The sequence below is a fragment of the Chaetodon auriga genome, chromosome 17 (genome assembly GCF_051107435.1).
Source record: "Chaetodon auriga isolate fChaAug3 chromosome 17, fChaAug3.hap1, whole genome shotgun sequence".
Lineage (NCBI taxonomy): Eukaryota > Metazoa > Chordata > Actinopteri > Chaetodontiformes > Chaetodontidae > Chaetodon > Chaetodon auriga.
Window position 1 is genome coordinate 15,346,613 of NC_135090.1, and position 288,358 is coordinate 15,634,970.

Genomic DNA, 288,358 nt, shown 5'->3' on the forward strand with positions numbered 1-288,358 from the left:
GGAAGGAAAGAAAGGAGGAAGGACGGAAAGAAGAAAGAGGGAGGAAGCAAAGAGCAAAGTATGGGAGGAATGAAGGACGAAGGAGAGGAAAGTGGGTCAGAATGATGGAAGGACAGAAAGAGCGCTGCAAGGAAAGAAAGAAGGAAAACCAGAAGCATGGAAGGTGTGACTGAAGTAGGGAAGGAAGACATGATGAGAGGGAGGAAGAAACAAAGGAGACAGGATATGTAATGATTTTATAAATGGAAATATATGGGGGGGGGGGGGGGGTAATGACAAGAATGGCAGGCAGGTGGGAAGAAAGGAAGGCGGAACAGATGAGAGGAAGGAAAGAAAGAATAAAGGAAGCAGAGAACAAACGATGGAAGAGGAGAAGGAACTAGAACAGAACAACAAGGGAATAATGAAAAGGTAGAGACAACGCAGGAAGGAGGGAAAGAGAGGAGGAAGGAAGACAGACAGGAGTGTATTTATGGATGAGGTGACCAATCACATCGACTAGACGAGGATCTGACTGGGATCGAAGAGCTGCCCATTTAAATTGTGGTTTAGAGGTGTTTCTCTCTTCATCTGCTGTTTTCCAGCAGTCTAACATGCGATGTGAATATAATTATGCTCCTGATAACGACTGCAGAGGAGCCATTGCTCTCTGGCATCAGGGTTAAAAGGAAACATGTGCAGTGCCAGAATGCAGCCACCTACAGAAGCCAAGGATTACTGTCACCACTGACAGAGGAGGTGTGATTGAAAAAGGAAGCGTCAGTAATGATTTTCAGTCATGGCAGCAGTGCGGACCACTGCTTCCTGTGTATTTATGCAGCACTGCTGGGCCACAAAAGATGCATGAAGAAATAAAAGATTTTTATGGGGAAATGTGGTTGGGAATCTGTCTTTGTGTCTGATCTATGAGCTCTCACACAATATATTCCATATTCTGCCAACCTGTTGCCATTGTACTGAATCTTCAGCTGAAGACAAATTAGCATTTAAATGAGGCAAGTTATTTTCCTTTTACGCCCGCTTTAAATTACTAACGCAATAGCTTTGATTGAGATGAGAGGAGGGAGACCGGTGGCTTTTTTAGTGTTATTGACCCAGAAAAGGTTGGGTGAGCACGCTTGCTTTTTTTTTTTTTTTTCTTTCAGCTACAGCCCTGCATCAAACTCACAAAGTTGCACTCGCTCAACAGCTGAGAGCTGCTGCTCAGTGGCCTACAACCAGAGCCTCCAAAGTTTGGCACGGAACAGCTTGACTGATGCAAGCTGTCTTGCCTTAAGGATGACTCCAATGATTTTGAGCCTTATCTCTAAGGCGTGCGTGTCACAGAGAGATTCTTTAATGCACCTGTACGCTTGGCAGGACTTCCACCTCCCCAAATACTGCAAAGGATGATGCAGTCCTGGGCTAATAAGCAGCAAGAAGGCACAGAGCATTAAGAAAAATGTAGTCCACATTTGAGAGCATTCATAGTCAAGGTTGGATTTTATCTGGGGTATTCACTGTGAGAAATGGGCTGAGCATCATTTGAGGCTTCATCATCAAAAATCACTTTTAGTATGTATCCATGATGCAGCCGGTGAGAGATCAGAAAACACTGTTTTTCCTTGATATCACGACGTGATGGCTCTCCAGCTGTGACTCCACTGCCTCCACCTGCTTACTTGCTGAGTGCTACCTGTTTACCTCGCAGTACATGTACTACTGTTTTTTAAGCTATTTATGCATCACAGCATTTGTTTAAATGCATAGCCGACCCATCTACAACCTGTTCTCATTACGCAGGCATTTTCTATATTATTTTACGTCCTAGATTTGAATTAGATTCTGTTCGAATTAAGTAATTTTTCTTTGTGCATACTTCTTTTTTTATACATTTCTGTAAGAGCACTGCTGAAAGGAGCCCGAGATCTAAGAATTCAATGGCCAGCAACTGCTTTGATGTAACTGCTGTGTATATGACAATAAAGGACCTGAACTTGAATGTCAAAAAAGCCATAAAGCCATAACAAACATTTACATAACAGACACCCACGTCTGAAAAAAAAAAACATTAACATACATGTGAAGCCAGAAATGTTCTTCCCCTTTTAAGATTTATATAAAACACTGTACTCTGATATGTGTCTGATGTGCTTTTTCTACAGAAAAAGTTCTATTATCTTGTTAAAATCCTTAAAATTACATCTACTGTGTCATTCCAAAACTTTAACTACTTCACAAGAGATGTGTCCTACTTTACCCATAAGTCTTTTTTTTTCTTTTTTTTTTTTGAGTGTTTGTGCATCAGAGGCTTCAAGTCTCTCCATCACACACATGTAAACTGAATATTGGACCAGGATTTGCTTCCAAACTGTTTGTGATGTCATAAATCATGCTCACAGATCCGCCTCTTTAAAACTGGATTTTCCACTCGCAGCAGATGAATGTGAAAACAGCCTTCTGGTGTCAAACTCTGCACATGCATCATTCTGCACAGTGAAGCTGTGGGAACAAGAAGAAAAACATGTTTTGGAGTGGAGCAGGACTTTAAATGTCACATCTCAGCAATGTCAGGATTACAGAAACGTAAGAATAGCCCTTTTTTTTTGCGTCATTGTAAAATGACTTTTAAGACTGTTGGGATCAATTTTTGACACACAGAGTTGGTTGTCAGTCTAATGCAGCACAGCAAACAGTAAGCTTTTCACGTAGTGTTACTGCACCCATACAGGTCAACTTACCAGCCATCATACTGGAGAAAACTGCAGGGTCAGTGCTCCCCTGCCAGTGTGACCAACCTTTGCTCCACCACCTAAGCTTTAATCAAAGTGCTGCAGCAGGCAGGCACATATGGGATCTTTGGAGTTGAGTGGCACTATACGTGAACCGATTTACAGCTGCTGTAGCTCGCAGCTGCTGTGTGGAGCCTTAAAACTGCACTGCTGATTCTCACTTGTGTCTCATGTCTGTGGCACCTTTAACTTTACTGTTATTTCATTTCTTGTTTTTTTTCTGCGGCTGCTTCCTGCATAATGTACTGTCGTTATTTTATATGGTGCATATTGCAGCTTTAATTCTAATCATGCTGAGGGAATTCTTTAATTCTAAGTGCAATGCCTCCTCACATGTTTGTGGACACATTGAAGTCCTTGTACTTGGATGAAATAATGGAATATTATTCAGTATGTGACTGCAGTGGTTTGGCAGAGAAGGAAAGTGATATGTCTCTGGAACTTTGAGAAAAGGCAATTTATTCAAATAAAGGGAGCAGGTCAGCAGGGCGCCTCCGACCGCGAGCAAAAGGTGTGTGGTTAATACCCCACGACTGGCAATTGAAAATGTGTGGACAGGGACACATTCTTTCTAACTGGGAGGTCATTTGGAAATAGAGTGCTGAGTAGCCTTCTCTCTGCCCCTGACTGGAAGGCTGTCTTTTTCTCTCTCTCGATTCCTCTCCCCTGCGCCCCTGACTGCGAAAGTCCATAAAGAGTGATGGATGTTGATGGAGACACACGGAGTGGTGATTATGGATCATCGCAGAGTATTGAGGAAGGACGGGGACAGACAGACGGAAACCGAGAAAGAGAGGGACGATTGCAGGCTAAGAATGGTTAATGATGGAGTGCATCAGTTTCTTGTAGATGGAGCTGTTGCGCCACTGAGTGGTGAAATGTTTAACTACCACCACCAAGGTTCTTATAAAAATGTATGAAATTGTTCAGAGTGTATACAGTAAAAAGAAATAGAAAACATAAGTTATTGATTTGATATAAAAGACATTGCTACTCTCTGTTACTACTAATTCACATTCGATTTTTCCACCATTCAGCAGATTCAGCTGGAGATCAGCACTCAGCATTGCTGCGTTCAAGGACGCCTCAGCACAGCAGGTAAAAGCACGAAAAAGCAGTGTCTTTAATTATTATGGCAACCTGAAAGCAAATAATAGTTACTTAACCATGGCATTCAGGCCATTGCCATCATGTGAATGATGCCACACACGCAAAAAAAAAAACAAGATACCACTTAAAACTCGCCTTTAAATAAAAGACACAGCTCAGAAAAACTAAAATAAAGCATCGCAAAAACATTCCAAAATAAAATATTGAAAGCACTGCGGGAAGAAGTACTGAGATCATTTACTTGAGTAAAAGTAGCACAACAGTGTAGAAATACTCACTTAAGTAAAAACACAAAAGTATTATCAGCTAAATATACTGAAAGTATCAAAAGTAACAATACTCACATCCAGCAGAAGTATCCCTGCCAGAGTTATATGATAATATATTGGATAATTATTGTTAATGCTAATGCTAATGCTAATGCTAATGCGTAATTTGTGTGCTATTGGTTGCTCAATCTACAACACATGCATTACATTGTGTACACTGGGCACATGTTTTATATATAAAATCTTAATGTGAAAAGTAGGTGCAGCTGTCAAACGATTGAAAATTACAATATTTCTCTTCGAAATGTGGTGGAGGGGAAGCTTAAAGTAGCAAAAAATGGAAACACTCCATCACTTTTGCAAAGAAATACATTAAACAGCAGCATTAAAAGCCAGAGGTGGCCATAACGGATGACTTTCCATGAACAAAAGCAGGAAGAGAAGTGATTTAAAAGACAGTGAATCTGCTGCTGTAACATTCCCAGACTGGGTGTTTCAGAGTCTGGAGGCCCTGAGAGCAAAAAGTCCGGTCACCTTTAGTCTCAAACTGGGACTGAGGAGCTGTTAGAAGAATCTGCCCGAGGATCCACGCCTGCTCTCTGCCTCACACAGGGCCAAAATTTCAGCAATTTAGCTAATGTATGTGACTCATGTTTCCTGAGGGAAGGGAACAAGTACATCACTGGTATGGGATAGGCTGAAGCCTTTTAATCACGTCTGACAAGTAAATGGGCGTGGAATGCATCAGGGGAAAGTTCTGCCCTTCTCTTGGTCATATATTTAAAACGGTGCCATTTTTCCTTTGCATTTTTCTTCTCTGTGCCGCTCTTGACGTCCTGTTCCGCCCAAAGGTTCAGAAACACAGAGTGAGTATTTCATGACTTTGGGAAGCTTGATTGTCATGTAGATCCCCTTTTCCTCATGGACTCATTTTGGTTCATTACAGTAAGGGATGAGGTCCTCAAAATGAAACTCAAAACTTGTGAAAAACCAAATGTTAGACTGTGATCTCATTCATAAATTCACAGTGGTGGAAGATATACTCACATCCTTTACAGAAGTAATAGTACCAGTATGACAATAATGTAAAAATACTCCATTATAAGTAAAAGGCTTGCATTCAAAATCCAACTAAAGCAAACTTTTTATAGTGTTTTCAGCTGCTGATGGCAGATCATGGCCCAATCTGACGGTCCTTATCATCAGTGTTCATGAGGCCCAAAAGGGTCGTCGTCCATCTGACAGACAGGAGGCGTGAGATGCAGTCATTGGTGTACAGGGAGCAGGGTGGGATAGAGCAACACATCTCTCTCAGTGATACAGCAGAGACAGGTGGGGGTCACAGTAAAGTTAGTCTAATAATATCCACCAGAAGATTTATGAAGTGATGTTCAGCTGGGAAATTTGCCCACAGAGCACTTTCAGGATGACGGCATTCAATTCACAGCTACTGTATACTGCACATACAGTGTCCTGAGGGCAGCGTTGGGGTTTTACAGGAGTTCTTGGAAAACTTAAAGGTGTCCAACAGAGGGTCGAGGAGTGATACACGTGAGATCAGAAAACAGTCAGAGATGCAAGGACTTCAGTGAGACTGAGGTCAGTGCAGCCGGTCTGAACTCACAGAGGCACATGAGCTTGACCCTCCTCAGCACAGGAACGATTAAAGTGGGTTCAGATCTCATTTGGGGACAAACAGCATCTGGTTAAATGTCACTGTGACTGTTGTAGATTTGGGAAAATGCTCGCTGAAGAATATTTCACAGGTAGAGCAGAGGCACGAAAAATCAGTAATGCACTTTTATATTTTTTCTGCCCTGAGGGATAAATTTGTGTTGGCCGTTAAATCATTTTACCCCCAGGTCCACGCGTCTGTATCGACAAGATCATTATCGTTCTGTCGGTGTAACACAGCCTCTGTATGGTAGCATAATAGCATTTTTTAATTCATATAAATTCAGGAAAGGAGTCCCTACACTGCTAAATGCAAATCATCATTCTGCATGATAATACGCCTGCAGTCCCATAATAAACATGGCTCAGTTATATCTGGGTGATTGGGTTCATGTGGGTTGAAGAGGGTTTTGGTGTTAGCTGAGGAACACCCAGGTGGACAGCAGTGTGGGAAGCTGGGAAATATTCAGCGCATTTCCTGCTTTGGTGTAGGAGGAACAGTCATGACAGGACGGTCTTATGCAACCAAAGCTGGATGAGCTCGGATTAACAGTGTAATCATGTCTTAAATAGTGTGAATGAGTCATTAAATAGCCTCACATATAGATGCTTTAATTTTCACAATAAGCATTTAGAACAATGCTCAGTTTTTCATGTCTCAAAACATTAAACGCAGAGACAAAAATGACTCGCTCTTGTCAGAAGGGAGACTTGTAAGACATTGTGTAACATGTTCCCTTACATTTGGATTAAATGTCACATTTATATGATGATTTTATGAATTACTAAAATTATTTTCTGAGTTCTTTTAGCCAGTAAACACAAAAGTTGAGCAAACTGTCAAGTTATTTGCCAACCAAATACAAGTGAAAACATTGGTAAGCATTGTTCAGACTTGAGGTCATCAGTAGCTCTTGATCTCATTGATTAAGGTAATTCATGAAAAACAGTGATTTTTTTTTTAAATCAATTTGCTGGACTTAATTTGTATATAACCATAAGTTGCTTGTCTATGACTCATTGTTATTGCTGCCTGTCTTGGCTAGGCCTCTGTTGAAAAAGACATTTTTAATTTTAGTGAGGCTTTCTTTGTTAAGTTTTTTTTTTTTTTCTTCTTTTTATGTTTAATCACTTGTTTTTTTTTTACTGAAAACTGTACCCAGTATCTGTTTTCAGAGTGACAGAGTAAAACTAATTATAGAACAATGTTAACAAAAGAAGTCACTTTTTATTATATGTTTGATAAATTCTGTCTGGTTGGTTTACCTTCAAGCTGTTGGACGTCAGTCTTCATGGCCAGCCGTGATCGTATAGAGGTTAGTACTCTGCGTTGTGGCCGCAGCAACCCCGGTTCGAATCCGGGTCACGGCAGCTTGTTTTGACACGGAAAGACGACAAGATGTATAAAGGTTGTTCTTTCCTCACCACCGGCTTCGTCTTTCTGTCAGAGAAGGACGACATGAGAAGAGTGACAGTTTCAAGATTACTGCAGCCTTCAGTGGTCCTGGTTTCATAAAAAAAAAAAGGTATGCAGCCCCTTATCCTATGAAGAAAGAACAGAAATGTTTTCTATTATTTCAATACGGGAACAGAGCAAAGGCAAAAAAAAAAAAAAATCTAAATAAATAAATACAGGTGACAAGAGTTTCAGTATCGCGAGAGATATTTACATGTGCAAATAATACGAATAATACGTCAAACGTGAAAATATTAAGATAATAATATAAACATAAAAAACTGCAAACAATAAGAAGTAGGATAAACTCGATAATAATCATAACAAAAGACAAGGGTACAAAAAAAAAAATAAGCGCCATAAAATAAGATATAAGTCAGACGACCATAAGTCAGACGACCATGGGGGGAAAGTCCAGTGGTCTGGTAGATTTGTATGTGTCACTTATTCATGACCAATGCAACAGAGTGAATTAATAACAAATTAAGGATACTTGGTAAAAACCGTTGAGCGTGTGTAGAAAGAATTTTGACGTTAGAATAAAAAATTAGCTGTGGTAACTGTGGAGGTGGAGGTGTTCTCTCACCGGGTGAATGGCCAGCCGTGATCGTATAGTGGTTAGTACTCTGCGTTGTGGCCGCAGCAACCCCGGTTCGAATCCGGGTCACGGCAGTCTCTTTTAACGGGGACAGTAACTGTATGAAACCGATATTTCCATCCAACATAGTGTCATTACTTACTCTAACGTGCTGCGTCTTAATCTAATAATTGGATCCTGATATCAAAAACGCAACCGCCAACGGTGTTGATTACAGTTATTGCCCCAGCAATTAAACAGTATATATCACTGTACCAAACCTATTATTATAACTTCAAACATGAAATTTACCTTTGCTGAAAAGTCTTAACCTCCCAAGGAAATATTTACTAAATGTTTATACATAATAATAGCTTTAATTTGGGCAAAATAACTGCTGTGTTCAAATAAAGTGTGATCACGTCTTCAGCGTCTCGCTGACGTGAGATCTCGCGTTACCATCCCCCAAATCCCGTCAAAGAAACCAAGCAGGAAGTGAATGGCGGAAACGTAAATCCACCTCACGCTTTCATTTTGAACATTTTGTGGGCAGACCTGTTTTTTCCTGAATGGAGAGTAGACAGCTGATGCCTTCAGCAAACATCGGTGGACGGTTTTGAAGAAACGATGTTGTCGCGTCTCTCTACCTGACGGGTTCGCTGAAGTGAAAGGACGGATAGGCGGCCAATGATCCATCTGAGAGAGTCCTGTCACTGACAGCCTGCCAGATTAAACACCGGTAGGTTTAACGTTAACGTCTGGATTGTAGTTTGAATACACGCCACGACGCATGACAGAAGATTACGTTAAAACCTTCAAATCTGGCAACACTGACGCGTCGTTGAGTTAAATGAGTCGAAAATTTCAAGAAACATAAGAAAACAAATCCTTGATTGATCGTCATTAGATAAACCATAGAGAATCAACCATATGGACAACTTGACAGCAGCTGTGTCTGAGTTTAAGGAAGTTAGAGGGCTTCAGACTGCCTCCATCCTACCCACAATCAGTAAAAAGGTGGTAAATCAAAACCTCCAGCAAATAACCGACGGATATTTCCTGCAACCTCAGGCAAATAAATACTACCTGTGGTTTGACAAGTCTGACAACTCCACCAGTAACTGGTCACAGCAAGTCAGCTGCAGAAATCTATGTGCATGTAGTTTTTCTGTCAATGTCAAACATACTCTTATCACCGACCATTTAATGTTATATGTAGATGTGAGGTCCAGATTCCATTCATCTCTCACTGCAGCTGTGTCCTGTAGTATAACAGTCACAAACTGGATCAGCGAGCTCTTGCAAAAGTCTCGAAGCAGCTTTGTCCTACACTGACTGAAAGGCTTGACAAAGAGAAACACTGCATGGCTGAAGGTATGTGGTCGCCCCTTTCCACTCGAATCAACAGTTTGGGGAAGAGCCTTTCCTGTCTCAACTTGACAGTTCAAGTTTTTTGCTCGGGGTGGAAGAACAAATCCTCACAGCCAGGCTCCAAAATCTTCTGAAGAGCCTTCCCAGAGGAGTGAGCTCTGTCGTGGTAGCATTTTGATGTCCATGATTTTGGAATGAGATCTTCAGCAGTCCCATATAGGTGTATTGTCCAGGTACCTGCATACTTTTGACCATTTAGCTGTAAGAAGTGAGTGAAGAAGACATGCTCCTGCCAGCTGACCACCGCTCTGCAGCATTCTTTCATATCACACAGTCCCCGTACCTCCTCCAGCGCACTACCCCTCTCTCTGTGACTCCTCATTCGCAGACGTATGGCCCTGCTCCTCAGCTAGCCAAGGGAGACGACGTGACGCCGCAACGCTAGCATCATGTTCCTGAAAACATCGTTCACCACCCTGGTCGTGGGGGTGTTTGTGGTGTACGTGCTCCACACCTGCTGGGTGATGTATGGGATAGTGTACACTAAACCCTGCGATCACCCCAAAGGTGTCAACTGTATCACACCTTTCCTGGCAGGGAACCCAAAGCTACAGGTCAGTCATGTGCAGGCTGGTGATCCTGTTAAGTTTTGATTCAAGAATGTTTTCTGTTCAACTGTCTGTATGTGTGGTTTCATTTAGTTTGGAGGGTAGTGCAGTAGTATTATGTATAAATGTAATATTATCTGTAATATCTGTGTGTGTGTATCCAGTTGAGTATCTACACTGCACTGCGGCCCAATGCAGAGGGAGGATACACCCTCATCCACAAAGAGGACAAATTTGATGTCAACAACAAGTTTGAGAGGTTGGTTTGAATAGAAAGAGTCAATATAAACCTGGGGAATATATTTTTCCTTTTTTTTTGTTTTAAACCTTTGCAGGTTGATTTTTTTTAAAGTTTTTATGACCCTGATCATGCATGCCTAAGCAGACATAACTCTGATTTACAATATATCCTTCTTTTCATCATCATCCCTCTTTCTTTTTCCTCCAGGACAGTAAATGTCTCGCTCCCTAAGAAGACCCGCAACAATGGAACATTATATGCACTAATATTTGTCCATCAGGCTGGCGTCACCCCGTGGCAGGACCCACGACAGGTCCACCTGGTGGTTCAGCTCACCACCTACATGGTCCCTAAACTGCCTGAAATCTCTTTGATATCCGGAGAGGATCAAACACAGGTAGGGGATGTTTTCTGAATAAACGTGAATAAATAGTTTATATTATAAGTTATTTTTAGGTGTAGCAGGTGTTTTATTTGTAACTTCTGTCAGTCATTCAGCTGAACCCAGATTTCTGTCATTCCCAATAAGCTTCACTGCAGATCAACATAGATCCAGAAGAGTTTAGTTACCAGTGAGGTGATGGATTGGAGAGTGAAATTTCCTTCTGTGTCATCACACAGGCTCAGAAAGAAAAAGCCCAGCAGAAGAAACGGCGTGATGGTAACGCTGGAGCTGGAGCTGGAGCTGGAGGTGGAGCTGGAGCTGGAGCTGGAGCTGGCCCCACGTCCACGTCAGATCACCCAGCTTCCCACTGGCGCTCCCGCCTGACCCTGAACGTCGTCAGCGACCACTTCCTGTTCGACAAGGAATACCTGCCCAGTGATGTCCACAGATACCTCAGAGTGTAAGATAGTGGAGACAGAAACACACATACAGCAAAACACAGTGCATACTGGAATATGTAGGCAAGATTTTCTGAACATACTGAGCAGCACAGACTGAATGTCCACGAAATGATCGGTGTGGCTTTTAAACAGGATCCAGAGGCATCACGGGGTGTTTTGTTTTTCTGTGTTTCAGATTCCAAAATGGTAACAAAATGGTTTATCTACCTCTGCTGTTTGTTGATGAGCTCAGCAACCGGGTCAAGGACCTTGTGGTAAGCTTCTACATAGAAATAAATATTACACAACACACTGTAACTCACCGTCTGGCAGATTTTCAGATGCCTTTTTCTGTTATTACTGAACTTGTTCAGGGGAAAACAGGCACTTATCTGACAACAAGGTCCTTGTTGAAAATGTTTTCACTGAGCCCTGCCTTAGATAAATATGAAAATATCAGCATCAGAGATGCAGTGAAATGCAAACAAAAAGCAAAAAGTATCTATGACAAAAGTTTACAGATGTTTGGAGGCCGTTACACAACTGTGGGAGATAAGATTACGTTGATCTAGAATATGAGAACAGAGCAGCAGTACATTAGAAGGTGAGCATGTAAATAATGTGTGTGTGTGTATTTGTAGGAGATCAACAGTACCTCCTTGGAGCTCCCTCTGACCATCTCCTACGACTCTATCTCTTTGGGGAGGCTACGATTCTGGATCCACATGCAAGACGCTGTTTATTCTCTGCAGCAGTTTGGTATGTTTATCTCTCTCTCACACACAAACACACACAGATTTCCATCACTTCAGAGGACATTACATACTACTTGTGTAACCTTACCCCAAGTCTTCACCCTAAAATGTAATGATTTACATTATGGATTTACATTTTGTCCCCAAAAGGAGTCCAAGTCCTCACAATATGTGTGTGTAAACAGATTTATGCCCCTACAGCATGAATAATACATGTCCACACACACACACACAGAGTGTCTCCAAGCCTCGCACTCTAATCATTTATATTTCTCCGTCTGTCTCCCTGTATGTGCTGCAGGATTCACAGAGAAGGATGCTGATGAGATTAAAGGAATCTTTGTGGACACCAACCTGTACTTCCTGGCTCTGACCTTCTTTGTGGCTGCCTTCCATGTGAGTCTTAATACAGAGGACGACGGCACATTAGTCTAGAATAGAATTAAACAGAACAGTACATTTGTATTCTCATTTTGATGACTTGACATAATAGCATGTGAAAACATATCTGGTCAGATATATTGGATCAGCATGGCATGCCAAATGAGAAAGAAACACTAAAGTTGTATCCGCATGAAAAGAAGCGTTGGAAATGTAAGTCTGTTTCACTTGCTTTTTCAGCTCCTCTTTGACTTCCTGGCGTTCAAGAACGACATCAGCTTCTGGAAGCAGAAGAAAAGCATGGTGGGAATGTCCAGTAAAGCAGGTAAAAACACAACGTTGGGCAGGAAACAGATGCGAACCAGATGACAAATTTGGAAAGGCCTGGATGTTCAGCTGCACACCACGCATTGGCTGTGACTGATTCTGTAGAGCGTGCACAGTACAGCATGCAACTGTCACTTCTGTAGAAAAATGTGTAATACAAGTGATTGTACAAGAAAGCAGGCATCAGTGGCATGTCGTAGCATAATCTAACTCATTGAGCCTGGACTGCTGGGTGGCCAGATGTTGTGTTGTGCTTCCTTCTGCTCAGCACTAGAGTAAGCGATGCTCTTGCACGCTTGCTCTCCGGTAATGGCAAGAATTAGCCATCTGCAAAATGCTGTTGAGCAATATTTCGCCCTCAGCACTGTGAGCAAGAGGCTTATGCTTCATGATTCTGAGTAGTTTTCCGATTTTTTGGCTCAACCTTTTTTCCTGCACTGTGAGAGAACTTGGCTTAGAGTAGAAAATACAGTAACAGCGGTATGGACAGAGTATGATGGAGGATAACCTCGCAAATGCTTCGAAATAGTTGTAAATCAATCATCGGCTGGATTAAAGGATTAAATCTTGACCAGCAGTAACCGAGGCGAAGCCATCCCAGCGTAACTTGTCATGTTTGTGTGTTTTGTTTTCCAGTGCTGTGGCGATGTTTCAGCACCATAGTGATTTTCCTCTATTTGTTTGATGAGCAGACCAGCCTGCTTGTGCTCATACCTGCTGGCATCGGCTCTATCATTGAAGTAAGTACACACAGACTGGAAGCACACACTTAAAACACACACAACTGCATACATTCAGAACTAATTGGAAACGTGTGCGTGGATTCAGCAGCTTCATCCACAATAGAAGTATATGTGATATCGCTCATTTCCATTCAGAATTAACTGATTAATGCATGATATTCAGTGTTTTGGGAATATTTTTTTTTTGTAACTGCAGGTATGGAAAGTGAAGAAGGCCTTTAAGATTCAGGTTTTCTGGAAAGGAGGCAAACCAACATTCCTGGTATGTGTGTGTGAGTTGATGTTTTTTCTGTTATGTCATTTATTTTTACAGCTCAGTATAAATCAAACCCTGCCTATCAACCGCAGGCTGCTCTACACTGCGTTAGTGCATTGATATGAGGACCATCAGTACCATTTCCTCTGAACTACATTCATTCTGCCTGCCTGCTGCTGTAACAGAGCTTCTATTAGATTTGTGTGAAAGCACAGAGCAGGTACTGGAGTCACAGCCACATGATAAACGATTACATGGAAATGTTTTTATGCAGAAGTCGAGGTTGGATAATGCACCTACAACACGATTGGTCATAAATGTAAATGCTACAAAGAACAGTTCTAATGAAAACACAGTGTTTGTAATTGTCTCTTTGGCCACAGCTTTTTCCAGCGTTTCATATCCACTCACGTCGCTCACCTGTGTTTTCTCTTTTCTGTGCAACAGTTCGGGAAATTAGACGAATCAGAGAGGAGAACAGAAGAGTACGACACACTGGTAAGACCCCATAGACGAGACAATACAGTACAATAAACCATACATCCCACACACTGCATGAGTGACACATCAATTCGTGGACATGGTTAATCGCCATTAAAGCATTTCATTGGAGATTACACTAAATGTTATGTGTGCTGTGTTTCTCTGTAGGCCATGAAGTATCTCTCATACCTCCTTTACCCACTGTGTATCGGAGGGGCTGTGTACGCTCTAATATTCCTACGATATAAGAGGTAAGGGTAACATGATTACTAGTCATCTGGTGCTGATGTCATCGATCTCGCCAGATGTTCCATGTTCATCTGTGATTGTCTCTCTGGCCCTCTTTTAGTTGGTACTCGTGGTTGATCAACAGTTTGGTTAACGGTAAGCTTTTTTTTTTTTTTTTAACAGCTTTTACCAAATGAATTCATCAGTTCATTAATAATAATATCAGAATTACATAGTTGAGTATCTCCTTGTACCACTGATTATTTGAAAAGAAAAGGCTTCACAACATGCTCTTGACCATTCCAGGTGTGTATGCCTTTGGCTTCCTCTTCATGCTTCCTCAGCTGTTTGTCAACTATAAGGTCAGTTCACGTGTGTGTGAGTGAGGTTTTACTTTTCCAGTGACGATGGATAAAATACATTTATTATATCAACACTTGTGCCACAAAACACACAACCAAAGTTAACATGAACAGCTGGTAAAACAATCTACACTGATTACTGTGTGTATAAAAGAATTCTGTAAGCTTTATTTTTCATAATTGCATTTATAGTAACAATTTCAATGTGATGATAAAGGCTGTGAGGGTCTGGAAATTTCTTGTTTAGATACCTTGAAAGTGCTTGAATTTTACTCTGTGTCACCTGTAGGCACCTGAAATTGTTCAGATATTGCTTCAGACCATTAGGATATAGAATTTGCACCACAGAAATGCTTTTTTTGGTTTTGTCTTTTGAACATCCCACTGACTGATTACTCTTAATTCAACAGCTGAAATCTGTGGCCCATCTGCCCTGGAAAGCCTTTATGTACAAGGTGAGAAACAATACTTCCAAATATTAAATGAAGTGAAATAAAGTTAAATTCACTGCCATTGAATGTCTGTATTGTTATTAACTGATTTACACTGATGGATTGTCACTAGGCATTCAATACCTTCATCGACGACGTGTTTGCCTTCATCATCACCATGCCAACATCCCACAGACTGGCCTGTTTCCGAGACGATGTGGTGTTTCTCATTTACCTCTACCAGAGATGGTACGCACACAAACACCAACACGGCAAAGATTTCTGAGTCCAGCAAAACATCCCAGACAGCTAACTAACCTAAAACTCTGTCTTTCCCCAGGCTCTACCCAGTGGACAAAACGAGAGTAAATGAATATGGAGTTTCTTATGATGAAAAACCCAAAGGAAAGACTCACAAGGACTAGAGAGGAACGACGGGTTATTGGCTTCCATGATCTGATATCTGCAGGGTTTGTCTTTGGTCCACTGGTATCCACTGATTTCATTTGGTATCAGCTGGTTTAAGGGTCCAGAAACCTGGGAAACCATTTTTCAATTTCTAGTCAGTAAATGGACCAGGTGCACCGACATCCTCATAGTTTTGGACTTTTTCACCCCATCCAGTCGTGCAAAGTGTTGAAAGCTGAGCATCTGCTTAACTATCTTTTGCCGTCTGGAGGGACATTTTTTGTTTTACAGTGTGCGACAGGACAGGGAGTTCACTGACAAAAAATCTCTGACCCATTTTGAACTGACACAAGAGCCCTGAAAAAAATGTGTTGGTGTGAAGAGCAGGCGCCTGGCTTACAGCACGCCTGCCACAGATCAGACACTGCTCAGCTTCGGTATGAAAGAGTCCACTTTTGACTATAGTTATTCTTTCACAGTAGATAATAGTGGCCAGTCCGAGCCCTCCCAGCCATAAATTCTGCTCTTCCTTTTTTTCAAACATCATGTCTCTCTCTCTCACACACACACACACACATACACACACACACACACACACACACACACATACCTGTTGCCTCTTGAGAACCACTGTAAATATGTTATTTTCAGAATTTTAATTACAGTGTCAAAAAGGGATTGTTATCATTTTGATGTTTACGAATTCTAATTCACTGAAAGAGTGTGTTTTTGTTTTTTTTTCCATATAATGATTCCATAAGCGCCAAGCCTGACTGGAGCTTTCTGAAAAAAGGGACTGTCCCAGTGATTGTCATAGCTCGGATGTTGAAGTGAATGGTATTTACAAGCTGGAAACTGGTAATTACGGTAACTCTGATATACAGTAACATGAAAGCCACATTAGGCAAATGTGGGCAGTACAGAGACATGTGGGCCAGTGAACTGTTACCTCAGATGAATGCAGAATGTGAGTGCTTTTCTAGAAATTATGCTAATGATGCTAAAATATTGCTCACTGAAAATACTGTTAACAATCCGCTTAATAGAAAGCATTAATGTGTAGACCTCTCAGATTTTTTATCCTAAATTCTCATGTGGACAGAGATAACATATGTTAACCCCAGGACAACTTCCAGAATGACAAACCCTGTTTTACAGTGCGAACATATACAGTATATGCTAACCAAACGTGTCAGAAGTTTCAACATCTTTAAGATTTTCACTAATGTATCTTCCACCTATGCACAGATAATGGCTGTCATAGAAGCAGAATAGAAGACTTGGATTTGTTGCCACAGAGATCAGGATCAATTGCCAGGACATTTTAGAATCTTCAGTTTGAAAGTTCTAGAATCTGTTGAGTGAAATCTGTCCGAGTCTTCTTCTCTGTCCACTTGTTAAATGATACTTTTATTACACTGTAACAGAGGAGGGTGCCACTGAAAGCCATATTGTCTTTTCCAGCCGGTCTAGTTTAGTAGTTTTACCTGCTCGAGTATTTTTTTACATATCAGGGCCAAGAAAATATGGTAGTGCCAAATATAAGAATATATGTTTAAACTGGTTGTGAGCTTTGTATGTTCACCATAAATGGTCCATCTGATGTTTTTAAGTAGACACTGACATTGTGGGGGAAACAGTAAATGGTAAGACTTGAGGAAAGTATTACTACATCTGGACTTCAGTCACTTTTTTCCCATAGTTCTTTATTTTTTGTTTTATTTTTTGAAATAGAAAGACTACTTGGAATCAACCTACTTCAGCTTCAGTTGCCAGGTTATATTATGTCTGTGTACAAAGATCGAGCGCAGGTTTGCTGTTCCTGTGTAAATGCAGCCAGGAGAGATGGCCAGAAATTTGCCTTGAAATGGTTTTACTTATTGTAATGTTTATGTGTTTCTGATTGAGATTAAATAAAATCGACTGACTGAACAAACTATTTGCATTGAATTTAAAACTGTACATATTCTTCTGAGGTTTGGTTCAAAGTAATACTAGCTGCAGGAACTACACAAAACATGCATATAGAGCAGTGTAAAATTTCAAAAACATCTGGTACCTCCATCCAGAGGTTTTGATAAAGAGCACCATATGTACATATTCACATCTTTGGTACATAATACTGACTAGCATCCAACTTAAGATGCATCTATTCAGATTAATTGAAACTTAGATAGAGAGAAAAGATACAATTAATATATAAAGATGAAATAATGTAATAACTTTATACATGAATGTACACAGTAACAACTATATCAAAATAAAAAAATCGGCTCAATAAAAAGAGGATTTTGTTTTCTGTAACTGTATTCAATTAAGCAGAAAGATTTATGCATGTACAAAGGGAATATGAGCTTTTCAGCGCAAAGCGCATATTTTAATGTGGAGTACGTCTGTCGTCACTTTGTGTGCGTCTTGACGTCACAGTAACGCATCCCACGCACAGTATAAATATCAAGATCCCGCCCTCTGTCTTTCCTTTTCCGGTGTAGGAAGTTAACGTGCCTAAGGTGTTTGGTTCTTCATCCGAAGCTAAGGCCCTCAATCCGGCGACTAGCACCCTCAAATTTAGGCATCCAACGCAATAAATATAAAATACAACATCTACAATGGCCTCCGTGTCCGAGCTCGCCTGCATTTACTCCGCTCTGATCCTCCACGACGATGAAGTCACCGTCACCGTAAGTGTGCCGGGTTACAACCGGCAACTGAGCTGATACTTAGACTTGCGGTTATATTGTGCTAGCAGTGAAAACAAAAAATGATAAACCTGAGAGAATAACGACTCTACTGACAAACAGCGATAGTAATGTGCCTGCCAAAATAGGTTACGGTGTTAAAGTGTCCAATCAGTCTCATCTTTCGGCCAAAAATGGCGGCATGCGTTTTGCTAGTTATCGTAAGGCCGCGTTTATGGACCAGCACAGCTCTTGTCTGCGTTGTGACTGTGATGGGTTATATGTTTATCATGTGGTTGAAGTTGTTGTCACTCGCCACATGTCTTAAACACAGAGAGCTGAAAGTGCAGACAAGTCACTCTTTGACAGGTGCTAGCCAATGCTATGCTAATTTATCTCCTCAGCAATACACCATGTTTTTCTTGTCAGAAGGTTAACAGCGGAAAGTGGAGTAGTTATCTACTATTTATAACCACACTAGTGAATATCTGCCTTCTTTAATTCATCATGAAGCTCTCATTAGTTGTTTAACGTTATCCTTGATACACGTGGATGCTGGATTCTCATAAATAGGATGTGCAAACCGCAGCATAACATAATCATATGAGATGATACAATGAGCATAGTTGGGTAGCAATGAACACTTTTTCTGCTCCTAACTTGTGATAGTTTTATTTTGTGTGCTGATAAGTTGCATCAAGCCTGTACTAGTTACTTACGGATGCTGTAGTAATCACTGTTTTGTGTGTCTGTAGGAGGACAAGCTGAATGCTCTGATCAAGGCTGCTGGAGTCGTCGTGGAGCCCTTCTGGCCAAGTCTGTTTGCCAAGGTGAGAGAACACACACATGCACAACACTTTGTCAACACATCGTACATGAGCTGCTGTTGTGCCATGATGATGTGGAGAGATTTTTGTCAACATTTGATGAAGGGTTGGTGTATGTTCAGGGTTTAAACCAGTAGCATGGCATACTTTTTATTGCTTCTCCTAAAATCTGGAGTATACGCTCTTATCCTGGACTGTTTGGTCATCTTGGGCTCTGTGGCTTTCTTTTGCAATCACATGCAACCAGATATCTGTTAGTTATGTCTGAGAGAATTAATCCGTTTTAGCCTCAGTTGTAGAAATACAGGAGTTAAAGTATAAATGAAAGTATTCCTAATCCAATATTGATCGTATATATTGCGCAGTAAAGTGAAGTTGAAAGTTTAGAGAGGCTGTTTCTGGCATAGCATGTTGTGAAGTGAGCACTCACGAATCGCTGTTTGTGTTGCTGAAGGTTTATGACGATGAAAATGACAAACACTAGTAGGTAAAACATTAATGGGTTTGTGTAAAGGATTTGACAGTGATAGGATTTCAAATTTGTACTGCTCAGCTTCAATTATCAACACAAATTCAAATTCCATTCAAACTTGCACTGCATAACAACATTAGTGTTACACCCAATTGTGTCGGTTTGTGCATCACTCCACAGTGTAAGCCCTGGACATGTGAATGAAGTGGCTCTTGACCTGTGAATGTTGTCATTTTGTAGGCTCTTACCAGCGTTGACATCGGCAGCCTGATCTGCAACGTTGGAGCCGGAGGTGGAGCTCCAGCTGGAGCCCCCGCTGCTGGAGCCGCCGCTGGTGCTGGTGACGCCCCAGGTAACTACACAAATAGGCTTAATCATTAAATGCTACAGATACTTCAGTGTTCGTGTCACAGCACTAAAAGGATATATGTAATGTAATGATGTGAATAATATTAGTCTCATTATCTAATAATGCCTCTAAAAGACTGGACTCAATTGAGCTTGATTCTTGTTATAGTCCCAGAGTTCAACTGTAGAGGCTAGTTTGTGCAGCCTGCATCTTAGACTTTGTTAACCATAACCTTTCTCGTTTACCCCTACAGCCAAGGAGGAGGAGAAGAAAGAGGAGAAGAAGGAAGAGTCTGAGGAGTCCGATGATGACATGGGCTTCGGTCTCTTTGATTAAAACAGTTGTTTTTGTAAGAAAACACAATAAAACTACAAAAATGAACGCTGCTTTCTCTGACTCTTTGTTCTCCCACATGATGTAGACTCTGGCACCGACACAAATATCCCCTGTCACTACTAAGACATTTAGCCGTTTCCAGTAACAGACTGGACTTTACAGCATTCTGTGACAATGTCCCTAAACTTTAGTGGACATCAGCTGAGTGCAATATTTTGTGTGTAGCAGCAAATAACAGTCAAGCGTAAGTGGTGGACAGTAATAGTTTTTGTGTTTTGTCATGATTTCTTTTGTGAGTCTGTTTGAAGAATGATTCATGCCAGTAACTGATATATTCCACCTCTATAAGGCACAGTGTGTATAGCAAAGTGGACAAGTTGTAAAATTAGTAGAGTTTTTGACAAAATGTATCCAGTAGAGTAAATGCTGTCAGCAACATAAAACAAGAATATGGTCTTTGGATAATCAAGACAATGAAGGATTTTGTTCTACATAATTGAGTGGGCTTTCTCAGGACAATTTCAGGTAAGGATTTTTTATATTTTATGCAACGAATGATAAAACTCGCCCTTTAAAGTCTTGCAAAGTGCAAACACTGTCGGTCTACAATAAAACATGCTGCTTAATATAAAATTGTTAAAAATTCCTCCCACAGTCCAAAAACATGCTCATTAGGTTAACTGGTGAATAGGTGTGACTGTGAGCGTGAATGGTTGTCTGTCTCTATATGTTGCCCTGCAATCGACTGGCGACCCGTTCAGGGTGTACCCCGCCTCTCGCCCGTTGACAGCTGGGATAGGCTCCAGCCTCCCCGCAACCCTGAAAGGGATAGTCGGTATAGAAGATGAAGGAATGAATGTTTCCGAGTGGGAAGAACATTGTATTGTACAATAATATCTCAGTCCACTAATTGGTCATCAGTTTCCGTAGTGTAGTGGTTATCACGTTCGCCTCACACGCGAAAGGTCCCCGGTTCGAAACCGGGCGGAAACACACTTATGCACTTTTGACCGCTTCTAACGCGTTTACGCTTAACCGTAAGTGTGTACGTACGTGTAACAAAAGGTTAGAATCCATATGAGTTTTATCAGACTACAATTCTGAAGTTGAACTTTGAAGCTCATCTGTCCAGTTAAGGCCTACCATGAAGTGTTCAGTCTTGTTTTCGTCTGTATTAATAAATATTATTAGGATCCGCGGCACTTTGGGTAAAACATCGGAGGGGCTGAAGTTTCCTCCCATTTAAAAAAACTCCAGGGGTGGAGCACATAGCACACACAAGATTTCATGTTTTCCAACATACGGAATTACCAAATACCCGACAAGTTTTCATATCAACCAAGTCCTGACCCATTCAAACCACCCTCCCGTTAGCTAACTTACCTCACTTTAGCCAAACGCTAAGCTACCAAATAGCTAACAGTTCAACAGCTAACAAAAAAATATTTAGTTATTGGACTTTTGAGTGTTTAGGCCACTACAGTAATATACCTGCTTTTGGACAGACGTTTTCCTTCTTGTACTTGTTGACCCTGCCCGCCAACAATTTTAAATTGTTGTTTCACCTCTTTCTTGCCTGCTCTCCCTGCTCACTACATCTAACGGTACCACAGGTGGGAGAACAGCAAGCGGCGAGTCTGGGTTGGGCGCAACCAAGTTTTCTGCAGGGGAGGGTTGATCAGATTAAAACGTTTTTTTTATGTGTTGTTGTTTTTCAGATGTAATTTATTATTTATTTATTAATTTTGTATTAAAATAAAGAGATTATTGGGGCGGTTGTTTGGCTGGTTTTCAACGCCCCCTCCCCCGCGAAAATTATGCCTATGATCCCCGGTGAGTAAATCTAAACAGTGTGTCCTGCATTTAAACCACTTGAAATTGGGATATGACACCTAATACACACATCCCATACAATATTAGACAGAGAGCGTGAGATTAGGGACAGACACACTTCAAAGAATCAGACTCACGTATTATTTCTTTAATGATAACAGTGTTTTATTTGCTTGTTTTAGCAACTGTACATGTGACTCCTTCCTGAGAATACTGCTCACCTCAGGGGAGAGGGACCAGTGGAATGGAGAGAGAATCAGAGAGGGAGGAGAGGAAGACGGAGCTGAAGGGGGGGGTGGTAAGATGGGGAGAAAAAGTAGAAATGTGGGGGGTGATGGAGGAGGAGAAGCGAGGGAATAAAAGGTATAAATAACTCCAGTGGAGGCAGGTAGAAAGACAGGGAAGGAAAACAGGAGGACTGATGGAGGAGAGATTAAGCGCACATCCTGCTGAACAAGTTAAACCATAAACTGCATGAAAATGCCTGTGCTTCCTGCTGTCCACCAACCCATACTGTAGTTTTTTAAGGTGTGAATCTGTGCCTGGTTTTGTCAGTATATAGGCATGCAGCCATAAAACAAGTGATGATTAAAGGGCCAATTAACTTTCAGTCCAGTTAGTTGTAAATGAAAGTGCAGCTGTAATTCACCTGCTAAAAAAAAAGACTAACAGATTATTATCAATAATACTGAATTCTCCTCTGATCATGAACCAGAGTTTCTGGGGAAAAAAAAGTCCCAAAATATTTAATTCCTGGATCGACTAAACTGAAGGAAATTTGTTAAAGAGGATGTAGCTGAAAACCTGCACTGCATGTTAATGAGTGAGCATTTATGAGAAGATAAATAGGACAGGAGGAACTCACAACATGACAGATGCAACAACACAATTTGGCTTCAAACACAAAAGAAAGCAATCAAGTAACCAATGTGATTTTTACATTTTTGAAGACACTGATGACAGGTGAGTTGCAGCTAGAATTGTTCTTGAATTATTGGGTGAACCAATTTCGGCGCATTCAGAGTGTAATGTTCCTTTTTAGTCAATTGCAGGTCATTTGGCACAGGTTTAGCTCCTCCATTGTAGCTCAAATCCACCCTTCCTCCACCTCTCTCCCTTCACTTCCCCCCTCGTTCATCCCTCTCCCTTATTCACTAACAATTCATGCCTCAGAAACGTGTTAAAAATATAGCTTCTTTGTATATTTACTATGCAAGTTAACTTAAAAAAGTGGCCTGTGACATTTAATTTGTTCTTCAAAATTCAGCTTTTCATATTTCATTTTTCATGCCATCTCTTGATGCCTGAGATAAAGAGATCTAGAGAGAAGAAGATGAGAAACACAGATGAAAATATGACATTTATGAGGAGCTGTAAATCTATAACTTTTGCCCATACAATTCTTGAGGAAGACTGAAAAACTGACATATAGAGACATACTGTAAGAGTCAAGGCTGAAAATAGCAATAATAATAATTAATAATGATATAAAAGAATGTTTAAACAACATTATCATATCATCTTCATCATCCTCCTCATCCTGGCTCTTCAGTTCCAGTTGTTACATCCTGCATACGTTGAGTGTGTGTTAGTCGTGTTCGTGTGGCAGATTCCGGTGCGTCCATTCACCAAAATATCTCTGCGGCGGTCCTTCAAGCGAGCCTCTTAAACCTTTGTTTGATTCACGGAAAGATTTAAAAAGTAGTAACGGCTGATTCTTTAAAAACTCACCTTTGAGGATATACGTGATGGGGGAGGAGAAGAGCGTTTCTCTGGATACAAAAGCAAATAATGCAACAAGAGTACAAAACAACACGATATTGACCAAAACTTGACCGTCGCCAGAGAGAAAAAGGAAAGCGATGAATGTTTGAGGGAGCTGATTGTTTCAGTCACGTCTGCTGTCCATCAGTTCATTTTGTCCTCCGTCCGTTAACTGATATCCATCCAAACGTTCTCTTCTCTGTGACTGGCTAAGAGCTGCTGCACCCCCCGTCTCCACAGCAGCGCAAACTGGCGGCCCCTTCGACTTAATTAAATCCTGATCATCTTGAGTCGTGATTGGTCGATGACATCCAGCAGGTTCTTGGCGTCGACTGCGAGGGCGTGAGCTGCCATTAGCATGTGTTTCTTGTAGTCCTTCTGTAAACTGTCCGGAACACAGAAAACAATCGGCGTGTCACCATTGCTATGAAATAAGTCGTAAACCATCGCTATCAGTGATGAAGGGTATGTGCACCCACCTCGTCATGACGTACTGCTGGGCCAGTTTCATCTTTGATATTAACTCGGCCAGATCTGAATTCAACAACTTCTGAGCCATCTCAATCTGCGGTGACATAAACAAAATGTCAATGCAGCAATTTCCAGGAGATGAATGCCATAATGTCTTTGATGCATTAAAAATATGAAATCTTATGCAGCATATGTGTGAATATATGTCTCCATATATAAAAACAAGCATATTTCTAATGAAATGCCAATGCTAGAACATAGAAATTTGTATACTAGAGTCATCACCATCAGGGTTTTCCCAGTGATTTCCCTCTGAGACACCTTTAGTGACAGTGTAAAAATGTGACTGTGTGTGTGTGTGCGTGTGCATATTTACCTCTCTGTGTGTGCTGGCTGGCAGCACAGGAAGTGTCTCATCCACCGTCGCTAGCAGAGTCCTCAGTGCCAGACCCACCTCCTGACAAACACACACACTTTGTGGCATCAGTCTTCAGTACAAATATGCACTCTTAACTCTGCTGCTGATGATGGATCTTTAGCGTGTCTCCAGACATTAAAATAACTGTTGCATTAGAACACTTCAAGCTAACATGATGTTTAAGTACCGATCCTACCTTGACCATCGGGACGTACTCCTCTGGGGCTGCAGGCTGAATCCTATTGGACATCTCAATCACAGCTTTCACCAGTCCTGTCACGTTCTCATACACTTTGTCATTAGAACGATCCAAGTTGGCGGTGGGGGGCGGGCTGATCTCCTGAGGCTGCAACTGGACCGGTGAAAAGTACGACGAGTTACAGTGAGCGAGAGAAAACAACATTTCTGTAATGTAATTAAGTAAATCTTGAAAGTAAAAACTGTGTTACAATTTATATTACGAGTTATATTTAAAAGCTTTCAGGGTCAATGTAGGAGACTGTAGTTAGCCAGACACAACACTAGGAGGCAGTATCTGACTAGATTTACACACCCTCTCCCTCTATCTCACACACGCGCGCGCACACACACACACACAAGCCTCGGGTTGTTATTTCTGCCTACGTGCATCTCTACCTACTGCGCACACTACATACTTGACTTTTCTACAATGACCGAGCAGTGTGTAGGTTGTTAGTACAGGGTGATGACAGGACACACAGGGTCAGTTGTCTATGACAGACTCAAAGTTCAACCTGCATTAAGCACAAGTTTTTACACAGCTGTTAAATGATTTAGTGTAATGTGATGACAGGGTGAAGCTCTGTGTACCCGCTGACTGTTTACAGTTTGTTTTTGTCTTTCTGGCTCCCAGTGGTCAGAAATCCCTTAATGCAGGGTTAATCAATGTTCACAAAACTTGTTTTAAATGGTGTGCTGCAGACACTAATGTGGCTGCTTAATTAAAGCACGGCTGAAGTGATTTGTAGGCCACCTCTTTAATGGGAAAGAGCTCAGCAGAGAGCTTGATTCAAATGAAGAGTCTTTTTAAGCCACCGATCAGTTAATGACTGACCAACATCACATCAGCGTCACTTCTTCAGAGGAACAACATCAAATTCATATACATTTTGGATGGATGCTTCTTCTAAGATCAAACTATTAACTACATTACTTGAACTATAAGATCTAAAGACGCAATGGAAGACATGACAGTTCAGAGAGCTTCAGAAAGCTCCCCGTGCTAATAATGGTAACTATAAGCTAACTACCTCTACAATGATGACAGACACACACACAAAGATCATCTTACCCTCCACGGCTATTGGGAGGTTTAGGCGATGGGAGAAGGGTGTGGTTGGGTGGAGGGGGGTTTGACAGAGAAGAGGTTGAAGGGGATTGGGGTGTGCAGGTCGTGAAGGGATGGGAAGGGGTTTGACAGATTGATCGGTGGATAGATGGAGGCAGAATAACAGGTCAGAAATGCAGGAGAAGGAGCAACAAGGGAAACAAAAAGAATGAATGCATGGATGTTAATGACAGAGGGGGGAGGAGGAGCAAAGGGGGAGAGAACAGGGACAGCACATTAGGCCAAAGCCAACCACAGCATGCATCCCATCAATGCCAAATAGCGCTGACGATCAACACAATAAAACACAGAACTGCCAGACTTCCATGAATGAAAGAGGCAAAGTAAGAGCAGAGGTTTAATCAGCTGCTTCTGATCGTTTTTACGCTGGGGAATAAATCCTGTATTTTTGGGAGACTAACTGTTCACAGCTCTGATGTATTATGTCCTTTTTTTAAGTTTGAGCATATGTATGTGTGTATACATACCTTGACCCCCTCGTTGTAGCTGTCCACCGGGCTGAGACTGGCCAGGTTGCCTGGGTGACCAGGAGCTCCAGGGCGGGGCGGTTTCTTAGGAGGAGCCACATGTTCTGAAAAGAAAAGGAGTATAATAGTATCATATGTAGTATGCCAACTAATCCTAGTGTCATCAGTGTGGAGTGTGTTAGCATTGCTAGGATTATGGGAATAGAGTATGGAGAAAGCATGAAACAGATACTTTATGTTGGCATGCAGCAGTGGAGAGGATGTGAGTACGTACATTTACTCATACCTAAACACAATTTTAAGGCTTTTGTACTTTTTGTACTGATCCTAATTTAACTTTAATACTCCAATATTACAGTATAGGAACTACAATGAGTCATATTATTACTCTTGCTGCTAGTTCTCTCACCTGGTTTCCCTACAGGCTGGTAGATATGTTGGCTTCCACCCTGAGCACAGAAAAACACAGACACAGCATGTTAATGGTATGCAAAACTTTCATGTCTTCATGATCACTGAAGGCGACAAACGTCTTGAGTAAGAGCCAAAAAGTTAACGTAATACTGATTTCACGTCCCACAAGCAAAGTCTCGACTCAGCTACAGTTACAGCTGATCCAGTGTGGAGATGATAAGGTTAATGTCTTCGCTTTACGACACTGTAACTCACATTTACAGTCAAATGGGACTGTGCAGTACTTCTGGGTTTACGGTTCCCATGAGCCCTCTGTGGTCATGTGGTTGGTGTGTAGGCAGTACCCTCTCTGGCACACACACAGAAATACTTTCTTTCTTTCTCCCAGACTCTGTATTTCCTCTCTCTGTCTGTCTGTCTGACTGACTGAATACTCTTCCTCGCTCTTGTACTTCTCATTTCTTAATTTTTCTCTAACTAACTCACTAACAGCCCTTTGTCAATGTGTCAACAAACACACACACATGCACACACACACACGGTGACTCACCGGTGCTTGTAGTGTGCCGTCCTCTCTGTCAATGCTTCCTCTGCTGTTTCTGGACTCTGTCTTCTGCAGGGAAGAGACAGAAAGACATATTTAATGAAGATATTTGAAATAAATATAAACCACAAATAAGCATCCCTTTAGCAGAAGTTTCCATGACTGTAAAATTAATTTCAAAATAAGTAACACAATGAACCCAAAGTCACCGCTGACTTCTGCAGGCTACAGAAATAACAGCAGCCATAGCTATGTTTTCCTGACCAAACACCACATTTCAACAGAAAAATGCATTATCAACCAACTCAAGCATTTGGCACAATTTAAATTCCACCGGTATGACCTGCAGTGGTTTGTGATTTTTCCATCACCATCATCTTCATGACAGCCTGCTTGTCTACAGGAAGCAGCAACATTACAAAACAATGTCCACATTTGCGCCACTAAAACCAAGCATGACTCCAGACTCCCTCTCTCTTTCCGTTTCAGTACCGTTTTGGTGAAGCACGCCTTGAAGAGATGCATCCTGGGAGAATAGAGGCCAAAGAAGACGGGAGGAGGAAAGCAGAGGGTGGAGGCCATCGAAAGAAGGGCGGAGATAGGGACAGAAAGTATGAGAGATGGAAGCGGAGACGAACTTTAAGACATAGAGAGAGAAGGACTGATAAAGGGAAGGACGGAGAGAGCAGAGAAACTGGGAGACAGAGAGGAAACTAAGGACGTAGAAGATGGTGCAGAGACTGAGAGAAATGCACCGAGGAGGACAGAAAAAGTGAGTCAGAGAAGAATGGAGGGGGAGGAAGGGACAGACAGAGGAAGAGAGAAAGTTTTTCCAGAGGAGGAAAAGCTCCACTGAGCCACAGAGACAAAATCCTGGAGAGAAAAGATCCAAACGCCTCACTCTCCTCTCTGTTCCTCTCCCTCAGTCTGTTTCTCCCTCCCACTTTTTCCATCTCTCTGCATCTCCCTCTGTTTCCCCTCTCTCTGTCTCTCTCTCTCTCTCTGTCTCTCTCTCTCTCCCTGATGGGTGACTCCTTGTTCGTTCCACCCTCTCCATGGCTCTTGCCAATCCCACTTCCTTTCTCCCTCCTCCTGTTCCTCCTCACAAACTTCCATCTCCTTCTTTTCAGGCCTAACGTTCCTGCTCTCTTATGGTTTTTGCTTTAATTCTCCTTGATTCTCCCGTTGATCCTCATTTCAAGTTCGCTTGCATATTTCACATATACAGCTTACTTCTGCACTTCAGACTACTCTGTGGTAGCAGAAGTTCTGAGATCTTCTACTTGAGTAAAAGTATTAATACGTCAATGTAAAAAACTACACTACAAATGAAAGTCCGGAAATTTTACTTCAGTACAAATGCTCAGTGTCGTACTCATTGAGCAGCAGATTGTATTATATCAGCATAATACTGCACTATCATGACTGATGCATTTTAAAGCTTATATACTGTTGGGTAGTTTATAGTAATGTACCTAAATTAATACAATTAGTAGTTTATAGCTTATCATGTGCTTTGAAATACAAAGTACAATGATTCCCTCTGAGATGTAGAAAAGTATAAAGTAACATGTACTGAAAATACTCATGGATTCTCAGCTCATCAGTCAGTTGCTGGCATGTTATGGTACTCCATAGTAGCATACTTTCTGTGGTGTTGTCAGTGCACTAAACAGTGATGGAGGGCTCAGTCAACACACAGTAGGCTACAGCTGCAAAGAGCTACATAAACCACACTGCCTCAAACAATAAATGTCTGTGGTTAACTCAATGTCACAACTGATTGTCAGTGCGTACATAGTTCCCTCTATTTTCAAATGCTAGAACCGTGACATTATGAGATTAAAACAAGATTAACTCTGAATTCACCGCGGTGACTTGTTTGTACGAACTGACTTGTGGTTTTACAATGGCGGTGCATCAGGGGGAATGGAAAACAGTCCCCAGGCAGCAGTTGCACATTGGTTCCTCTGCGACGTATCAAGTGTCAGGAATGTGGCTGTCTGTCTACTGATGGAAGAAGCCATCAAATATCGGGATTTTATTCATCCCTGTCAAGGAATCTTCCTCTGCAAATTTCCATGAGGGTCCAAAGTCAGGGCCATAAAACTGCTATGTGCTGTAATATGCTATTTAGTGACCTTAGTGAGGAAAAAAAAAAACTACGTCCAGTGGTTACCAAATAACAAATAAGGAATTCAGTCTGCGAGGTCTGTCCTGAGAGACTTCCTGTTCTGTGAAGCCATAAATGTGCCTTGCGAGCATGGCAAGCTGACCAGATTCATCAGCAAGATCAATGACGGATAAAGAGAGGCGACATCACTCCCCATCCCTCATCACTCATCTCTGTGGATTTCTCTCTTTCTGCCATTCAGCTCTCCCACACCTGGCTCAAAAACAAACAGCCCATCAAGGCAAGAGGAGAAGCAATCTGACCCACAGAGAGAGGAAAAACAGACTTGTTTTGAAAAGCGGTGATTTGGCTCCTTACGGGGGATGTTTCACTGGCTGATGAGATAAATCAAACGCAACTGAGCCAGTTCAGAGATCTGACAAAGATATTCTGCAGCTCATCTGGCAACAACAAAACACATGAAGATGCTGTGCTAAGTGGAAAAAGAGCAGACCAGCTACAATATTTGATCTTTACACCTAAGTATTTGCTTTGTTTATGTTGATTCGTCCTGTCAGCCATGACGACTATGGGTTATGACACTTTTTCAACATCCAGGGGTTTGGATTACTCGTATTTTTGATTTCCTTCTTTCTTATTTTTGTGCATGCTTTTAGGTTTAATGTTTGTTTTCAAATGCAATGCTGTAAGTTTGGTTTTGCAGTTTAATATTTCAGCATCGATTGCGTTAGTAGCACCACAATCTTATCTATAATGACAGAAAACTGCCTTGCATGAGCATAGTATTCAGGTTATTAGATAACAAGCCATTGCACTTAGATTTCTTGAATCTCCTTGCAAGACGATAACAAAACAGCCACTGCTTCTCCAGCGTACACCAACACTAAATAAACAGCATCCCACAGCCTCACACACATGAACAAACCAGCATGTGCTGGTTGCGAAGCAGCTAACACTAGTTTGGTTAGCTGTCAAGCTGCCCGAGAAGCAGATCCCTACTTTAATGGCTAATTGAGGGGGCTACTTTCTGTATTTACTTTAAGTTGGACATGGAGAAAAGTGAGTGTAATTATTTCAGTAAAGTTGAAAGTTCATTTGGAAAACTTTGTGGGATACATGCTGGTTAGCCTGAAAAAAAAATTGTTATTTGTGGGGTAGTGTTTCCCGAAATCAGAGGTGGTGAGTGCAAAGTGTAAGACTGACCCACAGACACTGAAGGACCTGGTTGAAAAATACTGGAATTTCCCCTTCAGTGTCCGATTGTTACTGGAAGTGATGTCTTGCTAATAACATGGCAGTAGTCCACAGACAAAAGCTGAAAACAGGAGCTTAGACTGTGTATAAATATCTCTGTTTGTCAAATACCATGAAGCTCTCCTCCTGCTCCAGCCACCGCTGGTCGTCCTCCATCTGTTGCTGCTGCATCATCAGCCTCTCCTCCATCAGAGCATGGCCTACACACCCACCGTCCTGTTGAGGACATGTGTGCTTCAATGTCAGCTGGTTTTTTCACATTTAGTCACATTAAAAAATTAATTCAGAACTTGTTTATTTGGCTTTTTGTCTCTTTCAGGGCAGCAACATGATCACCTCAGTCATCTTTATATGCTGGCCACTGAAGGACTGACAGTTACATTACTTAGACATCATCCTCTGACTGTATTCAGGTACATTTTTATGTGAATGTGCGCGCACCTCCATGTTCGGGCTCCACAGTGCAGTGTGTTCAGGTCTGTGTTGATTCCAGGAATCAGTTGGTGGGTAGCTGCCTCCCACTCCTCCTACACCACCGTGGGCTGACGGCTGGAGGTGCACAGAAAGCGAGGCACAGAGATGGTAGGAAATGGTTAATAATGATGAAATTCTAACTTCTAAACAAGCCTTATGTGTATATGAACAATAAGCAAACACGTCACCTGATCAAGCCAAGGCTGCCCCTGTTTCCCTTCATATGGTATAAAACTTAACCATAAATTTCTAGCAGTTTGTTACTGACATTAAAAATAAAGGTTGGCTTTGAAGAAAACAAAACTGGAAAAACTGAATGCAATGAAACAAAAGAAATAAAATGATTTTTGAAATGCATAAAAAAACAGTAAAGGTGAGGGTTACAGAGTGTGAAATGACTGATATTTCTTCTCTGAATCAGAGTGAATAATCAAGGAATCAAAATCAATCAATAATAACAAGACCTGATTTGTCACAAAGCCTCAAAGAATCATGGGAGTTCTGGCAGAGCACTTGAGCTACTCTCAGTTCGATGTATAACACATGCTACCAAAATATATAGATGCTCTTCTCACTTGAAAGCACTTAAAATGATACATTCCTTATAAGGACGAGAGAAAGAGCAGCTCATTGCCATAAGAGCTGGAGAGTGGCTTTGATTTGTGAGTGTGTGTCAGTGTGTGTGTGTGTGTGTGTGTGTGGCTTTTAGCACGACAGGAAATGCCTGCTGTCTGCTCGGTTTATGAGGAGAGGAATAACTGCACTGAAAGTCTCCCTCGTTTTCTCTGCCTTCGCATTTCTCTGTCTGACATTGACACATGCAGCACACGCCTGCTGTCCACCAACACACTGAGTTCACCAGTTTGACCTTCACTGTGACCACAGCGCTCAACCTGGACGTCTCAGAGTCTGAGATCATTTTGATAGGCAAAAGCAAGATTTATAGAACCTGACAAAAGACATTACGCTGTCTTTATTAGCCGCTGTCAGTTCACATCAAGCAATATGATTTGCTTAAAAAGAGAAAAACTGAACGCTTTGCACATACAGTGGCTTGTACTGCACAGCTAGAGGGGAACTGCAGGATGAACATGAAATCTATTTTCACCAAGGAGCACAGAGGACTGATAGAGAGCTTCGTCACATGGTGCAACAATAATCACCTCAAGCTCAATGTAAGCAGAACCAATGAGGTTGCTTCACATGCATCTCCAACTCGGCAGCACAGACGAGCTATGCAATGACCAGTTTCACAGTGATTAGTGTCACCAATTCAGTATCTGACCAAATGTAAAATATATTCACAATCCGACCTTCTGTTCCTGAGTTATGGCCAAAATCGTGACCTTTGACCGCGAAAATCTAATCAGTTCATCCTTGAGTCCATGTGAAACTTTGCACCAAATTTGAAGAAATTCCCTCGAGGTGTTCCTGAAATACTGAGTTCATGAGAATGGGAACACATGATCGTATGAAGTGTATTACTACACAGGCAGTTCCAGTTCATTTGCACATGATTGCATTTTGTTTTCATTTATGTTTTACACAGAGTCCCCACTTTTTGAGAATCAAGGCTGTAAAATGTCTGGGAGGCAGAGGAAAACACCGGTGCAGCCACGGTGGATGAGAAGGAACAGAGGAGCACAGTTTCCTCACAACGGGAGCTGTGTGCGTTTGTGTGTATTCTGTATGTGTGTGTGTGTGTGTGTGTTTGCTGTACCGGGAAGTGGTTGAGTTGGGGGCTGGAGAAGAAGCCTTCACTGGAACGAGGACTGGGGTAACCTGGTCGACTGGGCTACAGACAGAAAGATAACAGTTTGCTTGTTTGTCAGCCAGGACAAACACTTTTACTGAAACACAGTGTAATGAGAGAGAGTTCACTCAGTCTTACTTTAGGAGGCGCTTCATCGGACCCTCCAGAGTCCCAGGACACGGTGACTTGTCTCCTCATCTCCATTCGTAGTCTCTCCTCTTGTTGAAGTTTCTCTTCCTCGAGTATGGTGCTGCAAAAGTTATAGGCAAAGGAGGAGATCCTTTAGAAGTACTAAGACCACACTTTAAAAACTACAAGTAAAAGTCCTGCATTGAAAATGTTACAAAGATAAAAGAAGTCTAATCAAAATGTTCTTAAAGCATTAAAAGTGCTCAATACACATAAACAGCTGCTGTGAGTGTCATACTATGTATTATATATTATATCATTAGATCATTATTACTCATACATTAATGTAATAATGACAGTGATGTTAAAAGTATAATATTTCCCTCTGAATTGTAGTGGAGTAGAAGTATAAAGTGGCTTGAGAAGAAAAGACTGAAGAGCCAAAAGGAGAAAAATTCCTCCAACATGTTTATATTTCTCAGTGCAGGAAAAATAAACCAAACAGGTCATTTTTTGAGGAAAAGTGGGGAAAACTAGCTGCATCATCTCTGCGTGGTGGAAATTCAATCCAGAGGAAAATTCTTCTTCTTCATTTGGAGAAAAAACTAGCTCTAAAAATACAAAATGATAGAGGCTACTGTGATTTTCTTGATGGTAAATCCACCAAGGTGTCAGGATTCAGGCTGAACAGTGATCAGAAGAATCGAAGTGACGTAGATTCATCAAAGTAAAACAAAGTGCTCCTTTACATTGAGCAATTTGAATTCATTTTTTTGATTTTACCAACAGGATTTGCATTATTTTTATCATTTATCAAATTAACTTTAATACAACAGTGATATAAAATAGAACAAATATATTACGCACGCAGACACAAACTGACAAAACAAAGCATTTCATCACCTGAGTTGTGTTTTGAGTTCAGTGAATCGTGGCCGCTTGCTGGGGTCATATGACCAACATTTGGTCATCAAACTGTAGAGGGTGGGCGGGCACTGAGGAGGCATAGCCAATCGCTCGCCGTTCTCTATCCTGCCAATCACGTCGTTGTTTTTCACCCCCTGGAAAGGCTTGATGCCGTACATCAAGATCTCCCACATGCACACGCCTACAGAGGGAGGAGGAGGAGCAAATGTTGGACACAGTGTTGGAGTGAAGGACCGTTTCTCTGATGATGTACTGTAATTATAAATGTCCTGTAACAGCAACTAACACCATGCACACACACACACACACACACACACACACACACACACACACACACACACACGATCATAACCCACCAAACATCCAGACATCAGAGGCAGAGGTGAATCTTCTGAAGTTGATGGATTCAGGAGCCATCCATTTGATGGGGAGTTTACCTTTGGAAGCTGAGACAAAGACAAACACGGATACTTCAGAAGTACAGAACGATTTTTTTTATATAACTACATTAAACTTTCAGAGGGTTAGAGGCTTAAAGCATACCGTTTTCATAACATGCCAACATGTGCAATGGGTTACTTAAAATAAGCTGCAGTACCCTGATGTAACCTTTTGATGGTGGTAAAGTACTTGCAACCAGAAAAGTTGGTCACAGACACTCAACTAGAAGTGTTACAGGGGCAACAAACTGGTCTCAGGTCACTGAAAACTGTCTCGGAAGCATTTAAAATATTAGTGACTCAATGTTCTGGGTCAGAATATCACACAAAGCTGTGCTCGGTTTGCATGTGTGTTGGTTTTACTGTCCTTGTGTGTCATTACCTTTGTAGTAGGAGCTGTCCTCCATGTATCGAGACAGACCAAAGTCTCCCAGCATCACACAGTCGACTGAAGAGACCAACACATTGCGAGCTGCGATGTCCCTGTAAGTCAGCGTGGGCTGTCATTAGGCCTGAATCATACTTGTTATTTGTCTTTTCTTAGATGCAAAATATCTATCAAAAAACATGAGGGAGGCACTGCAAAACACTACAACATGACATCAATCTTCAATCTGCCCTGGTTAATTAGTTTGAACTTCTATATATCTGGCATGGTAATAATAATGTGAATCCATTACATGCAATCATATACCCACAGTTATTCCTCAGTCAGTCTATGTAATCTTATGTGTGTGTGCGTGTGTGTGTGTGTGTGTGTGTGTGTGTGTGTGTGTGTGTGTGTGTGTGTGTGTGTGTGTGTGTGTGTATACCTGTGCACAAAGCGTTTGCTCTCCAGATATGCCAGTGCTGTGCTGAGCTGGTAGGCAAACAGAATGAGGGTGGCCAAGTCCAAGCTGTACTTCCTCACCTGAAGGAACGAACGTAACTGTAGACAGAGGGGATGGAGGTAATGGTAGAGATGAGAGTGATGATCTCACTTATTCAAGAAAGTAAAAAATGGTTTGATACACAGAGAAAATAAGAAAATAAGGCTTTTAAGGCGGGCTTCCTCTGGATGACTACCTTCATGAGTTACACTCAATATTTACATGTGTACACTGACGAGAAGTGACACACACTCTGCTCGGCCTGCTGCCCTCACAGCCTCATTCATACCTCTCCCAGAGTGCAGAGCTCCATGATGATCCACACGGGGTTTTCTGTGATCACTCCGATCAGCTTAACGATGTGCGGGTGGTCAAACTGACGCATCGTCACTACAAGGGAAACAAACACACACATCGACGCATTAACATAAGAAGTGAGTCATGGTTTACGAATGCTTCATGCTGACACACACACACACACACACACACACACACACAGAGCGGAATTACATGCTTCTTGTAGGAACTTTTCTCTGACGCTGTCTGATGTACAGTTCTTGCAGGTCTTAATGGCGACAGGTAGAGCTGGTTTGTCCTGCAGAGCACACAGCAGGTCACAAGTCAGCAGATCACGGATAATACAGTTAATTCATTTTGGTATCTATGGCACAGATTCTATTATTCTATGTATTCCATGTTGTATTCCATTACTTTAAACCTTAAACTATGCCCTCTTTGTGGGTGTGTGTGTGTGTATTTCCATTACCGGGCTGTTATAGACTCCTTGGTGCACATCTCCAAACTGACCCTCTCCTATGCAGCGGCCCAACTCTATCCTGTCCCTCTGGATCTCATAATCCCGTGCTGAGAGAGAGGAGGAGAAAAGAAAAGGAAGGAACAAGTGTGAAGAGGTAAGTAAGTACTTTTATCTGCTGTTTCTCATACACTGGAAGCACTGGAAAGGCCCATCACATTGACATGCTTCTCTCAGACCGCATGGATGAGGTTCACCAGGACAAGATCATCTGGATGTCGGGTAATTGTTTTAATTGCAGAAAAGTAAGGAAAAGATACTCTTAAGACAATTTAAAATGATTTCTGATTTTTGAAGTCCTTTTTGATAAACCCCACCCACTGCAGATTAGACTAAATGAAACCATTAACAATATACAAAAACAGCTTTTGAGCCAGGTTTGTATATTCAGATTACATACTCTTCCTCTAACACCTCTAACTAGACAAACCTGGACTTTGACATGCACACTGCCACACAAATTTACAAACCACCAACATACGGCAAGCAAACTGTAAGGTTCATAAAAATCTGTGTTTATCATTCCTGTTTATTCCTGTATGCTGACACCGTGACGAAGGGAAACATACAAACAAGCAGTTCTGAACAGGATCATTGACTCAGATAAAAAACCCAGAAAGCTCGGTGCATGTCACCAACGGCTGGGCCCAGAGCTTTTGAGTGAAATATTCAAAATCTTAAATGAGGCACTGGATCTGAAGTGTATTTGCAGTGTCTACAGTAACCTTTTAACATGATGAAAGCTGATGGTTTTGCAATTCACATGCATGTGCTTCGACATTTTAACTTAGAACATTTATGATATTTCCGCCTTGTTGAAAAAGCCACTTAACATTTCTACCGATGTCCATTGTGTCAGCTGTCGACCAGCTGCAGTAAAAACGCACTAAACACTGAGGTCCATCAGGTTATGCAGCACAGTGACCATCAGGAACTTGTCAGACCGTAGTTTACTCATCTGTTGGGCTAAACAAAGTTCGGTTGTTTGACTCAACCGATCGATAAACAGTAAAATCACAAATGCCAACAGCGCAAACGAAACACATTCCACTGCAAGGAAATGTACTGCAATTTATCCATACTGCCGTTTGCTGGCAGGAAACTCATAACTGCTTCAAAGAGAAACAGCCCACAGATGACTGAGGGAAAAAACATATACGACCATGATAATAAATCATCAAATGAAAATCTCATAACCGACACGATGGTTAAATGAGAACCAAGCCAATAAACAACGCAAATACTGTGGGGTTGTTTAGCTCCAGAGGATTCTGATTCAACGATTAATGAAGCAACATCTTGCATTGTTTATGGATTGGCCCTCCCTTTCATTTCCAACACCAGACCCGAATGAACTGCATTCTACGAAACACCAACGACCACAAGTCAACAACAATCTGGATATTAGGAAACTTGAGTCTTTGCATTTTTCTTTGCCAGATACTGATGGAGAGAGAAAACTGGTTTCTAACTACTGAAAAACGCTCTATAGCTGTTACTGATGTTAATCAAGTGGCATTATTAGGCTTAAATGAACAAACTAGGTTGCAGGAAGATGCACTAATAAGTGTTAATGAGGAAGAAAAATCTTTCCATGCAACGCAATCAAGTTCCTGGCAAAGAAAAATATAACAAAAATACCAAATCTTAAGCAATTTTGGTGAAACAGAACGAGAGAGAGAGAGACAGGGAGTTTTACCTTCAACTACTCCATAGCTGACTGTGTTGGCGATGGGAGAAAGAGGAAGAAAGAGAGGTGAAGAGGGGGAGAGAGCCAGACAGCTGCTTTAAGATTGAAAATAGCTCAGATAACACACACATACACACACACGCATTTACAGATCCACTGCACTCTTAATCAGATGTTTAGTTAATAAATAAGTTAATGAATGAAAAACTGAGCTGATTCTTCCACAGTTAAAAGAGCAGGTTTGCCATATAGCCATCAGACACAGGGAAGGAAAATATGTCTGCAGAAAAGTCTGTTTAGAGGAAGTCGAAGAAAGAAGGAGACCAAAAAAGCAAAAGAGACAAACAAATAAAACCAGACAGAGAAAGACAGAAAAAGACTGTGGGAGGAAAGGAGAACGCAGTCCATTTTCAAAGCTGACCACGCAATCAAATACATGAAACATCCACATGGCCGAATCATCCACATCAAATGTATTGGAACGGAGGGCTAAAGCCACCATTACTTACAGGGCTGTAGCCAAGCTTACCAGCACATTCAGGGTTTTTATTTTAACTAACACAGGAATGAATCTGACAGATGTAATGTGAGTCCAACCAAGCGGAGCCACACAGTATGAGTTGTAGCCTCTCTGACCTCCAGCTGTTTACATAAGACGGCGAAACTGGCTTGAATTTGATTAGCCGCTACCTAACCAACTGCGGTTTTAATGCAACTTCTCTCATGTTCACTGTATGAGTGTGTTTCTTGGAAAAGACCCACACCATGCTCGGCCATCACACGGCAGAACCAAATGAATGTTTGCTTGAGCATTTGACAGAAGAATAACAGAAGAAATAACAGAGAAACAGTTATTATATTTTTCATTGGTAGATGTTAAGTGGAAGAAAAGACTGAATAAGTCACTTACTGGAGGGCATAGTGTATGTGTCCTCTTCATCAACTATCTCGGCATAGTCATCAGTCTCTGTAAGATTAGATAGACACAAACAGTGAAGAGAGAGAGAGTGAAATAAAAACACACGCAGGCAAAAATGCACACAATGGGAAAATCATGCACGTGTTGAGTTTACCGTGCGTCCACTAAGGCACGAAGAAGGGTCACTGATGCAAACACAACACGTGTGCAGCAGAGACAAAACTGCACCAAAAAACTAAGAAATAAAGCGTGGAGCTGACTCAGAGTTTCGACAACTCCTGCACAAAGCAACACCCACGTAGCTCCTCTTTCCCTCTCTCTCTGCACACACACACACACACACACACACACATTTGGCGGAGAGTGTCAGCTGAGCATGTGTTGTGCATATCTGTCTGTGTGAGAGCAGCTGGCTGCAGGGAGTAACTGTGGTGGTGGAGGAGAGGAGGGGAAGCAAAGGAGAAGAGGCAGAGGAGAAAGAAAGGAGAGAATTCAACAGAAAGAAAAATAGAAGAGGAAAGAGAAACAAAAGGATCCGAGATAAGAGGGAGACGGTAAGAGGAAGAGAGCCACAGAGAGGAAGAGAGAGAAATAATGGGTCTGGCTGTCATGTAAGCAGATGGGAGCGTTTAGGATCAAATCTGTGCAGAATCAGACAGATAGGCAGAGAGAGGGAGAGAGAGAGGGCAGAGCCAGCAGGAAAAAGAAAAGGAAAGATGGACCGAGTCTATCCTAACCAGATGGTGGTGTTTAAAATAAAATCAGTGTGCAGACTCAGCTGTTGGAAACAAGAGTCGAACATCTGCTGTCCTGAACGCCACCCTCACAGCTCTGCTCACGATTTATCGGGCTCTGTGGGAACGTGTCCCTAAATTTATCAGAAATCCCTTTCTAAAGCCTGCGGCTGATTTTCTCAAGAAAAGCTCTGCCATCAAGAAAGTCAGCCATGTAGAATAAGCTGGAGAAAGCACTACTGGCTAGCAATTTAGCTGTTACTGTGAGGTTGAATAGTAATAACAGCACTAGTTTTGGGAAACACGTGTACTTGCTTTCTTTCCAAGAGTTAGATGAGAAGATTGATAGCATTCTCATGTCTTTATGGTACATATGAAGCTACAGCCAGGAGTTAGCTTAGCTTAGCATAAGGACTGGAACCAGGGGGAACGGCAACACTTACTCTGTCCAAAATGCCTACCAGCACCTCTAAAGTTCACTAACTATCATGTTATATTTTCATTTAATCAGCCAGGACCAGGCTTGCCATTTCCCTGTTTCCACTCTTTATGCTAAGCTAGGCTAACCAGCTTCCGGCTCCAGCTACATATTCAACACACAGACTTGAGACTGGTGTCAATCTTTTCATCTCACTCTCTTTATAAACACAGCGAGTGGATTTCTCAAACTATTCCTTTAAGGATATGATGAATGAAACAATGCAGACTTTAAGATTATAACTTGCTCATATTACAACTATTACTTTCCCAGCACAACAGCCCACAGGAGAGGAGGCTGGAAAATGTTTCAACTTCTAATCAAACAGGCATGACTTTTGCTAAACCATTTCTGTGCATGATTTATGTTTCGCATGAGAGGAAAGGAAAGACTTTAATGCGCCTCTAAAAATATCTCCATATGAGCTGGAATAAAAGCAGCAGCTCTGCTTACTCCGCTGCTGCTACTAAAACGTGTTTTATTAGATAAACTCGTCATAAACAGCACAGCATCCCAGTGAAAGGTTTGTGTTGCTGCATATGTGTTTTGACCCAAAGAATCTACAGTTTCTAAGTTGGACTGGTCCAACTCACTCAGTCTCTTTCTGCTTTTAGTGGAGGGATACTGGGTGTGTGTGTGTGTGTGTGTGTGTGTTTGCATTTGTGTGTTTGCGTGTGTGTGTGTGTGTGTGTGTGTGTGTGTGAGATCTAGTTAGCCCATTATAGCCAGGAATGCACCCGCTCTTGAATCCAGCAAACCTCTCCCTACTCCACTGTGTGTACATGACTGCGTGCATGAACGTATGTGAGTACACGTGTGCGTGATTCTGCGTGTGTGTGAAGCCTGTGTGTGTGTGGAGAGAGAGAAAAGGTTTGGAGAAGTTCCCTTAAAGAGGAATACCACTTAATTTCCAAATTCTGCCTTTTTTGAGCCGTTCTTGTGGTTAAAAGTCCACATATTTCAAATTTAGTGGTAATCCACTTTAAAAAATAATCACAATTAGACACAAATATACAACATCTTACAACCAAAAACAATACTAAAACAGTAAATCACGCTAGCGACTAACAGATCAAGCTACTGCTGGATTATTCATGTTTCCAATCACTGAAACATGAGAAACATTCAGCTAAAGAATCATTTCATTCTAAACTATTTCAGTCACTTTATATGTGCATAGTACCACAGCACATACACACACAGCGCCATTGTTAAAGATGTAGGAATGCATGCGTAAACATCGCCCCACACACCAACACACACACACGTGCTACCCTCTCAGGAGGCTGCGGTGTGTTGGCAGAGTGAGGACTACAAAGACGGAACAACAGAGAGATTGATAAACAACAACAAAACTTTACCATCCCCGCTAAGATCTTCTGCAGGGTCCAGGAGAGCATGCAGGAAACGGGACAGCAGAGGAGGAGGAGGAGGAGGAGGAGGAGAGCGGAGAGAGAGAAAGCAGCCAGGAGAGAGAGAGAAAAGCAGGAGGCAGAGTGGAGAAAAGAGGGAGAGAGAAGAGAGCGGTTAGAGCATGAAAAGCCTTGAAACAACATGGTAGACATTGCAGGATCTGCAAAGCCAAACGCTCAGCGAGCAGTTAGTGAAGATCCAAAACATCTCCAGTGAGAAAGCAGAGTTAACAACGTTCATTAAAGCTGCGCAGACACGTGTAGGTGGAATGAACTAATGCATGAAAGTCCAGCATGGTTTCGGTGAAGTATGAAGTCTGTGTCAGGCTGTAAATATCTGTGAGTTGAAGAGTTAATGCACGGTGAGCAGACAGACGGGTTTAACGTGTGGTGTCACGTAAACAGTGAGCAGAGTTACTGTAGGTCCACAGTGGTCACTGCTTGATCAAGCTGTTCCACATACCCACATAAAAGGTTCATTTCACATATATTTTTAAGGTTTTATGCACTTTATTTTCTGCAGTTTAGACTAGATTGGAGGGTAATGGTCCCTTAAGAATCTTAACCCAAACACGGAGGAAAAACCACATCGCTCCACTTCTTAAAAGAAGAGTTTAGGATATACAAACGCTTATTCACTGTCCTGCTAATAGTTAGAGGAGAGGATTGATATCACTTTCATGTACGGGAAATATACAGCCTGCAGCCGGTTAGCTTGTCTAAGCAATAAGACTGGGAATGGAGGCAAACAGCTAGCTGGGCTTTGTTTGAAGGTAACAAAATCTGCCTATCAGCACCTCTGTCAATATAAGATAACCGTCTCCTGGCGGTAGCATCATATTTAAGCTTACACAACATACAAAGGTGTCATTCTTCTCCTCTTTCAGCAGAAATACTATCAAACTATTTTGCTGCATTGGCTACTTATGTCTTTAGCCTCGCTTAGCTTCCCACTTTCTTCCAGTGAAGACACTTCACTGCTTGCTCTCCGCTCTAACTTGCATTCTTTTACTTGCAAATAATCTGAAGGCTGTTGATACACGTTTTGGATCCTTCCATCCACATTTTCAATAATGTTTTATTGTTATAGTTACTGCATCTCATTTGAATCCTGTGAAGCACTTTGTTAACTTTGGGTCTTAAAAAATGCTTTATAAACTAAGCTATTATTATAAAAGGGCCGGCTCGACTGTTTTACAGTAGCTCACAGTAAAACTTAAAATTCTAAAAGTAGGATGTCAACCCTGCCTGCGTGTCATGTTTGGAGCCTCCGGCAGAGAAGGTTTGGATCATTTCTTAAAGTTTCAAACCAGCTGCTGTACAGATCCAGGACTTTCTCTGAGCAGTCCTGCTCGCTGCAGAGGGAAGCTGCCAAAGCCATAGATGGAGACACAAGGACATGCACTAGCCCATTCAGTGCGTCCATGTCAGTGCAGGACACGTATACAGCAGCTGGAAAGAGCTGCGGTAGAATTTGTTTACATTTTAATTAACATAAGTCATCTCAATAGCTGAGGGGCTACATCTCTGAGTTGGCACTGATCAGCTGCTTGAGGACACTTTAACCGGGCAGATACTTGGTGGTTAAACGCAGATCTTTTAAATGGAAGAATGATCTTTCTAACCACTTGGCCACCCTGCCACGAAATAAGTTCTAACCCTTTGGATGACATAAAACGCTGAGAATACTGATTAAAAATAACCAAACTGTGACCTCAATAGTAAGGCATGTGCAGAACTGAGGCTCCAGAGAACCATTTCACTCTGTATACCAGTCAAAATCTGCTGAATCAAAGTAAACACTTTAAGAGCCCTTAAGTCACTTCTTTGTTCTCAAATGTGAGAGGTAAAATGTACAAATTAGTCAGTGAGAGTAAGAAAAGTACACATAAGATACCTCTTAGTTAGAAAGTACTGCGCAATTTATACTTCTATTTGTTTCCCAGTCTGTTTTAACAACATTAGCTTGGTTATAAGCAGCAACACACAAGCAGTTATTGTGGTTGAAGCCTGTGTGTGTGTGTGTGTGTGTGTGTGTGTGTGTGTGTGTGTGTGTGTGTGCGTGTGTGTGTGCAAAACTGAATTAGTCAAACCAACCAAGCACTGAGGACACAGACAGTTTAGTAGAAGAGGGCATCTTTAAAAATGAGATGCAAATGTTTGTGATGCAGCAGATTAAAGCAGCTAATCCAAAAAAGCTGCCAAAACAATGTCAATATCTTCAATACAGTATATTTTTGAACCTTTTTCTGGACCAAATTAGAGCTATAAATCAATCAAGAAAGACAAAATGATACTTTTAACAATGCCTACATTTTAAAATGGACATATTTATTGGGCATATTTTGTTTTCTATGTATTCATTTCATAACATTACCAATAAGCATGACCATCAAAACAGGCATTTCATTCCGCCACATCACAATTTCGTGGATACGCTCCTCCACTAACTATCCAATGAGAGCCGAGGATACCATTGGGTGGCGAATCTGAACAGAAGACAAAGGGGAGGAGGAAACGCCGCGCCTTGGTTGGCTTAGGAGGTGTCGATGTCACTAGGTCTGCAGCCAATCAGGCAGGAAAGAAGACCACAGTGTGAGGGGGGAAAAACAACAAAAACCAGAGTGAATGGATGTGAGTACAGAGGGGAGGTGAGGAAGGCCGACAGGGAGAGGAGGAAGTAAACAAAAGAGAGGATGGGGTGACAGAGAGGGAGAGGCAGTCCCAACAGAGAGGAAAACAATGAGAGGGGGAAGAAAGTGGTGGAGGAGGAAATGGAAAGACGGAAAGAAAGAAAGACAGTAGATGGAGCAAAGGAAGCTGTCAGACTCCTAAACCAGCTGATTTGTGAGTCAGTGAGTGAGCATGATTTCTACCTTACCTGAGACTGAGATAGCTCTTACTCCACTCCTGACTGCTTCCAACTTTTTCTCATTATTGGACACTCTAGAGGGGAAAATTAACAAACAATAAATCATACAGCAACTGCACAACAGTCAAAGGGTTGAACAGTCAGATAAAACAAGACAAACATACCAAATCAGAGCCTCTTTAACAGACATATGAATGACTTCAAGTCAGATCTCATTAAAAGAGTAAGCTGTTGAAGCTGCTTCTGTAAACTAACCCTCGCTGTTTCAATTATCTCTCTGCCTTTGCAACGGTCTCTCCGTCTCTGTCATCCGAGCTCTGCTACGGTCTTTACAGCACAGACCGCAACAGGCAGAGAGAGAAAGAGCGAGGCAGCGAGGAAGGAGAAACTCAGAGTGAGAGACTGAGAGAAAGAGGAGGAGACAACCCAAGTGTTTAAAAACCCTAAGTGGAAAATATTTGGCTCCTAAACTTATCTCCTTATTTGACCAGAGACAGAGGGAGAGCGGAGAAAAGAGGGAGAGAGATTTGACTTGAAATGACCAAAAGTAAGCAAAAAGCCGGCGTTTTGATCAACTGACGGTGAAATGTGAACACACGATGTTCTGCGCTCACAGATAAACAAACACAGTGAAGTCCAGGTTAGGAAAAAAAAAAAAAAAAAAAACAGTAGCAATGTTTCTCCTAAAATCTTTTTTAAGGCCCTGCAGCTCAGAGCCAAAAAACACTATAAAAGGCTCATTTAGGAGGAAAACACAGAATATAATCGGCTGTCCCAGTTAAGTTTCTCCCTTTTCTAAGAGAAAAAGATGCATGAAATGAATTAAACATGGGTAAACAGCTTAGGCATAAAACCTGCTTAATGCTGATTAGTCTTTTTAGTTGTGATGTAATCTATTTGCAGTCACACTAAACTACCGTGTTAATGTGAGGAAACTGGGCTGCATCTGATGACTGCTTTCATGACAGTTAAGGCAAATTAAGTGTTCAGTCTATAAAATGTAAGAAAACAGTAAAAAAAAAAAAAAAAAATGCCCAGAAGCCAATCAGCAAATCTGAGATGCAGGAACCAGTGAATATCTCTGAAAACTAACAAAAATCTATTATCTGAATCGTTAACCAAACAATCAATTGACTGCTCGTTTAAGCACTACATTTATTTCCAACACATTACCAAGATTTAAAGCTGAGACACAAAACATAAACTTTAACAAAAAAAATGGAACAAAAAGAACCACAGAATATAAATCCTTGGAAATTTCATCAATAACCTGTCACCTTGTGCCCTAACCTGAGCCCTTAAAGTCTCTTTTGTTTGACAGCTTGATGTAAAAACTCTTTGTCACTCTCTCTATTATTGTAGCCACAGATTCTCAGGACGGTGATTATGTCCAATCATCGTTAAACCTGCTGCTGCTCTGAAACACCCTGCCACTGATTCACTGCTCTTCTTAAAATCCAGCCCTTCTCTTTTTAGAGGAACTGTGGCGTAAAGGATTTCTAAGGCCACGACGAGGAGGAGGAGGAGGAGGCTGACCCGCTTTCATTGCAGAGCAGAGCTGCACCGAGGCTCTGAAGCACACATGATCATGAAATGAACTGCTGTTTGTCGTTAATGTTGTCAGAAGAAATAACTGACATGCAACCATGTAGCAAACATGCAGCAGTATGACAGTGTGTTTTCTTGACCCCATAAAGATCCTTTTTTTGTTTAAAAAATGTCAGATGAGTGTGACAGGGCTTCACCTCACACAGCCAAAATACCACCTTAGTGACAGATCTGATGACTAACAGCTGTGACACAAGCAAGTTTACAGACGTCTGTTATGTTAATTTTACTAGAACAAATACGAAGAAAGAAACAGGTACTTACTTTGGGATGGAGGGCAGTGCTCTCTCTCCCTCTAGAGGACAAAAACACACATCATCAGGATCAGACTGAGCAATGGGAGGCACAGTAAACGTATAAAAGTCCACATAGAGGGATTTTACTATGTTTTATGACTCATTATAACTGAAACAACAGTACAGGATATTACTCGATACAACAACTTCGAAATATTGATTGTTGCAATGTGTGTGTGTATATGTATGTATGTGTGTGTGTGTGTGTGTGTGTATACATACACAAACACACTAAAAATGTAAACATGCTATAGTATGTTTTAATAATTCAATAAAGAGGAGACGAAGGGATCTACGGTTTCATACCTTTCTGAACTCTGACGATGAAGGAATGAGTTTCCATGGAGACAAGCCGACAGTAGCCATCAATCAAGTCAGCCAAGTTCTCTGCCATGGTCAGTGATGCTGTTGTAACTGTGAGAGGCTGCACACACACACACACACACACACACACACACACACACACACACACACACACACAACCACACATGAGGACATGTGCACACATAGTGGCAGGCCTGCTACAAAGAGCCATTATCTCCAGAGACACACACACACACACACACACACACACACACACACACACACGCACTAAGGCACGCACACACTCTGACAGCACAGTGGGGGTTTCCAGCTGCTCCTCACACAGTATTTATGTGTTTGCGCTTATAATACAACCCAGATTGCCAAAAAAAAAAGTCGGGATGCTGCATAAAACATAAATAAAACAGAATGTGATAATTTGATAATCCTTGTTGACATGAACTCAATTGAAAACAGTACAAAGACAACATGTTGAATGTTTTACCTCATCAACTTCACTGATTTTTGTAAATATCTGCTTATTCTGAATCTGATGGCAGCAATATGTTTCAAACAAGTTGGGAAAGGAGCAACTAAAGACTGTGAAAGTTGTTTAATGCTCCAAAAACACCTGAACGTTCCACAGTAAACAGGTTCACTGCATTCTGTTTTTATTTATTTATTTTATATATTTTTTTTTTTATTTATGTTTTACACAGCATCCAAACTTCTTGGGAGTCAGGGTTGTATAAATGTGTTCAGGTTATGTTTAGGATAAGGGTTTGGGTTAGGTAAGCAGCGGATATGGTTAGGGTAGTGTCCAGGAAATGAATGTAAGTCTATGTAACGTCCTCAACAGTGACCTAAGTAAACATGTGTGCATATGTGTGTAAGTACATTCAACAGTATAAAAACCAATAAAACAGAAACCCTTCCTCTGTGAGCAGATCCATTATGTGGAATCTATACATGGAAAACCATTAGTTAATCTCTGCACCCATCATCACACACACACACACACACACACACACACACACACACACACACACACACACACACGTATGCACCACGATGGACGGCTTATGGTCGTTCTTTAGTATCCAAAGTGTGTACACCATGAAGGAAAGTTATATGTGTCTTTACCATAGTGATGGGGCAGAATATTAGTAACAGTTACATCTAAGTGGAAACCATGGCGTGCTTTAAAACTAAATGTACCCGTACAGCAAATCTCTGAATCAGTCAGACAGACAGGGCCTTAGTACCTCTGCAGCTCCGGCGACATTGAGCTGTAGCATCCCTTTCCTGTCCTTCTCCTCCATCGCCGAGTACTGGATGGACTGAACTTGGTTAAAGTTAGCTAGATGGGTGGGCTGCGGACAGTGAGAGAAACAAAGCAAGAGTGTAAATCATCGTATCAAATCCTATAAACTACACTCATCTGCTCATATTCATTCAAAACGATCTATCTATAAATCTATGGCTTTCTCTCAGGAGGTCTTGGCCTGCACAACATTTGGCTTAAATATTTTTTGGATGCGGAACATTACGACCAGATGCCGTTCAGAACCTACTTTACATGTAGCTGAGTGTTACCATGTGGTTTTGCTCTGCACTCACCGTGGATCCCTTGTCAGTGAGGTAGCTGATCCCTTCCTCTGGCCCGATGGCTAACTCCACCTGGATCACCCAGCTGGACTGTAAGCAGATGAGGAGAGACACACTTTAAGGAGGAAGAGGAAAGCAGAGGGAGAACAAAAAGGAAATACAGGAGGAGGTATCGCTTACATGCAGGGCCTAATGCCACCAAAAGGGGTCAACCTAACACAACTAACAGGAGACACAGCAGAGCACAGAGGCAGGACTGGAACGGAGAAACCTACCCCCAGGGCACATTTGAAGCACTCCTTGTCGTAGCGGTAGATTGGTGCAAGTATCTCCAAGAACTTCAGGATGCACTGCTCATCGTTGAGATTGGCTACCTGCTTGAACGTCTGCTGAATCAACTTACGAAGAGTTTTAGCCTGCAGAGAGGAGAGAACACGGACTTTATTTATTCTGCAGAAAATCTGTCACTGGGGGAAGAAGGTGGAAAAGACATGGTGGGATATGTGTGTGTGTGTGTGTGTGTGTGTGTGTGTGTGTGTGTGTGTGTGTGTGTGTGTGTGTGCAGTGTATTTGTGTGCATATGTGACAAAGACATTGATTGACTAATAGGCCACTCTGGTTCCAATCAAATTGACCTCAGCACTTCATTCCAGGGGCACTCTTAGTTCAGATCAATATCTTAACAAAGACCCATTGATGCTGTTGGTAACCACTCAATTAAACATCAGGCTGCCTTCTCATTCATCAGCGGTGTAATTTAGATCACACCATATGCAATGCATGCAGATTTTTTTTGTGTGTGTTTTCCCTGCTGGAATCACAATCACACAGTCGGACCTGATTTTTTCTAGGTTTGCTGGGTCACCGCAAAAGTCGACAGATGGGGAGCTGACAGAAGGAGAATCCATCGAGTAACATTATTCTGTCATTTACAATCCTCTCTTTACTTCATCACTCTAGACATAAATATACACTCCACACACATACGCACATACAATGTCATTTAATCCTCTTCATCTGATGTACATCTGAGAACACTGTGACATATGAAGAGGACCCCTGACCCCTGAGGTTTTGCACACAGCTATGCACAGATATGCAGCATTAAGGTTATTTAAACATGTAAAGATGGCAGTATTAGCCAAACACATACACAAACACAGTACTTTTAATGAAAATACACGTGCACACGAGCACACACACACACAAACACAGTACAGTCAATCCAAAAGTATAAATAGCTTTCCATATATAGATTAAGATAAGGATTAGAGGAGATTTAGTGCACTGCAGACCGGGCTTAAAAAAGTATGTGTGGATTTACGGTAGTAGTAGTGGTTCATCACATTAAGGTCATTCCACACAGAATAAATGAACAGCTTAATCATTAAAGTGATGACCAAGAAGCAATCAATGGCATTGATGTATTGACTGAAGTGACTGATCTCAGGTGAGTCTAATGAGTCCCTAACATCAGATTAGAGTGCAGTGTGGATAACCCTCTGTGTGTACTAAACCTTTAACATTTTTGAGTTTTTTTTTCTAATATCAATTTTGCTGAGCCACTATCTATTTCTATTTTTAGCATTTTTATCAGTCCTAAGTAAAAACACGAATATCTGTACTTCATCTCAGCATCACTGCTGCCAGCTGTCTACTCGTTAAGCCCGAACGAATCATGAAACCTACAAATACACACACACACACTAATCTACAATGTTCCTGTGTGATCAGCTACGTGTGTGCGTACGTGTGTCATTTCAACAGTTTTCATGACACACATGTGATTACAGAATATGATGTGAGTGAGATTATGTGTGTTCTCCGTGCTCTTGATGGGATCAGTGTGTTATTTCCTAGAATTCCACTACATGCGCACACACACACACACACACACACACACACACATAAAACACACACACAAGCACACAGGGATATTGTCAGTCCAAAGTGTCCACCCTTCCTGAGAGGAAATAGTGCTAGTGGCTATCACCCTCACCATCACCATGCTGACCCCTACTATAGCAAGCCTTCAAAGAAATATTCATAATCATACAAAATCAGAGAAGACTGTACTAACAGTATTTTGGAATTCCAGAGTTATCTTCTTTAAAGACCTTAAATCAAAAATGGAATCACCTCCACATCCACACAATGTGTCGGTTTTTGTTTCGACATTTCATTGATGATTGTTGCAAATCTTTCTTCAAATTTCTTGTAAAATGCAACAATAAATCTCACTGCAGCACTGAATTGTTTAGTGTTAATCCTTGTTTCATAAAGTTATCAATCTGACGAGGGGGGTCAGACTGCTCGGCTCAAGCTGGGCTGTTTGCTCAAACTTTGATCTCCAAAGCCCCTAAAGGTCAGTTTTGGTAAATCTGCTGCCCAGCCTGTCAATATGAAAGAACAGACTCCGCTCTTTACAACGCTTTCACCCTGGCTAACATCATTCACTGTTTACTACCACAGCCATCTGCTCTGGAGGGCTGTGTGTGTGTGTGTGTGTGTGTGTGTGGAAGTAGAGTCCATTGAGGGAGAATAATCCCATTAAATGACTACCATTCTCTTTCACCAGAGCAAAGGACAGGAACGTAAATGACAGCTGCGCTCTCTCTTTTACACACATCTATGTATGAATGTAAGAGCAGATGTGTCCGGCACTTATCGCTGATATGAACGTTACTGTTTTTAACTGACAAAACAATAATGCGCACACAAATATTCAAAGAAAGGCACAACCAACTCATTCAGGCTGCAGGGAATGATTATTTAGATTTGTTATTATTTTCTCAAGGGGTTAGGTAATTGTTTGGTCTTTAAGATAGCAGAAAACAACAATTCATGGGTGTCTGACAGCATGTGACTGTCTGCATCTTCAACTTCACAGCGTGCGCGTGTGTGTTATGTCTGCTGAAGGAGCAGAAAAGAGGAGAGGAGGTAAAGTTGGTTTGTGGGCAGCTGATGAGGGGGGAGTCGGCAGAGTTTGACAGACGGGGGGGGGGCAGAAGGAGATGCACAATGACACCTCCTCCTCCCTCCTCATTGTTGGAAAGAGAAAGTGGGTTTAAACATGACCTGCAGGTCACACACACACTCACACACACATTCAGTTTCGGTCCCTCTGCAGAGCATCTGTCTGCCCGCCTGCTGACATCAAGACCTTTTCGGGTCACTGGGCCTTTCCTTCATGCACACACCCACTCATATAGAGGCACATCGAGACCCTCCCCACGAACGCGTGCCGTAAATTTATCACTGACACAGACGCTGCTCATTATGTGAGCACACGCGGCCGTCACATACAAACACAAACCAACCAACACCAGAGCTTCAAATGAAGGGACTTTCCTGCTAACATCAATACAAACAAATTTAAGTAGAAACCTTCACTAAGCTGAGCTGTTATTTACCTCTATGTAGTACTGTTTGATATTATATTTAAGATGGGAAAACAATACTGCTAAAATCCAGCAAAACTTCAGATACTGTGATCAACCATTGACTATATTTACATGAAAACCAGTATCCTGGTTTCAACTCTTGCCCTCAATATTGATATTTCTGTATACATGATCAAAACAGCATCCAGATTTCTGATAATAGGCCTGCAGGTGTGTTTTCATTCTGTTAAGTCTGAGCCACTCATTTCTAAACCGACTGTGTTACCTAACAGTTGAGGATGACCACAGTTTGTTTCCTGGCTGTCTGAACTCTGCTGAAGTTACCGCTTGTCTGGACAGAACTTCTTCATCTCATCACTGGAAATGGAAAATTAAATCCAACACACAACATGTGCTGTGCTTTACTGAGCTCACACTTTTCCCTTACTTCAGCATCAAATCATCATTACTTCATTGATCATCATATTATTTGTTTTACACACCTTGTGACACGCCAGACAGCATTCAGAACCTGGGACATTGTTTATATGCAACAGTATCCCAGTTTCTTTCTGTGTACTCCAGCTGGCATAAGGCTTCCACATTCATCACACTCATTGGTATACAGTACACGCAGGTTTTCTGCTAAAAATAAACATTTTTCTCTCGCTTATCTTACTCATTTATCTAAACTTCACTGGTTAGCTGGCCAAGATTTCATTTCAATCTTGCTGAATCTTGGACTGTTTCACACTCTGCCAGCCAGACCAGACAAGGCCTGACAACACATCGAGTAACACACTCAAAAAAACTGGCTCAGAGGAGCCTTCACTTACACTATGAAGCTGCCCATAAAACCACAAGGTCTGGTTACTTTTGGTAACTGAGCAACTCCACACGAGCAGCTGGGGCACAGTGAAAGCAGCTGCTGAATGAGGGGAGAGCACCGCACACTCACAGGACACCAAAGGTTTGAGCAGAAACTCTCTTGCTGAATATTATTTCAAGAGAAGAAAGCGAGTACAGTGTTTGTTCCAGCGACCTGACACATTAAAGGCTGTGTATCCACCTCTCTTTTGATCTCAGTTCAACACTCATCATTCTCACCTTGACTGAATCCAACAGGTCTTTTGGGAAAAAGCGCCTCAAACCAACATCCTTCCTGTAAAGAGAGACAGAGAGAGAGAGATACAGAAGCATGTTTATTATGCTCTAATTACACTGAGGAATGCTAATTGACAAGCGCTTTAAACTTTATCCGATCTCAGCAGATTATTTTTTTCCTCCGCAGAGAAATTACTAACAACATCTACAGACAGATAGAGTTAGGCAGACAGGCAACTGAAGACAAAAAACTGAAAACAGAAACAGAAAGCTATGACTAAGTGCTGACTCCAGAACACTACTCATCTTTTCCTAAGAGACGGGGCTGAGGAAAAGCAGAGAGAGCAGAAAGAGAGAGATAGAGAGCGGCGGGGAGGAGTACAAAGAGGGAGACCACAGAGACAAAGAAAGATGTGCAGAGCTAAAACAGGAAGCTAGCTAATGACTCAAACTCCTCTGGAGAAAAGACAAGCGCGGGGGGAAGGAGGAGAGAACGGGTGGAGAGAGAGTAAGTGAAGGCTAAGAGCTTACATCATCCTTGCTCTCCAACATAGGTCAAATATCAGTCTCAAATCATTATTATAGTATTATTATAGTGTGTGGTGTATACCAGGGTTGGGATTTCAATTGAGATGGTGTTGAGTAAGTTGTAAATCACAGAAAAAATGCAGTAAATAAGCTTTTGGATGCTGCCTTGTGGTTGTCTAAAGTGCCAGACTTGCCCCAGCTTAAAACACACACACATGCAAATACTGTTATTTCGCTTGGGGTTTTCCATCATCATGTCTAGGAAAGGATAACTTTATGAAACATGCTGTATGTCAACCCCGCAATCCTCGAAGCAATGTCTGTCACAGGAGCAACAAAAAGCAAATGAAGCAAAGGACACAAAGAACGAGCCCTGACAAAGGCCCGCTGATTACACGCTTTGCATTAGCTCACAAACCACAAGGACTAGCGCCAACTACAGCCAGCTGATCTCCAACTTGCACATATGTTCACTTCATAAGAGGAGCTACGCAGGCAGTTTGTCCTTCTAAACAATACAACAAATCCAAACAACATGGAAATGCAAACAAAACAAACAAGCCTAACATTGTCACACTAAAGGAAATCTGCAAATCTTATTAAATACTTGGGGGGAACAAAATGAAAATATGAGTCTTCTAATAATATCCAAGATGTTTCCTGGAAAGAACTATGCAGCTGGTACAAATATGGGGGAAAACAGAGACAGTATTCAACTGGCAGTTCAACTGGCACACTTCTAATTAATTCCAGCTAGCGTAAAAGGGACGGGAAATTAAAGCTCCTTCGAGGAAACGCTTGGAAATAAAGCTTTTATTTGTGGTCTTTTGCTACTCGAAGAACGAAGAGAAAAGCAGAAATGACATAGATGAGATAACTAATGTGTTAAACTGAGCAAACAAGTCTCTCACTGGTTTCTCCACCAGCAATTCAAAATGGTCAGTGGGCATTGTTAAGCGCAGACTACAGCCAACAGTGTCAGACGACAACATGTATGGGCGGCGATCCACCACAGACACTGAACAGCAGCCCTGACAGCCAACTGTCAGCATGGTGTATCAAAGCCCCAACAGCCCTTTCCCTCTAACTCTCTCGCAACATCTTTTTCCAATCAACAGAGAGGCAGACGGGGAAAGAGAGAGGAAAAACAAAGAAAGGAAGCACACAGACAAACCTAGAGTAAGAGAACTTAGAGAAGAGAGACAGACAGAGAAGACTGGGAGGATGAAGAGGAGAGACAAAGACGGAAAGACAGTGGGCATTCTTCTCGGTTAATTGGAGAGCTCGTTAGGCTGATGGAGAGGAAGAAAGACTTCACTGGAAGAGGGCAGCTCATTAGAATCAGACCGCGTTAGAGCCAAGCCTCGTTAGGGCCAATGTCCTTCATCGACATCCATCTACCAGGGAGCAAGCTCCAGAGCCAACACAGATAGAGCAGCCAATCCCACATACATCTACACAAATTAAACACAGGTGATTGGGTGACGGACAAAACGCAGTTTTGAAAGTGATCGTTGCTAGACTGAATGTAAAAACATGTCAAATCACAGTTGGACTGCAACGAAGTTAAACAACAATTTTGATTTCTAAATGTTCCCAGACTTATGTGCAATTCCCGAACTCTTGCTGAGATCCTTTCAACTGTTTCACACTTACACAGATTTCTAGGAACTGCACGAGGAACCGTGTACCAAAAACTGAGACACTGTTGTTTTTCTGTTATTTCTGCTGGGTTACAAAATATATTTCCAGGTAGAGGGAGGATGTGATGTAACGGAAAGGTTGTGAGTTGGACTGAAAGTGAAGAAAATACTTACTCAAGTAGTTCATAGTTGGATTTCTTGTCCAGGGCGTTTCCTCGCATCTCTTTGAAGAACCTCCTAGAATTGAAACCAGCGGGACACAGAGCGAGAACAAGGTCAGATCCATTCACTGCAGGCACACCCGCGGTAAAGGGACTGCTCGGTAAATTTGTACCAAACACAGTTCAGGAGAGATTTATGGCACAACTTCACCTACTTTAAAGTGTACAAAGGAGGTCGAAACTCCAGCATTTGTAGTATCAAAGAAGGTTTATAAGACCAACACATTTTGGCTTGTGGCCTCTGAAATGATCATTTGAAGGTTTTTATATTAGACGTAGGTGTTGCTTCGAATAATGTACATTCACAAATGCTGCCAAGAGGGACCATTGTTAATCTCTGATGAGAACAAACCTTTGTTTTTTATGTAAAAAGCCATTCAATATAAAGAACTTTAGCGGTTTGTGGTATTACAACACACTGTAGCTTTAAGTTATTCATGGACGACAAAGTCCTGAAAGAGAGCCACTGGTTTGCAGAGTGAGAGCTTCCCACCTGATTTCTAGACAGCCCAGTTTCAGAGCTACATCTTGCTCCACCTGATCCCCGATCTCTGTCATGTAGTCATTCTTCACCTGCGGGACACAACATGGTAAATGGCTTCATCCTCATTCATGCATATACAAAATGGCTAAAAAGCTAGCACGCTGGGTGCCGGCCTGAACATGGCCAGTGTCAGCATCTTGCACAGGGACACTTCAACAGGCAGACAGGAGGTAGAGATTGAACCACCAGCCCTGTGATCAGCTGACAACTCGCTCGACCTCCTGAGCTACAGCCATTCCACAAAAACATGCTTATTAAACAGATTTTTCTCAACAAATTAAAAATGGCAAGCCATCTACCACACACACACACACACAGAAATACACACCCCTTCTGACCTAGATTACCAAAAGGCAAACACACACGGTCTTTAAGCAGTGCCTTATGTCTCGGTACTGGCAAGCTGCTGGAAGAACATAAAATATGCTTGTGTGTCTGGGTGCCTCGGTGTGTTTGCATGTCTGTTTGTGTGTCTACCTGGTGGTAGAAGCAGTTGAGTGTAGGTTTGTCTTCTGTAAATTGCTGCAAAAAGCCCTTTGGAAGATACCGGATCCTTAACTCATACCTACAGAGGACAGCAAGAACGGAAGAGTGAGTGTGTTATACAGCAATAACATTCTCCAACTTAAACAGCAAAAACAAGTCTCCACCTCTCACAGCTTCTACATCTACTGGAGAGAAACGCTGGGATAAAGTGATATGTTTGAGACGCCTTCCATATGGTAAAAACATCAGAGTTTAAGGATGTTACATCAAGTGCAGAGGAAAGGCAAGGAGGAGGAGAGGGGAGAGAAATACACAGAAGGAGGTGAGGACAAAATTGATGCACAGGAGTGCAAATGAGAAGGCTGATTGCAAGGTCTGTGGAGAGACAGACAGAGATGTTGACTTAGTCAGACAAAGCAGGCATCTGTTTCTCTCTCTTTTTACGTCCACAGTGCAAAAGGTCTCCACCTCATAATAGCATTAGCACCAAGACGGCCACAATAAACGTAATATATACCAGTGCATTAGCATCCAAACTGCCAAACCACCACAAACACAAGGCCTCCCATCACCACACAGCAGACGGGTTGCACTATTTTTCATGCATTGTTTGCAATAGATCACTTCTGCTACTTTGGTATACAATAGGGCAGACTGCTGAAGCCCGCTAGCTGAGACAGGGACTATGACCACATTTACAAGGCCAAATAAGTCACGTATAATCTCCAGGAAACTGGTTATAAAGTGTAACGTGACAGCCTTTCTTTATCGTTCTTTCATCAAGGGCCTGCACACACCTGCCACAGAACCTGAATGCTGTGGATTATAATTTGTGACATCTAATAAATAAAGCGCACCCACTTCACTGCCTGGTAACTTCTTGACATTATAACAGTTTTCCACCTCAGGTCACACCAGATTTCACTTCCCATTCTATGAGGAACAAGACACATTTTAGTCTAGGATCTCAACAGAAGCTGTAAAATGTACAGCTTTGTGGACTGCTGTTGTCTGATGCCTCAAGTTTATGCTCGCAACCCTCCTCACACTGCTTCCTGTCCGCCTTAGCCAATCAAATCACTGAAAAACAGCAGCTCTGTGTGAGACATGTGCTTTGTTTGCAGCCTGACGTAGTGAAGCTTCAGCATACTGTGTTTAATGTAATCTCTGATACACACTGCTCAGGGGACGACACACACACTCTTCTTCTCTCACCTCCACTCCTCGTTCGGTCGAGCCTGCTCGTATTTTTCTCTGACGTGGGACACGCCCATATCGGGGTGGAGCCAGTGCACCTGCTCTCTGGATTGGATGTTGCTGAGACGCAGTCCAAAACAAGACGTCCAGCGCACTTTGTGGATGTCCAGAATTTTCTGGATGATTCCCTGGAAACAAAGAGGGGACAATTTTACTGTCTTTAACTTTTTTTCCACCAACTTCCCCTACACAGTTAAATATGTTGCACCGGTGTAATTGGGCTAAACTGCAAAGAATCTTCCACTTCATCTACATTACTGTCCTAGTTGTGCTGGCCCAACACATGTACATCAGTGTGGTGAGCACTAAATAAAACAAAGATGCCCATTAGACAGAAACAGTTTGCCAGTCTGCACAGAAGTCAGGCTGCCACACCTCAGTGTGCCAACTGTGCCAGCGTTTATGTTTGGCCTTTTTTACATCAGGCCAATGAGGGCATGAGTGTATCCATGTGTATGTGCGTGTGTAGGTGACTTGAAGCGATTTAACATGACATTCCCACCCAAACAAGTTGACAGACATCATACACACACGCACCATAATGCTCACAGCACCATGTGTGTTGCCATGTAAAATGCTAGGGGGTCTGACCTAGATACTGAAGGAGAGAGTGAGGAGAGGACAGCAGAGGAGAGGAGGAGAGGACACTTGCAGTGATGTATCCAGCATGACCACTGAACTTTTAGCAGTGTTAAGTAGTTTCTGCATCATGAGAGTGGATCTAAAAGCATACTGCCAAGTAAACCTAGACTGGTGCACTCACGTACACACACACACACAGACTGCGCCCCGAGGGTATTATATATTTTTCGAGCAAAATATTCTCAGTGTGCTGAGTGTCCTTTATCGGAGCAGACAGCTAGGACCTTGAGCTGAGGACAAACAGCAAAAATCCACCTTTGAAACTGCTGCTGGGGGTAAACTGCAGCATATAGTGGACAGTGTCATGAAAGTATTTCCACTGTGAATGTTATATTGTTCAGTTTCAGAAGAAAAAGGCTGCGGATATTCTACATTTTCTGGTTGGCAACATGCATCCTGAACAGGAAAAAATCAATGATGAATAGGTCTGTCTAACAAGTATCAGCTACGTAATTAAAACCTGATCTAGCTTATTCTTCTGAGCCATGGAGCCATACTCACCAGAGCACCAAATGTGTATTCATCCACATCTGAAAATAGTCCCCAGCAAATGCAGTAATTACTCATATTAGCTAAAAATAACAGCGCCCAGCTGTTTTAGGAACTTACTCAGAGCCAGGCCATTAGCATCGTTAGAAAGGCTACAGATGGCAACGTCGCTCTGCCACTTTGGCTCAGACTGAAAAATCTCAATAACTATTGGATGGATTGCCTTGAAATTTTGATCAGACACTCATTGACCCCAGAGAATGAGTCCTAATGACTTTTGTGATCCCCTGACTTTTCCTCTAGCGCCACCATGAGGCTGACTGAGATAATGTTTCAACATCTAATAGATGGACTGCTGTGAAATTTGATGCGGGCATTCATGTTCGCTATACATTCATTTGGTGATGCCTTCTCATGTCTCATCAGATCAAAACATTTTATTTGTCCAATAATTTGGTTTATGACAAACATCCGCAGAAGTAGTGACAATCTCATCAGCTTCATCTGATGAGCATTTATCTCAAACCGCCACTTTGCCTAAGTGCAGCCTCACAGAGCTGTTAGCGTGGCTGCACACACTTTGTCATGTTTAAAAATTAAGCTCTCTACTTGTGACCCATTTTTTTAGGATTTATATCTTCAGGAGGAACAAATGGGCTTGGGGAGACACCGAGAGGGCAGGAAACATGGAAAGCAATGAGAGGCAAACGGATGGTCTTTTCGTGGTATTTTTTGTCGAGACACACACATTCAGTGAGACAAAGTGTGTGTCTCTTCTTACCCTGACATCCGTTGCATCTCCATATCTGATATTGGAGGACCAGCAGCTGTTTTCAGTGTTGGTCTCAAAGTGATGAAAGACTTTCAGAACCCTGTCCACGGAGCCGGCTATGGTTCGGTCAGACCCCCCCGCGCTCAGCCGTGACTTGGCACCTCCCAGGAGGGTATGGTTCAGGTTGGGGTCCAGGTAGGCCGTCGCCATGGTTTTCCCTGCTGACACTGCTGCTGCTAGGTGTCTGTCATATTCTGGGCAGGAGAAAAGGGCAAATCAGACATCGGTGAAATGAGGAAGAATAAAGAGTAGAATCAGAAGAGAGTACAGGACATTTTTTATCTTAATCCCTCCCATGAGAGTTTAGCCTGTGAGCAAATATTCACTGTTGCCCCACATACTTGGGAGAGGTATGAGGTCTATTTTCATCACCAAATTATCTGCTGATTTTTATCTTCATCCACCGATTATTCATTTCATGCTAATGCTAATGCTCAAGGTGACATCTTGACATTGCTTGTTTTGTGCAACAAACAGTCCAAAACACACAAATACCCAGCTTACAATGACATAAAAGAAAAAAAAACAACAACTGGATTTTCAAATTATTTGCCAATGAATTATTGATTGTTTCAGGTCTACATGAAGTTGCTTGTTCTTATATTGAATTCACTATCATATAAGACAAAGGGGAGCAGCAAATGGTCACATTTAGGAAGCCTGAGCAGCAAATGTTTGGCATATTTGCAAAAAGAAATGACTGAAACAAGCCACCCATTTTAATAACAGTTTTCAATTATCAATGAATCCACTGATTGTATCACCTCCAATAAAGGACTGATACTCATGTTTTCTCTTTCTCTCTGCTGTCAACAACAGACTGATGCACTTCAGATGTAGTGGACTTGACTCCTGCTCTCGTCTTACTTGGAACAAACCTTGTACAGTGAATGTTTCTTATATGACGCTCTTCGGCAAGATGAAAAACACTGAACAATGAGACACCAGAGAGAGAAATAGGTGCAGTCAGGGTCAAGGCTCGCTATGTAAGCACCTGTGTCTATAACACAAAGAAGACAATGCACCTCAGGCTGACGTTCTTCCTGAATAAGAAGTCACGACATTGACACACTTCCTGGAATTTCATGGCAACTTCATCTGGGAATGCCCGACAAGAAGTGCGTCCTCTCGCTCTGCGTACGAGTGTGAAAGACGTGTGTTTTGTTTATGTGTGTGTGTGTGTGTGTGTGTGCCTGTGTGTGCTGTTGTAATCATGACTCTCTGTAGAAACAGATACTGAGATCTCTTTCACTCTCTCTTTTTCTGCTTCCCTTTCGACCCGTGCTTCTCCTCTCTCCTCCATTAAAAGGAAAATTGATATGTTCTAGCAGGTAATTACACCTGAGAGAGACAGACGGGGAGAGCGGATACACAAAGAGACACACACACACACACACACACACACACACGCAACTCAGAGGAAGGACTGTAAAGCTGTTGAGGGATATATCACAGTAAGATTAAAAAAGTGCCCTTATATTACTCTGCCAATTTCAAATGGTAATGACTTTTATATCAACAAATCACACCGATGGCTTTCAGCACTTTAACCTACTTCTTTATCTATCCATCTTGCATGCACACACACACACACACAAACATACACACACACAACTTCTGCAGAGCAGCAGCTTTGGCTTTATACCAAGTCAGTTCCCATGGAGTCAGATGTCACACTGCGCAGGGGCTTCATGCTACTTGTGTTTGCGTTTCTGTGTGTGCGCGAAGATTTCATTCATACCTCTGTCCCAACACATGGGGAAGGGGCTACAGCCGCTCATTGCCATGGAAACACATGTCTGTCCCTCTCTGTGTCTGCCTGCACCGACGACAGATAGACAGCTGGCGGTCTCGCAACCACGCATCACACACACTGAACGCCTCGTGTGCAGAAGTTAGATAAATAAAACACACGCACACCAAGGTCCTGACACAATTGCAAGAATGCTAAAACATACGCATACACACAGACACACACATGCACACACAGTCTGTCTCCCAGGCAGAAATCTTTGTCTCCAGCTTTTGTCAACAGCTTCGTTAGCCAAGAGTTACTTCCAGAGGGGTAACAGCGGTAATCCTCAAAAAGGCCAATTTTCTGCTCTGTTGACGCTTGAGTGTAAAGATGCTACAGAAAACACATCAACAGGAAAGCATAAAAAAATCCCATCCTTCTGAGACTTTCTTCTTTGTCAACTCTTCCTGTTAACCAAAGTTGCACGAGTCAAGAAGAGATCCAGAGAGAAGTAAAGTTAGTTTCATCCACAAACTTCTTTTTCTCTCCACCTCCAAATTACTCCTCAGCGGCCCCTCTCTGATGACAACACACTGTTTGTTTTCTGCCCAATTTCTGCCCCATGCCTGCACTCCATAGTTACACAGTTGCTGTGGAAGAGTCAAGCGACCATCGCTCAGGAGAGGATTCGGCTTATTTCACTCAGTGGAGTCCCTCTGACGGTGAGAAGAGCGTTCCTCCTGCAAAGGTTCACAGCCAAATCCAGCTTCGACAGTGTTGACCCAGCGGAGACTCAGTCAAGTTAGCGGTCACAGAGCAGGAGAGACAATTACTGTGCTCAGTGATATACAAACAGAAAGTTATCTTCTTCTCTTGGAAAAAGAAAGCGAGAGAAGAGTGAGCCAGAAAAACATAGGAAGCAGAGACAGCGGGGCAGAGAGGGAGAGAGAGAGAAATGCGCCGATTGTTTCAGGATGAATGAGAGGAAAACGAGGACATAGCAGCACAACTGAAAGAAAGTTGAGTGGGGAATGAGAGAGATCAAGAGAGAGGGGGCTGCTGGAGAACCGGGAGGAGCTAGAAACTATTAATATGCTAATCTCGCTAGTCTATGGTGCTCAATGAAAAAAAAAAATCCCTCCCACTTCTGTTTATTAAACTGACCTCAGAGCAGCCCTCATGTTGTACCATTATTGCTACAACTGCAAATGCAAAGCAAAGGAAGAGAAGATATCTACACGTCTACAGTATGTCAGCCACTGAACGTACAAGCAAAAACAAGACAAAGACATATGAAGGAAACAGGTCAGAAGCTGTGATCACTGTTGCTTATCAGAAAGCCCAAAAACACTTTAGATCTTCATCATCCTCCTTTGTACACTCCTCCCAAAGCACATTCGAGGCTGAAAATCTCCACAGTGTCCACTACTTCATCATTCAGCTCTAAGGTGAACCGCCAGCATCCCCTGGGCTCTACTCTTTCAACTCAGCCAACCCGGATAAGGAAATTACCAGAACACGCACATCTTCCTTTCTAACAAAATGCTGTGAACAAAGAATAAATACATCAAACGAAAAATGAGAATAAAAGAGCGTTTTCGCCAACACAGACGTTGCCCTGGCCGTACCCAGCGTGCAAGCTAACAGCAACGTGCCAACCCATCCACCTCCAGACTACAAGGTCTCAATCAATCACACTTCACACTGCACATTCAAAGTCATTCAGCCTGTATCTTAGGGGTCATACACTCTCTATCTCTCAAAGTGCTCGAGGTGCTGCCCCAAAGGCTCATCTCCAAGGCAGCCTGCCTACAATATCCTGCGAACGAGTGGCACCCATCTCTGTGAGTGTTACAGCCGGCCAGATGCCAGCCTCCATTAATCAAATGGACGTTTATATGGCCGAACACGTCCTCCACTGGAGAACTGAACAGACGAGTTACTGAACACACACACTAACACAAATGCTCACAGAGAAGTCAGAAACTTGAAATCCTGATGGTACCTTGTGTGTGTGTCGGTGTGTGTGTACATGTGGCTTTCCTATAATGTGCGCTCTAATTCAGGCACTGGCCATTGTTATGAAAATCTGGTGGGAGGAGGGGGTTTTAGTTGGGTGTTCGTGTGTATATGTGTGTGTGTGTGTGTGTGTGTGTGTGTGTGTGTGTCTCTGCGCTATTGAAAGCCTTTTGTGAGAGGGCCGGATGTTGCCATGAATGGGAAGCGCTCTTTTGGGACTGTGCCAAAGTCTCTCTCTCTCTCTCCGTCTTTCTCTATCTCGCTTTGTGTTTATGAACACATAATTATTTCAGCAGGGGAGGAAATCACAACGCCCACCATCTACTGAACGCAAATAGAAATTCAAAGATTCAGGTGAAGCACAGAACTGTAATATGTTTAATCAGTGAACAATTAATGTGCTCACATTAGTGCCTTGAAGAAAAAATTCAAAGGCTATTTGAGTGACAAACGGATTTTAGATGGAAACAGCTTTTTCCTGCTGGTAATCTGCATCATTTCTTCACATTACTACATCACTCTTATGCTCTTTTTTTGTTTTTTTTACACCTTTACCACCATCATTCACAGTCACAGCACCTTTTACGACTGACAAAATCAACTTTACAGCTCCATCCATTAGTCCGTAATACAGTAATGAAGTTGTAATTAGGTCCATTGTTCTTTACACTTTACAGTGTCAAACATATTCTAAAATTAACAAGCGCCACATAAAACTTGATGGTGCAGTGAAAAGTACCTAAGCAAACAATATGAAGACTGTGGAGGTACTGCACTGATCAAGACCCCCACACCTGAAGGTTACCGACTAAGGCACGAAGGAACCGAAACCTAAACTTACAAGAAAACAGTCTTTTAATTAAGCCAACAAACCCACAAAAAACCCCCCTGAAATTACCCTTAAAACATCCTGTCCAACTCTACATCTGTATTGACAATTCCATTGTTATTACCTTGCTTCCTCACAGCTGGCAACAATTGATGTGCAACACACTGGCAGTGGACAGTATGCTGGCGAATGGAAGACAATGTCTGAAGAATTCATAGTTTCAGGAGCGAGGCCTTTTTCAGGGCATGATGCCACGACACATAAACATTCAAAGGAAACAAATACACCCTCAGGGTTGGGAGTCAAACTTGGACTGTCTTCAAGGAACATATTTTTTTCTTAATCTGCAGTGTGAAGATTACAATTAGTCACACACTCCAACTGGAGCAGTGCTCACTTTGTTCCTCACCCCTGTCTGCACTAATAAAACCAACACCCTCACACACACACACAAACAGTCCCACGCTGTCTGTTTTCTCCCTTGTTGTCTCACACACTCACAAACATGTCTCAAATAAAATTGTGCAATTAGCGTCTCTTCTCATTAGAACCAATACTGATTATTAGCACCTTGAGCTTCTGAGTAAAACAGCTTGCTTCTCACATGCATGCACAAACTATAAAACAACACATACACCTATTGTCATCACTCATATGCAATGTGTGGGACAGCAAACTGAGGTAGACTCAGTTGTGATGCAGTTGGCTTGTCATCACATGATGACAGCTAAGCCAACTGAATGGTCATGAATGGAGTTTCACATTCATACTCCTCCTCTACTCCCTGTTAGGGACCCCTTGTGGTGACCTGACCACACTTGAGCTGCTGCAAACTGTGTATGAGTGAGTGAAGCAGCTGAAAGATCACCAGCGCTGTACGGGGTCGGCCACTCACCTGTGTAGTAGGCAATCCTGGAAATATCTGCAAGACAAACAGAGGAATAACAGAGTTAATCATGAGCCAATGAATAAAGAAATCATCAGGTCAGAATAAAACTGAAATGTATTGAGTCCCACAGCAGGTGTTCACAGTTGTGTTAATGAATGTCAATTGCAAAGAGAATGCCTGTGAGTGCTGCACAACATTTGTCAAATTTAACAGCTTCAGTCAATATCCTGTTGACTCTTCAACAGGATACTGATTGATTTTTTTTTTAGAATCAATATCCCATTGTTACATGATTTACCCCCACCATTGGCCGGAGGGTCACTGTTTAAAAGAGCGAACTGGGATATGCTGAGGAACAGGGTTGCTGTTCAAGGCTTCCTGCTCACCGGCTGTGAGGTGAGGATGTTCTTCTTCTCTATCTTCTTGCCTTTGTTCGCAACACAACGTGGTTGCAGAGTTTACAGGTTTCTGAACACAACTGTGCAAAACCTTTGGGTTTTAAGGCTGGCTAAAAGCGGCAGTCCTTCTCTGTTATTGAGTGGCTAGGTACGCTGAACTGCATCGATACTGCAGCTCCCAAACCCTCACAGGAAGCCCGGGAGAAGCATTTCGAAAACTTGACACCCAGTTAGAGCAGTGATAGGGCTGTGTGCAGCAGGAGGTCAAGAGGATAAGTGCCTAAGTGCTTTAGACACCCTGATGTGCACACATACACACACATGCAGGGTGAAATGACAGCAGGGGTTGTCAACAAAAATGATGTAATGGTAAGAAGAAAGCCCACAACCCAAAAGGAAATACCAACAAGGTGACTCATGGTGTGTCTATCGACAAACCCTTTGTAATATGAAACCAGGACCCTACAGTCAGTTGGGGATGATAGAACACATATTGGGTATGTAGTATATAGTATATAGCCATCATGTCAAATGGCACCATAAGATAATAAAGGTCAACAATTTCATAATAGTCTAATTCTTATTATCCCTGATAGGAAAACTCTTTCCTCTGTTCTTGTATTCTGACTTCAGTGCAGGTCAAGTCAAGTCAGCACGCTGCTATACTAAATATTCAGGCTTTTGTAAGACTTGTTTGCATATCCTCTCCAGGTTTAAGTTGAACACAACCATTATAATAAATCAGTACAGCACACCCTGCTGTTCCCGTCTTAATGTGTCTATAATGACATTTACAGCAGATAGATCTGAACCCTACACACACCATCTGTCCCATGGATGCTCACTCTCCATTATTTGTTTTTCCCTGTCTCTCTTGTAAGAGTTCAATGTAAGTTAAGTGCTATGTAGCCCGGCATCAGCAGCCAAACTGGCATTGCTACAGTCTAGACTAAAAACCATTGGAGACTGTGGCCTTATCTTGTCTGACAAACAAGATTAGACAGCGCCTGGAGAGCAGGAAGAAACATATTGCTGTCTTTGCTATTGCTGCAAATAATTCGTTAAAACACGTGATTTTTTTTGTGTGATTCATGGCATACAACTCACTGATTGGAGTCATTAGCAACACTGTGTTGAAAAGTGTTAACTATGGCTCGCTATGTAATCTTTGTCTCCACAGAATATCCTGCAGGAGTGCTAGCATGGTGCTAATTATATACCAGTCTGTTTAACAGCCTCCACTGCACATATATCAAAGAGGGCCATGGGTCTTACACACACACACACACACACACACACACACACACACACACACGCACGCACGCACGCACGTAGACTGGCAGGCGGCCCAAAACACCTGCTCCTCAAGCTGTTCTCAAGAATCACACACACAGGAGGAGAGGAGCGAGGACCCAGATATACTGCTGTCTATCCTACAATTTATTTAGCATATGTTGTCGAATTGTTAACTGCTCTTACATCCACACTCGTGTTGTTCAAGGTGAGTATGCTGCAGAAAGTCCTCTCAGTTACTCCAACTGTTTTCCTACTGTGGCGTATACAAGCTATTGTGGAGTGTTGACAGCAAAATAAATAGAGGAGTTCTGGCAGCACAAAATCTCTTAAGCCAAAACACACACAGTTGCCCTCAGAATTACAGCTGAAAAGGAAAGAGAAAAAAAAAATGCTAAAATTTGGATTAATGTCACCACAATCTTAATTTTGTCTGCTAATTCACAGACACGCTGCGTCTCTCTTTCATACCCGTGTCATGAGCCAGCCTTAGTCCAGGTAAGTATTTGGGTACTCTGACTCAGCTGTTATTACTGTACACACTCAAAGTCCACAAACACAAACAGAAATCACACACATCTTTACAGATATATCAACACACACACAGACACACACAGTGTGGATAGTCTCCATGTCTACAAACTGTGTATAATTGCACGTTAACCAAAGGGTTTTGGTAACGATAATTAGACAGAGCAATCCAGAGAGAGTCTGCTATGTAATGATGTCGAAACTACTGGTCTCAGATCAGTAGTTAAATAAAATTCACAGTCTGAGGGAGGTCAGAGAGCAAGACAGCTTTCTTTACTGCTGTTACTGAAATTAAAAGACAAAACCCTCTTAAGGTGAGACTAAAAATGAAGTGAAGTGTGCTGGAGGGAGGCGATCGACAAAATTATGACCGTTTTTGTCCCTGAATATTCCACTGGACTCTATGATGATATTACTACACTTGCATCCAACATCTTAAAGTGTGAACCAAAGAATATACGTTTATTAATGCGTGCGAATCAAAAGAAGTTAAATAGCAAACTCTCATTATCAAAATGATGTGAACGTCCCCAGAGAAAAATACTGTTACAGAAGCAGCTGATTGCGACTGACAACAGCTGACGTGTAGGTAGATGGAAGTCAGAGTCAGAGAAATTTAACAAAACTGTGCACAGCTCAAAGCAACAGTGACAGCTCAGACTGGCCGGGGAGGAACAGAGGCAGATGCTCCCTCTCCCACAAAAAAAATGAAACACTTCTCCTGCAAGAATCAGCTGAATTAACCTGATGAGAGCAGTCAGCTGTTCTGCCTCGTTGCACGGTGTCTAATGGTTAAACTTCAAGCTGGGAGGCACACGCTTGAGTGTGTGTGTGTGTCTGTGTGTGTGTGCATGTGTGACCCTCTGGACAATGGGGTGTTACTGGAGCGTGCAGGCTTACGGTGCAACAACATAACCCCTGAGGCACCAATCACACCTGCCAGTCACACTAACATAATGCACAGAATCACAAACCCACACCTTGCAGTGTTTTTGCCTTTGAAAATGTATTCAGCACGGAAAGGTTTGACTTTGGAGGTGACACATGATGCGCGTTACATATGGTAGCAGAAATTATTTTACAAAAACAGACAAATCAGTGTTTTTCATGACTCAATTTAGAGTGAAAAACATGTAAAACAGTGCCATGGTGAGCTGCACAGGTAATGTGCATCTTCTCATTATTCACATTCAGATAAACATCGAGCAATTATTCAAAACCTGTCACGCTACCGCAAAATAAAATACACTCTACACACACACACACACACACACACACACACACACCAACACGCAGATGATGCCCACTCCAGATAAGTCGTACACTCATGCAACATAATAAGGTCACGTAAACGCCTGACTGCTCATATACATTTATCTGCAAAAGCACACACACTGTCACACACACATTCACTCGGGTGTGGGCAGTTCAGGTGCAGTGGTAAAGCTAACTGGCTTACTGGAGCGGCACGCATGTTAATGTATCACACTCAGACCAGACATGGGATGTATAATTCATCACAGCAGATTAAGGCAGAAGGAAGTGGTGAAATAGCGTAAACTCTGTTTTCTAAATGAATCAACACATCCTACATTAGTGACCATTTAAATTGCAGCCCCTGTTGTGGGTTTAAGCATGTACATACATACCTGCTTTGCCAGTGAAAACATGTTTTTTGAGTAAGAAGAAAATCAAATGTAACATTAAATATTTAATTCTTCTTTGACTTTTTATGATGGCAAACACTTGGGAACTGATTTACAGGCTAAAAATGAGCAGTCAGTTCTGATTGGTCAATGAACCTTGCTGGTTCAGCTCTGTGCTCTGGTAGATTAGAGGAGTACTTGCCCGTGTTTATCGATGTATAATTAACTATGGTGGAATGGATAACAGCACCATACTGATTCTTCACATGGGCACATCCTTGAATTGCTTGCTTGAATTTCAAGGCAGGTAAAGGTGCAGCGTCTTGTGTCCCCGTGTGTATGTGTGTGTGCACTTCATGCTTCATGTTAAGCAAATTTCTATCAATTATGAACCAAGATCGAAATATTAAAACATGCTGAAATATAGATGATATAACCCAGAAACAAAATGCTGCAGGGGGACTTCATGCCTACATTTACAACATACACACACACACATACACACACACACACACACACACACACACACACATTCAAATGTACACAAGCGCACAAAAATACACACTCACTCCTACACACAAAACCATGTGGGCAACGCTCTACATAAGGATGCACACTTGAATTCAAACACAACCCACTAATTTGACACACATATCATCTCACACATACTGCCTCCCTCCCACACGCACACACAGAAATGCACACAAACACACACAATCGCACACACTCCCAGGCAGTACTAACCCCCCTCCGCTGCACATGGACACTTCAAGTTGAAGCCTCCTACATTCAGGCAACCAAACACTTGCATGTCTGTTTTTCACATACACAATCTTTTAACATAATGGCGGCAGATGGTGAACAACACTGAACAGAACAGAAAAACCATGAAATTTCAAGTTGTGCTGTGAGTAGCTAATTTTCAATGTCGATTATCACATCTCCAAGAGCCCACATTAACACCTTCAGTCAAATACGATGATGATATAATAATGATATAAGGATAATGACATAAAGACATAAAGAGATGCAATAGAATTAGCACATTTTGGGCATCTTATTAATTATCAAAATGAGATTTAGCTGCACAGCTCTAGTTTCAACCCACTGGAGTTGTGTTTTAGTGCATTCACTTGTGTGTATTTTACAGTTTTGCCACTCTCTTCCTCCTCCTTCTCCTGCTCAGGCATCATCGCTCTTACAACTTCTGCACAGCTGCATTCATCAACAATCCATTTTCCACCTTCTCTTGATCACCACCTTTATAACTACCACAAAAGTGCAATTACTATCAATACTTTCAATCCAAAAATTACAAACTACACTCGAACTAAACCTTTCTACAGCCTGCTCACAAACAATTCTTTTGAGTTTGGACGCCACAGAAGAAAAACACAAATACAGCTAATGCTCAATTAAACATTTTCAAAGACACGCAGTGAACACAAATTTACACATGCAAAGAAATACACGCACACATAACACGGCTTCACATGCATGCAACCACCCACTCTCCCTCTCCCGCTCACACACACACACACACACACACACACACACAGACATACACACACTAATATATACAAATTCTTACCATGGTATAGTCCTTCCATTTAAAGTCCCAAAGAGAAGACAAGAGTAGAGAAGAGAGGCAAAGAGAGTGTAATCTCCGCCCTGACAGGCAGCTTAATTGGGAAAAGCCAAAATCCTGTGGTCTTTGGGCTGGCACTGAGATGCGCTAGCCAGCTAACTCAGTAATGATGGCTAATGTCAGCTTAAGCTTACAGCCCAGCCTCCTCGTCCTCCTCCCTCTACTACTACAACTACTGCTACTACACTGACACACAGATGCACAGCAGCACGAGTGGGAGTAGAGTAGGGGAGGGAAGGAGGGAGAGGAGAGGAGGCAGCCTATGCCTGTTAAAGGGGGGGAGGGAGATGGAGGAGAGAAAAGGAGGAAGGAATGGGGGAGGAGGGGGAGGGGTGTCTTTGTGTCCCAGGAGAGTGTTGGAGGGGGAGAGAGGGAGCCAGATGCACAGGAGATAAGCGAGGAGGGAAAGACAAGAGAAGAGATGGAGAGAGATGATAAAAAAACTTCAAGAGGCAAAAAACAGGGATGAAGAGACAACAGGGGGAAAATATGGAAAAAAAAGGAGAAAAGGTGAGGAGGAAATACTAAAGGGGCAAAAGGCAAAGCTGAGAATGACATAACAAGGGAGGGAGAGGAGTGTGAGTTATTCAAACACTGTGTGTGCGAGCTGTGTTGCCTTTGGCTATTCTGCCTCTCGGACACAAACGCACCCCTGCGGAGCTGCTCAATTAGTCATAATCCAACGTTCCCGGCTCAACTTTGTCCTACAGAAGTCATCAATCTTCAAAACAACAAAAAAAGTGACAGAAAAATGGGAGGCATGGGGAACAACAGTCAACTGTTCCGCTGACTTTGTCTTTGTAAGTGGTGCCCATTTAATCCAATTACATTGCAATCAAATCACATGCAGCGATAGAGGGAAGTAAACCCACACTAAACAAATTTTACCAATATTTGGAAGCGGAATAGTTTACTCACCCTGTGGGCTTAAATCCCGCTGCTAATGAATTCCTATTTAAATACACTAAAAATAAGTTGAAGGACTATGATGTTTTCCTGTAGCAAGTTTAAATAATGACTTCTGAAAATATATAGCTTCATGTGCCACAGCATACAGCAAACTTAAGGCCCAGATGTAGTGCACAAACGGACTCGGACGTGGTTCTGTTTATACATCACTGAGTGTCTGTATACACTAGCATGTTAACACGTTTGTAGGCGTGTATGGTTTGTGCACACCCTCTCAGACATGGGCGCATGACCACATTTACGTTACACAGACCCTTGCAGACATGCAGATGCAGAAACCTGGTCTTCAGTTTCTACAAATAAGCACAAAGACTTTACGCAGTTTCGCTTCATTTTGCGCCAGCACGTGTAGCTAAATCATTTTCAGAGATGAGATTTTAAAGATGGGAGACAATGTTGGCAGACAAAATAAAACACCAGCTAGTGTGAGTTTATCAGTTTTGTCTGGAGTCACAGAGGACTCAAAAGAAGTCAGCATTTGAGAACATGAACATCCTTATCCCAAAGGCAGAAATCTGTTGTCGCTGGAACTGTCCCATCTATGGCCATATTCCACTGTTCCTGCCTGCAGATATGGACCACAAAATGCGCTCAAAGTGCCATAAAATCACTTGACTGTCACGGATTCTTGATATTATTTCCAGTATGTCACACTAAATTCATACTACACTGGCACTGGACACTCAACACAAAGCCTATGAATGAGCTCTGACAGAGGCAAGCTCTCTCTCTCTCTCTCTCTCTCTCTCTCTCTCTCTCTCTCTCTCTCTCTCTCTCTGTCACACACATACACACACACAAGCAAGCAAACCGGCAGACAGATAAGATGAGAGTTGTTCAGGAGGAAAGCAGATTAATGGGCCACTGGATTAGTAGGCCAAGATGTCACACACACATCCACAGCCCTGAGTACACTCTGACTCTCATTTAGAAGGTGGGTCTAAGCTCTGTCCCTCCATCTCTCCCTCTGTGAATCCCTGCGTGAGTTGGTGTATTAACATCGCCCTCTAGTGGTGACGCATCCCCAAGCGTCCTGTCGTCCAAGAGCAACCCTGCTGCTGTCATTCTGCATGGTTTTTTCTTAAGTATATTTGCCACTGGGTCTGCCAGGATTAATGTGATTCTCTACTTCGCATGACCATCCAAGACATTAGCAAAACCTCACTGGCAAAACTTTCTATTCCGTCCATGTTTCACTTTGGGTAAAGTAAACCAAACAGCCACAGTAACAGAATCCAAAAATCCACCAAATCCAACACATTCACACTCCAGAACAATTTATTTGGTTCCAGGTTCTCTATGAAACTGGAACTTATTCAGAGCATAAACCATCAGCTGATATTTAGTTAACGATGGCTTAAATCAGCCTCTCCCAGGATTTCGAAACAGAAAGAAAGCATTTTACAGACAGACAGACAGACAGACAGCCTCGAGACAATTCTTCAATGAACCTTTGTTACAGGAGTGTGTCTGCTGGTGACTAACCACACAGACAGATGCATATACACTGACACACACGCAGACACACACTGTGGCATTATACCCACATCTGACCTCAACAACACTAGTTTATGGTAGCTCACCAGTTTGTGAATACGTGTGTGTGTGTGATGTCATAACTATGGCTCGTATCCAGGTGTTTCACTGCTGATCTGTGTGTGTGTGTGTGTGTGTGTGTGTGTGTGTGTGTGTGTGTGTGTGTGTGTGTGCTTCCCTGTGATCTATTATGACTGTGTGCTTTTGTGGGTGCGTGGTTGTGCATGAATCTAGAGATGAGGTCATATGATTGGCCAAGCAGACACTGATGTCTCCCTTGGTCTCTCTCTCCCTCTCTCTCTCTCTCTCTCTCTCTCTCTCTCTCTCTGTCTCTCTCTGTCTCTCTCTCTCTCTCTGTCTCTCTCTCTCTCTCTCTCTCTCTCTCTCTCTCTCTCTCTCGCTTGCACAACTTAAATGCTTTGTGTCCAGTTTTAACCTCAAAACTCTGACAAGCCTGTATAGTGAAAGGTTTGACAACTTTTTCAATGGGACATGTTTAAAATGACAACATCTGTGTCAATTACACATTCAATAGTATCGAAAGTACAGAAGCTATGAAAAAAAACTGATCTACAGTTAGATTTTCTTTAACTACAGTATCACCACATACCACAATCTTTCTATTGTTACTGTTTGAACAAAGTGCATCTGGTGCCTGAGACACATCCTGAGACATGGACAGCACCGGTAATGGGCAAATCAAACCACCACCATGGCTGCATATGAAGCCAGAAGACGAAGCATGTCCAGTCGGTAAAGACACGTTTTCTATCTACGTCCACAGATGTTTCCATGTGTTTGGTACCCTTTCTCCTTCACTCCCCCGTTCTTCTTGCCTCATCTTTATATTTCTGTTTTTCTCTGCCTTTCCTCCACCCAGCTTTCTCCTCCTCCCACCTCTTTTCTCTCTGTGTCTATATGACAAAGCCCAACAATTACTTCTTTCTCTCTCCCTCTCTGACTCACTGCAATGTAATTACACTGACTGTCCGCTCAAACACGACACGCACACGCACACACTCAGAGAGAGGGGCGACTTATTTACAATATCTGTGGTTGTAATTGTTCTTTTCTAGACTGCAGTTCAGTCACTGCTTTGCTTTGAGAAAACTGAGGGAACAAGAGAGCGGCCATTAGTTTGCGGAGTCATTTTGGTGGAGTCCGGGAGTCAGTCTTATGCACACATGCACACACACACACACACACACACACACATACATACACACATAAATATACACCAGAGGGAATCGCTGTGTTCCAGTTCCATTCATCACTAGTTGACATGCTGCACCAGTGACCTGCATGACAGAAGCTCGCTCTAAGTGTGTGTCTGTGTGTGTGTGTCCCTGTGTGTGCATGCCCCAAGGAGGGACAAGTCATTAACTACGATGTCATTTCCTGCCATTGTAGCAAGTTTCAGTACACACAGTGGAAGAATGCTGCGCTGCACAGTAGTCCATCTATCCACAAACACACACTAAAACAGCTGTACTAAGACCAGCTCAGAAAACCTGTGAATATACTGGTTTCATTATATTCATGCATGGTTTTAAGCACGGCTGCAGAAAAAAAGCAATTCTGCATAATACATGGCCGCCTCCTTGAACAGACAGATTGCAATAAATTCAAGTCCACACTCTCAAACACATTAAATGACGTCATTTGGAGGATTCAAACACTACAGAGGTTAAAACACAGGTTCAAAGTTATAAAATCTAATGAGGGATGCACCGATCTGGATTGCTGGGACCAATGTCAATGTCATTAGTGTGCAATATTCTGCAGAACTTTTATCTCTGAAATGGCTGGAACATGTGGACACAAGCAAATAAATGAATTCCTTTTCAAATGTTTGGAAAATCCCACTGTGGGGAGTTTGACAGCTGACATATCGACTCTCAAAAGGTCCCTTGTTATTAATACCTAATAGTACCACTATATTACAATGTTGTCTGGTGTTTTAAAGGAGCACCATGGGCAGCACAAACAGTTTGTAGGAAATGGATCCGGCCTTACACAGCTATCAAAAAATTGGGATTAGAGATGCATCAATTCAATTTAGCTTTTCACGAACCAGGGTCCGAAACCTCACTGTATCTGTTAATATCGAGTAATGACCCAATACCAGTGGTATCTTTTTTGTCTGTCAACTGAGCCAGCAGGCCATCGTGACTGAAAGAATGCAAATGGCAGCGGAAACACTGACTTGTTTAATGACGTTGATGAGAAAACTGGATTTAATGTGTATTGGTCACATGATGGCAGCCAGCCGATCTGCTAAATAAGGTCAGCACCAGCCCTGATGCAGATCCTCCGTATGAGACCACTGCATCTCTACTCCTACTCCCTACTTAATTGAGTAGTAATGTGGCTGACTTTCTTACAAATAGCATAATTTCTTGAAACAATATATTGATTGTTAGAGCTTAAAGGAAAATGATCTGAGAATGTAACTGACAGGGTTATTAACTATGACCAGGATACACACTTTTACTTTCTCTGACTGAGTAAATCTGATGTTTTCACATCACAGATGTTGTACGAAGGCCTTAAAATGTGGCCCCTGCAGATAAAACACGAGACTAATGTAGACAGATATGGAAGTTTAGTGTGACGCAGTTAAATAAGCTCTAATGAGTACAAAATATTTTCAACTGACAACAGCAAGACAGTGTTTACTCCTGGTGGCTAAACACTGTCATTATCACAGTACAGCAACACCCATGTGCAAACATGCACACACACACACACACAGGTACGCACAAATATACAAACACACACATAAACACCCTGAGATCTGAGCGGAGTTGCTGCTGCTGAGAGGAAGAAGGCGTTTTCCTTTGGGCTCCTGAGGGACGCAGCATGCTTTAGGATGTACAGTTAGTGCTCTGTGAGCGTGTGTGTGTGTGTGTGTGTGTGTGTGTGTGTGTGTGTGTGTGTGTGTGTGTGTGCGTGCGTGCATGGAGGGGTGTGGGGGCTGCTTCCTGAATGCAACCAATCCAGAAGCAAAGGGAATGGACCTTCATTCAGCCTCCAAAAACACACAACACACACAAACACACTCCTTTTCCTTCACAGCTGAAACCACATGCAAGAGGATGCAGGGGAATAAGTCCCACAGAAGATCAAATTTATAGATCCAGGACACATGCAGTCACATACACGCCAACACTTGCGCAAACACACACACATCCACACACAAAGTTAGTCACACTTCCCAATGAAGTGCAAAACAAAGAACACCATTTGCCCAGTTCAACTGTTCATTCATGTCTTTTTTCCTTCCTGAGGTGAGTCTGCAAATAGCATTCATTCATTCTGTGCAAGATATAAGAAAACAGCTTAGACCTCCATGCTGCTGCAAGTATTTACACAGAAAGTATGAAGTAGCCAATCACTGGAAAAAAATCAGCCACCATGTTTGCTAAGAAAACAGCAAACAACTTACTTTTAAAAAAAATGCCCAAACTGAAATAGAGAGTCACTGTTCCTGCCCCTGAAGACGAATTACTTCATTTGGTATCATGAATTCCTCATGACGCACATATTAAGGACACACATACTCTTATTCAGGACCTCTACATACCTACACACACACACACACATACACACACACACACACTGCAGTGATTTCTATCACTAGTTAGAGTCATTATGAGTCACACCACATATTGCAATCTACTGACACGACAGACTGCTGGCTTTGTTACACTCTTGTCTTTTTCTCCAGTTTTTCTGCCTCTGCTTGCCTGTCCGTCTAGAATACAACAAACCTGAGCAGAATGCATAGTAGATGATGACCGCAAAGCATAGAAAAGTTTAACAAATGGACCTGAGCAGAGCACAACTTGCAGCAAAGAAGAAGAGAAAACAGAATAGAAACAGAAGAGTTTCCCCGCAGTGTGGTGAACTGCTCTTGTAAGATCTCTGAGTGTAGTCAAGTGTTTCTATAAATACAGGCCTCCTGCACTGCTCTGCAATTTACACACACGGAAACACAAGCACACATGCACACACCACTGCCACGCCTGTATTAGCCTGCTGTAGACCAGCCACAGGAAGAGTTCTGTCAGAAAGGTGCAGCTATGAACTCTTCTCTCTGTGAATTGCTCTCTTCCCACAGACTAACTGACATCTATCACAAAAGCCTGAAATCACATCTCTACGGTAATGCAAAATATATAAATGCCAAAAACTAAAGTAGAAGGTCCATATCAAGAACTTTCCCTGAGCCTCATGATGTCAAACTACATCAAAACAACATTGTTTTCTGCTTGTTTCACACACACAAGGTAATGACATGTTTCTACATAAGATAATGGAGTACGCCACATTCATTTTGGTGCTATGATGCCAAATGAGTAGACTGAAGCTGTAGGCCACCACATGGTTCAAACACACCACACAGGGATGAATTTTACAGTGAGCGAGCTGAATGAACGCAGCCCGAGCGGAATTAAACACAAGCTCATCAAGTGGATAAACTAATTAGCAGTGTGAGCCTTGTTTGCTAATTCATAAATCCCATCTCAAGCCTGGAAAAAGCTCTGTGAAACGTTATTTCCAATCAATTACATTCAAATTAAAAGCTGGGCGAGAAGATGTCGTTTTCCAGCTGTCAACGTTTAGCGCTGTGTGTTCGGAACAAGCAACATATGTGACAAACCATTAAAACTGGCTTGTTGTCGTGTAGGAAGAAGTGTCTGCAGGACGTCATCCTGACACAGACTTTGATCTCACCAGAATAGCTATTATTCACATGACAAGAATTTATTGTCACACCATCACAACCACCCAATTTTGCTTGTTTCACTTCACAACAGGCCAAATGAATTTAGAACACTTCAATCAGTAACAACAGTGTACCAGACTGTGACTGTGGTACGCAGGTGCATCCAAAACCAAACCATGACCTTAAAGAAACTTTGCATTCCCTACACTTACAGTCCTGGTTCACATCAGTATAAAAAGGTTCAGCTTGTCCACAGAATTGCAAATATGAGGGTGCAGAGCGGCACTCCTCTTGGTATACTGTGGGTCTGAAGCCTCAGTGGCCTCAGGATACTGCAATTCATTAGCATTTTCTTGCATCTGGAATATGAAGCAGAGGCAAATCAGGCTCCAGCAACCTTTCACGCAGAACACAGGGCTGCATGTGTCTAAGGCTTTTCACTTTGATTTAGTGACATTAACCCTTTGAGTGTCTACTTAGACGTCCATATGACCATGCTTCAACATGCATGGAAATACATATGAATGAACGGCAGCACTAATCTCAGGTATTTTATGTTATCATAAAACAAAACACTGATTTGATTGGTCGTTTCCTGTATGAAATGTGAAAAATGCCATCACAAGTTCTGAAAAATGTCTTGTTTTCTCTCACCAGTGGCCCCAAACTCAAAGTAATTCATCTGAAAAGACTATAAAACTGAGAAAAGCAGCAATCTGTCACATTTGAGAGGCTTAAAACAGGAAATATTTGGCATTTCGCTTGATAAAACAACCAAAACGATGACTTGACTGTCATTTTTCTCCTTTTTGTCGATGAAATAACTATTCACCAAACTGTTTCAGCTCTACTTTGCTGTATTACATTTCTGTATGAACATCTGAACATGATTAATATGCACCTGATCCACTATATTAGCCTATTAATAACAGCAAAATGAGAGGCACCTCATAGCATACACCTAACTAACACGGTTTATATCAGCATTGAATAAGTGGGACAGTTTATGAAAAGTGTTCAGACACAACTGAAGGCTGAAAAAATGAAACAACATGAAATTAAGTTCAGTTTGCTCAGGGACAAGTCAAGGTAAACACACAGCCTTGATAGAGGAAAGAAAAAACCCTTGAGACAGAGATTATGGGCTAAATGTAGGTTAATCCGGTGCATTTATTTACCGTGGCTTGGAGTTAACGTTACTCCACATTCACTCCATGTGACTGTGGCGGAACGTTCGCTCACTCTCCGTCTCAACGGCTCCAAGTTACTGGGAGAAAAGTACGACCTAGTTATGGTGCTGAGAAGCTAAGCTAATGTATGACTTATTTCCCAGTTACAACCCAGTGAACGAACATTTAAGTGGTTCAAAAACTGGGAGAGGAAACAGCTAACGCCAGCCAGGACGAGCGTCAAACCAACCGCATCCCATACTTTCTTTTAGCTCGTCAAATAATCCCGAAAACACAACATCACTCACATCGACTTGTTCCAGGGGACGTCCGGGAGGTTTGCGTTGACTTTACCGGCGACAGAAGCTGTTAACAGTCGGCGAATAGTCCGTTATTTCAGTTGTAGAGCTAGGGTTACTTCCAGTTAGTGTTTTTTCGCTCCTGCCTATCTCCCCCTCTCCCTCTCTCGTCGCCTGTTCCTGCTTCCCCTCTCCACATCCAGCATTCCAATATGGCTGCTGCAGGGAGAGAGAGAGAGAGAGAGAGAGGGAGCGAGGGGGAGAGAGAGAGAGAGAGAGAGAGAGAGAGAGAGGGAGCGAGGGAGAGAGAGAGAGAGAGAAGGGGGGAGAGAGAGAGAGAGGGAGCGAGAGAGAGAGAGAGAGAGAGAGAAGGGGGGAGAGAGAGAGAGAGAGAGAGAGAAGGAGGGAGACAGAGAGAGAGGGGGAGAGAGAAGGAGAGATGAGAGAGAGAGAGAGAGAGAGAGAGAGAGAGGGAGCGAGAGAGAGAGAGAAGGGGGGAGAGAGAGAGAAGGAGGGAGACAGAGAGAGAGGGGGAGAGAGAAGGAGAGATGAGAGAGAGAGAGAGAGAGAAAGTATTAGCATCAAAATAGTGGTGGAAAGTAACTAAGTACATTTACTCAAGTACAATTTTTAGGTACTTGTATTTCCATTTAATGCAACTTTATACTTCTGCTTCACTACATACGTTCCACGTTTCTTGAAGAGCTGTAGTTACTTTTCACACCAATATTTTACATACAAATGTATGATCAGTTTATGAAATGTGATCCACTGTTACAGATTAAACTGCCAAAAGTATATGTAGTTGTTCAATGAGTCCCCCTTTGACAGCAGCAACAACATTAAAGTACCACTTGAATACTTCTTCCAACACTGTCTTCAAGGTACCAAAGGTAAAAGTACTCATTATGCAGCATGAACCTTTTCAGAATAATGTATTGGTGTTATAATATGTTGATGCGTGAAAGTGTAGATCATTTTAACGTTGCAGCTGGTAAAGGAACTAGACTACGGACACAAGATTAAGTTATTACAAATGATCAGTGCTTGCATACAGAGGTGCAAATTCCTCAACAAATTTGCCGTAATCCAAATTATTTAAAATCATCTGATATGGAGTGATCCTGGAGGTTTTCCATGTCAATGCCAGGTACTCCTGTGCAGAGAGTTCAGTTTATACAGCCCAGTCTGTGATTCTCCCCTCTGTGCACGGACTCAAAGACGACATCTGCAGGTCATTACTTGTTATCGCAGCATGTTTGGGATTCGTCTGCACATTGACCCGAGGCTATGGTTTTCTACATTTTCAGCAATATGGCCTTTTTATGTAATTTTCATGTTGTCTGGTGGAAGAACTGTAATGTTTCTAGTGATCCCTCTGCTTTTCCATCAGGGTAACATTTCCGGAGGATCAATATATTCGTTTTTTGTTTTGGGAATACCAGATACGCAGGTCTGTATGGCCTTGTGGACAGTTCACACAACTGTTAATGTAGGCTTCATAAAAAATATATTATGTACTTGAAAGCTTTCTGTCGTGATAATGCTGTGAAGAAAACATATTGACTTTCTTTTTAATTGCTGGGGCAATCAAATCAATCAATCAACACAACAGGTTTAACAACAAATATGTTTTTTTTTTAGTTAAGCCTTTCATATGAAATTCTGCACTGAATGTATCTTATAATATTGCGCTCATCTGTGTGCCACTACTGTATGATTCAGTGTGATCACATGTCATTTAAAATAGCCTTTCCATGCCTCCATTGACTGCCGTGACCCGGATTCGAACCGGGGTTGCTGCGGCCACAACGCAGAGTACTAACCTCTATACGATCACGGCTGGCCAATTAGCTGCTGCATCATTGTAACGCAATCAATTGTAAGTTATTTCATGGTGTTTCAAACTGACGGTAATCCATCTCGTTTAAACCTGCACAGAAGTCTGACCATTAAAAGTTTGACTTGGATAAATAAGGGGAACACTTTGGGAATTAATCACATGATTGAAGCTGCCTTAATAAGACCTTTCTCTTTGAAAACAGTACCGGTGATGTGAGAGCAATGTACCCGGTTGCACTGTCAACATGTTTCACCCGTTCTCTGTCTTCTTATTTGATTGAAGTCAGGATCAAACAACGTTCTTTATCAGACATTTTCTCTTTTTCCGTGTGATCACCTCTGTATTAATTAAAACAGACTGCCGTGACCCGGATTCGAACCGGGGTTGCTGCGGCCACAACGCAGAGTACTAACCTCTATACGATCACGGCTGGCCACCTTATCTGATGGAACCTCGGAACACAGATAACAGAACATTTGAGTTGAGAACAAAGTAAATCTTGAGCTAAGTGCTCTCAGTTACTTCAGAGGTGATGACACTCTCAGCTGCCAGTTTATTAGGTACACCTAGCTATAAGCTGATATAAGAGCCCTGCGTTAAATCCTACCTCCATGACAGATTCAGTTTTTGTTGAAGCTGTTCTGATCCACTTTTTTTGGCTATATTTTTGAACTGCATTGCTTTATACAGGTCATGTTATTTAGCTTGTCTGTACACTGTAATTGGGGTAGATTCAATAATAGAAACCTCAACAGCACCAAAAAACAGTTTCAGCAAAAAACAGAATATTATATAGTCTACACCTTAATGCTGGGTCTACGGAGATGGTGTTTGACTACGTGAGTTTTAGTGATGTGTGCCCAATAAATTAGCCACAGTCGCCTAAGATTCTCAATTTGGTTGACAGCCATGGTGATGGAGAACTCAAAGGTAATGCAAAGACCTTCTTCAAAGGAGAAAGGGCTGCCGTGACCCGGATTCGAACCGGGGTTGCTGCGGCCACAACGCAGAGTACTAACCACTATACGATCACGGCCCTCTGTCAACCTGGTGAGATGATGAAAGACAAAGAAAATTGTGTAGTGTATGCCTGACACTGGAAATTGACAGCAGCTGCCTCCACAAAGCACGTCTAGGGTAACTGGAGAATAACAAGGAATAGAAATCATACTGTTGTTATAATTCATTACCCTTCAGAGGTGAATCCTGCTGTCTGTGACTTCTGCGCTAATGTTGGCTGTGTTGAGGTCATTTCTCTTTCCGTCTGGTTCGGACTGTGTACCATGATACAGATCACAGCCATGATTTATGGCAGCCAGAATCAATTAATTTGCCATGTGATTCTGGCTGAGCAGCAATCTATGAATTTCGATGAAACTTCTTGAGTGCACACTATCTACAACCACCACAAGCTGGTGATCTTTTCCTTTTACGCTATGGTTCTTTGCACTTTGCATTGTCGTTTTGTTTATTTTATTTTCATTTTTTTCTTAGTTTGACATATTCATTACACACTTATTTCACCTTTAAATTACATCACTGTAATGACAGGTGCATCATCAAGAAATATGTTATTATGATGATATTACTTATGATGATTATACATTCAGCTTTATGATATATACTGGACATTTGCACGGTCCTTATTCATTGTTTTAAATCACAGCACAGCTCTTTATATGACAGAATAGCCTATGTATCGTATATACTTTCACTGGAAATATTGGTTTTTGATTACTTTTGCTGGATTTTCTACTTTGTATATTTTGACTAGTATACACCCAGAATCGAGGCAAGTTCCTTGTATGTGAAAGTCTACTTGGCAACTGACTTTTTTCTGATAATATAATATTACTCCCAGTTTAAACACACACACACACACACACACACACACACACACACAAATAGCCTCTCCTTTATTTGTCCTCTCAGTAGACTCTATTGCAAGACTTGCATTAAACTAGTCAGGTCAGAGTGGATGTCTTTCATAACTGTGAGCACGTCTATGTGTTTTAAAACAGACAGAAACGGACTGCCGTGACCCGGATTCGAACCGGGGTTGCTGCGGCCACAACGCAGAGTACTAACCTCTATACGATCACGGCTGGCTGCTGTTCTCTGGGCTTTCATGATGAAAATAAACAAAGCTTACAGAAGTAATGTTTGACAGCTATGCAACCCTATGTATGCCGAGGTGTTATTTAATTTAATATATCCCACATTTTTTCTACCTTTACAGGCTACCTACAAGCCTTGTCTACTTCATTTCACACATGTATACATAATTTACATATATAAGCAGTGTGATTGGGGTGGAACCGGGGTGGTGTATGGACGACAGAAGATGAACAAGCTATTGTAATATTCATGTTGAAAACATACATTTCCAATGAGACATGCATGTATGTATTAAACTTGCCCGTCACCCGGTCCACTAGAGAATATAAAGGCGTATGTTTCTGTTGGTTCTTTGAGTTAAAATGTAGAGCGGCTTGCCGTGACCCGGATTCGAACCGGGGTTGTTGCGGCCACAACGCAGAGTACTAACCACTATACGATCACGGCCTGAGGCTCATCCCGGCGAAGTTGTAACATGGACGAAATTAGGATCGTTGATGCTTCTCACTTGTTGTTTTATAAAGGCGGGTCAAAAACTGAAGGCTGTTTGTTTTGGCACCATACGTATACTATAATATATCATATCCACCATAATACACGGAGGTACTGAGAACTGCTAGATCATATTTCTTGTTGGCGACTATTTAAGCAAACTTGATCAGATAAAACAATGTGAACTGGAGATTCTGCATGACTGTTCTTCTCTCTCTGTTAGGAGATGAGATGGAAGATGTAACTAGAGTAGTTCAATTTTGAACAGTTATCTCATCCCTTCCCTTTACCCCTGAGGACGTATCCACAGATGGTTGTCTCTTAAAATAAAAGCAAAATACTGTGAACTGAGGTTACTGCGCAATGACTGACCACTGTAAAATCATTGCTTATAAACAGATCTGCATAGATATGCTCTGGAAATAGGAAAAGTGTTGGTGACTGTGTAACAAAAACAATGATTAACTATTGCTTAGGAGTCATTAGTGATGTTGAGCTAAGTTTGGAAACGATGAAAATTATAGGAATCCGTTCCATAAGTTCATCCCTTCGCTGTAAGGTAAACGTGTAAAAACAAACCTGTACTTACATGTTGTACTTATGTATTAGGTCGCATCTGTTGTCAACCATCATGCTGACATGAAATTTAGCTCCTGTACTTTTTTGTAACGATTTAATTTCGCCATTGTGCGATCAATAAAGTCTAATCTTATCTTAAAATGGACTGCAATGATTTGTTCAGTGGTTTGGTTTCTTCATTGGTCTTCACCTATAGCAGTACACTCCGATCACAGTAGATGGCGCCATAGTACTTTTTACGAAGCCCACTTAACTGTTAGAGAGATAGGCTTTTATTTTGAAATGTAGTAGACCGGAACTCCAACTGAACGTGGCGCTGAGCTGAGTTTGACAGACCAGCGGTAAACCATAGAGTGTGTGTAAGTGTGTATGTGTGTGTGTGTGCGTGTGTATCTGAAACCGTTGAATCACACTTTACTGTAAAAGTTAGAGACCGCATTCAAATCACTCCTCCAGCGTTTACACTGCTTAACAGTTAGCGAGCTGGAGCTAGCTAACCTCTCGTCCGTGTAAATTAACCGTCCGCCAGCGGAGATGATCGAATAATTTAAGGTCAGTGTTTGATTTTAGTCCTGCTGAGTCAAGAATCTGGCTCGACTGGTCTCAACTAGTCAGCCTCATGTCCTATAACTAACTAACTTTAAGGTTAATGCTTGTTGTCAGTCAGAAACTCTAACGTCTTGTATGTTAACGTTAATGTCGGTGACAGCCAGCTTCTTTAACTGACTCTACTTTTAACACCCAGACTGGCCAGAAATGAGTCGAAACAGCTGCATTATTTGGTGAAAATGATCCCGTTCTCTGTTCCAGTTTATCTGGGCTTGAGTTACACATGGTGAATATGATTTGCGTGTTTGGGCTCATAACCACATGTTGCTCATTTTTAGTACTTTTCCACCCGCCCGCCAAAACAACAGTGATTTTACATGTGTTACATACAGTGACGTCTTGATAAAATAGGCCACTTTCATTCCTTAGTGCTTGCATCTCTCCATTTTGTCTGTTTTATGTCATGAATGATTTACTCTAGTTTTCCCACAAACCTGCCAAAACCTAGTAAACGCTGGCTGGTGCCCATTAAAGGGGGCATGTCACCCATTTCAAGAGTGGACCCTCTTCCCTCAGTTAACACCTGCAAACATGCAAAATCAGAGGCTGCTCCATTCCCAGTGAAACTGTGCAAACCCTGTTTCCACTTTGAAGTTTGAAAACCTAGAAGCCTCGTTTGCACACAGCAGAACTTGCAAACAAAAATAATGGGTCAGCAAAGTCATTGACCCATTCACTGTCCAAGGGACTGTGCCAGTTTTCAACTCGAAGCTCCATTTCTAAATTTAGAAAAGATGGACACTGGAAGAACTGTCCTGCGGCACATAAATCACATATTCAGATTCCCAAAAAGACTTTCATTACTCTACAAGTGTGTTACTTCTCTTAACCACTTCCATTTCGGACGCAGCCTTCGTCTTCCATGCATCTTTTCAGTCCTGTAAAGTACCTGCTTGCCAGCGGCTGCTTGTTGAAATTGTTGGGGGCTACGTCAGAGCTGCTTCACGTCTGAAATATATGAAGACAAACTTGTTTGTTAAAGGATGTCTGCATGCAGGCTGCCTCCCCAGAGCTGAACTCCAGCCTTAACTCTATTACTGCGAGGTATGTTGATGGTGGAGTTATTCCACTCAGTGCTGTTTTTCTGGTGAAATCTTTGTAATCCACGTGGGATGAATAAACAAGCACAAGTAGGGATCCAACTAATGATTATTTTCATTGCTGATTGATCTGTCAGTTGTTTTCTTGATTAATCAATTGGATGATTGGTCTATAAAATGTCAGACAATTGTGCAAAATGTCCTTCAGTGTTTCCTAAAGCACAAGATGACGCCCTAAAACGTTGTGTTCTGTCCACAACTCAAAGATATTCAGTTAACTGTCATAGAGGAGTGAAGAAAACAGAAAGTAATCACTTTTAAGAGACTGGAATCAGTTAATTTTGCCCTTTTTGTAAAGAAAAAAATATTCAAAGCAATAATGAAAATAGTTGGCAGTTAATTTGATAGTTGAAAACAAATCGATTGGTCATCGCAGCTCTAAGTACAAGCATTGCTTTTATTCAGAAAGGCTCATAAAACAGACTTGTACATGGACTCTTGATGTTTTTCTCCTCCTATCTGTCTCAGTTTCACATGAAAGCTGTATTTTATTAAGTGTGTGTGTGTGTGTGTGTGAGTGTGAGTGTGAGTGTGAAAGAGACCGTCCTGCCACTTCATTTCTGTCAGATGGCTGTAAAACTACTCTGATGCTGGACATTGGTTGAGTTTATGAGAAGCGCAAACACACACCCCAACACAGACAGGGTTTCCAGAATTAGGGGTTTGTCAGGGAATAAATTACTTAAGCTTGTGAGTGTGTTTCCGTGACACAGCAGGGTAGTTAGTCAGAGGCCGGAATGGCCTGAAGGCTGTGAGAAAGAAAGAGAGCGATCGTGTCGAAGGTGAAGAAAGAAGAGAAAATGGCAAAACACAGAAGAGGACAAAAATAGTAACCAAGTTCTTGGATGGAAGAGGTGAAAAGTAGATAAAAGGGGGGAAAGCAGGGAGGTGAGATGAAAGAAGCGTGGAGAAAAGACAGGAGGAGAGCTAAAAGACATGAAAGAGTAAGACTGAGAAAAGAGGACCATTTAACAGAGAGCGGCTCTCTGGGTTTGGCCTGTAGGTGCAACTAATGCAAGTCAGATGTTTATCATTGGATGTGCCTGACCCAGAGACATAGATAGGCTGATTGATTGGACTTGAAGCAGTGCTCTATGTTGATGATATCTGGAGAAGGGCATAAATGTATACTTATATATACAATGATTGGTTGATAAATTAACCAATTAATCATTCCAGTTATTTTTCAAGCTAACACGTAAAAAAAAAATTGCTTGTTCCAGCTTGTGATTGTAAAGATTTGCATGAAAGATGTCACTTTAGGTTCGGGGAAATTGTGATGAGCATTTTTCCCGTTTTAAAAAAAAACAGTTAACAATCGTTTAATTGTGAAAACAATCAGCAAATTAATTGATAAGGAAAATAATGTTTACTTGCATCCCTACTGTAGGTCCACATGTTGTGCTTCAGAGGAACATAAAAATAAATAAGCCAGTGCGTAGGTGTGTATTCAGAGGTGGAGGGGTAAAGGTGGTCAGAAAATCCACCTGAACTGATAAAAGTGAGGAACCGTAAGGATAGAAAATAGGATTTTGTGTTTGTGTGTGAGTGTGTGAGTGAGTTCGGTCTTTGTGTGCCGTCATAAGTGTGTACAGCATGTGTGTCGGCTCACATCTGGAGGAAGTTGCGGAAAAAGAGATTCGTCTGTGTGTGTGGGTGTGTACATGTTGTGTGTAATGCTTCCATGAGGCCCAGCGTTGTGCTGGTTTTTCTTTAGCTCATGCTATATTTTACGAATCAGATTGCCCAAGCTCTTGCCCAAGTTTTGCCATTTGGTAAACTCTAACCCAAATGAGGTCAGCATCTGGTTTGGGAATCTTTTCTGAGTCATGGTCAAAATATGAGATCTCTGAAGCATCACCGCAGCTCCTTCTGCTATTGTTGTCATCAGTGTTGCCTGATTTCACCAGTGGTTCGCTGTAATTATAGTAAGCATCTGTGATATATATAAAATCTTCTCACAGTATGTGTCATTTTATTCATGTATATCCTGACATATTGTCTGTTTTTGGATCATCAAGTGAATTAAATACCTGAATAAACAAGGAACTCAGATTTACTTCATAGATTTGCAACATTTACCTTGTATAATTAGACATACTGTATTGTAGACACAGGGAAATCAGTACAAATGGTTAAGAAAACTTACTGACAGGTGACAGATTCACATAATGATGTCATCTCATCCAAATGTGTTTTCTTTGTGTGTGTTTCTTGCAGTGTGTGTGATGGCAGAGCTCCCGTCTGGACTGCTGGAGGCATGTGTGGTGGTCGGAGCCCCCGGTGATAAGCTGCGAGACCTATACCAGGTATGTATACACACATAGACAAAGACAGAAATGAACGGTATTTCAGTTGTATTTGAATCACTGAATCCTGAATGACTTCTCGGTTGCCAAACTTACAGCCTTGAATATTTCCAAACTGTTTCGTAGCTTCATCAACAGAGTAAGTTAAACGAACTCCCCCTGCTGGAAGCCGAAGTACTGCAGGTCCACGTTCCGCCCTTTGTTTCCAAGGAGACCAACTCCAGCCAATCGATTGGTCCAGCTTTCAGTCGTGTTCAGAGGAGGAGGAGCTTCATCAAGAAGGTAAACACAGAATGATTTCCTCTCTGTTTTGTTACCGGTCTGTCTTTACGTGTTGTTAACGGTTTTAACGCTTCCGTTTGTTTGCAGAAGAGGCGGGATCGTGCTCCAGAGGTGTTGCCTAATGGAGAAACAGCCAATCGCACAGAAGCGTCCTCAGCAACAGAGGACATCAGCGTTCCAAAGGACCTGGACCTCATCGCCTTGCCACAGCTCTGTTTCCCTGGTATTTCCCCTGTGACAAACTTTGTTTTGAATTACATAAGACACGTCTGTTTGTTCTGTATTTGTGTGTATAGTTAGATCATGTCGTCATGTAACGGATGTTGCTGCCCTATGGCACAATGGTTTCTCTGTTGATGTTACATGCAGTACTTTTTGAGACAGTGGGCCCAATTTTTCTGTTTTCTGAGTTTTCTTTTACTTTTAGACTGGACTCAGTGGAAACTTCAATTTAAACACAAGGGAAATTAGTTAGGAACATCCCTAATGAGTACCAACATGGATCACAGTCTTGCCACTCTGGTAGCAGAACAACTACAGTCCCAGATCATAATCTTGAGTTGTTATCTTGATTGGCTGGCTCAATAGCTACTGTCATGTATTGCTATCTTGCTAGAAGTTCACAATGTAAATTACACATTGTCTTTTATTATAATGACAACCTAGATGTTTCCATGGTTGGAAATTTTCAAATTCCACGAAAACAACACTGCAAAACCTGTTTCAGCACTGTAAGGTTTGTAATGCTGGATGGTAGAGATGGTAAGAACTCAGGTGTGATTTCAATACTGTGCATTGCTAATATACCACCATATCCATTAAAGTTGGCTTGAGTTACTTTGAATGATGGCTGATGTGAGACATGTCCTGACATTTCTCTCTTAGTTCAGAGCCCGATGTGTCAGAGCCTGTACAGAAATCTCAGGTTCCCAGTGGTTATTGCGCCTTGGATGTTGATGTGAATGTGATTCCTGTATGACATGAACATGGATCACAGCTCAGCTCTGCATTGTGGCACATCTTGAGACTTCATTTTTTCCATTGGCTAGGTGGTCTTCAAGTAGCCAATGAGCCGAAGGAAGACAGTTATCACTTCCTGGTTTTCACTGACCTTTTTGGGAACCGAACCCACGGAGTTGTTGTGCAGTACTACAGGGCTGTACAGGTACAAACACGCACACACACTGTCACTGAAAGAGACACGTTGAATCCAGTGGTTGCAGATGGTTGTTGCTCATTGGCTGTCTACCCTGTTAGTCCTGCCAGGAAGGTGCTGTCCAGAATGGCCACAGGTGGAATTCAAAATCCCGTCTCTATACGCCCTTTGCTGTGTGTGTCATCTCCAAGTTCCCCTATTACAACGCTCTGAGAGACTGCTTGTCATGGTGATAATGTCTATTCAATACGCAGAGCTCATGGATTACCTGAACTTGGTTAAGGTGATTCATGTTAAACCACTTCTCTGTATCTCCCACCCCGGACTCCATCTTCTCAGTCTTCTGGTCCAGTTGCGGCCTGCAAGACAAAGTGACTTTGAGGAGACGATCAAGGAGTTTTCAGCCAAGCTGTCCCTGGTCCCCTTACCGCCTCCTGGACGACTACATGTGGTCAGAAAACACTTTCTCTCTCTCTTGTCTTAGTTGCAATATCTTAGTTTTGCTCTCACCCTCACTCTATGTGTATTTGACTCCCTGTGTGGCCAGTTTTAATTCCTAGATCTTTTCAGTAATGTGTTTGTTTTTGTTTGTTAGTGCTTCAGCCTCCGTCCCCTCCAAGTGGTTCTTCCATCAAGGGAGGACCAGGACAGCCCTGTTATCGACATTGACCTGCATCTACCGTTCCTCTGTTTTAGTCATGCCGCACTGCTTCAGGTAATGCAGCACACAGACTGGCATCTAAACACAGGAAGAGGTCATGAAGTGATTTCTGGGTGGAACTAATGGAAAGCATGCCATAAAGTTCATCCTAAATCCTAAAAATGAGGCCCTCCTCTCTCTAGGTGCTGTCCTGCCTCCTTCAGGAGCAGAGGCTGGTGTTCTTCTCTGCTGACTGGGCCAGACTCACGCTGGTTGCAGAGAGTCTGCTGCTGTACCTGCAGGTCAGTGCACGAGGAGCATTTCTTTTATTTGATGTTACTTCCTGCAGCATTCCCTTATCCGTCCTTTCACCTGTCTCCTGCTTGTCTGTTCATCTCTTTCAGCCTTTGTCCTGGCAGCAGCCCTATGTTCCCGTCTTGTCTCGGGGAATGCTGGACTTTCTCATGGCTCCTACAGCCTTCCTGATGGGCTGTCACATCAGTCATTTTGAGGAGGTTGCTGCAGTGAGTACAACTATTCACCATCTCTGTTCAAGCTACAGCCTTTGTTTCTCATCAACATCATGGATTAAAGTCTTGACTTTCTTGCTTTCGGCAAATCTGACCTCTCTTACCCGAGATGATGGGGGCCATGTTGGAGCAAGTTAATATCCAGACTGTTATTCTTCCCTACACGAGGGGGGACGTATTATGATTAGGACTGAGTCTTGTGTTGTTTATTGGACAGAAACGCTTGTTTTACGTTATAGTCAGAACCAGTGGACACCTGTAGTGTTGTGGTCATTTCCAAGACTGCAGGTACTGTTCAAATTGCCAGTGTGTGTAATTTGAATGACCAGCCTTTTTGTAACTGTCTGGATTGACATACTCACATACAGTGTGTAACAGTAACTCTTTATTCTCCACTGCATTCATCTTTATTTGGTGTCTTACAGAAGCTCAGTTCACAGATTCAACAGTAGCTGTCTGTTAGTGGAGCACAGCAGGGCACAGTCAGACAATGTCGTAATGAATTGTACCCATTGTACCTACATTATGTGTGTGTGTGCGCGTGTGTGTGTGTGTTTATTTGTTTGTGTACAGGAGACAGAAGAACTAATCCTGGTGAACATCGATGATGGCATCATTCAGTCATCGTGGTCTGAAACCATTGACCTACCAGCTATCCCTCTGGCTGCAGCTGAGAGCTTTATATCAAGGTAACACACACACACACACACACACACACACACACACAGAGCTGGCTGTAAATTCTGTAATTCTGTTTTTTTTTCTTGAGTGATAATGTAAAATAAAAAAAAAAATCTGGATAGAAACACTGTGTTTAATAGTGTACCACCTTATGTTTATCAGAAAGCATTTTGCAGCTGGATCCAGCAGTAGAGCCTCAGCTTGTGACAAAGCTGGAACAGATTAGGAGCTAAAATCAAACTCTATCCCCTGCATACCTGCTTAATTATTACAAAGGGAACAAACACAGTTTAAATGAGTGAGTTAAATGCTCTTTGTCTGTGGGTGCAGGGCAGAGTGTCTCCAGCTCCACTATGACTTGGAGCTGTGTCACCTTGGAGTGGGCACCGATGCCAATGCCCTGCGGGGCCAACGCAGAGACTGGCAGACTCGCCTCAACACGCAGATACAGAACATCATGCTGGAACTAGTGGTCAACATCTTCAGGTAAGAGTCTTTGTGTGTGCCTGCTCACAGCTCTGTGATTCTGGAAAAGAATAAGTTTAAAACACAGAAAGATATATGAGACAAATCTGTCTGAATGAAACCTTTTCTCTCTCTGTATCTCTATGTTTTGTCCATCTATCGTTTTTCATCACTTTGTCAGAGGCGTCCAGGACTTCCTTAACCATGAACACAGAGTTTTTAACAGTGAGGAGTTTCTGAGGACCAGGGAGCCAGCAGACCAGTCCTTTTATAAGAAGGTGCAGTCACACACTAACATACAACTCGGATTCCACAAAAGTTTGCAAGTGATTGCATTCTGTTTTTATTTGTTTTATGCAGTGTCACAACTTTTTTGGAATGGAAACATACACACTAGCACACACACACCGGCACACATGCATACACGACTCTCTGACAATCTGTGCTGCATGTCTGTCTTTGTTGTTGTCCCCAGGTATTAGACACTCATATCTTCCACTCGTTCCTGCGAGACAGGCTGAACAGGAAACGGGACACCTTCAGCTGCATGGAGCACAACACGCGTAACCACGCACACAGGTATGATGTCATAACTGAGGCGCACAAGTAACCAGGCAACAGTGGGGGGATCAAGGTGCCCACTGAGCTGGGAAATTCTTTCTGCAACTCCCGTTTTCGCCCATTTCACTATTTCTGTCAACTGTAGTGTGAGCACAGGCTTTTCACCCTGCCATCAAAAGTGGCTATTAGCTATACATTTAGCTCTTTTCTAGCATGACCCGGCCCTTAGCGTGCCACTGATCCCAGGCCTGCCCCAAGTTCATTGTTATCTTCGCTAAACCCAGTAGAACTGAAACAATTAGTTGATCAGCAGGAAATTAATTTTTCCTTTGTCAGCAAAACGTCTAAACTTTTGCTGATTCAAGTTCTTCAAATGTGAGACTTTGCTGCTTTCAAACTGCTGCACAAAACAAGCAATTTGAAGAAAATGATGAATGGGTAGTGGCAGATTAATGGATAATGAAAATAAGCATTAGTTGCAGCCCAAAAAAACAGTTTTCATTCAGTTTTTATACATTTTTGACTATAGATGATGTGAGAGTCAGAAATGCACACAGTGTAGGAGAAAGAAGGAAAGGTGAAGGTAACTCAGACCTTCCAGGGATAAAAACATTCATGTAGTCAATAACTGGAATGAGTGATGTCCCCACAGCTGTAAACAGGAATCATCTGGGTTTATTACACAGTATGTCTCCCATAAACACACATGAGATCATCTATATTTAATCATGAAAATATTGGCAAAGATCATAATGCCCCTCTTAAAACTACTGTATCTGATGCCGTTCCCTCGTAAACACGAACTCAACCTCAGCATCTGCTTCTGCGTGATTTCAGGAATCATGCCATGACAGACTTCCCTCGCCGTCCTCTCATGTCTGAACTGTCCAGGAGTGGCTACAGAAGCTACACCAGCCCAAATGACAGACTGAGCAAGCGGCTGGGAGCCAGCCTGCCTAACCTGGATCAATCCGCCAATGACACTATGACTGGCATCATCTCCAGCAGACCAGCCTCCCTCAGGAAGATGACTCCTGATATTGGTGAGCGCTGGTGGAGGAAAAGCATTGAAACCAATTAAGAGTTGAAATGTGTCTAATTTCCGTTGTCACCTTCCAGGATTGAAGTCTCCTCAAAAAGCAGTGAAGGTTTTCCGCCTCCCGGAGTTCCCCCCTCCACTGGCCTACCATTACGTCCAGAACTATTACTCTGACATGGTTGCTTCCCTGGGGAAGGCTATCAACGCTACACCACCTGATGAGTCTTCTCTCCTGGCCAGGTAGGGAAGGGAAGGAACTGAAAGGGAGTGGGGAAAATGTTTATGTACAAGGAAGGTGGTTTCATAATTTAGTTGTTTATCACATGAGTTGTAACTGACTGAACTGTAATTGACCCACTGACTTCTAGACAACTAAATGAACAATACCTGTCCATGGGTCTGTCTCTCTAGGTTCCACTACCTGCGTGGTTTGGTAAACACGGTGTCCAACAGGCGTCTGGATGCATTGGAGGACTTCCAGAGTCTTTATAAGACTGACTCAGATATCTTCCCCTCTCAGATGGTTAAGTCACTAGTTGAGTCTCTGCCAGAGGCTGAACGGTTACAGGTCAGCACATCAAATATCATCTGGCAAAAGCAACCGTAATAACCATATTGATTAACACTGTAAAGATAGCCGACAAAATCTCTCCACAGGCGGACAGACGGCCAGAACTGAAACGGCTCATCAGCCGGCTCAAGAGGGACCAGGAGCGGGAGCGGGCGCGCCACGACAACGGGCACGAGGAAGGTGCGGTGAAGCGCTTCCAGCTGCCGAAAAAATACATGCAGCTGGAGGAGTTTGTGAAATGCATCCAGGAGTCCGGCATCGTAAAAGACCAAGGAACCATTCACAGACTGTTTGACGCTCTAACAGTAGGTGAGTCGCATAGCATACTGCATATACATGCATATATGTGTGTGTTCATACAGTGAGATCTGGATTGTGTGTTGTAAAAGCACAGTTGTGAGAGCAGCTCAGGCCTTTTTCCCATCAAACAGGCTGTCCTGTCGAACTTCTCTCACAAGCTCAACTGCCTCAGCATACACTCACAAACACTCATGCAGAGAAAATATCCAGCTATACCCCTCCACCCCTATTTCCTGGCAAACATTCATTCCTCAGGTTAATCATTACCTCACCTCTTCTTGAAGGAGAGTTTGTCCTGCAGGGCTGTTTGATGTTGTAGGTGTAACCAGCACTCCTATGGTCATTTACTGGCCTTTAGCTAATGGCTAATGGCTAATTTCTAAGTTGCATGTCATCATGAAAATAGCTACATAGCTTGCTATTAATACCTTTGGAAGCCATTCTTTCACTACTGGCATTAGATTAATTTACATTTTAGGTGATCCTCCTGCTCTGTGCAGGCCTCAATGCCACGGTAAACATCACTAGCAGCCAGTAACGAGCCGTGCCAGCCTGTGTGAGAACTGCAGTGACCTGACAACATTCCTGCCATCTCAGATTCAGAGTAAACTGGAAGGCGAGGAAATGATGTTTGAGTCATAATAGAGCTGTGGATAGAATAAGGAGGGATATTTGTTTTGAATTTAAGATAAGAGCTTGGCGAGGAAGGGAGTTGGGAGAGGGCGAGCAAAGGCTTTAGCCAAAGGTTTTAGCCAAAATTGCATGTTGGTGATCTTTCTTCAGGAAGAAGGGTTGGAGTGAGGGCTTATCTTTGCCTCCACATTATGTTATTGGAAAAAAGGCACTTACATCCTGTGTGGTGTAATGATCACATCGAGTTTTCCCTTCCTCTTCTGAGCTGCTCTGGAGAAAGAGATACAGACTGATCAGAGTGTTAAACTGATTTCAATCAATCAAGACTAGAATTATCAGCTCCAAAAACCCAACATCCAAATTCCTTTTAGCTGGAATATTTCTTGAGGAAGACAGAGCTAAGAAGAAATTTTGCCCAATAGGAAGTCATTGTCCTGTGGTTACTTAAAGACATAACGAAAGTGAATCTTGAGCGCCTCCTGCTTCTGTAATTTGACTGTTATTTCCTTACAAGAAGTTGTTCAGTGACATGGGGACTAATCACTCTTGATTTTCGTGGATGTTTTATGTACACCTACTACTACTACCACTACTTCTACTACTATTACATAATGAGATATACTATATTACATTTATACTGTTATCCACAAAGTACTAATGCTGCATTTTTCATAAATCCAAAATCCCAAATTGAAAGGCTCTTATGACTTAACTATTGCTCACTGGCTATTAACAGAGGCCGGGGCCTGTGTGGGTTGTTGTGTGGGTGTGGGGGAGCACACAGAAAGTACTGTATACAGTCACTGCTGTAATACAGTGAGGATGACATCCCCCAACTGTGGGCATGCTGGCAGATTAGACTGCTGGGAGTGAGAAAAAGCTGCCAGATGTTTGTGTGTGTTTGTGTGTGAGTGAGTGAGTGAGTGAGTGAGAGAGAGAGAGAGAGACAGAGGGGTGGGTGGGTGGGTGGGTGGGGCTGTGTATGAAGCTGCACACTTCTGAAGAGAGTTCATTCAACCATTTCTGGGTAGATGAAAATGAAGATATAGTTTTTTAAACTCAGTGTAACAGGTCACCAGGATGCCCACACATTGTCCTCATCGTGACAGTGTGTGTTCATTTTGTTGCAGGTCATCAGAAGCAGGTTGGTCCAGACTTGTTCAGAGTCTTCTACACCATCTGGAAGGAGACAGAGGCCGAGGCACAGGAGGTCTGTGTGTTTGTTTTGCACTAACATACAACTTAAAGGCCCAGATCTTGAATATACAGCATTATTTTGTCAGCTGGTCATAATTGAAATTATAAGCTCATTTTTTCTCTGCCTACAGGCAGACAAACAGCATGAGGAAACAGAGTTAGTATTATCCATAAGGAGGTGTTGTGATCGTACAGTGTGATGGTACCCAACAGCTGAGATGGGGTTATATGGGTGAAATACTGAGTCTGAAAAACATCTGTTTGACATTACACTGTACCAAATTTGACTGGTAGAGTATTCAGATCACAGAAGAGCAGACCTGTGTGTTTGATCAGACTACTCAATGTAGGAAGTCTTGTTAAGAAAGGATCTTAATAAGGTTGGTGGAGGAAGTGCAACCCAAGCAATATCGCAATATGTGAGCTCTAAGTCAACGTAAACTGTTATTAATTATGCTTCTAAGTACATTTTTTTCATCAAGTAAAACAGCAAAATAACTTATAGAGATAGCTATTGGTGGTAAGAGGCAAGTATTTGATTTCTAATGACTTAATGTGGTTGAGTTGTTAGTACCCTTGAACCCAGAAGCTCTGGGGGTCTCTTTGGTAGCTGAGCTGAATTTGCTTAGCAAGCATCAATGCCAGTGAAGACCCATATTTCTATTGAATCAGCTGCCTGGTTTTATGGGATTTTCAGGTGTGCTTGCCAGCGTCTGTCTTGGAGCACATTGAGCCCAGCGAGTGCGTCTTCAAGCTGTCCTCCTCTGTCAAGACGAGCCGCGGCGTGGGGAAGATCGCCATGACTCAGCGACGGCTCTTCTTGCTGACCGACGGGCGACCGGGCTACGTGGAGGTGGCGCAGTACCGAGATTTAGAGGTGAGACCAAAGGAAGGAAAAAAGAGAGAGTGCTTTCATCTGGATTAGAAGCTTGAAAAATGCGGCCGTATGCCGTCACCAATGTATATTGATCCTGCATATTGATTTAGATCCCGTCTTTCCCTGTAGGAGCTGAAGGTGTCCTCGGCTCCCTTCCTGCTCCTGCGAATCTCCAGCCTGAAGCTGCGTGTCCGGGGCCGAAAAGAGGCGTTCGAGGCCAATTTGAAAACTGAGACTGAGCTGTGGAACCTGATGGTCAAAGAGATGTGGGCCGGGCGCAACATGGCAGACCAACACAAGGTGAGTCTGTAACCGAAGGGTGTGTGTGTGTGCCAGTATTAGGGTATATGTGTGTGGGAGAAAAGAGAGGAATATATGCATGAGGTGATTTGATGAGTTATCATGTCTTGTTATTACTTACACCGTGTGTGTGTGTGTGTGTCTGTGTGTGCGCAGCAGTCATTATGAAGTTCAGTGACCTTTGTGGGTGTGGTTGAAATTCCATGAGGCGTTCATGAATATGAATACACACACTTGAACAAAGACAGAAGGTTTCCTTTGTGAAACCAGCTGATGTAACTGTAACCTCTCCGTCTCTCTCACTTCACTTCTTTCTCTCTCTGTTGCTCTCATTTCACTCTTTTGTGCTCCAGTATGTTCTGAATGCACATCCAGCTTGTCTGAAGCTTGTCTGTAGTAGCTCTCTTCAAAGCCTGTTCACGCTTAGAATTCAATCTGTGCTGGAGCTACAACGATCAATCGATGAGTCCATCCAAATAATGATAATCATTTGTGTAATTTTCCAAAGAAAAATATCAAATATTTGCTGGTTTCAGGTTTTTAAATGTCAGGGTTTGTTGCTTTTTTGTCATTTTTGAGAAAACGAAGAGTCTTTAGGTTTTGGACCGGTGTTTGGACAAAAGTAGCGATTTGAAGACGTCACTGTGGGCTCTTGGAAATTGTGATGAGCGTTTTTCTTTTTTTCTTTTGACATATTATAAACTCAAAAATTAATTGTGAAAACAATCTGCAGATTAATCGAAAATAGAAATAATCATTAGTTTCAGCCTTAATCTGTACCAGTATTCACCCCCAAAAAAGTTTTTTTTGTAGAATCTTCTTTTTAATCCCTTTTTGTGAAGCACTTGTTCTGTCAGTTGTTTTGCAAAGAATAAAAATGTAACTGTAACTGGATCTTTGTCTCCAGGACCCCCAGTACATGCAGCAGGCTCTGACCAATGCCCTGTTAATGGACGCAGTAGTGGGCAGCCTTCAGAGCAGTAAAGCCATCTACGCTGCTTCGAAGCTGGCTCACTTTGACCGCATGAAGATGGAAGGTAGAGTGACGATATAACGATAATGATTATTGTTGAGGATTTGGTCCTGTTTGCTTAACCTTTACCAGCTGGAGCACAAAGAAACCCACCTGTGATACATAATTAATGTAGGCTGCGGGGGTTAACGAGTGGTTTCTGTTCAAATTTGCATTAATACAGACTCTCAGTTAAGTTTAGTCTGAGATCATCTGGAAACTGAATGTGTTTCTCAGCACATAGTGACTCATCAGAGGTTGCTTTATTGCTGTTTTGGAGGTTTCAGTGCACGTTTATGCATTTACCACCTGTTAAAGGTTAGTAACCCCTCTTTAACAGTGGTTTGTGTGTTTATAGTGCCCATGATGGTTCCCAAGACGACCGCAGAGACGCTGAAGCACAAAATTAACCCCTCACTGGAACTCGCTGCCCCTCAGGCTGTAGATGTCCTTCTATACACACCAGGTACAAGCACACACACATACTGTATTGCTCCTTAGCAAGTCTCATAACCATGAAATCCCTTCAGTGTTCATATTACCCCTGTGATGAGGTGTCAGGTTTCCCTCTCAGAGCAGCTTCACAATCCCGAGTTTCAACCGTGACACCAACACACGGTCACTGAATGACAGATACACACACATGACCTTTGCTTTGTCATCACCTCTCTTTCTCTGACTCTCTCACTTTGTTTCACTCCAACTTAAATAAGACACACTGTCAGAAAGCTGCACATGAAGTTCTCTACAATACTTCCTCCTCTGGTCAACTTTAGAGGAAAACTAAAGGAGGAGAGAGAAGTCAACCAGAGGTTTAGAAATGTTCACGAAGAGCAGCCTTTCCTCAAGGCTAAATTGTCATAAATATACATAAAGTGTTTCCATTAGAGCTGTGAAATCATGTCAAAGCACAGAAAAAACATGATGTGATGTCGTCCTTCTTTGAGCAAAACCGTGATAAATACAGGAAGTTTAATTGAGTAAAACTGTCATTTTAAGGCCCTCTGAGCTTTGCAGAACCTCCACGAGGAAGTAAAAGCAAGAAAAAAAACTCACCTAGAATGTAAGCGTGGTAAAAGTAGCTGAACTTTGCATTATGGAAAAGCAAAATAACGCAGGAACGCAAAGTTCATTTAATATGGAATAAAAGCTCGTCAAAATAAATTGATCAAAGCATGTGAAACCATGTGCTCCCTTTCAGATACAGTATTTTACAAATAATAGTTTTTGGTGTGGTGCAAGTGAAGTAACAGATGAATAAATAAAGGAAGAAACATTTGAATGCGGAGCTTCCACTTAAGGCACGAGGGGTCACTGAAAGGTTTTTATTTTGCCTTTTAGTGTCTGAATTGGTAGTTGACAGTTATAAAATGTCCCTGGCCGGACATGAAGCAGACACACTGCTGTTTAAAGTCAGAGTCTTGACCCCGAGGCTGCCGGGTGCCACCCCCCCGAACAGTTTAATGAGAATAACAATGAAAGGATCATGCGTTTTGGCCTTCACAGTCACTAGATTTCAACACATTTGAATCCCTTTGGGAGATGTTGGAATGATGTTGTGTTAGACATTGCTCTCCCCCACATCATAAAAATACCAAATGAGGGAGCATCTTTGTGGAAAAACATACACCAAGGAGCTCTGTCGCTCCTCTGGCAGTTTATGGTAGCTCAAAGCGTTACTCAGACACTTCATGTGTTTTCTTCTCTTGGTCTGTCACCCATCAGGAAAGCCCAGTCATCACATTAAAACGAAAGAGTTGTTTACTCTTGCTTAACCTTTGAGTTTATTGTTAGGGCCAGACACACGGGCGCATTACATGGCAGGAAGACTGAGAGCGAGCAGCTTCAAAAGAACTATAAAGCCACGGCCTTCAGTGGACCCGCCATCTGGGGCCACTTACATGCCCGGCTGGTGGCAGGCTGACCCCCAGCACGAACGCACTCATACTCAGCGATGCCCACATTTTCAGGCACTGTTCAGCTCTTTGGGATTTCTGTTGGTGAAAAGAACAAATCTGTCTATTCAGATCCTCCCTCCCTGCCTCTCTGCGCTCGCTCTCCCTCTCTGGTTTGAATATAGGTCACTGAATTGAATTACTGGCGTATGGCCAGTTCACTCCTCCTTCTCTCCCCTCCACACACACTCCCTTCTCCCTCCATTTCTCTCACTTTTTACATGCAGCTCCACCCCAGCTCTCTCCTCTGTCCCTGAAATACAGGATGTCACTCTCTTTTTTTTTTTTCCACTGCTAGCGCTGCTTTATATAGCAACACATACGTTGGAGGAAATCTGACCGTTAGGTGAAGCCTGGGTGGAGTCAGGCAGCAGAAAAATAGTTTTGAACATGAAACTGTTGGTTGATATATCACATTTTTTCTTGGCCTCCTGAAAGAGTAAACACTGGCAGCTGTAGGCCAGAAGCTTGAGATAAAGTATTGCGAAATAGCTGATAAATACTGTATGTGTGCATGTGTGTGCGTGTGTTTCAGGTCAGCTGTGGGTGTCCGTGGGCAGTGGGAAGGTGATGGTGTTTGATGCCTCCAGCTGGTCCCTCACACACACCTGTCTCGTTGGGAATGCAAGACTGGTAAAGAAGACGCACACTGCACACACTAGTTCAACTACACACCGAAACACAAATGCAAATAAATGCAAAATAACACAAAGTTGTTTACAAGCTTGGCTGGATATTGAAATTGTGTGAAAAGTGTGTGTGCGTAGCTCTGATGAAAACTGCTTGTTCAGCACCAAACAGCAGACAGACACAATGTGGAATGTGTATTAGTTAAGAGCTGGATATTTTGTGTATTAAGGATTTTTTTCATACAAGTATCTTGAGTTAAGGCGACATGAGACACTGATGCATTTGAGGACTTGAGGAAAACAGCACGCTGACTGTGCTTACAGTGAGATATTGAAAACACGTTTAGCTGCTTCACATCTCTGCACAGAATCAGCAGATAAAGCACATACTGTACATGCCTCTGACATCAGACACAGATAAAACTGTTTTCCTTAGCTTTTCTTTTCGCTCCTGCTGCTTCGCTTCAAACACTGACAGTATTACCGTGAGACTTGCAAGCACATGTTCTGGGGAGTGTACAGTGTGTTTTGAATAGTTTTAATTCCCACTAAGACCAAAACATTCTCTGTTCAAATATCAACTTACATAACAAAATAAACAAGTGGATGTGCCTTAAAGCTCTCTGCTGAATGTAAATGAGGTGAAAGATGAGTGTCAAGTTTTACGATACCTCGTAAGACTGCGCTAATCACTGACCTGCACTCCAAGCATGCAGGTCACAGTCACATGAAATATGTTAACCAGTGTGTGAGTGAGAGACACACACAGAGTACCATAATATTTGCACACGGTTCACTACCAGGTCATGTATTAAACACACAGACCATGCTCTCACGTCTGCAGTGGTGACATGAAGTATGAAGGATGATTTTAAATCTACATAGTTCAATGTTTATATCTACTATTTCTATAATTATAAATGTTTATTATTATATGTATTATGTAGATCTGTATTTGAATCTGTGAAGTGACAGTGATATTAGGTGTAATGGTGTTGAGAGCACAGTGTGTTTTGTAGCTGTTATAGTTTATTAGACAATGTTACCACCTAGTGGAGAAGTTAGGTATTGCAAAAATGTTCAGATCTGCTTTTTATTCACCTGCAAATACAACTGCATGAAGCCCTGTGCAAATGAGTAGCGATTAGATTTATTTCGACAGGTCTCTCTCTTGTTTGCAGAACTGCATGCTGGGAGTTGATAAGGACCAGGTCTGGATGGGCTCTGAGGACTCCGTTATCTACATCATCAGCATGGTGGCCATGGTCTGTAACAGACAGCTGACAGAACACAGGGCAGAGGTCACCGGACTGGCACTCGACATAGACAAATACAGGTAACGCATAAACACACACACGCACAGTCTCTGCAACAGATGTGTGTGTAAATCAGTCCTGGGTTAAACAAATATCTCACTGGTGCACTTTGTTCTTCAGCCAGAAGGTGGCGTACTCCTGCAGTGCAGAGGGCAGCGTCATGGTGTGGGACGTCTCGACACTACAGGTCAGTTTGAAGCCAAGTCCTTCTTAGACTATAGGAGGTGATAACTGTATTTTTTGCATTCTATTTACTGCCATGAATGCTGCAAATGACATAGAATAATCCTGAATTAATAGTTTTTAGGTTTAGAACTGGTTTGTTTAATTCAAGGATTCAAGTTTTTCACATGAACACACTCATCAGAGCGTCTCCTGCATCTCAAACCGAAACTTGCTGAATCATTTTTCATAATTGTGAGTTTTGTTTTTCGAACCACTCAGGCGAAGAGACACTTTCGCCTCTCCTGCGACCGCCTGCAGTCGGTCTCCAGCTGTAACGGAACGCTGTGGTGCTGTAAGTTTCGCTCTCTCACTGGAGAATTAAAATCAGAAACTTGAGGACTGACGGTGGAAGTTGAATAATGTCTCTCCCTCTGTGTTTCTCTGCAGGCTCCAGGGACGGTATAATGGAGGTGTGGAGGAACGGCTCAGTGAAACATCGTCTGAATCTGCCAGAGCAGCACAGAGGATGCACAGCTACATTCAGCTCTATGCTGCTGTTACCTGAGGTACCGCACACACACACACACACACACACATAATCTGTCTTGGTGTGTTTTGTTGTGTTTGAGTGTGACCTTTTTCCTCTTTGTGTTTTGGTGTGTGTGTGTCAGAGGGAGGAGCTGTGGAGTGTTTGTGTGGACTCCGGAGAAGTGTGTATTTGGCACTTTAAGGACACTAACAAACCGATCCACCGTGTGGCTCTACAAGACTGCAGCGGCTGTTACTGCATGATCAAAGTTAAAAACCAGGTTAATATACAGCACTAATGCACTCACACGTAAACCACCTGCAAACGCGTCATAATCCCGGCCGTGACCTCCTTTTTTTTCTTTCAGGTGTGGGTTGGCGGTGTCAGCCGCAGTTCTACCAAAGGGAAGATTTACATCCTGGATACCGAACGTCGCCAGGTCCTGAAGGAGCTCCACGGCCACAACGACAAGGTGACGGCACTCTGCTCTGCTGAGGATCGCTACGTCCTCAGCGGAGCTGGCAAACAGGATGGAAAGATCGCTATCTGGAAGGTGGAGTAAAGTGGATCACTGTCTGGAAAGTTTTATTGTCTTAACGCCATCGTGCTTTGGAACAAAGACAGGACCCCAGGCTGAGAGTTTGTGACTGAAGGATTGAAGATCTGTGTTTTGGGAAACCTCAACTTGCCTTTTGCGTCTCAGAGGTGTGACAGGATCACATGGCAGTCATGTGAAGCAACAAGTTTACATAACGTGACACCAACTGAGGAGCTTGTCCTGCCTGCTATGAAGTGACGATTCTTAGTCAGAAACACTAACAGCACTAACGTGATTTTTGGGAATATGAAGGACAAATGAAGGCTGACTAAAGAAAAGTGAGCGCAGCTTCACTGGAGATGTTTTTTTAGTCCAAAGTGCTTCACTTTACTGAAGATTTATACATTTTTAGTATTGTCACTCCTTATTTAATGCTGCACCCTTTTCTATATCGAGTTTGAACACTAGTATTACATGGGAACGTTGTGTGAGTGAGCCTCGCTGAGGTGACTTTCTACAGCTCGAAGGAGTCAAACTACCCTGAAAACCAAACGCCTGTGATTGGAGATTACACTGAGGGGAAAACCCTGAAAAAGTGCATTTTGATGGAAGTTATGCTTTAAAGGACAATTTCAGTAGAGAGTGACTGGAAATATCATACAAAGATAGACCTGTGATCCAGCCATACATGTGTTTTAGATCACCTTATGAGAAACAAGTGTAGTCCTGCAACAACTGGACTCTGATAAAAACACACATAATAAGGACTAACCTCACAGAGTTTCACACTTGTTGCATCCTTTATCTTATTTACCTCATCGTTAGACATCTCTCTTTATTTATTGCCCTAGAAGGTTAGTTTTCTCTGTTACCGGGTAGTTGATTTTAATTGTTTTTGTACGCAGACTAAGTCAAAAGACCAGGCTCATGTATATTCAAATATGTTTATAATCTGCAGACGTTTGCCGCCTGTGCATTTTATCAGGATTTCTAACTAGTTATTCTTTCAATAGTGTTATTTGGGTGAACTAAGTGAAACAGGGCAGACTGAAGTTTTGTTGTTTTCACCTTTTCCGTCCTTCACAGCTCCTTCTGGAACTCTTGAACTATTGAGTTAAGAAGTAGAAACACATGTTCAGCTTGTCTTTTGTTAATGTATTTATACTCTGTATATAACTGAGGAACATGAACATAAGATTTATTCCTCTTGTAAACTAGACTAGTGACAATGCAAACAACTCAAATGATGAATTTTGTGTGGGGTTGTTTTTTTTTTTATAAATGTTGTCTTCACTGATTTTTGTGAGACTTCATATGAAACTGTACAATATATCCAAGACTGTTAACAAGATTTTGTAATATTTAACCGAACAGTGAACAAAGCAAATACACAGTCTTTAAAGAAAGTCTTTGTCTTTATTTGTAACCAGAGCAAGTTTGAACTCCCTTTGACAATCAAAATTAAACTCCTTCCTCATGTTTCTGCCCTTCCTACAGTTCACCAGAAGGTGGTGCTGTTTGATACCAATAGAGGTTAAAGTGGGAGCTAGTTTGCGAGTTTGAGTTAATGGAAGTGAAGTTTGACAAATCACAACACACGTTATGAATATTATAGAGCTGTTTTCTTTAGACTTTATCTGCCAGTTATTTTCTTTTCTAAGTTATTCACTCCTTTGTCTGTAAGATGTTTGAAAAGAGTGAAAATGACCAATGTGGCATCCGTAAAGTCCTCGGTACGTCTGCCTATCAGTCCAAAACCCCCAAATAGTCAGTTTTCAGTCAAGGGAATGAAGCAAATCTTCATATTTTAGAGGAAAATATATAGTTGCATTTGAGCCCCACAGCAAACATAGAAGTTATTTGACTCCTGCCGCCTCTGCCTGGGCTGCAGGGTGTTGGACTGATAGAAGGACACGACATAAAGTGAGAGCAGAGTCCCTGCAGGGCTGCTGCTCTGTCAGTGACCTCTGACCTACCCATCAGTCAAGGTGTGTTTACTTCAAAGTCCCACTGAAACCCTCTTCCAGCCCTTTAAATAAGTAATTCCTGTGTGCATATGTAGTTGTATGTAGTTGCATTCATGTAAATCTGCTCATTCATGTGTCTGTGTGTTGCACATTGTTTTGTTACATAAAGCCATAAGCTGCTGTTAATCTCTCACCGTGCAGGCCCACTCATGCCTCGGCTGCTGTGGAAGATAAGTACTTTTCTGAGTCCCCTGTAGCTCTTAACTAGTTTCCGTTAATCCATAAACTTTTACTTAAAGGAAGCAAGAGCTATATTTAAAAGGTGGGGGGAGAGAGAGAAACACAGTCGCTGTGCTACAACTCAAAACCTGACTTGAAAAACTCAGCAGTGCTGAAGCAGTTACTTCAGTCAACAGAGGCGTAGTTGCTCTGCAGTACAATGCTGCAAAGATAAAATTTCCTAAAAGCAGTTAGAGCAGTTTTCCTGCTTTAGGTCTATTTGTGGCTCTGGTTGGTTAGAAAAGAAGAAAACAAACGACAAAACGACATGGTGTGTTGTTACTTGTCAGTGAAGGAACCACCCTTAGACTGGAGGATACGGTTGTTTACAGGAATAAGAAACTAATAATAATAAAATCAGACAATTAAAAGCATTACAGAAATAAAAAACTTGCCAACAATAATCTAAAATTTTTGTCCACTGTAAGAAAAATATAGCTATAACTACTCTTTTAATAACTAATTAATATTAATGACATTTTATCAGTGTGACTGTACAGACATGTTTGTCTTCTCATAGAGACATTTGCTGCAGATGAGATCATCCTCATCATCATTGTGTTTTCATGGTTTCGTGTTTGTGCAGGTTGTGACAGACAGGTAACAGCACAGAAGAAGAACATCATATCCTCCAGGCCAAGAGAAATGATTGAGAGCGTTTCATCGAGAACATGCCAGAGGGTCTTTTAGAGTCGCACCCACACAGATGCACAGGAGGATTTTGGATGTTTATGTGTTAAATGTATTCCCTTAAAGTGACAGATCACCCCAAAATCAAAAACACATACTGTTCCTCCTACCTGTAGTTTGGAGATATGGCCTGTAAAGATGTCTGTCTTCTCTCCAGTATAATGGAGCTAAATGGCACTAAGGTTGTTTTGCTTTAAGTCACAAAAAAAAAAACAACAACTCAGCAGCAATGTCTCTTTCCAGAAATCATGATAAATCAGATAATCCACAGACCTTGAAGTGAGCATTTTTATATAGGAACTATTTTCTTTCTGCTGAACTACACCCACCAACCGACACCAAAACAACCTGGATGCATAAATAGCACTCCAAGTGAGAGGAAAAACGTGTCTTCTGATGTGGGGGTGAACTGTCCCTTTAAGTCTAGAAAAACAGCTTTGTTCAGCTTCTAGATCAGTCTCAGTTGACTGACACTGAATGAACAAAATTAGCTATTTTTACCACAACCGGAAACACTTCTTTCCCTGTCGCCTCCTTGCATCACCCATTTCTTCTGCCTCTTCACGTGTCTGTCTGTGCTTTGGTGTCAGTTCCTCTTCAAACGAGGCTTCAGAGGCCAAACCATGTAATCAGTAGGATGGTCATGCACAGGCAGAGCCAGAGCCCTCAGGCTGTCAACTTTCAAAAACAGTGTTTGTGTGCTGTTTGTTGTTGTTTTTCTTGATGATTTCAATGGTGTTACAAGAGAAAATTGTGGATGTCATATGTTACCCAAGAAGCTAAGCCTGCCTCGGCTGTAGTGACCTCAGAGAGATCCAGTCAGATGAGTTTTGGTCCTTGGCGGCCGGGGGACATCACCTACAGAGGTGCTTGCCTTTAAGTCAAGTTTCAGCAGAATGTAAACATCAACCAAACCAATGATTTACAACCCTCTCTTTTTTAAGCCCTCTCCGTTTCCCAACACACACACACACACACACACACACACACACACACACACACACACACACAATAATTTCACAATATTCAACGCTTTCCTAAAAAAAGATAAGAGATAAGATAGCACTTTATTAGTCCCCCGTAGGGAAAATGAGGCTGTTACAGGCAGCAGCAATTGTATCAGGAGTATGAAAGGAGACATAGAAGGGAATAAAATGCAAAATAGAAAATGAAAAATCAACATATACATATATACATTCCATACAAAAAAGGGGGGGGGGGGACGTAGAAAAATAATATTGCTAATGGGAAGAAATGGAAAATTGCACATGGTTCAAGTACAGTGTTTTTCACTATTGCACATTAGATAAAAAGATATGTAACACAGTATATAAAAAGAAAATCTGCATATGTATAGACTTGATACAAAAATAAATGTAATATTGAAGATAATATGTAATATTGCACAAGATATTGCATGAATGTAACGGCAAGATGATGACATAAAATCCCACAGTAGTGCAAAACAGTAAGTATGTAAACACAGTGAACAGTCTGATCGCAGTGTGAAGGCCCTGCGGTAGCATTCCTTCATACAGAGTGGATGCTGCAGTCTGCTGCTGAAGGTGCTGCTTAGGGCCCCACTGTCTCACGCAGGGGGTGGGATGGGTTGTCAATCATCCTCCCACTCACCTCCTTGATGGTGTCCAGAGGGCATCCAGGACAGAACCAGCTCTCCTGACCAGTTTGTTCAGTCTCTTTCTGTCCCAGCATACCACCGCACAGAAAACTGCAGACGCCACAGAGTCATCAATTGCATTTCAATACTTTAATAAACAAAACAAATAATGCATTACTGAGCTGTTTTGTTGTACATCACCAGTTTCTACTGTGGCGTCAGCAAAACTTGAGAACTCGTTCATCATTGACGTCCTTTTATTCACAGAAGACAGACACGCTCACTGGTTTTGCTGTGGCTCCAGACACCTGGTCAAACAGATTAACTGAGAAAAGAATTGACAGATTGATAGATAATGAAAACAATTTTCTGTCACTGCGACTTTCTGTGTTTGACATGTATTCATTACTTTGTGAGCAACTGCCCCGAGGCCTCAGACTCTATTTTGACCAGTTGCAAATCTGTTTGATTACACTGAACTGACTACTAAAGCTCACTGTAAACTCAATTAATCAGGGGTGACAACGGCATTATTATGTCGTGTTGAAGCCTCTTTTTGTAGAGGAGCCCTGAGGTCGAATCTAATTTTAAGGCCTTTATTATTTCCGTTAATGTTGCACGTACATGTTGCATGTTCAAAAATACACCAGTGCTTGATTAAGTTGTTGCAAACTAACAGTATTTCTAATTAATACATATAAATCGCCTGCAGCTCAGCTTTTGCCGCAGGGGCTCCCAAGAGAGGGTCCCAGTCTTAATGTGATTTTATGATTTTATCTCAGTGAACTCGAAGCTGGAATAGATAAAGGTAGACAACGACAGACCAAGCTTTGGACTTTGTTCAGTGATTTTATCAGCTGGAGAATGTGTAGTGAGAGTGTCATGTTTTTATTCTGTGGTATCCATTCCAGAGAGCCTGGGACATCCAACAGCTCAACACACACTTCACATTTATCAGCTTGATACTTCATAACCTTAATTCATGAAAACTGCTTTCAAATCTGATTTTGAAGAGATGACAAGTACACATTAGTACTGCTTGGGGTCTCAGAGAGCAGCTGTAAAACATGGTTAAATACAATGGAGTTCTGTGATTGTCAGCTGTACTTTTTAACGCAGCGTCACGCCTCCAGTTACGCAGTGATTATCTTTCAAACATGCAGCACTGGGGGCTGTGAGATGCCTCGACAGCGAGGAAATAAAGCACAAAACACAAGAATGAAAAGTCCAAGTGTTCAGATCATTTACTGATGTACAGGCAGCAGTTTCACACAATCAAAGTACTTCATTGAATATAAAGTTCAAAACGGTCAAAACAACAGTGATGAAGTGTTTTAGCTGGTGAAGAGGGAGTCTGTTTGTTTGTCCCTGCTGTGTGTTATGTTTATTGCCTTGCCTTTGTGTTTTAATTGTTTTTGTTAGTCACCTCATGCATTACATTACCCATTCACTATTCACTCCTTTGCACTATTTTGTTAATGTTTGTCATATACAGAAACACATTATTCACACATTGTATGTTGTTGTCATGGTCGGTAAGCTGTTCTTGGATCTGTATAAAAGTAAAAGTCAGTTTCCTTGCATGTGATTCAGATTCTGATTAATGCTGTTTTCTTTCGTCAGTTTAGATTATTTAGTTGTGTAGTTTATTGTTGTATGTCTCATGTATGTATGGAGAATGGTTTTGAGCTGTTTCTTGTTTTGCTCAAATAAAGGGAGAAAACAATTCTTAATTGTTAAGAAACAAATAAAGCTGGCAGATAATAGAAATATAAGTAGAAATATAGAGTAACATAAAGTGGATATACTCAGGTAAAGTTCCTCAATTTTCTATCTATTTTTTTACGGGATTCTCCTTTAAAAATTCAGCCTCTCCGCTTCTTTGTACACGGACGCGGACGCCCCGCCCGTTTATGCAAATGAGCCGTGACGTCGGCGGAAGCCAGCGCTACGTCTCTTCTTCCGACAGATATTCCTTTAAAGGCGTATTTAAAGCCCTGGCTTCAGTTGCAGGAGTAGCAGACAGCCTATGCAACAAAAGCTGCCGCAGAGCTGAGCGACTCTCCGACCGCTCAGCGGACACAAACACGGAGCCGGCGGCTGACACAACCCGGCGAGGTGAGCTCGGTGTCTGGTTAACTCACCGGCGACGAGAGGGGGCCGATATTAAACATTTTCTAGCCGCTGCGGGTCCGCTCCGGCAGGCGGAATACACAGCATCTCAGGTTGCTGCTGCAGAGAGGAGCAGGAGGAGCAGGAGGAGGAGGTAGCGGGGAGGCATTTACAGTAGTTTTCTGTAGGCCTGTGTCAAAAACAAAAAGAGAGGACAGGCAGGAGGTGCAGACAGCCGGGGACGAGTCAGGTTGCATAATTAGGTTGCTCTAATTATAAAGTGCTTTATAATTAGCATCTCTGTAATGTAAAGCAGGTGAAGGAGGTTTAAAAGCAGAAGACGCTCAGTGAACAGTTTGAGGACATCAGTGGCAGAAAAAGCTCAGTTTCCTTCATCACTTTGTAAAGAAGCAGGAAGCAGCAGTTTAGTGGAGTGAGAAACACACCTGTGAAAGTGGGAAAAACAAAAGCTGCTGCTGTGTTTGGGTTCTGGGCTTGCCTTTAAAAAAATAAAGAAAATATGAGGACTGTCCTGCTTTGCAAAAACTCTTCCTTGTTATTATCCTGCTGGTGCGTTTAAGGTGTAATGCAAACAGCAAACTGCAGGTTGACTTCAATATATATATATATATAAATACATGAAAATGATGTGTAAGGCTGAAAATATTCACCAAACATTAGAAAGAAAATGAGTCAGCAACAATTTTATGAATCAGTTAATCAAGTGAGTCACTGCATTAGCAAAAGTACCAAAAAAAAAAAATCTCTGGTTCTGGCATCTTAAATGTGAGTATTTACTGCTTTTCTCAGTGTTTTATATGAGAAAATTGAATATCTTTGCATTTTAGGCTCTTGGTGAAGCAATTCCAAGGTCGGCTTGTGGTTTGGTTTGGAAACTGTTTGCCTATTTGTCACCAGTCACTGACGAGTTCCAGGCCGAGCCATTAATTGATTTATCCAGAAAACCACCGATTAAAAAGATGATAGAAACAATCGTTACTTGCAGCCATTTAAATGTCCGTGTTGAATCAACAGCAGAGCTCCTCCACCGTTTCGCTGCCTGGAAACAATAAGTTTTATTTATCTGTGTTTAATGTACATCCATTTAATACTACTTATCTACTGTTTCTGTTGGAAGGAGTCTCCACATTTCTGTCCACAGCTGTTTTTAAATACATCTGTATTGTCGTGCTGCAGCTCTGTCAAACTCCTGGTTTTGGGCGAGAGAGTTTGCATTAAGTGATTTGCTGGTTTGTGTTTGTTCTGCTTTATTGGCAGCGACTGATCTATTTTCATGCCCGTGCGCATGAGCGAGCGGGAGCGGATGTGTGTATTATTTGTTGTGCTGGGTGCCGCATTGATTTCATGTGCAGTTCAACCTGACTGACTGTGTTTTGGTTTGTGTGCACCATGCCAGGTCTTAGCTCTTTGTTTTGTGTGTGCGCAGGTACGACTGCAGGGCTTAAGATTGCAGCCTGGACCAAACGACAACGTCCCAGAGACATTTATGAAGCTTTCAAGGCCTTTTGGTGAGTGCGCACGCATAAACACTAAGGAGGTAGCACTTATTTTACTTTATTCACACTCAACATTTTAAAGTCCTCCTTGTGTCTGCTGTTTTTGCTATTTGGTGGCGTAAATCTGCAAAAAAACACAACAAAGCCCCAAAAGAGAGATGTAAATGACCAACAGATGTTCTTCCTCTGTTGTCTTTAAAGTGTAATGTGTTTCTATTCAGCTGAAAACCACAACCAGCATGAGCAGAACAATCTGGACTAGATGTGCAGTATGTGGCGCGATCTGATGGTCTTGGTTTGGATCGGCCTGACAGGATTTGCCCACACAAACACATTCATACCGCGCGCTCCTCTTCCTTAGAAAAACCCTCTTTGTGTCAGCCTCTTGCTTTCGACATGTTGCGATATCGCCTCGGTTTCAAGCCGGCCGGTTCAGCTGAAGTGAAAGCAATCCACTTCCTCTTGATGAAATGTTTGCTGACTATCAACTGATGCTGAGTAAGCAACGGGTTATTACCGCACAGTCAGCCGCACAGCATGCAGCCAGACACAACTGGTCACCCTCGAGATAGTCACGTGACACACACACTCATGCACGAAGTGTGCGTGTGCACAGATGTAATGCAAAGTGAGCATACATTCACAAAGAAAGGCCTTTAGTTCGCCGCCCACACAGAAATATTTTGATGCTTTGCATGCAGAACTGGATTATATTTACATGAACAACATATGAATGATACCTTACTGTGTGACCCTTCATCCCTCCTTATAAGAAAGGTCATAAGCAGTCAGCCTGCATCTGTGCTGTAATGCTCTCCACATACATTACACACACTACTCTTGCTAGATCCATCCAAGAAAACACACAGGACATTAATGATGGATGAGTGAAGAATGGGTTGAGGTTTGTGACTGCAATATAAACATTTTGTGTGGGATCTTTGCTTTGGAAACTCAGGTTTTCAGAGGTCGAGTTGAGCTGTGAGCTCACGCCAGTGTAATCAAAGCGACTCCAGATCTGTTGGTTTAATGGTTTCCTCATCACATGAAGAGGCTTGTGAGCATCTGTCGGAGGAGAGGCAACTTGCGCTGGACGCTTGTCATGCAACCTCAACGTCCCTTTTTTGAGTCCTCACTCTGGTGTCCAACAGAGGCCAAAGTGCCAAACAAAATCTCTGAAGAAAGTTGGTTTGGGTTCTGTTTTCTTCATGTACCTGCTTGATCTTACAGCTTTGGAAAGTTACCACAGTGACAGTCATTGTGCTCTGTCTAAACACTTGTCATTTATGCTAAAAGCACTCCAGAAATGTGCTCTTGCAGGCATTTGATCGGCCAGCGCCGCTCCTTCCTGCCAGAAGTTGATCAAAGCAAAATGAGGCTCATGTGTTCGGTTCAAACCCCAAAGTTGTGCCAGATCCAGTTTAGTTTGAAGTGCTACAGTCTGCCGAACGCTGTCCATTTCGCTCCCTCTCTCTCTCCATGTGTGCCTCCCTCTGTCCATCACATACACACAGCTGATCTGGCTTTGTTTCCTGGACCCTGATCCCATGTACACGTAACCCACTTCCTACTGGTGTGAAGTTTTTGTACACAAACTTGAGAAAGAGAGGGGAAAGAAAACAGTGAGCGAATATGTTTTCCCACCTCTGATCACAGAGCAAGCCTGTGTGTGTGTGTGTGTGTGTGTGTGTGTGTGTGTGTGTGTGTGTGTGTGTGTGTGTGTGTGTGTGTGTGTGTGATCTCACTTACATCAATGCCATCAATAGCTCCTCTTATCTCTACCAGATCTTACATGCACACACTTGTTGCAGCTATAAATGCTCTTGTGTTGTTGGAGTCAGGGTATTCAACAGCTGACAGGATCCCACTGCACTGTTTACATATGTACGCATATATTTTTACATTTATTCACCCAACAGGCAGATATGCACAGAGTAAAGATCTGACACGGCCTTTCAGAAGTCTGGAGGGTGGTTGCTTTTATTCAGACTGCACAGATCTTAAATTGATGATGAGGAAAAACACAAAGTAGATGTTGCAGTTTGATTAATTGGCTGGCTAATAGATGTGTGTGTGTGTTTGCGGTGCATCTACAGGCAGTTGTGTTTGTTTGTGTGGAGACTTTCAGCGTCACTGCGCTCTTGGAGGACTGCTATCAAAGACAATATCAGACGGCTGTGCTGTATAAAGCCACGGCTTAGCGTTAGAGGACACACACTCAGACGCTCGCTGCAGCCGGAGACCTTGTCAGTAACACAGAACGTCTTCTAAGAATAGAGACTTTCCACTGTTTGCTCCTGTCAGCACACCTCCTCTCAGTCTGGTCCGCCATTTGTCTTTTTTCAGGCTCCTTCTTTTGTTTTCGAGGTTCACGTTATCACCTGGGCAGAGAATTTTTTCAGTCCACACGTACACCATATTTTTTTAGCTTTTGGAAAACTGGTGGGGTGAAGATATTCAGGAACTCTGCAGTGTTGATGCGTAGGCAGGGAAAACCGAGTTTTTGGCTTTTGACAACAGGGAGTGTGCCGTCATCTCCTTTATGTACGTGAGGCGAGTTCGTGCAATGGTGGATGTAGCTAAAATAGTGCTGGTGCTAACCGCGCTGACAGGACTTTTTCCACGTTTTGCCACATATATGCACAGTTCCTCCTCCACTATAATGAAGAACGGATGCTTCACAATCCGAAGCTCCATTATCACAGACTCTGCTGCTAATGCTGCTGGTTTTGGACGAGACTCGGTCGGTCCTCTAGCTTTTCAGGCTTCTGATTGGCCAGCGTGGCTTCAGAGTTAGGGTTATATCACCTCCTGCTGGTTGGGTATGCTGCTGACGATGCTTTTCTTAAATCCATTTTTTAAATAGTGCTTGTGTAAGCTGGATTTTTTTTCTAGAGAACCTAGGAGGAAAAACCCCCTGTTCAAAAATACCCATATACACTCTGCATTGGAGAAACAGCAGTTGACAAAACAATCTCCCACAAAGTCAGTTCATCTTCATCTCCTCTTGATTGCATCACGAGATCGTCCTCAGCAGATAGAGTTGTCTTTTTTTCTGCCAGCTGCACTTTTCAAGGTCAAGAATCAACTTTCAGGTTTAACTTTTAAGCCAGTATGAGAGAGAAGTCCTGAAGGTGCTCAGAAACAGCTGAAATCAAGCTGCTGAAGACCATGTGGCCTGACTGAAGGCTTCACAGCAGCTGCTAAATGGACCTTGTGGTGAGATTGTTTTGTCAACAGTTGAAAGGCCTTTCAGTTGATCCCAAAGCACATGTTTTTCTTCTGTTTGACCACTTTCACAGACATTGTGCGTTAAATTTACGGTTGAAGGTCACCTGTGGTCGCTGTACTTTATGTAGAAAGCAACTGGCCTATAATCAGAGGTTTTATACTCTTGTACCTCTAGTGTCATTTTCTCTAGGAGTAATTTGACCTGATGTTTCTGCAGAGCTCCCAACGCAGGTTTAAACTACAAAAACGCACCAAAAGTCCTGCTAAAGGTCAAAATTTTCCTGCAGGGCAGCCTGAATTGTAATAGCGTGAAAAGCTATACACAACACATTCGGCCTCACCGCATTTCTGAGCTGTTTGCCCTCTGCCGCCCGTGGCAGAGGGCAAAACTCCATCAGCGAGCTGCGCACTGTTGTGAAACATCTGCACTCAAAGCCAGCTTTTCAGCAGACAAGCTGCGGCATGTCATTTAAGTTTCTCCCTCCTGACTCGTCTCACCCTGCAGCGGAGATGTCCGTTTCAAATCACATAATGAATTTTCATTCTTAAGACGTCTTTTTGGGTTTTCTCCAAATCGCTGTTCCCATCTTCACTGACTCACCCTGAGCAGAAAGTGTTTCAGGACAAACTGATGGCCATTAAATTGCCAGACAGCTGACTGGGTGCCAGACAGCAAATCAGATTTGCTTTGTGCGGTGCGTCTCTGCAGGCCTCCGTGGGCCAAAGCCCACCACGCACCTATCGCTCTACTGCTTAACTGTAGCTGTATACAATGCACCACATATCCCACCTGGCATGTTGAAGAGAAGTATTGTGTTGATGTTTTGATTGTCTGGAAGGCAACACACGGACACCAACGCCTTTTGATATTATGTCAGTATGACGCAGTTTGTCAGAATCAAATTAATGTCAAAACAAGCCTTAATAAACTGGTGATCTGCAGCCAGGAGTACGCACACGCACACACGCACTGCATGTGCTTTCAGACAGGCAGTCGGGGTTACAAACAAAGCTGTAATACTTGCAGGATATTTGGAATCTGCCACCTGAGAACAAGCAGTACAGGAAGTTAATCTGCAAAGCAATATTTTACCACAGCATGCTGCTGGACTAAAGCTTTATTGTCTGTTTGGCAGCTCTCTGTAGCATAATGTTAATAATAAGAATAAGAATAATATCAGAGCAGTGCAGTTTTTAATGTAAAATTTCTTTAATCCGGCAAAGTCAATACCTTCTTCATTACACCGATACAAAAATACAGAAATACAATATTGTCATGAAGTCCTGTTATTTGCAGTGCTGCCCAAAGGTGAATGGTATATCAGCATATTGCCCAACCATACTGCCAAGCAACAGCTTTTAAGGCTTCACTTCCTGGTCTCTTGTGATTGGCTCATACGTCACTTCACATGTAAGATCTTTCGCAATCTTGCTTGGCCTTTTGTTGGCAAGGCAAAAGCTTTTGTTCAGATTTATTTATTTGAGCTGTCTAGAAAACGTTTCAGAAATGTTAATTACTTGATTGAACGACTGCTCGATCATTAAAATGTCTGAAAGAAGTGAAGAATGTCCTGCGCAGTTTCTCAGTGCCCAAGGTTACGGCTTCAAATTGCTTGTTTTGTGTGACAGCACTTCAAAATCCAAAGACTCTCAGCAAATATTCACAGTAGAGAGGCTGAAAACAAGGAATTCTTGGCATTTATGCTTAGAAATTATGAGCTAAATCAATTATCAAAACATTTTTTTCTTAGCTCGAGATGTGTTTATGTAAAATTGGAATATTACGTCTGTATTGTCTGAAAGGGGTCATGCAGACAGACAGGTAGTCAGGTGTCTGGGGTGAAAGAGGAGAGACGATAACTGGCTGTTTGCCAGTAATGTCATTAACGCTGTCAGTAATACTGCACTCAAGGTAATGGACACGCACTCACACACAAACGAGTTGATTTGCCCGCTGCAGAAGAAGAAAGTGGCATCCTTTTCCGCATTTTTACAATTAAAAGTTGATTTATTTTCACAGGAGCGGACAGATTTATTGCACAGCCCAGTGTCACGGATCAGTCAAACAGACATTAGGTCGACACACTAAAAGCTGATCCACATCACGCAGCAGCAGCAGCAGCAGCAGCAGCAGCAGCAGCAGCGTTTGTGTGTCTAAAACAGTACGCTGAGGCATTAGTTCCTCTTTCATATTCCGTCTGTGTTTGTCTTATGTGCTTGTTTTGCTTCTTTGTCTCTCTGTGGGATCGAGTGCAGCCAGAGTGACAGGTTTTACTGTGACCTCCCACAGATAAAAATGTGCTCGCTCATTGTACTTTAAAGCTCTTCGGTTTGGTTTAAACACCCCATCAAACGCTTTAAATCGGCTCTGCGCCTTCGTGTGGCCCAGTTATTGTAGTCTGATGTTTGGATTGTTTTTGTACTTAGTGAGCGCATGTGTTTTTGTTTTTTTGGTTTTTTTTTTTTAGATGTTTACAGTTATGTCCTCAGAGAAAGTTGTTTTCTCTGAGTCTTGGTGAAGTATTTGGTGAAGTCAGGCATGATTATGAGTCACCGCAGCATGCCTGGTGCCAGATTCAATCATAACATCACATCGCCAATACTGCAGATGAAAAGCATTGGAGGAAAAATGCTGCAGACTCTGAGCTACACAAATAAGCCAGTTACTAGACTTAACCTGTCATTATATATCGCCACCTCACTTGTTACTCATCACATCATGTTTGATGTAACTGACATGTCGACGCCCAAAATTTTTGAACAGTACTCCATACAGGAAATGCCATAGTGTGTAGAATTCTGTATAGCTTGTTGCTGCTGGTTGTGAAAAACTACCAGTTTTTTGCTTTTTACATTACATTGCAGGATTTGGAATTGAGTCTGTGACATCCCGTAGGGTGTAATAATTCAGAATTTGGACGGCTAAACCAAATAGCAGACACATTAACCTGTTTAAACACGCTCCCTGGTTGGTGCGCCTTAACAACAACAAATGGACTATTTGTGAGGGTTTACGACATTGAACGCACCGTGTTTTTAAGACTTCAGTTCCCATACTCTGCCCTGCCTTAGGGGTGGGCAGATCTCTACCTTAAGCATTGATTTTACTGATATTAAGTCTCTTGTTGTGGGGATCAATATATTGTCTCATCATCATCAATCATTTGATGGTAATGCATTCAAAGGTAGTCTATTAATTCTGCGTTGAGCTCATTAATCATGTCAAACATCTCTCCTCGCTACATGATTAACATTAGCTGCATTTAATAATAAAAAGTCTCGGTGATTCTGGTTTTATTTGGTGTCAGATTGAAACACCACAATGGCCACAATGACAGAAAAAAATGAAAGTTTAATCTGTCAGTACCTATATAATACATGTTCATATTCGTGTAGCTTTACTCAAAGTACAAAGACACGGTGTCTAATTGGCAGAGCAGTGGGTGGTAAAATGTTAGTCGTGGACTATTCACCACAGTGATCATCTCTCATGTCATGGCTGCAGAGCTCAGATTACATTTTAGTGCAGAATATTTCATTTGTGTTGTTATTTACACACATAAAACTGTTATCATTCATGCAGCAGCTATGTTTGTTTTCTCTCATCAAAGTTTTATGAGACTGTTTACACATTACAATGCACGCTAGAAACATAGATTTTTTTTTTTTTATGGGGTGCGATTTTAGTTTGCCGAATGCGCCGCTGGCACACATCTACTGACACGCTGCCAGTGTTCAAACAGACACCGCGAGTGTGCAGCTTATAGGCAATGTTTGCAGGAGTGTTAAGCCACAGCTTTGGTGAGGTTGTTAGACAGGGTTCGGTTTGTATCGTACCCGAAGCTAAATTAGTTCCATGTGCCAATCCTCATTCCTGTCCTGCTCTGACTGAGAAACGACATTCGAGGGAGGGACAAAACAAGGGAAAAACTTGACTTTCATCTCTTGTCCTATCATAAAAACTTCTTACATAATAGCTTTTTCATTTCTAATTCGTGAGTCTTGTTTTCACCAGCTTGACAACAGGAAATTGTAGAGAACAAGATGTTCCCCTGTGGTTAAAGCCGTGCCAATGCCAAGCTTGAGCAATGCTGCACCAAAAAGTTAATTAAAATGTTACTGCGATCATGATGTAAAGGTTTTTAGATATCATGATATAAAGGTTTATTTATGCACATCACCAGCACTGCTGCAGGCCAAGTTTGTTTGCATGATAAGTGGCATCTATTTGCACCTGCTGTTTTGCACATTTTGATGATTTTGACCACTAAATATGCGTGTGTGCGAGAGAGATGCAGGTCAAGCCGTTTGGTGCCGTTTGGCCTTTATCAGCATTAAGCATGTGCTTGTGTGCATGAGGAGTGTGCCTCTGTGTGTGTGTGTCAGCTCAACAGTGGAATATTCCATTATGCATGCAGGCGGGGTTAAAACTTAACCATCTTTAGGTCTCATACAATCCTGAACGGGTTCGTGCAGGCACTTCTAATAGTTTAGGCTTGTTGTCAAACCCGCTGTGTTTTTGTCACAGAATGAAAACACTTGTTTTTGTCAGCACATTAGTGTTTCTTCGGCTCATGTGGTGCGCAGAGGGGGTTATATGTGTGTTTGAAGTGACTATGAGGCATTTTTAGGGTTGTGTCTGTTTTGACTGGAGAGAGGCGTGTGACAGACAGTGTGTGGTCACCATGAAGACTGAGAAGAAATTAGAAACACCCACGAATGGTGAGATACATCATGTAGATCTGTATCACCTCCTTGCACGCTCTCTTTTTTTTCTATCTCCTGTTTGGCTTGCTGCTCCCTTGTGAGCAAAGGCCTCAGGGGGCCATCCCTCAGGGGGGAGGATACTGACACGCACGCACACACACTCACAAACGGACATACACACAAACCCCTCCAACCTCCCCTCACCCATGTGGTTGGTTCAGTAATGTGATGTTGGGTAGGGGGTAATGTAGTCAGAGGGGGCACAAATGAGGTTTGAAGTGGAGAGTTACAGTCCTGTGTGTGTGTGTGTGCATGTGTGTGTGCATACGTGTGGTGAGGGTGACACAGACAGTAACGTGACTCCGGTGCAGAAGTAGGCCAAAGCTGCTGTCAGCGGCTTGTCAGAACCTCCAGACCTGAGCAACATGCAGACCTGCAGGAGTTAACGCAGCTTTTCAACATTAAAAGCCTGTGATACTTACTTGGTGTGATGCTAGCTCTGCAAAAAAATATAGTCTGGGTCAGCAGATTAGATAAAAATGAAACTAAATTTATGAGACACCGGACACTGCATTGACATCAACTGTCTAGACAGGCTCAGATCAGCTGGCAGTGGATTAAAGTTACAGTGTGTGTATGTTTGTGTGTGAGGCCTTCAGTGTTCAGGACAGACTGCTGTTACTTACAAATGAATAAAAATGCAAAAACATTTTTTTTCTGTAAAGCTCTGGTCACCTTAAACCTGTTTGGCTTTGTTCTGCTTTAGCACAGAGATGCTATTTCTGCTTTAGCTTGTGGAAGTATGATGTAGCAGGAACATTAGCTAACCGGCTAAAAGACCAAATAGGATGAAGAAAGCTAAAAGTCTGTGATGTTTTTTTTTCTTTTGAAAGCATAACGGGTTAGTTAGCTAGCCAACTGATGTGGGTGTGAACTGAATGCAGTGCATATGTGGGCCAGTCAGAGTGCTAAGGTTAACTAGCTAGCCTATTAGTCAGCTGCGCTAAAAATAAACACAAGGATGATTGAGCTATTACTGGCTGCAAAGCTAGCTGACACAACACACAGTGTCCTCTCCTCTCCTGTCCTCTCCTGCTAACATTATGCTAGCATAGCTAACATATGTCTTGAGCCTGTTCTGTAGCGCCACAGAAATAGACCTGAACCCCATTTTGGGCCTCTCGACCCACAGAAGGCTTCAGGTGACAGACCTGCTAACACCACAGTTGCCATAACCCCATAGGGAGAGTGGCCAAGCTAGGTGAGGTTTAAAACAGTCGTTTCATTTCCTCACTGTTACATGTGATAAATTTTGTATTACACTAAAGTAATCTTAGTTAAAATATTTGTCAGCTTGCTAACAATTACTGTTTTGGTTTACACGTGATTTGTGAACTTCATGATGTCTGTAGCAGAAGCTAGCTGTTAGCATTGTCTAATGCTGCAGTCGCACAGTATTGGAGGACTTGACTCCAAGTTGTGGACCATTTATCCTTTTATTTCCTACATATTTGTACAGTTTTTAAGCTAAGAGGAAGAGTTTTTGATTGAAGGTTTTTATTCCAGGTAATGATGAAATTACTGTGCTAGTCCTGCACAGAGAAATGCAAAGGTTTTATTTGAACATTAGTTGGTTAAATTGCCCTCTATGTCCTGTTTGTTGCTAACCTCAAACACTCTGCTGTTGGAGAAGCCTTGAGGCTTATTTTATGGTATATTGACTTGTTAAACCTGATCAACCTGTCTGTAAATGTCTAATTGACCTGAGCGCCTACTCTCACACAATGCTGTGTTCTTGTTGTCATTTGTTGTCACGACCAAACGTTCAAGCAAGGGAAGACATTCAACTGTTTTGAGTCAGCTGTGAGGTTCAGGTGGGGCTGAGATTGGAGATTAATTTGGAGCTGCTGTGGTGTCGTGAGGACAAAAGTAGGTCAGTGGGAGGTTCGCGCAAATGTTTTGATATGTCCTTGGATGTGACTGTCACTGAGTGTATGGATGTGAACAGCAGGTATATTACGTCATATTCATAGCAGCCAGTATAGTGATATAAGCTCTGTATCATGAGTAAGGGATTTGTCATTGACGCTAGTGCACGTTGATACACATGTGCCGCCCCCCTGGTACTCTGCACTGCAGCAGCACTGCACCATAATGCACTCATCCAGTTTCTGTTTACCTCTCTCGCCCCTCCCCTCCCTCTCCCTCTCTCTCTCTCTCTCTTTCTCTTTTCTGGTGCTTATCGCTGCCATCTGCTTCCCAATGCTGGGAATATGGTTATTTTTCATGGGAATGGCACGAACAGCATGGGAACATTCAAGCGTTTGTGTGCATGTGCTGCTTTGACGGGCAGCCTGTGTGCTTACATGCTTCTCTGTGGGTGTAGATGTCCTGAAACTGTCTTCTGTGCTGCCAAGTGTGTGTGTACGTGCATGCGCGCACGTGTGGAAGACACAGGGAAGGGCTGTGCAACTAAAGACTGCACTGTACTGCACTGTACTCTGTACTCTATCTCAGTTTAGCTGAATTTTTTTGTCACACATATACACTCATGCATGCATGCACACACACACACACACACACACACACACACACACACACACACACACACACACAGGCAAGCGCCAAACTTTAAAACCACATCCTTTGTGTGCCAACAAAGGTGTGTCTGTGATTTTGACAGACATCAAATGGCCTCCTGGACTTCCCGTCCGTGCTGAAAACATCATACTTGAGCCAGCTTTCATGTCCTGTGGCACATTTTCATCTAACGTGATTAAGCCTAATTTTATTTCCTAAAAAATTAAATTTCATTTTACATAATAGTGGCGGTACAGTACCGCAGCTATGTATATATGTAATATTAAATGATCTATACTAGAGAGAAAAAGAAAAAGAAACATATCTACATATGCACACATAGTTTGTTTATTTGCACATACATGCAGCAGCATAAACAGGACAGGAGGAGGAGAGGAGTTCACCAATTCACAGACAGTAATCATATGAAAATACTGTATGTAAGGATATATATATATCACCTATAAATAGATGTACACACTATACCAGCTGATCTAATCAGACTCAGAAACAATAGGAATAACAACACATGTAAACGCTCTCTCATGAGTGAATGAAAAGCAGCTTCTTGTTACACCAACCTGAACAGAAATGCTCATTAACAGAGGCCTGACATCTTATAGCTCCCACTGGCAATTTATAAAACCAGATTACATTATTTCCTATCTTTTGTGCCTCTGATGTGAACCTATCTGTTCCACCTGAAGGGATTTCTTGGATTTCCCTCCCACATCGCACCACCGTCAGATCAGGTCATCTTGTCTATCGTTGCTTGGAAAATTGTAGTCTAGTGTCTCTCTCACGGTAAGAAAATCCCCCTCTCTTTATTTTCGTTCGCTGTCAGTCCCTCTTTCTTTCCTTTTCTCTCTCTCACACGCACAGGTCTCAGAAACAAACATCCATAGGTAAACAGTATGTGAACTTGATCCTGAGGTCTTCAGCCTCTGAAATCTATATGCAGCTCTGTATGGGTCAGCGGTGTTGTGCGTCATGTTGGCAGAGTGTTCACGTGCCTCGCTGGTGTGTGACACCCAAACTGGTGTCCAGGTGCACGCTGATGGACACAAAAACACACAAAGACTCGCTAATAGATTCACACAGGTTGATATACAAACACGTAGGGCTCTTTTCATGAGAGAATTTGGTCTTAAACACGTCACAGCATCTAAAAAATGCCCATTAAATTTCTCCAGAGCCCAAGGTGGGTGTATTCACATTTCTTTTTGCATCCGAAGATATTAAATTTACAATGAAAAATGCTTATTTGAGAAGCTAAAACCAGCAAATGTTTGACCTTTTTGCATGAATTAATCATGAAAATGATCATAGTTCTCAGATGCAGTAGGGTTCCAGTACAAGCGCGTAAGTGCACCTTGAGTTATACTTTATTTTGTCAGCTGCTGTTTCTAAGGAACGGTCGAGGTCTGCTTTGGTTAAAATGAAACAAAGATCTGCAGCATGGTTAAAGGAAACCAATGTTAACTGGTGGTTGGCAACAGGATGCAAACCTCTGTGACTGAGTTGACACAAAACACGTTGCATGGTCATCTATCTCCCATGTAACTCTGGCCTTTAACTTAAACTGTGCTGTAACAATATTGCAAACTTCCTCCTTTTGCACTAATTATGAACCTATTTTCCAGGTGTTCATACCACTGTGATGCAATGCAAGCATTCAGTGGTCTTACACAAGTCAACAGTTAGTGGTTTAGTGTGCAAAAATACTGAAACTATATGAATATTTGTTAGATTTTTTTTAGTTGTCTATGACATTAAACCAAGTATATTTGGGTTTTGTATTGTTGGTTGGCCAAACTGGCAGTATGAACAGGTTAGAGAGCATGTTATTTTGGACCCTTTTGCCTTGATTGACAGATATGTCAAGTAGTTGGCTTCGGCCGTGGTGGTGGCGGCCACTCCTCCCTCCTCAGCCTCACCCCATCGCCCAGATAAGCATTTCTTGGCTTTAGATAACTGACAAGATGGCGGCGAGCAGAAAAGCCCACTCTGCAGAAATGAGTTCACCTGCGGTATAGGGTAACCAGAAGAGTTACGCAAGAGCACAGAGAACATGCCATGCATTTTAAAATGCACGTCGCCTCTTATTTGCATGTTGACGCTGTGCTTCATACATGATCAGACCTGCTGCAGACTTGGGACATGTCTGTTTTCTCTTGCTGCCTGTTACATGTAAGAGAGACTGAGACAGGGCGACAGCAGAAGAAGAAGAAGCAGAGAAACAGAGTGACAAAGACTGAGCTCGCCCTGAATTCATGCCGGTGTCGCAGGTAATCTGGTCTGTGGCACAAGAATAAACACTCACTAAAATAGACCTGGGTTGTGTGTGTTCAGCGTGTGTGTCTGCAGACTCAGAAAGCTTGCGTGTGTGTGTGTGTGTGTGTGTGTGTGTGTGTGTGTGTGTGTGTGTGTGTATGTGTGTGTGTTGGATCTGTGAGACACAGGAACCGACAGACTCTTAATTTGTCTGTGACCTTGGACTTTACAGGCATCTCCTTTCCCTCCCTCCTGCTCATGTTTCTATCATCCTCTATCTGTGTCTCTTTTTTATTCTCTCCGTCCATCCGAGGATAAAGTCTGTCTGTCCGGCTGCCTGTCCTGTCTTCTCTCAGCCTACCACCACCCTGCATCCCCCCTATTTTCATCCCTTCCCTTGCTTCTCCTTCTCCTTCAGCCCCATCTTCTCCATCTCTTCTCTCCCCTCACCTTACCTTCCCTCCTCACGTGAGACTGGATGTTGTTTACGTCGTCTCCCAGAAAAGCTGGGCTGAAATTCAATATAACCCGAGCTCATGTTACGGACACACACATGCACAAACACACAGAAGCAGCAGAACAACTGACTGGTTCTACATGTATACGGACTTATAATCAGATAGCATTCACTGCTTTGTGTGTGTGTCTGACAGATGCAGGCCAGATAGTGCCTTCAGCTGAGGGAAAGAGATGCATGGATGGATAACAGCACTGTCACTTGTTTACTTTGACCTGTTATTGTCCTTCTTAAAAAGTCACACACTGCTGTAGTTGCATATTGTAAACACAGATCCACATCACATAGACGTGACTCACTTTTAGACACACACAAAAATAGATCTGTACCCATGGACTCCAGCAGAGATGTTTCACTGTCAGATCGGATGAATTAATCATTCCTCGGGTGTTTGCTGAAGTATTCAAACGCATTCACCGCTTGTTTCAGCTTTGTTTGCACCCTGACAGCTCGTGCCGTTTCATTGGCTCATTGTGCCCAGCAGGTGTCTGCTCTCTGCATGCTTCACTACTGATGATGCTTCATGTTGCGCAGTGAAATTTCGGAGAAGACCACGACCAATCATGTGGTAATAGAGGGAAAAGACTGTATCACCACACGGGCGTAGCAGCAGTGTTATCACCAGCACAGTCCTAAAGAGATGTTTTTGATGCTTCCAGTTACTGGAGCCAGAAACCTCAGTGGAATATGATTGGTTGAGACATCTGTCAATCAAGCAAGTGTTACAAAACTTGTAATATTTCCAAAATCAGAATCTGTTTCAGTTGGATTAATCATCATGTAAAAATTCCCTTTTAACACCCCCCAGTTCCAGCTTTAATTCAGCTGTGAGGCTTTTGTTTGTCTTACATTAACCTGAAAATCTTTTGCTTATGAGCAGAAAAAAACAGTTTTAATGTGATTGATGTTCATTTTCTAACATTTTATGGACCAAACAATTTCTCTGCTTTTCATTTTCTTCAAAATTGATGATTCAATCATGAAAATAATGTTAAATTGCAGCCCTAATTATGTGTGGAAATAATCGACACTAAAGTTTATGGCCCATTAAATTTTGGATCTCCATTCATAGCTGCAGCCTTGTTGCTCCGGGCAGGATCACTTTGGTGCTTTTGCAAATTTAAACTCTTTAACTACCAATCACATGTAAGTCTCAGCTGTTTCATGTAAATGTGCGTACCGAGGCGTTGCAAACCGAGCCCATAATTTCAGCATCTCCACCCTGGATGTTCCCGTCATTCCCAACTTAATCACAACTTGTGTTCCCATCATGCTGAAATATCTGGAGACGTCTTGTTGACTGGATCCGAACATTTTATTGTTGTTGTTCATATGTTGTGACATTTCGTGTCATGGCGTCATCTTCTCTCCCTGACAGTGGAGGTTGTGGTGTTCTATCTGTGGTTGCCCTCTAATTTCAACAAATTTTGGCAGATAATTAGCATGTATTTGTTATTTATATATGCTGTGTGTGTATGTGTGTGTGTGTGTGTGTGTGCCTGTAAAGGAGAGGGGCTGTTATGTAATCTGCTGCAGTGTGTGAGGTCAGGTGGGGAGTGTGTGTGTGTGTGTGTGTGTGTGTGTGTGTGTGTGTGTGTTTGAGGATGAAATATTCATGACCATCTTGAGAGCATCGTGAATGTTAATGGGTACATGTGAGAGCACTGAAAATGGAGAGGAGAGATGAAGAGAGGAACCAGGAGGAAACAGGCGGAGAGACAAATATTTTCGACCTCCGCCCTCTTCCATCTGTCCGTCTGTCTCTCCTCTACATCTCCGTCCTTCTGTTCCTCTGCCTCGACTCTCCTCCGTCCCCTCCTCCCACCCTCCACCTGTTCAAACCCTCCCTTTCCTCACCTCTCTCCCGCCCTCCTCCCTCTCTCTCTCTCTCATTTTTTGTTTTCTTTCTCGATCTCTGCCTAAGAGGCTTGATGAGGGTCTTAGCACTGTTGTGGTGTGCGTGTCGTTCACGTGGCAAGCATTAGTGTGTGTGTTGGGTGTGACGAAACGTGCAGTCTCCATGGGTTGTAATCCAGCGGTCCGCTGCACGCAAAAACACACACTTTGGACTTTAACTGTGTGGGAAATCATATTGTCTCTCTCCCTGTGAGGCTAAAGGCCTTCATCCCTTACTGTCCTCTCTCTATGTCTTCTTCTCTTCTTTCCTCTTAACATATCTCTCATTTCTTCTCTCCACACACACAAGCCCTCTGTTTGTGTGCTTTCATCCTCCCCGTCCAGTTTCAAAGACTGTCCGAGTGTCTGCGAGGATGAGTCATGTGCTCAAACCAATGACACTGTTTAAAATGGACTCTTTTCATAGGCGAGAACATGTGTGTGTCTCTTTGTAAGTGTGCGTGTGTGGGGGTCTGTCTGTCCGTCTGAGTTGTGGTATCAGCATGTCGGTAGTCTCAAACAACTCACACTCATAGATTTAAACACATGTGGGTTGGTTTCCCCCAAAATTACATAAATACTCATTTTCTCTCTTTGCCTCACAGAGTCTGGTCACGCAGACAGTTTTGGTTTACTTTGTCCAGGTTTTGAGTTATTGGACATTTCTTCCTCCAGTCCAATAACAAAGTTGGCTGGAATTTTGCTTGTGTTGCTCAGAGGCTTGAAGTCCAAGAAGCAGCTTCTCTATCCAGAAGTAATGAGCCCATTTCTATAGATTATCTACACACCTGAGTGTCTGTTTCTTTAATCAGGTAAAGGGTCGTTCCAGTGAAAACTGGACATTGTTTCTTTATGGAACAGTTGGTATTTGCTTTTTAAAACGTCTTTCACTGCTGTGAACAATGCAACCAGACTTCCACTCACCTCTATTGTATTTGAGTGAAGGCAAAAATGTCAAAACTCTGCATGGACAGATATCACAAGAGGTGAACAATCCTTTTCACGCACGACTTGCATACTTCCTGCAAATGCAACTGACTTTTGTTAGTGACTCTGGGTCGCTGTCTACCATCTTTAGTCTTTGCACCTTAAAAGGCTTCTTAGATGTGCTGCTGATGAAGAAAAAAGAGACACTTAATGCAGAAAAGTGAGAACATTGAGACAATATGCTAAGTATGTGCACAAATGCAGACACTTGATGGCATGAAAAACACAAAACAGGCTCAGACTACAAAATATTCTGCAATGCAACGTGTTTCAAGCTTGGCAATCTTCCCCAGGCAGCATTAATAAAGTAATTATGGGCTAAAAAAGAAAAAAAAGGCAGCCAACATATGATGTGCGTCAGAACACTAACAGACATTGTTTTCTATGCAAGCCCAATTGTAAGTTGTCCTTTTCCAACATTTATGCGTATCAACTCTTTAGAGAAGCAGTATCACTACTTCTTCTTCTTCTTTTTCATGGGTCAGTTGGTGCAGGCTGAAGAACAGGCTGCTCTTCTTCATATGTTTGACTCATGTAATCTATGACATGACAGCAAAAATACAGTATTGCTTTTGTTTTATATGAAGCAAGGCTCCCATGCTCTGCGTGTGAAAGTTGAATTTCTGACTCTAACTCTGGTGTACCTTCTTTTTTTCCTCCCCTCTCTCCTCTCAACCATCTCCACCGTCACCTGTCCTCCTGACCAATGGCACGCCTGCGCTGTGGCTCCGCGCTTGCTCACCTGCTGGCTGTCGTCCCGTCGGCGTTTCCCCACAGATTGATCAGCCAATCGATGGGGATTTTCAGAGGAGCTCCGCCCACCTTCGCCGCCCGCCCACCTCCTCTTCCCTCCTCCCCCCGTGGCCTCTTCTTCGCCCCCACCCACTCCGTCATCCAGCCCTCCACCCAGCCCTCTAAACACAAAATGACTCTGGAACTCACCGAATGGTCTTCTATATGGATTTTTACATCTTGTAATAGACAGTAAGAAAAAGAGGGGAAAAAACCTCAATGACAAAAAAGCTATAAACAGACACACCTCACACACACACACACACACGCACACACGCACGCACACACACACACACATACACATACACACACACACACACCCAAACACACCTGACACACATGGAAAGAAGCAAATGCACAAACCCCCTCTTGGAATGTACCACTCACTCTTCCTCTGAAAATTCAGCTGCTTCCGTTATTTTTTGGGATTTTCTACAAGCCTTTGGAAAGCCGGCTCCAATATTTTTTTGGACTCTGGGGGGGAAACAAAGGAGGATTAAAACGTGTTAGAGCTGCAGTGTTTTTGGAGGACAACTTGTTTAGAGGACAACTGATTGCTGATTGTTTTTACCCATTTATTTAGCGTCCGTAGCCTTTTTTGATTTCAGCAGGACCCAGTTTTAGATAGATTTTATGACCTTGCATGCTTGGACACTATCTGTTACACCGTTAATCGGTGATTAACTTAATATACTATAGCCAGCACGTTACTACAACAGGTTGCAGTTTGTAGCTTGTAAAGATTGTATTTAAGTTACTTCCGGGAAGTCACTGCTAGTTTTAAAGTAACTACAAGTACCTTGATACAAGTAGTTAGGGAAGTATATATATATATATATATTTTGGTAGCTGCAGGTAATTGTTCTCAGACTTTTCAGTGTGTTAGAAGGGGCACGCTTGTTTTCTCATCGCTTGCATGCCCTCCACCATGCCTCCCCAGAACACAGAGGCTGACGCTATGCAGGTCGGATCTGTGGTGGGCGGGGTTAGCGCCAAAAACTCCGCGACATCGGGCTCGGATGAGGAGAAAGGAGGAGCAGGAGGTGAGACGGATGGATCGGGGAACAGAGGAGGAGGCCGAGGAGGGGAGGAGTCAGCGAGCGAGGGATCGATCGAAGGCATCCCCCTGAAGAGATGGGTGATGCACGGGGCCGTGATGTTTGGTCGGGAGTTCTGTTACGCCATGGAGACGGCGCTGGTGACGCCCGTGCTGCTGCAGATAGGTGAGAGCCCACACTCACAGATTCACGGCATGTTTCCCACATGTATGGAAGCACACAGGTGCATCATACTAAAACTCATATGATTGCACGACATATAAAGTCTGAAATCAACACCTCTGAAGTGATAAGTGAAGTCTCCTGATGCCTGCTTGTTTTCTCCTGGCTGTCCACTTAAACAGAGCCTCCAGAAACAAAGCAAAGCATTTCAGCCTCACACAGCAGACTCCTAACTGTTGCACCGACTCTTCATTTGGTGACAGCAGTGACAAATCATTTCAGCTCGTGTCAAAGCTTCTGCAAACAAGTTGGATGATTAACCAGTTTGCTAGAACTGACCTTGTGCTGAAGATGAGCAGGTTAACACAGTATGTGTGACACAGCGACAGCCTGCTGTAGAGTCAAGCTTCAGATATTTCACCTATTCCCAATGTTTCAAACATGTGTATATAGCTAACAGGGCTACAACTGCTTATTACTGAATCATTTTGCAGTCAGTTTTTGATTGATTGATGAGTAGTTTATCTTGTAGAATTTCAAGAAATAGTAAAAAAAAAGTGTCCATCACCACTGCCCAGAGCCCAAACTGATGCCACAGATATTCTATAATAATATTATTATTATTATTATTCTATAAAAAAAGAAAAAAAAGAATAAATTTATTATCCAGGATGTGAGCATTGAATAAGCAGTAAACTGACTTCGTGATCGGGAACTTGTTTGTCCTCACGTTGTTCTGACATTGAAGGAGAAACCTTGGCTGCTAGATGTGTCCCAGCTCCTGTTCACCTTGTTCAGATGGACTTCCACTGGATCTGCCAGGAGATTAGCTCGCTTGCACCCACAGAGCACACACACACACACACACACACACACACACACACACACGCACACAAGCACACAAGCAGCCAGACGCAGTGAATGTACTGTCATTTGCACCCAACGTCATCTTTGACAGCCTTTGAGATTTTGCCAAGTCCAATTTTGTCTGGAGTACACCGGAGGCCTGAGGGGCGACGGAGAGGGTGTGAATAGTGAGAAGGAGGGGAGGGGGGAGGGAAGGACATGAGTGAGAAAGGGAGGGAGATAAAAGGCTGAAACAGCCATAACCTTGTTTATAATTCAAAGTCACTTCCCATGTAACCTCCCCCTCCCCCGACTCTTGCTTCCTTCTCTCCCTAAACCTCTCCTTCCCCCCTCGGTGGCGTAGTGTGATCTCCTAGCTTACATAACCGAGGCGACATGAGTGGCAGGTCGCTCTGTGGCCACCGTGACTCCTGGCTGGCTCACCGAGGATGAGCCGCCACAGGGAAGCGAGCTTTGAGACTCTCGCTTCCAATTTTCTGTTATTTTAAAAGCGCGATACTGAAATCTGCCAAGTGCAGAGGAGTGCTGTGCTCTAAATGCTGATGTAATGTGTGAAAAATAATGGAGGGATACATAAAAACAACCGTAATAATCTTAAATCGTAGTTACTGTAACCCTATTTGAGACTTGTCTCCTGGGATTTTGTCAGGCCAGGGGAGTTGCTGCATGTTTTTGTTTTATTTTTAGCCCTGATTCAGTTACCCTAACCTATTTTGTAGATTTGGATAAATCTGAACCCCTTTTACAAGATTTCGGGACCACTGGGAGGCACAACTGCTACAGATTAGTCCACTGAAATAAATGAAACTAAGGCAGACAGAGACTCTGGTTTGGAGCTGTGATTCATCGCTGATATGCAGAGTTAATCCAGTAGTGTCAGGCTAATTGACCACGGTTCAGTCTGACCTTTTGTGCTGATCATAGGTAGAGAGGATTGCCTTCCATCCAAATGAATATGAAGTAGAGTGCACTCAGTAGATGGCAGATTTCCAAAAACACACTGTAGCTGTCAAGACAGCCGGTGCACAATTTTTCAATTCCATGATGATTACATGTACATTTGGAGATGCACATCGACTGTACGTGACTGTGCCTGAAATGTGACAAGTTACCAGAGATCCGTGCAGATTGCAGCCATTGTTAAGCATGAATATCGCAGCATTAACAGGTCAATCAGCACCACATTTGTTGGGGAGCAACACAACACTGACATATGTTAATATGGTGAACCTGTTAGCAAACAGCTCCTTATTTACACATTAAGCAGACACAGTGCAACATTGTCATTCATTTGAAGTTGTGTTTCCGCCCACCTGAGGAACAGAAGTCTAATTATCTCTCTCCTTTTAGCTCCTTTTTGGTCTCTTCCAACGCCTGAGGGAAATATCTAGCTCTTTAGCAACTAAATGCCCCAGAAATGTTCACCAGCTAGTTGCTCGCTTTGTGTGTCTGCCATACAGTGCATTCATGATCAGCTCACAGGTCAGCTCACACAAAGTTACATCTCTTCACATGTGCATTTCCCCCACCTCCACCCCCACCCCCACCCCTCCACCCCATCATGACCAACTCTTCCACAAAGGTTGGTTTTGTGCAGATTGTAACAGACAAACAAACAGGCAAAGGGAGATGAAAACAGCCCCCCTCCTCTAACTCTGTGGGCAGAGGTCCAAGTTCTGGGATAGCAAATATCGACCCCCCCCCCCCCATGTGGTCAATGCTCCATGCACTGTGGAGACTGACTGTAGCTACTGGAATTAGCTGGATAGCTGGTAAGCTGGCTGGTTGGCTCGCCCTGAGTGAAACCATTGTGTGTGTGTGTGTGTGTGTGTGTGTGTGTGTGTGTGTGTGTGTGTGTGTGTGTGTGTAACCCACCACAACACTGGGGTCAGAGAAAGAGAGAGTGTGTGTGCCAGTGTGTGTGTGTGTGTGTGCAGAGGACACAGTTTGGTCAAGGAGCCCATATTTACACAACCCAGAGAAAGGAGAAGGAACTTCTACCTTACAAGGTCTTGTGTGGAGTGCGTGTGGAGCTCGTTTTTGTTCTGTCTCTGAGCTCCTGGCAGCAGTCACTCATACTCGGACGCAGGCTTTTTCCCTGACGGCAGAGACATAAAGAGACCTATTGGACCAATCACATCATCACCCTTTTCAAACCAGTGAGATATGCAGAGAGAGAGAGAGGAAAAAAGCAGGAATCTGTCATGTAAATCAACCAAAACTGGTCTAACTTCAGCAAAAAAAAATACTGTTTTGATGAAGGAACCAATCATATTTTCAGGATCTGTTCCAGCTTCGGCTCATGGGCCTTTCTGTGAAGATTTTGCTTCTTGTGTAGTGGCTTTGATGTACTTTGTCTCTCCTCCAAATATGTTTTACTGCTGCCCTTTTAAAAAAAAGCCATCCTGCGTAAGAGCATCACCTCATGACTTAATGGTGCTGAAAGTGAGATGCGAGCGAGCGAGCGAGCGAGAGAGAGAGATTGTGTCAATGATGAGAAAGTGAGATGATAAAGGAAGGAGTGAGAAGGGAGGGAGGAGGAGAAGTAGAGCTTTTTAAAAGAGAGCGGAACGAGGAGGAGGTGATGAGTGCAGACGGCGTTTTGTGACGTTTTTTGGTGAGGAGCTTGGCGTGTTACATAACAACAAGCTTTCTCAGAAACTGAGCTCAAATTGACACAGAGAGAGCTGCTGATAAATCATGACGCTCACCAAACACAAATCAAACTGGAAAAAATATCCTTGTCTCAATCTGAAGAATTCACTCCCGTCGCAGCAGATCCACATTAACACTGTTCTGTCTTTAAAAAGGTACACAAAAGATGGGAACCAAACGCCTGCAGACACCAGGCAGTCCTCCAGAATAAAACGAATTAACAAGAATTTAATTTTGCGATAGCAGAACGTAGGGTTGGGTGATAATGAGGTGAAGGCTTACAACACTAAGCCAGTATCCTTGACAGTAAACTTGTTAAATTACATCCACTTAATGTTGAAACTGCAAAAGGTCTTCAGGTCTTAAAATGTGAAAACACTGCTGGTGTGATGAGATTAATTTCAGCTTGTCCTTGATACAAATTAATGCATTAATCGTTATGCAGAAATCTGTTATTCTGGCCTCATTCTGCTGAAATGGTTTCATGGCACGGGCAGGTTCTTTCTCTCGCTTGAACAAAAAGGAGCTTCAGGCAGGAATAATAGAGAAGGAAAACACTTGATAAGGTGATTGTTTTTCCTCCACTGCAGGTCATATTAAGAGTGAACCCGCTGATTATGTTTCAGGGGATTTGACGGAAAAGGACGGCACAGTCTGAAGGTGACCCAAATGGCACTTTTTCACCATTAGTCTTGTTCGTTCTTAATCTGTTTATTTGCTTGTTTGACTAACTAGCTGTGCACGCAGCAGCAGCTGTGCCACCAATGTGGTACCCGGAGCGGTCCAGATCTGGCAGCTCCACAACAATGTTATCCTTCTTTGGAGGCCGTCTTGGCTTTACTAAAGGAGATTACTGCAATCCAACAGGAAATGTCCTTCTATTCATTCAGGTTGTGTGGCTCAAGGCCTCAGCTCACTCTATTAGTGTCTTGACCTTTACTTTATTTGATTTCTTTGGCTAAACCCTCCACTGTTCGACGCACCACACAGCAGTGCTGACTGAATGCATCCTGAACGATCCCCCAGATCCTGATCCGTCTTGTCTCGTTATCAGTTTGGTTACTTGATAATTGTCTGAACAATAGTACAACTATTTATACATATAGGATTTGTGTTGTGTGTGAAATAGCAGCAGCTCTTTTCCTCCCGGTGGCGAATGTTTTATCATGATGTTGGTCTTAATTTCAGGCTGAGCGGCCACCCCTCCACTATAAAACACTGCAGAAACCTGGTGGTTGTGTATTTGATCCACCAGCAGCACAGCAGAGGCTTTTACAGGTCCCTGTCCACAGTTTAAGCTGCTCTTGTTTCACGTGCATCTTGGTAACAAGATGGTACATAGCATGTTAGCTTGTAGCACAGTGGACCAGTGGCAGTCTGCTGGCTGCACCTGAGGCCATCAGAACACGAGCTCAGTATGTTTGATGCAATATAATGCAAAATGCCATCTGGTTTTGTCATTCGTGTAATGCTATAGCTAATTTTATTTTGTTCCTACCAATGTTTGTTGCTTTTTATATGCTCAATTGACAGTGCAACCTCAAATGACTTTCTCATGTTGCAGTTTTTAGCTACATGCTAATTTGTGCAGCATTCTACAAAACTGTGGGATCCGATGTCGCATGCTACATGTAGCATGCTATTTGTTCTACAGCAAATCAGCTTGATCTTGCATTGATTGTGCTAGCATGCCAGGTAACCTAATCCACTGAGTGATCCTATCATGTTAGCTGATCTAATCTAGCAGTAGCAGAGTGCTCTAGCAGAGTAATACAGGGTTATATAAATGTCTGGTGTGATGTCACACGGTGTCTAATCACCATAATCTGACCCAGTCATTCATGGGACAGAGCAGATGAAGGACAGAGTACATGGATGGATGGATGGATAATATGTTGCATGTGTGAGGTAGCTGCAAGACAAACCTTTATCAAGGGGCAGATGAATTACAGTCAAGAGACAAACATCTATACAGAGAGAAGTGAGAAAAAGTGAGGAATAGGAAACGCTGATGGTGTGAATTGTGTTGTTGCTAGCTGGCGAGACCTTTTGACCACAATCTTCAGTCCTCACTTACCTTTTTACACTGCCTCTGCAGAGAGAGAGAGAGAGAGCGGGAGAGAGGGAAACACCAGTCTAGTCAGTTATTTAAAGCCTCTCTATTCATAGCTCTTTACATAATCACTGCAGCAACTTTGTTCATTTATTAATGTTATCACTTTACATTTGCAGAGACACAAAAGGGTTTTGAGAGCTTTATTTGCTAACATCACCAGCGGTGCAGGGTGAGGCTGTTGGTGTAATACTGATGCTGTGAAAGACAAAACAAACAGCAACACCAGTATGTGATGTTTGATGCCAGTGGTTCCCAAACTGTGGTCCGTGGACCACGAGGGGGTCGTTGAGAGGGTGCTACCATAATCAAACTGTGGCACAGGTTGCATTCATGTGTGTTTGTTTGTGTTTGTGACATTTAGTAACTGCAGAGTCAGCAGACACTTTAGCCTTTAAGACAAAGACATATTATGTGCGTTCATGCGGGCGAGCATGTTTTTCCATGCAACAGGCGATAAGCTAGGTATGTGTGTGCTATTAGTGTAGGATATGTGAGGAATGCAGAACTGAATGTCTGTGTGTGTGTGTGTGTGTGTGTGTGTGTGTGTATTTGTTTGTCAGCACATTACTCCCACCCCTCCCCCTCCAGGGAGGTGAAGTCATCAAAAACAAACCACCACCGAGCTCTCAGGTGACGGCAAGGGACAAAGAAACATCAGGAAAAGCAAATTCTTTAAAGCTGCAACGAAGAGGTATTTTCATTAGAACTTTGTTATATTATTGTTTTGGTAAATCAATAGTTTAATCAATTATTCACCCTGTTAGTCCTCAAAGGGCAACTGGGTGTGCAGCGGTGAAACAGAAATACAAGATAACATCCAAAGCACATAAACAGTAAAATGAGTGAAAAACAGTAGAAAACACGAAGCCATTAAAATGTTCATTTCTGAGTAAAAATGTCAGATCTTAAAATATCATGAAATATTTAAAATTTTGATCCTGAAGAGTTCAGATCAGAAAACACATCTGTTGTTGTAGGCCATGCAAAACGGTGCATTTTGTTCTTTAATTTGGAGCACTTGTTGCGGAGGGCAGATGAAACTGGGTGTCGCCTCTAAAATGTCAGAATATGATAACAAATGCTCTTTTTAAAAAATGACCAGAACCAAAGGAACATGTCAGGAAACTGCTAAACAAGTACACATCAGGCAGCAGCAAACACGCCGCTGCTTTTTGTATATACTTGCATGAAAAAAAACCCAAAAAACAAGCAAATTTGGGGACAACAATTGCAAAGTTGCTACAGAGAGACTACATAACAGACGAAATAATACATTCCTCTTCTTACAAAAAATTTAATTCATGAGCAAATAAATCAACTCTGAACACTTCTGTTGTTACAGCTTTGCTCGGTCTGGTCTGACCAGCAGCTCATGGTGGTTAATGTATTACTTTATGACGTTACTACACATGCTCTGCATTGCATTTTAGCCACAGTGAGCTGCCATTCAGCGTGATAAACATGCAGGTGTTTAGAATTTTATGCGCTCTTTAAGACTATTTGATTGAATATTTAATACAGAAATATGTGGTGGTTTTTTTTCTCTCCAAATAATAGTGATTTTGGCAATTTTGAAATGAATGAATGAGTGAATGAAAGGTCATTTGGGTTATTGAGCTCTCATCACGGATGCTTTGTTTAATAAGATTCGAGGTGTAACTTAACCTCGGCGCTGATCTCAGCGTAAGGCTAACGGGACCTACCGCTTAATCAAATGATTGACCTCATCCGGGGCGTTTGAATGGCCCTGAAGCACTCTGATGGTTACATGAACACCCTGATCCTCAGGAATGAGAGAGAGGAAATTTCCATTAAAGATACAAATCTTGTATTGATATTATATAATTAACAAATGTTCACACGCAAAGAATCTTGTCCATATGGAAAACACAGTGTGTACGATTTACTGCTGTTTCCATCTAATTTTTCCACTTGACATCTGCTTATTTTTCATAACACACAGAAGCAGTTGGACTGCATTACACTAGTCAGTCAAAGTGACTAGAAAATCCATAAATCCTGACATTACGACACTCACGCAGACACACGTAAACACACACGGAGGGCTGAATAGCAGCCGGTGAGAGAGGCAGTAATGGCTGGCCTCAGGGTCGTTTCATGTGTGTGTGTTTAAGGAGGAGAGTAGAAAAACATCTGCTCTCCCTCACTGCCGCCTGTGGGCTTTGACAGTATAGAACTGAAGGGATGGATGGATGGATGGATGGATACGGACAGACTGATCGTGTCCAGTCATTTATCTCAGCTGAAATGATGACGGTGGGAGTAATCTAAGTTCAAACCATCCGTTTGCTTAGAGAAAAGTAGTGGGCTGTTGTCAGATTTTAACCGGTCAATTAAAACATTCCTTTCTTGCCGGCATGTTCTGTGAACAATAACGCTGTAATAACACTGTAACTGCCCTTAAGGATGGAAAACAAAATTCCTGTGTCATGTGTGTTTTTCTGGCTAACTATAAATCTCCCACTAGAGAAAAATACTGACAGAAGAACAGCAATGGGACAATAAGTTGGCTGTAGCATGACAGATAAATATAGTATGTTCAGGTAGTGTCTGTTATTACATCCATTGCTCATTTTTGAGTAAACCTCTTAAATCCAAAATATCAGAAATATATCAGACAATTGCTCAGCAGCCTCTGGTTCTCCCATGTTTCACGTTGCATGTAACTGGACTTCTGTCATGTGACCGGATCATATTTTAGTGCTTTGGGAGGACTCAGATCAATACAGCACATGAACTGAACCAAAGAAAGCATCGCTTGAGGTTCCTACAATCATTCACACACGTTGGCAGAGAAATGGAAGCTGCATGCACAGTTTTACCTTTAACCTGGTGGAAGCGTCCTTCACGGTAACCTTGGGTCTAACCACTAAACTATTACATTTCCGTCATTTCGAATTGTCGCCTGAACGCACCGTTATGAGGAGCGTTTTTGCTGACCTCCTGCATTTGTGCTTACGTAAGATTACTGATGATTGGCTTTATTGATTGCATCTTTGGTCGGAAAAGGGCAGCCCGCGATGCTGGTTGGAGCTTCCTGCGTGTGATAGGTCAGCCACAGTCAGGGGCCCGCCTCCCTCCTGTCAGTCACATACGGTGGTATATTAACGTGACTGGCAGATGGTCGAGGCATCAAAATGGAACTGAATAAATACATTGTGCGTCCGTGAATTCACTGGATTTCACACTTGAGTTTTCTGTCTCTGCCCGTCCCTCTCGCTGTCTGCGTCTCGCTCAGTAGGAGGCAGCCACTTTACTGCAGTGCTGTTACGTAACTCTGCAGACTGGAAGCAGCTGTGTGTGTGTGTGTGTGTGTGTGTGTGTGTGTGTGTGTGTGTGCGCGCATACATGCAGGCTTCATGCAATTTTAATGCCACCTTTTACACAGAGAAGGCGGTGGCGTTTTTTTTTTTTTTATTTTTTTTTTTTTAAACCCCTATGCACACGCCCAGTCACACATACATTTAGTGGATAACAACCAACCTGTTTTGTGTTAAATCAGCTGAATGGACGACTCTAAAACCAGTTTCCACTCAGTGTAAAGCAGGGCTGCGCATGTGTGTGTGTGTGTGTGTGTGTGTGTGTGTGTGTGACTCTCAAAACAAAGTTACAAATAGCTTTACAGTCAAGAATTAAAGTAACTAATATCCAAATATAAAACGAGATGAAACAGTCTTCGAGTGTCATTTTCTCGAGGTTTTCTTTTTTATCCTCCTTCCTGCATTGATTTGATGAGCAGTTTGCTATCAGCCGAGCCATATGTTGCTCAGTATTTCAGCCTATACTCGGCACTTTGCTAATGATGACCTTGGATGTGCAGCTTTGCGACGATGTGTGTGTGTGTGTGCGTTTGTGTGTGTGTGTGTGTGTGTGTGTGTGTGGGTACTGCAGACTGTGTGTGCCTGTTATGTGATTGATGTTCTCGCCACCTCTTGCTGCTGGGAAGTACAATGACTCACTCCTCTCTCTCTCTCTCTGTCGTTCTTTCTTTCTCGTCTTTCTTCCACTCCTTCCAGTCCTTGGGAGCGTAAATGTTGGCTGAAGTCGAACTTAGCAGATAGCACAAGCTGGTATCTCTCTTTTATTTCTTATAATGAGCAGCTATTGAGTCACTGTGGTTTCACAAAAATCTGCAGGGTTTCATGTTGAGTTGAAAGCTGTTAAATTTTACAGTGCCCATAAAACGTTATCACCCTCCATGAACTTGAACTAACATTTTATTTTTTTACTCTTTTGAATCCCACTGGATCAATGGAGCTTTTTTTTTCTTACATGACATCCAGAATAAATATCCAAACTGACTTGTATTAGGCATAAATATCAAAACAGAAGAATCCTCTGTATCGGTTCTGTGTCAGCTAATAATATTATTCTAATGTGATCCATAAAATATCAGCATGTACTGAAGCATGTCCGACAAGTGACGTCGTAAAAAATATTTGTTTGTCAAAGAAAAGCAGATTTTACACTGAAGTTTTAATATTTTACGTAAGATAAATGTCATTAAATGCCTTCACTCTCTCTGTTCGAGACTCTGCAGCATATATGTGGCTGCTGGCCTCATGAACAGTGCTTGTGTAGGTCAAATGCTGCACTGAACTGAACAAAACCGGTCAAACCAGCAACAAACTGAACTTACTGCTCAACTAAAGAGTCAGAATTAGCTGCCAAATGTAATGCGTAACATTACAGACGCTGATGCAATTTCTTATCTGAGACAAAATAAACTACACGGGCAGTGACTCCAAATCTTTGATCTGTACTGAACGAGAGATTCAAATCAGCAAAGTAATTTCTACCTTTACACTCTGTGTGTTGATACAAAGCACAGAGAGAGTCGTCTCAGGGGATTCTGGGAAATGAAGTAAATGATTGACTGAGGTGGACGGGGGCAGGTTTTGAAGGGGGTAATGGGTACCTCATCCTCTGAAGGTGAGTCTGTCCTCTAATAATCAGTCTCAACCAGCTTAAACTGATCTGTCACTCACTTATTACACATTTGAAAAGCTAATAATTCAGAAATATTTTTGTGTATTTTTGCATACATTTAAGATCACAGACCCTTTTTTAAGTAGAAGAGGAGCCTAAAAGCGATCTCGTTTGCTGCAGAGACAGAAATGTGCCTGCAGCCTTCGGCTACTGTTGGCATAAAACCCACAACCAGACGCTTATCAATAATGAAATATTGATGTTAATATTTCAAATCTGCTCCCAAACTCCATCTGCTGCGTGTCTGCTTTCTTCCCCCCTCTCTGAACGCTACACCTGACTCAGTTCACATGTTTTGTTTATTCAAAAACACCTGCTTCCTCCTTTCCTTTCCTCCACTCGCTGTCTCTCACTCTCACCCTCCTTCCTTCCTGCCCACTTTCTCCCTTCGCGACCTCTGCCCTTCTCTCACTTTCACACCATTTCTCTGGCTCTTTTCGGGGACGCTTGTCATTTTTCTTGTGGTTTTCTCACGCCAGCGCAGGATATGAAAGGATTGTTTTGTGTTAATGGGAGCGGGAGGGATGGGAGCGGAGAGAGGAGAGGTGAAAGGAAAGAAGCAGAGAGTGAGGTTGATGTTTGGTGGTTCTTTAAGAAAAAGCCAGATTGTGTTGTTTCGGTTTGGTGTTTATAGCAGCTGGAGGGAGATATCAGACTTTTGTTTGCTCACTTTGAGTTCATTGTGTGTGAGAGGAGGTTTGGTGGGAGAGGGGGAGGTCAGAGAGAGGGATGGTGGGGTTTGTTTGCTGGATTGAAACACAACATTGTTATGGTCACGAGAGGTGAAGTAGAATAAACCTTCACAATAACCCAAACCACAAAATGATTCAAACGAAATAAAGAAGAATGAAAGGTAAAAGCAGCTTCTGAGAGGCTCTGAGGATGAAATGTTCCTCTGTGAAAAATGGCAGATATATCACGGCCGTGTCGGCTGATTAACGGACTACTTGTTCCAGCTGGACTCGTACACTTCCGTATGTTTTGTATGCAAAAATCTTTGGTAGGAATGAAGTAGGAGTAGGAAGTGGCATGAAAAGAAAAGAGTCAGATAAAGGACAAGTTCCTCCGATTTGTGCTTGAATGCAGCAGTGGAGGAAATGTAATTTAATACACAGTCAGTGCTAAAGTGAGCGTTAACGGCAGCACGATGGAGTGGAATTGACTGGAGATGATGTTCAGGGTAATAAATGAACGTGTCACCCAGTGCAGCCGTGTGACTCAGAGTTGTCTTTTTAATAATGTTTGGACAACAATGGAGCTCTGTGGCACAGAGGAACAAGCTGTATAAGGCTTTCAATACACAGACTTTGCCAGTCGGATCAATTTTTTGCTTAGGATTTATTCACGGCTAGAAAACAGTGGAATTAAAGCCGACAGTCTTTAATAAAAGCTTTCCAGTGCTCTGGATCTGCTGCGTTAATCATAGTCTCCTCCATAACTTGCAACTTTTTGTCCATCAGCACAGATGAAAATCTGATGTGACTCTTCATTCACTCAGTTTTCTTTAATCATCAGTCGGACGTCATTAGAAAAACTGTATGAATTCTACCAATAAGCCTCTGTACATTTTTATTAAACCTTTTGATTTCACCCTTGAACATTACAGTTGGCAGTCCTGTTCAAAGGGCAGCAGAATCTATATATTTTTGTTTTCCTGTGCAGCAGAATACAGAGGACGCTTTCTACCACGCTGGAAATGTTTTTATCCCAGCATCATGTTGCTTCGGGAGAGAATTTCAAAACAAATCGTACAAGTGCTAAAACACACATACAGTAATCCTTGTTCAGGGTTGGAAACAAGGAGCGGACTGTTGAGAGAATTTGCAGCTTAGGAATGAGGACTCATAGTATTCATATGATCTCAAACGCCTCTTTGAAGAAGCAAACAGTGGGAAACATTTTATTAAAATAACTTTCAAGCTCTGCTGAAGGAGCGCGTTCTTATCGCAGTGATTATTCCTTTTCCCCTTTTTTTCACACATGAGTGAGATCAAACGAGTCGTGTCTAATCCAAAATCTACTGGTCAGAGAACAGCTGGAACCACGAAGATGTTTTTCTGAGGCCTGACGTGGAGAACCACACACAAAGTCTGCTCAGCGCTGGAGATGAATGGGCAGCCTGTACTGCAACAGTCACACACCAAGCTCCATATTTAGTGTGTGCGTGTGTGTGTGTGTGTGTCTGTGTCTGTGTGTGTGTGTGTGGGAAATGTGCATAGTAAAATGAGCGCTTTGATGATAGATGGAGCAGATTGTACATTTTTCTTTCCCACGATCAATCAACAACACTCGCCGCCGTCTGCCAGCTCCATGATATGAACTTTTTTGTCCGTCTCTCCATCCTTCCGTCTCTCTCCCTCCCTGTCCTCCTCCTCCTCCTCCTCTCTCACCTCATCCTATCTCTCTCTCTCTCTCTCTGTCTGTCCTCCCTTTTTTTTTTCAGTGTCTTTGATCTCGATCCTTTCTCACACTCCCTCTCTCTCCGTTTCCTCCCTCCCTGTCTCTCTCTCGCTCCGCTCGTTTCTTTTTCTCTCTTTCTGTCATACTTCCTGCGTTTTTATTCTCTCAGTATTGTTCCCCGTGTGTGTGCGTGTCTTTGTACCTACAGTACTAGGGGTGTGTGGGAACTCAGCTGTGTTTGTGCGTGTATTTTATTTTGGTAGGTGAGTCTGCACATTTGTGTGTGTGTGGGAACAGAGACATGTCTTTATCTACTAGGTGTTGACTGTGTTTGTCTTTATAATTTGTGTGTGTGTGTGTGTGTGTGTGTGTGTGTGTGTGTGTGTGGGAGGGAACTGTTTACTAGAAACTGTTTTCCTGTTTTGATGTTGACAAACCTACAGACAGACAGATTCCTATCTGCTGCTGTGTCGCCTGCTTTATGGCTCGGAGTTTTAACGGGTATTGTGTGTGTGCCTTTTGTATGTGTGTGTGTGTGTGTGTGTGTGTGTGTGTGTGTGTGTGTGTCTCTGAAGGCTATATATGTGCATGCTGGTGTCTTATTTTTGCGTCTGTGTTTATCTACAGGCTTTGTGTGTTTGTGTGAAAGACAGAAAGAGGGAGAAACAAAGCTTTCCTTAGTTTCGAACAAACCCCACAACAGGAAGCCCCGTGTGAATGACACGGCCATATTAGGAGCCAGGAAGTGAAGGTGATGGAGTCTCCGTGGTGACAGGGTTCCCAAGACCTGGTCACCACGGCGACAGGGGTCAAGCCCTGTTTATGGCCCACTCATGAGAAACACAAGAGGTCGACAGTTGCACAGGACGGCAGCAGCAGGGTGAAGTTTCAAGTGAGGGCAAATGTGACGCTGCAGTGTGATCTGCAGTTTAAAAGGGAATGACACCCAGAGGTCTGAATATGGTTAAAAGTGCAGTGGTGTTAAAGTCACTGGCTGTGGAGTTTGTAATGTCTGACAGAGAGAAAGTCACGTTTTCCCAGAACATGTGCATCAAACTGTCTGGAGTGAACTAAGACGAAGTAAACAAGCCAATGTACCAATTAACGACTCAGAGAGGCTGATTGGCTCCTGCTACGCTTGTTTACATGCTGTCTGATGAATGAAAGGATACCTTGGGCGGGGGCGCAGGGGGACTGCTGGGCCTGAAATCTATGTCTATGCATTTTATCTTAGTCTGGGTAAAAATATCGATCGAAGAAATGTCAGGAACAAGGAAAAGCAACTGTGTTTTTAATCCAGGTGAGCTTTGAAAGGAAGATTTCGGGAGCAGCTGAGGCTCAGTGGGTAGAGCGACCGACATATTTTAGAGATTTTCACCAGGACCCCACATGACTGTGCTGGTGTAATCCGATGCTGCTTTACGTCGGCTGGTTTTGGTGCTCCTTTTACTGTTAGAGAGCTCATCTGTGTTCAGTGCAGCTGATTCAAGTGATTCACGACAGCAGCTGCTGTTACAGTGACAAGATGTGTCACTATCATATCAGTTTCTATATAATGAAAGCTAACAAAGCCTTTCCATGACTCATGGGGCTGATGGAGTTTGGCCTCAAAGCATCTGCAGTTCACTGACAAAACATGGTGCAGCTACATGTGCTGCTACTGAAGCTACTGTACTGTCACTGGAAACCGTGCTGTCGACTCTCCGGCTCTGCACAGACTGCCAGAGAAACGTAGAGAAACATCATGTGATTCGCGAAGAGAGTGGTGAAAACATGAAAATTACCATGATTGCAGCAGGGAGGTTTTCATGTGACAGCGGCGTTTTGCAAACAAACAACTCCTTCCCAAACTTCCAGAAAATCTTAACCGCTGACATCTACTGTGCATCACAGCCAGGGACTGCGTTGAGTCACGTATGATTTCCCTGAATTTACAAACCAAATGAGCTTCATGGTCCCGTGCTGTCGGCCAGAAACCAGTCAGGCTCTTATACTTAGCTGGCAGGTAGAACACCCACCGACAGACCGCAAACTGAAACTGACTGATTTGTGCAGCAGGTGGGGACATTTTCGACCAGCTCTTGATAATTAGATACCGTGGTACTCAGTTATTGATGTTTATCTCACTGAAGAGGTCTGTTTGCGAAATATGAAAGTGCATTTTAGGTTCATAAGAGCCTAATGTCCTCTCAATCATATTAGCTGCCTTCAGCTCTCTCTCTCTCTCCGGCTTTCTTCCGTCTTTGCGTCTCTTTTGTTCACAGAGGAATGAAATATCAGGCGTCTTTTTCATGTTGATCTGCAGCAAGGTCACGTCTCTGCTTCGTCTTTGAGATTAATTTAGATTTAATAAAAAGTAAGAGGGGTTTTTACTTGAAATCACTTTAAGGAATATTTTTGAGAAGTTGCTTCTTACACAAAGTGAAGTGAAATGGCAAAAATACCCTTTAGTGTGTGTGTGTGTGTGTGTGTGTGTGTGTGTGTGTGTGTGTGTGTGTGTGTGTGTGTGTGTGTGTGTGCGCGTGCGTGCATGTGTGTGCAGGTTGCCAGTTCATAATTCTGGGATCAGCCGCAGCTCGGATCAAAGAGAGAGAAACACACCTTCATTGATGCTTATAAGGTTTAATAAAACATATTTTTTGGTCTGAATGAACAGTTTTGGCTGTCACAAAGTGTTCTGGACAGTTAAGAGATATTTCACAGCCTCAGCCTGGTGGCCCCTGCCCAAACTGCCCTTAGGCTCTATCTGTGCACTAAATCTATTGAGCATTAAGGAAAGTTGTTATTAAATTCTGAGACGCTGACCCCAACAGTCTGCACAGACGTGAGGTCTGAGACGCTGTTGGACAGTCCAGCAAGTATTCGTCAAACTGTGAGGAGCTATCGATGGTTATTTGGGCCAACTTGGGCTGGCATGCCTTCAGACTGCAAGCAGAGACATTATCAGACTGGGACAGACTGCAGTGGTAGATATTTTCAGTGTCTGTCTCTCTTTGGTCGCTCTATGGGAAAGATGATGTGGCGGCCAAACGGCACTTAATGTATTTGTCTTCTTAGTGAGCTGCATTAAGCGACAGTTTGACAGAGAGACGATGATTAAGTTCTGATTTAATTATTTGAGTTTCAGCTGACTTCACTTGGCTAAAAGACTGTCTGTGTCCTCCTCCTCCTCCTCCTCCTCCTCCTCCTCCTCGTCATTCTTCCTTTCAGCAGCTCAGTGAAATCATGGTTCTGCATCCAAGGACGTTCTGCAGTCTGTTGTTGTTTTATTATTTTGGCAGCGATGATGTTTGTGCACGTGATGACTGATTTCATTACATGATGATTGATTTGTTGAATTGAAACACACTGTGAGCGTCAGACGCTTGTGTAACAAACAATATGAACACCAAGAACATTATTATAGTGTTGAGGAATGTTTTAATTATGAGTTTAATGGTTACGAGAACAGAAAACAGGAAATATCTCTGCAAATTCGTAGCCTCGAGTGTGGAGTGCTCAGTTTCATAATGTGGGGTTTTGAGTAGTCTTTAGAACAATTACGAATAATAGAAGTTTATTTAAATGTTTATTGAGCTGAGTGGACTTAAAAACGTACGCTTCTACCTGAATCATACCCAATCCTTCCCCTCTAATCTGCAGCAGATCGTACCGATAGAGTACTTTCCCTCCATATGGGTATTTTTAGAGAAGATATTTAGATGTGAGTCTTCAGGTTTTGCATAAGCTCCCACTGCTTTTGGCTTTGTGTACACAAGGTTTTCCAACTGTCCTGAACCAAACCCTGCAGGGACACCTGCCCTCGAGGAATTAGGGCTGAATCAACACATGGAGCCTGACAGAAAAACGAGTCACCTCCCAAAGTTTACACAAAAAGAAGGCAAACAATTTGTCTTTGAAGTGAGATGTCACGAGCTGGAGATGTAAGAAAAGCAGCTTTGACAGTGACGCTGCCACCAAATATTCTCCCTCTTGCTTGAATTGCTGTGTAGAGAACAGGTGTATGCACTTGCAGCTACAACCGCAGTACTGGACCCTGATTGGCTGACGACACCTGCCTGCCTTTGTCATTCAAATGAGGCAAACGTTGTGACGTCCAGTCAGGAAACCTTTAGAAAGACACAGCTGTAATATGATTATTGTGCATTGAGAGTGTTGATGTCTGAAGTTGATCAAATTTCACGAATGGAGGATTTGAATTCCGATAATATTTGATTATTTAAAGGTAAATGGTGTCAGAAATGCTTTGTAGTAATTCATCCTCCTTTCTGCCATCCAGTGCATGGGCTTGCTTTTTAGTCCCCTTGTTTTTCATCAGGCCATGTTCTTAGTTTTTTTACTAATTTACTGCAAAAAATACCCTAAAATAGCCTTTCAAAACATGTGTGCACAATGTGCGTGTGACTGGGGGATTTCCATCTAATATGAATGTCCGTGTGTGTGTGTGTGTGTGAGTGTGTGTTTGAAGAGTGTGCCTCCGCCTCTACTGTTAATTAACAGCTGGTATTGTTGGTGACAGGTCTGTGTGATCGGTTTGCACGCTGTTGTCTGACATTATTCAAAGCTATTGAAAGCATGTGTACTGAACAGTGTACTGTCTGCGCTTCCATTATGTTTCTTCATCCTGTGTGTGTCCACGAAAGCAAGTGATTTCCACTCACTCATTCTAATCTGAGACTGTTTCATGCAAAGTGTGTGTGTGTGACCTTCACCTGGTTTCCGACCGTGGAAAGTTACTATAATAATGTATTCAGTAATAAAGTCGCATGTGTACAACAGTGAAGGTTAGGCTCAAGTCCAATCCTTTTAATGCAGGAAATGGGTTTTAAATTAACATCAGCAGTCTGGCATCAGGAGAGAAAACGAGATGTTTCCTCTTCATCGGTTTGTGTCATTAATCAGCGTCACTTTCAGTCGCATTTTATGAGCTGTTGCTATCAGGTTCATGAGCCTAATGAGTGTATTTAAACGCCACTTGTTAGAAAATGCAGGGAAAGAAAATACACAAAAGCCCCAGAAACTCGATCACTGCGTCTCCACACTCCTGTTCATTTTCTCTGCGTTAAGCAGCACACAGGCGTCGGTGTCGCGGGCCTTTGTGTGATAATCCAGGGTGAATAAATCCTCCGGCTGTGCTCGGCGGCTGCGGGTTTCTCTTCTTGAACCTTTGTTTGGGTTTTAACGGCCGGTGTTGAGAAAGTCAGCCTCAGGTCAGCTCTTAGGTAACAACACAATCGATTTCTGCTGCTGCGTGCTTCACCTGTGACTGCAGTTACATCGGCGTCATATGTGACAGTTAACTGAAAATGCTGTTATTTCATCATATTATGAATTATGTATCAAAACAACAAGCTATTATTGACATAATAACCGAAGCTGTCAGCTAAATGGAAAGCACAACAACTTCCATTCAATTAGCCAGACAGTGATTATTATGAAGTCTGATATGTGAGTTAAGTTGTAGTTTATATAAAAACAGTAATAATAGTGATTTTAACTATGTCAGGTGCATCAAATGTATTGTGCATTATGAAATAAAATAAATAAATAAATAAATACAGTTGCTTTGCACTGATATCACTTAATTGCAGATTTGCTTATGCTTGCTTCAGCTGATTCCAATTGAAAAATCTTCAGTTTAATTAAAACCAGATGAGCAATTTTGTCTCTCACTCCTGCAATTAGGATGTTACGTGCTCCCCCTGGTGGACGACAGAGAAACTTCATGGTTGAATCTCAGTTGTCTCTTGTTTGTATTTTTGTCATCTGTCTACATGTCTGTCTGTAACTGTCCGCCTCTGTGTGCAGGTCTTCCAGAGCAGTACTACAGTCTGACGTGGTTCCTCAGTCCGGTCCTCGGCCTCATGTTCACTCCTCTGATTGGCTCGGCCAGCGACCGCTGTACTCTGCGGTGGGGCAGGAGGAGGCCGTTCATCCTGGCTCTGTGCATCGGAACGCTGATCGGAGTGGCGCTGTTTCTGAATGGATCGCTGATAGGTGAGTTTGTAACTGTTATCTGTGCTTCTTCTTTGTGTCTCGTTGTTCTGGCTCTATATCTTATGAATCTGCTGCAGTAATAAGTTGTAACTTGCTGTTAAGATCCAGGTACAGATGTACCTGTAAACTGCAGGAAAGGTGTGAAAATGTATTCTTGATGTTTTCAGGGTTATATGCTTTTTACCAAATTTTCAGTAATTTACATCTCTCAAATCCCCATCTCCAAGTCCCCATCCGTCGGACCCCATGTGGAGCACACATATGACGTTTGTCAATGTAAAAGAGGTTTCACCAGCTCTACTACAAGGCTCTACAATGAGTGTTAAATGAGTGTCACGTCACTTTCTAATTACATACTTTGAGTCTTCAGCAGTTTTACGACTGTCTTGACTTTCTTGACAAACATCATTCATGTCATTCAGATGGGATCAAACATTTTTTGCCTCTCGCTGTGAACTATCTTACCTATTTTTCTGCTGATCCTGCAGAAGGAGAGAGACTTCTCCTCTCTGTTATCAAATTAGATGCACACATTTCCTATATTGCTCTACCAGTATGAACAAATATACCAAAGAAATATTTCAGGGTTCTTTGCAATACACTGGATAACTTCTCAGAAGGAAACCAGCGATAATAAGTTCTCATACCACACTGGGAAAGTACTGGAGGTGGATTTACATCAAGCCAGACATTCAGAATTGAAGGCATGTAGCATAAAACCTGATACTTGACCAAGTGCCAAACCAGTGAGCTCTTGGACTTGGAGATATTTCAGGAGTTGCATGCTGTGTATTCATTGAACAGTTGACTTATACAAAATAGCTTCACAGCCAACAGAAACAAAAAAACAGCAAAAGCAAAACAGTCATACAAGCTGCTAATTTGCAGCTTTAATTACAAAAACACATTCATGATCTGACACTGTGACATACACAATGTCTAAAACCATGTTTACTCTGTGCCATCTGCTGAACGCGGTTATCCAAGCCACCTGAGACCATGAGGGCCTCAGTGGGAATTGAGCCCCGAACTCTGATAATGTCAACAGTGCGGTTTTTACCCAGCATCCACAGAGGAAATAAAAGAACGGGACGGCTCCCTTCCTAGAACCAGTGGGGCGTCATTTGCCGAAAGCTCAGCCCGCTGCAAGTTGCCTTTGCACAGACTGATGTCACCCTCAATCTGACCCGCAGCTTATTGCATCATCCAGAGGTCAATCCAAGGACACATTCACCCAATCCAATCAAACAGATTGATCAGTTGTCATTGATTTTCGGGCTAACTATCGGCATAGTTCCAGTTGCAGTGTCATTAGCCGCATCCTCCTATACACATGCACACATACACAAAGGCGCCAGCTGTGTGAGGGTTGTGTAATCAGCGTATGGTTGAATTTAAAGATGCTTAAGCTGAGATGCAGCTATTTTTAGACCTCACTTTTTCTTTTTTTTTTTTATCATCGCATCCTTTTTGTACGCACATGAACTCTCTGCATTACACAATAACACAACTCAGATCAGATTTTGATGGAAGGCTACAGTAAACATGGCTGCAGGATCAGTAAGACCTGACCAGTTTGAGCCTGAATGTGAGAAGGACCAGGGACAAAATTTTAGTTTTTAAATACCATCACACACATTTTTTTCTTCAGCAGACTTTATGATATTGACCTGCTGTTGGTTGGATCCTGTTATTACTCTCCGTCTTGTGGCATAGGGGTCAAAATTGAGCTTTAGGACTTTAACAATGTACCCTTATAACATTATTATTATTATAACATCTGTCTCAAACGGACAGAAAGCATTCAAATAGATGCAGATATCATCTTTATTATTCTTCTCCCTTCCCAAAACCTGGTGCTGACAGCATCAGTGCAACTTGACTGCAGACAGTTCAGGCAGAGATGTGGCTGTTGTACGCTAGTAGCGGCTAACGTAGCCTGGAGCCACCAGCCAGAATGAAAAAGCCTCGAGTACAGATTTGCTTCATTCAGCTGAATCTGTATGAAGAAACTGAATGGGTTTTTAAAATCTGACTGTCAAACTGAAACACACACATTTAATTGTTAACTGCTCCATTCAGCCTTTAAACTGTGTCTTCTAAATTTAACTCAATTCATGTTTTCAAAACCGAGTCTGAATGTGATCTCTGCTGCTTTTTGCCTCTGAGTGGGTCTTGTGTATCAAATCAGACAGAGGGAAGTGGATCACATGCCCCTTTAATTGAGTTTACATTATTATTGGACAATTATCAGATCCCACTTGGTCCCAATTAGAGAGATGCATCTTATATCCGTGGCTGATATAGCGTCTTGAATTATTCTGCTTCCGTAATTAAATTTTAGATGATAATTACGTCTTATAAAGAGGAGCCTTCTCTGAAAATAGCAGCATGGCAAATATAATAATGTTGAAGGCAGGTAATTGCATTGCTGCCTGTCAGCACTTAAAGACAGAAACTGCACTGGTGTTATCGCACTGCAGCTTTCACACCAATAGCAGAAGTAACGTCAGTGGTTCCCGTCTTCGTACTGCCCGCAGCATCCGTTACATTATGAGTCCTGAAATCTGATATCGGTGCGTCTCTAGTGTGTTCCAGCGGTTGCCCATGAGAGTAAATGTTCCATATTCAGATGTGGGTGAAAAATGTCCAGTGCAACAATAGCTGACTGGGCCTTTAAGCGTCTGTAAATAGAACAAAGTGAAATGAATTGTCAAAGGAGTTATAAATAACGAGAGCGAGGGCTGTGTGAACCCTTTTCAGTCAGCAGATTCTATTCACTTCTATTCAATTCTATTTTGTTCTACCTCCATTCTTCTGCGGAGAGGTTGGCACCCAGGTCGTTTTAGGGCACCAGAGTGTGTGTGTGTGTGTGTGTGTGTGTGTGTTTGCATGTGTGTGTGGGAGCACCTTGCCAGTGGCGCTGACATGGGAATAGACTGGTGACCCGTGTCTGTGGGGGTGAAATGAGAGAAAGTGTACATTTCCATGGCTGTATGTACAGTATATGAATGTGTGTGAACAACACCGGGTGACATGGGAAAACTGTAGTAACCTGTATGAATGTGTGTGTGTGTGTATGTGTGTGTGCGTGCATGTATGTGTTGACATGGGAACCCAGGAGCAGGCAGTTCACAGGGAAATGCTTCCTGTTTGCTTCCCCCTTTCCACCAATCACAATTCACTTCCTGTCTGTCTGCCTGGCTAGCGAGTAGTGCCGCTCCATTGTCCGACACACACGCACACACACACGGACGTGCGCGCGCACACACATGCCCTGCTGTTCCTTCTATGAACATTTTGTTTCCCCCGACGTTAATGGATTTCAGTTTGTTAAGTCATGCTGTGTCACACTGCCTGCGATATCGCTATCTCACACACACACGTGCACACACACACACGTGCACACACACACACACACACATTTATACACAGGTTACCAAAGCTTTCCCATGTCACTCTGTGTTGTTTTCATCCATTCATACAATTCCTCTCTCAGGCCGTCAGGCACAAACACACATTGAGCAGCTCGAGGGGACGACTGGGTCACAACTGTAATGAGACGCACAAGGTCATGAAAAGCAGCATGGGTAATGTGCGGTGACCCATTTCTCTATGTCTTTGTGTTTGTGTTGTGCAGCTGTTATAACTCAGCAATCGGTCATTGATCACATGTGCAGCTCTGACCTGGGTTACATCAGCATAACAGTGCCAGATGTTTGGTGCAGATGTGGAGATGTTTGTCTCCTACTCTGATATTCATTTGTAAAATTACAATTTATCTGTATGAATTCTTTTGGTGACAGCGGTGATTCTTGTGAACACGGTATCTCAGGGAATTTCTTCAAATGTGGCTGAAATGTTCACTTGGACTCAAGGATGAACTGATTTCATTTTGGTGGTCAAAGGTCAAAGGTTTCTGGCCATAACTCATGAATTTATACACTAATTCTGATAGCTTACACTGTTGGTTTTTGTTGCATAATAACAGCAAACTCACATTTTATAATAAAAACTCCTCGTCCCTGTCTTTCTCCATTAGGTCTGTCCATGGGTGACGAGCAGGGGAGACAGCCAATAGGAATTGTTCTTACCGTCCTGGGGGTGGTGGTGTTGGACTTTTGTGCGGATGCAACAGAGGGACCAATCAGAGCGTACCTGCTAGACGTGGCAGACACGGAGGAACAAGACATGGCGCTCAACATCCACGCCGCCTCCGCAGGTATGACTGACATCTGACACATACGCACATATATTTAATATGGCAATGGGAGGTTTGGTTTGATTTATTTGTGGTCTGTTTGACATAAACTAATAGAGAAAATGAGATCAGACGCAATCCTTTTCTGCTTACGTCTGTTCTGTAAGTCTAAAGTGGTCCGTTTGTCCACGTCTGCAGGTCTTGGTGGTGCGGTGGGCTACGCTCTGGGAGGTTTGGACTGGACACACACCTTCCTCGGCACGGCCTTCAAGTCCCAGGAGCAGATCCTGTTCTTCTTCGCTGCCATCCTCTTCTCTGTCTCTGTGGTGTTACATCTGTTCAGCATTGAGGAGCAGCAGTACTCTGCTCATGATCGGTTGGACCAGGTAAAATTAAATTTTATTAATTTAGCAATTTTTTTAGAAAAGAAAACAACCCTAAGACTTTGGTTTTCTATGACGCCGCCTCCTCTCATTGTCCTCTCACCAGGAAAGCCCAGATCGCACCAACCCGCAGCCATCGGCCAATGGCAGGACCGGACTCCTGGCCCCCAAGCTGGAACTGATTGGAGAGGATGAAACAATGGACACCTACGACCTCTACGACCCTTATGGAGACGACCAGTCAGAGCGTGGAGATATGGACATGGACTTCCTCGAGGTGGAGCTTGTGAGAAGTGAGTTGTGGGATGAGAATATCTGGTGGTCCTGTGTTTCCAAGACTGAAGGAGATAGAAAAGGAAGCAAAGAAGCTCCTTTTCTTGCTATTCAGAGATATCAGCTGTGTTTTATCACAGCTGTCACTTGGAACAGTTTCAGACCATTGTGATTCATTTACTCCTCATCAGACAACAACAGAGAAGTCTTATCTGTGTCTCTGCGTCTCCCCAAAAGAGATATAGACGATCTAGATCAGTGGTTCTCAATCATTAGTCGGAGAAAGACGTATGAGTCTGGAGGTTTTAATCCATCGGGACAGCTGCAAAAAACAAAACGCACATCTAACAAAAGTTAAAGCCAGAAGCTGACGTTTGAGGTTTTTATTGAAATACCATGAGCAACAGCTGATCCAAAGGTACAGTATTAAATGAAATTGAAAATGATTTAGTAGAGTAACAAGGAAACTGGAATTACAAAGCAAAGCTAACAGCAGATACATTTAGGGAGTAGATAAACATGCCTGTCACATCTAAACCTACTCACCCTTCTCCCCCTTTTCTTCAGGTAAAAGTGACAGCGTCCTGGCCATGGCAGACGCCACCCTCGACCACCTGGACCACGATGCGTTGTTCTTGTGCCACCTAGAGCCGTCCATCTTTGCCGACCGCCTCTCGCCCTATCATGGCTCGCCTCCCACGACCTCCTTCTTCAACCCCAATCGCAGCACTCCGCCCCCGCGGTTCGGCAACATCAGACGCAGCAGCAGTATAGGAAGTCAGGACCTGCTCCAAACCAACAACCACCAAACACACCCTCACAACCCCCGGATGTCCCGCCTCTCCGCTTTCTTACAGGAAATGGAGAATGACGACGGTCAGGAGGCGTTGCTAAACAATCAGCTCAACGAGCAGCGGACGCTGAACGGGCGGCTGTTAGCCAGTGTAACTAATGCTGACCGAATGAACACTAACAGGCTGAGCTCTAAGGGACAGGCACATCGAGCTGGAATGGTCAAAGGTTGGTATTTTATTTTACTCTGTGCAATTCTACATCAAATAAAAATAGAGAAATAGAATAAAGAAATTGTAATTCTAAATGAACACGTATGGTTTCTGCAACCCCAAATGATAAACAGCCTTTTAATGATAACCGATAATCTGTGTCTGACTCCAGCTGCCAGTACGGGAGCCCCGATGCGGCAGCCACGCCACCGTCACACCTTCTACCGCCAGCCGTCCTGCACCTTCTCCTACTACGGTCGGGTCGGGAGCCACCGCTACCGCTACCGCCGGGCCAACGCCGCTTTTCTCATCAAGCCGTCTCGCAGCATGAACGACCTGTACGAAGTGGAGGCCAGACACAGAAGGAGGAGCAGACAGAGAAACAGACACCGCAGCGGAAACACCAACTCTTCCAGCGGCGATACAGAGAGCGAGGAAGGAGAGGTGAGATTTACTTCTCAAATGTGTTGTTTTTTTTTTTTGCTATCTCTAACCATGACCACAGTTCATCTCTGCCATTTCTCTCCAATATGTGAAGCGTCTCTCTTTGGTTGATCCCGTCTGCTCTCGTTAGGTTGAGACCACCGTGCGGCTGCTGTGGCTCTCCATGCTGAAGATGCCTCCGGAGCTGCTGCGACTGTGCGCCTGTCACCTGCTCACCTGGTTCTCCATCATTGCTGAGGCCGTTTTCTTCACCGACTTCATGGGACAAGTCATCTACCTTGGAGATCCTACCGTATGAGAATCAGACAGATATATATCCCTGCACCTCCCTTAAACTCAGTTACTTTAATGGCATGATAGTGTGTCCAAGCCAATCTGGAATTTCAGAAAAAGAAGAATATCAATGCAAAACATAGTGAGATTAACCATTATTTGACCTGAAAACATGTTGTATTACCTTGCCTCTATTGTCTAAACGGATAGAAAACAGCTCTGAAATTGAGAACACCGACATTGCAACTGAATGTTTGTGTGCAGGATTGCACTCTTGCAACTACTGCTTTTTCCCTTTGCCCTTTCCGTGCAATTTGTCTCTTACTCTGATGGTGCGTAAAGCCTGGTTTTCTCTCTCTCAGGCTCCTGCCAACTCTACTTTGCTGGAAAATTACCACAGAGGAGTTCAGATGGGATGTTGGGGACTGGTTATATATGCCATGACAGCTGCTACATGCTCAGGTAACACACATCACGAGCACCTTCCAAACACAGAGGAATACACATTGTCACACGCACGAACACCTCCACATTAGGTTGCTTACTGTCTTTAAGAAATCAAGCAAATCGTGGCATTGAACTCTGGACTAACCCGTCAACTGATCTGCATTTTCCAGCCATCCTTCAGAAGTACCTTGACAACTTTGACCTGAGCATTAAGGTCATCTACATCCTGGGAACGCTTGGATTTTCCATAGGTATGAGCCGCACTGCAGTAATACAGCAGAACAAAAATAGATGAGAACAGCTGTTAAGCATCTCTGGAATTTTTGCTTTTTCCCTCCTCAGGGACGGCTGTCATGGCCATTTTCCCTAATGTGTATGTTGCCATGGTGATGATCAGCAGCATGGGCATCATCTCCATGAGTATCTCCTACTGTCCTTATGCTCTGCTGGGACAGTATCACGAAATGAAAGAGGTACAGACATACAGACACAGACACAAGTACTCCATGATGTCGGAAAAGCCTGCATCAGGATGAGCTGCGCCTGCGAGAAATGATCTCTTCCTGTTGCATTACTCTTTCTCAAAAACATTTTTTCACCTGTAGCTCTTAGTGGCTTTCAATAACGAACTTTCTCCGCCTCCTGCAGTACATCCACCACAGTCCGGGTAACTCCCGGAGAGGCTTTGGCATCGACTGTGCCATCTTATCCTGCCAGGTGAGTGTCTGTATTGTCCTAATGGAATCTTTGAGGTATTGTTTTGTATGTATGTAAAAACACCATTTGCTCTGTGATCATTTGTCATTTTGCAGGTGTACATCAGTCAGATTTTGGTGGCCTCAGCTCTAGGTGCTGTAGTAGAAGCCGTTGGTAGCGTCCGTGTCATTCCAATGGTGGCCTCTGGGGGCTCTCTCCTTGGATTCCTCACTGCCTGCTTCCTGGTCATTTACCCGACTCCAAACAACCGGTGAGAAACCTGCCTGGTCTTAGGAAACAACACTTACTTGCTGTCCTGCCAAGAATTAGATGAGAGGAATGAAAACCACTCATGAAATATGTAGCTACAGGCAGCAGCTGGTTAGCTTAGCTTAGCATACAGACTGGAAACAAGGGGAAACAGCTAGCCTGGCTGTTCACGATCCTCCTACCAGCTCCCCTAAAGCTCCGTTGTTGTGACTGTTTCCAGTGTTTTTGTTGTATTTCCCAAACTGTTGAACTATTCCTTTAAACCTCAAATTCATTCCTTACAGTTGTGATTTTTAATTCTGATTGACAGGGACGGGGACTCAGCCAAAGCTTCGGAGAAAAAGGCCTTGACCACGCTGGAAAATCCCAACAGCAATGACGTGGCTGTTACGGTGGCGACAGAGAAACCCAGCTTCCTGAAACTCAACAAGGAGGGCAAGGCCACCACCACCACCACTTCCTGTCACACGGAGAATGAGTCTGCTCTGTGATTGGCCGGCTAAGTCGACAGACGCTTTGCTGCAGAAACAACTAAATTCACTTTTAAAATTGTCGCTGACAGAAAGACTTGAGGATGCGCCGCCGTCTTCTTCATGCTGGAGTTTATGGACGCAAAGAGGAGCGAAGAGGACGGTCGGCATGAGTTTGGTCCACTCCTGGTGTCCGTTCTTGCTTTGTCAGGCTTTTTCTGATTCGGTGTGTCTTTATTTGCTGAAGAAAACTGCTCAATCTGTCATGGGACCAGTGTTACACCAGACCAACTTGTCCGACAGAAAAGCATTCTGGTCCCAGCGCTGCTTCAGCCGCCACCGAAATTCCTTCCTCTTAGCCATCGTGGACATTTGAGTGATCCAACAGGGTCGTCCAGAAGTGAGAAATTCATTGGTCATGGTTTTAAGGAGAGGTCGTCTCTGTCTCTCAGGGCCTCTAGGAGGTGCTACTGAGCAGCCGCCTGGACGGGAAACTTCAGGGGACTCACACATACACGCACACACACCTCTTCATCTGGGGTCAACACAATCGAATGAACACCTGAATAATGAACGTTGCTGATGAACATTAGTCCTCGAAGCTGCAATCATTCAAAAATGCTGAAAATTGTTCTTCCTCGCTGTGGAAGTGGCTCGTTGGAGTCTCTGCTCCATGACGCTGATGGACGAGAGGGCGTGCGCCTGCTGACTTTGGTATCTCCACCGGCGGCATCGTGTTCACCAAAATAACCCCAACACCACCCTCTGCTTTGCGGGACTTTTGCAGCACTCTGTGACAGAAGCTTTAAGACTCTAGAGACTTTTGGAAGTGGCATTTCTGAAGCTAAGAGCCCGAAGCCTGTTTCCTGAGGGAAAACGATTCATCTTGACTCCCCAAATTGATTACAGGTGTTTTTTTTGTTTTGTTTTGTTTTGTTTTATCACCCTCGTCCACATGTCAGGAGTGCTTTAGCCTTCACTCCAGGGAAAATGCTTAAGAGTCTGAGCATAAAGCTGCCTGTATATTGAGAGAGAAATTCCAGGAAAGAAAGAGCATCGATGCAATATGCGCAGTATGCAGGGCATTAAAATCCCAAATATTATTTTCCTGATCTGTTGAGGGCCCAGAATGATGCTTGTGTTTGTGTTGAATAATCAAACTAACCTACATGCTGCATGTTCGAGGAGGACCAGAGACGAGAGAGAAACCAAACAGCAGAGGAGAAGAGAGGAAAGGTGTGGAGTTGTTAGCACAGTGTTTGTCACTCGCTGCACATTAGCTGAGCCGTCGGTGAGAGAATGGTAAATAGCATTCGTTTGATAAGTTGTTTGAAATCCTCTGTAAGACTTTAGAGGTGTTGGATTTGTTCGTCTTAGGACACCAGCGGGACGGAGCTTCCTGACACTCCTCTGCTCCAGTGGATCCAATAGTTGTCAGTCTGGAATAGGACAAAAATGGATCCTGGATGTATGAGGAGAAAATGTATAGAAACATCAGGGTTTTTCCAGGGCCTATATTATGTTAGAGAAGGAACAACACGTCCTTCTAGTGTTGAGTATTAGGAGCACATAAAATCAGCTTTAGGCTTGTTACTTGATGGAGGATTTACACTCCTGTTTTAGGTGTATTGGTCGATACATCTGTGTGTTGTTTGCTGAATGGATGTTTGGAAGAGGAGAGTCAGAGGAGGAGCAGGACTGGAGAAATGTTTCACTTTAAAAAAGGTAGTTTGATGCGCGTATTCACTTTGTGTAGAGAGTGCAGAAGAGTGCTCTCATGTCTGTATGCTACGTATGAAGCCACCGCCAGGAGACTGTTAGCTTAGCTTAGCATTAAGACTGGAAACTGTGTGGGGTGGAATTTGTTACATTTGGCTTTGTTTGTTCATGCTAGCTGTTTCCCCCCGTTTCCAGTCTTTATGCTAAGCTAAGCTTAACACCTTGAGGCTGTAGCTCAACGTACAGACATTCAAGTATTGATTAAGTCTCAACAGAAAAGCAAATGAGCGTATTTCACAAAATGTCAGAACCTCCACAAAATCTGATATGTCACAAATTCAGATCCAGACAAAATCACTTTGACCTCTTGAAAAACTACAAAATATCAAGAATAATTTACCAATTTACAAAAAAGTTTACCACCATAAAATCTGATTTCTTCATTAAAGTGTCATAAGACATCCCAAGTGTTGAGTTTAGCTTTGCTTTGACCCTGCTAACATTCACACACAGTAATGAGACACAGCCTGCACAGAGAGGATATATGCAAGCTGCATGAATCCAAACTCTCATTAATACTAACTGACACTGAGTGCAGGCCAATACTGATATATCTTAATCTTTGGAGTGTTTCGATAGCAGACGGTGGTGGATGTGTGAAAAAAGCTAATTTATAGTTAGATAAAGAGTTAAGATTTTCTTGTGTCGTTTGTTTTCTGACAAATCAGATGTTTTGTTGCAATAGCGGCCTCTGTGAATCAGCGGGGGGAGAGGACTGTGCGGGGGGTCGCGTGGGCAGAACAGGGTTGTTGGTGGTGGCGAAATCCTTCCTGAAAACCGTTCAGGGTGTTTTTGTTTTCCCTGCGTCCGTCAGGCTGAACGGCTGGATTCGGGTCAGTTTTCCTTTCAGCTCAGTCAGCTGCATATCGAAAGCAATCGACGTGTAAATTGCAGTGAGTTCATTTAGTAATGAACGTTTTATTTTAGTGTGTGAGAAAGCATTTAGTGGAGAAGCTTATTTTAAATTTTTGGGGGGGTTTTAGAGGAGAATTCACTCACTGATTATTATTATTTTTTGTTTCACTTGGATGGGTGTCGGTGCAGAGTTTAACCCTGTTTTTCAAAGTAAATTCCTTCCATAATTTCAGGTACATTCAGTCAGTCCCAGAGCGGAGCACAGAGTATTTTGCTTCCTGGGCTGACCCTGCTCTGGCTGTGGTGCTGGGATTAAAAAAAAAAAAAAAAAAAGCAGCGATGGGACGATGAGAAAAGGCGATGAGGGGGGACAGACGCCAGATTTCTCGAGTGGCTTCTGTAAAAACTAGGGCAATAAAATATCCTGGATAAGAAAAAAAAAAAAAAAAAAAGGACACCCAGCTTCGGTTTAAGGAAAAACGAAGCTTATAAAATAAAAAAAACTGGGGGTTTGGGAGGTTTGCATGTCACAACAGCAATATGCATGTGTGGAACACCAAAGTATGACTCTGTACAAATCACTCAAGCTCTTTTCTTTATTGTCCTAATAGGTCAGGGATGTATTTTCTAATGCATGGCTGGATGTTTGTGTCTTTCTGTTTGAACTTAAACGCGTTAAAAACAACAACAACAACAACAACAACAAAAAAAATTTAAGCCGAAGCATTGTGCTCGGCCCGGGTCAGTACACTCTTAACAAGCACGTGACTTTATAGAAAATTTCAGCATCTTGTTGCTTTTTCGACGTTCGTGTGGATGGAAGGTGCTGAAATGTGAGAGGACAAGATGTGTCGTCCCTTGTTAGAAGTGTAGGCGAGGAGCTCCAGGCCGTCAATACTTGAAGTGCAGTTTGAGTGTTTCTGTTCCACTGCAGTGGGAGGTCTTTGGTTTTTTTCGGGGGGGCTCTTTTCGTTCTTAATGTCCCAAGCCTTTTTTTTGCCGCAGACTCTGGAATGTTCAGACAGCAGCTCGGCCTGCTGGGAGATTGAGTTCTAACCTTTGATTCCATCTCGTGACTTCAATGTTTTTTTTGTTTTTTAAAAAGTCAATGAATGTGAAGTGATTTCAGACGAAATCATTTTTGTTTTGATGTTCGACAAGCCGGAGAGAGAGAGGGGGGGGGCGGGGCGGGGGATCTGACATTGCACAGAACTTGCACATAATAAGTTAAAAAAACAAAAACAATAGTTGTGTGTTGCAAAAGGAAGAAAAAAAGATAACTGTGGATATTTATTTTTTTTAGCTTTCTCGTCTATAAAGGACACCTTTCACTTAGTTTCCAAAAAAAAATCATAAAAGCTATTTGCTGTTACGGGAGACGCTGCAGAAGCGGGCTGGGTTGTGTGTGTGTGTGTGTGAGTGTGTGTGTGTGAGTGTGTGGGCAGTCGTCTCACAGCAGAGCAGAAGGCAGGAGTGTGTTTTCCGAATGTCATCTCAGTGTTTCTGTTTGGTTCTTGTTCTCTGTTGCAATCACCTGGTTTACACTTAACTCTGGAATCGATGGCTGCAATACCGGAGGTTATTTACGAGTCTTTACTGTTTTGGTGTTTCAACTCAACTAGAAAATGTCTTTTTTCTTCTTTTTTTTTTGTATTGGTTTGAATTTTTTAGGCAGAGCCACACACGAGAGTTTGGCCTTTGCACTTTTTCAGTGGCGGCCATGTTGGCTCCACCGTCCTGATCGTTGAATGAAAGCGGCGACGTGGTGATGCTGTTTCTTGTTTCCAGCCAGCAGCTGTCAGCGGCAGCAGCATGGCGGCCATGCAGTTAGTCCAACCTGGCCAGACTCTGAGTGCGTGTGTGTTTGTGTGTGTGTGTGTGTGTGTGTGCATGTGTGTGTGTGTGGCTCTGCCTGTGAGTAAACTGTGTTGATGACGGGGGAGGGAGATGCCTATATACTTTGATCTTCAGAGATTAAATCAAGAATACTTAAAGAATGGGAAAGCAAGTATGCACAGTGTACTATATATAATATGCCTTGTTATTTGAGAAAAAAGATGTAAATATACATTTCTCTTTTAGTTTCTTCTTTTTTTGCTGCTATAAAAAAGATGATTATTTTTGTTAGTAGTTTTGTTTTCTATATAAAGACTGTATATATCTCTATGTTCTGTAAATATGCTTGAGCCTTCATATGTAGGACTCTGGATGAACACTGTATGAACGCACCTTTAAAATCTGTTCAGAAGTAAACCGACAATGGGTCCTTTCGTTCTTTAACATTTGGAGGGCTGAGTGGACGACAAATCACTGGTCTGGTACAGGAAACTCACATCACGTGACTACCATCTGCACATACATTATTGTGTGAGACTAAGCTATAATTCAGTTACTCACAGTATGACTTAACTTAAGATTTGCAGTGATCGTACAGTTACGCCCAGACACGTCAAAGTTACATCAAACACACGTAATATCATAAACGTCAAGGGAGGCTATCAAGAAGATTGCATTTAGATGGAGAATTTTGTCCAGAAATCATTTAATTTAATGTTGGCTTTACAGAAAATTGAATAAAAGCGTGCGTTGGGTTGATGTTCTGTTTTTAGTTTAGATGGACTGAATACTGATAATACTTCAGAGAACATCTATTGAGTGTGTGTCTGAAGCCGGCAGATGGTTTGATTGTTGATTGTGACCTCAACTAGATTCATGTAAATTGATCAAAGAGGATTTAGGAACATATATGAGAGGATGCAGAGAACAGTGGTTCATTTTCCGCTCATTACAAACAACACCATGAGAAATGATAAAACTCCATCTGACTCCACGACAGACCAGAGGCTGTGCGATGTCATCATCCACGTGACTGCTGGTGAAGTAACCTGCTGGTCTGCACTTTCAGGACCACTTCAACTTTTTTTGGAATAAAAACTTAACTCAGCATTTTCAACACAGCCGACTGGTTTCCCATGATGCCCTGTGGTCAGAGCGCTGCCGGAGGAGACGAAGATCGGAAAAGTTATTTCTTGCAGACTCAGATGTGGGCCGCGAGCACAGAGAGAAACCAGAGAGGGAACCTGAAACTGGTGTGCGTGCATGTGTGTCTGACCCAAACTCATCATGTGACTGCAAGACCAGCTGATGGATGGAGCCTGTGTGTGTGTGTGTGTGTGTGTGTGTGTGTGTGTGTGTGTGTGTGTGTGTGTGTGAGATGTACTTATGCAGAAGTATAAAGTTACAGGAACAGAACATTATGTTAAGTGAGCTGCTGCCCCTTTGGAGGAAAATACCCTTCAATTTAATGCCTCTTATTCCCTCAAAATCTGTGAAACTAAGCAGCTTTTTTTTTTCCAGTATGTCATCAATAATAGCTAAAATATGTTGAGTGAACCCTTTCACACATATATTTACCACATCTTAAGTTAATTAACTACAGCTAGAGTCCATGCAGGGTAATAATTCGGATGGATTGCTTTCTATTCTTATTTCTATTCTTTCTATACAGTATTTTTTTTTTTTTTTTTTGGGGGGGGGGGGGATATTTGTGATTTGGAGTTTATCTGCAAATGTGGATAAAACAGATTCTCTAAAACAAATCTAGAATTATTATTCCGATCTGAATTCGTTCACACAGGCAACACGAGGATGTTTGGTGTGAGTAAGAAGTCACCAGACCAGAAGTTGTTCACATGCAGCTTTCCAGGGTGACAACACACACAGGTTCAGCAGCAGCAGCAGCAGCAGCTACAGTATGTACCTGAGCACATCAATCATTAAATTATCACTGTGTGTTTGATTTGCTTCCACAGCTTGTTTTCTGTTGTGGCTCATTGTGAATCTGTGTGTGACTCCACGTTCCAGACAACAGGACCTGCTGCTGTGGCGAGACACTGTCCTCTGGTGGAAAGAATCAAACCAACTCTGTACATTTGATTTCAAGCTCGTTTTTACTGGCTTTCCATCACAGGTTTTAAGATTAAAAAGAACTTTTAAGACCTTTAACTAATTATCAAACAGGTAAAAATCAGACAATGTGTTCACAAAGAAAAAAAAAACTGAGTAAGAAATGCTTCACTTCACATTCACCATGAACTACTACTACTGCTTATTAACATGCATATATAGTTAGGCATTAATGCATGCTTTATAACACATATGTCAAACCTATTCCACAAAGGGCCGAGTGGCTGAAGGTTTTCTTTCCAACCAAGCAGCAGCACACCAGTCTTGAATCATTTCATTAGCTGATCTCAGTCTTCAGACAGCTGATTGGTCAGACTGCGTGCTCTTGACTGGTTGGAGGAAAAACCTGCAGCCACACGGCCCTTTGTGGAATAGGTTTGACATGCCTGCTTTATAATGACTAATAAAGAGCCAATATGCTACTTATATGCATGCTAATGATATGTGCATCTTAGTATGAAGTGTTACTGAAATGCTAAAACAGCAGTCAGTGGTGAGACTGTAGTTTGTGTAGTCATGGTGGTTTTTACTCCCTTTAACTTCCACACAAGTATCTACATTATAAGCATCATATGTTCCTATGAACCTCACCTGACAGCTTCCTTTCCTTTAAGGTTGCTGTTTCACAGTTGGAGGGTTTCTGTGAGGCGCTGACGACGCTCCTCCATTTAGACCCTCGCTGAACGCTAAACAAAGACGTTAAAGAGAGCTGCACTAAATGCTTGAAAGACTAACGGTTACAAGTGTTTATACATCTGAAGCGAGCTTTGCTTCTAGCTCATTTAGTGTGTGGACTCGAGACTCCCTCCTGCAGCTGTGCCTCTCTTACTCTTTCTGTCTGTCATCCTGCATTTTAACATTCATTTTCATGAATGTTTTTAATCCCCTCTTTGGCATCACACAGCATCGCTGGTAGAACATAGTGGGAGAAGCTGTGATTCAGCACACGAATACAGTGTTGACTGCAAAATGCAATACATGTTTATTTTCTGTCAGACAAGATTTATGTTCTTTCCAGGCAGTTTTTAGAGCGTTTCGCTTGTTTCGTGCTTTTTTTTTTTTGTCCATAATCATCTTAATAAGATGTTATCCAGACAACAGGACTTGTTTTTAGTCTGACTTCATCTCTTTAAAGATAACTGTGGATCTTGGAGACAAGATACCCTAAGTGACATTTTCCTGTTCTCCTGGCAGATCACTTTGCTTACTTGATGTAATATTTCCTCCATTTACTGCTTTTGTCTTGTTTTTTAGTGCTTTTTTCCCCCAGTGTTTCCATTTGAATTGTCACAATTTGGCCACAATACTTTGTTAAAACTAAATATCACTTGCAGTTTGGCATTTTCACCTTTATTGGGTAGATTACAGTGAAGATGCAGACAGGAAACCTGCAGACAGACAGACAGACAGACAGACAGACAGGGAGGTTTACAGTTTTATGGTTACATGGTGCAGCTTTAATTACAGTGAAAGTGTCCTAAATTATTAAAAAAAAAAAAGAAATTGAAGAAAATGTAGATCACTACTCAAGTTTGCCACTGAATTTACATGACAGACGCTCACTACGACTTACACTCTATGGCGACTTTATTAGGTAGACCTACAATATATGATATATAATGAAATGCGTGTTTAATAGACCAGTTCAACACCAATGCAACGGCTCAAAAATAATAAATTAATTCCTCTCCAACGGAATTATTAATACTGAACATAATTATCTTTGTAAAGGCCGAATTTATGGCTGAATTTGATTTCGCAGGTGTACCTAATCAAGTGGCCACTGAGAGCCTGATGTTGACGAGATCAGAGCCTGAACATCAAATATCAACTCAAGATCTTTCAATGTTTTTGAGTCTCTCTCAAGGACATTTTTTTATGATGTGTCTTGTGGTCTTGTCCAACAGTAGGAGCTCATCAGTGTCCCTTTGTGGTCCAGTATTTGTTCTCACTGCTCTCAGGACGACATCCAGGTCAGAAAGATGAAGAGATGAGAGATAAATGGCAGGAGGCAGTTTGTCCTTAAGAGTTAAAAGTATGTTTTGTTCATCATAAAGACATTTTTCTTTTTACATATTTCTTTGATCATTCATTGATTCTCATTCCAGTCTCTTATCCATCACTATCCTTCACTCTCAGTGGGTCTTTCTCGCCAGGTGTCTCTCTGGACAGCACCATTCACAAGTGTTGAGGGGGGTCACCTGTCTTTTAAGTGGACTGTTCCATGTTGGCCACAGAGAGGGGAGCACTGGTGAAGGTGAGTGTGACCACGCTGTGGGCTATAGCCAGAGCCATACCTGAGCATTTATTCACTGAATTCCTCTCCCCTTCTACCCCACTGGTATGTCCCGCCTCCCCGTCCCCCTCCCTCACTCCCCTCCTCCTCATCCTCCACACTCTCTTGAAGCTGTCCGTCACAAAGCAGTAAACCACGGGATCCAGGCAGCTGTTCAGGCTGCTCAAGGTAACCGTGATGTGATAGGCGAGTACATGCCCCACCCCCTGCCCCTGCCCCAGCCCCTCCCCTCCGACTTTGACCTGGAAGTAAACCAGCACCTGCCGGACGTGGAACGGCGTGAAGCAGATAGTGAAGACCACCAGGACAGCGGCCAGCAGTCTGACAGCGCGTGCCCTCCTCGCCCGGCTCTGCTGGGGCATCAGGCCGTGGCTGTGGGAGAGAAAACAGGCGACCCGCAGCGTGAAGCCCACCACGGCCAGCAGGGGGAGGAGGAACTCCAGGATGGTGAGGAAGAAGAGGGTGGGGATGAGCACGCAGGAGGAGCTGAACTCCAGCGCTGCGGTCTGTAGAGAGCAGGAGAGAGATCCCAACACAGCAAGTCTCAAAGTGCTCGTTCTCCTTTAAAGTTATGATACACGTCTGGGTTTCTTCTATGTGATGCGAGGATTTAACCCCTACCCTGACGGCCCCATAAAATGTAAAACTTTTTCTTTCTTATCTTGAATCCACTTGTGACCCCTTTAGATCTATTTTGGGACCCCTTGTGGGATGCCGACCCACAGGTTGGGAACCACAGCCAAGTCAAAGCTTCACATTAGCTGCTCTAAACACATGGCGACACATTTAGTGGGGGATGTTTGGGCCTGAAGTGGGCCTCCCAGGCTGCGCCTCCTCCCAGTTACTGTTACACTGCCCAAAAAAGCGCGACCAAAAGTTTTTACGTCATGAATAAGTCTTTAGGATTAAGTTCGCTCTGTTAAAGCCATGGTTGGTAGTTTTGGGTCTGCCAGTGGTGCCAAATCCCTTTGAACAGGCCATTCCTTAGGAAAATCCTCATCTCGAGTGGAGCGGTGTGCATTTCCAGACACACAAACACCTTTTTGTTTGGATAAGAATGGATAAATGTGGAGTTGGCCCAGGCAGTGATACTCTATCTGTTCAGACATCAGAGCAAGTACCACTTAGAGAAGCTCAAACTTGCTAAAAAAAACTTTGAAGATATGTAATTCTGGACTGATATTTTTCCACTTCAAGAGACGTCTAACCCAAAACCACAGTTTCTGCATAGTATGTGTGTTGTTTGGAAAAGAAAAGAAGAAGAAAAAAGGTTAGTTTGTTCTGTTTAAGCAGATCTATCCATGTATTTATCTGCTTGTGTTGTGTTTGTAGCGCGCGTGTCTTCACCTGGAAAGAGTAGGTGACCACAACTGCGGTGAACCAAACTGTGGCGCTGACACACCTGGCTGTTCCTGTCGTCCTGCATCGATGCAGAGTACTGGAGGCGTGGACCACAGCCAGGTACCGGTCTATGCAGATACTGAGAGGAGGCGCAGAGGGGCAACCACAGAGACAAGAGGAGGCACAGACAGGTTTTTAGCTCTACGTGCTGAAGGTCATTTTAAGTGCCGAGCGAAGGTGTGACCCACCCACCTGGTCAGAAACAGTATACTGCAGTACATGTTGACAAAGTAGCTGAAGGTGTGAACGTAGGAGCAGGCCACGCAGTTCCCTCCACTGTGGTACAGAGCGATGCGAGCGGGCAAGGACAGCGCCACCAGCAGGTCGGCTACGGCGAGGTTTATGGTGTAAACCACAGAGGCTGAGGAGTGGGTGGACGCCCCACAGAAGACATAGAGAGCCAGACTGTTGAGGACCACGCCGACCACCAGCATCAGACAGTTACACACCTGCAGCAGGGAGGAATGAAGCGCCAGTGCTGAAAATCACATTAGATCTTTTAAAGATTACGTTTTATATTGATACTCATACTCATACCATGAGAGAGACCCACACAGCGTAGAAGTCTTGGTACAGCTCCACATCCAGGTGGGCTAACCTATGCAGGTATGGCGCCCCCCACCGCTGGTCCCAGGTGCTGCAGTTAGTGGGACCAGGGGTCAAGAGGGGCAGGAGGGGCTCCGTGGTGGAGCTGATGTTGGTGAGAAGGTTCTCCATTGGTTGGAAAGGATGAATGAACGACAGGCTGGTGTCTGAGTGGCAGGATGTGAAGAAATGACGACACAGAAGGAGATAATGTCTTAATCTTGCTGTATGTATGCCATGCTATTAATACCTGTTAGGTCAAATTGGTGGCAGTAGGAGCAATCAATTTTTTTCTAAACTAGTAGCAAGTAACTGAGTTTCAAGTTCACCGGTAGGTTTGCAGTCTAATTATTCATTCTTGACTCTGGAAATAGTTCCAGACTCAAGGTGCACTGACTAGTTTTAGGCTCACGCTGACTAAAAACATGGTCAATCTATTTCCAAGGTCAATAACGAATTTTTTTTAAGTACTCTGTTGCTGTCTACTTTGAACCTCATCTCACAGTCAGTCTCACAGCAGGACAAACGAATGGCAGGAACTCCCATGACGTTTGCAGGAGATGCCTCAACCATACACCCTGGAGTCAGCCATCGATACTGTACTATAAATAGACAAAAACAGCTCAACTTTAAAGTGATGCAATGTGCTTGAGATGTCTTAAAAGAACTTAACGTGTTCAAGCTTGTTGAGCTGACACATGCATACTGACACTAAAAGAAAGAGTAATGAACCCAGAGGATGAAAAGTGGTCAACATCAGCAGAAGTTAATCCAGAGAGAGAGACTTTAGAGATCCTGGCTTTATAAACAACGTCCTCTTGTACTGTGGAGATGACGGAATCCGTCTTCATACACTCTCTAAAAAGATGTGACACTTTCAACAAAGCACACGGCCTCGTATGTTACTTTAAACACAGCGTGTGCTATTAATATGAACCATGTCAGCGTGCGCTGCTATTTCACACATCGCCGATATACATTTGTCTCAGAGTCAAATAAATTTGACGAATCTGACACATCCTGTTTAAAGGAGGGATGCTTTAAAATCCTCAGTGTGCAGATGCTGTTCACTTTCAAGAGGTTCAAGGTGAGTGTAACTGTACAATAAGCTAAAAATAGACCAGGAACTTTAAAGGAGCTGTGGCTTAAAGGACGTGAGGGAGTGATGGAGAGTGAGACTTGAATCTCAACTTTGAAGAGGCATAACCAGGATAAATAAGATGTACAACAGTTTTCTGTGCTTTCAGATTACATGACATCATCTTCGTGGGCAGTCGGAGTTTACTCAGCTGCCATGGAGATGGATCTGTTGACACGTGAGCTCAGTAGCTGTTGATTTCAGCCACAGAACAAAAAGGATTTCATGTTTCTGTGGAAATCAAGCACGAGTCTTCATCCCTGACCTTGAATTAGTAGTTTGACAATGTTTTTTAGACCGTGTGATAGATTGAAAACAAATCTCTGGTAAAAGCTGGAGAGTGGACCCTGAACTTTCATATATCTGTAACTGTTATCTCCTACCAGTTTAGAAAATAATACCCATCTAATTTCATTCTCGACCTCAGAAATACTGGCTTGATTGTTGAACGATGATTTCCAAAGTCAAGAATGAACTTTGATGCTTACATACTAGTTTGATGAAACATATGAAATATTGTTTTAGCTGCAAAAGATTTGAAATAAGGTTTTCACATAAAGTGCATGTAAGACAGAAATGGAGGGAGTGACAGAATTCAGCAAACACAAATTTTACAGCACTTTCTGTTTAAGTTTCATTGTTTCTACTTCATCTAAAACATTTAGACAATAAATTATTTCAAGAATTTGAATGAAATTTTACCATGTTGACACCCGAGTGAACCGTTTTTTCACGTTCAGGCTGGACTGAGTGAGTTCTTTCTCCACCCAAAACAAAGCAGAACACCAAATGGATTTTCCCAAACTCACAGCTACTAGATTTGGCCAAAAATGTCTTTCCTTTCTTATAAATACCAGAGACGGATGAGCCCCTATCTGTTAACAAATCCTGGCGAGGAAGGTCTTTCCACTCTTCATCATCATAGAGACAGTTGGATAAAACATGGCAGAGGGCCTGGATTAAAAGACAGAAAAATACCCACATACTCCTATCTCGTTCCTAATTCTGCTTTGCTCATACATGCCGATGAGATTTGTGCAGATTATTGTTAAACCAGCAAAGAAAACAATGCGAGGCGCCTCCTGATGATTTCCCGGGCCCTGGATTAACATTTAAGTGCTAAGAACGCCTCATATAAAATCTAATCTCGAGAGCATCCTTGAGCGTAAACCCTGAATCAGTAAATCCCATCAGTTTTGTACAGTAAAATCTACTTTACATAATATTTAATGAGTGAAATCTCCTGTTTCAATATCCCCCTCAAAGATCAATGAGCTGCATGGAGCCTGCAGGCGAGAAAATATACTTCTGAAACGTACCTTGTGAACGCCGAGACAGAATCCAGTGGATCCACCTGCAGCTTCGTAAAGCTTTGATATTTCTTTGTAAGTCTCCTGCCTCTTCTTCTTCTGTCTCCTGTGTCCTGTTGTTCTGTCCTTAGTTAGTAGACAGAGCAGAGTGAGTGGAGAGTTGAGATGAGGACCCCTCTGCTGCGTGGAGTGTACAATCAGGCAGCTGGACCTCCTCCTCATCTCTTCCTCATATCACCCGTCTGTCCCACTGAGGCACTCCGTCTCTCTTCCTCTTATTTTGTCCACCTTAGTTTTCTCTGCATCTGTCCTCTCCTCTTGATCACCCACTTTTACCTTCTCTCCCTCAGTGTCCCTCACTGTCTCTGTTTCTATTTGAATACTTGAAACAGGGATTTGGAAAGGATAGATGGAAGGCAAACAGAAGAACAGCATGTGCTGGCTCAGTAAAACAAGATTTGGACCCAAAAAGCATCACTCCCAGACAAGACGCATAAGTTAAAGCAAGGTTTTTCTCTTTGTTGCTGAAGCCTGCAAAGGTTGGCAACAGGTAAGCAGTCAAAACGGGGAGCAAGAGGCATAAGCTAGAGGGCTTAGCGTCCAAAAACGCAGACATGAAACAGAACTAGTAGGACAAAAAAAAGACGAATGCAGCCTCAGTGAAGAGGCAAAAGAGCTGATGCTGACACACAAACACTGTCTTTGAGGGACAGAAGGACGGAGACACCAGAGCAGACCATTTCATCCAATTAGATTTTCAGTAAAGTTTATTTAAAGCTGTCTCTGGGGTGGTCCCACACTGAAAGGGTCTGAAGCCAAAAATATATGTCCTTTCCCACCTCTGTTTGTCTAAATACTTGACTCAATTAGAGAAGAGAGGGTGGAAAATAATAGAGAGGAGACAGATGACGGAATATAAACTATTTCTGTAGATGTTTGCACAGAGCGAGGAGCCTGCGAATCGGTTTCAGCAAATTTACAGTCATACTTCTCAGAATGGAGAGCGTGAGAGAGAGAGGGATGGCGAGGAGACCTTTGCATTTATTTTAACAGAGATATACTGTTTGAAGTGAAGCAGCACCTCATAAACCACAGTGACATAAACAACTAGAGAGATGGCCGCCACTCTCCTGTGTGTGTGTGTGTGTGTGTGTGTGTGTGTCAAAATGTCAAACAAAGTGCTGTAGCACAGGCCTCACCTATACCTTCAGTTCACATGAAATCAGAGAGCTTTGACTCATTGCTGCTGATGTCGTTTTACAAAGTGCCTGGTTAGTGTTTGATTGAACGATTCTTGGCTTGTTCAGATATTTGAAACTCTGTCAGATCTGTCCTGGTACAGCTTGTTTAAAGTGCTGGAGACAGAGAGGAAGGATGTCTCTGTTCACACTTACTGGGTGGAAGGTGTTCTGATATATAATTGCGTGTAGGAAGTCTATTTCTAGAGCTATTATTGCATTTGGGAATTAAAGAGGTGTCCCAACAATTCCTCAATTGATTATGATGGACCTCTATCAGGAAGTCTGTGTTACAAACTGGGGGCATGAAAGTTGTGGATGTTTACCTGGCGGAGAGGGACCAATGAAAAGAGGCGATGGGAAACAACCCTAAACCAGAGATTAAAAAAATATCAACTTTATTATTTGGCATTTTGAATATTTTGCGATGGCGCTTAGCATCGTTATCGCTTGTAAATTAAGTGTAAAAAAATAGCTTGTTAATAATAATAATTCATGTGATCTAACATTTAAAAACCGACGTGAACGACGTCAGAAGATTCAGTTTCTTAGCAACACCAAAATACTGAAGCCATGACTACGGGCTAATCTTTCTTTTTCCGTGGCCCTAAGAGACACGTGTGGGAATATCACAATAACAGACGAATCTAGATTTATATTCACCCGAAACGTTTTAATTTCTGGCAGCGGAACGTGTTAATTTGTACCACACGGAACCGGTAACGTTGGGAACGGAAACCGAATCTGTAAACAAACATAAAGCTCATTAGCGACCGCGTTAATAGACGTAAACACGCGTGCGGGACGGCGGTGGGCTAGCCAAACTCAAAGAATATGTTTAAAAACACATTCCAAAGTGGATTCCTGTCTATTTTATACAGCATCGGCAGCAAACCGCTTCAGATATGGGATAAAAAGGTAAGCAGCGACTCAGAAATGAATGCTGTGGCTCTAGCTAGCTTCCTTAGCTAGTCGTGCTAAAGCTAACTAGCGTTATGCGTCTTACAATCACAATTTGTCATTTGGAAGACGCTTTTAACCAAAGTGACGTACATATGAGATTTTCATACATCACAAGCAAGGTTCTAGACGGGAGAGAACAACAAGAGTCAGTGCCTTCACGCAACTTTCTGGTCCAACTGGACATAGGTGCTACGAGACAGTGCTACGAAGTAAAGCATAGAGTGCTCAGAGAGAAGAGAGCTGAACGCTTGATAATAATAAGTAACAGTAATAGTAATTGGTTATTTTAAATTGCAGTCTCTATTACGGTGTGGTTTGGATGCAGTGTTCAATCAACCGATTGACGCCTCCAGCAGAGACGGAAAGTAATGATAAACGCCTTGATTTAGTCATCTCAGTCGCGCTTTAAAGTTTCCTCCCAGTTAATATTTTGATCCCACCACAGCTGACAGTTGAGAGGACCTGTGGCCGGTAAACATGGATATTTGTGTTTCTGTTTGATGCTGTTAATTTAAGTAACATTTTCAACTCGGACAGTGGTCAGTTGTTGGTTGAAAGCTTGGCAGGATGAAAGGTTGATGTGCGTGTTAACTTTAATGTATATTATCAGGCTAAACACTCAAGGGTATGTAACCACTGTTTCCAAAAAATGGCTAATATTTCATGATTTTGCCTGGGGTATATAAATTAATGAGCACAGCTGTAAAACAACACATATCTACTATAAACTGATATCTGCAAAGTTAAATGACGGTGACGGCACTTTACCCATGTGATACTGCTTGATTTCTCCATATAAGCCTTAAGAAAATAATAATAATGTAACTAACAGTGTTTTTGTGTGTTCACAGGTGAGGAATGGTCACATCAAGAGAATCACAGACAATGACATCCACTCACTGGTGTTGGAGGTTGAGGGCACAAACGTCAGGTGAGTTTGTGTCTAACTGATTCTTCAGCTCAGGTCAAGTCATTCAAGCCCTTGTCACCCTCATCTGACCTGTTTTATGTCTTCTACTCCCTGCAGCACTACCTACATCACATGTCCTGCAGACCCCAAGAAGACACTTGGCATCAAGCTTCCTTTTCTTGTTATGATCATCAAGAACCTCAAGAAATATTTCACCTTTGAAGTCCAGGTAGGGTGGGCACTCTCACAGATACAAACCCCTTCCATGTCTTGGTGGCACAAACAGAATGTGTACTTATATGTATAAGCACACAACACACAGTATAGTAAGAGTTTACTTGCTGCAGTGTCAGGATTCATGGTCACTGATGCTTTCTCTCCATCTTTATAACGTTTCAGGTGTTAGATGATAAAAACGTTCGCCGGCGGTTTCGGGCGAGTAACTATCAAAGCACGACACGAGTGAAGCCGTTTATCTGCACCATGCCTATGAGGCTGGACGACGGCTGGAACCAGATTCAGTTTAACCTGTCGGACTTCACCAGGAGGGCCTATGGAACCAATTACATTGAGACGCTGCGTGTACAGGTTAGTGCACAGAGACGGGCTAGAGACCAGCTGACTGCAGATGCTGCTAGTGTGATTTCAGAGTCTCCACAGCGAATGTCTAAGACTGTGTTTCTGTTTCCCTCTCAGATCCATGCTAACTGTCGAATAAGGAGAGTGTATTTCTCGGACAGACTGTACTCTGAGGATGAGCTCCCTGCAGAGTTTAAACTCTACCTGCCTGTCCAGAACCAGAAAGCCAAGGTGAAACACACACCTCCACACACGAGCAACCGTGCGTTTGCTTGGTCACACGCTACATATAACTCGTCTTACACTCATCTGTTTGTGTGGTTGTTTCTTGCAGCAGTAGAGATTCTCAACCTGCCCTCTTCCCCCAGGCCTCATGTGGAGTTTAACTGTGAGATTTCCTGTGTGTAGACATGTGATGAACTTTAACACTTTGTAATATTATATTGTAATTTTGGAACTATGAGCTTCGAGTGTCGTCTCGTGTTGCTTTCTGCACAATAAATTTTTGTATGCACTCATCTGTCCACACAGTTTTCAATGCGTACTGCAGTCCTTTAAAGATGATAGCACCTTTAGAAGTCCACATTGATGAACTTTTTTCTTGCGATAGAAAATAGTTTGTCTCTGGAAAACCACACATGCAGCTTTGAAATCGCCACAAAATTCAGGATCCTCCACTGTTGAAGGCCTTGTGCTTGTTTTTAAAAAATATACAGACACACAGACAAGTCCATTCATCAAATATAAATAATCTTTATCAAACAACACAAGTCATTTCAAGAAAAGGGGCTATGACAATGATTTGCATTCCCAAAACATAGAATCTTTGTTGAACTTTGGATTTCTGTATACCGAATGAACAGATCAGTAATACATTCATTTGACCACAGATTGCATCACAGTCATCCACAAACAAAATGAACTCTTACAAAGGCAGCTCAACTTAAAGCTGTGACTTCAACTCATATTCCAAGAGCAGATTCAGAGCAGCAATAATGTGGAAACAGGAGTGCAAGGCTTCATGTCAACAAAAGAACACCAAAAAATGAGCTGAGGGAAGATGTCACATATTCTCAGAGAGTTTTAATATGTCTGGGTTAAAGTCAGCGGTCAACACCGTCACTTTGTAGCTTCCATTTTTAAGAAAGCTCACTAAAACAAAACAAGGCAGAAAAAAGCAAACAACTGAATTAAGGAGAGTCATGAGGATGAGGAAAAAGAATAATTTGTTCTAAATTTGTATTTGCATGGTTTGATTAATTGAGTTGTTTACCGCTGAATGCTGCCAGCATTTTCTGTCACACACCGACTTAATTAGAGTTTTTGTAGTGTTTTAGTCTTTCCACCAATTTAAAAAAAAAATGCACTGAAACGTACATTTTGTATTTTGCGAAGACGCTGCCCCCATTGAGATATATGAGCTCTCAGTATAGTAGTTAAGATATTGTTGCTACATCTGTTGCTTCAGGAGTAATCCTCAGATGCTCAGTCTTTAGAAAAACATAAAGATTGATCAAATGACGTGCATTCATCACGGCTTAGTTTATAAAACTCACAGCTTTTGAATTGGGTCACATTTGTGGATAAATGGGGGTCAGACTAATAGATATTAAAGCTGCCTTTTAAGCGCTGAAATACCAATAAGGTAAGATTCATGCATGACTTTTACATAAAGCTCGCTTTCAAAAATGAACACTTCAAAAATGTCACCGCAAAAGGGTTACGTTAAATTTGGACAACAATTTGCAGTAAAGGCAGTAAGTCTTCCCAAATATTTAAAGACACCACAGACAGAAATGCACTGTAAATCTCAGAATAAGGGTAAGGACATTTCTTATTTGCCCTCTACATAAAATATCGGTATGTATAATTTTTGACATTTTGAGTTTTTCCAGCAGGCACTTATAAATTTCAGTGAGGAATGTCAACACATAGTCTTTTTCATGACTGGTGTTACGAGTTAACAACAGCATCGTCCCTGAAATGTGGTCAATAGGGAAAGAAAAGAGGACAAATCTTTAAAGGAAAAAAAAAAAAAAGGCTCACATTTTACACGTTCAGTGAACTGCTATTGTGTATTTGGAAAGCAGATTAAAACATAAAAAGTAAAATGATAGAACATCTTTCTGTATTATTATATGGCAATATCCATATTGGCAACAGTGTCAGGCTCGGATAACTTTTCAAATCAGGTCAAACCAAGAAACAGATTTAAATCCCAGCATGAAAAGGCTGTTTGACACTTACTATGATCACTGCAGCTGCTGTTCTACTTTGAAACAAACCTTCTATGATAACAAAATGTCAACAAGCGAATTACAAAAACATACAAATAATTATTTTAACAAAACATCCTTACACATTTGATATAACTTAAAGAATACATTCATAGAAATCTATTGCTTCAGTTGACAGCATGCATCTCTTTAAAGTGCAAAAAAAACATTCATTGGTTCACATCAGTAAATCAACTACTGCATTAAATCACTGATTTCAAATAAAACAACATAAATTAGCATTTCAAGATGGCACAACAGAACTGCAGACGGTCGAACCGAGTATAAAATAAACCTGAAAAGTCAAATGCAACACAAAAAAGACAAAGCAAAGGCAAACAACACACCTTTAGCATGAACTGTTACGGTAAGAGCTTGCATTGATGTTGTTAATAGCTGAGGAGCAGGATGAGAGGCCGCCTGGAGGTCCATGACTGTACAAATAAGGTCACAAAAACAGCCTTTTACTGTTTCTTCTTCACTTTTTATCTCCCTCCCTCCTTCTCCGGCTTCTCCTTCGTCCATGTTTGTTGAACAAATCCTTTTGCTATAAATTTCTGTGATACTCAGCGACTTGGAGGGTTACAGGATACATGTATATACAGAATACATGTTAAAAAAAATGTTACCGTGGTCAATTTGAAGACCTGGAGACATCCTAAGCTGGCAAGTTTAAGCCTCAGATTGTAGAAAAGCTGTTTATCTGGCTTCATAGTTTCTCTTTGAGTAAAGTAAAAAGTGACTTCTCAGCCACAGGTATAGAAACAACATTTTCACATTGGCTCTACAGAGGCAGGATCCGGTCCTGGCTTGTGCTCACTGGGCAGTGGTTCACATTTGTTGCACAGCAAGGTGTGTGCACGTTGAAAAACTTGAGAAGTGCCAGCTTACAAACAGTGTTTCCACTTCCACATGTTAGAAGTCAAGAAGAAGAGTTTGATTCAGTGTACCTTACCTTCGAGCTCACGAATCATCAACCACCAATATTGTCCACTCTGGGAAACCTTAGCACCACACATTTAAGATAAATCCTCCATCTAACATATCCAATAGTGAGGGATCAATTCCAATAACAGAGTGCTGTTTCACTCCAGGATCTTTGTGCAAAGCTGAAAACGTCCATTGCCAGATACTGGTATTAAGAGCGGCTGAGGACTGAACATCCACACATTTGCTAATAGTGGAGGCTGACTACAAAGACAGGTAAAGTGGAATAGCTCTTTAAACCAAGCACTTCTCCTGTGGTTGGAATAAGTTCCTGACACACTGTGGGACATTTCTCGTTAGTGCAAAAATCATGAAGTCAAAAAGAATTTTCCTGGTGTTTACTGACAGCGTCATACGATCAGGGCTTCCTATTTAAAGTCACCTTAGCTTCATCTGCATCCACCCATCGAGTTGTCCTGCAGGCTGGTGTGTGTGGGTGTGTGCGTGTGCGTATACAACGTGACTTGCACATGTTTATGCGTGTGTATGTCCACTATGTTGTGCCCCCATAGTGAATGACGTAGTAGTCATGGACATACATCAACACAGCGACAGGCTGGCCAATGATGAGCGACATCCACACAGCGGCGTTGCCGTAGTTTCCGTTCAGGAAACGGCTCACAAACAAAGCCAGAGGAACCTGAAGAGACGAAAGTTCAGAGGTCAAAGTGTGCTTGTGTGTGTGTGGGAGGAGAGAAAGTGATTGGTTCAAGCTGTCTTACCTGAGCCATCATTCCCATAAAGGCCCACAGTCTGAACATCTTCAGAGGAACACTCACCAGGTACTGAAGAGGAGAGAGGGAAACACAGGAAGTCACACAGCGCTTTTCAAAATGTTTTCATCGTGTGTGAACGTGAGGAGGGAAAGTCTTTGTTTGGCTCGGGCTGCCACCACCATCACATTTTAGTTGCTGATTTATTTGTCATACGAATAATTATGATTAATTCTTTAATTATCTTTTTCTCTTGGTTTAATGCCAGTATTACCATTATAAGCCTAATAGTTTAATAATACACATATGTACATATGAGCTGAATACGAACCTGTCCAACAGCAGTAAGGTCTAGAAAGCCAAGCTCTTTGTTGCAGATATGTAGACTTTAATAGTGCTTCATGTCACATGAGAGAATGAATGTTGTTGCTTTACCTCGTGGAAGAAGGCAGACACCAGGAAGACGGCCGTTTGAGCCATAAACTTGTTGATCCCCTTCCTCAACATCGGCTTGTAGAAGTGTCTGTAACACACCAAGACGCATGATCAAGCACTTAACTTGACAAAATTACACTGACCTTTCTCTTAAATCCTACTGAAAATACCCTCAAACAAATGGCAGCCCACACCTCGATTTCTTACTCTTCTTATTTTATTTCATGCAGACTGCAGTGAGAATGTGAAGCCAAAGCATCAAACAGGGCGTCAGTATTGAAAAATACTGAAGAAAACTAACAAAAAACACTGTTATAGAAAGTCTGATGCTCACCTCAGGCACCATTTGTGAACTGGGATATTCCAGTTGGCCCAGAAGTATGTGACAGTCTCAGAGTTCCTGAAATGAACAAAAGTGGCACAGTTTGAGAATTTGACTTGAAGACCAATGGGTGTCATGAAGGATGGCTACATGCTCTATGTGCACATGTCATTGTGTGATTGGATGTTCCTTCTGCTCACCACCAGTCTTTGTAGAACTCTCTGTCTCCAAACTGCAGCAGCTCTGCCACAAAGTTCATCGAAGAATGGAAAAACCAATAGAAGAATATTAACCATATCAGATGGTTTGGGACCTGGGAGGGGAGGGGAGGGGAGGAGGGGAGGAGAGGAGAGGAGAGGAGAGGAGAGGAGAGGAGAGGAGAGGAGAGGAGGCGAGGGTCAAGGGAGAAGTTAGGAAAGGTGTCTGGGTTGCTATGTCTGTGTCCTATAACACACATGTGAGACAGTCATCATAGCTGGTTCAATATGTAAGATTAATTGATATGAGAGGTTATTTTTTTGCATTTATATTAAAGTTATGACAGGACATAATTACGTGTCCAGTGTAACTATGTCACTATACTCACAGCTAACTTCAGGAGGCGCTCCACCATCCTGGAAAAGTCCATTTCCTGTGAGAGACATAAACAAAGGTACTTCTTCGTTATCAGTGTTTTGCCCTTAATTATAGTCTTATGGGCAAAGGTTGTTGGAAAGGTTGTGAGAAAGTAGACATATTACATGCAAGGTAAAATAAAGTGTGTGTGCGTGTTTGTGTGTGCGTACACACCTGGAACGGTTTCATTGAGTTCTGTATTGTGGGAACCATCCACTGAAAGACACAATTGAAAACTGTAGCTTGCATTGTTTGAGTGGTGGAAACAGATTTAAACACTCTGTCTATGATAAACCTTGTGTCTCAGTGTGTGTGTGTGTGTGTGTGTGTGTGTATGTATGTGTGCGTGCGTGCAGAGTACATCCTGAATGCATCTGTGTGTGTTAATGATAAACATACCTGCTGTATCAATCCCACCAACAGCTGCATGAAGAAGAGCTACAAGAAATAGCAAGTCAAAATCAAAACATGTCAACATGATCTCCATTTACAAGATCAACAACATATGCAATGTGTGTGTGTGTGTGTGTGTGTGTGTGTGTGTGTGTGTGTGTGTCCTCTCACCATTTCAAAAAGTCTTCTCATCAGGAACCTTTTGCGTATTCGAGGTGACCGCGGGAAGTTGAGCTGGTAGCAGAGAGTTGGGGCAAAGATGAAGTAGTACATGTCTGAAGACACACAAACAAAACAGTATATTCATTTATCATGTTTCAACACGTTTCATTAAAAAACTGGGCTGTTTATCGCCACGCAGGCGTCATGGTTACCTCTGTGGGTGAGGTTGCCTGGGTAGGAAACTTGGGTATGAACTGCTGAACCATTGGACTGTGCCACAGACGGACCTGAAACACACACCCACACACACAAAAACGCAGATGTTAGTTTCAGTCTCACATGCTCATTTCATTAAGTATCAAACTGATGTTTTATCTCAGCTCCTCCGGTCAGGAGATAAAGTCAGCGAGTTGCATTTAGGATTAAATCAGTATCAAAACACAGCAGCTGTTCAAGACACACCACTTTGATCTCTTTCAGTGTGTGCGGGACAGAAGCCTCAGTCTGTCTTGTCCCCACTAGGGGGTAGTAGCAGCACAGTGATAAATCCAAAAATCATCAAACCCTATTCAAAGTGCACTACTGTTTGCGTGTATGAATCCATCTCTTAAACCTTTACTTTGCCTAGTTAAGCTTGCTGTTAGTGTGATCTGTCGGCTCTGGGGTTAAGCGCCCTGCTGAGGAGCACCCCATACCTTTGTCCTGGTAATGTACTTTGCGTCTGTGCCTGCTCACAATCTAGATAACAAACTGTTTGTGTGTGTGTGTGTGCAAATACCCACACGAGTATGATCGTGTTAGTCTCTTGGCTTTCGCTTGTCTGATTTCTCGACACCACCTGTTGGTGTCTTGGTAGGAGTACAGCTTGAGGAACAGCATTGTGTAGATTCCTAGGGAGAGCACACCACCCACTGACACACACACACACACACACACACACACACACACACACACACACACACACACACAGTCATGTTCCCGTATTTTGCATTAAAATATACACATGCATTTATTCTCATTCAAAATGCTTTATCTATGTCTCATAACTGTAGCATGTACACATGTATGTATTTTGTGTGTATTTTGTGTGTACCTGGGGTCATGGAGGTCACACTGAGCACAGTGCATGTAGGGAAGATCAACAGGGTTGCCAGGTTGAAAATATGAAGGATCAGTCCAGTCATTTCAGAAATGGTTCCCTGGGAACGATGAGAGTTTTGTTATTGGAAAACACTTGTTGCATTCATTATTTGTACCTTCAGCCAGAGAAAAAACAGTAGATTTAAAGCATTTGCACTCGTCAGAAGTGGTTTGCATCATGTGTAGTCTAACCTGCACCAGGATGTGTTCTTATCACGGTTAAAAGCAGGTACAAAGAGGGCAGGATTTACTGTGTACACTCCAGGATGTGTAAAGCACCTGTTTCAGGCAAACATCCTTAATGGGAGATCCCTGAACGACAGACTAAAAGCAAACCTACACTCCTGGCTGTCTGTCTTTACTGAATGTCCCTGGTGTGGGATCAATAAAGTCTTATCTTATCTTATCTTTACAGGTCAGCTCACAGTGCAGCAATATTTTGGAGAAGATTCCCTAAAGACAGTTATAATGTCACCAATAGGTGTTTGGGGTCCAAACAAAGGTGGAGTCAAAGGTTTAGAACAATTTCTAAGCAAAGCTGGCAAAGTAAAAATCTAATTGAATTGAAGAATGAGTTTGCAGTATCCACAATAGCTGCCTTATGGGTCACAGGATCAATGAAAATTTGTGTCGCCTCGGTAAATGCAAATCATTGTGGGCACTCACCACAGCCAGGCGCCGCTCTGTGTACAAGCCTGCTAAGATGAACACGTTAGACACTGAAACACAGAACAGACAAACAACAGATTGATGAGCTACAGCAACACACAGAGGTGATCACAGGAGGCGGACTTCATTCTGTTTCTCACAGACACCGACACACGAGCGGTCTGTGGAGAGTTTCAGGTGTTATAATAGTCCAGATTTCAGATCAATTGTTCTCGTGTGGGTCAGAGCCTATCCCTGCTGAGGACAAATATGTTTATTCACAGTAGTATTGACTTGTTTTACTGCATTGATGTCACGAGTCAGCCTTCTTTGGGTAAATAAAGAATGAATAATCAATAACAGCTGTGCTAGAATATTAAACACAAGAACCCACGCTAACAATGCTTCGATATGCTGTCTTTGAGCATCTGGCTCATTAAATATATGTCATCCTGTATCAGATCAGCCACTTGGGACATGGAAAGGCTGTATAACACATTTTATTACAAACAATAGCACTTCCTGTTATCTCTGAAACCCGACTGAAGTGCAGGCAATACAAGTACAACACTTGTTACCCAGGTTCAACTTGAACATCAATTGTACGGTGACAGGGACAAGGACAAATACCTACAAGTCGTTCACCACCTGTTTAGACAACACTGAGGCCTTAAAATAAATGCTACATACCAATGATAAGGCAAGCTGCTGGCCAGCTATAGGGGTCCTTCAAGAAGAGAGATACTACTTGGATAGGGTCCACCAGGATACCGTACCTCGATGAGAGAAGAGAGAAGTGAAAACACAGATCCCGCCAGGCCTCGTTTAAAAATGGTTAGACATAAAGCTGAAAATGGTCACGTGATGTTTAGTTAAGGGTTAAGATTGGTGCAGTCAGGTAAATGTTTGGTGTGGGCACTGTTATGGCAAGGATGTTTGCAGGACTTCAATCTGCTCGTAACAGCAGCGCAATTTTTGAAAGTGGGACAATTAAAAAAAAAACAAAAACAGCAGTATCACAGATCAGGCTCAGATTGTGATCTGAGAAAGAAACCGTATGCATATTACTCTGTATCTAATCTGAGTGTAGAGTTTTTCAGACTATGCCCAGACACACCATGCTGGCATTAAGTCTTTAGAAACAAACACACACTGTACTGTAACACTGAGCAGGCTTGCACTTAAAATTTGTGGTGGTATGCAGCTCCTGTTCCAAAAACAACAAACTCTTGTAATGAGATGTCATAAAATATGGTGGTGGTGAGGCGGAAGTCAGCCAATTGTATAACTTGGCTTGTTTATATACACTACATTACATAAATGTAAGTTTATGTGTGGGTGCACACTTACTTTATAATGTTCTCCAAGAAGAGGCGTGCATTACTCAGCACCTGAAAGTGAGGACAAAACAGCAAACATGGGATAATGAGCAAAGTTCACAGTATCAAAAAGAGCGAATCTGCCCTTTGTTTACCAGCTGCACACATTTTTAGCCCTCTGCCATAAATCTGGCTTATCATTTTCTTTGGTCACAGCTCTGCTGCTGATTAGTCTGCAGGTTTCCATGTGCTCGTACTTGTTGAGTGAGTTATTGTTCAAAACAAGAAACAGGAACGAGCTGGTTCCTTTCACAAACAACTGTCACTTTAGAGGATTATTCCCACACAGGTTTACACACACGGTCTGTTTGAATGACTGCATAGATTAGATCTGTTTCATGCATTTTAACAACATGTCACTGTCACACCCTGCCTTTTAAAAAGTCTCAAGTGAAGTGACTTTATTACTATATTACATGCATTAAAGCTCAAAGTCCGAGTCCAGCTTTATCTCAGCGATCAGTTATCTGAGCTTTTTCAGAGATAAAACTAACCAGGCCCTCCAACACTGCATATGTCCTGCATGTATACATTTTCCGGATCATTTTTATGCCGTGTTTAGTGCACACGTTAGAGAAACAGTTAACATAATGAGGGCAGAGAGGGCTTGATACACGATAAGGTCACGCTGCACTGATTATGTGACATGTTGCACTTCAGCCCACTGGCCTGCCAAGAGGACACACCAATGTGGTTTATTCAGCTATGGCTTTTTGTCCGAACCGGTAACCTTTGCCTCAGTAACCTTTTGCATGGAGGAGAGGGGACCATGAGGACAGCAGCCTGCACAGAGCATTTACAGATGCAAGATGTGATTTGGTAACACTGAGATCTAACTTTGTAAAGGGTCAAAGTTAGACACAGAGCAACACTCTGGAGTTGGCAGGAACTCATTGTCTTACTCAAAGACATTTCACCAGGGGGGTTATTTAACTGAACTCTGGCTGCTCCAGCGGTACACTATTAATTGTAGTCAGAAAGTTTTTCTGCAGTGTGTTATCTGTTGTAGTCAGGATCCATTGCATTGCTCAGGATCACTGTATTTGAAAGGGCACTGTGCATAACCATGAGTATGAAGGAGTCTTTCTGAATGTCTTTTTTTAAATGGGTTAGCGTTAATTGACCAAATGACACTTAATGACAACAGTCATAAACATTCATACAGATTCTTTCATGTTTATGACATGTCATGGTTATATCAGTGTTAAGCACGCCCTGTCATATACTCATTGCTCAAACTCAGAAATGTTATCTTGTTACTGTCATCACGCAGTTTGATTACAAAGTAACACTTAATACAAACATTGAATTACATACAGCTTTGTTGTTACAGTTTACTGTTGGCTTTTTATTGCCATTTTTACTATTTTTGCATGCAAACCCTTGTAATTCTGTTATATATATGGACAATACTAGCAGTAATTGTGACGTTGGTGCTTCAGTAAATCTGGGTCAAGTATCAATGCCAACATTATTATTTAACAATGATGGAAAGTCTATAGTGAATCATTTAAAAACTGAATGTGTTTCTTTTTGATTTCTTGAGCCACATCTTACAGAATTCTTCCAGATTGGAATATTTATACTTTGAGTTCAACACATTTTCCTCTCTAATTCTCTTTACAATCATTTACAATTTCTCCAGTCATAAAACACTAAAAATGGGATGTTAAAGTTATTTTTTTCCCATTTTATACCACAAATGTTTCTGTGTGGATAGCAGACATGTCTCAGATTTGATGGATGGTAAGTGTAACGTTACACAGAACTGGAGTTGGCTGAACATTAGGACCTGACACACACAGCTGACCTGAGACAACTGGTGGCAACAAAAGATTGAATGATCAAACCTTTTGCCTTTCTCCAGGTGATCCGTAAAGGATTTCCTTCAAAGACTACAGTTGATGTTAGCCAGCTGAACACTCACATACACACACTATGCTTTGTATCTATACAAGTAGCCAGAAGTTTGTATTCACAGCCCAAAAGACATTGTAGAAAGGCCAACAAACAACTTAACAATTCACTTCCTGACGCTCATCCATATGTTTCAACAGTCTTGGTAGTTTTTGTTCAGAAATTAACAGAGGCTGGTATTGTAACGTTTTGCTTTGCTATGCACTGTCCTTATCAGCCAGTGGCCATTTAAGCTATTCACACGGTCTGTTTGGCTTCACATCAGAGGGAACAATGATATGATCCAGCTGAAGCATGAACTGTTTGTCCCACATCCTGGGATGCTTGTCGCTTTTTCCTATTTACATATATTCACATGTATACATGTTGTACAACACTGTGTGTGTTGTTAATGAAAGCTTTAAACGGTGACATGGACGGCTTGAAAGAGTTTGTTAGTGTGTTGTATGCCTGCAGTGGAACAGATTCTTGTCTCATGGGAGTCATTACAGGAAAGACGAAGATTTTATGAGACCAAATTCATCAGAATAAGGTCAAAGTCTCTGCATGGATTCCCCAGTTACCACGTGGAAACATCAGTGAAGCATGAGGACTAAAACTTTACTAACTCTCCAACCAGCTGCAGAAGGTTTCATTCAACAAGTACAAATGTGTACACTTACTTCACATGTACTTTAGGAGACTTAAAATAAGCTGCTCAGAAGGCAACTAGTGGATTTTTTAATTATTCTGCCAAACATATACATTTTAAGGTTGTGCATGAATTGAATTAGTTATGTTGGTAATGAAGGTAATACATCTAATCTCTCATCTCTAGAAACATGTGCTCCTGCAGCTGACATTTTAGGAATTTAGCCGATGGTCCTGGTTATCGAGGACAAATTACACAACTAAGCTTCTAAATGTACACACACATGCACACGCGCACACACACGCACACACACGCACTCAAGACTCTGCGGTTCCACTTCACACTCTTACAGTCTAATCCTGAAGGCTTCCTAAAAACGGTCTGAACCGAGCACTGTCAACTGTCCCTGGTGACCACAAAGTAGAGGACGTGGTCGTCACGGCAATACAAACTTTCAAAGATGGGATTAATCCTGTCACAGAACTGCAAAATTAGGCTCGATTTAGAAAAGCCCACAAAAATACACACACACACGCAATAACACGTGTACACAAACCTACAAAGACCCTCACACATATCATAACCAAATGCAGGGACGTATAATAATCCTTGTGCATGCAAGTACAGTACATGTAGATCCACATATCTAAAGGATGCATGTGTGTGTGTGCACAGAGACAGAAACGTGCACTTACACACATGTCTAGAGCTCTATTTATAGTCTGTCCATTTCAATTTCATTAGGATTAGGGCTAACTAGATATTTGTATCCTCCACGCTTATCAAAAAACAGTGAGTGCATGTTCACAGAGGCACTGCAGGGTGCCTGTGGAGACACACACACACACACACACTCTGAATTTAGCCTTTGGAAAAAATCCCACAGTTCATTTGTCCTGAAGTGACCTCAGCACAGGGGGGACATATTTAACTGTGACACGTTTGTGATTTTTCTATTGCAACTTGAGCAGAGATGGTGAGACTCTGCACCGAACACAGCTGATAATTTGCTTTTTTAAGTATGTACCTTAATTGAACCCTAACCCTCATGCTGGTATTTGGCTAATCTAAAGGGTTTGAGATGCCACAAAGGAACCACAGAGGAAAACTCACTCATCATGGCAACCATAGTACATCCTGAAACTGGCCTATTTTCCGCTGCATCTTCAACATTGTCTACGACAGCAGCTGCGCCCGTGTACAGTATGTGCCTGCATTGTATTATAGTCTTTCAGCTGTTTTAACAGGCGCTAGTTTTCCTTGTCATACTGAGTTCTTCTCTTATATCTCTTTGCCAGCAGCTTCTGGTTCAAGCGACCTTTGTTAGATGGTACTAGCAAGCTTAAGATTTGTAAGCACAAACTGTCATGCATACACAGGCTTTTTTCAGGATTATTAATAAAAACATCCCTGCTAGAAGATTAATCTTTTAGTCTCATGTTTTATTTTAGTATTTCAGAACGAGGAACAACTTCACTGGTCAAGCACGCCGACTCAAAAGATACTGTAAGAAAACATCCATCAGGCATGTAAGCGATGTTATAATCCATTAAGAGGCGTGACTATTAAAAGGAGGATTTAAAAATGAAACGATGCAACACTAAATGATGGATATGGGTCAAATCATTAAAGACACTAAAAATGCAACTGTTTTAATATTTGTATTTGTTCGTGGATGCTTCCTGCTTTGCACCATATAATCGTCTCACTCCCATGACTGAGGGTTGAGAGAAAATTCCTCCACTGCAGTTATCTATGTAATTTTCCTTGATCTGTGTGCTCCAGAACACCCTGAATTCACGAACAGCTGACAAAAAGTCCACTCCTGATGACTTCAGACTCTAAAGCAAACTCAACTCAGATCAAGCTGTAACTGATCAACACCTCCTTTAATTAACGCTGTAAATAATGAGACAGGAAGTGTACAGGAAATGGCAAACAAGGCCACAAGCACGCAACTATGCACGCGTGTAGTGAATCGATTTGTGGAAAGAGAGATAACGCAAAAAGCAATTTATCAGACGTCTCACCGACAAGTTTTCACGACAGTAACAGGTTCAACTCAAAGTCCCCTGAGGATGTGTACTAAACAAGCGTGAGCTGGCACTTCTGCTTTTGTGTTACAGCAACTTCCAAATGCGCTCATGCAGCATTTAAAACAATGCTAGTAGTTAGTTATGGTGGTTGTTTTATATACTGTGTATGTCTGTGTGTGAGAGGGAGGGACAAAGAGGATGATATGCAACTGCTTCAGAATAATAACTCAAATTTCTGCGTGTGTAGTACAACAGATGTGCTGACATCAAAGAAGGCCTTGACAGTTATTTGAGGCACAGTGAAGAGATGAAGCGTAATATGGAGTGATAGACGGTTTTCTGTCATCGTGTGATGTATACAGTATAAAATATTGTCATATCACACAGCCTGCGCAGTGCATGTAGTTTTACTCACCAGCATGACAACACACCAGTTGAGGATTCCTCTGTAGTTGCTGTAGCCACTGGATGAGCTCAAGAGAGACTCCTGGAGGACGTGACAGCTGCAGGGCAAGCAAACAGCCAACAGTTGACTGATTTTTAGGGTATATCAAACTCTTCACATTCCTTCCTGCCTGTTGATCTCCATGAGCGCAGAGATAAAACCACTGGCTACATCCCTCTGGTCACTCTCAAACCTCTGTTAAGGAACCATTCAATTGCATCTTGAAATTAAACGTGACCAGAGGTGTTATCAGGAAGACACTCAGAGGATTGATTTTGCATTTTGATGACAGTGTTTGTGCTTGGCTTGAGGGAGGCTACATGATTCAAAGTGACAACTCATAGTGACTCATGGTTTGCTCACTAATGAAGTGGGGGTGTACTCAACAATGTAAGAAAGGATTTCACAAATGACACATTTCACTAATTTGACATGACAGTGATGAAGACCTGAACTATTCAAGTACTTTTATTTATTAACTGTGTGTTTCTGTAATATTTGGTTTGTTTGATGCACTTACTCTCCAAGACTTTCTTACCTGTAAAGCACTTAACAGTAATTAAGAAGTCCCAAGCTGAGGTATAAATTATTTTCTAGTGCTACAGGCTTTAAAAAGAGAGGATGACAGACAGGAGTCTAACAATTGTTCCTAGAACTGCACCAGGTCATGAAAAGAGAGAGTTGTAAAAATGTAAGTTAAAGGTAATGACCCCATTGTCCAAAGAGTATTGTGAAAACTGACGCAATTCATCAGGCAAGATTTTTACACAACCCTACATGGCAGAGAGTCAACAGAGAAAAGATGACAGAGAAGGGAGGACAGAGGAGAAGAAGGGATAACAGAAAGTCTGGAAGAGTGGATGGAGGAGAAGCAGAGAGGAGAGAAACAGGAAAGAAAAATGCAGTATCCAAGAGAGAAAGGTGGACCAGGAAGATGAGGTGAAGACACAGGAGTGGCTTGAGTGAAGACAGGAAGGGGAAGGAGCATTTGAAGACAGGGCTTCCTCAGCGAGTGTCCAAACACACGCCAGCAGAAGAACGTGCAAACGGAGACGTAGTCAGCCAGCACGGTATTGCAAAAGCACACACCACAGTTGCTGTAATAAAGAAAGTGACACTACATACATATGCCTCATCTAGTTGGCAAGACTCCAGTAAAAGGATTACAAATTTTTTTCCAGCATGCCAGCATTGCACTGTACCTCGAACATGTGCACAACCCCAGCCAGAAATGCATGTTTCAAAGGTGAAGACACAGCTGGAGAAGAGGTGGTGTTGTGATAAAATGGCTGTTTAGGGGAAGGGTCAGGCCATCGTGTCTTCTCTCATAGTGCCTGTTCTCACTCATACCTGTTACCTATTCTCTTGACACGCCTTCTATCCAAGCTTACAGCTATCCCTCTTATCATGTGAAGAAATGCTGCTGAGATCACCTTGCTTTAATCATTATGACTGATTTCTAAATGGGCTTGTTTGTACTCTGACCAAATACAATTCTTATACAAAGACGACATTGCAAATCCTGCAGCCTCATCTTCACCACACCACCAGTTGTGGTTGTTTGTTCGTTGCTGAGACCAAACAAATACCACTAACAAGGTGGTAATAAAGATATCTGTCATTCAAAGCAAGGTGTTGGACATGGACGGTGTCCATCTCACCTTCAGACAACGGAAGGCGATTTTCCAATCTTCAAGGTAAAGTTACAGTCTATAGAGGAAGGCAATTACAATAGAGCTAAAATAAAAAATAATCGACAGTTTAATCCACTATGAAAATGTCATCTAGTATAGGTGACAGCATGCTGGTTTTCTGTAAATAAACCTGTGGAGTGCTAACAGGACATCGCAGTGGCCCCATTTGATCTGAGGAGAGTTCTGACAATGTTCACAAGCTAACAGCCGGTGACAACAAAAAAGGCAAACAATTAGCTTAAAACACAAAGAAACTACTGTCTTATACAAATGATTAACCTCTGCCTGAATGAGACACATTTTATATCGAAATGAAGACAAATTTTTGATGTTAATGTGAATTCGTGACATTTCAGGTACCGTTAGTTTGCGTCTTTGAACGTAGCACTTAACGTCTTTTTTTTAATCAATGGTTACCTGAGTCTCTCGTTGATGTCTTCCACCGCACTCCTCTGTTTCCTCGGTGTGTTTGTGAGCGGCTGCTGCTGCCCTGACACCCCCGTCTGTCTGTCCACCTTCCCGTTGCCACTTGCATGCCTGGACACCTCGCCTGTTTTGGCTTTAGCGGGATACTGTGGAGGTTTCTCCGCGGCGTCGTGCCCCTTGCTCCCATTGACTTGTTTGACGACGACTGCTCCGCCGCCAACGCCGGAGATGGTCGTCCTCCTCCGGCGGGTTACGGGCCCTCTCATCTCGGCTCTGTCGCTCATCTCAGAGGCTTCAATTACGCAGATTTTACCTGCCTGTCATTGCTGGCCACGCTGCTGTCACCAGTTTCTTTCCGCAGCTCTATATGAAGAGCTGAATGAACAGAAGCGGGCTGCCCACGTTCAACGTCGTGTCACTGTTAGTGAAGATAAGGCGTTTTAAGTCCTAGCGGTTACAGCTCAAGGTGCATTAGTAGTAGGGTTGCCAGGTCTGTGTTTTCAACTGACATCCCCCTATCGAGCCAAGTCACATTCCACTTCCGGATTAGCTGTTTCACAAAACCTGAAACTTACTGGGTTTCATGCCTATTTCTCAGTTAATTGGGCCTATAATTTTATTTTCTTTCTTTTTTTTTTTTTTTTTTTTTTTTAAAACTTTGAATCTGAACTTTTTGGCATAGCAAAGATATAGAAGGATATAAAAAGCAAAATACAGAATTATATTAATCTTCAACAACTCCAATTCCCATAATGACAGGCTAAAAAGGGGAAAATATACCTATTTTATGTGTATGTATCAATGGTTTATTGATCTATTATTTGTTGTATCATTCATTCACCTAAGTGAAGTGTGGTGGAGTTTTAACAGTGTACATTACCCTGAGGTCAGCCTCTCAGACAGCATTACCCCCAGCACAAACTCCACAAATCAGTGACTGGGTCAAGGCCATAGCTGGGTGTCGGATTTGCCACTACAACCAAGTGTGACCTTAGAGGCAAAACTCAGGGCATCACGCGCCCTGGTGTACCTGGGGACTATGTCCTAAAATGACCCTGTACAATACACATCTGGTATTGTTTACTGCGTCTGTACTTTAGGCTATGTCCTAAAACGACTGTCTACAGCGTCAGTGGCATTCAGAGCTTGGATTTTCCCTATTATTTATGAACAAGGTGGCCTTATAATCCCACCATTGCCATTTAATCAGTTCTAACAGACTGAAGTTAATGATAAATAAAAAAAAAACCAAATGTATTAAAGAATATTATATCAATCGACTGGTATAATGGTTTTGTTTTGTACCACATGTAGGATTCTGTAAGTGCTCAATATCAGTGTTACTTTCTTTCCTCGTTGTTATGAGTATACATTTTAGCATTTACACCCAGAAGTCAGAAAAAGAATGAAAAATGCACACAACACACAGTTACACTTTGTAGGCCGCGGACACAGACCATTGCCTATATTATTATATAAACATATTATCAGTAACATGTTGTCTGTAATAATATTCTAACAGCTGCTATACTTCACGTTGTTGTCCCCATGTGGAGAGGGTGTAAACATTTTGCGATTGTGATTTTGTCACTAACGACATTTCAATTCAGTGAATATTTTATTACATGAAAAAAGAACACTGCACGATTGCGCTGAAAAATCAGAACTACAAAACTACAGTAAAGGCACCTTGCGGTACGAGTTGAAGACAAGCCAATCGAATTCGTGCAAGGTATCACGTGTCCTCTTCGCCCAATTAGAGCATAGCTCGGTGATCTCACGGTAGGTTGATTCTTTCAGGGACAGCTGTTGAGAAGTGTCCACGCACATCTAAATATTATCAGTGTTTTTACTCGTTTAGAGAAACATTTTTTATTTGTTATTTTGCCTATGGCACAATACAAACTTCGTCAGTCGTTAGTCGGTTTTTAAAGGGGATGAAAAGGCTGAAGAGGAAGAAACCAAACGAAGGAGTTGGAGTGAATGGAAATGGATCCGTCTATAGAGGTAACTTGACCGATAGATAGCTAGGTAGTGTTTAATAAACGTAAAGCTACACTCGACAGAAATACAGACCAGCAACACAAAGCTAGTTATTCCATTAAAACAAGCCTGTATATCCACTTACGTGCTACACGTGTAGCCTACAGACAGACAGACAGACGACCAGTCCAGTCTGTGTGGCGAAATGCCAGTCAACTTAATACCATTAGCAGGCAGCTGACACAAACTACGTTGGCGCACTAATCGTCAGTTGTTTGCTGTTTTCCTGACTCGTTGTCAACAGCCGTTTGTCTATTTCTTTACATTTTTGTCAAACTACTGATCTGACAGGAGTGCTTGCGTGGCAGCCTGTCAGCCAATTTGTAGAGCTGCAGCTGGTCGCCAGACAGGAAGGTGGACATGATTTTATTCACTTTAACAACAAAACCCAAACTGCCACCATCGCTCAACAACTAGCCTTTAAGCCATTCAAACACTCGCAGCCTGTTCTGAATTTGACATAACTATGGTCATATTTCTGACTCACTGTGATCAGTCATGGCTCTGTTTGCACAAAAGACACTAAATAAGTTAGTAAAAAGAGATTCAGTGAGGAAATCAAATCTTTTCTGTCTGTCTGTGCAAATCATGTCCATGCTCCAAATTTAAATAAAAAATCAGCGACACTTCAGAGTTCACATATAACAAAACAAAAAACTATCATGATTGAATTGTGTGTAAGTTATTTGTGTTGCATGTTCTTTACTCACATCTGTCCCCGTCCCCCCATCATTATCCTGTCCTCTCTCCCCTTTCTCTCCTTCCCAACGTCTCTTGTTGCGTGTCTTTTTCTCTGTTTACCCCTCGTTTTATCACTGTCTGTGTCTTTCATTCCTCAAATATTTCTTTCTTCCTCTGTCTCACCTTCTCCCCACACCCTCCCTCTCTCACCCTGTGTTTCTCTGTCCCTCTTTTACAGAATCCGACTGCGGGAGGAAACAGAAGTTTGCTGAGATTAATCGGGCTTTGATCAGGTTAAAATGCTAATTATCACTTGCAGTTTGCTCGTTAAGGATTCTTACTCTTTCCTCTGCCCTGCATGGCATCCCGGAGGACATATTGATTTGAGCTGTTTTTAAGATATTTTCACTTTCCCTCTGGGGAGTTGGTCACGTTCAGTCAAAACACCTTCTGGATTGTTGTTATGTTCATTTAAAGGATTCCTCATCTGAAGCTGCAACAAATTAGCTATCTTTCTGCTAATGAGACCCTCCGATTTTTGTGGAAGAATGGCTGAGAATCAGTATTGAACTACAATAGGAAGAAAAAGCTGTCTTTAAACACTATAACACTGAGTAAATACAAGACACAGGGTGTTAAGGTTCCCTGTATGTGCCTGTATTTCTAGAAATCTAAAAAAGTTTGACAATTTCCACTGTACAAAATGCAGCCGGCGGTGAGATATGTCCTCCCACGTGGGAATGTGCCTCCCTCTGATGTTCACTGTTCCGCAATTAGATGTTATGCATTTATCCAAAGACACTGACCTTCATCCCTCTGTGCTAAGCTAATTTCACACATGAAGATTACTCTCATGTGCCCAGAGGAATAGTGTGACGAGGATCATGAAGACATTAGTGTCAGGAGGCGTGTGGGACTTGATGGGGAAATAGCGTCGCATGAAAACTCATGCAGAATGGAGCGGGCTGCTGTCGTGAATTCAGGTTTAATTGCACACGAGCTAAACAACTGCTTTCTTTGTCCGTTCATCTCTGACACGTGGATGCGCATCATGCTGCCACAGCGTCAGACAGTCAAGCAGTGGACAAAACAATTGACAGATGAATGGAATTTCACCATCTTGAGGGTTCATAAAATCCTTTCAGACTGTGTCTCGAAGGGGTGAAATTGTGTGGCAAAGTAAATTAAATGACACTGAGATTGTTATGTAGCTCTTTCTAGTTTATTGTAAAATCTTGAATGTAGACAATGGTTCCTGTCTTGTTTGTTGGCAAGTTTTAAGATAAACATCCATTTTAAAATGTCACTTTATTTCTAAGTTCACGTGTAAAGGACACAGCTGATGTGATTTAAAGGCTATTTTCACTTGAATTGAGAAAATAATTTTTAGAACTGCTTCACATCACTGCATCACACTGAACGGTGTCCAATTCTTACATTTTGAATGTGCAGTGATCCAGTGGACATTGAGACCCTGAGGGGAGCTGCAGCCAGTAAGGGAGGACTGCTCACTTATGAGCTGAGGAGGAGAGTCTGGCCTAAACTGCTGAACATCAACGTGTACGAGCTACCACATAAACCTGGTTGGTGGTTGTTTGATATTAATATTAACTGGTAATATCATAGTTAAAGCAATAATATTAACAAAATGTCTTCTGTTGTAGGTCGAGATGTGAGGAAGAACCACAAGGACTACAACCAGGTAGTCCTGGATGTCAGAAGGTCCATGAAGCGGTTCCCTAAAGGTGTGTGTGTGTGTGTGTGTGTGTGTGTGTGAGTGTGTTATCTCTAAAGATAGCAGCCATTTATCAAACTGTACCCATGTACTTGCGGCAACATGCGGATATCTGTCAAGGTTTAATAATTAATGAACTGAGTAAAAGCTGCACCAGGGAAGATTCTTATGTCACAAAACACCTGTGTTGTCAACCAGAATCACAAAGTTGGGAAAGCAAAGTGTGTCTTATCTAACTGTGACGCTGTCAGTTCAGTCCCAGTGAATTGTGGTGTTGACTAAACTTTTCTGACAGGGACAAGTAGCAAATGAAAAACACAGAAAAACTAACTCACATGCAGAATTTGATCTGATAAAGGTGCATGAAAAGTTTGAGCGTTGCCTGTGTAACACGACTGCATGCACTTGAATGTGCTGTTCCTCGGCTCTCCTTCAGGTATGCCAGCCACAGAGAGAGCCGTGCTTCAGGAGAAGCTGATTGACATCATACTCGTGGTTTTGAAACGCAACCCTCAGCTCCATTACTACCAAGGCTACCATGATGTGGCTGTGTCCCTGCTGCTGGTAGTTGGGGAGCGGATGGCCATCGCCATGCTGGAAACACTGTCCAATTACCATCTCAGGTTGTATTAAATATATCCGTTTATTTTGGCATTTTCATCAGCTTAAACTCCCGAATATGTTCCAAATTATTTCGCAGTAATATTTATTAAAACCTCTGTTTGTCTTCTCTGTCTGTAGGGATTTCATGGATCCTACCATGGACAGCACTAAGCACATTTTAAACTACCTGATGCCTATATTGGAACAGGTCGACACAGAACTACATGACTTCATGATCAGGTATACACACACACACACACACACACACACACACACACACACAGCTTTCAAACATGCTGTTGTTGCCCAGTGGATGCTAGCACTTACTTATGTCTCACCCCTCAAAGCAAAAAAATCCATAAGCCGTGTACTGTTGCACTGACTGCACGTTGAGCGGTTTGTTGGAGAGGATAGACTTCCGATTTTTGATGACATCGAACTCTTGGTCCTCCCAAATTTCAGTGTAGTCATCGTAAAACCCTTTGGACATAATGCAGTGTAAGTGGTAACCACTAGAGGGCATCAAAGTGTTGATTTCCACCTGTGAGCTTCACCGGGTGACAAAGAGTGGGATGTTTTGTCTTTGAATTGAAAATGCATCAGTAGCGGTCTCATCGGGGAGTTCTGGTGTCAGATGGTCCAACAGCTGTTTCAGAGGCTTTTCTGTCCCACCAAGGTGTGCACAGCATTCACCTTTATTTGTGAGATGTAATTAGCCAAAAAATGATTCATGATCTTTTTGCAGTTTATTGAAACAACAACAACAACAAAAAAAAAACACGTTAAAATGCAACCAGCTACTGAAGGTTAATGTTTGGCTGTATAGTGAGAACTGGGGATTGTCCTCAAAGGTATTTTAATGCGTGCGTGTGTGCGTGCGTGGGTACGTGCGTACGCGGCTGCATCTACAGCACCTCTGCTGTCTTGTTGCCTGTTCATAATTGATGCTGTGCTGGCAACCTCCATGTTTGCAAATTACCCGTCTACTCACATACGAGCTCACACAAACACAAGAAGCACCAAAAAACCAGACATTGCACTTGCAGAAAAACGTCAGGATAAACAACACCCCTCCTCAAAGTTAGGAACGCAGTTTTTTTTTTTTTTTTTTGAGCACTTCCATGTCCTCTAACCTTCCTTCTTATCGCTGCTTCCTTTCTTCTTTCCCTTCTCTCCTGCTCCCACTTCTTTTTTCCTCCTTTATTTTCCTTCTCTCTTTTACGTCCCTCTCATCACATATCATGCTCGCTGCCCTTTGCTCCCTCTTTTCTCCCATCCATCATCGCTCCCACCGACTTCCTCTCGCTTGTCTCTCCCTTCCTCTTGTACCCATCCTTCTTCCTTCGTGAACGTTCCTATCCAATATTTATCAACAACCTCTAAGAGTATCCAATTTGCCTGAGTCAAAAATAACTGCATATTTATGTCTGCGCATGACAAAGATAGACAGAGGAGAGCATCAGAGGGTTATAAACAGCACGTGAAGGTAAAATGCATTTTTCTTTAGAAACTGGTGAATTCATGAGAAACTCTTGCAACACTGATATTTCATGGCCCTTCGGTTAAGCCAAGGAACAGTTGCATGATGTCGCCTGTGCTTCTGCAGGAGCTTTGTAAGGTCTGAGAACATGATCCCTGTTATGTCATTAGGCTCAGCTTTGAGACCAAGATTAAGGCAAAACTGGTGTTGCAGACCTTTTTAAAGATGTAGTTTCTGGTAGATAATACACACTGTCAAGAGGAATCGTTGCACCCAGTGAATGTGGAGCCTGAATCGTACTCGGGATTAAAAATCTGCTTTGGCCATTATTTTTTTTAAATTCTGTCCCTCGTGAGTGCTCTAACTTCACTGAAGTGTTTTTTTTTTTTTGGTTAATGTTCATCGGATCATACCAGTCCATTTTTCAGGTTTGTATTCCACTGACTAAGGATTGCTTATATTTAACAGTGCCGCACACCACTTGCCACCACTTGGCGTACCATTAGTTTTCAAAATGATTTCCTGCCTTCCAGCCACTGGTTTTCATTCGTTTCGACACAGTATGAAAATCAACTTGTAGAGACTTGCTCTAAGTGATGGATTGTGATGTGATGACCAAACTGCAATGAACTGAAACCACAAGCTGCCCCGAAGAGAGAAAAACAGTATAATCTGCCCATATATTTCATATTATTCCTGCTAGAAATTTAATCTGTGAGTTTATAATTGCATTTCTATTAATTCTGAACTTCTACATTTTGATGTTGTGCCTGTTTACATCTCTTTTCTTTTAGAGCGGAGGTGGGAACCATCTTTGCGCTGTCCTGGCTCATCACCTGGTTTGGCCATGTGCTGTCAGAGTTCAAACACACCCTGAGACTCTATGACTTCTTCCTGGCCTCTCACCCACTGATGCCCATCTACCTCGCCGCTACGGTAAGAAGCCAACAGGAAATGAGCACGAGGCAGTGACTCTGTTTTGTCAGTAATCCAGGACGCTCCAACATGAGGGAACACTCACATACTCATGCACACAGTGAAGCCGAGTGCTGTGAAGTCACTGGACTAGTTAATTAGATACCTCCTAATGAACAGACGAGAGAGGGAGAGAGTGAAAGAGGGGTACAGAGAAAAGGAGGGACAGAGGGAGAGATAAAAGGGGAAGGAGAGGGAAAAGGATGAGGACTGCATGAAGAAAGAGAATGACAGGACTGTGAAGGAGAGAGAAACAGATTACAAAGAAGAAGCGTTTTTAGATTTGTGATTTCTTTTATTCACTTGTTCCTCTCTGAAACCTGTTCCTCTGGATGCTCACACCAGATGTTTTGGTAGAAATGTGAACATGTATGTGTGTGTACATGTGTCCGTGTGTTTAGATGAGTGTGAAGAGACCATTTTTTTAACTGAAGGGTTTATTATTTCATCTTGATTAGTTTGTACGATTGTGCCCATTTTGCTCATTTGCAGTTGAGGATGTGTGTGTTTGTGTGTGTGTGTGCATGCGTGCATGTGCGCAGACGGAGAGTTCTGTTTGAAGTGTGTGAAACAACAAAGCAGAATGTAGTTCATGTTTCCTCCAAGGCTGAGTACAGTGCACAGCATGGGGCGGGGGTTTAACTCTTCATCTGCCTGCTTCACTGTTAAGCTCTCATTCTGCCTCACTAGTGTCGCCCAAACTACAGAGTGTACAGTGTGAGGAATCTTACGGTTAGTCCCAGTGCACAGCTTCAAGTGCTCAGACGTTTAACCCCTCCTCTCCTCCTCAGATTGTGTTGCACAGAGAGAAGGAGGTGAAGCAGACAGAGTGTGACATGGCCATGGTCCACCACCTCCTCTCCCGCATCCCCCAGGATCTTCCATACGAAGTCCTGATTGGCCAGGCCCAGGACCTGTTCGACCAGTACCCTCCATCTCTACTGGCCAAGCGGGCAGCACTGCAGTCACGCAAGAGGTGAGGGCACAACAGTAGAAACTAAATGGTTAACAGTGAAAATAATGTTAATGCTGTAAAATCAACACATTAGAGATCGGTGCTCATCTGAGGTTTAAGAACCAGTTTACTCAGTGAGTTTAAATGAGTACAAGGATTTTTGATGATGTTTATACAAAATCTGTAAGTGGTCACATTTAAGAAGCTGGAAACAGTGAATGTTTGTCATTCTTTGCTTGATATATGACTTAATCAGTTTAATAAAATTGTTGCCTGTCAGTGCTCTGTCAGTGACTTTACTAATTTCTGCTGCATCTTCACTTTTTGTGCTCAGTAATTTCATGAAAACACACAACCTTTCTCCAAAAGTTTACCTCAAAAAAATGTTTCAGGTGGTTTATGTCGATGGTTGGCAGTGAGCTGTAATTCCTTCAGTCACCAACAGGGGATGCTCTAAAAACATATCCAGACTCAGTGGTGCCGCTGACACACACACAGGCCTGTGTGTGTGTGTGTGTGTGTGTGTGTGTGTGTGTGTGTGTGTGTGTGTGTGTAACCATGCGTGTGACCATTTCTCCACATTTTTTATTAGTGAGGAGGAAACATTAGACACACGGCTTCACTTTCTCCCTCCGTATCCGAAGCCTCTCCATCAGTTTTTTTTGTCAGTGTCCTTCAGTCTAAGTCTTACAGACATCGTTCAGGAGAGGAAGTGACATCACTGACGCAAAGCCTTGACCGACTGATAATGAAAGATACTTATGTTCCATAATGCATTACTCCCATATCGTCCTATATAGAGGAGCTACTGAGTTGGTAGATCGCTCAAACTCTATCTCACTTTTTCCCTCACCTGTCTTTTTCCATCAGCTTGTCCCTGGCATCTCTTCATGTCATTCCAGCTGTCCACCCTGCACCGTACACCTGACTGTTCTCCATCACCAACTAACTCCCTCTCCCTTTTTTGTCATTCTTCTTTTCCTCTGTTTTCTTTCCCTAGTCTGTCCATCAGCACCTTCCAGGCATTTCAGCTCTCCACCCTCCACCAGAGACCCGACTCTGTTCTCCAACGCCTCACCAAGGCCCATGGCTCCACCACCTCCAGACACGGTAAAAATAGTAACTATAATCTCATTACTGACTCTGAAGAAGGACTCCACACACACAGACAGCACAGACGCACGTGGAGTTGAGTGAAGTAAAAGTTAATTCTTGCTGGATACCCTTTAAAGCTGGGGGTAAAAATGAATATTGACTGTGAGATAAGAACAACCATCAAAATCATTTGATGGATCCACAGAACATAACTCTTCAAAACAAGGCAACAATAAATCTGTCATCCCCCACAAATACTGCCCCCCCTTCGGGCCAATCAATAACAAGTAAACAAATGATGTAGTACCCCCATCAGACCAATCAAGTGCGAATTTAAATATGCCAGAACAGAACAAAGAGATGCTTTAGTCCCGTAGGTTTTGCGTAAATCTGATCAGTGGCGTCTGACATATTGTCTGTGATGTACAGGCAATCAAAAATATGCTGTAACATTCCCCTCAGGGCAAACAGTGCAATATTAAAATTGATGCACATCATTCCACGTAGTTTAATCAAAATTCAATTAGCAGCATCAAAGATCCAAGTGCATAATGGACAGAAAGAGGGCCGATCCAGAGCAGCCCCTCATTTCACCGTGGCAGACAATGAGCGGGAGCGTGTCTAAACGCTAAACAAGTGATAAATATTGGCTGTTGACTGTAGTTTGTTATAATCCTTAAGTTTTGCATTCTGATACTACTTATGAGCTGCATTTATACATATATATGAACAACCCTCAGTATGTCTCATTACAATTAACAGTAACATAAACGTGTGCCTCCATGACCGTAAAGTTGAGTCAAAACTTCAACAAAACCTGAACATCATGATGGCGTTTATCACAGGGCTCGTCTCAGCCTGCATTATATTTGCCTCATTGTACCTAATGGACAGATTAAACTTTAAGTGGAGTTTCTAACTATTTTGGCCTCTCGTGCATTAAAGTGAGAGTGCTGCTTCGCACCGATCATGGAGCAGGGTTGGCTGTTTAATACTTAATTCATAGTTGTGTGTTATTGTTTTTGACCCCTCCTTGGCTCTACTCCTGGTGTGTTGACATCCCTTGACCCCTTTTTTATTTTCAATCTCAGTAACAAAATGCAGCTTGATCCTCCTTTGGTTCAGCTTCCAGCATTTTGAATCCTCTTGGCCCCTCCATGTCTCTGCTCCTCACACTCTGACCCCTCCTCCTTGTTCTGTGCTCGCATCCTCTCGACGCTCAGGCCTGGAAGCAGCTTTGCCCCGGGACCGAGGCCAGCTGTGGGGGAAGGGGAACAGGATGGTGAAGATGGCAGTGTGGGGGCTGTCGGCTACGCTCGGGGCGGCTGTGTTCGCTGTGGCTCAGACAGCTATGGACTGGGGACCCGAGGTGTTACTACAACTGTTCTGATGTGGCGGTGGGGTTTAGACCGGGCGCACACACTGACACATGGTGACAGCAGACACACATCTGCTCTTCAGACGGATTAACTATAAACAAACATACAATACATACATAAACAAAGATCTTGAAGACTTGAAGCTCATCTCTCCTGCTGAGACGAAGCGTTGTAGAAAAGCAGGAGGAGGTCATTTATCTTGGTGCCAAACAGGTTGTTGCTACTCAACCACAATGAACATATGTTAGCCACTTGCCAGCCTCAGGATGTGTGTGTCTGTGTGTGTGTGTGTGTGTGTGGCATATGTGTGTTGTACGTTTCTGAGCATCCCAGACCTCATACCACATGTCAACATGGATGGATAACGGAACTGTCATTTGATTGACTTTTCAAAAACAATGCTTTGGGGCCTGGACCAGAGCCTCTCTGTGAAGTGACTGGTAAATACTCCTTTTTGAAAAGTCAATCAAATGACCCAAAGAGAAGCAAAATGACCACAAGGCACACAAAAAGACACAAAATCACCATAAAGACACAAAAAATGGCTACAAGGAGACACAAGACGACTACAAAGAGAAACAACACTTGGGGCCGTGGAACAGAGCCTCTGTGTGAAACGACTGGTAACATTTCTTTTTAAAAAAGAGACACAAAATGATGACAAAACACACAAAGAGACACAAAGTGACTACGAAGAGGCACAGAACGACTACAAAGAGATGCAAAATGACAACAGAGGTCATAAAACGACCAGAGAAAAATGTAGAACAACCACAAAGGGGCATAAACCAACTACAAAGAGACAAAATGACTACAAAGAGATGCAAAACTACCACAAATGGAATCAAACCATTAATATGACAGAAAACGACTACAAAGAGACTTAAAAAAAAAAAAAAAAAGAAACATTAAATGACCTTACAGGGCTGCAAAGTGACTACAAAAAGATGCTAAATTACTACAAAGGGAGACAAAATATCACCAGAAAGACCCACAAAACCACCACGAAAGGTCACAAAACAACTACAGAGAGATGCAAAATGACAGCAAAGAGACTTAAAGAGGCTACAAAGAGGTGTGAACCTACAGTGTGTAGTCGTCTTGTGTCTCTTGGAGTCTGGGGCTCTTGCTCCTATGTAGAGAGGGTGGAGGCTCTCGCATGTTCGTGCCCATTGTCTCATAATCCATCCATGTATGGGGGACATTGTGTCTCTTCAGGCGGTTGCTGACGCGTCACCGTTGGTGTAGCATTTTACACATGTCTCTGTGCTTCCTGTCAGCTGATTATTTTGCTGATAACTCTCTTAGACTGTCATGCTTGTTTCGTTGCATTTCTGGTGATGGTGGATTTTAATGCGCTCGTTGGATCAGCAGCCATGTCTGAGAGCCAAAAGTGCCCGTAGCCAGCAACGATGACGCATGAATACAAATTATTAAAGAGCGGTGTTTTCTGCTGAAAGCTTCCACTTATGAGCAAAGAAGCAGAGCGGGAGAGAAATGGGGAAGATGGAGGAAGAGATTTTGCCTGGGAGCCACTGGTATTAATTGCTTTTCTCCAGGTGTTACATTCACAGTAACTAGAGTTTGGCACACACAAAAAAAGCTGTTGCTGCCCCAAAATGTGACCCTTACTCACGGCTCGCCGGCGGCACTCAATGCATGCATCGGGCCTTTTGCAGATGCATTTTGCAGGAGGTATTGAAATCCATATTTTTTTAATATGTTATTTTTATATTTTGTAGAGCAGTTTTCTGTCTGTTGTTGCCCACCACTGCTGAATGAATACGGGGAAGACACCAGTACTTTTACATTCTTAAAATATTTAGTAGGTTTGCGCCAACATCCGCCCTGAACAGCCGTCAACAGACCTACAGTACATGTACTCGGTTCTTCTTCAACATCATATTTCTCTTCAGTGTTTCATACAGGAAAGTCACTTAAAAGAGGATTTTAGCTCTAAAGATCTGCCTCATCTCAAAAGGCACCACACACACTTTATATGTTACTCAACCAAAGTGTTTGTTTGGCCGTGAACATAATCAGAGTTTCATAACCGGAAAAGTGAAGATTAATAATACAAGCTGTTTCCACCTGAGCTACGTACACATATACAGAACATGGGGCAGTGCAATGCATGCTCCGGTTGTTGACTCATATTCTGAAACATTTATCAGCTTTTACTAGCATGTAGCCAAGCTGCTGCATGTGTTAACACAACTTCACTGGAGTCACAACAGCCCCCCCCCCCCCCCATCATCAGATCTGTAGTGAATGTGTCACATTTTTGCACCGCTGGATTTGACGTTTACACTGTTGATTTTAGTCGTAGTTCAACTGGTTTGTGTTGCGTACGGAAACGCAGCAGTAAATCTGGTCTAAAGTTCTCCACAAAGTCACATTTTACAGCCTCGGGGCGATCTAAGGATCGCAGAGGCGGTTAATCAATCGATCACTTCATTAAGTAGTTAGTTGAGGCATTCTTCAGAAAATACAAATTGCTGTGATATTGATTGGTTATAATCAGTCAATCAGTAAATCAATGGCCTGCAACTCAGGTAGTCGACTGGGCAAGCCAGTTAGGATTCAGACATCTAGTCAGCTGCTGTGTGTTCCCATTGCCAGTCATGTGTCCTGTAAAACATCATTGAATTTGTGAGTGAGTGAGTGAGTGAGTGAGTGAGTGAGTGAGTGAGTGAGTGAGTGAGTGAGTGAGTGAGTGAGTGAGTGAGTGAGTGTGAACAATTTTAATCACAAGTCAGTTTTCTTTTAATTGTCTGGGCATCTTCTGTTTTTTATGTATTTTTGTTTTGGCGCTCAAGGTGCATCAATATATTATTTATTTTAACAGCAACAATCTGATTGGCTATTTATTTAATGGTTAAGCATTGAACTGGGTTGTATGAATGTGTATTTAAAATGAACACATGGGACAGTAAAAATTACTGTTATGGTTTGTAATTATCACTAGTCTGAGGGTCAAAGGTGATCCAGCTTTACATCTTTGAAAATAATTGCTGTCATGCTGAGAGCTGGGGATAGATACCACTCTTATGTCTGCATGCTACCACCAGCAGCCGCTTAGCTTAGCTTAGCTTAGCTTAGCTTAGCTTATCTTAGCATGAAGGCTGAAAATGAGGCAACAAAATCTGCCTCCCAACGCCCCTAAAGTTCACTAATTAACACATATCTTTTTTTAATCCCCCTACAAAACCAAAAAGTAGATTTAATGGGGGTTATGTGCAGGACTGTTTCTTGGCCACAGTTCAATCACAGTTAGGTTGCCAGGCAACCAGCAGAGACTTCAGGAAGTTGCTGTGGTTGGTATGAAGCCTCTCATCTGACTCTCGGCGAGAAAGCAAATAAATGTATATTTAACTGTTCTTTACAAAGTGACTTTGCAAAGGAACGTTCGCCGTCGTGTGGTGCGTTCATGTGCATCCTGCTCCTATCACACAAACCTGTCATTCTGCAGTGAAGTGACCTCTGTTATCACTGGCTCTACGTACCAAGTGACTGTAATTGTGCTTGATTGGATACGGGTTATTGATGAAACTGTCTGTATTGATTTTAAGCCGGTTTTGCATGTAATCTATTTCGCTTATGCTTCATCAGCTGCCTAAGACATAAATATGCAGGGAAATAATCACTTGACCAGGGTTTGTGATCTTCAGACATAAGTGAGGACGTTGCTGTGCAGTTGTATTATTAGTGCCATGAAGACCTGCACACACACTCCTACATGAAGAGAGTGGTGGTGGTGCCAGATCGTAATGAGGATTTAATTCCTGCCCCTGGCTGTTGGCGTGCTCAAGACACTTTTCTTCTTGTTTTTTTTTTTGTTTTTTTTTTTTTTTCTTCTCACATTCACACTCAAACACCTACACCAACACCTGCACTGGTCTCAGCCTGGCAGAGGCCTTAGATGAAAAATGATTGGAGCGTCTTACTTTGTTTGAATGAAACCAACTAAGATGTAAAAGAAAGAAGATGGATGCTGGAGATGATTGCACGTCTAAAGTTGACCCAGAACACCTTTTTTTTTTTTTTTTTTTTTTTTAGGTTTAGGGCCTTAAAAGTATTGAAAAACCCAATGTAAAGAAAATAGAGAATACATAATTTCACTTGATGGTAGTGCAGTGATTTTATTAATTAGCTCTGTTGGTCGTAATTTAAATATTTCACATTTTCTCAATGCTTCTTAGCTGCATTTTATTATCTTCTTCCTCACTTGATATCAGGTCACATCTGCAAAGATTTTGAAGCTATTTTGCACTCCACCTACTATCCATGCTGTTTAGTCTGTTTGCCAAACGAACAAGCAAGATTCATTCCAAGAAGTTTTAATAGTTTGACGGGATCGGTCAGTGTTTATGTTGCCTGTGAAAAAAGTGTGGCATGGTTTGAGACGCAGACATTTGGAAACAGATACTCATTTTGCTGCTGTTGAATGAAAATCAACACAAAGATGATTATTTTAATAGCTGATTTTTCAATTGAAGTCGATGTAGTTTGACTGCTACCTCCTCCTTGGGTTTAATTTTAATTTAAAAAAAAAAAAAAAAAAAAGCCGCACACTTCCTGTCAACCAAATTATCTTATATTTCATGCCAAATGATGAATTCACTGTGGTGTGATGAAGGGCCTGAGTTTGAACTCCCTGTGTGCTCGCGTTGAGCTCCTCTGACCGCTCTGTCCTCCCCTCAGGTCCAAAAATCTCCAAAAAGGCTTTATCACACCAAATGCTTTTACAGATAACAATGTAAGCTCTGTATATGCGATCACTGTGGACATTTCAATGCATGTTTCTCATATCATGGGTACTAAATATTTGGTACAAACTGTCCTTGAACATATCAGGTTCTTTGCACCTTGCACTACACTGTGGTCGCACTGAGGAATGTTCTGACAGAGATGAAGCTGTTTTGTCTGTGAAGTAAAGAAATGAATAAATGAAGAAAACAGTGTGAAAGTTCATTCTATTAACTTGATGTCCACTTACGAGTTTTCTCATGTTTTTTTTATAAGATTTTCCAGCTCTTGCTTTGCTTGTGAGGACACACATTTACTCACAGATCTGAATTTTAAAGCTGAATTAGTCGATTGACAGAAAATTAATTGACAGCTGTTTTGCTCACCCATTAATCATTCCAGTTATTATTTTTCAAACAAAGATTGCATGTACTGCTTGGTTCTCAAATGTGATGCTTCTTGCCTTTTCTTAGTCTTAGATCAGAGAAAACTGAAAGTCCCCCTCCAACCAAAAATATGTTTTTCTTCTTGTTTCTACAGTTGAATGTTTGAGCTTCACTGTGCAGAATGATGCATGGGCAGAGTTTGACTCTGCAAAGATGTTTTTCCATTTCACCTGAGAAGGAGAAGAAGTAGATGTAATTTTTAAAATTTGAACATGATAGTAGAGCTTTTTTTTGTGAAAAAAGCTTATCAAGAACACATTAAAGTGCAGTGTTTTACAGACATCTTAAAACGTATCTTGAGGGGATCCTGAATATCTCCGGGTTTTTGACTGTTTGTCGGACAAAACAAAGAATTTCAGCACATCACCTTGAACTCTAAAAAAGTGCGCAGGCCATTTTTTTTTTTTGCTATTTTTTGACAATGCAAATTCTAGTCATTTGCAGCCTTAATGCATGTGAATGAATAACCCAACTGCTGTTTTTGCCACTGTGCAGTTGGAAAGAAAAAACAAGGACCTCCCCGTCTTCCTTTGTTTCTATTTGTACTGTACAGCTGTTGCCTTTTTATAGGCTCTGTTAAACTGGCCTCCTTGGAGAAATGAGGTCAGAAATGTGCGTGAGTGTTCGTGTGTGTGTTTGTGCAGGACAAGGCTGCGCATCTGTCCGTCTGACCCCCAGGGAGACGACTAGAGATAGAGAGCAAATCAGAGACATGAGGTGAGGCAGAAAGTCGAGGGTTAAAGAGAAGCGAGGGATGAGATGAGGGAAAGATTTATACTGTAGAAGAAGACATCTGGTGGACGTGTTCGGGGTTGGTCCTCGAGAACACGTATTTAAGCGCGGTCCCTTGAGGACTTCTAATGAGCTGTAGTGGAGGTGAGTGTGGAGTTGAGAGCAGATGTGGAGAGGGTTTGAATTTATGCACGGAGCTGTGTGGAGGTGTCACAACCCTAATTTCAACACTAAATGATGACACACACTTTTCTCTGAACCTGCATGTAGCTGCTCAAAGCGAAACAGCACTGACGACTTCTTTTTTTTTTACATCTGATCCTCTGCTGCTAAATGAGACCTATGATTCTGGCTTTCTGCGAGGTTGCATAAGCCACGCAACAATCTGTGTGAGTGTGTGTGTGTCTGTGTGTGTGTGTGTGTGCTTAAGCTCAGCGCTCACAAGTGAAACACACAAAGCAAAAGAGTGGAGGTTAGGAAAGAAAGTACACTGTTTGTATGTGTGAGCAAGCAGAATAAAATACTGCACATCTTTGTGTTTGTGAAACGTTGGACACGTTGGGGACAACAGCTGCTCCAGGGGCCTGTCTGATGGTTTTTTTCCCTAGTGACACACACACATACACACACACACACACACACACACACACGCATGCACTCAGAGAGCCTCAGTGGCACCAATAACACCTCAACTTCCACTGCTGAGCCGTAACAAAATGACTTTTATTTTAATTTATTCATTGGACTTAGTTGTACAAACAAAATAAGCTCCATGTTGCCTGTTTTGTGTGTGTTTTTTTGAATTGATTGAGTTGATCTTGTCCCTGTGGTTTGCAACACTGGAACTGTGCCAAACCTTTAATTAATAGGCTACATGTTAATGTGTAAAAAAATGCATGAAAATCAATGGTAATTATCTCGAGAAATGTGACATTTGGGATAATCACGGTATGCACTAAAGCCAGGCCCTGATTAACTGAAATTTATCACATTAATATCGCGTCTGCTTCTAAGGAAACAGACAGGATAGGGAGCTTGAGGGTGAGGATTCATTATTGACCTTAGCACTGCATATCTGTTAGAAAATATTTTAATCCTATGTTCATGTCATCAGACTTATCATAATTACCTGTTTCCAAACTGTTTACAGCGTTCGTGTCAACTTTGCCTGTCCGCTGTTTGGTTCTGAGCATGTAGCATACAGTGCTTTTATTGTTGAAAACAGCTTCCTGTTGCTACCTGAAACAGTGCTGATGAGAGCAGTGAAAGTGAACCAAAGCAATGAGCTGCAAGAAGCTAAAACACTATGAAGGGCTGAGGAACTGCAACTGTTTGCTAGTTATGAGCTACCTATTTCACATCACAAGTAGTCTTAATTACAGAAGCTTTAAACAAATCAAAGCATTTTATTTGGAATAGATGCTCCACTTTGGTCATAGCAGATCAACTACTCACTCAGATCAACAAATCAAAGAGTAGCAGTACACTGATGCACTTGAACCTTTTGACCACATTCAGATTACACTTAAAATGACATCTTCTACTTAAAATTACACTGAAGCTGCATCCAAAACAATGGCTTATGAGGCTGGATTTTCCCGCCTAGAGGCCCAATCGGACACACACTCTTTGTCTGCAGCCCTTTTTCCTGCTCTTTTCCCCGCCTCCCTCCCACTCAGCCCTTCACTCTGTCATGGATCAGGGAACATGTCCCAAAGTGCTTTACAGGCAACACACGTGCAGCATGTCCCCGCATGCTGATGTGACTTTACAGCTCCAACCTTGTACCAGTTGGTGTGTGTGTGTGTGTGTGTGTGTGTGTGTGTGTGTGTGTGTGTGTGTGTGTGAACATCCAGCGGTGACTACACAGACTGTGTGAAGGTCCACCAGTAGATGTGCAGCTATAAATGCTCTGACATTGTGTGAATATTTCAAACCTCTCATGTTACCTTGAACACTGGTGGGAACGAGATGTATGAACCAATGCTTTTAGATTTAGACGTTGACTTGTGAGTAAAAAAAAAAAAAAAAGGTTGATGAGAGAGCGAAATGATCCGTAAATCTTTTTAATATATCATGAGGTAATGGCTGCGCATTTTCCTTTGCAGTTTATTGCAACTTGTGTCTTATTTGTGCAGTTTGGGCTTTTATTCCTATCTGCAGGGACGTCACTGCTCTGACTTTCTCCCCCCGAACACTGATTCTGATACCTCAGCTTAAAGGATCTGCCGATACTAAGTACCAATCTAATACCATGCTTTGTTGATCCCAAATGTAATGCGTGAAGTCATTTTTCAGAAAGGTAACATGGGGCTTTGCATTAGTTGTGCTGTAAACAGAGCTGGTGGCCTGCCATGAATGTAACTGATCGTCGTAGCTCTGGCAAAGAAAATCTGATCAGATCTAGTCAGCATAGTCTACGACAAACGATGGAAGAAGAAAATCCAAATGTTCTGCAATGATCCGTCTTTGTGCAAGAAAACTGTACTTTTAAAACCTGTTTGATTGGCCGACAGTGTTTCTCGGCTCAATGGACTTTTTAGCAATGTTGCTAAGTTCCCTGATGTAAGCAATTTACCTGGTGAGCACAACGCTATTATTATGTAGAGGAAAGAGATTCAAGAAAGCTTTATTGCTGTTTTCATTGTCATTTCATCTGCAAACAGGTGCCATGTCATCAAGAGTCACACCTATCTATAGATGTGAAATGTGATTGAACAAAAAAAGAACCGTTAGGGTATAAGTATCAATATTTAACTATCAGAATACTGTAGTCGATAAAGATAATGAGCTGTGTTTCAAAAGTGAAGACAAGTTGTAATAAACCAGGATTAAATGTATGAGAGGGATCCAGCAGGTGTGATTCTGCAAAGTGTAAAGTGCAAAGTTGTTAAACCTGAATGTGCCATATTGCTTTCACCCTGCAACGCAGCACAGAAAGTGTATATTACTGTGAATCTCTGATAACCCCGGGGCCTCATTAGCCCTAACAGGGCCTGGTCCATACAGCTCTATTAATACCTGATACTCATTACTCTCTGTGCGCGTTTGTGTGGACACTCGGGACTGACCTCCTGCGCCTTTCACACATGACCTCTCGTCCTCTCGGTCCCTGGTTCCCATTGGTCCCAACCTCTGCTGACCTCACCTCTGTTTCCATGGACACTGGAGGAATTAGGGAGAGCCCCGTCGAGTCTTGTGTCTCTCTGAGCAGGTCGAGATAGTTTCGCTCTCTGGGTTTGGAGACCTTTATGTCCTCCTTTAGACGTGCTGTTCGAACAGTTGGAAAGTGGTGAAATGAGCCTGAGGAGACTCTGATAATGGACCTCTGTGCCACCCAATTCTTAAATGTCTCACCGCAACTGGTGCTTGTATTTGTCATCCCAAAGCTGTTGTTCTTTTTAGTCAGTTTATTGATCTCTTCCACTAATAAATACTTTCTAATTATATCTTTTGAATTCCACTCCCCCTGGCCTCTACCAACCACACTGACATCAACATACTTAAAAATTCAATACTTCTGCAGCAAATGCTCAAAATAACATTAAAAATAACAGAAACAGCATTTATATTCATGTGACAGTTCATTTATGTTTGGACCCCCCTCCCCAAAAAAATCGTGTTTCAGGAAAACCATGCTGTCTGTGGAGTCCCAAGCTCATTGGTTCCTACAGAAAATGTAAACAAAAAAACAAGAAAAAAGGCCCTCAAATATGAAGCTTTAGTTTTAGGAACTCTATTTTTTTCCCACATGGATTGATATAGATGTAAATATACTTTTATCCCCCTGTAGGGAATTTTGCTCTGGAGTCTGTCCTGCAGTTACACAGAAGATAAAATCATACATACTGCACAATAAAAGACATCAACAATCCAACAGCACATAGCTTCCACGTAACAATTTCTCCCTTCTGACAATGGCGACATGTTACAGCCCTTCTGGCCACATCCTACATCTCCAGCTAATGCTGAGAATCTTAATTCAGGCTGCTCCACGGGACCCTGAATCTGCTACCAGAGAGTCAGAGCTGGACCTCTGAGTGGAGAATAAGAGTTGGATCAGACTCTATTTTCTGTGCCTGTCTGATGACAGACTGCTAATTGACTGTTTGGAAGGAAGAGTATTTTTTTTTTGTGAGTCGAGACGAGTTTCCAGACCAGGCTGTTATCTCATATCGTAGAATACTCTCTAAGACTGCATGATAAAATAGTAACATGAACTTCTGCTCCACTAGACTCACATTTGGGGAAAGAGTGCATTGATGGGGACTATTTTCAGCTGTGCTTTAAGCTGCGACGAAGGAACATGTCAGCCAGTGCAACAGTGTGGTTTAACAATAGAGCTCTGTCACAATAAGGAATATCAGACTTTATAGGCAATTGGTTCAATTCATTGTTGCTTTTATTCTTTTTTTTAGAAAAACATCCGTCGGCAGCCGCCCTGCGTGCGATCCATCTCTTCATGCACAACACTGAACCTCCAGATTCCCCTGAGAAATACTCACATGAGCCTCACTGATGTGTTGAAGCAACACTTGGTTCACGTCATCCTTCACAGCACTTTGGAAGTGGAGGGTTTGTGGTATGAAATCGTTATTATCTGCAGGGTTTCGTGGTGTTTCACAGCAGCTGATCTTTGCTGACTGATTTCATAGTTTGGCATTTGGTTAAAAGTTTCTTCCCTTTTCTCCGCTGACTAATTTAAGATGTGTCATAACTAAGTCGTGATGTCTTGTTAATCTTTCAAACTAGCTCTCAGAGGTTCGGGCCTGCTCTGCCTTCATCCTTTATATCAACCTCACATAATCTAATTTACACACACACACACACACACACGCACGCACGCTGCAGAGAAGAGGCTAACAAGAGACGGCGAGTAAATTTTACGCTCGAATTGGATCTGTCTGTGTCAAGTGTGTGCACGCCGCTGAGAAGCACATCTTCGGAGGCTGTGGAACAAGTTTAATGGCGGGAACGGATCAATCTGTCTTAAGTCACAGGGATCTATCTCATGTCCTTCATTTGAAAATGCCTGGCAGAAAAATGTGTAGAGCTGGCAAATGTCAACAAGCGTTCAGTGTGTGTCTGTGTGGGTGTTTGTGGGTGTACTTCTACCACAGTGAGGACCAACAGGGTGACTGAGTGTGCGTCGTCTTCTGTGCGTGTTTGCGTGCGAGTGTGGGTGTGTGTGAGAAATATGAATTTGTTGGTAAATGTCAAGAAGTTGGCAGTCTAATGGCTGAGCTGACAGATGATCCATAAAGCTATAAAGTGATTGGTTTGGAGATTCTCATTCATTCTAATGCAACTGTCATAGTGGAGGAGTGCGTGTGCGTGTGTGTGTGTGTGTGTGTGTGTGTGTGTGTGTGTGTGTGTGTGTGTGTGTGTGTGTGTGTGTGTGTGCGTGTGTGTGTGTGTGTGTGAAATAGAGTGCAGAGTGAAACAGTGCTGTAGTGTACTTGCAGTTTAATTACATCCAGAATAGACTTGCGTGTTGCATGTTTGTTTGGCAGTTTCTTGTTTCAGCTCTTCACATTAATGTCTGCTTTCATGTCTTTAAGTGTATTTCGCTGCTTGTTTTGTAGTTTTTGAATGCAGGTCTTTTAGGTGTAACAGAGTATTTCTACTCTATGGTACTGCTACTTTTAGTTGAGTAAATTGCTAGTACTTCTTCTACCACTGTTTATCCCAGACTTAGCATATAAGGTTATGTAACAGTGACAAGAGGGAATCCCTCACAGTAGCTGGCTTTACATTGAGATATATTGCAAAGTTAACCAAAAATTGCAAAACAAAATGCAACTTAGTGCCCTTTTCCATCTACTGCTGTCATGAGTTATTAGGAGGTAAACAACTGGTGCTAATTTTCCATTTTAAAACATTGCAGATGAAGAGGGTGCAACAAGTTATCCAAAGAGCACCAGTGAAACCTCAAACAGTGGAAAACATGAATGTTGAAAACATGATGGAAATGTGACATTTCAGTTTGTTTCATGTATTAATGTGAAGAAGGTGACAGTCTCTTCATCTTCACTGGAGGCTTGAGGGACTGTTTCATGTAGTCGCTTTGCTTTCATTGATAAACTGACTTTTTCACCTCAGCCAAGCTTAACACTTTTTTTTTTTTTTTTGATATTTCACAAAGTAGGTTATAACAATGAATGCAATGAGCTGGGAAAGTCAGTATCAGTGATGTATGAAAGTGTATGAATGCAGTGTTAAACAAGAAACAATGGCACCAAACCCCAGCCAAAGACCTGCAAGACACACAAACACCCACAGAAACTACAGAGGACCAAGCCAAATCTGCAGAAAAACAGGTAGTTCTGTTACAAACTTTGTCATTAAAATGATAAGCACTCGCAGGTAATGAGAGTTGTTCTAAAAGTTAGAAAAAGTGTGTAATTAGTCGATGAAATACCAGACTTGATTGGGTGCAACAGACATAAGGTTTGGCAAAAATGGGATTGGCTTTAATACGAAGTTATTGCTCTTCCCTTTAGATTTTTTTGATCGTAACTTTTGTTTACGCAGCAAAGTTAGCCAGACAGCCCTGTTGTAATTTGCTGCATGATGATTGATGAGTCAACAGGATGGACAATGAAAGCCAACACACACAAACTAAAAACTTATCTTTGCTTTGTTTGGAGGATGCAGGCTCACAGAATTGGTTCAAATCCTCTTGTCATATTTTAGCGTCAGTTCAGCCAAATTACACAAAGACACATTGCTGCTGGCCTCCTGAGGTATCTGTCCATGCACATAGTTTTACTTTTATTTGATCAGGTTTTCAGATATCTGAGATTTCTGCCCCCACCCAGTGACACTGAGGTGAACAAGAATTTTGGTTTGGCGCTCACAGCATTTAACAAACTACATTAACAAACATAAACATTGTTAAACAGTTTGTTTGTGAATGATTGCATTCTGTTGTTATTTACGTTTTACACATCGTCCCAACTTTTTTGTAATCAGGTTGTGTTTGCATGGGAAGATACCAGGACGGGTAAGTGAGAAACATTTGTAATTTGTTTGAACTGACCCTACAAATGTAGTCACCAATAGGCCAAAGTCATTTTAACTTGTGTTAAAACTTAAGCTGCAGCTGTTTGCTCAGCATGGAGAGTGTGAACTGTCTACTTCATAATCATATTTTTGGATTTTATATTTTTTAAAATTCTGCTGTGGCATCTGTTGGCTGAAGCACTCGTGGCTTTCAGGGACTCTGAGTGATTTAGCCTCTTTTATAAGGACAGCACTGCTTAGTTAGCATGGAAATAGCTCTAGAAAAGGTGAACAAATTACACCTTTACCGCCAGCACGAAGGCAAGGGCTGTGATCTACTTCCTAAACTTTTAAAATGAGGTCCACACTCCATTAGACATCAAATGGCTGACCACGGTGGAGCACTTTAGGACACAGGACTCATAATCGCCAAAAATTCATCTATCAAAAGAGGCGTATAGAGGAGACGTGTCAAGGCTAGGAGTTAAAAGTTATTCACTGCTCCCAGTGAACAAGCAAAGGGTTGTAGTCTTTTATGCATGGCCCAGAAAAACCTTCGGATGCTTTCAGTTTCACAAACCACATTCAGCTAGACCGCAAAACAAATAATGTGTTTTGTGAGAGAGTAGAGATGCCCGGCTCTAAATCTAATCTCTTGGTTCAGTAGTCATGCTACACTGGCCATGCAGCTGCATGACACCACGAAGCTTCGAGCCTCGTCCTTTTTTCTTGTCCAGGGCAGAACAGAAACACACTGCTGCAAGGACCGATTTAAAGCTCCAGATATTGGTGTCAGCTCTGTCAACAAAACAGGCAAGATATGGCGGAGGATAAAAGGACATTAAACCACCTGGAGACATGAGGAGGCCGCGGATAAGATCTATCAGAACTGGTATTTTTACTAGCAGCAGGCTGGACACCATGAGGAAAAATGCAAATCATTCCTTCTTCCCAAGCAAGGAAGTCACTGTTATCATTATGCTAACAGGATTGTGTGTGTGTGTGTGTGTGTGTGTGTGTGTGTGTGTGTGTGTGTGTGATCCAAAGCCATAAGCCCACATCCATGACCACAGATTATGTTATAAATAAGTGTGTCTGAGCGTGTGCAAGTCGATGTTTGATTACGCTGTCACAACTTTGGATGTGACATTACAGTTTCAGTCTCGTTCCAGATCCACTCGGACTTGGAATTGACTATCAGCTTAAGTTGCCTCCTGCCATGTATTTAAATGTGTCTCTTTACAGCGTTTTTGCAAATAAAAACTCAACAGCAACTCAACACACACGCACAGTAATTCCCCATCTCCTTCCTCCCACTATAGGAAGGGATGGATACACTATCTGACTATTTATATGGATTTCTCTTCTTCTCCTGCATGTCTTCTCTTTTTCATCCATCCACTGAGATACAAAAAAATCTACCATTATTCCCCATGAAGATTTTTTTAAAGGAACAGCTCAACATTTTGGCAAATACTCTTATTTGCTTTGTTTCAGAGAGGCAGATGATGTTTGTGTGTCGTGTGGGTGTTCAGGCTGAAAGCAAACCGGCATTAAAACAAGACGTTTGAGGCTCCAGTGAGACATAAAGTATGATCCAGGAAGTCCAGTATGAGTAACAGATCCACCAGTTTGACGGCTTATCAGGCCCTTAGCACTTATCAGAGGTTGTGTGTCTGAACACGACCACATGCTACATTTAGCGTTAGCAAAGGTAGAACTCCTAAGCTTTTATGTTAAAAACAATTTAATTAGCCTAAATTAGCTTTTTTGCCATGTTATATATTTGGAGAAGTTAAACCAGATATTAACAGACTTAACTTACTGCCAGCATTTGGCAGCCATCTTGTTTTGCAACGCTTTGTTGACACTTATGTTGTTCTTTTTGCGAAGTCTTGCAGGTTTTTGTCACTTTGGAAATTCACAATATATTTGTGCCAACGGAGCTGCTTGTAATTGTGATCTTAACCATATGACATGAGCATTACGTATGGAGCTGTATGTAGCATGGAGTATTGAACTGGAAGCTAACTAGCCTAGCTTAGCAATAGCGAGGTGAAGTAGGCTAGCTAGCGAGACTGGAAGGAGTAGAAACAACACAACTTGGGTCTCTTCAGAGTAAATAAAAATCTTTTAAAGCTCAATAATGAACATATATCTTAATTTGTTTAATCCGTAAATAAACATTAAATACATATTTTTTATATATATATATTTTTTTCACTGCACAAAACCGGTTAAACCGTTCTTCTCGGCTTCCAGTCTTTATGCTATGCTAAGCTAACCATGCCCTGACTCTGGCCTGATACTTAACACAGAGACATGAAATTGATATTGGTCTTCTCATCTAACTCCCTGAAACAAGGCCAGTTTAATATTAAACTATTCCTTTAAGACACAGTTTCTTCTATTAGACTGTACACATGAAAAGATTGTGTCAGTTGTTGTTTTATCACCAAAACTGAATGTAAAAAAGGGAGACATCTGCTATAAAAGTAGATTATTGAATTATAATGTGTTACAGGTTTATTGATGCGCAGTTAACAAATCCAAGCAAGGTTTCTGTGCATTAGCAAGGATCTACTTTATATTGGAAATTATGAAAATGTTATGATTTTCAAGCAATGGTAGGATTTCGTTTGATGTCTTTTCTCAATTATACATCTTCACTCTCCCACTCACTCACACCTCCTCTCCGTCATTCCCTTTCATGTGCATCTCAGCTTTTCCTGTCTGACCCACCACTCATCCCTCTATCACCACCACATAACACTGAGTAAATCAGCAGTCATTTATTCATGACTGTTAGCTGATTTCCAACGTGCTGGTTTATCAGTTAAACACATCCAGTAAAGATCATAGTGAACCGATGCGATGTCCCGAAAGGAACCAGATCACATTACACGCGACCTCCGACTTCCCCTGCCGGCAGCCTCCCGTTCAACATTCATTCACCTGATACCATCGACCTGTGCAGAGGGCCCGGGATTCGTTTGGTGTTAGTTTAGTCTGAGGAATCAGCAAACAGCACTGAGAGATCAATTCACTCTGAGTGTAATGACTATTGATTCTGTAGGAGCACACAGACAGAGAGGGAGTTGAATGTATTTAGATAAAATAATGCTTTGCTCTCTCACGCTACGCTGAGCTTCTCTGCTGCTGTTGTGTGAATCAGCGGAGGGCTGGATGTGCATCTCAAGTACACGCACGCCAACACACGCACACACACACACACACTAATATGCATGCATGCAATAAGTATTCACCGGACATATGACAACCATTACACAAAGAGATGCACACACACCACAACATGCAACAAAAAGTCATACCATAGTCACAAAATACAAGTTTCTGATTGGCCTGCACCTTTCACATCCACCCACCTGTTTTTATTCACATGTGCACGTAGAAAATCTGAGTGCAAATGCTGCAAATTTGAATAAAAAGGCAAAATATTGCGAAAGAAAAGCTTTCAGTTGTGGCTGAGGTGGCAAAAATTGAAAATGAGGAGACAGAATAAACACTGATGAAAACACAGGAGGTGCATGGTTTATAGGAGTCGTATATCCTCATTCAAACCAACGACAAAAACACATTTGCAACACACACATATTCGGTGGGAAACCTCCAGGTTCCCTCCTTTTTCCTTTTCCTACAACGTGTGAAGAGTTTGCTCAAGTTGAAGCACAGCTCAAGCAGTTGCATATTCGCCTTTTGCGCTGCTGAGAGTGAACATGTCTCTGGGGTTTGCGGTGCATACTTCTCACTTATTTTCAGTGTGAACACACCTTTACAGTTAAAGTGAAAAACACTCACTGCAAAAGACTTTTCTTGATTTGTGCTCTCTGATAGGTGGCCACAGTCTTGCTCATACTGGGCTCTGATGGTTTCCTAATTTAGTTAATTAAGAGCTCAGATTTTGACACTCCCTCCTGATTTAAATCCAGATTGGAGCACTTTTTGGTGAGTATTATTGCTTAAAATGCCAGACAAGATTCTACTACTCTTCATGGGATGGCCCCATCAAAGTGTCAGTAGCCTACGTTATTTTATTCTTTTCACTTTTTGTCTCTATATGACCTTGTCTTCTGTGAATAAATACAGTAAAACAACACTTAAAAAAAGTCAAAGAAGAAGAAAAGGACAAACATTCAGAACACCGTCTGTTGGTTGTCCTTTGGTGCGTGCCAGCTCTGACCTTGACTGACTCTGTTGATCATTTCTATCTGTCTATCAGGAATTGCTGGCAAATTTACCTGGATTTCCCAAATTTGACCAGTTGAAAGCACACCACACACACACTCACACTCACACACACACACACACACCACAGAGCTGTGATTTGAAAGGCGAGTCAGTCTTTTTCTGCTGCCATGCTTCCGTCCCTCTTCCTCTCTGTATATTTCCTCTGATGTGTCATCACAGCCAAGAAATCCCTCATGTATTAAACGGTTGAAAGACCTTTCTGCTTCACGAGCTGCCTTCTTTTCCTCTGTGTCTCTTCTCTTTACCTTTTTCTTCACACAGGTCTCTCTTTTTCTGTCTCCCATCTTCCTCTTACATTTTCTTTAAACCTCTCTCTCCATTTGTCTCCCCCCAAGAGCAAAATCTGCAGACTCACCTGATCTCAAAATTGAGTGTGTGTGTGTATGTGTGTATGTGTGTGTGTGTGTGTGTGTGTGTGTGTGTGTGTGTGTGTGTGTGTGCGGCCCTGACAAGCTTTGTTGGGTCATGAATCTTTTACCCTTACCAGTCAGCACAAATCCCCCTCTGACAGACACACATGCATGCACACTGACACACACACCTGGCAAGACAAACAGCTCCTGGCGGTGTGTTTCGCTTTGGTGACCCGCTATATGTTAACTTTGTTAGAGAGACTCGTAAAAAGACAAATAGAGAATGAGCGAGCTGGAAAGGTAAAATATCTGAAGAGAGAAGCAAGACAGAGATGGGAGGAGAGAGTGAAAAATGAAACAGAAAATGCTGAGGAGAGACAGAGCAAGAAATCTTGTGCGCTGAAGGAAAGAGGAGGAGGAGGGGAGAACGAGGGAAGGAGGAGGAGGAGGAGAGCTGGACAGGAGAGAAAGGTGTGAGCTTATCTCACTGGCCAGGCTTCAGCGAGGTCACTCTGCAGACTGACTGAGGAAGGAGGATGTACTGAGGAGGGAGGTGTAGTCACACTACAGAATGACTCAGAGGAGAGAAGGAGCAAAAGTTTAAAAAAACACCCCAAATCCGAATGCTCGTATCTCCTGGGGGTTAGAAAACATTTGGTAAACACATCATGAAAAAGGACAAACTCTGCTACAAAGGTTGGACGTATTAGGTTGAATGCTAATTTGTGGCCTTTAAAGCTTTCAAATCAACATGATTGGCCAAGTTCTTGATGTATCAGAGTGGAGAAAACTGCAAAATATATCATGCAGAAACTGTCAAGAATATTCAACCCCGTCTTTTAGAAATTATGTTTATATATTACTAATTCAAAACAGAAAATATGTGCCCCAATTATGTTTCTTATCACCCTAATGACATTAGTCATTAGTCTTTTTAATTAACTTTTCGATTCCCAAAACGATATATATGACTGTTTGAGAGGACCAGCGACAGGCTCACATACTCATAGAACCAGAGTTACATCCACTAACTACTATTTAATGTTGTTGCCCTTTGGTTAAGTGATTGGTTAGGTTCAGGAAGAAGTTTTGTCCATGCACCATCCAACCTAACCACCCTCCTACAACCTTCATGCAGTAAAAGAATGAAGCTCTTTTTTCCTACTGAACATGGTCCAAGCAGCAATTATGTTTCACTCAAAACATCGCTGACAAAACAAACTTGTGGTATATAAACATAATTCCTAGGATAACATTATGTGTGCAAACATAAAGGCAGAATTTGATCTATTTTGTCATTTCCTGTTCCGGTGTGTCCATACGCTCTCCGTCAGCCTGCCTCTGTGTTTCCCCGAAGACTTTGAACAAAAGCCACACAGTTTCATGGACGTGTTAGTGGAGGAAGTAATGAACAAGTGAGAGTGATGAGACAGTGATGCTATGCCTTCCTGCCGTACAAAAATGCTGTCACATAGTTTTGTTTCTCACATGTTACAGAGATGACAGATGCACAAAACTTGCAAGCTGTTGCTGTGCTGTATTCTTGTCTATTTAGGCAAAATGTTGGTGGAGGAAGTGTTATATCTGCTGGTTCTGCAACAGATTTCTCCCTGTAATTGGTGAACGTTTTAAATCCAGAAAGAAGTCTTTGTTCTTCCATTCAGAAGGACTGACACAAACCTGATGTTTACTGATGATTCAGTGGAAAGGGAAAAATGTTTTGACCATTAAAATCAGTGTAAGTACGCTGTTATGTCACATCATCACTTTTCAGCTGCCGTCTACCAAAAGCAGAAAAACAGCTCCAGGAACCAAAATGGACTAACAAATGCAACACGCCTTCACTGACTAGAAGCAGCTTCTTGTCCATGGTGAAGTGCTTTCCTCTTTGTCCAGTCATTTGAACTCTTAAGGAACTTCTTGTGTCAAAGATAATGACAGTACATGTCATATTTGTAAGAAATTGTTTGCTAATAAAGTCTCCGGCACTTATGAGGTGATAGATGTCAGAGCTGTTTTCAGCTTGTTTCCTCTGCTCATAAATAGCCAAAAAAATGCAAATTTAAGGCTTGAAAACCTAAAAAAAAAAAAATAGATACTGCACTGTAAAAATATGGATCCAATTTACATTAGTCTACCGCACAGATTTGCATATTCTTCTCTGGGACTTCCGATTTAGGGCACAGGTGTGTGAATATTTCCTGTAAGAGTAAATTCCAACAGGCGAGTTTTCAGGTGTTTTGCTGCAGTAATATGTTTTATATTTAGGCGTCTCACTGGCGCATGAGGCTGGTTCGTTTTAATTTTGATTATTTACATGTTGTAGATTCAAGTCTGTCCTGTGATCTTTGCTGTCATCTCCACTCCGCCTTCTCTCATCTTTGCTGTCACTGCACACTGTCAAACACTGAGGAAATACCATAAACAATAACAACTCCCCTCCCACTCCTCCTCTAAATAGAGCAGAGAAAGATTGAAAACATCCAAATGATCCGAACGCCTAATAGTTTTTGCCTCTGAAAAAAAAAAAGAAAGAAGAAAATGGCAAAAAGACACTCTGACAGCTTCACATGGGGGAGTCCTGAGTAAACAAACGCTGATCCAGAAAGCGCTGATCCAGCCTTTCTGGGGCTCCCTCGATGCAGTTGCTCCCCTCCTCTCTTCATCTGTTCATTAAGGTCAACCTGATTTTTTTTTTTTTTTTTTTTTTTTTTGGTGAGAGTGGGGAGAGACTGTGAGGAAGAGGAGGAAGATGAGATGTAAGAGGATTTGGAGCTAATTAGGGGAGTAGGAGGCGAGAGAAGAAACAGATTAGAGAGGGAGAAAGAGAAAAGGCAGATGACGGGGGTAAAAAGGGGAAACGGGAGAGAGGTGGATGCCAAAAAGGAAGAGTGGGCAGGTGAATTTGCTCTGTTAGCTCCCTGGTGTTTAATATCACTCTCCCACTCTTTCTCCCCCCCACCTTTGCTGTCGTTCTCACCCTTACTTCCTCCTCCCCGTCCATTTATCCTCCTCTCCATCTCTCTTTAATATCCCCTTCTTTCTCGTCCTCCCTCCATCCCTCTGCTCCTCTTTCTTTCCCTCTCTGTTTCCCTCAGTCGACTGATTTTCTCTGTTTCACACCTCCGCTATCAGAGGGGACTGGCCAGATGGATGCAGGTGTGTGTGTGTGTGTGTGTGTGTGTGTGTGTGTGTGTGTGTGTGTGTGTAAGGCAGGAGGAAGGCAGTGCTGCAGAGGCAGAAGAGCATGACTAATCCTCAGGACACATACACACACACGCAGATTAACACACGCAAACACACACTGAAGTTGGCACTCGCATAAACACCATTTTCCCAGCGTTGTGCTGACCTGCCAGTGTACTTAGCTCCTGCCCAGGTAATTTTTCATTCAAATTGACCAGGTGCATAAAGATGGCAGCCTCTTGAAAAGGCAGTTTCAGTCCTCCCTGCCCATACCCACGATGCAATTCCAGCATTTTCTTCCAAATGTGCAAAGCAGACGTGAACACTGGCACTTTGAAGTTTTTATTTTGTTCATTTCATTTGGTTGTCATTGTAATTTTATTCCATTTTGGCTGACTCGCTCTTTCTCTCCCAGTTGTTTGAGGTTACTTGAAATTAACCTGAAAGAAATGATCTGCCGTGTGTACTGTAATAGATACTGTATCAGGAATAACCTCTGGGCTGGAGTGAAAAAATTAAAACCTTGATCATCTCAGCTATACTGCATCGTGGGCGCAGTCAGTAAAACCATGTGAGATATACACAACCTTCCTTCCTACCTACACACAGTACAAGGCTTCAGACTTATTCTGATCCCAACCTCCTTATGTGAGGCTGCACACTGATCAGCGTACACTGTTCATGTCTGATTTTGAGCTGGGTAAAGTGAATATGTGCACCTAAACATCCATACATACCTAAATAATCTACAATGAACAGCTATATTACAAAAAGGAGATGTGGACATTATTCTCTCTCTGAAGTTGCTTCTGCAAGTGTGGTACTTTTCCATAACTGCAGGGTTTGAGGTGGATTCTCCTGATTATATGTAGCCTCTGGCCAGCAATTAACATTGTTTTGTCAAATTTTGGGGGACTATATAATAACAATCAGCTTAAGTTTTAAGCCTTCCTACAACTGTAATTCGAGAGCTGGGTAAATGAGGAAATTGAAAGAGTTAGGGTGCCTTTAAAGCCCGCCTGACAATAACAAAGGAACGTCCTAAATTGAAACATATATGCGTCAAACAGTTTACTGAGCCAACAGCCCCTTAATAGGTTCACAACAGCCGCTTCAATGTCCACAAGGTCAAATCAAATCAAAACTTCCTTCCAGAGTCCATATAGTCCAACAGAAAGGTCGAAAAATGTAATGTTCTCCCTTCAAAATGCAAAAATATAACCACAATGCATGTGCAACACAAACCCAAAAGATTTAACTCACCAGATGCAGAACTGGGATTAGGTAGTCCAGCCTTGAGTTGATTTCCAGTCCTCTGCTCAATACTCAAATCTCACTGAATTCCTTTTCATTTCACATGAATGAGGTACCACCATAAAAAAGAGCTAAATGCCTTTCCCCATCTCCACTGTAGGCAGCCAGGATCCTGCATGACTCCTTTGTCTGCAGTTTTTCTCTGTAGTTCTCCAAACCTCCCTGTCTTACACCTGTGATCCTGGAGCCACAGCTGACCAGCGCTAGCTCTATGAAACTACATGTGACAAACAGGTAAAAGCATGGGTGACAAGGATACAGCACACCAGAGGTTAATCATCTAATGTATATACACCTATCTGTCAACCTTAGAGTGAAAACACATTTCCTCACACAGCTTCTTACCGCACAGTTTGGTTATTTTACATGAGATATTTCTGTTTGTGCTTGAGGTTTGAAGTAGGCAGGGCTCAGCTGGGAAAAGGTGATGTCACATACTCCCATGGAGCAGACGAGATTTAGAAACATTTGGATCAAAATCTCAGGGCAGTTTGTGGGTTGTTTGCTTAAGTTGCCAGGACTCTGTCAGTCAAACCACACCCACACAGTTCTACTCAGACAGTTGAAAAGTAATAAACAAGCAAGTTTTTGTCAGAACTGTAACTTTGATTCTTGCTCATTCAATAAAGGATGAATGCTTAATGTTGTCAAGACATCTTTCAGATTTGAAACCACATTATCAGGGGCTGTGACAATGATAAAGACATTACTATATGTCAAAGTTATGCAGTCATCCAAAAATGAAATAAAATAAAAATAATTAATCAGCGTTTGTTTAAAGTGCACATCGTGCAGAGAATCTCTGCACTTTGCAATCAGCAAAAACACGCAGTATTACATGAAAAGTACACACACAAACACACGCACTCACATACACAGGTAATAATATTAATATAACAATATGATTGAGAGAGATCATACAGTGTAATCTAGCCTACTTGTCAGTGAGGAAAAACAGTGATTTGGTTCCCAGCTGGTGAAATCAGGGAGATCACAGTGAACAGAAGATGTGTGTTTTCAGCCTCGGTTTGAAAGTATCAACAAAGCTCGCCTCCTGAATGTGCAGTATGAGATTATTCCAGAGAAGTGGAGCTCGGTGGGCAACGGCTCAAACACCAAAAGGTTATTATTAAACTGAGCAATCATTAACTAACCGGCATCAAAGGAATGTAAAGGATGTGATGGAGTATATGGAATATTAAGGCTGGAGATATCTCAGGGAACCAGACCATTTAAAGCCTTATAGGTAAGAAGGAGGATTTTAAAGTCAGCTCTTCTGACATGAAGCCGATGCAAATACGTCAGTACCTGTGTTATGTAATCCAACTTCTCAGATCTTGCAAGGCCTCTGGCAGCTGCCTTCTGGACCAATGGGAGACCTTTGGTTGCAGTTTTAGGTAGGCCAGAGAAAAGTGCATTACAGTAGTCTGTTTTAGATGTTACGAAGGCGTGTACAAGGATTTCAACGTTTGATTTTGGTCAAGTGTGGCTTTGCTCAATTTTATGAAAGTGGAAGAAGGCAGTTTGTATTATATACTTGATGATACTATTCCCATTCTATGGGATGGCTATGTGAAATTGCACAGCCATCAAGGTTAATTGAAATATCTGGTTGGACCTTGTGTGCATTCAAATGCAGGACATTTTTTGCACATTCATTGATGAACTTCAAGCAGCTGGGAGGAATCACTGACCGCTACAAGAGGATAGATTTGGATGTCATCAGCGTAGCAGTAATATGTTTTGTGAAGATGTGACCTAGGGGCAGCAAATGAACACAAAACAAGAGTGGCCCGAGTACTGATCCCTGTGGTACACCATATTTAACCTCAGAGCAGAGAAACATCCTGTAGTATTATTGTTTGTAGTGCATTGTGTTTTATTACTCAAATATGAACAGAACCAAGAAAGTGCCAGCTCCTAGAGACCAGGAAGGTTTTCAAGATATTGTAGAAGGATGTCGTGGTCCACAGTGTCAAAGACGTCACTAACTGTAACTGTAAGACAGATGTAAGATCAGAGCCCATTGCAATTAATAGGTATCCCTAGTGTAGTTTTGGTAGTGTTTAGGTCTGAAACAGGACTGAAATTCTGAAAATCAAGAGGGTCATTACTGGATGGACGAGCACTGAGTTGGCTGGCAACTATCAACATTAAAATTGATATTGCATGGACACCTGTGCAGTGATGGTTGAGGGAGTAAACAAGGGTAAACAAACACAAGAAGCACCATTATCTGATTGTTTACTGTTGTTTCGCTTATTTTTGTCACTCAATAGAAGAAGAAGAAATTGGTTTATTGCAGTAGGTTTTCACATACAATAAATTTGCTTTGTATTTTTGTGCATAATGGTTACAATAATCATAGTAAGAGAAAAGAAAAAACAAGTACAGCAAAAGTCAAGAATCGTGAATAGAAAATAAGTACTTACAATTACAAATATTCAAAATGGTGCTGTTTTGGGACAAAAAGAGTTGTGTAGTGTCTAAAATGAAGTGGGCGGGATGCGCAACATATTGACTGAAGAATGTGCAATTGCTGACAGTATGAAGAATATGTGCAATCTGCAAAAAGACTTTTGATTTGTGCATTAATTTATCGCATCGAGTTAGATGTGGAGACTTGTAATGTGTCCATGGGGCAGGATACGAGTCGGCTCAGGTTAGCTCAGTTCAGCTCGGTTCATTTCGGCGTGGTTCGGTTCAGTTTGGTTCAGTGTAGTTCTGTTCAGCAGCGTGAATCAGTGTTGTTGATGTTGCTAAACTCATCTAGTTGTGAAGTGTAGCAGAATCAATTACACGGCTAGATGCTCCCAATTAGACTAGGCTGATCAATGTCAGCCAAGATCACTGCATAATCTCTCTCTGTCACACACACACACACACTCACACACACACGCACACACACTGCATAGATGATTTGATAATTAAATCAATCTGAACAACTAGAGCTTCACTAATGAAGCAATGATCTCAGATGAAATTCATCTGAGATCATTGAGGGAAAGAAAGATGTGTGTGTGTGTGTGTGTGTGTGTGTGTGTGTGTGTGTGTGTGTGTGTGTGTGTGTGTGTGTATGTGTGTGTGTGTGAGGGACAGATTGTTGTTTTGATTTCAGTCAGCATTTAGATGTGATAGCACTTGAGAGCGTGAGAGACAGACAGTCAGACTGGTTCAGAGAAAGTGAGACACATGAGGATGGCAGAGCGAGATGAGAGAGACAGGACAGACAGACAGACAGACAGACAGACAGACAGACAGACAGATTAAAGGGAGACAGTCAACCAGCATATATTTTTTAGAGGAGGAAACTCGCATCACCTTGAGCGCTTGCACAAAGCTCAGGCCGGTTTCTATTTTGCAAGTTCACCTGACAAAACCTCGTAAATCCACTCACCCAGGAGACATCATTTTGTCCCTCATCGTCCAGCCTAATTTTCTTGTTGAAGTCGATCAGAGTGACACTTCAGCTTGTTCGCCTGCTCACATTAGAGGGCCACTGATGAAAACATCAAACATGTCTTATAACAATAAGGGACCCAGATGAGGTTTGGGCAATTAAAGAGGGGTTGTGTCAGCCATCTCACAGCAGGGGGGGAGTAACGCTCCTTAATGACTCTGCTGATGTGAATTCATAAAACTGCTCTGGGTCAACCAAATAGGCTGTTCCTGTTTACAGTATTATATAAACCACATTCATATTTCTATTTGCAAAACATTAATTATTCTTAGTTCTAATAGTTATTTTTTCTGCTTTTTATCCTTCTTTATGGAGCAATGTCTTCATGCTCTCAGTGGCAGTTGAAGTACTCAGATCTTTTACTTAAGTTTAAGTACTAATACAACATTGATAAGATACTCCACTACGAGTTGAAGTCTGTCATTCCCATATGGTCTAGCGGTTAGGATTCCTGGTTTTCACCCAGGCGGCCCGGGTTCGACTCCCGGTATGGGAACAGCATTTTTGGGGCGCTTTGGCTCAGGAGGTAGAGCTGTTGTCCACCTAACAGAGGGTTGGTGGTTTGATTCCTGGCCTCGGCATCCTTGGGCAAGATACTGAACCCCAGAACTGCCATCGGTGCGTGTATGTACGTCGCTTTGGACAAAAGCATCTGCCAAATGACTAATTGTAATTGTAATATGAGTATTATCACAAAAAATTGCTTAATGTCCTCATTATGCAGCAAAATAGTCCCTGTTAGTGCTGGAAGTGTTTAAGGTTGAGCTCATTTGAACTACTTTATATACTGTTGTGTAGTTTAATCTACAGCAATGCATCATATCCAATAAGATCATCGTATGTTTGTAGAGATGCTGTCCTGTGAGAACCATGTATCTTTAAAAAGTAACTAGTAACTAAAGCTGTCAGACAAACATAGTGGAGTAAAAAGTACAACACATGCCTCTGAGATGTACTGGAGTCGAAGTATAAAGCTGCATAAAAGTACCTCGATCAGTATTTAAGTACAGTTAATTACACTGGAGCACTGCTGAATGGACTTCGTGTCACTGCCTGCTCAGATGTAAAATGTCATAACCTGTAAGAGGAAGGACCAAAAATATCTAGGCTGTACGAAATGTATTTTCTTTTAACTACAGCTTTTTGTTCAGTTGTCAGTCATTGCCTGGACTTTTTGGTGATACTCAGTCTCTCTTTCTCTCTGTGGCATGGGTGTGTGTGTGTGGTGTGTGTGGTGTGGGTTTCCATGTATGTGTGTATACTCTGATCTTACCAGTGACAGTTTGATTAAATCGACAGCGACGAAGTCACTCTGCTTCCTGGCTATACTCCAACTCTGCAGGGCGTCTCCTGTGTGTATGCGTGTCTGCGTGTGTGTGGGCGCGCGTGCGTGTTTGTGTTAATTGCTAATCACCAACGTGTGGTTTGCTTTCTTTAACATGCAGCTTTAGCGAAGGAAAAAAAAAAATCCTGATTAATGACATGATCCGTCACCTCGGCGATATGATGATTAACGACATGATTCATCACCATGGCGATACGATGGAAATAAAGCCATTAATTCTACTGATCAGATGACAGACGGCTGGTGATGGGGGTGAAAGAGACAGACAGGCAGGGTGTAACACTGGAAAATGTAAAGAGAGAGTAGGAGGGAAAGATAGAAACTAAGAAATCCGAGATGAAGGAAAGAGAAAAAAAGGATGGGAGCAAGAAGACATGGAGAAAATGTGAAGAAGTGATTGAAAGAAGAAAGAAATTGAGATTGAGGAGGCGATAAAATAAAATAAAGGAAGGCAAAGGAACAGAGGACTGGAGGTTTTTAATTGGGAATGTCAGTCTGTCTCCACTCAGACTCAGGACAGGACATCACGTCGCCAACTCTATCCTCTGTGCAGACATGAAGGGAGAGAGAAAGAAGAAAAGAAAGAGAGGTGGAAATGTCATTTCTAGCAGCAGACTGATCAAGTCAACTTTCCCGCTCAGACTCAAACAAGCTGCTTGGATCTTGGTGCTTTTTAACAGCCTGCAGAGGCTCCTGATACAGATACAAAAAAAAACGTCATCAGGTTTGGTTAAAAGTTTGCACTGAGAGACGTCTCGAAACAATTGGTCAACAGCATGAGCAGAAAACTATAAGGAAACATGTCACTCAATGCCTGTACAATAAAACCTCTTAAAGCTCAAGGACAGCATTCATTGTTTTATAGAGCAGCATTTAAAACAACTCTTAATACGGACATTTTGAATAAACCAGTGCATCACTGTGACCTAACTGTTCAGTCCCTCCACCTGCATTCCAATTGGCTGTTCACTCAAAGGCCACTTTGTCTGACAAAACCTCCTCCAAGATCAAATCTGTAATGTGGGAAATTAACAGAGCTCAACTTTTCAGTCAAGGTGGGTTAAGGTCAGACCCATACTGAGGCTGCTTAATGCCTAAATGCTTCCTCTTGAAGTCCGACTGCACTTTTCTGCAGTACAAAACATTCTTTTAGGTTTATTATAAAAAAGTTATTTGAGAAAATATCAGAACTGGTTCCTTTTGTCCTCAGTTTCTGTGTCTGTCTTGGACTGGCAGCAGCCTGCAGACTGAGCTGTGTTATGGGACCCAGAGACAAAGCAAACAGAGTCACAGGCAGACAGTTTGTTGTTCGCCGTGTTGAAGAGTAAAGACCACACCAGCATCGAACTGGACTGGTGACAGTTGTAGGTCCTCATGCTGCTCAACGTGCTGCAGCTGAGCAGCTAATTAACTCTGAGGCCTGTAATGTTAGCAGTGCTCTTTTCTCCTCTGAATGTTTGTTTGGTCGCTTGTTCAACAAGCTCGGGTTAGTTTGTGTGTTACTTAGCGTGTGGTTACTTCAGCTCTCAGCAGACTCCTCTGTTAGAGCTGCAGGGCTTTTTCTGTTGGCTTTAAATGGTCAATTACTAGATGCAAGTGCTTCTCACTGAACTAAATTTGTGCATGAAACAAGGTGACTTGCCTGATATCTGAATATTTATTTAGTTTAATCTGCCAGAAGGGCCAAAAATCCATGATAGTTCCATAATTTATTGGAAATAGATTTTTCAATCACTTCAGTGCACAACATGTTTTTCAAAACGGCAGTTTACGAGTTAAAGGTGGAGCTTTGACACAAAAACGAATGTTAGTTTTACATGACGCAAAAAAGCACTTTTCTTTTTGATAGGACCTTTCCCGCATGACCAAAAGCCCTCGCTCCATTATTTAAGCAAACATGCATTAACCTGCATTCTGAAAGTTCTGACTCTGAATCCATAATAGATAAATGCACCATACAGGTGTGTCTGTGACTTACTGTGTGCAGCTGAGCAGTTTCCCCCACCCTCCAGACTGAGGAGTTTCATTAGTATTGGATTCAGTGGATAGATGTTTTATAACACAGACTAAATACCCGCATTATAAAACATCAAAGAGTTTCAAAGAGTTTCATCAGGGCTGTTTTCAGGGGAAACTTTCTCTCCATCTTTCATTATTATCGGTTTTAGTCTGGGTTTTCTATTCAGACCTAGATGATGCTGCCAAGAAATGTTTATATGGGAAATGTGTGTGTGTGTGTGTGTGTGTGTGTGTGTGTGTGTGTGTGTGCGTGCATGCACTTGCGTGTTTAGGTCCCCTGCTACGTGTGGAAACACTAGTGTGCATCCATTTTGTGATTGATATGAAACCAGATTGTTTTGGTGTTTGCTGACAGGTGGCTCTGGAAGGACAAGGGACTTTTGGCTTTCATGCTGCTCCTGTGTGTGTGTGTGTGTGTGTGTGTGTGTGTGTGTGTGTGTGTGTGTGTGTGTGTGTGTGTGTGTGTGAGTGAGAACGCCAGAGAGCGATATGAGAGTGATGGTGTAATGTGCAACTGAACGTGTCAGGATGAAGTGTGTTCATGTCTGGCAGGTCTCTTGTGTTTATTTACACATGCCTGTGTGTGTGTGTGTGTGTGTGTGTGTGTGTGTGTGTGTGTGGTGTCATCACACCTGCCTTCACATCGCCCAGTTCTGTCTTTCAGGAGGGAGCCAGTGTATTAGTTGTTATGCTTTCTCCTCCTGGACCTCAGAGAGATACAGTGACTTTTCCTGGCACACGCACTTTGACCATACAACAGCGCGTGTCTGTGTGTGTGTGCGTGTGTGTGTGCGTGAATGTGTATTATTCACATTGTTGGGATATAAATCTGTTTACACAAAATGGAAATGATTAAATTTTAGTGTGTCGACTAGGGTTAAGGTTAGGTTAAGTATCCAGAAAATGCATGTAAGCCTATGAAATGTCCCCAAAAGTGATGGAAACGTGTGTGTGTGTGTGTGTGTGTGTGTGTGTGTGTGTGTGTGTGTGTGTGTGCTGAGTTCTTCTGAGATGATGCAACACTGGTTTTTATGGTCCAATAAACACTCTTAGGGTGCTCAAGCTTTAGCAGGCATCTTTGTGATCTAATTAAATACTGGACACAGAGCGCTGAAACTGCCATCAGCCCTTTTCGTTACACAACGGTAAGTTAATCAAGAGGCTCATTTGGCAAATAATCAGTGTTTGCCTTTGAACACACTTTGAACACAGAAATAGAATCTATTTTATTCTTCTCTCGTTTTTTTCCTCTGTTGTTAGTCCTCCTGCCTCCTCTCCTGTCCCCTTCTCTCTTTTCTTCTTCTTTTCCTTTCAACTCATTTCCTTTCCTTTCTTTTCTTATCTCCTTATCTATCATCTCCTCTTTCCTTCTCTTCCTTGCCTTTCCTCTCCTATCCTCATCTTCGACTTCCTATTTCCCTCTTTGCTTTTCCCTTTCCTGTCCTCTCTTTCCTCTCCCTTCCTTCCTTTTCTTCCTATTCCTTTCCTTTCCTTTCTTCTCTCTTTTACTTTCCTTACTCCCTCTCCTTTTATCTTTCCTTTAATTTTCCTCACCTTTGCTTTTCATTTCATCTGTACTTTCCTTTCCTTACCTCTAGTCTTTTACTTACCTTTTCTCTCCTCTCATTTCCTTTCATCTCTCCTCTTTGCCTGTCCTTTCCTCTCCTCTTCTCTCCTCTCCTCTCATTATCTCTGCCATTGTTTCTTTGCAGCACTATCTTGAGGTCTGCTCCTCTCTCATATACTGTAGTCTTCATCACCACAGGCTCAAAGTGACGGAACAGCTGGAGAAAAAATTACCAAACGCAGGAGAAACGCTCTCACCGGGGCGTTGCTGAATGTGTCCATGTGTTTGTGAATGAGAGAGTGAACGACAGAAAAAGAGAGAGACATTAAGAGAGAACATGTAAGTCTGCAAACGTCCCTAGATCCCTGTGTGTGTGTGTGTGTGTGTGTGTGTGTGTGTGTGTGTGTGTGTGTGTGTGTGCACCTGCGTGTGTGTGTGTGTGTGTGTGAGTACTGACCCACTTTGTCTGCCATGCAGCAGTGGCAGCAGCTTGTGCAACAGAGCAGGATGTGCATTTTTTAACAGCAACAGTCTCCTGTGCTGTGCTCTGCACCGAACACACACAGCCACAGTGTGAGTGTGTGTGTGTGTGTGCATGTGTGTGTGCAGCCAGAAGGATCAGACCATCAACACTGCTGCACTGCACAGCATTAGCTCCAGAAAACCTAAAATGTTAAAAAAAAAAAAAAAAAAAAAGTTCATGCTCTCATCTTCCTCAGTTGCCTCAGGTTGTACATCATGAAGCATTTTGTGAGTGATTGGTCGATTTGCACAACCCTGCACGGTTACATATTTCCACTCTTTCTATTTTATTGTGTAATTTTATTGTAGAATTTGTCTTCAATCTTTTACAAATGTACATTTTACATTTTCATATACAGACAAGTCGCACAGACCGCCCACCCACGCAGCTAACACTTTAGCATTCGATACTTAGATTTAATGTATTTATATTTCTTCTATCTTTATATTTTGTCCATTTTATTTCTTGATCTAACTCTCATTTTTACTCCTATTTAATGATTATTCTTTGTTGTACCCCAGCTTTTCAGCGCAGCCTCCAGAGAATCCCACCCTGCATTTTCCTGCAACGATTCTCTGAGCCTGTGACAAATAAAACCTTTGAATTTGGGATCGCTGAGTTTGTTTTTCAACACCATTAAGTCACAGACTTATATTTCCCTTGTGTTGCTCGACATAAAGCTACAAATAAAGATGTAATAAAAATGTAAACAGCACAGTTGTACTACTGTACAATACTGGGCACCAAAAAATCATAAATAAAGAAGTCCAAAAATGATAGAGATATTTCCTCCAGCAACCATTTTTTGTCTCTTAAACTGAAAGATTAGATCATGACATTGACTGGAGGGGGGTCAAATTCACTGAGCAGACAAACAGAGACAGATAAAGGAAGGCATTCACATCTGACACCATCTTTGAACAGAGGTGGAGGATACGATTTCCCCTGTATAAGACATTTATCACATGACTAATTAACTCCATCCACCAATGAAAGAGCAGCTTATGATAATATTTTCTGTCAAACAGCTTGATGCCACCAGTGTAGTGAACCTGGGAATCCCAGTTTAAAGTGGCAGGTGTTACACTTTCCAAACAGCCAGTAAATGGTTGATGACATGAGTTTTAAACAACATTTTTAATCATGTGTGCATAAACTGTTAATAAGTACTTTATAACACATTGCAAGGCTTGTTTGTCATGTCATTATATATGTTCACAGCAATGTTATACTGTGTTATAAAGCACTCGTTACCTGTTCAGTCACCAACTACAGACACTTCACTGGAGAAGTTTAAAATTACCTCTGCATTAAAGTGACTTATAAACCATGAAATATTTATATACTGCTTCCAAATGTGATGAAAGGATGCTGCAGATTAAACTGTGAGTATCTATAGGTGTGTATAGTTTCCAGTATACATTGATACAGCGGTAGATCAACATGTCACAGCACCATTCGGAGCTGGGTTTTGTGTTGTTTTTTGAGGCAGGCAGAGCGGCATGACACAGCACGGTGCAACAGCAGTTGAAAAACTGATGACTTTAATATTTAAAGTCGCTGCCACAGTGTGAAAATAAATGCTTTAACACGTTCGGTGCCATCTTGTAGGAAATGCTCTCGTTCTCTGATCTTTCAGACTCGGCTCAACTCAAAAGGTGCTTTATTAGCATGACGAGTGAAAATAAACATACGTTTAGCTGAGTTGCCATCCACTTCTTGCACCATGAATGATCATTTCTGTACCTGGACAAAGAGCACATCGAGTTTATATCTTAACGCAAGTAAAATATGATTTATTCTGAAATATTATAAAATTTCAAGTCTGTAATTCATCTATATGACTCAAAATTCTGGTGTCCAATCTCATAGTTTTGTCTAGGAGATATTCTAATATTTTTTAAATTAACTTTATTAGCTATCTGCTTTCAAAACAAAGTCACAAATAGAATAAAAGACCCCAAATACAATAAAAAAAAAGAAGTAAAATTAACAATAAAACACATTAAACATCAGTAAAACTCTGGGCTATAGCATGAATAAAAGGTGCTTTTAAAAATATACACAACTTTTCAAACGTGTTGCTTTTCCTGGTGGAAATCTGTTTGATCTGTTTCTACAACTGCATACACACATACATACATCCCTATATGTACCCATATATGAATACATGCACATTTACATGCACATACATTCATGCATAAGTACATGATACATACAGTTGTCAAACTCTCTCTCTCTCTGACACACACTCATTCACACACACACAGACATGCACAATCCAACACACACACATGCTTGAGGAAAGGAGCTAATCACACAGTGAGTCATCGGACGAGGATTACTCTCCTCTTCTTCCTCCTCTCTGCTCTCTCTTCTTCTTCTTTCTGTCTCCTCCTCTTCTTCTTGTTCTTGTCCTTCTTCTTCTTCTTCTTCTTCTTCCTTTTTCTTCTTCTACCTCTTCTTCTTTCTCTTCTCTTCCCCTCTTCTTCTCTTTTCTTCTCCTCTCCTCTTCCACTCCAGTAATGGTAGCATCATGTATATTCTATGAGAGATAAAAGCACAGGGGAGCAACAATAGGCCTGTGTGTGTGTGTGTGTGTGTGTGTGTGTGTGTGTGCGTGTGCGTGTGCGTGTGCGTGCGTGCACGCACGCATGCGTGTGTGTGTGTGCGTCTGTGCACGAATGTGTGTGTGTGTGTGTGTGTGTGTGTGTGTGTGTGTGTATGAGGTGGGAGTGGAGTCAAACAGACGGCTAATGGTTTTCCTTTAATAAACCACTGTACTGCTCTTGGATGATTCGCCTTCACACGCAGACTTCAACAGCCATGACTAAGATTAGCCTGAGGATAAACACAACAGGAGAGGAGAGGAGAGGAGAGGAGAGGAGAGGAGAGGAGAGTGGAGGAGAGGAGAGGAGAGTGGAGGAGAGGAGAGTGTGGACAGACCATCAGAGCTTAAATTTCACATCCTTACATCACTCATCTCTCCTGTCCAGGGAACTGTGTGTGTGTGTGCATGTGTGTGTGTGTGTGTGTGTGTGTGCTTGTGTGTGCGTGTGCGTGTGTGTGTGTGTGTGTGTGTGTGTGTGTGTTAATTGTTTTTTTATTCATGCTTCTCTCCAAGCATCTATGTGTCCATTTGTGTCACAGGTGTCAGTTTGCGCTCACCTGTTTGTCATACACTGATACCATCTCTCTCTCTCTCTCTCTCTCTCTCTCTCTCTCTCTCTCTCTCTCTCTCTCTCTCTCTCTCTCTCCTTCTTTATTCTCTTTTCCAACATCACATCATCATGATTTCCTTCCTCTTCTACCCCCTCATCCCTTAAACCATCGCTCCTCCTGAAAAATGTAAAACTAAGGTTTGTTATTTCCGTGCACAGTTTCTGTTCCAGGTGTTGCACACATATTCTTTATCGCTCAGAGTCTCATGAACATTTCCACCTGTGTGTGTATGTGAGAGAGAGAGAGTGAGTGTGTGGCCATGTATTCCTCACATAGTGGAGACTCATCTTACTTATGGGACAAAAGGGTGAAGACTTGGGTTCAGGTTCGGGTAAGGGTGATATTTTGACTTTTTTTGTCCATTGTCTGGTATTATGGACAAATTGAGAATGTGTACATGAATAAGGCGAATGTAAACGCACTATATGTGTGTCTGTATCTAATGGATGAATTCATGGTAAGTTTGGTGGGTTTACTGTAAGTAGAAAAAGAAAGTAACTCTGCTAATTCTAATGGACATTCAAATCTAGATGTTTACACCAGAGATGCTTTAGAACAAAAGATGATTACAAGCATTACAAGCTGCACCAATGGTATGAAACGGTTCACTTCCTGTCTCCGAAGTGGGCGCAGTCACCTCTTCCTGGACTGTTGCTTGTCCATGTCAAAGAAATACAACACCACACACTAATTTAATGTTTGCGCTTTATTTTGCTGCTCATTTGTCCCATTTATCTGCTAGCTTGGAAGATTTCAGCTTCAGTTCAATCATGAGTGAAAAATCCTGTTTGCTTACAGTAACCTGTTTTGTCTTTGTCTCTGACATGCACCATAACTGGCCGTGCTGTGATGTCGTCTACAGGCTAATGGTTTGCATGTTATTAACTATCAATGAAGATGAGAGATAACAGTGCATGACAAAAGGAAAAGAACCGTTTGATTAGAGGCTGTGGGCTAGACAGTTGTCCAAAAACATTCATTCGAAGAGAAAACAGTTCGATGGATTCAGTATTTAGAGGCCCATGTGTGATATGTGTGACTCGTTCCTCTGAGTGAATACAAGATGCTCCAGACCCTAAATGTTCAAATCTACTCAGGATGCAACACACCTGCCTAACCCTAACATGATCCCTGTAAGGAAGACGAGTCCTCACAATGTGACTGTGTAAACAGATTTGTGCCCCTATGACGTGAGTAGTAAAAGTTCACCTGCACACACAAACACACGCACACACACACGGTAGCGATGCCTGACCTTGCATGGAAAACTTCACAAATTAGACAAAATGAAAACGAAAAGGATTTTTGTTGTGACCTTGATTTTTACATCCTCTCAAGAGGGTTTGCCAACACACTCATCAAAAAAAAAACTCCTCAAAGTTCAGCTCGGGCTCGTCTCCTGACAGATGATATTATTAGGCCTGATGCAAAGACCAAGTCAGATCTGCCTCTGTCAGACATTGATTAAAGTGAAATCTGATCCTGTGGATAAACTGTGGTTTCTCCTTTCAACATTATGGTCAGAGACTGATGTAATGTGGCTGAGGCTGACTCATTCACTCACTGGTTGCTCAGCTCCACATAACTAATTACCTGCTTAGGGCCCCTTGATGACCCCTGCTGAAGTATTCCCAAATGATCTAATCACAAGTGTTGCTCACCTTTTCTTTAATTGTAACACTGTTTAATCTTATAGTTTACTTGCACTTCACTGTTGGAGGATTTCCCTTTTCAGCAGAGAGAAAACTATGCAAATTGTCTTGTTATTAGTGAGAATGAGACTAAAAATGTGTGCCAGGATTTGCTTTATTGATGAATCTGACTCTTTTAATTCTGATTGAGGCTACTTTTATATGTTGTCCTCAATCTGATACATTTGGGACACATTTTGCTGTTTTTCCTTCCTCCAGTGTCCAACGCTCTACCAGCCACCCGAGGGATTTCTCTTTGAATTGCCTCTTAGGAGATTGCTTCAAGGTTTGTATGGAGACATTTGATTGTTTTCTTAGACAGCTTCAGCCTAGTTGGGAACCACTGCTGTTGAGGGCCCAGTGAGACTTGGTTGTATAATTGACGAGGCTGTATAAATGTTAACAAAAGTTAACTTGATGCCTTTTTTCCTTCGGTATGAGCAGTTATATCTGAATTCATGCAACTTTTCCTATCCAGTACTGACGGTCTAGCAGACGCAAAGCTGAGCTATCAAGGATTTGACGTGATGCTCCCGTACAAACAATACATGTTAACAGTCTGCATTTAAAACATGGGCATAAAAAGAAATGGGCAAACAGGGGGCCCTTTGGAAACAATCTTAAAAAAAACACTTCCTGAAGGGACGAAGACCAACCTGCAGTCAACAGATCCAAAATTTTATTATGGGAACATGTTTGTTTAGAGTTTTTAGGTGATATCTCAACATAATCTCAGCTTTTAAAATATCATCATCTCAAGATTTTAAAGAGCCTCATCCTTATATGATGGGCTTATTCATTCAATCCATATCCCATTATACTTGAACGTGTGTGTGTGCGTGTCTGTGTGTGTGCTTATGTACGAGATGAGAGTAAATTAAGCACTTCTGAATTGTGCTGTTGAGGTAAATTACACAACAGTTTCTCATATCTGTTCTCCAGAGGCACCTGCAATACTGTCACAACAGCCGAGCTAGCTTATTACGGCTATAGCTTTATTGATCCAAACACACACACACACAGACACACACACGTATCTTGCACTCAGAGTCACAACACCTGCATGCAACAAAGTTATGCTGAGAAGAACAGAAAGTCACACACCCACGCTGTGCGCGACATTTGGAAATGCAGATATGAAAACTGTTTGTGCCACACACACACACACACACACACACACACACACACACACACACACACACACACACCTTGGGTCATTAAGGACTCCCACCAGTGTGTCCTGTAAGCAGTTTAGTTCCCTGGTGGACCGGTAATATACCGCTGTGTGTGTGTGTGTGTGTCGTTGTGTCAGCTGTTTTGTGCCTGTTAAGCCAGAGTTACAGTTTCTTAGTTGGCTTGGGAACAGTTTGTTAGCTAGCTGAGGGACGAGGACATGCTGAAAAATCATTACACGGGAAAGTGGTTAAAGGGACAGTTCATGTTTTGCCATTCTTTTCTTCCTGCTTTTACTGTTTTTGGCAGTTTTTGTAATTTCTTTATGCGACTTTAGATTGTTCTACTGATTCCTTAAAGACGTTTTGATTGGTTTTCATATTACAGGCTACTTCCAGTCTTACTTTTCTAGTGTAGTTCTGCATAAATGTATTCATCCTAATCTACTGCTTATGTTTCTTCTTGATTTAACTTCACTAAGCAGCATCATATACTAAATGCTTGAAATGATTACTGTAGAATTGATTTGAACTCTCAAAGCAGACCTGAAACAGAGGTTTTTCTTTGTTGGGTTCTCAACTCGCTCCACGCTAAACAACAAGCAAGCAAAACTTTATCAATATAGCAATTTATGCACAAAACCAAAGTTATTACATGCTTTTACGAAGAAGAAAAGCAAGAGAGACACAGAAGAGAGGATATAAAAATAGGGATAATTAAGTGAAAAACCCAAAAGTCCAAAAGCCAAAGAAAACAAATAGGTTTTAGGCTATTTTTGTTTTTAAGTTGTGCACTGATTCAGTTCCTCTGAGACTTTGTGGGAGACTCTTTAGGAGCAAGAACAGCAAAAGCACTATAGCCTTTAGTTTTCAGCCCTGACCTTGGAAAAGCCAGAAGTCCCAATAAACTGACTGCACTCAGTTACATTAAACGGTGTTTGACTGGAATCTGGACAAATCTGAACGTGATCCGTCTGTGTGAGCTGATTAATGACAGATATGTGAAGAGAGATGACTAATGTATTCTGCAAAACTTGGTTGTTTAATATCTCCTGCAAAAAAATGTGATAGTGTTTTCATAGCTTTAGGGTGAAAACCACCGGGTTTTCCTGAGGCGTGGAAATGATCAGCGCCATGTTCAGCACACATGATCACTGTCCACAGGCTTCCAGTTGCGCTGTTGCTGTTGAGATCAGTGGCTGAAACACTAACTGATGCTCTTTTTGCTCATAAGGGTGTTATGTAATGTCAGATAATTTTTTGGAACTGTTACGACTCTTTCTTTTTAAAGAGAGAGAGGACGAAGAGCAACGTGGATGAAAGGAGAGAGAGGAGAGAGGAGAGACGGAGATACTGTGAGACAGGAGAGAAGCTCTCCAGCAGCTGGAATTGATTTTTTAGGAAGCGACGGAGAGAAGCAGGAAACTGCTGCTACATCCCCTCGAGCCTCACACACACACATACACACCTGTGAGAACACACCTGCACACACACTTTGCTGATTCTGCACATGACACACACTCTCTCTCTCTCTCTCTCTTGCGCACACACACATACCTCTGCCTCTCCGTCTCTTTCCTTTTCACCTTGCACAAACTCAGACTCAAATCAGCAGAGATCACCTTTGAAAATGTTTCTTTGTTGGGTTTTTCTTCCCATCAGAGTCGCTAAATTAGCTCTCTGGTAGACTCTGTTACACTTCAAAAGGCAACGCGGAGCGGAAGTAATGAAAAATACCTTTGTGTGTGTGTGTGTGTGTGTGTGTGTGTGTGTGTGCTGTACAATTCATTACAATGATATTGATCTGCTCAGAGGAACCTCTGAGATTACTGCTGCCACTGTTTCCTTTGGAGGCCACAGCAGCGTTTTGATTTATGACGAGTCAGCAGGAATTTATTTGGGTATGCGCGGCTGAAAAGAATAAGTGGATATGTTGTTGTTGTTGTTGTTGTTTTTTTGTGTATGCTTAAGCTATATTTATGTAAACTTGAACAAAATGTGTGCGAGGATCATTCATTTTGGCATGTAGCCACCAGGTGGACGCCATTCAAAATGCTAATGTCATAGATTTCCCCGCACACCAGACAACTGCGAACCAATCTAACGCTTCAGATTTCTCCACTTGAAGCAGTATGAGGCTGAATAATGTGCCTGTTTTTTTATATTTTAACCTTAAAACCAAAAACACGACAGCAAAAGTGTAAGAACTAAACGTATCTGCTCAAAGACGCAATTGTTAGCATGTCCTGCTAACTATCTTAGTATCTGCACTGTTTTTTAACTTCACAGTTAAAATAGTTTGCAGGTTTATGTTAACGCTGCTAGCACATCCACTGTACAGTATTTCAAAGTTTAGGTTAACGTATTGTTTTAAAAGTCCAAACAAGTACGGAAGCTAAGCGGCCGAGAGTGACACGTTAGAAAGAAAAAGTGATTTCTTTTAATCCGTTCAACTTTTTGCCTTGGACATGTAGCTTTAGCGTCAGTCTTTAGCACAATATCATGCATGTAGCCATTAAGTGAAGACTTTTAATAATATAATGTCAGCAGGAATCTTTAAGTCAGCTGGAGATGCCATTTTTAATGCCTAATTGAGACCATTAGCTTAATTAGCTAGTTAGCTACAGCTGCTAAAATCTGTTAGCAACAGTTGTCATTTCAGCCAGTATTCACATGTTGCCAGCAAGAAATGAGAAGCTGCTGTTATTTCAAAACCTAAACCTGCCTCTTGTATTGCTGTACACTTTGTATGTGCTGTGCAAGGACAGAAAGTTTAGCAACAGTAAGTTGCTCTGAGAAAAATGATGTTTGCTCCTGCTGCGAGTTTGAAGTGAGGATGATTTCAGCATTTTCAATCAAAAACTGGAATTCATCTGCTCAAGTCACCAAATTCATCCTCGACAGGTCGTGTGTGTTTTAGACTTCCTAACTTGAAAATCAACAAACTGTTGCTCGAAATAAATGTCTTTTCTGTCAGGGAGGCTCACCTGTGTGAACGTGTGTGAACAGAAAGCAATGAAAAACAGCACTTATGCTCAGCCAGCTTAACCCAGACAAATAAATGTTAATGAAAAACGAGCCCTTAAACTGAACGTGTAATTTCTGCAGGAGGTGTATATGTGTGTAGAAGCAAAGGCATACCTCACCTGTGTGTGTGTGTGTGTGTGTGTGTGTGTGTGTGTGTGTGTGTGTGTGTTTCTGCACTACCATATGCACACACTCGGGAAAACCCTGTAAAATAACTGTGTAATTATGCAAAGAAAACTGACTGCACATGCTCCGAAAAACGAACAAGTGATTCTTCAAAGTGGATCAACAGTTGTGGAGAGTTTTCAGTAAAATGAATGGAAATATGAATATGGATCAGAGTGCTGCCTTTTCTGCCCTGTCAGCTTTTTTTTTTTTTTTTTTTTTTTAAGAAGCATTGCAGCACCACAGACCTACTTTCCCACCTCATACCCCTGCATATTGCACCAGAGGCTTTTAGATGCATTTAAAAATGGAGCAAAACGGAGAGAAACTCAGAAAACAAACATTCATGTCACTTTTGTTCATCTATTTGGTTCCAAAGCTGTGACACCTTAGGGCAGAAATGCACTTAGGAGACCGACAAGTAAATGTTGGGACTAATTTACTGCATATCAGGTTAAGTGTTTTTTATTTCTTTGTGCCACAAAAAAGAGTCAAGAGAAACAGTTAAAAACATTAAAAGCAACAACAAATATTTGATTCTGTCAGGAAAAAAAATCGATCCCAGATCTTTGGGTGTTTTGTACAAATAAAGTTTTAGGACATTTTGCAGCCTTAATTCAAGCCAAATTCTTCACACAGAAGATTTAACTGTAAGATGGGTTAAAAGAAAGTCATTGCTGGTTTTGCTGCCTTGTTCATTTTTTGGCTCAGTGCTTTCTGTTTACTACACTGTGCCAACATCTCATGCTTAATGTAATTGAGGCTCATATGACTGAACCTCTTTGAAGAATATTCCACTGATTCAGCTCTGCCCTCCTATAATAACGCTCACGATTGGCAATTTTAAAGAAAACCTATTAAAATTGATGCACCAGAGCTGTACAGATTTGTATGCCACACATTCAAAACTGGCACAGACATTACCCACAATGCAATTCATTTGTAACATTCAATGTAACATTGAGCTGCTGACCTCAAGCAGAGATCATCCCCAGATGTTTATTTTGTTTTATTCCAATCTTCAGTTCCAACTAATGCTGACTCAAGTGACATCGCTTCCATAGAAGCCAATGAAAAACATCAGTAAAAAAGTGACACTGAGTCCACAGACAGACAGTTTAGAGCTTAGTGATTGATTCAAAATTCTGACGGTGTCAAAAATTTAGGACAAGACAATTTATTAGACCCATCTCACACAGTTTGACATGCAAGCCAGTCATCTGTATGAGGAGGCTACATGAAACAAACACAAATACAATATGTCTGTCACATTTCTCCATCAGTTTCATTCGTCTGAGGTTTGACTGGTGCCCTTTTAGTACTCTTCCCCGAGCAATGTTTTCAATGGAATTAGCGCCACCTAACTCCTAATATTCATATAATAGCAGTGGATGGAAATGTACATAAATTCACATTTTCTTTTGCCCCAAATTTGAGTAGAAACTTGATTTTTGTATTCACTTTCTGTTCCTGTGGTGTCTGATTTGGCATCAGTATATCAAATATAATATAAATACAGCAATAGGGCTGACTTTGCTGCAGACAGACAGCCTAAGAGTCAAGTCCTTCTGCAGGCTGTGCATTTGAACAAAGGTCAGAGGTCTTGGATGTATTTCAGTTAAACACTCTTTAAAACTATGGCAAGGTTTTAAAGGAACAGGTCGGCGAGGGATAAGTTATGAATCGGGGGATGTGGTAATGGCACATAGATCCACAGACATGACATGGATGATAGAGCAATAGAGGTTTTACTGTTTGAATAAATTGAAACTGACAAGTGTAATTTATTTTTTTTCCTACTTGCATTTATCAAGCTATTTTAGAGGCAATTTAGATCCCAATGAAGTCCATTCTCCCAAAGTAGACACACATACACACACACGCTGAGTGATGTGTATTGGCAACATACATCTTCATTAGTGTCCAGTCATATCTCTGCTCTTCTCACACTTTGTGGCTCCAGTTTCTTTGTTCCTCCCTCATGAATGTTAAAATCTCTGCGTATCAACACTCTGTCATAGTGAGGCATAATGACTGAGAGACGCTCAGAGGATTGTTTAGTCAAATTTCCAGTTAATCATGGATATGCTTGCTTAACCTCACGCAGGAAAACATTCTCCAGAGTGAGAAAGAGAGAGGCGCGAATGAGAAATATGACTCTATTTCCATTTTATTGCAATGAGTAAAATTTATGGCAACAATTTTTCCTGGCTGATGCCGAGTTTGAAGACAGGTAGTGCAGGCGCAAAACGAAAGATGATCTCGGCGAATATGACGTCTGGAACGATCTGCTAAGATGGCACTTCTGAATGAAGTCATGTTTTTGTTTTTTAAGGCATTATCACACATGTAGCAGTCCTGGAAGATGCAGACAAATGATCAGATTACACATTTCATCAGTTGCTTAGACGTTTCACCCCAAATCACAAATGCCAACCTGTTGACGGTGCTGGAGCAAATGTCAGAGGAGCTCCAAAATCAGTAGGATTCATCATTTGGGAACCTTGAAACCTTGAAGACGGGAGAAAGCTCTTAGAAAACATATTTTAGTCTATCATTTCAGGAAAGTAAGGGGACTAAGCAAGCCAAATTAATTAAACATATTGAAACCATTACAGCTTATCTGCAGGTGCAGGGGCTTGCTCGACCTCAGCGTTTCTAAAAATGACCTGACCTGTATTTGACGTCTCTAATGTAATATTAACAGATAAGAAACGAGCAGCAGCTAACCTCAGGCATCCAACAGGTAGCGGTATCATGAGGCGAAATAACAATATCAATAGCTTGACGTGAGCCTGACACTGATAGTGATGAACAATTCTATTAGCCCCATTTGATTATTTATAGCTCCAGCTTTTTGCTTTTGGGCTTGTGAAAACTTATTCAACCTTTTAAATATTCAGCTCAGCTTGGGCGTCTGAATGTTTTGACATCTCACTCCTGAGTTGTTTTGCCTTCAAGACAGATTAGTGGGCCAGTGATCTGAAAACAGGCACAACGACCCCGGTAAATAAGTTCAAGTAGTTTAATGAAATCTGTGTGATTACGGTCATTCTTCTCCATTGCCTCTTTGTTTTCACGAGCACCTCCTCAGATACTGTTTAATCAGAAGCCGCTGTATTTAGCAGCCATTCATCACCACAATGCTCTCTCCCACTGTTCACTGCCGCACACATTTCCTCTTTATCACAGCAAAATGTCGTGAACTGAGCTCAGATTTCTCTTGGATGGGGTCCTTACTCAGTCAACCAAAGGCTAACTAGCTAATTAGATCTCAGGCTACCTGCTGTGTTTGCCCTTGAGGAAGGCAGCAGTTTAATACCAGGGAGTGAGTGCAGATTTTTTGTGTGTTTGACAACGTGTAAGTGTACATGAATGACTTCCTGTAGGGATGCATGCACAGTCTTGATGCACATACGTGTGTGCACATTGTTTCTCTTTGCATGTGCACGTGTTTGAGAGAGTGTGTGTGTGTAGTTGTGTGAGGGTAAGTGCTGTTAATGTGAAAGGAAAGGATCAAAGCTGATTGTTCATGTGTGTTTATACATGATTTTCTATCAAAGACCAGTTGTGGCATTCTGCTTCTTCTACGCCCCCGTTGCTTATTTTTAGTCTTTTTACTCTTGTGAAAGAAAAGTTCCGCTTCCATATGTATCAGCAAAGCAACAACACTTCAGTAGACCGCTATTTCCACCAGTGGACACACATGGTTGGTCCAAAACTAATCTGCATATATTGTTACATACACTATATGCACTCAGTGGCCACTTCAGTTGGCAAACCTGTAAAATCTGATGTCTTCCAAAACAGCAGCTCAGCCATAAATTCTGCCTCCACAAAGTTCCAAAGGAGTGTGGAAGAATGTGAGAAACACGTTTATTTTGGTTCAACTTCAGTTCAGTTAGCAGCTCTCTGAAAGTTTGAACAAAAACAATTAACAGACTTGTTACTAAGTTACTTATTTCTATTCTATTATTATTTTTATTGTCAAGTTACTGTTTGAAAGGGAGAGGATCATTTCACTGGTGAGGCTCTACAGGTGTGGACAGGAGAAAATATCGGTAATTATATGAAATAGCTTCTGCTAATATCCACCACATACATCTGACCTCTTATACATTTATGGGCAACATTATCCACAAAATGTAGCCGCATTTATTTTCCAGCCACTTTGATAAAACATCATCCACATACATAAATACGTAAATTACATAAAAACAAAATTATAACAGAGATAATGTAGAAGTTCACGGTGTCATGTAAATTGTTTACAGGTGTGTTCTCATCCTCTCCTCACTACATAAACCTGCTGAGACTCTTCAGGCTAACTAACAGACAGGAAAGTGAGTTCCTCCACTGAAGGAACTCAAGATGAGTGACCAGGGCACATCTTCATACATGTCAGACTCAGTGTACAATGATTTCCGTCTGGAGGGATACTTGTGTGACGCTGTCATCAAAGTCCAGGGTGTCGAATTTAAAATCCACAAGCTCATCCTCTGTAAATGCAGCCCATACTTCCGGTGAGTTGGATATCTGATATCAGGGAGGAGCTGATCAATGTCTATCCCTCAAATGAGATAAAACAAGTACGACATAGAAGAGAGGATATTAAAGACCTGATGGAGAACGTACAGAACATATTTTCAAGGATAATTTAAAAGTTTTACCAGGTTTTGTGTCTGTTTGCACACACTCAGTATAGTTTCCAATTCAAAAGGTTTATGCTGCCATTTAGTGCATTGGGTTCAATACTACTGCAGACTACAAGAGGTTTTTATTGTTATCAGTGTGAAGAAGAGAAAGAAAACACTGAATTCTGTTTCTTTTCAATCCTCTGTTGTGTCTTCATCCTGACCCACAGAGCTCTCTTCCGTCGCTGGTCACCCCCAGACCAGAAGGTCTTTGACATCCCGGGCGTGTCTCCTGCCCCCATGCAGCTCATCATTGAGTTTGCGTACACCGGCATTGTTTCTGTGACGGACGACAACGCAGAAGAGCTGCTACTGGCGGCCGATCAGTTCAACGTAATGGGCATTGTGCGAGCCTGCTGCCACTTCCTGGAGGAGCGGCTCAGCCCACACAACTGCATCGGCATCTGGCGCCTCACCAACATCTGCTTCTCCTCCCGACTGCAGCGCAAGGCCTACCGCTACATCATTGATCACTTCGTGGAGGTTGCTGCCTGTGAGGAGTTTCAGCAGCTCTCCGTGCAGCAACTCACTGACATCCTGGACAGAGACGACCTCAGTGTGACACAGGAGAGCACTGTGTACAAGGCCGTCCTTCGCTGGATCGCCCACGAACCAGAGGAACGGAAAACACACTTGGCTGCACTCTTATCTAAGGTACAATAACGCCACTGCATTGAGTTTAGATTAACCTCTTCAACATGCTGTGTTATCCTGCATATGTGCTGATGAGCACGTTGTTACCATGGTTACCAAATGATTGTTACATAAATATAGGCTATATATATATATATATATATATGGATCAGGAGACTATCAGCATAATCACAGTTGAGCTTTTGAATGTATGCTAAAATCACATAGCTACAATAACAAAGCTTTCACACCACAAGCAAAACACACTGGAGTCCACAGTTGTTTAATTCACACCAGAGCTCCCTTTCACACCAGCTGAGACAAATTAAACAAAAACACCAAATTCGCTTGAATCACACTAAATAGATTCAGAGTGAAAGTGAAAGTTTGGGAGGCTGAGACTGGGTTTAAGACTAACCCAAGACTGAGAGCAAAACACACTAAATTGTGTTCCAGAGCAGCCAATAAGCATCGTTCCCATCATTTCAAATGTTAAAACAACACATATGTACATCCTGAAAGGAAGGCTCCATGTTGTCAACAGATCCCATAAAGAGACCAAAACCAACACTAAATTAATCCTGCTGTCAAGTATTGTCTGTTCATCCAAAGCCTGATATATTTTATCCCTCTTACTTCTCACAGACCTCCATTGTTGTGCAAAATTATTAAAAACACATAAATGAGCCACACTGCTCCTTCATTAGCATAAATTCTGCCAGTTTAGTATTTCCAGTCAATCCCACAAACACCATCCAGCTACTGTTAACGCTCTCGAGCTGAAAATAGTTCCAAACAAATGCACTGTTTGCTCCTGTTTTTGTAATGTTTGTTCGAAACGACAGTGCTCTGCTGTTTTAGGAAATTATTTAGCCTTTTAGAAAAAGTTAAGGTATATGCTTGTGGTCTGTTCTTTAAAGATTTATGTCTTCAGTGAGAACAAATGGACTTGGTGCTGCAGTCAGGCTGGGAAAGTCAGAAAGCATTGCAAGATTACAGTCTTATAATGGATAATAATAATGGATAATAATGAAGATATAGAAAATCACCGGTCTTATCCTTTAAATATGAAATTTAGGTTGACAGGATACATTTGTGAACTTAAATCAGCCTCAGTTAAACCACAGTCCATTACGTCCAATTCAAAAACGTCTCTGTGTAGGTCCGGCTGGCCTTGACAAGTGAAGAGTACATCACACAGAACGTGATGTCCAATGAGCTGGTGAGGACCGATAATCAGTGCCTGCGCATCATCTCAGAAGGCATACATCTCCTCAGCGCAAACATCGTCGATTTCCGTAACCCACAGGCTCGTCCTCGCCTGCCCAGTCACATCCTGTTGGCCATTGGAGGCTGGAGCAGCGGCGCACCAATTAACTGCATTGAGGCCTACAATATCCGCGCTGGCCACTGGGTCACTGTAAACCCTGGTCCGGGTGTCCGTGCCTATCACGGCACTGCCTGCCTCTATGGGAACATCTACTGTATCGGTGGCTTTGACAGTGTGGAGTATTTCAACAGTGTGCACCGATTTGACCTGACCACACACACCTGGCATGAGGCAGCGCCCATGTATTACCGCCGCTGCTATGTGAGCGTCACTGTGCTTAATGGGTGCATCTACGCAATGGGAGGTCATACTGGGCTTGTTCGAATCAGCTCTGCAGAGCGCTACAGGCCCGAGACCAACCAGTGGACTCAAATTGCACCCATGCATGAGGTGAGGAGTGACGCCAACTGCACAACGCTCCACAACAAGGTGAGAGTAGCACTGTTAGATAAACATCTAATTAGTTTTTGAAATGAGCGTAATAAACCCACATCTAAGAATCTATGATGTTCTGTGCATGAAAGTGTTAAGAGATGTATGTTGCTGTATTATATAGTCCTGTAGTTCATTTGTGGGAGGCTGTTTAAGCAGAAAAGTTAATATGTTGAACATTCATGCAGCAACTCTTCATTATAAAGCATGTATGGCACTGGTTGTCAAAATATAAATATAAATAATGTTTTCTTGAAACCAAGAAAGAAAGTGCTAAATCACTTAATGACTCCTGTTCTCCCCAGATTTACATTTGTGGTGGTTTCAATGGACACAACTTCCTGAACACATGTGAATATTACAACCCAGAGACCAACCAGTGGACAATGATCACCCCCATGCACAGCCACCGCAGTGGAATTGGCATTGTTGCATATGATGATCGTGTCTATGCAGTAAGTACATGAAACACTGCTGACGTTCACAAAGCACATTAAGTGTGTGAGGTGAAGAGATTTGGCAAGCAGTTGTTTTAAACTGGTCGAGCTAAATGCTAACATCAGCATGTTTACATGCTCATAATGCCGACGCCAACATGCTGATGCTCAGCAGGTAGCCTGTAATGTGTGCCATGTCCGCCATCTTAGTTTAGCATGTTAGCATGCCAAGATTTGCCAAAGTCATTACAATTCATTTTCAGACATACAAAAATGAAAATCTGCGCCAAATTTCATGGTAAGTCAGAATTGTTGGGAACAGGGTGATGAGAATCTGGTTCTATGTCCTTTTAAACACTCAACCCTTTATTTTACTTTTCCTCTCATTGGTTGGTGGCTTTGACGGCAACAACCGTCTGCGCAGTGCTGAGGCCTACAACCCCCGCACCAACAGGTGGCGCACAGTGTCCTCCATGTTGACCACCCGCAGCAACTTTGGCATCGAAGTGTTTGAGAACCAGCTCTTTGCTGTCGGGGGCTTCAATGGCTTCGGCGTCACCTCCAACGTCGAGTACTACAATGCAGCAACTGATGAGTGGAAGGAGGCCCGTGACATGAACATTTCCCGCAGTGCTCTGTGCTGCTGCCTGGTGTCCAGGCTTCCCAACATGGCCAGCTATGTGGTCCCTCCTCACCTGCTGCAGTTCTTACATTTGGAGGACAGGTCGGTGGCATCTCAAAACTCCATCCAAAGCTCCTGAACACTTGTAGTGCAGCACTGCTCTGTACCACCATCCACCCCGGGCAAGACTTGAAATAAAACTGAGCATCAGACTGAGAGCTCCTTCAGAGAAATTTTAACCTTAGCTAACTTTAGCTAACATTAAATACTTTTACCTCTGCATCCAAAGGAGAGACAGACTGCAGGATCAACACATGAAATCTTCAGCTTTAATTGTCAGCTGTGACTTACCAACAGTTTGTCATTATTACTGTTACTACACAACGACATACTGTAGCTGCCATCTCCAAATACAACAACATCTTTAAATGAGATGATCAAAATAAGACTTTGTTGATCACACAATGGGGAAATGTACTTGTTACAAGAGCAAGGATTAAAAGGAGAGACAGAAAAAGGAACAAATAGACGATTAAAGTGATACGCAATAAAATCAAATGTAGAGCCTGTGTTATATAGAGAAGAGTAGAAAAAATATTTCCTTGTGAAGAATGGGTCATCTTCACGATGATTTTGAATTGCACATGAATAAGATGAATAATAAAATACAGGGTCTTTGTACTATTGACACAGTAAAAAAAAAATATATAGCACAATAAAATATATAAGCACAATAAAAATGTATGTAATATCACACAAGATAAGTTGATGTAATGGATACTGTATTTATATTGACATAAATAATGGAGTAGTGCACAAAGGTAAAGCTGTATCTGTGAACGGCAGTAAATTGGTCTTGTTTTCTAGACACTGATGAACTTATATATTAAATAATACTGTTCTTCACCCACATGATTTTATAATCTCAAAAAACATTTTCTAAAAACATGAATACATACAATTTCTTTAGTGTAATCAGAAACAAAATTTGTGTTTTGTCTAATATGGAATATGTAAAATCAGCTGGGTGTACAGCTCTCTCAGTAGTGTTTACTGTAGTACTAATAGACCCATTTGACCCCCTACCAGACAGACCCGACTCACACACTGACACATGCACATAAGATTACATCACTGACTGACAGAGAGATAAAAAAAAATCAGAGTGGAGGAGTGAAAGAAAGGGCAGTGGAGGAAAAGAAAAGAGTGATGGAGGCAGACGGGGGGGGGATGACAGGGAGATTCAGTCAGAGTACAAGTTGGTGCTGTTGCATGACTTTCTGGCTGATGTCAAGGACTGGATGTTCCACAATCTCCTCCAACTAAATTTGGACAAAACTGGGATTATTCAGGGGGAAGAAAAGCTTGAATGACTTCAGTCTGTCCTTCTCTGTTTTGCCGCACCCCCCCACCCCCCTCTCTCCCTCTCTCTTAATCTCTCTCTTCCTCTCTTTCCCTCCTCTCTTTCTGTCTTTCTCTTCATCGCACAGACAAAGCATTGGTTGCTCATTTTTGGGCAGAGTCACCTTGAGGCAGTGACTGGTCTGTCTGTTCGGGTACATCTGCAGGGGAATATATAGTATGAATGTGTGCTTATTGGACAGTTTTATATCAGAGGATGGAAAAATAAACAACTTTCCTCTTCATCCACTTAAAGCATGACTGGGCTCTTTATTTCGCTCAGATTTCTGCCCTCTGAAACCCTCTTTAAAGTTTGAAGAGACAGCGTGAAAGAGGGGAGTCACTCATTTATGCATTTGTTCCAGAAAACCACAGTATTACACGTGTTCTTCGGCTGCTCTAAGGTGCTGCATTGTTGATCATATTTTTAAGTTTCAAATGATTGATTTTCAGGCTTTGCGAATGTATTCTTGAGCCTAGCATTTATGGTCAGTACTGCCTTTGTCACTAAAACCATCTCAACACATGAAGCATGTGGTCATGACTTGGCAGTATCCACCCTGACACACCTCTGGGGCGAAGCAGAGGGATGGGGGAGGCTCAGACTGTAAATGTTTATCAGGTTTAATGCTCCATTGTCTTTCTCTAGGAACAGAGAGATAGTATAAAATATTAAACTCAACACATATCAACAGATTGACTCTCACTCTTTTTGTGTCTCTGTCCATTGTGGACTCCTCTCCTCCTTCCTCCCAGCACCTTGTCCTTCATTTCTTCAGTTTAATATCTTTGTGTGTGTTGGTGGTGTGTTGGTGTGCCTCCCCGCTGCACCTTCAGACACAGAAACTCTAACATTTCGTGGTTTATCTCTCCGTTAAAGAAATCTCTCTTTTTTTTTGGCTTTTCACAAAAACTCAATCACAGTCAGTCAATCTCAGTTGGCTTTTTTTTTTTTTTTGGCATTACATTTGTAAAGACATTTGTGTCAAAGCACATAAAGGAAAATAGTGGACAAAGGAAAAGAAAGCAGTGACGATTATATTACATTATGTGGTAATGTTGTTTCTCAAATATGGACTGTGCTCTAATAATATTTGGCCTCTGGCATGTGGGGTTGGCAAAATAGGATGTTACATATGAGACATGAGGCAAATTAGTTGTTATCTCATCTTTGGCCAGCGAGAGGGCACTTTTTTGATTCTGACATTTTTCCTAAAGAAATATAACTCTTGTGGCTCTCAGACTCTGATCTCCCACTTCAAAGTTATAACCTCACTAGCATCTGATTGTTTCACATATGCGAAAATATTATGTGAATGTGAACAAGGCTATCACCAGGCAACGTTCATATTGCAGGATCCTGCAAAACCCTGGATTACTTTCAACACCACCATTCTTTAAAATTCTTGGTTACTACAATATCAAGGTTAGGGAAAGATCATGGTTGCAGTAAATAGAAGGGGTGATGTTATTTGCAGGTCTGTGACAGGATCCACGCTCCAGTCTCCTGCATGAATGTTGGACATATTACATGCCAGTGACCCGTCCTGACCTCCAAAAAAAAAAAAATTGTGTAAAATGGGCTGAGCTGGAACAACCCTTTTGTGGGCAAGAACATCAATATTGGATGATCCTGCAAAAGCCTGTGATTACGTAGAGTAACAATGTTTTTAAAACTCTCACTTTCTGCATTCTGCACATGGCAGTATGGAAAGAGGAATGCAAAGAAGAGGGCAGACATTGATGGCATATCTCCCCAGCATGAGAGCTGGATGTGTGGCATCCATCCTCCACACCCTTATTAATTCTTTGTTACATGAAAAAGGAACACTACACTTCCCACACTGGCACTGAATGTTGATATAAGATGTAAATCGTGCAGAATCGTCCAATGTGAACACAATTACTAGTAACGCAAGGGCGATGTGAGCGTTGTTATCTCGTGCATGCCTTTAATAAAGCATAGCGTTAGTTCAGGCAGAGCACTCAGTATTACTCTGCTGATTTGCTCCTGCCAAGGCCTTTTACTGGGTTTGTAGGTTCATTAATGGGGAATCAGCTCTCCCAGCTGAATGCTCATTGCTGCTTGGTTACTTTGGGAACTCCCTCACAAAACAAAGCCTTTTTTTTTTTGCTAAAACTAACTGTTAAAGCTATAAACAGTCAATTCTGTGAGTGTCTCTGACTGAACTATGGTCTGGGCTCAAATACTTGGTGAAGGCTCGAGTCTCCTGCATGTAACTCATCCTGAGGTGCAGAGTAATCTAACATTAAGAGGGGTACTATGCTGTAGTCTTGTGCATGCTTTTATTGGCAATTTGACAACTTGTGGAGCAGAAGTTATAAAATCTTACTTAGTCCTAAGTGGGCAGATTACCAGAACAACTTTCAGATAAAAATGTTTTCAAACACGATGCTGCAAATTTTCAAAGCATTTCAGACTGCTGTGCATGTCTGAAAAGGGGCTCATATAGCCTATGCATGCTCGTGTCCCCTGGAAATATGACGAAAGGTCTTATACAAATAGAGGCTGACAATCCCAACTGTTACACCGCCCACACACACGTTGGGGAGGAGCCCTGACATGCACAAAGCACAGAGGTTTTTAAAAAATTATTAGCTAAAGTTGCTTGGCTGATGGTCGATGTCCTAAAAGCTCTGTGCAATACAACTTTAATAGCACTGGCAACAGGGTACACACACACACACACACGCACACACACATACGCACACACACATACGCAGAGCCATTTCATCCTCCCTTATTTGCAATGTCTGGTTTCACTGTCTCCTCCACTTTCTGTCTCTGCTTCTCCTTCGTCTGTCTGCATGCTATGTAGCCGAGGGCTAAAATACAGCTCCTCGCTCATAAAACTAGTGAAAAACACACAGTTATTGTTCTGTGTGAGCAACTGTCAGCAAACTGACAAACGACACAGAATTAGTGCTTCGTGACACAGTTAGATCATGACATTAACAGCGTGGAGCCCGTGTGTGTATTTATGCCCGTGCAAGTGAGTAGATGTGTGTTTGAGAGTGTGTGTGTACTACGTACTGTGTGATGTGTTAATATTAAGCCACTACATACTGTACTATGCTATGTTCCACTATGTACAATGTGTGTATGAGGTAGAAAGCGGGAGTGTGTGCAGCACCTGAGGGCTTTGTTCTGTACTGGTGCAATAAAAGACACATTAGAGAAAGAGAGGGATTACAGGAAAAAACATTATCACCCATAAATGGTGTTTTTTTTTTCTTTCTCTCTCTCACAGAAAAAAAAATAAACAATAAATCTGTGTGGGTGTGAGAAGCAACAGAGCAGAGTTTCACATGATGCATCTCACTGGAAATCCTGCAAATGCGAAGATTTAGGGCAACATACATTTTTGAGGAATTTGACATTCGGTTTTGCTGTAACGCGCTGAGGCAAAAAATAAATAAATAAGTAACATTTTACAACCTCAAGTGTACCAATCGGCATCCTGCGAGAGCTGTGACACACTGTCGGTCGCATCAGAAGAGAAAAAAATAGATCAGAGGAAGTCTGGCGAGAAGAATCTGGAGGATGAAGAAAGAGAGAAGAGGAGGATGAGAGGAGGATGGTGGCTTAAAGATAAGGGAGGGAGGACATAGCGGAAGAGAGAAAGAGAGAGTTAGTGGTGTGTGTGTGTATTGAGTGGAAAGAATTGATTTCCACTGTCAGGCTCAACACCTGTCTCACCCTCATAGTGTGTGTGAGGCAGGTGTTTGTGTGTGTTTTAGAGGGGATGAACAGACAATAGTTTCCCAATTGGAAAGGATTCAATTTATACTCAATCTATCCACTGCCTCCTTCTCTTTCTGTCTTTCTCTCTCTCTCTCTCTTTCTCTCTCCCTCACAGACACACACACACACACACACACACACACGACAGCGCTTACACCCTTGACCTCTGTATGACCTCTGTCTGTTTCCTCTTACCTGTGTGTCAGTCATGTGACATCAGACTGACAACGCTGCTCTGCTTTCGTTCACAGTCACTGTCCTGTTCACCATCCAACAATCACATTGGAGAATAACACCCCCCCCCCCCCCCCCCCCCCCCACCCCATTTCTATGAGGCCTATTTCCATAGTTTTTACCATCATTTTCAGAATAATATCATCGATGTGGAGGAAGTATTCAGATTTTCCCACTCTGTAAAAATACTGTAAAAGTTAAAGTCCTGCATTGAAAATGTTATTTAAGTCAAACTGTGTAAGTATAAGCAAGAAAATGTACTTAAAGTATTAAAAGTAAAAGTACTCAATGCAGAAATATGTCCCCTGTGACTGTTATCCTATTATATATGATGTTTTTAGATAATTACTACTCATGTAATTATATAATAGCAGGATTGTACTGTCCTGCACAGTAAGGCAACTAATGATTGCTTTTCTTATGGATTCGCCTGCTGCTTATTGTCCTGATTGATCAATTGTTTGGTTAGTAAAAATTCAGAAAATAGAGAGGAAAACCATCACAATTATGCAGAGCTCAGAGGGACACCTTCACAAAGCACGCTCCATCCAACCAAGAGCCCAAACTTAAAATAATTCAAAGGAAAAGTAGCAAATCTTCACTTTTGAGAAGCTGGAATCATGAAATGTTTTTGCAAGAAAATTGGCTTTAATGATGTGAAAACATCATTGTGTGATTTATGCCTGCTGAGACTGAGCATTTATTTCCATGCCGTACTAAAAACAAACTCCACCGACTCTTGTCATGTGGCCATGAAATGAGTTGACCTGTGAAGCCCCTGAGACTTTTGGCCGATATAAATAAAAATGACTCGACTTCACTTGCTTTGCTCCTGACGAAAATGATGGTCCAATCTAGGAAAGAAAAGACTCCAAACCAAAATAACCAAATTATCCTTTCATAACGAGTCAATATTATGCAACTCTAGTGACAAATGATCTTGCAAAGCTGCACTCGCTGTGGTGTTTGTGCTGTATGTTCACTGTGTGCCTGGAGAGGTGGCTGCAGCATTTCGTCTTCCTCCAGCCCTCAGCAGACTGGTGCCCAGGGAAAGACTCCTCTATTCAGTCCGTCTGTGCAACAGCCTCCCCTGACAACCCAGGAGGTCAAACCACTGTCACTCACAGTGATATGGAGAGAAAGACTGAGAGAGAGAGAGAGCAAAGTGAACATACAGAGGGGAGATAAGTAGAGAAAGAGGGAGAGTGAAAAGAAAGGGCACATACAGAAGGGAAGTGGTAGGAGAAGAGATGAGAATCCAAATGAATCTTCTTCACCCAACGGACAGACTGTCAAGCTCTGTGTGTGTGCATATGTGTGTGTGTGTGTGTGTGTGTGTGTGTGTGTGTGTGAGTGTGTGTCTGTCTTACCTACTAATTGAAATGCGATGAGGTGTGAAACACCCCTTTAAAAGACCTATCACTGTGTGTGAAGCTAAATGCGTGTTTGGGGGGGTTATATGTGTGTGTGTGTGTGTGTGTGTGTGTGTGTGTGTGTGTGTGCGCGCGTGTGTGTGTAATGCATATTAACTCCTTTTGACCATAGATACAATAAAATGTGTGTGTTTGCGAGTGTGTTAAATGCAAATGTGTGACTGCCATACTAAGGTAGGGATGTTCCTAATTGCATGCAACATGTTTGCAGCCATCAAATTAATCCGTGAGGCCAATGTGAGCACAAGCACTATACACCATGCAATATAAACAAGAGTGTGACAAATATGTATCACACATAAGTGAATTTGCATATTTGTCCACATGCATAGGCTACAATAAGGCATGAGAGCTTGGTATCCTGTGGATGTGTCCATGTGAATGTGACTCTGTGAGTGTATGTGTATAATTTCATTTTGCTGTCTCAGCCTCTTGTTAAGGAGCCATTTAGAGCTCAGGTTGAGTTTCTTCAGTGCCTCCTGACACTTCTTTCCTCCTCACTGCCTCTCTGGCTTCCACCATCTTTTCTCCATCTCTGTCTCATTATCTCTGCCTCTTTCTCTGTCTGTCTTCTCTCCTCCTCTCATCTTCTGTCCGCTCTTTCTCTCCTCGGCTGTATCTCCTTGCTGCACGCCACAATCTTTAACTTGTTAATCAGAGGGTTTGCTTTATTTGTGGTGAGTAAAATGTTTAAGTTGGAAAAGGCTACCAACGTACGGCTGAAAAACACACTGATCCTCTGGCTAAATTGTGAAGTATATTAGATATAGCAGAAATAACACCAGTCAGTGCAGTTTTGATTATGCAGCCTGTATGAGTTTTCACTTAACAGCTGAAATATTTTGGCTAATGACAGTTTTTGCTGTGGTAATTAAAGATATTCAGTTGCAGCACGATGCTCCAATAGCACTAACCAAGTATGTGTTTGCTGTGTGAAAGTGACCACGTTGCTTAAAATGCAATTTAATCTGTGTGTTTGTGAGTACGAGTGAGGTTATGAGAGTATCTATACTCACCTACGTATAGCCTTTGCACTGCAGCTGTTTGCATATGCAGTAGATGTTCATGTGTGTGTGTGTCTGTGTGTGTGTGTATAAGAAGCCCTGTATATGTTCCCTATCAGATTGGTGGAGCGTGATATTACACTCTGAGCTTATGTACATATTCATCCATTTGCACACACACATAAACACAGAGACACTGAAAGTCACTTGCCCTCTGAGGCCCTATTAAAACTATACTGTGATATCATCACGCATAAATATCCATATTTTTAGAAAATACTGATTTTTTTTTTTTCCAGAGGTAGACATGTCTGAGAGCCTGACGGTGTTAAAGCAGCTGTGCATGCATACCTGCAGTCATAACATTGAATAATTGCAACAGATTCAATATGTTACTGAAAATGTAGCCTCACACAGCCTGGCTCTGTGCAGTGATGCTCACACAAGTTTCGAGAAGCAGGGACACGCACTGGACTCTCATCTGTCTAACACTGTGACAAATCAAAACCATTTTCGACCTGATATTGTTAAGATTTGGTTAGAATGAGGCACTAAAGAAAATCCATCTTCCCAGACCTCCACCCCAGATTTTGCAGCTCATCCAACTTTCTCCTTTGCTCCTGATGGACAAGGGTCACTAACCCTAACCCTTAACTGCACATACGTCTACTCAAAGTGTAGTGACTAAAGACATATACAGTGTGGTAAGATTTTCATTTATACTTAAACAGATAAAATGTTGTCAATGTGACTCTTGCTACAAACTACTTTTAGATTCCAGTGAGCTGTGATGAAAGAGCAGCTGCAGAACTGAATGCACAGGATCCACTGGGACATCCTCATTTGTTAGATATAGATATGAAATACAACATCTTTAACCAAAGCTAAGACTCCAAGGTATCCCCCTGAACTGTACTCAAAGCATGCCCTCTCATCATGGCAGACTGGGCAGATCATTCAGGACGTGTCATTTTCCCACTCCTTCACACCTCAGCATGTGATATCAGATATGAATAAATATGAGATAAATCACCTGAGAGCATCTGAAACCAATTTCACTGTGGGATGAGCTTTCAGTTTTTAACCACAGGGGATCTTACAGGTGTGAAGAAACATCTTAGTCAGTCAAAGATTGCTTTGGGGTTAGATACTAACTCATACAAATGAAGGGAGGAATACAGTGGGGGAAATAAGTATTCAGCATTCATTCATCAACAAGTCAACATTTATTTTTTTCCCATTAAACTTATTTCCAATGCAGCTATACAGTATATTGCCATATTATGCTAATTTTCAGGTTCATATGTTTATTTTAGGTGTCTACTAGAATAGGTTTACATACTTTAACGTTCAAAAAAACACATTATTTTTCTCATACTGACCCTCCTTACAGCCACCCTCTCGAATAGCACAGTCTGCTCTGATTGGTCAGATCACACAGACTTAAGCAGGCACTCACAATGTTTCCCATCAGCTCTGCCATTCCCATTAACTTAAAACTAGTTGCACTTCGACCATGAATATCTCTACAATCACTGCCTCTAAAATAAAAACTTCACTGTTGCACATATTCAACCATGAGTCTGATTTATATTAGCCTCGCTGTCCAATGGGCCACCGATGTTTCAGCTTTGTAATGATCTTTGTGTGGTCTGCGCAAGCTAGCTGCTGGATGCTAATCAAAGTTATTCAGTGTTGCCAAGCAAAATAATTCCTGCAGTTTGCCCATTTCTTTTTCTCACATTGCTATGTTGTAACCTTCAGAGCATGTCTTTCAAGTAAATTTACATACAGCTGCAACACACACACACATACTGGCGAGGATGCAGAGGAGGAGAATGGGCCTCAAAAACAAAGCTAATGTTAGCTAGCACTGCAGTATAAACACACGTGAAGCAACAAGCAAAAACATTTACACAACCTACATCAAGCCTACTCTTGTTATTTTCTTGGCTTCAAACGAGGCTTAATGTTCACTCACTTTCTTTTGACTGTCATTTGACATTAGAAAATTAGTACACATCACTCCCAGTCTGTGGAAGTAGACGCAATAGCCAAGCAACATGCTAACGCCAAGTTGAATAGGCTAACCAACAAAATACAAAACAAAACACAGTTTTCCAGCCCTCGTGAAGAGATTTCCATCAAAACTAAAGTTAATCCACTCCATTTATCCTAAGGCGGCGGGAGTAGATAAAACTTTGGTTGGTTCTTGTAGCCAACAACAGAGAAGTTTGTTGATTTGCTCGTAACTTTCTTCGCATAGGAAATGAAAACAACAAGGTGGGCGAGAAGGTCACCAAGGCTGGAGGTGGTGCTGTGTTACATAGTGACATGTTGAATGCTTGCTTCAAGACAAATAATGAAGCAATGATTTGTCTTGAACAGACTCTTACCCCAAGTTACCCGTATCAGTCATTTTATTTTCAAAAGCAAAATTTTTTCTTCTTCTTTCTTCTCTCCTCAGTCCACAATACTAGTTATAACAGAGCCAACATATAGAACTGTCTTATTAGTTATGGTGCTCACTGTGTAGGTTTGAGCTTTGCAGCCCTTCTTTCTTCTTTATGAATGATTTAAGGTGAAAACTAGACAGGGACAGTGTATGAACTATTTAAAACCCTTCACCCGCTGAAGGCTAGAAGGTCAGACATCTTGGGAAGCAGGAATTAGCATATTTAAATGCTTTAGAGCAATAAATAAAATATTCTCTATATGTGGCTTGTCATTTTGCAGTTTTTCTCTTTCTTCATCCTGTCTTATACATATAGATTCCATTTTAGTTTAAAAACAAAATGCCCATTTTGTTTGTTTACTGCTGTCCACAAACTCATGCTATGTGCAGCCTAACATCAGATCACGGTTGTTCACAGAATGATGGAAAAAGACCAATTATTGCCTTCATTAAAACTACAGCAGTTTGTATTGTTACCCCAAGAATTCAGGGACCTGTGGACCAGGATGGAAATTTTAAGGATTGCAACTTTACAACAGGGTATAACGTTGACCGTGTTCACCATTTTGTTCTGCGTGTTAGCATGCTAACATTTGCTAATGAGAAGAACACTCAAAGTTCAGCTGAGGGTGAGGGCAGTGTCATTAGTTTTGCAGGTATTTGGAAATAATGGGTACATTAAAATTTGACATGGAAAATGATGACACGGAAAAGTTCAACATCACCATCTTGTTTACAGTTTATCATGAGGAGAACTTAAATACCTGAGCCAGATTCAAGGGAGTCAATCTGGTGGTTATTAAGATATTTCACTCAAAACCACAAATGTCAACCTGCAGGTGCCAGTTGAGGAAAAGTCAGAGGATCACGAAAGTCATCCTCTAGGGAACATGGATGTCTTCATGAAATTTAATGGCAAGCCTAAATATTTTGTTCCAAACATAATGACATTGGATTCAGATACATTCAAGGCTAGCTAGTTGCAACTCATCAATTCAACCACTAATTTCAAGATGCTGTAGTGAACTCTTAAGCTGCAGATGTCAACAAGTACTGGTTGTGTAGGTACAAGTGTGTGTCCACAACATTTCTTATGTCTTTAATGTATTTCCTCTCCCAACTGTGATGCTCCATCTGGAGCAGTGGCACACTGGTTCACACTGATGGACTGTAACATAAAGCAACACAAGTAAAATAATGCTTGTATGGATTTCATAGATGTTTGTAGGAACACACACACGCACACACTGACAGTAGCTATTATAGCTAGGAAGCCTTTTTTCAGGTCCAGTGAATGTTAAAATTAGTATCATTAGTGAACCAAAGGCAATATAAGAAAATCAATATCTTTAATAGCAATAGGAGAAAATCAATCACCTTTTAATAGAAGGTCATTCGTCTTACGAGGTAAAGTACTGACAGATGGTAGCCAATCGCAATCAATGGAATCCTCCATGTAGCCAATAGTGATCTAAGTTACTGTGTTATGGAGACCCTCTCTAATAATCCAATGAGCGCATGTAATGGTTTGTCATGCTAGATTTGTTCTGGAGCTAAAGGTAATGTGGTGTTAGTAAACTGTGTTTAATGGATGTAGGATTTAGACATAATTACCTGACAAAAGAGAATAGGATTTGAACCTAATGCATGTCAACTCACTAAGATGGTTAAATCTGTAAACATTATACCTGCTAAACATAACATGTTAGCATTGTCACTGTGATGACAGCGCACTGACATTAGCATTTAGCTCAAATCATCAATGTGCCCAACGAGCTTGTTTACATCAATAACATAGACCAAAAGACTAACTTTGGGTTCAACAGGAGTTTAAAACCGAAAGATAACACTGATGCAATACGCATGCAATAACACATACAATCACATACCTATGAGCAAGCAAATGTGTACAGTTCAGACTCATATAAACGTGCAGCAACAGCATGTGTGGCAGGAAACACAGAATGTAGGGTCCACAACTGATTCTAATCTAAAATATCATTATTTCTCATACAGTATTTGAAAAATGTCCACTCTTTGCCACATTTCGCCTGGTAAAACAAGCTGTTCAGTGTGACGAAATTACAATAAATCAAGATGAACTATGCCTGGGAATGGCCGCAGTCTTTTTTCTTTTATGCAGTCTAATTGATTAAAACCAGACTTGCACTTCAAGAAAACATGCACACTCTCAATTAAATTGAAAGTTCTCCTTAATCAAATTGTGAGCACATAGTGCCAGTAACTCATGCCTTCTAACCAATGTGCTTCATGCACGTTTACTGTTCATTGTCTATACTGTGTCTTATATTCTTTGTAATCTTGTGCTTACAAGCCACACAATATAAGCATTTTGCTTTGTTTTGCACCAGTTACAAATGGTGGATCAACATCTCATTATGTTCATGACATCCCTGAAATAGCATACCATTAAATTTTGTCACGTCCAGTTTAATGTATTGTATCCATAATGGCTCTCATGTCAATATTGACATTGCCTTTTCATCTGAAGATCTAAGTCCATGATGCAGTCATTTAAAAATGAGTCTATTTAATAAAAAAAATATAATCACATTCACACATACAGTACAAACACACATTGTGTCACAGTGTTGTCAAGGTTAAAGACATTGCCCTGACATCAGCCTCCCTGCTCATGTATGAGAGCCCACACAAGCAATTAAAATGTCACACACACACACACACACACACACACACACAAACAGCCACTCGGAGATTTTGACCTCTGCACAGCCGCCACGGGGCAAAACAAGGGAGGGAGGGAGGGAGAAGCATTGGAAACAATAATCAGTTGCAGTTTTTTCTACTGGAGGCAAATCATCTTAATGAATGTTTTACAAAACACTAATTAACCATTTACTGAGTAATGAAAGCACAGGGGCCAAAAACAACATTATTAAACTTTTACAAATAATTTCATTATTACTGCATGATTTTTTACATGACGACTTATCAGTATGCTAATGATCAATTAATACTAAAGACGCTGCTGCATCGAGGGGTCTTTTGAAATAGTCCTTGTTGCTTCCAGGTCAGGATTTACATGCTGTTAAGATCATTCTGAAGGATTCTGTGCAGCTGCTAACATCACAGTCATGAATGCTTTCTTTATGGGGTCAGTGCACTGATTTTACAAATGACAGTCAGTGTACTTATCATGAATTGTCTAAGTCTAAGAAAAGAAACCTGATGTGATCATGTTACACATCAGCTTGGGCTCAGATATTAACTTGTTAGCCACGCTAGCGGCGCAGCTCTAGGAATGGCCTGCCAGTTTGGCTGACATATTGACATTCGTGCCCCCAGATGATGAATCTTACTTATTTGGGTGATACCCTGACTTTTCCTCGAGCACCATCAGCAGGTTGACATGGCTGGTTTGCAGTGAAATGTCTTAACAATTATTGGATTGACTGGCACAAAATTTGGTACAGATATGCATGATACCCAGAGGATTAAGCCTAATGACTTCAATGATCCCCTGACTATTGCTCTGGTGCCACAGCAGGTTGATATTATTTTGTGTCTTTGAATGAAAAGTCTCAACAACTACATGATGGATTGTCATGAAATTTGGTTCAGACATTCAGGCCCCCCTCAGGATGAACTGTAATAATTCTGGTGATGCCTTGACTTTTTTATCTACCACCATCATTAATTTGAAATTTTCCTGCAAAACTGATCACATTCCCACCAGCATCAGCTGTACTTTGCATTTGCTTTGCATGTTTTTCTCCAATTAGCAAGTGTCAGCATGCTAACATGCTAAACTTAGATGGTGAACATAGTAAATATTAAACTTGCTAAATATCAGTATGTTAACATTATCACTGACAGCATGTCAACATGCTGGCATTAGCATTTAGCTTGTTGAATTGTTTAGCTGAGACTACTGTCATCACCTCCTAAAACTGCATGAATATTAATCATGATTCAACAACATGTTCAGTGAAGAAAAAGAAAACATCTTGACGTGACTTTTTTAAACTAGTTTTTATTTAGGAAGTGAAACAAAAATGCCCAGTGTTGTCTTTGTGCTTTACATTGTTTCAAACCACCACCGGAGGTCCCAAAAAACCTCAGAGGAAGAACTCAAAACAAAGCAGGAAGCTCCAGAAAAATTCATCACCTTCATCGTCATCATTGTCATCATCATCACTGTCACTCTGTAGAAATAATCGGACTCCAAAGTCACATCAGTGCTTATTTACAAGGCCTCTTGCCGCAAAATAGTCGAATTTTCATTCGCTCTTAAAAAAGGTGTGGTGAAGATGCTCTCACACGAATATGTTGAAAAATGACACAACATGTAATAAAGGTGTCAGTTTACACTGTGTGTCATTTTTAAGCATATTTTCATGTGTCATTTAAGGACAACACAGCTCGTGTTATTTCAACATCTTTGTTGATTTGCTGCTGTTTTTACCTTTGATTCATCATAGTAGAAAAAAGAGAAAGAGGTTATATCTACATACAAGGCATTGTCTACCTGAATCTAAACTCTTTCATTGTGCTACTATCTTTGAACAAAAGAAAAAGTTGTAAGATATAATTCGTAAGAGGAAGTGCTTTTATATAAGAATAGGTAAACTAGCTTGTGGCTATAGTAGGCTACAGTAGTTCATAGTAGAATCTAAGTGTTTGTCGATGCGCTCTGGTGCTGAAATATTGACCATATATATCTTTTCGTCCTTCTCAACAGTCCTCGTAATTGCATCGGGGATCGCCACAACAACCTCACAACAGCCAGAGATGATGGAAAGAAAAGCAACCTGAAACTGTGCAGGGTGTTTAAAGAGTGGCATTGGCTCTAGAGTCCTCACATTAATGTCTTATATAAAGCCAGGGAGCAAACCTGACCTTTTGATGGGATTCAAAATGAGGAGAGAGCGCAATGAAATTTCATCCTCATCACAGACTAAAACCTCAAGCAGGGACCTGTTCAAGAACTACTGAGGGTCAAAGAGCCCCACGTTCACCACAGCTGTTGGAGAGTTGTGTTTCACCTACTCACCAATCAAAAGCAGGAGGATACCAAAAATCTCAATCGTTCTCGTTCTGGGTTTGTGTTTTCATCCATGTTTCAGCACCAGAGGCCTACAGTAGTACCTTCTACTTTCTACAATATTTTAGAATAATAATACGAGGCAGGCAGTGCATAAACCATGTACAAAAAGACCCGTCCCGACCCAACCCGGAGCCCTCCATCTAAAGGAGTTGTGCCATCTGTGTGAATCCCTGGAGGCCCCAGCAGCTCCTAACACTTATACGCACATAACTGTCAACAAACTAATGATGCCAAGATAGATTTATACCTAGGAGGCAATTGTTTTGGGTAATATTCATACTAAATAAGCAGAGTTTGGAAAATTTGAAAACCGATTCTCTGCTAATTCTCACTAATTCCATCTGTTCAAACACATCACAGAAGTCACCGGAGAAAGCCTCAAAGACTCATTACAGCGTCACAATTCCTCTAACTACAGAGCTCTTAACCCAACCCTCCATATTTAACACTAACTTGGTTTGCTAACTCCCTGAAATTTCATTTCTCATAACTACATAGAATAGTGGTACTTGAAAAAATCAAGATGTTACAAGCAGTTATGACTCACGTCTCTTCAAAAATATCATGCATTATTGCTCTATCGGATATGAATGAAATATTGCCCAAGACAGAAATTTGCTTAATTTGCCTGTTATCTAAGAGGTTTGGCAAAATATCCCAAAGATTCATAAAATTGGCATAGATTCCATTATTAGGCTATTGTTATTTTTTGCATGCAGTAGTTTTTATAATTAAAGTGGCGGACAAAAGTAAAAAGGTAATCGGTAATTAGAAAGTGTCAAATGCTTTGGCATATTCGTAACAAAGGCAAAATATAACAAAGTAATATAATAAAGTAAAGTGCAAAATCAATACATCTACAAAAAAAATAAGAATAAATAAATAAATTAGGCAATAAATAGACATAAAAAAGACGTAAACCTCAAAGCTGAACACTGTGTGGCCCTATGGCAACAAAAACACTATTTTACAACACTTGAGAAAGGTTTGACCTTTTGAGGACAATCAGGACATTTTCAATGTCTCCATCCTCATCTGACTCTGACAAGTAAAAATAAATAACATCAGATTTAGGTTGTAGGAAAACACTGTTTGTTAAGGAATACCCTGGTGGCTTAGTGGGAGTTTTCAGCCATGGAAGTCCAGGTTGTCTCCCTAATTCCCTCTCACTCTCCACCGTTTAGTGTCAAGTAAAGCACAAATGCCAGAAATAACTTAGAAAAGAAAACAGCTTCCATGTCTGTGTTCATGTCCCCCCCCCTACCCAAATGTGTTTGTTTCCATCTCTACCATGTTATGGCAGGTTTGTACATCATGTCTCCTTCACAGGTCAGTGTGGGTCTGTCAGTAGGCAAAGCATGTGACGAGTGTAAAGGAAAAAACAGAGAATAAATGCTGTCTGCTTTGTTTTTGTTGATGTTTTTACTCCTTATAAGCTCAGTCCAAGGTCAGTTTCACCAAAAGCAGGAAACCAGATGTATCCTTACATTGTGAATTCTTGTTTTTAAGAAAAATATGAAAGTTCATTGAATCTCTTTGCAAGAAAACTGAAGATGTGACTCATGCTTTAAACTCCTGTGATATTCATGTCACAGAAAGACAAGAGATGGGAGAAGAATTGTGCTTCAGTGTCGTTTCGTCATGGGTTGAAAAAAAAGAGGGACGAGGATAGATATGGTCATAAATAGATCTAGGTATCTTCAAAAATGATGAGCTAGATGTGCTGTGCTTTATTTATCTTCACAGGTATTCAAAACAGCCTCAGTAGGGGACATATCTTATCGAAGCAGGTGACAATCTAAATCAAGCATTGGAAACTTTTCACTTCCAGATGAGGAAAGAGGAGACAAAGGAGGGATTGGAGGGTCTTGATAAAAATGGACAAGTCCTCAATCTATTTTTGTCATTTGCCTCATGATCCTTGCAGAGAAAACGCTCCTCCCTCGCAGTGCTCAGGCATACTGGGCTTCTTGTCGGGGAAAGCAGGAAAAAGCAGGGAGTGAGGCCAGAAAAATCTGATTGAAATAAACAAAAGAAAACTCCACTCAGCCTTTCTGAATCCATCATTCCCCCAGTGAGCTCATGGGGGAGAAAGCCCCCTTGAAGCACGCCGACTCGTAGTGCTTGTTCAGGTAACTCTTGAGTGCAAACGTCTTGTCACACCGTTTACACTTGTAGTGCTTGAAGGCTGAGTGCGTCTGCATGTGGGCGCGCAGGTTTGACCGGTCGGCAAACGCTTTTCCACAGTGCGCACACCCGAATGGCTTCTCGCCCGTGTGCGAGCGCATGTGGCCCTGCAGCAGCCACGGCCGGCTGAACGCTTTGCCGCACACGTCGCACTTGTGCTTGAGGTCGTGGGTCAGCAGGTGCATGGCCATCGCAGGCATGGAGACGTAGACTTTCCCACATGTGGGGCACTTCTTGGCCATCTTGCTATCTATGCTCCTGTGCGTCTGCTTGTGCCGGCTCAGGTTGGAGGACGTGGCGTAGGTCTTGCCGCACTCGCTGCAGGTGTGCCTCTGGGTGGTTCCTCTGGGGCTCGACGCGGCTTTCCTCCGTGACCGTCCATCCATGATGAAAAACGCATCCACCGTGTATCCCTCGCTCACGGCTGCATCCCCGTTGATGTATCCACCAGCTGATGACGACACCTCTGAGCGCGGGCTGTCCGGCTGGTCCGAATCACCGTGGATGTCGCCATGTATACCAGAGTAGGTGTCGTTGATGTGGCCATAGATGATTGACGGATGACTATGGGAGGGTACTTTAGCGATGACAGGTGAGTCACTTCCCACCACATCATCATAAGGAGATGGACTCAGATAATCGCTGACGTAGCCTGAAGAGAGAGAGAGAGAGAGGAAGAGGTTAATCATTTGACCATGGGGGATCGATTGGAAACTAAAAACTGATTGGTTTGAAAATCTTTACAGGGCAGCTGCATGAGTGCTACAAACATGATACACAAACCAGATTGGGGAAATGCATGCCTTGACAGGATTTATCCTTTACATCCTTTGATATGTGAGTATTAAGTGTCTCCATACCAAAAAATAGAGCTGCTCTAGAACTAGAGCAGTGCCACTATTTCAGTATCATATGGTGCTGAAAAATTCTACTTTTTATCGCTTGCACTGCACAAGATAACACTTATCTCTGTTGTGTCCGTATATCCAGGTCTGAAGCTCTAAATACATGTTTTGAGTGTTGGATGTTATGAACCTTTCAAGCCCACAAGAGTAGCGTGAAGGCAGACAGGATGAGCTGGCACTGAGTGGAAATAAAACAGTTTATGGCTTAAGTTGTAGGCTACATAAAGCTTACAAATAATTAAATCATGATGGGTTTTTCTTCATTTATTGTGAGTGAATTGTGTTGATTCTGCAAGTGTGTTATTTTTACAGTAGCTATCAACCAAAGTGTTACAGTGAGTCATAAGGAAGAAACTGGTTTGAACTTGTTGTAACTGAGTGAGTTATAAGTGTTACTACCATCCTCAGCTTCGAGCTTCAAGTAGCCACTGCTAACGATACAGGTAAAAATATTTCATATGCTGTAATTGTAAAAATATGGCCCACAAATCAAACTCATTCACCAAAGTTCATTCATTATTCAGAGAGCTGCTTCACATGCTGTCTCCTGGTATATGACTGATTACAGTCTGGCATCTCTGGTTTTCTAAATATCAACTCTGCCACCCAGGATCCCATTAACAACATGTGCATTACGCTTTAAGATGAACTTTTGTTTTCCCATGCATCCATGGGAGACACAAGTCCATTCTTAAGATACACCCACACACTGAGAGGCTCGTCTAAAACACAACCGTTTCTGGAGGTGGTATAAAGCAGGAGAAGGAGAGAGTTGTGGTATTTATAGTGGCAGTAAAGTGCTTTTATGTCTTTGCCAGCAAGGAGGAGACACTTTCCCCTCAGTGGGAAATCTTTATTTTTCATAAGAGGGTTCAGTGAGCACACTCTCTCCTCAACAACAGCACCTGACAGGTCTACAGCTGCACACAGTCACACCTCTGAGCTGTCAAAACGTCAACTCTTGTACACGGAGCATCTCTGTTACAGCAGCTTGGAGTCAGGTGCTTTGCTCAAGGGCACCCTGACACTGACTGCATTTAACTGTGTATTGGCCGTAATCTTTCAGTCCTCCTCTTGAGTTTAACAGTACGTATATTTGCCTGAGACTCACGCCTACTGAAGCAAGCTGCAAGTTTTTGCACAGCTCCTGACAAATCTGACAAAGTATTTGTTGCCACGTTAGGATGTCAACTGGTTCATTATTTCTATTATTGGCTTCTACACTCAACAGGCTGAACTCCAACAGACACAAGGAGAGACTGGTAGCTAATACCCCACAGCCATGACTCCTGTGGATCTATGCCGATCAATAGCTCCCCATTTCAATTAGCACTCTGTGAGCATTTAGACACAGGCAGCAGAGGAGATACTATTGCTGGTAATATAATTTCATGATGCAGTTCTGAGAAAAGCTCAGAAGTTGATCGATAATACGATGAGAACAAGAGACAGAGATAGATGGGGAGGGGGATAGTGAGATGAGAGATGGAAACAAAGAAAGAAATGGGGAAGGAAAAAATGAGTTGTAGCAGAGTGAAAGTGGTGTTACGTCCAATTTGGTGTTTGTGGTTAGGTGGTTTGGCAATGCTGTTTACATCTCTCGTGCTGATTTAACGTTGCGAATTAAATTAAGACGGAGCAATAGAGGAAGACAAAAAATGGGGAGGGGGGGGGCAAGAGAGTCGGAAGGAGGTAGCGAGAGGAAAAAATCATGAATCATGAATATTCAATCATTGCACTCTGGAACAAAGTAGTGTGTGTGTGTGTGTGTGTGTGTGTGTGTGTGAGTGTGCGTGTGTGTCTGTGTCTCTTGTTTTATAGAGCATGAGTAAATGCTTTGAAACATGACCAAGTGTTCTTTTTTAACCCTTATTAAGTTGACTAAGAACAGCTCCAGTCTTGGAGATGTCGCAGAGCTTCATAATCACTCAAATTGGCAGCTTCCCAGTGGAACAGACTTGTTCTGGTGGACACTTAACAGCTCCAGTGGAGGGGTCACTGCTTTGCTTGAGGAAACTTACACAGCAGACGTTGCTTGATTTCCCTTCAAGGAATTTTCCCGTGGAAAAAAAGCTCCAAATGACTCGTTGAAATGTCTTTTTGTCTTTCTGTACTACGGCCAGTGATGGAAGACATATTCAGATAATTAACTTAAGTAAAGCAGAAATATCAGAGTCTAAAAATACCATACCATACCATTACATTTACTTGAAGTATCAAAGTACTCATGCACATTATTTATAATAACTTGCATCATTGGATATTATTATTTAATGTAATTTTTCAATATGAATCCAGTTTGAGGTACTTTATACTTTTTGGCAGATTTTGCTCAATAGATCTTGAAGTTTATTGTGTACAAGACATTTTGACCAGATGTTCATGCTGGAGTCAAGAAACCAATATAACCAATATCTGCCCTGTAGTTGTCACATCATAACGCTCAAGACCACCATGTTGGGTGGACAGACTCAATAAGGACTGACCTGAGACTGGCTCCTGGTGAAAATGTCTTGTGCAGTGAGAAAAAACATGTCATCCAATTTTATTCTCTGTCAGTGTTCAGTGTGTATCATGTCACCTCTTCTGTCGCTGCGTAGCTGCATTTGTTTACTCTGCTGTGAAGGTACTAAGGACCAGCCTGCGTTATGCAGATGTGACTGACAGGCAGTGACAGAAATAAAATCAAACTCCATCCATGGTTATAGGATGCAAGGTTTTAATGTATAAACAGTGTGTAGTGCTGCTTTCTCTCACAGAAGCTTTTGCTGTGATCCCTGCCAATTAAACATGACCGCTCCCCAGTATCCTCTCCTCAAATGACTGTTTTGTACTTGCTGTACGTCTTAATGTCTGCCTATTGTTTTTGTTTGTTTGTCTTTGTCTCTCTCCAACTGTCTCCATCTCTGTCTCGCTGTGTCAACTCTGTATTCATTTCAAAGCACTTTAGCAGCATTAGACCTGATAGGTGTTCTAAATGCTTATTAAAGATTAAAATACTCTGCCAACCAAAGCCATTCCTCTTTTATGTGTCTTTGAAATACAGCAAATTAGAAAGCGAAAGAATGATGGAGAGAGGCGATGAGAGGCAGAAAGAGAAAGCCAGAGAGAAAAGCTGCAAGCTACAGTTTAATTTTTGATCCAAACCAGCAGTAACTGACACACACTTGTGTGCTTTGGACACTTGTAGGTCACTCACTGCTTCCTCTCAGTGTGTGTGTGTGTGTGTGTGTGTGTGTGTAATGCTGTGCACTCAGCTGTGCAAGCTGCCTGGGAAATGTGCCGACTTGACAGAAACACAGCAGTGCGTGTACGTGTGTGTGTGTGTGTGTGTGCATGTGTGCTTTGCGTGTCACAGCGCAACAAGCTGCAGTTGCTTCAGTCAAACTCTTGTTATATTTATAACAAGGGATAGCAGTCTCAGTCTTTACATGCGTGCCGCACTGCTGCTGCTGCTGCTGCTGCTGCTGCTGCTGCATGTTCCTCTGTTCCCTCTGTCATCAGAACACCTGGGATCTCCTCATCTCACATTTGACCTTGGTGCAATGTGAAAACCACCAGGCTGCACTAACAGCGTTACACACTTCTCCCTCTGCTGTGACAGACACACTCTTCCTGTATTTCTTTAAAGCTGCATTCACATTTCCACCACTAGGGGGCAGAAACAAACTGACAGGCACACAACCCTGGCAAATTACAGCCTTTAAAGGTCATATGGCCAACATACAAGCTAACAATTGCCCGTGTACACTTTTGGCAGATACGAGGCAACAGAAATCATCCCACTGGAGTTTTTTTTTGCTCTTTAGCTGCTAGATGCTCAAGTTTCTTCACCAAATTTTATCTGATATTTGGTGCTGTTTATCAGAGTTAATTTGCTGAAAAAAACATGGTTGATGAGAGCAGAGCCTGACCCATTGTGCAATAAAACCAAAGCACTGAGCTTTAAGAGGCTAAAGAGCTTCATTAAGCTGCACCGCTGGGACAGTCTTGTTGTGACTGCAAACAGCCGTTTTTACACTGCATACAGTCGTTTGATCTAAGCGTTCATTTTTAAATTTTAATGCAGCTTTAACATAAACAGGTTACTACCTTTGTTATAGTTCTCACCCATAAGTGCACAAAGCTCCTGTTGCTGTGGTTTTCAGATAACAGCCTCTGCTCAGAAACGCTAGGCAAGTATTTTATCAATATTTGAAAATTACTTTGAATGTTTGACCCACTCTCACTGACTCTGTATTGTATTTTGCCTGTGTATCCAGGATTATACAGTGCGTGGGAACCATTTAGCATCAGTGTAGCTGTGCAATATTTTTGAAATCTTGGAGAGAGAAACAACCTGATTTGAATAATTTACTGGGCAACAGAACAACAGAGAATCCCACTGTATGTGTGCTGATGACATAATCAATCAATCAGCATAATAATTTAGCGTGGTTTTCTGCAGAAATCTCATCTCTCTGGCTTCCTGTTGCTTATCAGCTGTCTTCATCATTTCTACAGAAAAAAAAAATATGTTTCTTTTTTCAGCTTAGCCTATTAATGCCAGCAACTATGCTGAATTGAATATGTGAGTGCTGCACTATATATCTATTTAGGGGGGCAGGAAATGCATTTCAGGATGAAAAGCGTGTGGGAAAGCCAACATGTGCAATGTTACAGTTAAATTGAAAGACTATTGGAGTTGATTTTGCTGTTTTTTAAGATGCTGGCACCATGAAACATGAATTTAACCAGAGAGCCTGCCTTGGCCAAAAATTCACATTTCACAGCTTCATTCAAAAAGTCACACTTTTGAATCAGTGGTACTTTTTATACATGTGTTCAGATGGTAAATGTAATTTCTTCTTAAAAAACTATTAAAGGCTGCCTTTAGCAGTTTGATAGTATATGATGTGTTTATATGGGCGGCGTGAAATGTCACATTTTCACACACAGATTGGGTTTGTTTATGACTGAGTCATCAAAAATCCGCCCTGAAGAGGTACCTTTGAGGAAAAGCCAGGTGCTCTGCCTTGACCTCTGACCTGACTGTGGAAAGGGTCAATGTGTATCACACATCTATTACATTAAATTACTCAAACAATGTTTTTATCGGTGAGCATGTGTGCTTCTCAGCAGGGTCCTAAAACTGAAGATTTTCTCATTTCCTGCCATCTCTCTCTTCTGTTTCTCACATAAGGCTGTTTTATGGCAATAATCTTTGCAAGCAAAAGAAAATTTCAGTGCCTGAGATTGACATGTTTTTGACTTGTGACCGGAGTTTGACCCTGTAATTCCCTTTTTGACTCATCTTTCTGAAACTGTCATTAAATCTGGGGATAAAGAAACACCCTGAATGATGTATGGCAGCTGTGTGTGTGTGTGTGTGTGTGTGTGTGTGTGTGTGTGTGTGTGTGTGTGACACTAACCTTTGTCATGATGATGGAATCGCAGACTGAGTTCTTCTCTTCTGCTGTGACCATATGAGCTCTCCAGTTCTGTAGCCGAGAAATCGTCCAGTTTCACTTTCTTCACCAAGAAAGACCGAGGCATGATGGGACGGTAGTGGCTCCTGCTCTCAAACAATAAACACACACTCTCCGTCTGTCTGAAAGGTGAAACTCTTAGTCGCCGGATTTTAACTGTAATGTACTCCCTGGTTTCAGCTACTAAAGGTGCGTTTGCTCCCTCCGATCAAACAGCCACGGAAGCGCAGAGCGGACATGGCTTTTAAAGATCAGACAAACCAAGCGTTCCTCATCTGATGCTGTTTTTTGAGCATACCTAATATTTATTTGGGCTCAGGTGTGAAATGCAGACTGTGATTTTTAGGTCCCGGGGGAAAAAAAAATAGTCTGTTTTCCTCCAACAACTCGCCACTGGAAGACCTGTGGAGCTCTGAAAGGTCAAAAATAAACAATGAAATAAAGAAATTCCTCTTTTGGCTATTGTCCAGAAGACATGGAAGGTGACAAACGCAGTTAAAACGCGCCCTTTTTCTTCTTTATTTGTTTTATTCCGTTGCTTCAGATGGCAAGACGACCCTTTCTATTCTTCTCGATCCAAACCGGTGGTCTTCAGCACGCGGACAGCTCCTCGCGTTCCGCTTCTCGTGTCTCGTTGTTTCAGCACCGGACAGCTCCCCTCAGCGCGAGACTCCCACAGCCAACCGCCGCTGTCCGTCCAGCACCGGATAAAACAGAGAAGAAGAAGTTTCCGCCGCTTCGGAATCAGCTCAGCTCGGAGCGAGACGCACTCCGGTGGAAATTCCCACGCAGGTGAGTCGACCCGGTCTGTATTTTTGTCGAAGACAAACCTTTAGCGGTACCGGTGCCTTGAAAAGAAGGTAACGAGTCGTAATGGTGTGCTAACGGTCAGAGAGAAGCGGAGGTTAATGGTGCTCAAAAAGACAACCGCTGACTCCAGGAAACGTCTCGAGAACAAGACTTCAGCTTCTCAAGAAACGATCAGCCAAAATTTCCACGCAGTTCCTTAAAAATATTGCTCAAAAAACGCTTAAAACTACCAGTGGAAGACCAGAAGAGCTCATCTCCCCGTGGCTAACTCTCTCTTTCACTCTCTGCTCCTCGCCTCCACTCTGTCTCTCTCTTCTCCTGCTCAGCGCGTGCGGAGCTGCGGCTCTCTCTGATGCACGAGATCAGCTGTTGCGGCTTTATAGGCCGAGAGAGAGAGAGGGAGAGAGAGAGAGAGAGAGAGAGAGAGGAGGGAGGGAGAGGGAGATGGAAGTGCTTAATTTTATTCATCAGAAGAAGAAAAAAAAAGAGCATCTTGTCTTGTGGGACCAGCAGCGGCGCGCGGTGATGGCCGGGCAGGGATTTAATGAGGTAGTTTCAAGTGCGCGCTCACGCTGATTTTTATGGCAATGAAATTAAAAAGACAGGCTGGGGTTTCTGGTTCCCAAATAGATCCCCGTGGGAATGATGCGCGTGGCAAATGATAAATTAGATGAAAACGAGTACATTAAAAAAAAAAAAAAAAAAAAAAGTGTCACTGCCTCTATGACCTTTGACAAGAACAACAAACATTCTTTAACTTCTTATTATCATTCTTAATTTTGGTGCCCTCCCAATTGCTTTGTTGTTGTTTTTTTAACACTTTCTACTTACAATAATTTTCAGGCTACAGTGAATATAACCTCTGTCTATACCAAAATCAAATGCTATTATAATTGGTCATGCAGTTCATGGGTCGGACCACTAGCACACAGACTCTAAAGAAAACTGAAGAAAAGAAGAGTAATGTTGGGATTTTCTGGCAGACTCTTGGTTAAAAGAGATATCTTTTTAGGTTTTAAAATCTTTAGTACAGGTAATACCCATACAATAACACAGCTACCAATCAGTTAATGTTAATTAACAAATGCTCACATGACAGGGGATCATTACAGAACAGAACAGTCTGTTTATGTCCTATTTATTACTGTGAAGGCAAAGGTACAGTTCTAACTGTTGATTTACGGGGGAAAAAAATCACCCTCCCACTTAATGATTCCAGCCTTTCTGAGGGGCGGACAACCATCAAACCAGCCACTGAAAACCAACTTCTTGTGGCACTGAACACAGGTCAATGCTTTTACACTGCAGTCAACCAATTGAGTTCCTTTCATGCAAATCATCTCTCCTCCTGGGCCAATCAGATCTTCTGTGCGTAAATCCAGACTCAGCATTAGCCAGTGAGTTCAGTTAATGTAACTGAGGTGAAGGTGTTTTTGCTGAATGGTCTTTCACAGAGCCAGAGAGAGAGAGAGAGAGAGAGAGAGAGAGAGAGAGAGAGAGAGAGAGAGAGAGAGAGAGAGAGAGAGAGAATATCAGAGTTTCACAGGGTTGTATGTTATACAATGTTCATTTGTGTATGTTTGTGTGTCAGAGGAAAGAGACATGGAGCAGAGAGATGATGTGTTGTTTAGATGTTTACACACTCAAACAAACAGACCTCTCCCTCCAGCCAGTAGACTGTGAAGAACAAACACATACACATAAACACACACACACACACACACACTCATGCAAAGCTCTACCCCCATTTATACACATACAAGCTGGCAGGATGATGGCGTGTGATGTAATTCAGTGACGTGTGCATTTATGTAAGTTCTATTCACTGAGGTCCTTGGAGTTAACCTATTTTTATATTTCATTGATAAATGTTTGAGAGAGACAGAGCGGGTCTGTCTTTGATCGCGTGTGTGTGTGTGTGTGTGTGTGTGTGTGTGTGTGTGTGTGTGTGTGTGCCATTTTTTAAGACCTATGTGTGGATGTGCATTACTCTTGTTGTGGGACATGAATCTGTTTACACTTCACATTGTGGGGACTTATCATCCTTATGGGGAGAAAACGCGAATCACCGGAAGGTAAACATTAAACATTTTAGGGTGAATACTTGGGTTATAGACTTAGGTTAGGTTTAGGGTAAGGGTCATGATTATGCATGAAGTGGTTATGGTTATGGTTATGGTTTGAGTAAGTCTTCAGGAAATGAATGTAAGTATCTGTAATGTCCCCAAAGGTGATGGACTGTGTGTGCATGTATGTGTAGTTAAGTGCATTGCAGAGTACAGTATTGGTTTTTAACTAGTCAGTCTGTCTCTTTTGTCAACACTTACCTTTGCTGCTTTATTTATGTGTTCATGCGCTGTATCGAAGGAGTTACTTGTTCACTCTCAGAGGAACTGTTATTAGATATAGGACCTAACTGTAAGTGTAAGGGAATTTCCTAGTGGGATCAATACATCACATTTCTATTGGACTTAAACTTGCCCTATTTTAAACCCTGGTTTTCCACACGCCACAAATTAAGTCCCACATAGAGCAGTTGGCAGCCATGTCTAGCAAATATGCAGCGACAAGCATATTGTGCACTGTCTGCACAGCACGAAAAAATGATGAAATGACATATGCTTACATTCAAGTGACAAAGCGCTTCAGCAGCCTTAGTAATTATAACAGCAGCAAAGGAGGAAGTTAAGTGTCGTGCTGCAAAGTTTGCATGGGGCAGGGGCTGGGGTCGACTGATGGGACAATGCAACATTAGACGTACACATGGGAGACAGCAGTTCATTTCCTGTTTCTAACTGTCATGTTTCTTAATTTAACCAATGACGATGAAGCTCCTCCAACCTCGTCAAAGCGCCCATTTTAATCCAAACCAAGATGTTTTCCTAATCTTAACAAAACACTTGTTTTCGAAGTCACGCGCAAACAATGCCATCACGCTGATAGTGGCTCCAGATCATACAATGCTTCTATGTGTTATGCAAGAGGATATGGACAAATTGCATATTTTGTTGATTAATTTGGAGGACTTGTTGGAAAAGGCAGACAACAGAGGTAAACCCCACAGTAGTAGCATTTAGATATGACCCCAAATATGTGGATCAACTGGATGAAATGTGACATTAGACAATAATTTTAGTCTCGTAAAACTTCTGTAGATTTAAACCATGATGTGATGGACCTGTGTGTTCTTTGTTTTTGTGAGATTGTTTAGGAGCCTTTCCGCCCCCTAGTGATCAAATGCAGAATGACCACTGCTGCACTCTCAAAAACACATAATGCTGCTTTAATGCAGCTAAAATCTATATTTTTAGAATAACACAGTATCAAATTACAATGTGAAAACAATGTGACGTGAATGGGGCTGCTTCACAGAATTATCACCAGATTTCGCAGTGTTTTGGTTCACTCTCCCTGCTCTCATTAGTGTCATTTTTGGGTGCAGCAGGCAGCTGTTTTCAGAGAAGAAGCTCTAAGAAACCCTCTGTACACAACCTGCTCAGTACAAAACAGCAGACAGACACAGTTACAGACTAGCTGGAGCATTTAATAAGAACAGAGGCAGATATTTTGCTCAGGATTTAGTGGAGACTACAGGCAGAGCTAAAAGAGAGTGAAGAAGATTCCTTTATTGTCACATATAAGCATTCAGTACTTAAGACAACGCAGAGAAATCTGTTCTGTGCATTTTAACCCATCCCTGAGGAGCAGTGGGCAGACACTGTGAGGCGTTCAGGGACAAACTCCAACTCTAAGCCGGTGCCTTGGTCAAAGGCACTGACAGTAATTGACCTAAGACACATGTTACCATTGTTTTTGCCTTCTTTAAATGTGAGTTTCAATGGGATCATGCTGTACAACAATGACATGGAGCAAACTCTGTCGTGACACCACCATCATCCGAGAATTCAAAAGGGGAGGAAATCAACAGTCTTGCAGAGTCGTGCACAGAGAACAGCTTACTGCTCAACATCAACAAAACCAAGGAGCTGATTGTTGATCTGAGAAACACGGAGGCAAAGACACACACACACTCCAGTCTACATCAGTGGAGCTGAGGTTGAGCAGGTGAACAGTGTTAGTGTAGGTTCCTGGGAATCAGCATCACAGAGAACCTGTCATGGACATCACACGTCTCCACCTTAGTAAACAAAGCTCAGAAACAACTGTGTTTCTTCAGGAAACTGAACCAGGGGAAAATTCCTCTGCCAAGCTCTTGTTAACCTTTACAGCGGGGCAATAGAAAGCATCCAGGAGGCCTCTGCAGAGCGTGATTAAAGCCGTTCAGAACATTATTGGTACTCATCCACCAAGCATCAGTGATATTGGTGAGGTGAGGTGAGCCCAAAGGATACTAAAAAACAATATAGACCCCAGCCACCGTCTGTTCACCCTGCTGCCCTCTGGCAAGTGATATAGAAGTATCCGCTGCCCTACCACCAGACTACCGAGCAGCTTCTTTCCTCAGGCTGAGAAACTCAACTCAAGTCATCCTCCACACTCCACCATAAATAATAGCTTATTTCTATGAATTATTATTCATTCATCCATTTATAAAAGTTTTTTTTTGTGAGTAGCATGAAGGGATTGAACTTGCATTTTGTCACACAACCCTGTGTTGTAGATGAATAAATTAGCCTTGTCCGTACCTTGAATTTATCTCATAATTTTATAAAATGAAAAACTCTGAGACATAGATTATTTTTCGCGCCTGGACCCACCGATGTGACATGTATGTTTCATACGGTCTAAACTTGTTGATGTAACAGACTCATTTTATAATATATGGCTTCTTGACGGCAGAGAGACGGACGAAAGCAGAAAGAGCAACAAGGCAGATAGTGCAGGCTGTCTGTCGGTGGGGGTTGAGACTGATTCTCTCACCGATTGTCTTTCTGTGCAGATCGATGGCACACCAGGAAGTGCCAATTCTATCTGGTCTGTTTCTATGATGGTGAAATTGTCCACTCCTTGTTATTTTTCTTGTGAGCTTGCGAGTGCAGCTATACTGCTGAGCTCAGCGAAATATATCTGTGTGAGTGTGCGAGTGTGTGTGTGTGTGTGTGTGTGTGTGTTAGATTGTGTGCAAAGGCTGTGGGGACATGTGGAGACTGGAGACTCATTAGCATAATAATAGACTGAGATGCATGTGGACAGGCAGTCGGTGTGTGAGCGTGTGTGTGTGTGTGTGTGTGTGTGTGTGTGTGTGTGTGTGTGTCCTGTCAGGAAACGCAATCGAAGGGTCCTTGTTGACTTTTCATTCCTGTGTCTTTAAAGAGCTATTTAAATGACAGGGTTTTAAATAAAACTCCATTCAAATAGAAGGGTTTTACATAAAAAGCAATATCCAGATGAAAGGGTTTGTAAACAAAAACTGACAGAGAGAGATACAGAGCAGGAGGGAGGAGAGGAAACAGAGGGAGGGGGAAAGACAGACAGAAAAACAAAGAGAGGGAGCGAAACAGAGAAAAATAAAGAGACGAACCACTTATGGAGGACAAATGGAAGGTCAAACAGGGTATTGAACGTAAGGAGAGGGATAGAGAAGCGGCTCACAGTAACATAACTGTCACAGCAGATAGATAAAGGTAGTGATGGATGACCCTGACTTTGAATTTACCAATTTCCTATTTTAGTTTCTTGTGAAAACTGTCTTTAAATGAGACCCATTGGGGGGAGAAAACCTCAAGACATACCTTTCTTTTCTAGTTATTTGTCTGCTTGTCTTGTACTTACAATACTGGATAGTGAGGGAGTTCATGTTGGTATGATTTTGATGACACTTTATCATGGACAGGGGACAAATATGTCTTTTGTCATTGCCCTCCAGAACAACCAATGTGAGCCTTTGTTGATCTGATCTAAAACCAGAAAATGGCTATGCACATAATCACCAACCCAGATATATGAAACATGGAAATTTGTCCCCCCAGTATTTGTAATTGACACAACATTAGATTCTCCCTAAAAGCTGAAAGGAAGCTGATTTGTTTCCCTCCAAACTGCAGTTGTAGGTATGATAAGTGTAGTAAAATTACTTTTATAGTGAGTGGAACTGTGTCCGGTGTTTTCATGTATTTTGCCTCCTTTGCTTTTCTATAATATCACTTCAATATCATAATCTACTGAAATGCCAATCAAAACACAGTTATTAATGTGAAGGCACGTCTGAAACAAGTTAAATTAATGTCTGAATCTTACAGTAATGTCAGTCAGGTGTCACTTATTTTGCAGAAGCACTGTTGTTCCGTTTCCTGTGCACAGCTGGCTGTGTTTGGCAGCTGAAACGATAAGTCTGCCTTTAAATTGAGAGCGATGTGTGCGTGAACACACGGGGCTCAGCGGCTGTAGCTTTGGTCTGGATGTGATGGTAGTCAATGTTCTGTGTTGTGCTACACAGGTCAGCTGTCCAGATTCCAGGTTTACGCTGCTGAACCGCTTGTAATAAAGCAGCTGTTATGGATGAATCCTGAGCTCCATCAGAGCTTTTAAGATTTTAAGTAGCGACAAGTCCGAGATAAGCCTACCACCCCATACCCACTTGGTCCCCCCAGTGTCTGACTGAAGAGTTCGCCTAAATGACCATTATAAAAAAGATTTATAAGACCGTTTTCTGATCTGCAGCTGCTGTGTTGAGGTTTAGGTTTGGTTAGGTCTAAGCACAAAAACTGTGTGTGTGAGGCAAGAGAACGATAATAATGTGATTATAAAAAAACATTTGTGAGATGTGACTCACATGTCTGAAAGCGGTCCCTGGGATTGTATTGAGCCGACCAGATGTAGTTTTTCTTGAGAGGAGAGTCTCTCAATGCTCCTTGCCATAGATTCTACAAGCGTACTGGAGGGGTGAATGCCATTTTCACAAAAGATAGTGATGTTGGTGGCGAGTGTTGTCAAAAGGCTGGAACATGCTCAGGGCTGCACGTAGGCAAACAGGCACAAAGTTCAGAGATTTTAGTGAGGATGTTTTCATGCCTATTCTGTCCTACTTCAAACCTGCTTCCAAAGGAGCTGGTTCAGGTTATGACCCTGTTTGACCCTCAGGTCCATACAATGCTTTTTGGGATTGGGGAGGTGTGCACGTTGGCTGCTCTGCGACCTGTCGTTACCCATAACACCCTTCTCTGCATACATCTGCAGAGACATTCACTCCAGAGAACCGCCACAAGGGCTAAATCATACAAGACGATTAAAGGAGTAAGAAAGAAATGTTTGTCTTTTCTTCCTCATGAAATACTGGATATTTTTGTAACTGCAGGCCTCTAAAAATCCTTAAAAAGAAAACAATCCGAGGAGGATTGAACTTGTGCCCACACAAACAGACACTTTTTTTTAAGAGGTCACAAGCCAAGAACTTTATTCAAACTAATGTTACTCCATGTGACCTCGTGCGATAGGAGACGACACATGGGTGTGTGATGTCCAGTGCGTTAACATGTGAACAGTGCAGGGCATGACGGAACAAATAGAATAAAGCACACAGCTGGCTATAATAAAAGAAAACAGACAAGAAAAGACCAGAATATCACCAGTAAACCAGCTATGTCCATCTCATTAAGGGACATATATGACCCCGCATGTGTGCTATGAATATGTATGTTGTATGTATAAGATGTGACCCTGGACATTAATATGTATTGGGTGGTAATGAGGCGAATGGGCAGATCAGATGGGTCCTTTTTAACTGGTCACATGTGGCTCATTAGGATAGGGCCACACGGAGCACCTGATACCCTCAAGATGACAACTGCACCCCAAGAATTATTATATGTAATTTCTGCTTTATTAGGTGATGCAGACAAACAGAGGAGATGACGGACCAACGTCTACATTTGGATCAGAACTTGAATTGAAAGGTATGTGCTAACTCACTGAGCTGACAGGAAGGGTGCAAGGAGGTAAAGGGAAGTTCAGATGTGAAGGACATTGTGCTGGAGCAAGACTTTCAAGTCTGACCTCTGACCTATTTGTGGACTTCAGAAATAGAGTTCAGCCAACAGGAATCATCATCACACATCATGACCCCGGACCTTCGGTGGTGACAGACAGACAATTTGGGGCAGTGTGCCTTTATCAGTAGTGAGAAATAAGCACAAGACAAAATCCTTGTGGACAAATGAGCACATTTGCAATAACTGGCTGAAAATACGTATCAGCAGAGAGGCGGATAGAGAGCAGCAGGACAGATAGTTGTGTCCATGTTAACTAGACACATGTGTGTCATTATAGAAGGTTGATTTAAGACAGCTGATACCCGTGTGGGGAATGTGGGGTTATGGAGTTATACCACTGAAACCCAGTGGCTCTCTGTGCACCTTACAGTGCATTTCCTTTTTTACAAGGCTGCATTTATGTGACCAGATTTTAGAGGCAGTAAACTTTGTCTTTCCTCATTGCCTGAATCTCCTTAGCTTAATTTTAGGGCTTAAAGATGGTCAGGCATGTAGACGAGCAGAGACAGTAAAAATGTTATAAAAGTCAGGCAGATAATTTGGTCCATATAAATGGAGCCACCTGATACCCAACAACCTCAAACAAGTGATGATACATGAACATTTGCAGTAATCTTTTAGCATGTTGACATATATAGCAAGAACAATTACATTCCCTGAACATTTTTATGACATTTTATAATAGGTAATTCAATTATATTGCTTTAAAATGCAATGAAATTGCAGTTTTAACAGAACCAATAACATTGCAATTTTGCTACCTATGACAATGAAACTCCAATCCAATCGAAATCCAGGAAATGTGTCTCTGCCTTGATTGTGCACTGATATTAAACCAGGAAGAGATTAGTCATAATGAATCCCCGGCTCGGCATGAAAACTTTCTAATACTCGAGGATGATCTAACTTGTTGGTGATCTCTGTACTGATCTGCAGAGTTGCAGATTATGGGCTGTAGATTAGGCTATGCAGTGACCATAGAGTCAGTACATTCAAAGGTAGATGTGCAGCGGGCTACGCACCCCCTGGACAATATAGCCAACATGCACAAGGAATTGCAAATAGCAAAATAACTTTTAATGGCGGTAATCTTTATTCTTTAAAAGTACAGTTACCCAACACTGTTTATATGACCATGCAGTTGAATGATCTGCAATAACGTCTGAGGCTTGTATAATAAGGAAAGTGTCTGTGGCAGTGTGAAACCACCACCGTGTCCTTGACTTAAGATTTAAAACTAGGCCGTAAAAGATGGCGAAGCACAGCTCTGTCAGAGTAACGAATGAGCAGCAGCAAATTAGATCACTCCAAACTGTACGAAAGTTTTCCAACAGCAGTGAGGATTCATTTTGAACAATCTCTTCATATTTTAATGATCTCTGTACCATGTGGGATATCTGTGCGTCTTGGATTTTGTGTTTCTCAGCTCTCTGCAGTTTCATTTTGCCTCTTTACTCTTCATCGAATTTGCCATTACACAATGATCTGAACACCTTCTGACACCACTGACGTATTCCTCTCCCAGTACAGTGTACGGTGGGAGCCAGACAATTGTTTTCACTGACAGCTTAAAAGTCAAAGTCAAGTTTTTCCTAATGTAAAATGACTATGAGTCAAACTTGAACATTTCAGTCTAATTGATTACCAAAGCTATGTGCAAATGTCTGACTGTTTCCACCTCTTTTTGCAGGCTGACATTATATTAACAATCATTTTAACATGCACTGATGTTTATTATTCCTTTCAGGGTGTGAAAAATACTATTATGAACCCGAGTCTGGGTCAACACATGTTCGCTGACAGATAGACAGACAGATAGGTAGACGGGTTTATGAGGCATTAATTCAAACAAAGACAGCTTATTAACCAGTCTGTGTCCACAGCTGGCTTACACCTGATACCTTCAGTATCCCCTAGACTCCTTTAACTGTGTGTGCGTGCGTGCACATCGGTGCATGGTCCCGTGGCGCTATAAAATGATAAGAAATGCTTTTACTGTTTCCTCTCCGTTGCCCTGCCCTTCATCGTACTCCTCTAGAGGACAGCTTACAGCATCAGAGTATAAACACATTTTAAATTTTACATTAAGGACTGAGAGTACAGTACAGGAGGCTGGAGTGCACAAAACGAGACACAAGCAGGAAAAAAAAAAAAAAAACAAGAGGGCCGTGATCAACGCTAAACATGATCACACGGAGACCAACATGCACACCCACCCATGCTTCACATCACGTGCTTTCCAGTATATTACAATGAATGCATTAGCAAAAAGGGATTACATGTACCAAGACGGAGCGTCACTCATTCCAATGAGAGCTGCTCATTTTCAAACATTTGTTCAATGAAAAAGCCAGCGTGTATCACGTCTTGCAATACCAACTGTGGCCACTATGACAAAAAAGCGAAGCGCTGTTCCTGCTACACCTGAACACACTGATGATGCTTGAATATTTGTCAAACGCCTTTAATAAGGGACAGTTCAATTGCATTTATTAGGCTGCAACTCTTAAAGCTCTGACTGCCTGACAGTTTTGCTACTATTTTTAAAATTTGTGCTGCCTACATTTAAGTAAAGAGCAGGAAGTCTTTTCTCTCATACTAACTCATATCAATGAATTAGCCCCTGAAAACATAGTTACAAGACATGAAAGGGACAATACAGAACATAAACACAAACGTGCTTCGCCATTACCTCCCCATTATGTAATATAAGACCCAAAAAAAGTAAGTAGGTAAGTATATAAAAAATTACACTGACTTAATTTCCTCTTTAATCAATAAGCCTGTACTTACATAACTTACTTGCTCTACTGAGATTTAATGCACATTTCCTTTATCATGTTGAAGAGGAGTTGAACGCATGCACTCAAATAACATTTCCTGTTGAATGTTGTGTGTGTCTATTTTCCAACTGGAATGAATTCAACCAGCAGGAGCACCAGTGATGCATTTACCCTCCTTACTGTTGTGTAAATTAAGACATCTTCAAAGGATGCTTTGCACAAAGTTAGTGTGTCACCTCCCCAAAATTCAAAGGGAGTAAGATGACTAACTGGAAATCAGCTAAAATTAGAGAGGTAACAAGCAAAGAAAAGCCAGTTTTGATTGGCAGTGATGTTCTGGTGATGAAAAGATATCAAACTGTGATATTTGAACACCAATCCACCTTTGATTTGAAGCCACATGCAGATCTATTTTAGCTCGGGTCTCAGCTGTGTCAACATGTTGATCTTCATGTGAGGAAAAGACAGCTCACACGACGATGCCCCTCCCGCGATCCCGGACAATTAAGCCTCCATTTGCAAACATGAAAACGTCACACCTAAGAGCTAGTTATTTAAATTGTCTCTCATTTTGTGCAACAACTCAGCAGAGGGAAGAGATTCAGGGGGTTAATTGGGTCTGGGGACACAGCACACACACACAGACACACACGCACACAGCAACACCAAATCCTCTTAGCTTTATAATGAAGGAAGTAGAGATGGGCAGAGGAAAGGAGAAGCAGAGAGAGAAACACGGTGAAAGAGGGAGGAAGAGAAAGAGGGCGAGGATGGAGAGATGAGAGAAATAAAGGAAGAGAGGGAGACAGAGATGCAGGTCAAGATAAAAGGATAAACACCGAGGGATTAAAAGAGGAGGGGATGCTGTGATGGAAGGAACAGAGAAATAGGAGACAGGAAAAGTTGAAGGGGTGACAGTTAAGAGTGGATTGTAAAATAACAATGCTTTGTTGCCATGGAAACAAACATTTTTATCAGCCCGAGAGGCAGGGAAGTAACCTGCTTGTTAAACCTCCTGTGCTATCTTGTTAAGCTGTTGTTGTGTTTGTGTGAGCAACAGTATGTTTGCAGTCGCGGCGTTCCCTGATGAAAACACTGTGGGCACACGTTCTGTTTCGTGTTTTTCATTCTCCCCAGATTTTCAGATTAATTACTATCTTCTCTCTCAAATGAATGCGCGGGGTTTAGATATGTTTATAATGTCAGCAAAAACTGAGCGCAGACTGCATGCTTGTATTTAGGCCACAGTGAGAGAGGGAACTGGGAACTTTTCCGTAAGAATCTGCTTCACTTGAAGCTTCATTACGATGGATTTTTCACAGGTTCAAAGGTTGTTATAATCCAACTAAGGTTGGAGAATATCATTAATCCACAAAGGAGCGTGTAGTAGTTCTACAGTACTTACCTAGAAACATAAGTGTCTCTAAAATTGGTAATCTGGTGATAAAAAGCTTTCACCTGACAGCAGCAAAATAAGCTGAGGATACGGCACTATGATCTCTGTTGTTTGGAACCAAAACAAGCAGTCGGGCTTGTGCTGCTATCAGTTTTACATAGTTTGCACTCAATAGAGATAATTTGTATAGAAGCAAAGTGAAGAAACATAGAGCAAACAAAGGCAGTGCTGCTACAGAGTAAACACAAATACCACCCATTTTACAAAAGAAAATATGTCTTTGGTAACCCTCTGGGGAGCTCTGTGATCACAGACAAAATGCTCAAATCAGGTCAGTTCATATCAGCAGCTCACATACCTCCTCACATGCTAATGCGGCACATCCCTTTTCAGCACAAAGCACTGTCAACAAAAAGATCAGATCTAAGTCCTGCACCTGACGAGCTGAAAGCAGACTGACAGCTTATTTGATGGCCTCCAAACAGCCACGGGAGATTCGGCCGTTTTCTGGTCATGTGTGAACGTACAGTGATAAAAAGCAAATCTATCAAAAAACACATCGAATTTGCTCACGCTCTGTTCTCCGTCTTTGTGCTCGATCTTAAGGTTTTCTACTTATGGTGAGCATTTTTCTGCAACACATATTCAATGCATTTACATGCAACAATTATCTGTACCGACAGCTGAATCGCAGCTGTATGAGGTCACTGCGAATGCAACAACTGAACACTCCCCGCTGCTGCTCTCTCTCTTTGACATTTCTCACCATTCGTAAAACCTGAAAAGGAGCTTCGTGCACACTCGCAAAGTTTCAATGTCAAATGTTTGCATGAGTTCATCACACAAATAAACCTGAGACAAACCAAAAGACTTGAAAAGATAAAGCAAAGGAAGAATTACAGTACAACCTGTCTATTCTCTCACAGCTACAATGAGCAGCAGAAATATCAACAGCTGAATTCCTCCTGCAGTTTTCCCAGCCAAAACCTTAAAAACAGGACATCATGGACAAGATAGACAAAAGACCCTAAAATCCTTCTAGGCCCCGCATTGTGCTTGAAAAGTGACTCATCCATGCACGGTGATATGACGCAGATGATGGAGCCATATTATATTCTGTCATTGTCAATGTCAATTTATTTATGTAGAATTTGAATCTTATATGCTGCACAGTGGGCGGATTATTGCACAGGAATTTCTTGGTCAGCTAACACAGTAAACGGATCACAGGAGAATATCATATAGAAGTTTGGCACAAAAACATGCACACATGCAGCAGCCATCCTCCTCCATCGCTTATTCCTCATTTCCAGTGAACCTGTCTCTCTCTCCCTCTCTCTCTGTGGTAGTGCTGATCCCAGTGTCACGGAGTTGCAGAGCCATGCAGTTATTCCATTGAGTTATGCCGTATCTGCTCTCGTGCAGGAGAGCAGGATCATATCTTTCGTCTGAGACGAAGATGAAAGGCAGAAGTTGTGTGTGTAATCGCCAGAAACCACATAGACCACACTGAAGACCAAATTAATGATTAGCGTTAAACGGCTTTGATGTCATTATTAAATCAAAAAATCTTTTATCTTTATTTTTTATCATAATGTTTTTTCATCCGGGTATTAACTTTCATTTCTTTGCCCGTGACAAGGAGAAGGAATTGTCTTCTTTCCAAAATGATAGTATGATATTTCTATTATTTTTATTAACTTAGTTTTTATCAAAAGTAATGAGTCCTGTAAGATCTTTGGGTTTTTTTTAAGCAGATGCCTCTGCTCACTCTCCTAATTTGTCAGACCGCTCTCCAACAAAAGACCATCATTGTTGGATAAACGT

At 42.1% G+C, this 288,358-nt stretch overlaps 11 protein-coding genes and 9 non-coding genes across 31 annotated transcripts; 11 read left to right on the top strand and 9 right to left on the bottom strand.

Moving 5' to 3' along the window:
• The first annotated feature begins 7,123 nt into the window (after positions 1-7,123).
• trnah-gug (transfer RNA histidin (anticodon GUG)) lies at positions 7,124-7,195 on the top strand. The gene has a single exon. It is a non-coding gene; the product is annotated as a tRNA-His (tRNA).
• Positions 7,196-7,880: 685 nt separating this feature from the next.
• trnah-gug (transfer RNA histidin (anticodon GUG)) lies at positions 7,881-7,952 on the top strand. Its single transcript has one exon. It is a non-coding gene; the product is annotated as a tRNA-His (tRNA).
• A 372-nt stretch (positions 7,953-8,324) lies between these two features.
• clptm1l (CLPTM1 like) lies at positions 8,325-15,879 on the top strand. Its single transcript, XM_076755095.1, has 18 exons — positions 8,325-8,596; positions 9,617-9,842; positions 10,001-10,095; positions 10,285-10,474; positions 10,699-10,922; positions 11,099-11,177; positions 11,544-11,661; positions 11,959-12,053; positions 12,279-12,363; positions 13,002-13,105; positions 13,305-13,370; positions 13,812-13,862; positions 14,016-14,098; positions 14,197-14,231; positions 14,382-14,437; positions 14,848-14,892; positions 15,002-15,117; positions 15,209-15,879. The coding sequence occupies exons 2-18, from the start codon at positions 9,678-9,680 to the stop codon at positions 15,291-15,293; spliced, it is 1,692 nt and encodes a 563-aa protein (XP_076611210.1). The 5' UTR covers positions 8,325-8,596; positions 9,617-9,677; the 3' UTR covers positions 15,294-15,879.
• Positions 15,880-17,753: 1,874 nt separating this feature from the next.
• Positions 17,754-19,983, top strand: rplp1 (ribosomal protein lateral stalk subunit P1). Its single transcript, XM_076754752.1, has 4 exons — positions 17,754-17,957; positions 18,710-18,784; positions 19,494-19,605; positions 19,856-19,983. The coding sequence occupies exons 1-4, from the start codon at positions 17,886-17,888 to the stop codon at positions 19,936-19,938; spliced, it is 342 nt and encodes a 113-aa protein (XP_076610867.1). The 5' UTR covers positions 17,754-17,885; the 3' UTR covers positions 19,939-19,983.
• Positions 19,984-20,858: 875 nt separating this feature from the next.
• trnav-cac (transfer RNA valine (anticodon CAC)) lies at positions 20,859-20,931 on the top strand. The gene has a single exon. It is a non-coding gene; the product is annotated as a tRNA-Val (tRNA).
• Positions 20,932-21,906: 975 nt separating this feature from the next.
• ptk2aa (protein tyrosine kinase 2aa) lies at positions 21,907-78,938 on the bottom strand. Of its 8 annotated transcripts, none has more exons than XM_076753846.1 (35): positions 78,764-78,938; positions 64,540-64,566; positions 59,011-59,255; positions 57,057-57,226; positions 55,833-55,920; positions 55,305-55,384; positions 54,765-54,827; positions 52,423-52,477; positions 48,208-48,348; positions 47,945-48,022; positions 47,590-47,697; positions 46,328-46,445; positions 45,990-46,020; positions 44,127-44,191; positions 41,195-41,212; positions 38,613-38,669; positions 37,712-37,732; positions 35,965-36,062; positions 35,709-35,793; positions 35,488-35,588; positions 35,142-35,257; positions 34,712-34,812; positions 34,246-34,335; positions 33,866-34,070; positions 32,972-33,083; positions 32,801-32,875; positions 31,048-31,155; positions 30,718-30,822; positions 27,225-27,287; positions 26,670-26,709; positions 26,261-26,364; positions 24,621-24,776; positions 24,383-24,463; positions 24,015-24,100; positions 21,907-23,920 (listed from the first exon to the last, which is right to left on the bottom strand). In XM_076753846.1, the coding sequence occupies exons 3-35, from the start codon at positions 59,209-59,211 to the stop codon at positions 23,806-23,808; spliced, it is 3,135 nt and encodes a 1,044-aa protein (XP_076609961.1). In that variant the 5' UTR covers positions 59,212-59,255; positions 64,540-64,566; positions 78,764-78,938; the 3' UTR covers positions 21,907-23,805. The 8 variants fall into 8 exon arrangements, with proteins under 8 accessions (XP_076609961.1, XP_076609960.1, XP_076609962.1 ...); XM_076753845.1 differs by lacking the exon at positions 78,764-78,938 and adding an exon at positions 69,993-70,200; XM_076753847.1 differs by lacking the exon at positions 64,540-64,566.
• A 1,587-nt stretch (positions 78,939-80,525) lies between these two features.
• On the bottom strand, positions 80,526-80,597 carry trnah-gug (transfer RNA histidin (anticodon GUG)). The gene has a single exon. It is a non-coding gene; the product is annotated as a tRNA-His (tRNA).
• A 358-nt stretch (positions 80,598-80,955) lies between these two features.
• On the bottom strand, positions 80,956-81,027 carry trnah-gug (transfer RNA histidin (anticodon GUG)). The gene has a single exon. It is a non-coding gene; the product is annotated as a tRNA-His (tRNA).
• A 534-nt stretch (positions 81,028-81,561) lies between these two features.
• trnah-gug (transfer RNA histidin (anticodon GUG)) lies at positions 81,562-81,633 on the bottom strand. The gene has a single exon. It is a non-coding gene; the product is annotated as a tRNA-His (tRNA).
• Positions 81,634-82,630: 997 nt separating this feature from the next.
• trnah-gug (transfer RNA histidin (anticodon GUG)) lies at positions 82,631-82,702 on the bottom strand. The gene has a single exon. It is a non-coding gene; the product is annotated as a tRNA-His (tRNA).
• Positions 82,703-83,090: 388 nt separating this feature from the next.
• trnah-gug (transfer RNA histidin (anticodon GUG)) lies at positions 83,091-83,162 on the bottom strand. Its single transcript has one exon. It is a non-coding gene; the product is annotated as a tRNA-His (tRNA).
• Positions 83,163-84,142: 980 nt separating this feature from the next.
• On the top strand, positions 84,143-104,579 carry dennd3a (DENN/MADD domain containing 3a). The gene is made up of 30 exons (XM_076753710.1): positions 84,143-84,338; positions 87,716-87,804; positions 87,931-88,086; positions 88,174-88,309; positions 89,136-89,251; positions 89,344-89,471; positions 89,582-89,693; positions 89,838-89,957; positions 90,086-90,184; positions 90,287-90,406; positions 90,986-91,101; positions 91,424-91,579; positions 91,740-91,836; positions 92,034-92,137; positions 92,957-93,162; positions 93,239-93,398; positions 93,570-93,726; positions 93,816-94,038; positions 95,793-95,872; positions 96,557-96,736; positions 96,866-97,036; positions 97,944-98,073; positions 98,407-98,514; positions 100,539-100,636; positions 101,814-101,968; positions 102,069-102,135; positions 102,393-102,465; positions 102,561-102,679; positions 102,785-102,922; positions 103,010-104,579. Exons 2-30 carry the CDS (start codon positions 87,724-87,726, stop codon positions 103,202-103,204), a joined length of 3,801 nt encoding a protein of 1,266 aa, XP_076609825.1. The 5' UTR covers positions 84,143-84,338; positions 87,716-87,723; the 3' UTR covers positions 103,205-104,579.
• Positions 104,580-109,723: 5,144 nt separating this feature from the next.
• On the top strand, positions 109,724-160,137 carry slc45a4a (solute carrier family 45 member 4a). Of its 2 annotated transcripts, XM_076753914.1 has the most exons (16): positions 109,724-109,852; positions 111,294-111,375; positions 128,333-129,570; positions 148,424-148,612; positions 152,655-152,834; positions 153,012-153,199; positions 153,303-153,489; positions 154,037-154,489; positions 154,646-154,917; positions 155,048-155,209; positions 155,553-155,652; positions 155,808-155,888; positions 155,980-156,110; positions 156,286-156,354; positions 156,450-156,604; positions 156,914-160,137. In XM_076753914.1, exons 3-16 carry the CDS (start codon positions 129,264-129,266, stop codon positions 157,092-157,094), a joined length of 2,655 nt encoding a protein of 884 aa, XP_076610029.1. In that variant the 5' UTR covers positions 109,724-109,852; positions 111,294-111,375; positions 128,333-129,263; the 3' UTR covers positions 157,095-160,137. The 2 variants fall into 2 exon arrangements, with proteins under 2 accessions (XP_076610029.1, XP_076610030.1); XM_076753915.1 differs by lacking the exons at positions 109,724-109,852; positions 111,294-111,375 and having other exon boundaries at positions 129,128-129,570; positions 152,655-152,826; positions 153,004-153,199.
• A 5,744-nt stretch (positions 160,138-165,881) lies between these two features.
• Positions 165,882-168,087, bottom strand: LOC143335281 (G-protein coupled receptor 20). The gene is made up of 4 exons (XM_076754575.1): positions 167,908-168,087; positions 167,563-167,819; positions 167,317-167,449; positions 165,882-166,475 (listed from the first exon to the last, which is right to left on the bottom strand). Exons 1-4 carry the CDS (start codon positions 168,085-168,087, stop codon positions 165,882-165,884), a joined length of 1,164 nt encoding a protein of 387 aa, XP_076610690.1.
• A 4,096-nt stretch (positions 168,088-172,183) lies between these two features.
• On the top strand, positions 172,184-174,607 carry cfap20 (cilia and flagella associated protein 20). 2 transcript variants are annotated; one of them, XM_076754711.1, is made up of 6 exons: positions 172,184-172,559; positions 173,456-173,535; positions 173,632-173,743; positions 173,914-174,102; positions 174,211-174,324; positions 174,428-174,607. In XM_076754711.1, exons 1-6 carry the CDS (start codon positions 172,476-172,478, stop codon positions 174,431-174,433), a joined length of 585 nt encoding a protein of 194 aa, XP_076610826.1. In that variant the 5' UTR covers positions 172,184-172,475; the 3' UTR covers positions 174,434-174,607. The 2 variants fall into 2 exon arrangements, with proteins under 2 accessions (XP_076610826.1, XP_076610827.1); XM_076754712.1 differs by having other exon boundaries at positions 172,363-172,559; positions 174,431-174,607.
• A 215-nt stretch (positions 174,608-174,822) lies between these two features.
• Positions 174,823-190,764, bottom strand: dgat1a (diacylglycerol O-acyltransferase 1a). The gene is made up of 17 exons (XM_076754713.1): positions 190,304-190,764; positions 188,163-188,250; positions 183,135-183,175; positions 182,475-182,560; positions 181,803-181,855; positions 181,090-181,195; positions 180,779-180,907; positions 180,209-180,283; positions 180,006-180,109; positions 179,841-179,879; positions 179,616-179,657; positions 179,413-179,457; positions 179,027-179,139; positions 178,839-178,904; positions 178,505-178,592; positions 178,079-178,141; positions 174,823-177,996 (listed from the first exon to the last, which is right to left on the bottom strand). Exons 1-17 carry the CDS (start codon positions 190,594-190,596, stop codon positions 177,850-177,852), a joined length of 1,578 nt encoding a protein of 525 aa, XP_076610828.1. The 5' UTR covers positions 190,597-190,764; the 3' UTR covers positions 174,823-177,849.
• Positions 190,765-192,097: 1,333 nt separating this feature from the next.
• Positions 192,098-211,767, top strand: LOC143335479 (TBC1 domain family member 20). Of its 3 annotated transcripts, none has more exons than XR_013078422.1 (10): positions 192,098-192,319; positions 193,275-193,329; positions 194,489-194,619; positions 194,701-194,781; positions 195,208-195,394; positions 195,513-195,614; positions 197,649-197,790; positions 198,621-198,805; positions 199,655-199,894; positions 201,103-202,143. XR_013078422.1 is itself a non-coding variant. In XM_076754944.1 (10 exons), exons 1-10 carry the CDS (start codon positions 192,250-192,252, stop codon positions 211,702-211,704), a joined length of 1,164 nt encoding a protein of 387 aa, XP_076611059.1. In that variant the 5' UTR covers positions 192,103-192,249; the 3' UTR covers positions 211,705-211,767. The 3 variants fall into 3 exon arrangements, 2 of the variants coding, with proteins under 2 accessions (XP_076611059.1, XP_076611058.1); XM_076754944.1 differs by lacking the exon at positions 201,103-202,143 and adding an exon at positions 211,604-211,767 and having other exon boundaries at positions 192,103-192,319; positions 199,785-199,894; XM_076754943.1 differs by having other exon boundaries at positions 192,103-192,319; positions 199,785-199,894.
• A 15,429-nt stretch (positions 211,768-227,196) lies between these two features.
• Positions 227,197-227,268, top strand: trnae-uuc (transfer RNA glutamic acid (anticodon UUC)). Its single transcript has one exon. It is a non-coding gene; the product is annotated as a tRNA-Glu (tRNA).
• Positions 227,269-245,874: 18,606 nt separating this feature from the next.
• On the top strand, positions 245,875-249,790 carry LOC143335282 (kelch-like protein 10). The gene is made up of 5 exons (XM_076754576.1): positions 245,875-246,026; positions 246,368-246,851; positions 247,993-248,589; positions 248,898-249,046; positions 249,418-249,790. Exons 1-5 carry the CDS (start codon positions 245,875-245,877, stop codon positions 249,788-249,790), a joined length of 1,755 nt encoding a protein of 584 aa, XP_076610691.1.
• Positions 249,791-263,949: 14,159 nt separating this feature from the next.
• On the bottom strand, positions 263,950-274,754 carry LOC143335689 (transcriptional repressor scratch 1-like). The gene is made up of 2 exons (XM_076755268.1): positions 273,537-274,754; positions 263,950-267,872 (listed from the first exon to the last, which is right to left on the bottom strand). Exons 1-2 carry the CDS (start codon positions 273,658-273,660, stop codon positions 267,097-267,099), a joined length of 900 nt encoding a protein of 299 aa, XP_076611383.1. The 5' UTR covers positions 273,661-274,754; the 3' UTR covers positions 263,950-267,096.
• Positions 274,755-288,358: the final 13,604 nt, after the last annotated feature.

Coding starts and splice junctions, on each gene's coding strand:
- clptm1l (XM_076755095.1), top strand. CDS start 9,678: ATGTTCCTGAAAACATCGTTCACCACCCTGGTCGTGGGGGTGTTTGTG. Junction 14,232..14,381: donor GATCAACAGTTTGGTTAACG/GTAAGCTTTTTT, acceptor TGACCATTCCAG/GTGTGTATGCCTTTGGCTTC. Junction 14,893..15,001: donor GGAAAGCCTTTATGTACAAG/GTGAGAAACAAT, acceptor GATTGTCACTAG/GCATTCAATACCTTCATCGA.
- rplp1 (XM_076754752.1), top strand. CDS start 17,886: ATGGCCTCCGTGTCCGAGCTCGCCTGCATTTACTCCGCTCTGATCCTC. Junction 18,785..19,493: donor GGCCAAGTCTGTTTGCCAAG/GTGAGAGAACAC, acceptor GTCATTTTGTAG/GCTCTTACCAGCGTTGACAT. Junction 19,606..19,855: donor TGGTGCTGGTGACGCCCCAG/GTAACTACACAA, acceptor TTACCCCTACAG/CCAAGGAGGAGGAGAAGAAA.
- ptk2aa (XM_076753840.1), bottom strand. CDS start 60,926: ATGCGTGGTTGCGAGACCGCCAGCTGTCTATCTGTCGTCGGTGCAGGC. Junction 46,446..47,589: donor ATGTCGCCGGAGCTGCAGAG/GTACTAAGGCCC, acceptor GTGTGTGTGCAG/CCTCTCACAGTTACAACAGC. Junction 33,084..33,865: donor GAACTCAAAACACAACTCAG/GTGATGAAATGC, acceptor TAACTTTTGCAG/CACCATACTCGAGGAAGAGA.
- dennd3a (XM_076753710.1), top strand. CDS start 87,724: ATGGCAGAGCTCCCGTCTGGACTGCTGGAGGCATGTGTGGTGGTCGGA. Junction 102,466..102,560: donor TAACGGAACGCTGTGGTGCT/GTAAGTTTCGCT, acceptor GTTTCTCTGCAG/GCTCCAGGGACGGTATAATG. Junction 102,923..103,009: donor TGATCAAAGTTAAAAACCAG/GTTAATATACAG, acceptor TTTTTCTTTCAG/GTGTGGGTTGGCGGTGTCAG.
- slc45a4a (XM_076753914.1), top strand. CDS start 129,264: ATGCCCTCCACCATGCCTCCCCAGAACACAGAGGCTGACGCTATGCAG. Junction 148,613..152,654: donor TCTGAATGGATCGCTGATAG/GTGAGTTTGTAA, acceptor TTTCTCCATTAG/GTCTGTCCATGGGTGACGAG. Junction 156,605..156,913: donor TACCCGACTCCAAACAACCG/GTGAGAAACCTG, acceptor TCTGATTGACAG/GGACGGGGACTCAGCCAAAG.
- LOC143335281 (XM_076754575.1), bottom strand. CDS start 168,087: ATGGAGAACCTTCTCACCAACATCAGCTCCACCACGGAGCCCCTCCTG. Junction 167,820..167,907: donor CTGTGTGGGTCTCTCTCATG/GTATGAGTATGA, acceptor TCCCTGCTGCAG/GTGTGTAACTGTCTGATGCT. Junction 166,476..167,316: donor TGGTCACCTACTCTTTCCAG/GTGAAGACACGC, acceptor TGCTCTCTACAG/ACCGCAGCGCTGGAGTTCAG.
- cfap20 (XM_076754711.1), top strand. CDS start 172,476: ATGTTTAAAAACACATTCCAAAGTGGATTCCTGTCTATTTTATACAGC. Junction 173,744..173,913: donor ATTTCACCTTTGAAGTCCAG/GTAGGGTGGGCA, acceptor ATAACGTTTCAG/GTGTTAGATGATAAAAACGT. Junction 174,103..174,210: donor TTGAGACGCTGCGTGTACAG/GTTAGTGCACAG, acceptor TTTCCCTCTCAG/ATCCATGCTAACTGTCGAAT.
- dgat1a (XM_076754713.1), bottom strand. CDS start 190,596: ATGAGCGACAGAGCCGAGATGAGAGGGCCCGTAACCCGCCGGAGGAGG. Junction 179,458..179,615: donor ACTCAATGAAACCGTTCCAG/GTGTGTACGCAC, acceptor TGTCTCTCACAG/GAAATGGACTTTTCCAGGAT. Junction 177,997..178,078: donor TTATGGGAATGATGGCTCAG/GTAAGACAGCTT, acceptor TCGTCTCTTCAG/GTTCCTCTGGCTTTGTTTGT.
- LOC143335479 (XM_076754943.1), top strand. CDS start 192,250: ATGAAAAGGCTGAAGAGGAAGAAACCAAACGAAGGAGTTGGAGTGAAT. Junction 194,782..195,207: donor CATGAAGCGGTTCCCTAAAG/GTGTGTGTGTGT, acceptor GCTCTCCTTCAG/GTATGCCAGCCACAGAGAGA. Junction 199,895..201,102: donor CTCCACCACCTCCAGACACG/GTAAAAATAGTA, acceptor CTCGACGCTCAG/GCCTGGAAGCAGCTTTGCCC.
- LOC143335282 (XM_076754576.1), top strand. CDS start 245,875: ATGAGTGACCAGGGCACATCTTCATACATGTCAGACTCAGTGTACAAT. Junction 248,590..248,897: donor GCACAACGCTCCACAACAAG/GTGAGAGTAGCA, acceptor TGTTCTCCCCAG/ATTTACATTTGTGGTGGTTT. Junction 249,047..249,417: donor TATGATGATCGTGTCTATGC/AGTAAGTACATG, acceptor TTTCCTCTCATT/GGTTGGTGGCTTTGACGGCA.
- LOC143335689 (XM_076755268.1), bottom strand. CDS start 273,660: ATGCCTCGGTCTTTCTTGGTGAAGAAAGTGAAACTGGACGATTTCTCG. Junction 267,873..273,536: donor ATTCCATCATCATGACAAAG/GTTAGTGTCACA, acceptor CTCTCTCTTCAG/GCTACGTCAGCGATTATCTG.